This window comes from Perca fluviatilis, chromosome 1, assembly GCF_010015445.1.
Source record: "Perca fluviatilis chromosome 1, GENO_Pfluv_1.0, whole genome shotgun sequence".
NCBI classification, from domain to species: domain Eukaryota; kingdom Metazoa; phylum Chordata; class Actinopteri; order Perciformes; family Percidae; genus Perca; species Perca fluviatilis.
The window spans coordinates 43,453,815-43,742,172 of NC_053112.1; the positions used below are offsets into that span (position 1 = coordinate 43,453,815).

At 40.9% G+C, this 288,358-nt stretch overlaps 10 protein-coding genes across 18 annotated transcripts; 2 read left to right on the forward strand and 8 right to left on the reverse strand.

Annotated features, from left to right (window-relative positions):
• Nucleotides 1–6,925: 6,925 nt before the first annotated feature.
• Nucleotides 6,926–15,828, reverse strand: ndufs8a (NADH:ubiquinone oxidoreductase core subunit S8a). The gene is made up of 8 exons (XM_039797641.1): nucleotides 15,678–15,828; nucleotides 14,171–14,226; nucleotides 12,847–12,912; nucleotides 12,452–12,541; nucleotides 12,220–12,328; nucleotides 10,510–10,573; nucleotides 10,108–10,236; nucleotides 6,926–7,623 (listed from the first exon to the last, which is right to left on the reverse strand). Exons 2-8 carry the CDS (start codon nucleotides 14,211–14,213, stop codon nucleotides 7,492–7,494), a joined length of 633 nt encoding a protein of 210 aa, XP_039653575.1. The 5' UTR covers nucleotides 14,214–14,226; nucleotides 15,678–15,828; the 3' UTR covers nucleotides 6,926–7,491.
• Nucleotides 15,829–17,132: 1,304 nt separating this feature from the next.
• si:dkey-9i23.8 (parapinopsin) lies at nucleotides 17,133–34,887 on the forward strand. The gene is made up of 8 exons (XM_039797614.1): nucleotides 17,133–17,192; nucleotides 19,916–20,055; nucleotides 20,213–20,276; nucleotides 20,483–20,608; nucleotides 30,629–30,767; nucleotides 30,848–31,012; nucleotides 33,227–33,311; nucleotides 34,148–34,887. Coding segments are annotated over exons 1-8 (930 nt in total). The 5' UTR covers nucleotides 17,133–17,191; the 3' UTR covers nucleotides 34,358–34,887.
• tmem187 (transmembrane protein 187) lies at nucleotides 34,172–37,819 on the reverse strand. Of its 2 annotated transcripts, XR_005638961.1 has the most exons (2): nucleotides 36,823–37,819; nucleotides 34,172–34,291 (listed from the first exon to the last, which is right to left on the reverse strand). XR_005638961.1 is itself a non-coding variant. In XM_039797625.1 (1 exon), exon 1 carries the CDS (start codon nucleotides 37,699–37,701, stop codon nucleotides 36,925–36,927), a length of 777 nt encoding a protein of 258 aa, XP_039653559.1. In that variant the 5' UTR covers nucleotides 37,702–37,819; the 3' UTR covers nucleotides 36,397–36,924. The 2 variants fall into 2 exon arrangements, 1 of the variants encoding a protein (XP_039653559.1); XM_039797625.1 differs by lacking the exon at nucleotides 34,172–34,291 and having other exon boundaries at nucleotides 36,397–37,819.
• A 578-nt stretch (nucleotides 37,820–38,397) lies between these two features.
• On the reverse strand, nucleotides 38,398–47,483 carry saraf (store-operated calcium entry-associated regulatory factor). The gene is made up of 7 exons (XM_039814057.1): nucleotides 47,253–47,483; nucleotides 45,612–45,790; nucleotides 42,931–43,129; nucleotides 42,542–42,835; nucleotides 42,186–42,339; nucleotides 41,986–42,083; nucleotides 38,398–39,190 (listed from the first exon to the last, which is right to left on the reverse strand). The coding sequence occupies exons 1-7, from the start codon at nucleotides 47,317–47,319 to the stop codon at nucleotides 39,165–39,167; spliced, it is 1,017 nt and encodes a 338-aa protein (XP_039669991.1). The 5' UTR covers nucleotides 47,320–47,483; the 3' UTR covers nucleotides 38,398–39,164.
• Nucleotides 47,484–79,898: 32,415 nt separating this feature from the next.
• On the reverse strand, nucleotides 79,899–112,388 carry galnt7 (UDP-N-acetyl-alpha-D-galactosamine: polypeptide N-acetylgalactosaminyltransferase 7). 3 transcript variants are annotated; one of them, XM_039788782.1, is made up of 15 exons: nucleotides 111,744–112,388; nucleotides 107,554–107,665; nucleotides 99,577–99,895; nucleotides 94,059–94,225; nucleotides 93,719–93,849; nucleotides 93,442–93,521; nucleotides 91,059–91,682; nucleotides 89,144–89,261; nucleotides 88,899–89,021; nucleotides 86,800–86,915; nucleotides 84,704–84,806; nucleotides 84,502–84,600; nucleotides 82,611–82,739; nucleotides 82,477–82,507; nucleotides 79,899–81,948 (listed from the first exon to the last, which is right to left on the reverse strand). In XM_039788782.1, exons 1-15 carry the CDS (start codon nucleotides 111,864–111,866, stop codon nucleotides 81,842–81,844), a joined length of 2,382 nt encoding a protein of 793 aa, XP_039644716.1. In that variant the 5' UTR covers nucleotides 111,867–112,388; the 3' UTR covers nucleotides 79,899–81,841. The 3 variants fall into 3 exon arrangements, with proteins under 3 accessions (XP_039644716.1, XP_039644794.1, XP_039644870.1); XM_039788860.1 differs by having other exon boundaries at nucleotides 91,059–91,241; nucleotides 111,744–112,386; XM_039788936.1 differs by having other exon boundaries at nucleotides 91,500–91,682; nucleotides 111,744–112,386.
• Nucleotides 112,389–112,855: 467 nt separating this feature from the next.
• On the reverse strand, nucleotides 112,856–134,719 carry asb5b (ankyrin repeat and SOCS box containing 5b). 2 transcript variants are annotated; one of them, XM_039789046.1, is made up of 7 exons: nucleotides 134,507–134,719; nucleotides 127,511–127,590; nucleotides 124,444–124,551; nucleotides 124,109–124,262; nucleotides 115,295–115,429; nucleotides 113,504–113,695; nucleotides 112,856–113,380 (listed from the first exon to the last, which is right to left on the reverse strand). In XM_039789046.1, exons 1-7 carry the CDS (start codon nucleotides 134,625–134,627, stop codon nucleotides 113,250–113,252), a joined length of 921 nt encoding a protein of 306 aa, XP_039644980.1. In that variant the 5' UTR covers nucleotides 134,628–134,719; the 3' UTR covers nucleotides 112,856–113,249. The 2 variants fall into 2 exon arrangements, with proteins under 2 accessions (XP_039644980.1, XP_039645041.1); XM_039789107.1 differs by lacking the exon at nucleotides 134,507–134,719 and adding an exon at nucleotides 130,710–130,828.
• A 4,164-nt stretch (nucleotides 134,720–138,883) lies between these two features.
• Nucleotides 138,884–145,725, forward strand: spcs3 (signal peptidase complex subunit 3). Its single transcript, XM_039797068.1, has 5 exons — nucleotides 138,884–139,136; nucleotides 140,892–140,965; nucleotides 142,563–142,639; nucleotides 142,999–143,114; nucleotides 145,313–145,725. Exons 1-5 carry the CDS (start codon nucleotides 138,994–138,996, stop codon nucleotides 145,443–145,445), a joined length of 543 nt encoding a protein of 180 aa, XP_039653002.1. The 5' UTR covers nucleotides 138,884–138,993; the 3' UTR covers nucleotides 145,446–145,725.
• A 1,158-nt stretch (nucleotides 145,726–146,883) lies between these two features.
• Nucleotides 146,884–197,053, reverse strand: kdm2aa (lysine (K)-specific demethylase 2Aa). Of its 5 annotated transcripts, none has more exons than XM_039797094.1 (26): nucleotides 196,907–197,053; nucleotides 180,406–180,544; nucleotides 179,540–179,618; nucleotides 179,302–179,348; nucleotides 173,213–173,391; nucleotides 170,576–170,682; nucleotides 170,301–170,394; nucleotides 169,856–170,009; nucleotides 169,632–169,747; nucleotides 169,417–169,543; nucleotides 169,058–169,305; nucleotides 168,893–168,970; nucleotides 166,236–166,363; nucleotides 161,807–161,930; nucleotides 161,567–161,695; nucleotides 160,944–161,027; nucleotides 160,332–160,583; nucleotides 156,715–156,750; nucleotides 156,415–156,523; nucleotides 155,594–156,202; nucleotides 155,298–155,463; nucleotides 154,003–154,245; nucleotides 153,707–153,870; nucleotides 152,355–152,501; nucleotides 148,913–149,131; nucleotides 146,884–147,789 (listed from the first exon to the last, which is right to left on the reverse strand). In XM_039797094.1, the coding sequence occupies exons 1-26, from the start codon at nucleotides 196,910–196,912 to the stop codon at nucleotides 147,608–147,610; spliced, it is 3,966 nt and encodes a 1,321-aa protein (XP_039653028.1). In that variant the 5' UTR covers nucleotides 196,913–197,053; the 3' UTR covers nucleotides 146,884–147,607. The 5 variants fall into 5 exon arrangements, with proteins under 5 accessions (XP_039653028.1, XP_039653020.1, XP_039653011.1 ...); XM_039797086.1 differs by lacking the exon at nucleotides 196,907–197,053 and adding an exon at nucleotides 196,305–196,528; XM_039797077.1 differs by lacking the exon at nucleotides 196,907–197,053 and adding an exon at nucleotides 195,793–196,293.
• Nucleotides 197,054–197,238: 185 nt separating this feature from the next.
• Nucleotides 197,239–210,195, reverse strand: zgc:165520 (uncharacterized protein LOC571872 homolog). Its single transcript, XM_039814659.1, has 10 exons — nucleotides 209,801–210,195; nucleotides 208,998–209,072; nucleotides 208,739–208,838; nucleotides 208,529–208,603; nucleotides 206,819–206,889; nucleotides 206,090–206,198; nucleotides 204,819–204,892; nucleotides 203,862–203,996; nucleotides 201,888–201,998; nucleotides 197,239–200,753 (listed from the first exon to the last, which is right to left on the reverse strand). The coding sequence occupies exons 1-10, from the start codon at nucleotides 209,828–209,830 to the stop codon at nucleotides 200,676–200,678; spliced, it is 858 nt and encodes a 285-aa protein (XP_039670593.1). The 5' UTR covers nucleotides 209,831–210,195; the 3' UTR covers nucleotides 197,239–200,675.
• Nucleotides 210,196–278,533: 68,338 nt separating this feature from the next.
• On the reverse strand, nucleotides 278,534–288,187 carry hand2 (heart and neural crest derivatives expressed 2). The gene is made up of 2 exons (XM_039810373.1): nucleotides 286,909–288,187; nucleotides 278,534–280,252 (listed from the first exon to the last, which is right to left on the reverse strand). Exons 1-2 carry the CDS (start codon nucleotides 287,530–287,532, stop codon nucleotides 280,127–280,129), a joined length of 750 nt encoding a protein of 249 aa, XP_039666307.1. The 5' UTR covers nucleotides 287,533–288,187; the 3' UTR covers nucleotides 278,534–280,126.
• Between the last annotated feature and the right edge of the window lie 171 nt (nucleotides 288,188–288,358).

Here is a 288,358-nt window from a genome sequence, read left to right on the forward strand (position 1 = left end):
GGAGTCGCTCCGTTGAGAAGTAATTATTGCCCGAACAGGATCTGTTCGGACCAATCAGATTGTCGGACAGATGATCAACAGTAACAGAATCAACCACGTCACCAAAGAACGCTTGGGTTGGATTTGTTGAGATGTGTAGATTCCACCATCGCGTCTGTTACAGAAGATATCGACAGCGCATTCATTTTAAAATCCTCAGCAGAGGAGCCTCAACAACTGCCTGAAAGCAAGAAAGAGACTGAAGAGAGAGAGCGTTATATGGTGGAGAGAGATAGAGAGAGACTGAAGAGAGAGAGCGTTATATGGTGGAGAGAGATACAGAAAGACTGAAGAGAGAGAGCGTTATATGGTGGAGAGAGATAGAGAGAGACTGAAGAGAGAGAGCGTTATGGTGGAGAGACCTAGAGAGTGAGTGAAGAGAGGGACCGCCGGCGCTAGAACAAAGCCGTGAATCAGAGAAATAAAACGTGTTTTCGCCGATCCATCTCTAGAAATGCGACTGTAGCGAGCATGTCACTATCATTAACGTTATCTACATTTGTATTTACAAGAAACAAATGATATATCCAGCTTCAAAAAAGTCTAAAAGTCGGAAGTTAGAACGAATGCACGCGAATGCATTGTGCAAAGAGTGGTTGCTATGGAGACGATACACAGTGTTGAGTTCCGTTGCTGTGATTGGTTGGATGTCTATCCAATGAATGCAGAGGCATTTTTTTTCCTGGTTCGGTTGGAACACGCCCCATAATCACAGCCCAATGGAGCGGTTTCAGACTCACATTCTGACTAGAATCTGAGTATGACCACGTCAGGCTAATAAAATGTAATAAAACACCCAAATTCAATGAAAGTGTGAGCTACTTTAGCGATGTTTAAAGTTAGCTACATAACGTTAGAGGTTGAGGGGTGTGGCGATGACATCATCGATACGCACATATGCGGCTTCACCGTCCAAACGAAGCCAAAAGGGAGCCGTTTTTGAATTTTTTCACCCTGGGACCAGGTGCGTTTTCAGGCAGTGCGTTTACAGGATTCGTTTGGAAGATCGGCCCAAACGATGCAAAACACGTGCGTTTGCATCAAAAAGCGCCTCCGTGTGGATGGCCCCTAAAACTCTTCTCACATTGGTCACACTGGTATGGACCAGTGTGGTCAAGTAGGTGTTTTCTGCTTCTGCTCTAAAAGTATCTGGAACTCAGAAACTGCAACACCTACAGACAACAGACTTGACTGACACTTCAGGTGTCTCACTCAAAAAAAAACAGATGACTGAATTTCTAAATATGTTAATGTATCATATGCCTTTGTACATCTTGTAACCAAATGTAAAGATTTATGTATGTTTATGTATGTGTAAGTAAATAAAAACTTCAATGACAAAAGACAAATGACTGACCACATAGTTGTGCAACATGAGGCAATTTTACATTTTGGTCATTAACTTGTGAACTGTACGAAAGCCTGCATGCAATAGAAACAAACCTGAGAGATCTGAGAAAAGGTCAACCATAGTCCCCATAAATCGACCAGAGTTTAAAATGCTAACACAAAGGAAGCCCATGGCAACGGATATCCGGCCTAAATGAGTGAAATCCGGGGGACTGGAAGTAGAATGTCAAGGATATAGACTACTGTATAACTGACTCAAAGTTATTTTATAGAATTTACTGGATACGAGCTAGGATCATTTCATTCACCACCTGTAAAAAAATAATATGTATATATATATATTTTTTTTTCTTTACAGGTTTTACAATATACAATACAATATATTGAATGAAAGTCTGAATATATTGAATAAAGTCTGAATATACTGAATGAACCTTGAATATATTAAATGAAAGTCTGAATATATTGAATAAAAGTATTTTTTTTTATCTGAAAACAACACAGAATGCCTAAATGTTGAACTTAAAACTACCCACACTCCTGTTTGTTGTTGTTTTTTGCCACATATTTGTTTACATTTTGTCATATCTGCACAATGGAAAGTCATGCTCAACCATGGATGTACAGACAATAATTGATCTCTATAACTGGATTACTTGGATGCAGCAGAAAAGTCTAAATCTGATAGTTATGAGTCAATAGATACTGATATCACTGTATGTCACACACACACGCACACACACACACACACACACACACACACACACAAACAGCATTGTGAATGTCAGTGGTGGCCTAAAGGTTAGAGAAACGAGCTTGTGACCGGGAGATCGTCGGTTCAATCCCCAGACCAACAGGATAAAAATCTGGGTGGGGAAAGTGAAAGAACAGCGCTTTGTCCCTCCCTCATTACCACCACTGAAGTGCCCTTGAGCAAGGACCTTAACCCCAACTGCTCCAGTGGAGCTGCTCAGTGGCCAGCACACCAGACTGTGGTTGTACTGGGCAGCTTCCAGGTGTGAATGTGACAGGTTGTCATTGCAAATGAGAAGTTGTTCTCAATTGACTTACCTGGATAAATAAAGGTGGAAAAAAAAGTGTGTTTCCATTTGACCACTAAAGCTTGTATTATGGTTCTATGGAGGCTCCACGCAGAGCTTTTACCATAGCCTGTGTGGCCGGATGTTTATAATTGTGCGCTGGTGTGTGCCGTGCGTTGAGCCGGCATGTGTGTGTGGGGAGTGTGTGGTAGAGCGAGGAAGAAGTGAGAGAGTGACAGCGATTCACTTCGGTGCGAGTACCGACTCTAGAGTCATAGTGAGAGAAACAAAGTGTCCCCCTGTGCTTTCTGTCCACGGTGGGAAATCTTTAGCAGTGTTGAGTTATGTTACACTATTGTTGCAGCTAATGTTGCATTTGGAGGAAAAGAGACAATAGAGATGAATCATCTTTAGCCGTTCTTGGCATATTTATTTTTGAGCTGCAGACACATCAGTCCCACGGTCAGACAGCTTCCGATTTAACTACGGTAAATCAACTGGAACAAACATAATGATGCAGACGCGTCCTCTATAGCCTGCACCTTAGCGCTTCCCTGTAGCATAAACATATACACTATACAGAACAGTACAACATTACATTACAATACAACTGAGGACATAATGAACATATTTTAACAGGCAGGAAAAGTTAACCCTCTCCTTGATTTCATGTTGTTTATGGAGAAGGAGAACCAGGAAATGAGTCGGGGGAAATGCATAGACAGTATATAAGAATGGACCAACAGATCCCGTTGCTCTGGACGGAGACCAGTGAAGGATATTAGAAGCACTTTTCCGGTGAGCGCTGAGCGCAAGACAAGAAGGAGCCATCACTGCAGCAGCGTTAGCACGTAGGCTACTTCCACAATGCATATTCATGACTCAACCAACTCCTTCTTGTCGGTTATTGGCTGGAACACTGTTTATTATGGTTCGTGGGGCAGGTTGGCGCAGTTTGTTTTTGTTGGCGTTTGTGGAGCCTGGGCTGTCTACAGAGACCGTGATTTTTCAAAGTGTGTTCAGGGGACAGGCAGCTAGCGGATAGTGAGGAGATGTTTGCTGTATGTGACAAAAAATGTTGTAGCCTAAAAAACACGTCACATCACTTAGAGCACCTTTAACTACTATTAGTACTAAGTACTAAGTATTATCATATATATTATGGTTTTTGGCTTTTTCCCTTTCCTTTATTGTGTTATATCTTTTTTGTGCATGTTATAGGTTTACAAAGTGAAAAAGCCCAAAGTCCACCCAAAAGGGACTTACCATCTCCAACAGAAAACACTGTTCACAAACTGCTCCAAACAGCTCTATTGTAGTCCAGCCTTTACTTCTTTGTAACACGTTATAATGCTCGCCTAGCTGCTAGCATGGCACGCCCTCATACTCTGCTTCTGACTGGCTAGTAGTCCTTACCTAGGTACTGCTCATGTGCGACTCCCAACAAGATGGAACAGAAGTGAGATGCCTCACTCTGTAGCTAAAACAGAGAGCTCAACACACAGGGTGAAAAGAGGAGCTGCAGCAATGTGCAGTACAACAAAAATATGGTGTTTTCTGAAAATTAAACCATGTAAACCTAATATGGTACAACCTCTAAATACAATTATGAACCTGAAAATTAGCATAATATATAGTCTTTAATTTAACCAACCTACTAAATGAACGGTTACCTAATAAATGTGCATTATAAACCCTGTAGGCCAAAAATGGTTTGTAACAGAGAGAAAACCTCAGCACTGTTTTTTTTTATAAAGTTATTGAGCCCATAAGTATGTGAGAATAAAAATGCAAATTGAATTATTGTCTTTTCATTTTTACTTTTAAAAACACATACATGTGGAAAATCATAACGCTAATGTGAATAACATTTTTAAGTGTACATAATCATTTTAATTAAGTCCCCTCTTTGCTTCCATATTATAGACATTGACTATCCCTGAAATAATTTAGCCACTACTTCTAAAAGTACTACTAAATAATTTAACCACTACTTCTGTATGGCTGGACCATACATGGTTCAGCCATACAGGTTCCAACCTAGATACAGATGATTTGTCACGTTGTTTTGACGTTAAGGCATATTGACGGATAAAAGAATGGGGTTAGAGAGAAGCAGCGTGGAATCCCTAGTCCGCAGCCAAGCAATTACCAGCTTTAATTCATTTATCGAAACAAACGTTAATTTTCTTATTTATAAACAAATTATTTATTGCCATGAATATAATGTGCACCCATGCGTTATTAATTATTGATATTACTGCTGCTGTTATAGAAACAGAACTGATGAGTATCAATACAGAACTGCAGCAACAAGTGGCATAAAATCCATGAACTTCATTCCCAAAACCCAATGACTTTATTTATGCACACTAACAACGTTCAGCTACATAATGATTGGCATAGGACAAAAAAGCAGGAAAATATATGGCGCCAACCAACAGTGTAATATTTCAATATGCACTCATTAAAGTTAATTTGACTGGCAAAACAGTTAAAGTCCTTCTCACATTACACAATGATAAAAGTCATAATTTTTAAAAACTAAAACGTTTTGAATACATTTTTACTTCTTCCAACCATATGTTAAATTAAGAGTCAATGTGGATTTACATATTGCAATAATATCATAATCCTACAATAAATCATTGTGAAAACTAAACTTTACTACTTTGGCCAGGTCATCATCAAAAAAGCGAATTAGCACATTCATGATTTTGTCCATGTTGATATTAGCTTCTTTATTTACATTTATTAAAACGTGGCATTGTTTAGCTTTTCATATAGCTAGACGTCTAAACTCTGGGACAAGGCCGTTATGTTTAAATAACTGCCATGCTGATTCCAAACAGACAGCTTTATCAAGGCAGTTTGGGCTTCAGATAGCTTTTATACAGTTAATGACAAATCATCACAACAGCACCGCACTCTCACATTTCGGCAAAGACCCGCCCTACTTTGCATCTAATTGGCTAGACCTCGTTTCATTGGTAGGTAGAAGTTCAATGATTGGTTAAATCCAGTGCATCAAAACAAATCCCATGTGGACTACATGATTCACCTATTTTGGTTTCAAAGCGTCAAATTTTGCCGAAAGGTGGGTGAGTTTCATGTCTGACTGTTGATGGGTGATTTAGCAAATACAGGCACTTTAGGTTGTAGGTTTTTAGGCAAAATGAAAACTTTTTAAACTGATTTGATCTGAATATCTTCTTCACACTGTCTGGAAACAACTAATAGTGGCTAAGACCATACTATTTGAGAATATACAGATTTTTGTTGGTTTCTCCAAATACCTGAGGAAAAATGTCATTAGCACCACATAATAAAATTAACTGTTTTAGTTGAAAAGGAAGCTACAGAAATTGTGGCCAAGGTATTGTATATATACAATTTGTGTATAAAATGATGTTTTTATGAAATCATGTTTTACTGTAGTTTTTTTTTTAACTATTTGTTTTAGTCATTGTCCCTTTAATACCAGCAGAGTAATTTCAATAAGGCTTGGTAAACAGCTGCATGAGTTTCTGACTAAAGTGCTCATGTTATGCTCATTTTCAGGTTCATAATTGTATTTAGAGGTTATATCAGAATAGGTTTACATGGTTTAATAAAAAAAACCACTATATTTTTGTACTGCACATTGCTGCAGCTCCTCTTTTCACCCTGTGTGTTGAGCTCTCTATTTTAGCTACCGAGTGAGGCATCTCACTTTTGTTCCATCTTTGTTGTGAGTCGCACATGTGCAGTACCTAGGTAAGGACTGCTAGCCAGTCAGAAGCAGACTATGAGGACGTGCCGCACTAGCAGCTAGACAAGCATTATAATGTGTGTTACAAAGTGACGAGTGTTTGTCACAGAAGTATAGGCTGGACTACAATAGAGCTGTTTGGAGCAGTCTGTGAATAGTGTTTTCTGTGGGAGATGGTAAGTCCCTTTGGGGTAGACTTTGGGCTTTTTCACTTTGTAAACCTATAATATGCACAAAAAAAGATACATAACACAGTTAAGGAAAGGGAAAAAGCCAAAAAGCATAATATGAGCACTTTAAGAAAGTTTGATCGTATCATGATTGATCCTATGTATTACTGCTACGGGTTTATCGGTTTTAAATTGGTAACATTAGACCAAGTGACCTTAAAATCTGTTTTGCAAAATACAAGCAAGAAAAAAGTACATTTAGCCAATGAATGTAGGCAACGCACACACTAACTTTAGTGACATTTAATGCACACTGCTGAATTACATGTGGGTGGACATCTTACCTTTTTTACTTATACTTGATTCAATCTTTGACTCGATTGTACACAAGACAAAACATCCCTCTTAACTCGAGGTCCAACTGCTAGCTTTTTCAAGAGCTTTCAACCACATCTCAAAGGGGGTCACAGTCTTCATTAACAGATGGAGTCTGTCCAATTTGGTGACCTGGAGATGATGTTCACTGTTTCAAATTCTTCATCTAAAGTAAAGATGGAACCTTCACATTCAACGCATTTAGTCTTTATCCCAGAATTTTATTTCTTGAGTCAGGGTGGAAACAGCACAAAGACCATCATACTCTGCACTATCATCCAATATAACAACAATAATCTATGTATACTTGTGTAGGACATCAGAAGTCTGCAATATGCCATCAGTGTACAGCACTGATACTGCCACAACATGACTCAGTCTCCATGCTTTAGTCCAGTGGGACTGTGCAAACAACCACATGGATGACTGGATGATCACTGACTGGGCCATGCTGAGGCAGCTGGTGTACACTCATCACAGAATGCCAGTGTAGTAATTATTCTACAATAAATATGATATCCAAACAATGACATGGTAAAAATTAAACATATCAAAGTAATATTCAGTATATCAGAAGGGGATGACACTGACACCAGAGGAAATGTGTTTGGTTTGAAATAAAAGCTGCATCAGCAAACCCAAATCCAACCCTGAAGCACATCCACAGCTGACTGTCTTCTTACAGTATGTACAGTATGGACGTATGTGTGTGTCAGAGGTTATTCTGGTATGTGCTAACTGTACACTGTGTGTGTGTGTGTGTTGTCTATCGGTAGAGGTAATCAGCTTGTATGTTGGCAGCTATCTCTGCCTCCCACTTGTCACCATTGTTGAGAAGCTTCTCCTTGTTGTAGAGCAGTTCTTCATGGGTTTCAGTGGAAAACTCAAAGTTAGGACCCTGAATAAAGAAGGAAAGACAGAGGATGGAGAGGGGAATGTAAAAGAGAAAGAAGGGGTCAGAGTAAGCAAATGGCTTTTTCTATGAAATGAACTTTAAAAGCTGTAACTTAACACGCAGCTATTATCATGGGGGCCCAAAACAGAATTTGGTTTGGACTTACTTTACATGGCACTAAACCAACTTGTGTATTGTAAATATTTAGTTTAGCCATTTCCTCCAATATTTGGGTTGCCTGGTCTCCTTGTGTCATAATGCTTGTATAACCTCAACCCTGTTATGCATAATCAGGTTAAAGACATTTAATTTGTTTCACGACAAACTGGGCTTTCAGGATATGTATGCTGCAGGGATGTCACATGAATGTATAAATTGTGATAGGACTATAAAGAAAAAACTACTAAACGGAAATTGAATCTCACAGAGATGTATTGAAATCACACAGAACAATAATGAACACGACTTTAGTTCTTTTGAAAATTGTTCTTTCAAGTCTCAGGGGAAACAAAAATAAACACTGTAACTAAACACAAATACAAAACTGTTAAGATTAAGATTTTTTCCTAGAAAAGTCCACAAGGTTTCATGCAAAGAGTTAGTTGTGCCATCTCCAATGAATTTCCTGTCTGCTGTGAGACCGAGAGCCACAGCCACATTTCTTTACACTGCCAGGGCAGCCTCTGACCCCCTGACCTGTCAGTCAGCATTTAAGGCCCTCCTGCTTGTATCAGGTTAGGGCTATCTATTGGCTGAGCCGGCTGCCTTTCTCCTGACATGACTCCCTTGTCAATAAGCCAAATAAAATATGTAAAAACTACGGCTGCAAGATATTTAACTATATAAAAAGAAAAAGAAATCTCCTCCGTCTGTCCGACCCACATGTGCAAAACAACAATAACCAAGACGTCACACACAGCATAAGCAGTCATAAAGGAAGTAAACATAGGGGCCACTGAAGTCAGCCGCTGCGTCCAAAATGCACTACATACTCATTATGTGTACTATCATTCAACATTTGTGTGAATAAACAGCAGCTCACTTTTTGTAGCTGGATGCTGGATACACTTTGTGGAACCGAAATGTTCTTCTCTTCCCTGAATGACCACGAGTGAATAGAATACAGGAACAGCGCTACTAATCCATTGCAACTCAAATGGTGTAATTTTGCCAACTAACTTATAACACTAATAACATTACTGGTGCCAAAATATTGTTTCACATCTTTAAATACCTTTATAATGGCAGTGGTTATGTCAAAGCAAGCGACTTTACGCCTTTTTAGCATTAAATACCTCAGCTAAGTGTATTCATCGGTCTTTCTGACTGAGTAGGCACGACTTGGATTGTTTTTTTTATGTGTTTTTCAGGGGCAGATTTAGTGAATTCAGGGCCCCAGGCAAACAGCGTCTTCTTTTTACTTTTCACCCTTCCTCTAACTGGGAATGTTGGTATTGGCAGTTGTAGAAGTAGGCATTGTAAAAAAACTTTTTTTCTGATTTAAAACTTTTAACTATTAGTAAAACTATTAATACAGCACAGTACAAGTGCTGCATTCAAATGTGAACTTAAAGTGAGGAATGAAAGAGATGCATTATCAGCAAAATGTACTTACATTTACTTAACGTCTGGTCAAGGTGGAGCTTTCAACTCTAATATAATGCTGGATAGTTTAATGAATAATAATGCATCATATTTTAATTGTTGTATTTTGTGAGTGTCAGCAATATACAATTGAGAAGCATATTTGAAGTGCTTTGGGAGGCCTCTGTAAGTTATTTCAATCAGTTAGAATAGCAATATATTTAAAAAAGAAATCATATCTAAACATCATAATAAATGTTTAGCTGTTTGGGGCCCTTTTAGTTGGGGGTAAAGTCTGTCTTGGTGTTTTTTCCAGTGAACCAGAGTATTTCACTGGTGTTCCGACTGTGAGTAGCTGCGACTTGGGTGTGTCAAGCAATCGGCCCGTTCCCAACAGGCATGTTTTAAACAAGCACTGCATTAGTTGAAAAAAAAACTGACATTGCAATAATTCCTTTCCTGCAATATATATTGCGATATAAAAAAAAGCCTACAGGAAGTTTCCCCCTCTAGGGCATGGGCATGCTCTCCTGAAGAAAATGTGTAACTTTTTATTGTGCACCCCCGGTAGCTCTTGTGTCACACTGAGTGCCATTTGTACCTTTTTTGTCTTGTTTTGCATCAAACTGCAGTTAGTGATGGGGGAACTAAACTTTCTGAAGCACTGAACCAGCAGTTGTGCAGTGTTTGATAAGACAAAATGGTGACATCTGGATATTGGTGGACAAATGTTAGACCATGTTGAAACAAAAAGTGAAAGCCGGTTGGAAAATAATGGGACCATTTAAAGAACTTACTGACAATAATGTGATATGGCATCAAAAACTGAATTTACTGTACATCTACATGTTAAGGACCTGCAGGCACCCTGTATGTCAGACATCATCAGGATCATGCACGCACCTCTACAATGGCGTCCACAGGACAAGCCTCCTGACAAAAGCCGCAGTAGATGCATTTGGTCATGTCAATGTCGTAGCGAGTCGTCCTCCTGCTGCCGTCAGCACGGGTCTCTGCTTCGATGGTGATGGCCTGGACACACATTGTTGGAGATGAAGAGACACACTGACATAGTCCTCTGATCTGCTATCTGGCATTGAGATTGAATATAAATGCCTATCTGTATTCACAACTGACAAATTTATATATAATCATACATGTCATGCTTTATGCACAGTAAAGACAGTTACTTACGGTTGAAACATACATACAGCCAAAGTGGTTTTGTCTTGTTCATATTAAAAAAGGCAGACATGATGCAATCAAGCCGTGCACACGCATGTGTGTGTATGTGTGTGTGTGTACCTGCGCAGGGCAGATAGCTTCACACAGCTTGCAGGCGATGCAGCGCTCCTCTCCTGAAGGATACCTGGTATACATAATTACAAAGACTTCAGTCACCTTTAACCGATATATTAATGGCGTTTTTCCATTACATGGTACCTGCTCGACTCGCCTCGACTCTACTCGCCTTCTAAGGTTTTCCATTATGAAAAAAAGTCCCTGGTACCTGCCAACAGCTACTTTTTTTTAGTATCGTCTCCGTCGAGGTTCGAAGCGAGCTGAGGCGATACGAAAAGGTGACGTGAAAACCTGCAGACTACTGATTGGTTGGAGAGAATCGTCACTAATCACTGAGTCATCATTGCTAGCGACAGACGGGGGTGTCCTGAACAAACCCACCATTTTTAAATAGTTTAGCCAGCTGTGTTTTTGTGGCTGCCTCCAGCTTATTTTTGAAAATTCTAATCGTCTCCTGTCAGAATGACCAGTGGAAATAATTCCCTCTGCACAATTTGAAGTGTTAAAAGATGTTACAGTAATTTCCATATATTTTGTTCCATAAACAACTGTAATGATGTCAAAAACAATGATCAATCATATTTTTTCATTTAGAAATGACTGTAGACTGTAGCATATGCGATAAAGGAAAAATGTTATGTCGCATTCTCGCTCTGATTGAATCCAGAAGACTACCGTAGATTTACAACAAACGGCGACAAGCAAGCGGGAAGTCAAAGCCCAAGCCCCGGCGAAACAGGGAAATATTGTTAATTACTTTATAAAATCAAGCAGCGGCCGGGCTAATGTAAATGAAGCCAAGAAATTGTCAGTGAGGACGAGTCAGCACCAGCTACAGCCCGTCTCATTAACATTAACAACACAGACGCACAATGATATACCATATATGAATACAGCCGTCCGCGGTTAAGAAGGCTTGACTTCGTCAACAGCTGTTCTTATTGGGATTACAGTGAAATCTATCCGGAGTGGGTCAAACTGGCCAAAGTATGCCAGCAGAGAGAAGCTTCTCCCTGCAGAACTGCATCAAAACAACGCAGCGGCGTCAGGCAGAGGCTTATGCGCATCGCGAGTTGCAGAGACACTTGTTTACAATTATTTTGATTCTAGTCTGGATGTGATAATTTTATGAGCCAGTCTGTTTGTACTGTAGTTTGTATTGTTTTATTTCCTCAGCCTAGCGAATGGAAAATAGCCCTATTTTAATTCAGATCGGCACAATTATGTGCATTGATTTAATTCTTTTGAACTCTCTACCTGTAGCAAGAAGCCTACATTTCAAAATTGTATAAATCTACATCCCTTGATGATCAAATGTTTTTAAGAGCAATAAACACCAGAAAATATTTGACCAGAACTTTTTCCATTTGACCGGTAAAATTAAATCTTACAGGTCACATGACCAGCACCAATTTGGTGTTAATTACTGTGATTTGTAGTAAAAAGTAAAAAAAGTATGTGGAAAAATTAAATTAAAAGATTTAAAATAAAATAGAGAGCATTGTTTCGTATTGCAAAACAGAATATAATGAATTTCACTTTTTCTAAAATCATACTGTTGTGAAATGCTGTGAATATTTACTTACATTCTAACTTCTGAGTACCGGTAGTTTTTAATCAATGTGACTAACATTACAATGCATGTTATTTATTTATAAACTCCTGTGACCCAAAATCCACTAAGTGGTTGATACAGTAAGTGGTTCTCCTCACCTGCGGAGTGCGTGTTCTCCTCTGAAGCGAGGCGACAGCGGCCCCTTCTCAAATGGGTAGTTGATGGTGGCGGGCTCTCTGAACAGGTAGCTCATTGTCATGCCCAGACCTGACATCACAACACAATCATTCATGTTTAAGTATTTCTTAGACATCGTACAGATCACATGGAAAAAGAGTAGCCAGACCACCTCCAGTGTTTTTTTTTTAATATGAGTAATGTTCAGCTGACCTCTGAAGAGCTCTGTCCAGAGCAGCGTCTGAGCAGCTCGGTCTGTGATGGACTTCATATCTGTGGGGATCTCTTGGGCATTCACATACTCTGTACACAAAAACACAAGGCGAAGAGGCCTGTTGAACTTTTATTGCACTTGAGACTATATGCTCTGCAAGCCACCAACATCACTGCGTTTGCTGCGTTTGGAGCCCCAAAGCTTCTAATCTTTTTTGGCACAAATGGAAAGAAAGCCCCAAGTTTCATAATGCTTGATTCTCCCATCACTACCATAGTAGCTAGCTAACCCAGTAATCTCACTTTCTGGTACAGGCCCCTGAAAGCCCTTCAAGGAGACACACAACAACAATACAACAAAATGAGTGTTGTTTATGTGTTGTAGTGGTACTTACTGAATCCTTCCCTTTGTGCGGACACACTGAAGGACCTCACTAGATTCTGGCTGGCCACAATAGTGCCTGAAAGGAAAGATAAATGAATAAGTGCATTGTCATTAAGATACTACATCCCAATAACTGTACAACTGAATAATACTACACAGGTATCGGATATGGGCTTAAAGGGTAACTACCGTTTTTTCAACCTGGACTCCATTTCCCCATGCATTTTTGTCCAATAGACTGATGTGACCAAAAATCTCTGAATTTGGTCCAGTATTGAGCGAGATCGCAATGACGGGCCGGCGCGAACCGAGCTACAATGTAACCTAATGAGGCAATTGTGGAGCCTCGCTTTTTGTCCAATAAAAGTGATTTTTTTTGTCACTAAAAGTGTCTGACAACATTATTGATCTCAGGATGTGACTTTTTGTCCAAAGACAGCGGTGTGGAGAGTGAAACACGAGACGATAGAAAGGCGTTCAGGTAGTCTGTTGTTACGGAGTAGGCTACATAAATGATAGGCTCCTGTTATCTAAAATATTTTCAATGTAATGGCTCAATATTTAAAAGGACAATTTCGAACCTAGGGGTTAATAGCAGATGTGTACCCACTGTCGTTCTCTGGGACATGTTTTCATGCTAATCGAATGTGTTCGTAGCTTGAAACAAACTAGCACGGACCGCTGATTAGCTTACAACGCTAGTATTTGGGACACAGGGAAAGTAAAAACAAATCGCTATTTTATACCACTAAAAAGGCTCAAAATATAACCACACTTCAACGGTAGCATAATGACGGTCCCTAAATAGTGACTGAAGCATTGAGAACTTTGTAAGCGTACAGACAGTTTATTAAAAAGATAGATTATAAAGACAGTAGCGTTCACGTACACAGGCGGCCACCGTCTTGGAAGCTACTGTCTTTCTAAACTATCTTTTTAATAAACTGTCTGCACACTTACAATGTTCTCAATGCTTCGGTTAACACTTAGGGATCCTCATTATGCTACCATTGAAGTGTGGTGATATTTTGAGCCTTTTTAGTGGTATAAAATAGCGATCTGTTTTTACTTTCCCTGTGCCCCGAATACTAGCATTGTAAGCTAATCAGCGGTCCGCGCTAGCTTGTTTGAAGCTACAAACACATGCGATTAGCATGAAAACATGTCCCAGAGAACGATCGAGTGGGTACACATCTGTTATTAACCCCTAGGTTTGTTTTGCACCGGAATTGTCCTTTAAATGATTTCGACAATGGGTCAGTTGCACTAAAATGACTAGTATTTTGTAAGAGGAACTGGATATGTTTCTGTTCCTTTGGGTGATTTAATCTTACCTGGCCTTGACACGGAGTACAGTAAACGCAATGTTGCAGCCATCACGTCTTAGAAGCTGAAACCAGACAGGATAGAACTTTGAGAAATAGTTCAAAAACAGCGACAGCATCAAAACATCATAGTATATTTATTATTTGACGCAAAAATCGGTCTCTATTGGTAAACAGTACATGGTTGTAAATAAACTGTCCCTATCTAGTACCATAATCTAAATAGTGTAAGGTTGATTCTGATGAATACTAATCGGTCACATTGTGACTTTTTAGATATTAACCCTATTGCGAATTCTTAACGTTACTGTAATGTTAAATTCTGAGGTTAAACCAGGCGTCGTCCCCAAAAGTGATCGTCTGCCAAAAGGTGCCATCTGTGGGAGAGCCCTGTGCCCTAGATCGGGGGTCTTCACTGTCTTTGAGGCCAGGGACGCCTTACCTGAAAGAGAGACCGAGTAGGGACCCCCTACCACATATATTGTATACAATTGAGTTGCATATTAAACTGGGCAGAATGGATGAAAACAAATGGATATTATTTATGCATCATGTTTTAATGTCCTTAAGCTTAACTGTATGGCTACCATAGTTACCTATAGTAAGCTTATCTTCAATGTGTAAATATTTTTTTCCACAAATCTTTGCTATTAAAATATTGCATTCATATTAAATGTATATTTCCAGACTTATTTATTTAATTTAAGAAACTCCCTTTTATGTATTGTTTTTTAACATAATTTGGCGCCCCCCTGCACTAACTCTGAGGACAACCTAGGGGTCCCGGACCCCCTGTTGAAGCTCTAGATTATAACCATTCCGTTCTTTTTTCCACTTCCCAAAAAGTGATTGTTGTTGATGTTGTCGGACATATTTAAACTGGACGATACAGCTTATCAGGCTGCGCACCTTCCCACGGACAGCAATAACTTTTTGGCGAATGGTCACTATTTGGCACGAATGTCAGCACTGCAAAAACAACAATCACCATGAATACTGATAAACATTGCTTGTTCTGCACGATGATGTAACGTTACAGTTTCTCAGCTGCTGATGCCAGCCTTATCTGACTTTATAATACAAAGTCATACAACGTCAAGCACATCAAACTAACTTAACTTTGATCTGAACTCTTTAACCGTGAGTTCCTGACCTAAGCGAATATGACGCTAGCACTTAACGTCACTCACTTAGGTAGCGCAAAATACCCTCGCGACCACTTGACTTCGCAGCACATCACTACTGTTCTGTAATCTGTACACAATAAATGGTAGATGAATTTGCCTTTAATTTGTGAAAAGTAAAGGAAGGTCGCTAAGTTAAGCTAGCGTTAGCATTGATTAGTAGCCAGGTTAGAGCACATACTGTCAAGGACTTTCGCACTGAGGTCGCTTAAGGTGAATTAAGGGTGATTCAAATTCTTTAAAGGTCAGGTATAAATAATAATAAAGTAACTATTTGATGTGACGTAACGAAGCTGTGTAATATGTTATGAATGAAATGGTTTTAAACTCACCGAAACGTCGCTATTTGGCCTTCTGAACCAGAACAGCGGACGGTTTTGCGGAACGGACAGTGCGTGTGAAAGGAAGTTAACCAACGTGATAGCGTCATTCTTCTTTTTGCTGCTTGCATCCGCTTGCGTCCTTTTGCATTACTGCCATCTTATGGATTAAGCTAAGTCATACAGTGTCCAGTACATAGATACGTATGGTCCAGTAGTCACAGTTTCGGTTTTCCTCATCAGTCTTGTGGCACTTTCCGAACAGGCCAAAAATAAAGAGTTGCCTGTTTCTATGAAGCAAGGCTTAACATCTCTTATTCTTAAACCAAACAGAGATCTTATACATCTTGATTCACTTGATTCGGACTACAAATTACTTGCTGCACTGTATGATAAAAGATAAAAATTTTGTTTAGGAGAAATTATTTCTGCAACACAGTCAGGGTTTATGAAAGGTCTGCATATTTCTAATAATATCCGACTTGCTGACATTTTAGATTCCCCAAAATTATTTTGTGACACTTGATGTAATGTTTGGACTTTTACAAAGCTTTCGCCGTAATTTGTTTATTGTCAATTGCAAAGGTGTAGGTATTAAAATTAAAATTAAAACTTAAATAGTATTAGCAGAGGTTTAGCAGAGGTGAAAGAAGTGACTGGAGAGGTACACACCTTCTATGTCTGTAAAGGGTGGGTACCCATAGAACCAATTTTCATTCAGATATGAGGTGAGAGGTCAAGGGATCCCTGTCAAAATGGCCAATCTTGCAATTTGCTCTTGTCATATAATAACTTGTTCCTTCACCCTTATCTGTTGCACCACACCTCTCAATTCATTTCAACATGTACTTTGCCTTCTCCATCTGCACTTCAGTATTACATGTGTACAAGTTTCAATATCCCAAAACTTGCACACATTTTACTTCTCCAACTTGCTCTCTAATAATTTTTGTTATCTTAAACAGATCCACTTTATTTACTCCCCTCTCCCTCAAATTTTACACTATATAAAGCAACCTTGCCTTTGGGTACTTCTCTGGCCTCACCATCTCTTCCCTCATTCTCTGTTCCACCTGTGCTGGCTGGTCCTTTTTCTTTGTTGAAGGAACATGGAACCCCATATAAAAATATAAGACCCAATGTCCCCCATAATACCCAATCCAATAGGTCTCTGCAAATCCAAAGTCAATGTTGTTTAATTTTGTTTAGTCTATCTATCTATCTATCTATCTATCTATCTATCTATCTATCTATCTATCTATCTATCTATCTATCTATCTATCTATCTATCTACAGTAGCTTATTTTCCTTACTATTGTTGTTATCATCACCTACAGGATAATGATAGTAGTAGTTGCAGAAACTGAATTACAGGCACACCGTGCGTCAGAGCCATTCTAGTTGAGTTAAATGGAGCATGTGCATTTTAATTGAAAATGCTTTTGATGACACAACCAATCTGAGCTCTCCGTTACAAACATCTAGAAACCACTGTTAAAGGCTGTGGACTGACGGCTCACCGCAAAAGTAAGTGTAGCTTTTTCTTTATTAAATAGCCTAGATGATGATAGATTATGTCAGAATGAGGTTTAATACTGTGTCTGTCATTATACATGACTAAACTTTCTTAGACCGTAGAAAAACATCATGGGGCCTCATTTATAAAACTGTGCGTAGATTCTATTCCGAAAGATTTCGTGCGCAAAAAAGTCAGAATTTTCGTACGCAAAAACAATATTCTGATTTATAACACCTTGCGGCGCACACCGGTACGCACTCTTCTCGTTATAAATATGGACGTGCGTTACCTTATGCGGTCGTGCACGAGCCTCACGCTCCTCCCAAGGTCGTCCCATATTTGTCCTAATAAGGTCCATGTTAATCAATCAATGAATATTCCAGCCCTGAAAGGAGCCCTTGATGACCAATCACGAAACGGAAAAATGGGGCAAAAACACGATTCAGTGATTGTGAGATGGATGTGCTCCTAACAGAGGTAGAACATCGAAACACAATCCTGTTTGGAAGCCGTAAACCTTGTGTAGTGTTCATATTGTTGTTACACAGCACATACTTAACAGATTTAGCTCAATTATCAATGATATACATAATTTATTGTTCATATTTGCCATTTACCCCTGAGATCACATTTATGATCATATGATCATTTTCATTTTTTGTGAGAAAGGAAATTCAATTATTAAAAAGGTAAAAAATAGAAACAAGATTTTGGATCATTATTGGTGCGAAACAGGTGAAAGTGCTTGAAATGTGACAATTTGGTAGCTTGTATGGTAACTGTGTGGGAATAGCAGGTGCAGAAAGACAACATTCCCACACAGATACATACAATCAGACACGACCACATAAAGACGCACAGACACAGACACAGACAGACAGACAGACAGCACACCACACACACACACACACACACACACACACACACACACACACACACACACACACACACACACACACACACACACACACACACACACACACACACACACACAGATACACATCAAACAAACAACGCATTTCCCGGGGAGAGGCAGGGGAGAGCAGCGGAGGAAAAGTGCATTCCCTCCGCTGCACGGTGTCGGAGGAGCCCCTGCCTCTCCCCGTTGCTGGCAGCCCCTCGTCGGGCGCCGCGACCGGCTCTGGGTCGGTTTAGCAAGAACGGGATTGTTGGGTTCAGGAAAACAAAAACTGGGTTAGGTTCGGAAAACGGGCATACCATCGGAGTTCACTAAAACGCAGTCTATAAAACCTTGGGAGCATTACGCACGATCACACGTGTGGTCAAAAGTTTGCGGAAAACTGGGAACATTTTTATGCATGGAAATTCTTTATAAATCCAGACTATTGCGAGGAATGTTGCGACGACAAATTTCACCCTGCTTCACGCAACTTTTTCTTGCGTAACAGGTTTTATAAATGAGGCCCCAGGGGACAATCCGTCGTAATGTCTCTGAGTTTTTGTCACAGACTATACGATTTTACTACCAAGACTTAAAACTTACGATAATATTAAACACGTTTGATTTTAAGACAACTCGGACTGAGTTTTATGACTACCTTACACCAAACGATTGAGACCACGGGAGTGCGCCCCAACTCTTGCAAGACTCTCATGATTTCAATTTCATTCTGATATTGGAAATTTGTCTGCGACAATGGAATTGATAGAAAAGTTGTTTGGTGGGCTATTTGTACAATCATGAAAGAAAATAAAATGATTAAAAGCAATGCATATTTCAATATTCACACGTCCTGTACATAAGCTGTACATTTAGACACTTTTCTTTCTTTGTCTTTGTTCATGTATTATGTTCAGTATTTTACTGTAACATATTATATTTTTCCAAAGACTTCACTGTTTAACAAACAGTATTTTACCTTATTTCCTGCTTTGCTCCAATCATCATACAGCAGCTATAGGCCTACTGTCTAACAATAAACGTAAATATGGATGTAAATAAATTGCTTGTACAAACGAGCTATGGGTATCGTTTTTCAGGGGAAGGACAGTCTTTTCCATTTATATATTTGCATTGTCAGGTGTAATGAGTCTAATACCCAGTTCCTGTAATTTTCATTGCGGTATCCTGTAACTCAGTTTATGCAATCTTACTGTTCTTGTAGCATGAATTAAGGTATTCTTGTCAGTTTAGCTTTTTGTTTTTTAAATGTATTAGTTTTAGTGTATTTGACATTATGACAATAAAAGATAAATCACCCAAAACCACCAAATAAGTCCAGGTGAAATCATATACCTAAATTGAGAGAGAGAGAGAGCGAGAGAGAGAGAGAGAGAGAGAGAGAGAGAGAGAGAGAGAGAACATCTGGAATGATGAGAGAAAGAGAGGCACACAGCTATGCTTGTGGGACACAAACAAATAGAGGGTTCACTTTCCATTCGTCACAGTTTGACCTTCAGTTAAAAAATGTAATGGCTACTTATTTTTTTGATGTGCAAAAGGTAAGTAATTACAATAAGAACACCTATCCAAGTTGGTATTAATCCTCGACCAGTTATAGTAACAGTATAGATAATAGAACTATGACTAATAATAATCGTAGAAGGAGTGCAGGGCATAGCAGGGCGTTGAGCAGGAGTACGGCAGCAGCTGCAGGTGCCGCCACCATCCAAGACCCAGTCAGCTGTACCAGCTCTGAGTTCCCCTAGCTCCATGCAGGTGGTTACTTTATGATAAACTCTGCTGTCCTCTGTTTTCTTTAAATTTCAGTGAGTGAGTATTTTAATGGGACTGTGTTCATGGAACGTCCGTGGTCAGAGGCAGAGAGGTGGCTGCTGGTGGCTGTGTTGGGACTAGAGATGGTCATGGGAGTTGTGGGAAACTGTCTTGTTCTGCTGGTCAAAGTCATGGTAAGGTGTTAAGGTTGTTCCTTATATTGGTGTGAAATATTATTCGTGTTCTTTGTGTCTGTAAGTACAGAAGACCATAATGGACCATAGTTGAAATGAATTGTATGTTTTGGATCTCACCAAATATTTATTTCCTTTTTCTGTTTTTCATTTTCAGTGCAGGGGTCAGTTCAGCTGTCGTTATTGGCTTCCTTTCATCAGTCTCACCTTGTCAGATTTAGGTACAATTCACACTGACACTAATGCTAGTGCATTTCATGATTATATGTTACACAATATTTACTTTTTTTGGTCTATCCCATTATCTCTGAACCCACCCTTAAATTCCATTTGATTCTAGTAATGCAACACATCCGTCACAGTGTTTGAGATGTAATGTCAGTGCAGGAAATCATCATTTCTAATAATGAACCATTGTGCTGTGAAGGCTGCTCCTTCCTCATCATCTCCAGCTCCCTGTTTGCCATGCTGACAAGAGGTCAGAGGTCACCGTGGTGTGAGGTCGTCAGCCTGCTTAAGTTTTCCTTCATCACCTCCTCCATAGGGAGCAAAGGTACAGCTCAGCTCCAAACATACTGATAGAGACCATGGCATCATGAATATGATTCTCCATAGAAAAGTCACAGTAACATCAAGGCTTTATTCATGAAGGCTTCACATTCATACTGATTGATCCATGTTTATGTTTAATTATTTGTTTCATGACTTATCTGTAGTTGACAAATCTAGGATCATTAGTCACCATATTGACTCTCATCGCTGTCGGGTGAACACAATAGCCCTTTCCCAATTCCCAGTTTGTGCATCCCAGGTTCCTCTCCTCGATTCCTCTCCTCGCGTCTTAGTCCCGCCCACAGGAGATCCGAGCCGAGGAGTCGAGGAAGAGCCTCGAGGAGAGAAGAGTCGAGGTAACAGGCATTTAACATCCTTGGCATTGTTGCTTCAGGGCTGCTGCGAAGGCACGCTGCATCAACTGTTCATTGTTTTGTCATAGCTGTATTTTATGATCTCTGTCAAATAAGAATGTACGGGTGTTGTACATCATATTCATATATTTATATATCCACAGCAAATAGGCTATACATAGGCTATAGGCTATTATACATATATTATGTATAGTTTGTTTAGTGTAAAACATTACAAGTGTTTGTATGAAAAGAACTATATAAATATATAAGTATGTACACACAAACTACACTGCAGGCTCATATGACTGTTCCCCTCAATTCCTGTAGCTGTAATAATGGCTATATGGCTGTTATTCATCATGTGTATTATCTTACATCTGAGGGTTGTATGCTGTAAAGCCTGCAATGTGGATGTGACGTAATTAATGTCTCTGTTCACAAACTCCCGGGGCTAGCTAACGTTATTTAGTAGCACAACATAATAATAATATATAATATATATAATTAATACATCCATTGTTCATTTTGATAGAAGCATTAAACAATGAAAACAATGAAAACACGTTTAACGTCAGTGAATATTTTAGACTATGAACGACGAGTTCTTTTCCACGTATACTTGGACACGCTGCGTTGCTATGACAACTCAAACAAACTGTCGCTAGTCATAGATATATATATAATTTCTCTACTGTGCGACTTACTGTCGCACAGTAGAGAAATTACCGCATAGTACAGGAGAAGCTCGCAGGTAGTTTTGACTTACATTAGCTGTTTAAGTTTAATTACTAATGTTAACTAGCATTTTAGTTAGCAATAATTAGCCTGTGCCCATGTTATCTCCTTACATATACCTACGCTCTCCATCTCTGCAAGATTCGGAATGATTGAGATTTTTCTTGGCACAGCTACCAGAAGACTTACAACTTTCAGACAGGTTGCTCACGTCACATACTGTATACGTCTTCAAGCTCAGTTGGAGGCTGCGCAGTAACGCTCAGCCATCACTGGAAAAATGCTTCTAATACTGTCAGTACCCGATCCGTTCCACCGGCACGATCCGTTCTGCGCATGTGCAAGATGATACGTATGCCATGACGTATGCGCAGATGATAATACCGTTTTACGACCTGCCCAATCTGTTCCACGCTAGCCTCCACCGGGATAGCTAACAGCTAATTCGGCTAACCGCTAGCCGACAGCCTTCAGTCTAAAATAACGCATGCGCAGGACGGATCATGCAGGCAGAACGGACAGCTAGATTCAGTCTAAAATAATGTTAAGTCAAACATGATGGGAAAAGCAGGCTACAGTTAAATTAAGACTTTACAGTAATAACAATAAAGACAAGTATTGAGTGATTGTATTTTAAATGAGCACAAGTAGAACTGACGTAACAGCTGTTATATATGTTAACGTTTATTTTCAAGTTTTATTTTGAGGGTCTTTTAAAGTTTACATGCTGTCTCAGCTAGCGGTTAGCCGAATTAACTGTTAGCTAAACTAACGTTAGCTTAACTGTGGAGGCTAACGGCAGACCGCTACAATCAGCTAGCGGTTAGCAAAATTAACCGTTAGCTAAACTAACGTTAGCTTCCCGGTGGAGGCTAACGGCAGACCGCTATAATCACCTAGCGGTCCGCCGAATTAGCTATTAGCTAAACTAACGTTAGCTAAACTAACGTTAGCTAGCGTGGGAACAGATTGGGTAGTGTCGTAAATCCTCGTACCGCAGCGCATGCGTGAACATCTTGCGCGTGCGCAGAACGGATTGTGCCGGTGGAACGGATCGGGTACTAACAAATACCCTTCACTGGTCTCCGTCATAGGTCTCCGTCCAGAGCAACGGGATCTGTTGGTCTATTTATTTAACTGTCTATGGTATTTTTGACATTTTTTTTTTTGACAATGACAGCTTTATGCGCTTTTGAGCAATAGTCATTGGAATGGACGGGGCTTTGTGCCGAACACTGTATCCAGTTCTCTTAATACATCCATGAAATAATTTTTTTCTTTTCTTTCAAAAAACGTTATTATTCAAGTAAAGATAACACACTGAATACAGTAAATGCATACAGACAGACATGAACGAAAAGGGGTGTATGAAATTGAAATTAAAGAGGTTGTAAGGCATTGTAGATGTTTAGAGTCCGGAAGGCTTTCTTATTTGTCAGTCCTTTAAAATTTTACAATATAATTTTATGTCATTTTTTAATTGGTAAACATTCTGCTTTTTTTCAGACCATTTACAATTATGGATAAAAAAAAATTTCAAATGAAATTAAAAGATTCAAAATCAAAACAAAACAAATAATTTCCTTCATAGTAAAAAATATTTCTACTTATTAATTTTATCTTGTAATGTTTTATCTAATGTAATGTAATGTTATCTTAGAGCCACACAATACATGAAATACATTTTCAACATCAATCCAAAACAATCTGACATACAGTAAATACATTCACAAAACAAATGTGCAATTGTCCCTGTGAAAACACCTCAAAATAAGCAGGATTCAGAAAGATCAGATTTATATTTCTTTAAAATTTGGTTTGTTGGGTAGATATAATGGACAATTTTAAAATACACTTAATTTACGCAACTGTGGGCCAAAAGTCTAAATTATCTATTATTGGACTTTGCATTTTTAGGCCTTTATTTGACAGGAAAGCTGAAGACATGAAAGGGGAGAGAGAGGGGGAATGACATGCAGCAAAGGGCTGCAGGTCAGAGTCAAACCCGGGCCCGCTGCGTCAAGGAGTAAACCTCTATATAGGGGCACCCGCTCTACCAACTGAGCTATCCGGGCGCCCCTATTATTGCACTTTTTATCCTTTATATCAAAGCCATTTCATAAAACTTCTGTTCTAAATGTTGACTGGTCATTAGACACATTACTACCCTGCAATAGTCTTACAAAACATGTAGGTACAGCATCAAATCTATGCTATATTCTCATGCAATTATTGGAATATTAAACTTTAAGAATTCTGAATATAAGTGACCGTTGTCATTAATCAATTGTGAAATCATTGTTTTGGACCCATTTGGGATAACATATTGACTTTTTTTATACTTTACATTGTTATTATTCCATATCAAATGTTTATAGGATGAAACATTGTGTTCATAAATAAGAAGCCATTATGAAAGAATATGCCTATGAAAGTTAGATTGCTAAAGAGGGAGCTTATCAACATTAAAATTACACTTAAGTAAGTAACCACCAACTTAAAAAAAAAAAATACTACAGTTTATCTTTATTTTTTGTATAATGTTTAATCCAGTTCACCTTGAAATTTATTAGATATATGGAAATCAAGAACATTCAAACCTCCTTGATTGTATGGATTGCATAAAGTATTTTTATTTAAATAGTGAGGCCAATTTTTCCATATGAAATTGAATAATGTAGAACCTATTTTGTTGATAAAAATGAGAGGTTGAAAATTTGATTTCATCCTTTCTGTCTGATTTTTACAAAAGTTAATTTCTAAGTATGTTATTCTTACTCTTTAACATGAATATCCTCAATTCTGTTGCATGTATATTCATTTCTTTGACTGGAAAAAGGGTAATGTTTTATTTATTTAGAGCTAATCCTGAAATTTTAGAGAACACATTAAGACTTTAAAAACTTTAACTTGAAATTCATCTTTTAAGAAAATGGCTGTGTCACCAGCTAGCTGGCAACATTTTATTTATTTCACTACAAAGTTAATGCCTTGAAAGTTATCATTATTAATATGTAGGGCCATTTGCATTACTAAAATAAACAAGAATGGGGCTGCAGGATCTCCTTGATTTATACCACAGGATACGTTGAATCTATGAATTGTTCCTCACCAAAGTTTAACTGAACTATTGTAGTCACTATGCAAAGTTTGTATTGCTCTTTTGAAGTATTGACCAGAACCAAAAAAATCTAATACATCAAATAAAAGAATATGCTTTACAGTATCAAAGACTTTATATATGTCTATGAATAAAGTGTAACTGTTGTATGTTATGTAATCCTTATAGTCTAGACATGCCTTGAGTCTTCGTACAAAAGATGTGACAGAATCCTTTTGTATCATTATTAATTAGGGTTAGGGGTCTCCAATTATCAAGCATAAGTCTATCTTTATTAGGTTTAGGGATCAAGGTAATTACACCCTGGCACATAGTTTGTGTAAATTTACCAACTTCTATAGCCTCTCTGAAAACAGATATATGATCTTGAAATACCTTGTAAAATTCACCGGTGTGCCCATCATTACCCGAGGCTTTATTATCTTTCAGTTTACTTATATTCTTTTTTCATTAATAAAATGACAATGCTTGATCACATATGTCTTTTTGAGTTTGGTCAATACTATGTGCCTGATTTATTATATAGGAGAAAATTCAGTTGTGTTATTTTACTCAGAATATATTTTTTTTATAAAATTCTTCCACAAAATTAGAAATTTCAGGGGGGGATCTTTAGATATCTGCTCTTCAATCTTAAGTTCATGTACAATATAATATAACACTGGCTTTTGTTTTTTTCTAAATTGAAAATATTTTGTGTTGCTTTCACCATGTTCCATCAATCTCTGTCTAGACCTGATAAAAGCACCTTGTACTAAATATTGATGTACATCTTCCAGCTCAGATTGTAATTCAGTTAACTTATTGGCATCTGTTTGAGACAGATTGTCTTTTTCATAAATAGAAAACTATATTCTTAAGTATTCTATCTTGTTCAATCTTTTCTCTTTTGCTAATTCTTTAGCCCTTTTAATTGCCATATTCCAAATCTGAAATTTTTAATATTCCTAGATAAAATATATATATTTTTGTTCTTGAGCTTTCCTCCAATTTTCATTAATTATTTCCTCCGCTTTTTCTTTAAAGAGTTTATAATTCAAAAGTGTATTGTTCAATTTCCAGAAATTTGGATTACATCTAATTAACTGGTTCCTTGAATGCAATGTTAAAGAGATAATTTTGTGATCAGTGAAGATTGTAGGTTATATTTTGACTTCTTTTCCTTTATCTATTAATTCATTTGATATAAGCCAAAAGTCAATCCTGGATCTTTTTGATAAATCTTTGTTGTTTCAAGTGAACTGGATTTGATCTGGATTATTTAATCTTCAATTTAGATGCAAGCATAAATTATTAAATTCTCCAAGGTCTTTGAGGGTGGCACTGGCAATCTTCTGTGGGATTCTTTTTTGATGGTCATCGCTGACCGTTGTAATCTCTTCTTTCGTGTCTACTTTTTGGAAAAGTAACTCAGATGTTTTCTTCAGATCCTCAATGGTATCAGTATCTTGTTTATCAGTATTGCAGGTGTACATGACGCTAAGTCATGGAGTGGAGTAACTTCTGAGTTAGCGTTAGTATATGAGTACCTTGGTCTCTTGTTCTTTTATTCAACAGGTAAAACTAAATGAACTGTACAATAGACATGTACTGAAAAAGGCGGAATCCATCATGTCTTGTAGTTCTCACCCCCTGCATGTAGAATTTAAGATGTTGCCTTCTGGTTCCTGTCTTAGTCAGCCATACGCCAAAACAAATAGATATAAATTCTCCTTTGTACCTTCTGCTATCTCTTTGATAAATTCTCAAAAAGAGAGGTAACATCTGCACTGAACTGAAATTTCCATTTAAATGTTAGTGGTATTAATATATCAATTTGTCGTATGTGTATTGTAAATTTTAATGATGTTGAATATTTTTGTTGTCATGTATTGTTGGGTACTACTTTGCTACTGCAGCAAAACTAATTGCCCCTCGGGGACAAATAAAGGTCTTGAACTTGAACTTGTTCTTTTATCCGACATCGTTGAGGGAGATGGCTAATCATCCGTTCTCTTGGCAAATAATTTTCCCTACAGTGGGAGTGGAGCAGAGGCACCAAACCCGAACAGCCTGCTGTGGGCTAGTTAGCTAACGTTAGCTTGCTAATTCCACCAAACCAACATGCCTTCATCATGCACTGGTTACTGAAAATTAGCCGAACAAAATTGTCACTCATCTGGCGATAACAATGTGCTTTCCTACGATTTGAAAAGAGTGCGTGAATAAAACATGAAGTTGTTACATTTTACTTATTTAGAGGTTGGACAGCTGGCTAGTAAGCTAGCTTGCTTGCTAGGAGGCTAATTGTTTAGCGGTGCTGAGAGAGCAGAGAGGATAGTCTTTTACGGTCTTTATATTAAATTAATAATCGGTGTAGGATATTAGTTTATTAACATTAGTTTATTTTTTAATGTGTAAGTATTTAGATATAAGACATTGTTGAAATAAATATACTTACACAAGTAGTTCTATCTCGTTTTTCATTTACGTATGTACATAACGTGCAAAAATAGTTATTTATTCCAATCATTTGAACCTATGTGTTTTTAGAAGGAACATTCCAACATAATTTTTGGCCAGTTTTGACAGCTCTTATGTGTATTGGATTGATCAGATGAGATAAAAAATGAGAAGAGCCTTCTGTGTGCGCTCTCACAGTCGTTTGTTTGTTTTCCTCACTACCGTTTTCAAGCTAAACAGCTGACGCCGAAAGGCAGATGCGTGGCGACGGTGTGGGACACACCGCACAAACTAGGGCGACAGTCGCTCACTGGTGTCTCCTTGTTGTGTCAGGGCCTTTAAAATCATCCACCCACCTGAATGAAATATTTTCTCAGATTTAGAGACCCGCATGGACATTTCCCTGCCCTCTACAGTGGTAGATGCTAGATCAGATCCACTAGACGTGTCACAGCACCCCTTATTCTCCCTTATTCTCCCTCTGATTGGCCCACCCTGGTATTCTTACCTTACCCACTCCCCATGCCTAAACCTAACTATGTCGACCATTCTAGCAGATCCAATTAAGGATCTACCCGCCACAGTCCCTGCTGTATATACGTCTGTTGTATTAATGTATGAGTGTTTTCTACGTCTCTCTCTCTCTCTCTCTCTCTCTCTCTCTCTCTCTCTCTCTCTCAAAGACTTTAGCAGAGGATATATCAGTGTATCCTTGATTATAACTCCTCCAGGGAGCCTCCTTGATCCTCAACGTGCATTTTAGGAAATTGGATGTCCTTCAACATGGCGCACTAAGAATGATTTGTGGGTCGAAGCCGGAGGATTGAGGAGACGAGGAGGCGAGGAGGTACAAATTTGGGAATTTGGAAAGGCTAAAACAGCTCATTTGAAAACATTTTATTGAGCTATTTACCTGAGATGAAATCAGACAAAATCGCCTCGTCACTGTATAAGTAAGGTTAATGCCCGACGAGGTGTCCATTGTCAGGTATTAATGGACGACGGCGAGGCGTGAACCGTCCGACGCGCAGCCGCAGTCCATTAATACCTGACAATGGACACCTCGAAGGGCATTAACCCGCTTATACCATGGTCACTTGCCAAATAACATATTTTTAAAACATTAGTTCATATTTTAATTAGTTGTACAATCGAAATCTAAAGTTTATCCAAACAATAACTCTGTTTCCCTGGTTACGCCTGACAGTTTGACTAATACCTGGAACAATCATTCCCATCCATCAGGTTCTTATGCAATGCAAACGTTGTTCTGTCCACCAGGAATTAGGAAGAACCTTAGATACGACTTGCCTCCCTTAGCAACCGGAGATATTTATATAGTCCGCTCAGCTGATAGAACCCTTCAGTTTAGCTACGAGCCAGAAAGCTAACGCTATGCTAGCGCATTCATATAGAACAGTAAACAGTCAGTTTCACCGAACTCCTTTAGTAGGTGTCAAACCGTCAGGCGTAACCAGGGAAACGGAGTTATTGTTTGGATAAACTTTAGATTTCGATTGTAAAACTAATTAAATATGAACTAATGTTTTAAAAATATGTTATTTGGCAAGTGACCATGGTATAAGCGGGTTAATGCCCTTCGAGGCAACCGCTTTTCTGCGCGTCGGACGGTTCACGCCTTGCCGTCATTAATACCTGACAATGGACACTTGTAACCGGGTTAAAGTGATGGTTCGAGTAATTCATGAACCATGACCTCGAGCCAACACACTTTTTCACCTGGGTCTACAATTGCGCAGTTAGCGAGGGCGTTAGCCGCTGAATATGGCTTGCGGGGCAATCGACCCGTTTGTATCTCTAAGCCACTAATAATCGCCGAATTGATACCAAAGGTTTACACTAGCATATGTAGGTATGCACTCATAAACGATGGATTGGAAAGTTTGTAAGTACACCATAAGTTTATGTATAAATAACACTTGCCTGCTGGCTTCTGCTCTCTGCTGTTGTTGTTGCTGCTGTGAAACGAGTGCTTAGGACATCTACATAAATAACAACAAAAGAGATGCAACAAAAATATTTTTTAATTTAACTTATTTTTTAAAGTAAGTGCTGTAATATAACTAGCAGGAGACAAGTAATAATTGAGGTAAGTTTGGAGACATTACCTTATTTAATCATTAAATTAATACATATTTTTGTTGTATCTCTTTTTGGTGTAATTTATAGACGGCCGTAAGCACTCATCTAACTGCAGGTAGCAACAGCAACAGAGAGCAGAAGAGAGCAGGCAAGTGTTCATAAACTTCTGGTGTACTTACAAACTTTCCAATCCATCGTTTTATGAGAGCATAACCTATATATACTAGTGTAGACCTTTGGTATCATTTCGGGCATTATTAGTGGGGTCATTTAAAAGATACAAACATGGGTCCATTAGCCCCGCGCTAAGCTACTCAGCGGCTAATGCTACTCTACGCTAACTCGCCCAGTGTTAGACCCAGGTGAAAAAAGCTTCTGGGGGGGTGTTTGGCTCGAGGTCATGGTGCAAAGGACCCTAGGGTAAATTACTCTGAACCATCACTTTAACCCTTACTTAATGGACACCCTGCAGCCAATCAGAATCGAGTATTCACCCAGACCATGGTATAAATATTTGTAAATCCCACAGACAAAGGGTGACTAATAGCATTGATTTATAATTTTTTTTAAAAAGATGAAACTACAGTTAGTGAAAATTGTAACTTGTGTTATTGTGTTAATAACTTAGAATCCACAATATGTTGCATGCATCTTTACATCAGAATGTCACAGTGTCAGGAGTTGCAGGTCAGGACCCAAACGCAAAAGAAGAGAGGAGGAGGTAGCAGGGAGAGTTTCAATGATTTAATGACGGAAAACAAAACGTATAGTCCTAGTAAGCAGGCAGAAAATCCAATAAACAGGAAATACCAGCTTGCTCACCTCTCCATTCATCCAGGCTTCCTTGTTGGGGAATGCTTATCTTTTCTAAGTGATCACCACATCATCACATTTGCTGATGTACAGTACGATGTCACTGTTGATGTAGATTTATGTGGTTCTCCTGGGCGGCGGCATCTCTAAATGTGCCAGTATGTGCACTTCAAACAGTCCTGTAGAACTGCTGTAGCTTCATCTGTCCACACTTGAACTGTTTTCTGATGTTTTGACCATTTTAATATCTGTTTTAAGACTAAATCCTTATGGTGCAACCCATCTTAAGTATACTGAACATACAGAGAGTGTACATACATACATACAATGTGAGCTGATGCCACCAGTTCACTTTGCACCCAGAAGATTTGAAGGGAACAATACAGTAGTAGGCATAGTCCCATGATTCCTTTGATGCTGTCAGTGTCAATGTTTCTTTTTTCCTTTCCAGCTATCCTCTGTGTGCAACGACTGATCGGCAAGGCCTCCACAGAAAGTGCTCTCTTTGTTGTCATAGTGACAGCCTGCTTGGCTTCTTGGGTGACAGGAATGGTGTTTGGGAGCATCCCTGTTGTCTACGCCTGGATCAGGTATGTAGTTAACATAATGCTTGCAGTCAGAGGAAGTTGTTTCTACTCTGTTCATCTCCTTCATGTTGTCTTTACTCCAGGTATGACCCTGCAGAGATGCTGTGTGCTGTCTTCTGGGAGAACAGCTACTCAGACATGTTGGTCTACATTCTCTGTGCTTTCTCAATCTGTTTCTTCCTCCCCTTCCTCCTAATCTTCTTCTGCTCTTTACTAAGTGCCACCAGCTGCTGCTTGAGGTGCAACAGGTAAACTACCTGAGAAATGATCATTTCCAATGACACCACACAAGCTGGACACTGGTCAGATGATGTTTAGCCATATATACTGTAAATACAGTACAGTACATACTGATGTTGTTTATGGCAGGTACAATTAAATTGTACACTTGGATGTAAACTACAGCAATGACTCCAATAGTCAGAAGTAACCGTTTCAGTCACACTGGTTCTATCTTTTCTTAATTGTGAGGATTTTATGCTTTTTTATTGCTTGTGATATATGATAATAAATTGAATATATTTGGGGTTTTAACAGTTGGTCGGATAAAACCATCTGTTATAGACAAAGCTATTGATTGAGTAATCAGGAAGATAACCATCAGATTAGTTGATAATGAAAATGATTTGCAACTGAAGACCTAATACCTGTGATGAGCATGAAAGCTCAGATTGCTTCAAAAACAGACTTAAAGAAAAGAACATAAACGTAAAAGTGAAGTGCAATCTACGGCTACGGAAACCAAGGGAACTCTCTTCAGCCAAGTAACCTGAAGAAACACCAGGAGAGGGTTCAACATGGATGTATTATAAGAACTAGATACAGCGTTCAAGGCGGTGCCCCGTTCAAAGTCGCTAAGTGGCGCATGAAGCCAAAACAGATGATTGGCGCATGCTTCCACATTGTGTTGTTTCACAGAGCAGGTGCACATGAGACCTCTGCCGGCCGGGCCAGCTACTTGCCGTTTAGCGCTTCGCTAACTTGAATGGGATGGAAGTTTCTTTGAAAATTATTTATCAGTTCCTTTTCGAAATCCACTCATGTACCACTCTTCACATCAGCATGAAATTGGATCCACTGCACAGCCCATATTTAAAAAGAAAATATGTCACTTTAAAGATGGTTCACCTGTTACTCCCATTGTTTTCTTACAAGTAATCTAGCGTTAAAAAGGGTACATGCTACATTGCATGACTTCCAGCAAACTTCATAGAGAACAACAAGGGCAAAACAGCATCACCGATCTGTTTAACCAAATATTACTTGGTCCACTTCAGCTAAAAACAATATCAAATCTGTCAGCATGTTAGTGTGTTGTTCACCACCGCGCTTGTCAAATCACAATATTGTTCCTGTAGTCTCAAGGCAAACAGGAAAGACAACACTTTAGCATTTACCAATATATATATATATATATGTATTGGTGAAATGAAATCACATCCACTTTACAAATAACCATTAAAGTAACACAACATCTGAAGAAAGCAGTAAACTCCCTTTTTATTTAACAGGTCGAATAAGTCAAATAGAAATAAAAACCCTTACTAACTTGTTCAAGAGCATTGACATCCGTATCTGACCTCAGTCCTTTTTCTTTTTTCAGCACTCTCCAACTAGTAAAAGCCACACCGATAGTTATCCACATTAGTCTTCACTGTCGTTCACCTTCTTTTTGGGCTTTTATTCCTTCTGCAGAACCTGTAGGTATTTTCTTAGCAGTACATTCACTGACTGAAACATTTCGTGGAGGCTTCTTCGTGTTTTCAGCCATGCCTTCACCTGTTGTTGCAGCAGTCTTCTTCGTTCCAAAGGTGAACGCTGCCGTTTCCTTTCTCATCGACCGGTGGGTGATGTAAAACGCATCACTAGAGCTGCCGCGCGCGAAAGTCACCGGACGGCACCATATTGTAAACATATACTGAGAAATACAGAGAGAGCTGTGTGGCGCTGATAGGCTGAATTAGCTTTGGATCAACTCATTTGGCAATGGCTTGAATGTAACAGAGGTTCATTTATATCAAAAAGTTACGCACTAAAGCTTTAACATTCTAACACTGGGTTTTTACAAGAAGTTTAGCCTGGAAAACTCCAACCGCTCTGCAAAAGTTGACTTGTCAACCTTGGAGACCGGCAGACATCCAGACTCCCTGTCAGCCGACTGTTCTTTAAGGGAATGAAATGAACCGCTGTGCTGTTGTTGAAGCTGCCTGTGAAAACCCAGCGTAAAGTGTAGTGAGACAAAACCAGTGTTGTTGTTTCTTCAAGGCAGACGACTGCCCCACTGTCATTTCCAACCAATCACATAATTTGTCCCGCCCCAGGTGTAGTGACCCTGGTTGTGTGCAATTCACATGGAAATCGACCCTAGTCCTACCCTGATCCAAGTCACCTAGCAACCTGCATCGTGAAGCCGATTTGATTGACGATTTATACTTGCTCTTCTCTCCATCTTGTTTCATCAGTGATGATGTAGCAGATCTGTCTGCAGTCACTCCTCTGCTGGTGGCCTCCTACATGCTCTGCTACACTCCCTTTGTTCTGTCTGAGGTGACACATGCACTCACTCGCTAGAAGGGTTTGAGTTATAATCTGAGCGCACCTTGTGGCTTGGTAGTGAAGTGAAATGAGAATATGGTGTCTAATTCTTTTGGAAAAACATGACATAGACATAAAATTAGTGGATGTAGCATCGTGATGTCACCCATTGGTTTGTGGACTGGTTTGGTTTGATTGGTTTGAAGCCTCAAGTTAGGTGATACGGCTGTTGCCATCTTGGTTTTTTGCAACTGGGTGTGACGATTTTTTAATTGAGGTGGCCAAGCCAGTGCTGTTTCTGTTTAAAATGGCGCTGCACTAAACTAAAAACTAAAGAAGGAAAGTTGCAGATTTTCAACCCTTTGAATGCCGACTTTCAAGTACTGGCGCAGTTCATCTGCATGTACTGCAGAACAGAAAATCAACAAGCATTCCCTTAACGCTAGCAATAGCTAGCTAGCTTGATTAAGCCTCTGTGATTGACAGGTCGGCTTGTAGCCACACCCTAAAGCATCCCCTGCTTTTTCGTCAGTTTGGGATTTATAAAATTAACATCATGCTGTATTAAAGAAGACTTGAAACTAGCGATTGAGGCCAGGACTAGAGAAAATGTTTACTAAGGTAATAAATCAAGTAAAAAGTAGGGTAATTTTCTCAATGACATGTATAGAAACTGACTTATTTTTGTAACCAGTGGCTCCCAATGTAACTCAAACCCTGCTCACATGGAAACAACACATGATATATTGTATCTGCATGCATACAGATGTAAAAGCCACAGATTGAACACATATTTGTCCACTCATAGACTGTCTTTGTTTCTTTCTTTCGATTGACCTCTCCATCAGCTGATCCTGCTGGGCAGGATGGACCTGTCACCGGCACCTGATTGGTTAAGGACGCTGTCATCAGTAATGTCATACATGGACTGTAGTCTAAACCCTCTTATTTACTGCTCCCATCAAGACTTCAGAGAGGCGGGCCTGGCCCTGCTGTGGACCAATAGGAAACCACAATCAAAGCCTGTCCTCACTTCTATCACTAAACATGACGTGTGAACATATTCCCCAGAAATTTCAAGAACCCAACAATGACACATCTTATAAACAGCTGCATTTATCTGAGGTCACTATGTAATTACTGGCATGTTTTTTGGATTTCAGGGGAATTAAAAGGCCCCTTCTTTGTTTCCTTATAATAAACAGCATAATATCTACTCATTTATTTTTTCTCTTTTCTCTTTAACATGCTGAAAGTAGAGTTTTTGAAATAAGGATGTCTACAATATATTCTTAATATGGATTGTATTAAGAGCATAATGCCATTTATGTAAGGCAATTACTTACTTAATACTTAATTACTTTGTAGTAGGTAATAATAATCACACACTTTAACTGTTTTTTTTCACCAAATTTTAGTGAAACATTGAAACCCAAAATTGATGTACCAGTTAGAAAGCAAAATGGTGACAATACTCTTTGCCTGCGACTTATGATGGTCATCCCTCTGGAACACCCTCCCTGCAGATATCCGAAATGCTACATCCCTGGACATTTTCTTAAAAACTCCTGAAACACCACCTGTTTACCACAGCCTACAGCCTCCTTTAGCTTAGCCACAGTAATTCTGTATAGTGTCCTTGGGTTTCTGGAAAGACACTATATAAAAGTTATTATTATTATTATTATTATTATTATTATCATCAACTCAGTTAAATTACATATTGCAGTCAACCCAGGAGCAATTCAGTTAAGTTGGCCACATATAGTCAATAGTATTAATAGGTGTTATTTTACTCTCTGCTGTTCATGCCAAATATGTTACTATTTGTCTGAATGTCTGAGAGAAGACTGACAAAGTGTTATGTGGTTAACAGCAATTCATCAGGGAACTGATAGGATGATCCATGTGGTAAACCAGAAAGGATGTAAGATTTACAGGATCCTATATGGAAGTAAATCTGTTTTATCGGATTTTTCAATTAAAAAGCCATTGAATATCTAGCACTGAATATTTATGCATTGAAATTATGTACCTGAATATTTTGCCTCAGAATTTTACGCTTTAAATTTTCAACAACTAATTTTCACCTTTATTTTTTAAGTTCATAAATTCAGAATCAGAAATTCAACATAAAAAAATGCAATATACCAAATTCAGATGTAAAGTACAATGTATAAAATCCAACTAATATATTTTGAACTTGTTCAAATTCAACAGGCCAAATTCAGCTGCAAAATGTAATGTGTAAAATTCAGTGTTAACATCCGGGAACACAAGGAAAAGCTATTGATTCTAGAATCTAGATCGGTAGTTTGCCATTGTAGCTGCAGCCAACAACTGGAAGCTTTTCACAATTTCCGTCTGCTATTTCACCACTAAATTCACTTTTGAGACATTTTTATGCAAGAAATCAACTGTGTAGAGATCGAATATGAAAGTGCAAGTCAAATGCATGCACCGCAATGGAGTCAATAAGTTTTTCTGGCCAAGCCCCAGAGATAATGTTAACTGGCACGGTGATGACCAGATCATATGCCTGATTCCAGAGCCCATGGCACTAAATAAGCGATCAGTTCAGATTGATCAGCGGTTCTGGGAGTACATAATGGGGCAGTTGGGCAAGTAAAAAAAAGAAGAAGCAAAAAAGCACCATGATGTGTGTGTGTGTGAATGAGAGAGAGTGAGTGAGTGAGTGAGTGAGTGAGTGAGAGTGTATACTATGTGAGAGTACTATGTGGAGGCACTGTATGCTATGCACTTTTATAACAGTGCATATATATGTATTTGTAACAGTTCAGTTACCTTGAAATGCTGGGTGATCTATCTGGTGATGATGGGGGGACAGTTCAAAGTTTTCCCTAATGTACTTTGTTGTACATTGTAGTTGTTTTCTAATGAATTTAAAATGTTAATTTAAAATGTTGTCTATGATATTTTACTAACTGATTTCAGTTCTTGTGAAATTAGGCATTTGCATATGTTCTGTATGTCACTGGTGATTTGTTGTGTCACTGGTGTTACTGTTTTTTTCTTTCACATTAAATAAAATCTGTCACATAATTGTAAAGTCATTGAATTCTGCTACACGTAAGAGTTAAGCTTTAAAGGATTGTATCATCGCTTGTTTATAACTGTTTTTCAAATATTTTCATTGTTAAAGCAAATACATGGTTGCGCAAACGAACTAACATCATTCAGTCACACTTTAAACAAACCTGATTAAAATAAATAAAACATAATCTCCTTACTAGTTAGATTATAATACATTTTCTGTACCTCTGACTGCATGTACTGAAAAAAATTTGAAATAATATTTCATGAACACCTTTAATATTGCTAAAGAAGTAAGGTAACACCAGTGACAAAAAAATGGTGTATGCAGTCTTTAAATACATGCACAAAAAAAAATAAAAAATCATTAAGCTGTCATTTATGTCTACTCATAAAGTCAAAGGGTAATCTAATAATGTGGTCTAAGTTTAAATGTTAGAAAAAGAAAAGAAAAAAAATCTTGCCATACCAAAAGTGGACGTTTCTGTAGAATGACCCATCTGAGATTAAAGTAAAATGTCTCTCGACTTTTCTTCTTCTCCAACACCATCAGGGCCCCTCTCGTTGTTTCTCACTCCTGCTGTGCTGCAATCTTTCCCTGTGCCCTCTGTGTCAGTGTGGTCAGGAAACAGAAGCTGAAGTGGAACTGCAGCACGTCGCACACTTTGGACCAGAAGTGTCCGGTGAGCCGCTGAAAGAGCCGGTACCGAGCGAGCCAGTGATCCAGCAGCTTCAGCACCACGAACCCCGCACATGACAGCACCGCCAACAGCAGATAGCCCCGCGTGCGACCGTCCCCGTGCGCCAACTGCACGCGAACTCCCTTGTAAACCGCGATTACGACGTGACAGCCCAGCGCCAAATCGAAACCCCGCTCGTGCGCCAGCGCCAGGCCGTAGCTGAGAATGGACAACAGTTCATGCGCTGCCGCGTGCCGCTTCTCTGGCCCGCGTTCTATGAAGCTGATCCACACAGGAACCCACGCAAAAATCGGTAGGGTGAACCACTGGTCGAGAACAGCGGGAGCGCGCCGTAGCAGCGCCAGGCGTGTCCACTGCACAGGTCCGTACAACACAGCCATGAAGGCGAATACCTCTCTCATGTACCGGCTCTGGTACGTTTCTTGGACGCCTCTGTGCCACAAAAGCCAGTACAGTCCCATGTAGATATAAGCCAGGTTAACCAGACAGTTACAGGGCATCGCCACGAAACCGGGCAGAGAATCAACCATTTTCTCTGCATAATGGTCAGAAGACAAGTCCACATCAACTTCGTCGAACAGGCTGGTGTTCGCCAAGGCGACACAGACCACAAAAGGCACCGATACGTGAAGCAGAGACGACTTCATTACATATTATTATTGAACATATTCTAAAGTAAAGCTATTGTGCAATGACCTGCAAACGCAGGGACAGTTTATACAGAGACCGGGATCAAAAGTCCGAACTGCTGTTGTTTTTCCGGGTTTTAACATCACATGATTTACAATGGAGAGTTTGGATTGGCCGGTCGACACACACACACACACACACACACACACACACACACACACACACACACACACACACACACACACACACACACACACACACACACACACACACACACACACACACACACACACACACACACACACACACACACACACACACACACACACACACACACAAAAGAAGGAAGGATTGAAACAAAAAAGGCGTTGTAAAACACGAAGCAGGATAAAATTAAAGATGAGGCAAACAGGTGGCAGAGGGACGAAGAGGGTGTGATCAAGGAACATTCACAAAGAAGGAAACTTGCAGAGTTAAGAGAGAAAAATGGTAAAAGACTGCACCTGTGTTATGAAGATTTAGCCTTCAGACAACAGGAACAACCAGCTTTGGTCACAAAGACTGTAGTTTTTATGCTTTAGTTTGTGGACAGCAAAGGGTGGCAGACAGAGCTGCACTTTACTCTGCTCTTACTGATATATATTGAAATCCAACAAACTGTCAAATACAATATGTGTTTTTACTTTTGGGGATTAGAGAAAAAAAAGACACTCTTTTTGGTTTCTCTTTTTATTAGCTAGTTACCAAAATATCACCCACCATGTGCTCAAAATATGCCCTATTCATAAAAGACTTCAAAGCTTTAAACACATTTTAAACTTAATTAAATGATAAGGGAAGCAAAGGTATGAGGGCTAGCATGTAATAGCAAATTTAGATAATAAAGAATGATGAATGTACACATTTTTTTCCCCTATAAGCCTTTACTGATTTAGCACTTCTAATTATTTTTTTGTCATGATTCTTGCCTCCATTGTGTGCATATTTTCTCCATATCTGCCTTTTGCTTTATGTGAATGCAAAGGTGCTACAGTTTCCATTGATATCTCAATGTATCTGTAAACCCTAGATCGCTATTTCCTCAACAAGACCACATGAATAAAATTTATAAATTAAAAAGTGGATTCCTATTGAAATATTCCATCTTGCCTACATAATACTGATCAAATCAGTGAACTGCAAGATCATCTTCTAAAACCACATACAAGTAATGCCATGCTCTTTTAAAGAACGCTGAAGCTCAAACCAGGCATTCATAGAAAAATACAGTGCTTCCTGTCAGTAGCTGACATTATAGTGACCTCTCCAGAGGAAGATAGAACTAAGTAAAATGTTACTATGTTGTTGGACAAGTTCATATCTGCATGAAGAGAGTGTCTTCTCATGGTGCTTTCATCATGTTTGACCTTCCCCCAGCCAACACTGAGCTTGTCTTTTATTCTTCTCAGTGCCATCCATCATCTGTCCACCTCCACAGCTTCTATCTTCTCTTGGTTCCTCCAAAACCTGACAAACAAAGATGGTAGTCAGCTGTACCTAGAGCATGTCTTTGGATGCTGGTGAACTGTTCAGACAATAATTGTGAACACATTGCATTCACCAAAGAACCAAATTGAAGGCATTACCGTGTAATTATAAACTATTAGATATGGATCTAATTTGCTTTTATTTCCTCCTTGGTTTGAAACACTTCGAAATATAAATGTCACTGAGTAATGTGGGTGGTATTCTTATCAGTGAGGTAGTCTTTTCTTTAAGTAACCAATTAAATGTCCTGATGACATAATGCTGTCATGTACGTACGGGTGGTTGATATGTTGAGAGATGTTAAAGGGGTGATAGAATGCAAACCGATTTTACCCTGTCATAGTTGAATAACGACAGTTCAGTGGGTAAATAGGACATACATATAAGCTCAAAATCGCATTGACACCCCTTTACTATGAAAATCTCATATTTTGAAACTGCCGCTGAAAACGGGCGAATCTCAACAAAGCTAGTTGCTTGCGTAAGCATCTCAAAATCCGGAACCTTTATCACAGCCGTGGGTGTATTAAGAGAACGGTCACGCCCCAACATTTACATAGGCTACACAACTGACCTGAGATCAGTTAGTCTTCTGAATCTAGGTCGTGCAGATCTCAGAAAATGTATACATTGTTCATATGCTATTTTACCATTAAATTCACTTCTGAGACTTTTTTATGCGAGAAATCAACTATGTAGAGGTCAAATATGGGCCGTTTTACGAAAATTGATGTCTAATTGCAAGTTTTGTCCGACTGTGTGTCGGACTTCAGAGGCCGGTGCTGCCTGTGTTGCTGCCTCGCCGCCCGGCCTGCCTTCCTTCACAGACCCCGGCCTGCTGTGAGCTCGATTGAGCTCCGTCACGACTGGCAGCCCACGGCACTTCATACCCGTGCAAAGTCCCCGTTTTGGGCTAATGAACTACGAAACGCCGCTGCTCTGACAGAGCTCCAGGGCCTGCAACTCCCCTCTTCCTGCTAGCTAAATGCACGGTGTATGTGAGTGAAAGCGCGGTCAGCGAGCTTGTTACGCCAGCATTCTCTTACCACAGGTTCCAGTTACTCTTTTAATGTGTGTAATTATAATGTGTTGAGTTATTTAAACAAACGATTGGGGAAATAAACGCTGCTTGTCCGTGAGTCTCATTGATAGAGCCTGCGGCTGGATGGAGCTCTATCAAGGAGAGCTAGCTAGCTAGCCTCCTCTTAGAATTCCTCTGGAATTCACAAAAATTCATTAACTTGAAATCGGACACCGTTGTTAGCTTTATAAAACATTTAGTTAGATGTTGTATAAGTGGCGTGACGAAATTCAAACTGTAAATATACTCGAATTACGACCAAAAATGAAGCTAACTAGCCGCAATCTGTACACATAGGATTGAAGGGACAGTCGCAGCTAACGAAACCCTTACAGCTCACAAATATTCATTAACTTGAAATCGGACACCGTTGTTAGCTTTATAAGACATTTAGGTATATATTGTATAAGTGGCGTGACATGTGTGTAACGTGGTAAGAGATTGCTGGTGTAACAAGCTCGCTGACCGCGCTCTCACACACGGGCCATTTAGCTAGCAGGAAGAGAGGAGATGCAGGCCCTGGAGCTCTGTCGAAGCGTTTAGTAGCGTAGTCCACCAGCCCAAACGGTGACTTTGCGCGGGTATGAGGTGCTGTGGGCTGCAGCAGCCGTGTCGGAGCTCAATCGAGCTCACAGCAAGCCGGGGTCTGTGGAGGAAGGCAGGCCGGGCTGCGAGGCAGCAACACAGGCAGCTGAACTCCGCCACACAGTTTTACCAAATTTGCAATTAGCCATCCATTTTCGTAAAACGGCCCATATTTGAGCTTTATATAGTTGATTTCTCGCATAAAAAAGTCTCAGAAGTGAATTTGGTAAGGAAACGTTGCAGTGTCTGGAATATGAGATTCTGTCGCGTTTCTAATGTGTGTGTATTGGGGATTCGCTCAACCAATCAGCACGCGACCTCTAATGCGTGTGTATGGCGAGTCGCTCAACCAATCAGCGCACGCGTCTACGTGTGTTATGCGGGGCTAAGGCTCAACCAAGCGCCAGCTCATCTAAATATTCATGACCATACCATATTTGGAAGAAAAGCTCTTGTTACAAATAGGGCCAAAACACAGGGATGCATAAGGGCCAATAAAATATCAACCAGGCCATTTTCAGCCCAACTAATGTTACATACCCCATTAGGAGACCATAAGGAACAGTGTGAAATACCCTATATAATCATTCTATCACCCCTTTAAATAAAAAGCGTGAATGCTAATGAAATAATGAAAGCAGTATTCTCTACGCATTGTTGCCGGAGATTTTATGCGCTTGATGCAAAAGCCCTATTCTCATGGAATAAAGCCCTATTTGCACGAAATTCGCATGGAATAGTGAAAATACGATGAGCAGAACAATTACTATGTCAGGTGTTCAGGCAAAAGTCGGTACAGGAGCAGCTAAACCAGTACGGCATTGGACTAGTTAAAAAGAAAATTGCGCTCAGCAATGTGCATTGAACAAAAAAATAGAATGAGTTAGCCTACTACAACGATCACAGTTCTTTGCAATGGCATTGGTACACATAAAAATGTCCGCGGCTTTGACCATCCTGCTATATTGATTTGAATGAGAATGTCTACTCTACTCTCATTCTATTTCTATGGCATTTTTCATCAACATCTTTATATCAGAGGTGGTAAAAGGTTGATGATAGGTGCAAACTGCATGTGGCTCTGTTAGCTAACATGCAGTCCTTCTACCTGAAGCAGTGCGTGTCCCAGAGGAAGAGGTGGAGTCTCCAGCAGGAGGACGTCTGCTGTCAGTGTAAGCCGATTGGTTATAGTTGTAGGGCTGGCTTCTGCAAGGCAAACATACAGCACAAATATCCACAATGGTATTGGAAGAATTTCGGCTTCTACAATATAAGGCATATAGTCTCTATTTTTATCTCTTTACTGACCTCTGACGGCCAAAGAGATATCCCAGCACCCCTCCTGTTCCCATGCCGGTCCAGAAGCCTCCGCCTGTGCCAGGAGGAACTTGGCCTCGTGGGTACTGTTGTCCGTGAGTGTAGTCACTGTGGAAACCGTAGCCTGGGTTTGCACCAAAATTGCCTTAACACAAAACAAGAACAGATTTAAGATTTCAGCAAGGTAGTTTTAATCTTATTTCATACTACAGTGCTTATTTTGCAATCGGGCACATCCTTAATAACAAAAGGTGATGTAGATGACGTGTTTTTCAGGGAGAATCTGCAGTCCAAACCAGACAGTCTATTGTTACTCTATCCATGCTTAATCATTCTGCATCAGCTACCTGTGAAGTCAGGTTTAAATCCCGGGGGTGGTGGTCCTGCGGTCGAGCCATAGTGATTATCTCTGGGGTAACCAGCCTGTCCGCTGTCCTGCCCCGACTGGGCTGTGTTCCCGCTGAGGAACAGCTTGTAGACGCCGTAGGCTAAGACCAGAAGCACAGCGACCACCAGCAGGCCTCCTGAGTCCTCGCTGCCTGAGGGGTACGAGCTCTGGTGGCTATGCTGGCTGTGCTGGTGACGTTGATGCTTGTTTCCAGAGAAACCGCTGAAGAAACTGGAGGCAAAGCCCCCGAGATCTGAGACAAAGAAACAGAAAAATAATCTCTCTTAATATCTACGTAGTCCTTTTGTGAAATGAAGCCTCATACATTTTACAACTCTATCCTCCTACCTCCAAATCCTTTGAATCCACTGTCGGAACCCCTGCTGCCCTGTTTCGTCCTCTGGCCCTCTGCGGTCAGTTCCATTGTGTACTCCAGCCCACAGGAGCCCTTTAGTACGTAGGCATCAGCAGGGTGACTGTAGCCCTCACAGCTCACCTCAATGCGACCAAATCGGTAGGCATTGTCCATATCAGTCTTACACTCCCACTGAGAAGAGGTGACCACATCATTCAAAACCTTACTCTCATATTCAAACACACCAAGGATAAGGGTTCTTCACACAATTACACAAACACACTTTTTTTCTGTGGTATATAGAGATGCACCGATTACAATTTTCTTCTGATTTTTCATTGAGTTTGACCTGAGCCGATTCCGATTTCATTTTTTTCTAACCACTTTACAGCACACACAAATATTTATTTTCTATCTTTTCTTTAATATAGCATTTTACATTTTTTGAACAGATAATCAATCACTATAACATAAAAATATATAAATTAATCCTGGTGTGGGAAATTCACACACCTCTAAAGTGCAATGTTATGGAGGAACCATTTCCTTCTTTTCACATTCCAATATCCAACAAAATAAATTTGATATATTTAAACTAAACTTCTGTATGAAAACAGGGAAAACATTGACAATACAATAATATATAAATAACAAATAAAAATAAAATAAATATAGCTTTGCAGTATAAAGATATTTCTCAAAATGCCGTCTATAAGCAGTGATTGTTAGAGTGCATGTCGGAGAATAGCGCAGACACGCGCTTCACACCGCGAGCAGGAACGCGTGTCAACCGGCAGAAAAGGGAAAGAAAGGAAAAAGAGACTGCCGCTGTGTGGAGGATAACTAGCCAGTGGAGATCTCGCGTCTGTGTGCGTCCTTGAGAACTGTAAGTCGTATATCTTATGTTGTCAGTTCATTGTTAGCTGGTGATTTTGTGGTTTGTGTTCTTCACCTGCTAGCTAGGTTGCACGTGGCTGTTGATTCGATATAATGGCGATTGCTGAACGCCTTTGCTCACGTTTGTATTTTATGTGCATTATTTACATGCTACAGTAGTTACACTGCATTAAAGGTCCCATGACATGGTGCTCTTTGGATGCTTTTATATAGGCCGTAGTGGTCCTCTAATACTGTATCTTAAGTCTCTTTCCTGAAATTCAGCCTTAGTGCAGAATTACAGCCACTAGAGCCAGAGCTTTCCTTAGGATGTGCCATTTCTGTGTCTGTAGCTATTGAGGAGGAGAGAGGGGGTGGAGAGTGGGGGTGTGGCCTTGACCAACTGCCACTTTGCTTGTTTGAAAGCCATGATGTCTCTCTCTCATGGGTGGGCCAAATTCTCTGGGCGGGCAAAGCAGAGAAAGGGGAGGTAACCTTGCTCCTTATGACCTCATAAGGAGAAGATTCCAGATCGGCCCATCTGAGCTTTCATTTTCTCAAAGGCAGAGCAGGATACCCAGGGCTCGGTTTACACCTATCTCCATTTCAAGCCACTGGGGGACCATAGGCAGGCTGGGGGAATGCATATTAATGTTAAAAAACCTCATAAAGCGACATTTTCATGCCATGGGACCTTTAAGATAATGTAATTAAAAGTGGGTTTATTTTTATTATTTGCTAGCCTATATGTAATTCCTATGCATTGTGTATGGTAGCCTTTACAATGTTATTTATTTACGTACAGCATTTGACCGGCATAAAATCGGCATATGTCAGCCTGACCGGCTGGTTGTCGGTCATGACCGATCATGTGAAAATCTGCAAATTCCGGTCACCAGCCGGTCAATTGGTGCATCTCTAGTGGTATACAACTCTTTGTTTCCAAAATCAAGGAATTTATTATCATATATGAGTTATATTAAAAGTATACCTCATTTTACAGTCAGTCACACCTCCTGGCACTGGGGAAAATAAAAGAGTCTGCCATGATTGATGTAATGTAACTCGCTTTGCAGGTGTCCTGACCAATAGAAATGACTTGTATGGCAACAAGGACAAGATCATTCCAATCAGCAAATACAGCCTATTGTGTTTGTTGGAGTTATAGCCTAATGAATACTAAATGTTTAAGGCTGATGCCAATATAAATTTTTGGGAGTTTAGAAAGTCAGATACCCATCGTGTGAATGTAAGCATCTTGGCACGCTGAACTGCTAACTCTGTCAAATAAACCGCGCTCGACTTAACCACACCACAGACTGGAAACTGCTGCTGCGGTAGTGGGCCAATCACACATTGCATTAAACCAAAGAATGCTTGTGGTGAATTGGCTGCGAGCAAGTCTGTCTAGAGAATTTTTGATACTACTTAGTACTGGGTTATTTCAGTACCAATACCCAGCCCTATGTACCACATGAACTCTATCCACTTAGTGTGTAAAGCAAAAAGTCACCAAAGTTTGAATATCAGGAAAATGTTTTTGACCAATCCAGGGATACTCAATGGTTCATTTTTTTTGTCAGTCAGCTAAAGTAGCTATTTCTTTGAATACATCAACTTGGACTTTGGGAATTATGATGGTCATGTTTCGCTATTTTGTTACATTTTAAACCAAATGATTAGTCGAGAAAACAATTTTCAGATTAATCAATTGTTTCAGCCCTACTTCTGAGCAAATGTCATATTCCATACACTTCATCTCTCTGTCCTAGCTGCCTACCAGAGCCTCCCTCCTCACCTGTACATCCACTCCATCCCAGCCTTTGTTCTGACACTGGATCACCTCTGGGACGAAGGCCTGGCATCCCGCAGAGCCTCCAACACATTGGAGCTGAGGCACTGGGCTGGAGCGCCTCGCTGTGGTATAGCGACCCCTGTACAGAGTCAACACCTGGACGTCCCGCAGCAGCACGCTGCCTGCAGTGGGGAGAGGAGAAAAGTCCCTTCACAAACATGCTCCATGCTAAAAAAGGCAATTACTCTGGAAGCAACAGGTTTTCCAGAGAATGGAGTTTTTTGTATTTTTTAAGTAATTGTTAGTAATGTTTTTTGAAGGCTGTACTGGTGCTAAATAGCATAACAACAGAACATTGCTGCATCTTTTTTAACATACCTTTCCCAGTAGGAGACAATAAATTATAGAATTTTTGTTTTGTTTTCATCCTGCGAGTTTCGTGCAGCTTTTCAGGTAAAGAATGAAAAATATTGTACATAATCACGCGTCATACGCATAAGTAAGCGTCCTGTCCATAACGTACAGTGTTGTGAATAAGAATTTCCCCTTGGGGACCATAAACAACAACAACATAACCAGAAGGAAAAGAAGGACGCGAATATATCGATATTATATCAATATCGTGATATGAGACTAGATATCGTCTTAGATTTTGGATATCGTAAAACCGTAATATATTAAGTGTGGTCTTTTCTTGGTTTTGAAGGCTGCATTAGAGTAAAGTAATTTTCTCTACTCAACAGACTGTTCTAGCTGTTCTATTATTTGCCTTTACACACTTTGTCATTAAATCGACATTTCTGATGATTGTATTTATGAAAAATCTCATTGTGTAAATAATATTTTGTTAAAGCACCAATTGTCAATCCTACAATATCGACATCAAGGTATTTGGTCAAGAATATCGTGATATTTGATTTTCTCCATATCGCCCAGCCCTCTTTACAGTGTTCAACTCACAGCTGCATGAAGTCATCCACAAAATACAGAATCATTGCAGTGAACGGCCAGATGAATTTGCTAAGCTATTGAAGAGATACAATTAAACGAATAAGTACCATCATTATTATTAGAAGTAGTAATTATGCTATTTACCTGTGACGCACTTAGCAAAATGTAACTTCCTCGATGTGAAATATTGACACTGGTGACGTTAGATAAAACTGTGAGTTTAACTAGCAAGAAATAACAGTAATGAGCATGAGTGTCACTGATACGGCAATTTTCTACAACACTAGCTAACGTTACATGCCTTCCAATTGTGACTACCGTTCATATTAGTCTAGCAGAGCAACTTGTGTCGTGGAGTTTCTTTGCAGGTTCGATACCTTTACGCCTAACGTTAGCCTGTTGTTACCATGTTCCGTTAAAACGAATGTTAGAATTGAACATAATGTACCGGTATGTATTTCCGACCGTGTATAAACTCTTTAATTGACATAGTTTGATTTTACTTTCTTTTAAATGTAGCTAGTAAGTTGGAAAGCTGTCGGAAGTCGTGGTGTTTTGTCTGTTTGGTTTCCGCTACATGGTTACTGATTGTCTGTTGTTGTTAACGTTACTTTGCTACTGAAACATAGATATACTGACTGTCAGTATAGCTATGGCTACTGAAACAGGTCGAAGGAAGGAAGCAATATTTACCATCATCCCAACTATTGATGTGCCCCGCCAAGAAAAACTGCAACACAACTGTAATATACCGTTTCATTTCCTTGCTGTGTAATGTTCCTCTCCACAACTAATTCAAGTTATTATTCAAATGGTCACTCTGAATTACTGACACCAAAGCCGGTCTACGGATATATTAGAAGTTCTTTGCTGAAACCCTCCCTCCATAAGAAACAGTAACTTCCGTGTTACGTCAACTGTTTTTACTGTCGCAACCAATGGGGGACGAGCACGACTGCTACATGGCTCTAAATTTATCTCTCTAATAAAGCGGGACTGTGTGTGTGTGAGTGTGTGTGTCTTTGAAATATCTCATGAACCGTTTATTTAATCTATTTACACTTAGTTTCCTGGGGTATGGAAGTGCTCAGAGCATTTCGCTAAGAGGAAACTTTTGCCCCCTCACCCCCATCTTTCTCTTTCTCTCTCTCTCTCGCTCTCTCCAGCAACACACACTCACATTTCGGTGACTGTCTCTGTTGTGCCGAAAACAAACAGCCTGCTGAAATACGATTGCACGCCGCTAGAGGGCAATGTTGGTCAGCCTAAGTAGCGCCTTTATATAAATCTATATAAAGGGCGCTAAGCCTAAATAGTTATGTGCACCAATATTAACCAGGTCATTTTTGCAGAGCTTTTATTGTAGCCCCGATATCATTAGCCTAGTTGTTGTAGGCAACACAAAGTTTAAGTTCCCGTGTTCCCGTGACGTTAACAGTCGATATGGTGTTGGCTCAAACACTCGGAGATCTGGAGCAGACCCATGCGTCGCTTTGTGTCAGGGCTGGACTGGCCATCGAGCATACCGGGCATTTTCCCGGTGGGCCGACCGACGCACTTTTGGGCCGAATCGCCGATATAAATAGACCTTTTTTTTGCCGGGCGGGGCCGGCCCATAAAGAACTCACAGCGGCCCATTGGTTAATTTTCTTTATTGGCACTGTCCTGACCCAATCAAATCCAGGAACCCCTCCGCCTCCCGACACTGAGACATAAAGCTGTAATAGTTATGCTGGAAGTTTAGCATTCTCGTTAAAATGGACAAACGACCACCAAAGCGCAAGGGAAGTGCAGAGAAATTACAGGAGAAAAAGATTAAGAATCTACAGGCGGATTCCTCAAAATGTGCCAAAATGTTTGGGGCTGTAGTAGCTGCTTCAACATCAGCATTACCTGAAGCCGAGGAGGAGGAGAGGTGGCTGGCTATACAGAGAAGCAGAAACAGCATCATGACAGGGACGAAGCCGAGTGACCATGACAGGGCCATGGGAGCGTGTGAGGAAAAGATGGAAGAGAGAGTAGTTGACGATGTGGTAAGGAGTAGGCAAATTAACAGGGACTCTCAGGAAGGGAGGGAGGCTGTGTGTGTGTGTGTGTGTGTGTGTGTGTGTGTGTGTGTGTGTGTGTGTGTGTGTGTGTCATGTCATAACGATAACAAGCAGTTTGGCTGTAACATTAAAGTTAGTAGTTGTCAAGTAACCTAACTGCTTAAGCTTACATTGAAAATGCTAGTGGTTAGCCTGTTGGGTAGCTGAAGAGTCTGTGTGATCTATAAAATCAGTGTTGATAAAAGCATCAGTGTTCCTTGAATGGCTTAATTAGCTTCTCTTGTATTGGTGCTCTTTTCCAGGGCATATACTACTCTCAGCTTTATTGTAGCTTTTGGGAAGGGTTATAGTTCTGGTTATAGTATTTAGCAGACACTTGTGTCCAAAGCGACAAAATATGAATCTTACAATAGTTAAAATTAACAGTAAACTGTTTTTAAAGTTGCTAAGCCAATATTAAGCATACTAGTAATAATAACAATAATAGCAATACAATATGAAATATCAATAATAAAAAATAATAAATAAACCATAAATATACAAATCATAACTCTAAGAATGAATGAATTATTTAAGTGTAAGAGCAACAGATAAGTCTTGAGAACCCTCTTAAAGGATCCAAAACGATCACATGAACGCTGAACACTAGGCAACTCATATCATAGAATGCACGCATATTTTAAGAGGACTGTCTGCAGGGAATGTGTCTGACCAATCACGGTGGGTGTGGGCTCTGTAAAAATAAAGATGCTGGTCAGTATAGCAGCGTCAGTTCATTTGTCTCATTCAGAGACCAGAGACCCAAATGGGGATGTCTGTGTCTGTCAGACTCAGATACTACCATATCAGAAGAGCAATAACGTGAGGCACAGCATACTGCTGTATATGGCAGGTGTTTTTTTTTCTTGAAGTATTGTGGTTTTATTCTTGTATTATTATTTGGCTATAACTTTCTTTTTCTCAAAATATTACAATATTACAAGAACACTATTAAAATGCTTGCAGATCAGCAATATTCAGATATTTGACAATATTTTTGTAATATTAGGCTATAACTTTCTTAAAAAAACGACTGCGCCCCACTAACTCGGGATTGCAAAGGCTGACAAAGACAAACTTTTCAGGACTTTTAGTAGGTCATACCATGCAAGTATAGAAAATTGGGTAATTGTCAGACTGCTGTCCTGAGTTAGGGGGGTGCAGTCACATTTTGGCAGGCTCACATGAACCCATGCCAAAAAGATGAAATAATGTCTGCAATGCGTGGAAAATAGCACTCACAATAATATATGTAGTACCAACACATTATTTATTGTTTATTTACAAAAAATGTCAAAAACAAGTGAAACAATGAGAAATTAAAGCTGCAAGCGATGAACAGGCCCTCACATTCCGCACACATCGGAGTTGCCGACAGCTCTCAGTTGACACGGCCGTGTATTATTCCCATCCTGGACATTACGCCGGTATTAATGTCCAACAATACAATGCGGTAGTAAACGTTCATAACAGGCAAATGGACAGAAACCAATAAACTGTAACGTCACCAACGCTCTAATTTACATGTCTACATATTTAAACGACTGTTGGTCTAGTTATTTACTTCTTAGTACTAAATCAGAGGTCGGTAGGGCCACCATGGTTACGCATCTTCAACGGCAAGGAGGCTCACAGGAAGTGATGTTGAAAATTACAGCTTAGTGCGTATGAAAAGATACACACTACTGTGTATTTACACAAAAGTACGTTGTATGTTGAACGATAGTAAACATACTGAGTATGTAGTGCAGAGTATGCAACCCAAGTTCCTAAAGATGGGAACAATGGGCCTCATTCACCAATATCTTCCTAAGTTTTCTCTTAAATATGTTCTTAAAGGGGTGGTAGAATGATTATATAGGGTATTTCACACTGTTCCTTATGGTCTCCTAATGGGGTATGTAACATTAGTTGGGCTGAAAATGGCCTGGTTGATATTTTATTGGCCCTTATGCATCCCTGTGTTTTGGCCCTATTTGTAACAAGAGCTTTTATTCCAAATATGGTATGGTCATGAATATTTAGATGAGCTGCGCGCTGCTTGGTTGAGCCTTAGCCCCGTACACACACATACAGACGCGCGCTGATTGGTTGAGCGACTCGCTATACACACGCATTAGAGGTCGTGTGCTGATTGGTTGAGCGAATCCCCAATACACAGACATTAGAAACGCGACAGAATCTCATATTCCAGACACTGCAATGTTTCCTTACCAAATTCACTTCTGAGACTTTTTTATGCGAGAAATAAACTATATAAAGCTCAAATATGGGCCGTTTTACGAAAATGGATGGCTAATTGCAAATTTGGTAAAACTGTGTGTCGGAGTTCAGCTGCCTGTGTTGCTGGCTCGCCGCCTGGCCTGCCTTCCTCCACAGACCCCGGCTTGCTGTGAGCTCGATTGAGCTCCGGCACGGCTGCTGCAGCCCACAGCACCTCATACCCGCGCAAAGTCACCGTTTGGGCTGGTGGACTACTACCAAACGCCGCTGCCCTGACAGAGCTCCAGGGCCTGCATCTCCTCTCTTCGTAAGGGTTTCGTTAGCTGCGACTGTCCCTTCAATCCTATGTGTACAGATTGCGGCTAGTTAGCTTCATTTTTGGTCGTAATTCGAGTATATTTACAGTTTGAATTTCGTCACGCCACTTATACAACATCTAACTATATGTTTTATAAAGCTAACAACGGTGTCCGATTTCAAGTTAATGAATATTTGTGAATTCCAGAGGAATTCTAAGAGGAGGCTAGCTAGCTAGCTCTCATTGATAGAGCTCCATCCAGCCGCAGGCTCTATCAATGAGACTCATGGACAAGCGGCGTTTATTTTCCCAATCGTTTGTTTAAATAACTCAACACATTATAATTACACACATTATAAGATTAACTAGAATCTGTGGTAAGAGAATGCTGGCGTAACAAGCTCGCTGACCGCGCTTTCACTCACATACACCGGGCATTTAGCTAGCTAGCAGGAAGAGGGGAGTTGCAGGCCCTGGAGCTCTGTCAGAGCAGCGGCGTTTGGTAGTAGTCCACCAGCCCAAACGGTGACTTTGCGCGGGTATGAGGTGCTGTGGGCTGCAGCAGCCGTGCCGGAGCTCAATCGGGCTCACAGCAAGCCGGGGTCTGTGGAGGAAGGCAGGCCAGGCGGCGAGGCAGCAACACAGGCAGCACCAGCCTCTGAAGTCCGACACACAGTCGGACAAAATTTGCAATTAGACATCAATTTTCATAAAACAGCCCATATTTGACCTCTAAGTAGTTGATTTCTCGCATAAAAAATTCTCAGAAGTGAATTTAATGGTAACATAGCATATGAACAATGTATACATTTTCTGAGATCTGCACGACCTAGATTCAGAAGACTAACTGATCTCAGGTCAGTTGTGTAGCCTATGTAAATGTTGGGGCGTGACCGTTCTCTTAATACACCCATGGGCTGACAAAGGTTCCGGTTTTTGGGAGGTTGACGTCAACTTCCAGCTTTGTTGGGATTCGCCCGTTTTCAGCGGCAGTTTCAAAATATGAAATTTTCATAGTAAAGGGGTGTCAATGGGATTTTGAGCTTATATGTATGTCCTATTTACCCACTGAACTGTCGTTATTCAACTATGACAGGGTAAAATCGGTTTTGCATTCTATCACCCCTTTAAGAAAGTCCCTAAAGCTGCTTACACATATAGCCGACGGCCGACCGTTGACAGAAAAGCCAGTCGAAATGATCAGTCTCCCCCCTTGTTGGTCCAAAAAGTGCATCACAGAACACACCAAAAAGACGAGACGTGACGAGACAGCAGGCGGCACTAATCTGTATTGTTGCCCAGGAAATGAAAACCGGCAGCTGATTGGACGAACGCGTCACATGGGTTTGTTTTCTCTGGAAATTCAAAGCCAGACTGTCATGGCGGCCGTTCAGAATACGATCTCATATTGTACTAAAATAGTTCACTGAAACATGTTTCTGAGAACATTTTAAGCGAGAAATAGGCCATGCAGTTGCTGAATCTGTCTTCATTTCAGCTCAACAAAGGTCAGTTTAAAAGATTTTCGTCAGATTTTGAGAGACTCTAGTCACCCATTCCGCTCCCCATTTACGGGTGAGTCCCGACTGCCCCAAGACTGTATGGCTGCAGCCTGGAGCGTCCCATGCATGGATGTATTAAGAGAACCCTGTCATGCCGTCCCATCTCATGCCGTCCCACCTGGTTCCGTCCCCGAGCTTCTACTTTTCAAAATAAAAGCTGGCGTCTGGAATAAAAAACTTTAAAATACTTTAAAATACTTACTACTTTAATACTTTATTTTTTTTAAGACACTGATGTGTACCTTAAAGAAATTCACAGAAAGAAACCATCAGAGTCTGCAACCATAAATTGCTCTAGGTAACGTTATAATATTCGCTAACAAACCAACGCTGATGCAGGTTTCATCAAATGTACGTTAACATCAGGGACACAACAATAACATCCAGAAATCAGCAAACTATATGTATGGCTAAAATTGTTACTTTAACAGTTTAAACGTTTTTCAATTGATTGCAACAAACGTGGTCACAAACTTACCCATAGGCTCAATTTACGGTGGGGACGGTGGGTACGCGTACCTACCAGATTTCGTCATGAATCATTTTGTACCCACTACTTTTTTTTTAAAACCTCAAGCTCAATTTAGTTAAAAAAAAATAAAGTCCATAACACATATAATTCTTGAGCGACAGATGCCAAAAAATCCACAACAATCATCCCCACGTACAGGGCAGGCACAGGCATAGCCACTCTGCTGCTGCGCAGGCTGCACGCATCTCTGTTCACAATTGCCTGTCGGGATATTCTGCTTAACGTGAAAAAGCTTAACGTGGTTTAATGTACCTAAACAACGATCAATGATCACCAAATTTATCATGGCCATATCTCATAATGAACACTTAAGCCTGTCAAAAGAACTAAACCGAAATCCGACGATAAGTTATCTCACATTAACATTTTCTTCTTCATTGGCGCCTATGGCGAGGAAAAAGCTTGTAGGCTACCTAAACAATGATCAATGATTACCAAATTTCTCTCTCATATTGCTCCTCATAACCACTGAAACTGTCAAAAAATCTAGTGGTGATGATTGATCGTTGAGTACGTTAAACCGCATTAAAGCTTTTTCACATTATGACTTATAAAGCCTATGAGAATCGTTGGGAGTGAACCCACAGCCGCTCCACTGCACTGCTGAAAATGTGAAGCAGAAACGTGTCAGATAACGTCCATAATAATTGGACTTTGGGTTCGATTTTTTGACAGTTTTCAGTGGTTATGAGGAGCAATATGACAGAGAAATTTGGTAATCATTGATCATTGTTTACCTACATTAAACCACGTTTTTATTCATTAGTAAGCTACAGGATAATGTCTTTCAAACATGACCTGTGCGAAAGAGAAAAAAAAAATTAATGCGTCATTGTACACAGCACTTCTGGAAATGTACTTCCAAATTTGCGTCTCTGTCCCCAGCACATTTCAAACCAAACTGACGCACATGAACTTACCCGTATCTCCATCTGGAAAATAATTCGATTTCGTATTTTTGACCCTCTGAACTTACCGTTGGACACGCCTCGACATGAGACGGGACGGCATGAGACAGGACGGCTTGACATGGGATGCTCCAGGCTGCAGCCATACCCGCCTCGACTGCCCTGCCGGCGACTGAACATGTCAGGTCGGCCAAAATGAACGCCGACAGCCCCCCAGACTGACGACGGCACGGGACACACCGAACAGATCCGCGTCACTGACCTCGCCAGACTGTCTAACGGCTGATAGTCGGCTAATGCCTGGCTCACACTACAGGAGTTTTAGGGCGATTTATGCCCGATTTACCCCTCCCGAGAATCTGAGAAAAAATCTTGTCGAGGACCTTGATCGGTTCCGATGTTCGGCGCAGATTATCTGGTAATGTGAGGCGTTCACAGATTGAATTTTGCACCTCCCGATCTGCTCGCAGACACATCAGGGCCGCCCCGATAATATCAAACATGTTTGATATCTAGGATTATAATCGGGCATGAAACGACTATGATTACGTCAGTACTTCCACAATAGCCAATGAGAGACAGGTCTGCAAGGAGACGGAAGTGACGGAAACCTTTGAAAATGTCCGCGAAAGCAGCTGTAGTACGGGTCCGGTGGACAACTGAGTTGGAAGAAAGGATGGTGGAGATGTGGCAACAGCACGAGTGCCTGTTTAATGTATCATAATCGGAATGATAAAGAGAAGAGCTGGGGAGAGATCCCTTCAGATTTGGACCTACCGGGTGAGTGTACAAAGTTGCTAGCGCACTAGCTAGCAAATGTAAACATTAGATCTAGGTCAATGATCATCTGCTACATTCAGGTCTAACAAAAGATGCCGTGACACAGTATCCATTTTGTTTACATGCACTTCCCCGTGAGATCGCATCACGTGAGGTGCTAAATCTGGCAAGATAATCTTAAGAATATATTGTAGTGTGTGATGCCCCACTATTTTCAAATCTTGTAGTGTGAGCATGTTTAAGATTTGAGGGAAGAAAATCTGCAAAGATTCTCCTCAAGTGTGTGCTGCAACCAAATTTCAAAATCGGTTAGGATTTTAAAACTCCTGTAGTGTGAGCCAGGCTTAAGTGTGTCCCGGCTATAAGAAAAGTCTACGTCGGATTCATGACGTGTTCGTATGGCGCGTTCATGCCACCTCGGAATAACAGGGACCGCCCCCGTGGTTACGTTAGGCTCGTTCGAGATGAATTGCGCCTCGCCTGTAAAGTGGACGAGAGCAGGCAGCAGCAGCAGGGGGCGGTGACAAAAATCCGCTCTCAAGTCAAACAGTTTTCCAGCCGTTTCCAGCAGCCTTCAGGTTGAACTGGAAGTGACAGAAACACTATCGTCCGATTCCGATTTAATAAAATGTTATCAGACCCATACATCTGCTTGTACACAGTCTCCAGTTGTTTTTATTATGACAGAGTAGCTGTCAAAATGCTTTACATGCAATCTGTTGCTGATTTTATTTAACAACACACTAGATGATCCATAATCTGAACAGATTTAGTCTCTCTGACTTGTAAACGTAACTATCAGTCACACAACATGTGTTCTGTACAGAATAAGATTTTAAATCAGACAAATTGTAGTTAAAATCCCTCCAATTCAAAATCAATAAAAAGTTTATATAAAACGTCATCATGTTGAGTCGATTCTGAACCAATCAGCTGTTAGATCAACTGAGAGGCCTGCGTTTCCCAGCATGCCCTGGGTCCGCCTGGGTCTTGCAGTCGGTGGAGAGCAACTGCGGCGCCTGGCTCTAAAAACTGAGGCCGTCTTGATCTTGTGAGATTATCGTTGCCCACGTGTGCATGACGTCAGAGCAATTCGGGATCAAGTCGGACACAAATCTAACCAGCATGCATTGGGCGCCGATCGCCGGTGATCGATTCTGCCCAGACCTGGCTCATCTCGAATGGGCCTACTGTTTTTCCAACTGGCAGCGTTCACATGTTCTTCTTCTTCTGTTATATTGGCGTTTGGCATAACAACTTTTTGCGTGACTGCCACCAACGGTTGGCCGTAGCCTAGAGCATCAGGTGTGTGAAAACATGGAGGCCACAATAACAAAAGATTTTCTGCTGTTTTCTTATGCGAGCATACAAACAGCACATCTACAGGTGTTTGTTTGTGTTGTATTGTGCAAGACAACCATACATTTTTATACATGGGCCTATTCATGAATAATTTGAAACATGTTATGTCTGTGTATGTTTCTTGGCAGAGGCGTTTGTCCACAATAAACAGTTTACTGTCATTGAAATATGTTCAGTGAACCAAAGTCGCGTCACCAACTGGGAAACTCGGTTAGCAAAATTCAGCCCGAGTTTCCCACCTCTGATTCCCAGAGGAAGTGTCGTGAATGGTGACGTTTTCACTTGGAAAAATGTTTTTCCGATGTCCATGAAAGCAAAGAGAAACAACAGAATTGTTCGCACCTGTGTTCTTAGGATTGATGAATCCCACGTCTTCGTAATTGAAAGCACGCGCCAGTTGTTCCTAATTAGCATAAGAAAACGCCCAGCAAATTCCCATATAAGGACATGACACTTCCTGTGCACCTCCTGGGAAGCGGGAGACTGCGTTCAAGAGATGGATGTAGGAGTTGCAGATGACTTGTACAGTGGTGGAGGAAGTACTGAATCTCAGTACTTAAGTAAAAGTACAAATAACCACAGAGACATAGTTACTTTAGTAAAAGTAGAAGATGTCCACTACCACAAACAAGGCCTGGCTTTTAAAAGAAGTTCCTATCCTAACCAGCATAAAATGGAAATATGTTGGAATCGGAATGCGGTTGGTTTTATTCATGGATGTATTTTAAGACGGTTTTATTTTCTTTAACCATGCAAGTAAGCAAAGAAAGTGTGTGAAGCAGCGAAAATGGGGAGGAGATGTGAAGAGGTCCAGCCAAATAAATAAGATATGAATGCGTCTTACGCTGCCTGGCGGAGGAGTAAACGACACTGTGGAGAGGCAACTATGATTTAAAAACGGGAATAATAAAAAACAAACATTTTCATTTTCACTTTTATCGGAGGTTGTATTACCGAGGGTCAGCGGCGCTGCGCCTGGGCTCTGGAGCACCGGAGCCGGCTTGGAAGCCGATGAAGGATCGGCGGTGCCCTATATATTTATGGCAACCAAACTTCACTGGTCAGACAAACGGTCAGATGATGTTTTGGCAGGGGGAAAAACTGATCAGAAAATGTAACGGAACGTTGTAGAAATGTAGTGGAGTAGAAAGTATAGATAATTGCTGCAAAATGTAACGAAGTAAAAGTCAAAAGTAGGCACTATTGATTCTACTTAAGTAAAGTACAGATACGTGAAAAATGTAGCCTACTTAAGTACAGTAACCTAACAAAGAATTTGTACTTTGTTACAATCACCACTGCATTTTGGCCCTATAAATAGCGTGATCAATCTATCAAATAACGCAGGTATTGCTGATGTAAATTGCAGTGTTAGTGTTTCTTTGCATACTCTGATTTTTTTTTTCAACAAATGATCAGAAATACATTACAGTACAATACTATCATTGTAAACTACTGTAGAATCAAATAAATTGCGGTAACCGATTATTTGGAGCAAATTGTGATCACTCAAATGTGCGTAAGAGTGCTCTTGAGTGTTCGTAGATTTTGTTCTTAGCTTAACATTAGTGAATGTCAGAATCTTCGTAAAAAGTGCATAAGTGGGGTTTAAAAACACATTTCTTCGTAAGAACGGTTGGTGAATGAGGCCCAATGTTCCCACCACAATTCATGAACATCACTGGAACTTTATTCAAACCATGGCTTGTGTTTGTGGGCGCTATGGAGCACACTGGCCACGCTTGAGCCAAATCACTACTTGCAAGCCTCACACCTCACTGTCAGTAGTGATACATTTTGCACATCGCTGGTGGTACCACTGATGACATGAGTCACAGGAAATCTGAAAATTTTACAAAAGAGAATTAGACATAAATCAACCATTGGTGGCAGTGTCCATAGGCTTTCTCTTCTGAAATCTTTTGAAATCCTATACTGACAACAAAAAAGTTGGGCTACCCAGGAAACTCATCCTGGCCATCCTCCACGTTACCACAGATGCGGCAGAGTTCACTGAGGTCATCTGACAAAAGGCAAGGTGTGATTTCTGTTTGTTTTGTTTTCCTCGAGACCGCAGAAGGTGGGGGGTGGGAGAGGGTTTTTGTTCTTGTTCAATTTGTGTTTCTCTGTTCTGTGCACCGTACGATATTACCTGGCACATATTGTGGAATTTGTTCTGTATGTCTGAATGATAAATGGTGCTAATAAAAAATGTATCTAAAAAAACATTAACCAACCCTGTTTTTTTATTCATGCAGATAACAAACTGTGCTAAAATGCACCTGCTACAGACTGAATGAATGAATGAGGAAATGAAAGAGCGCTGTGTCAGAGGAAGGAGACTGAGAGAAACTCGAGGTTTATTGAAGAAAACCTGCTCCCGACCAGATTAGGTTCACAGACTCAGTTACCATAGTAACTGACTCTGAAGTTAAGTACCCTCTCTTTCTGAAACGGGCTGGAGTTACCCCTCTCTCTCAGGTTTGATTAATCTCCCTTTCTGAAACAGAAAACCCAGAGTTTCCCTCATTTCAGGGTTAACAAACTCAGAGTTTTCACTAAACTTTTATTTTTTGCTGCTTTTAATGTCTTTTGTATCCTTGTACGGTGTCCTTGAGTGCCGAGAAAGGCGCCTTTAAATAAAATGTATTATTATTATTATTAAACCTGCTTTCTAAAATGAGGACCCTTCCTGTAAACCTGACAGCACTCCTCTCTCAGTTAAAATAAATTAAGTACGAGGGTGCAAAGGTGCATTTCACACTGGTAGAATCCTGATTCCACAAACCTTGTGTGTCTCACTACCGGCTACTCACAAGTGGTCTAGAGCCTTGGGAGCAGGTTGCCTGGGTCAGCAATGTACACAGCTCTCCCTCCTCTCTTTCTCCCTCAGCTTAGTGAGACCTGTTGTGAAAAGGGGGTGAGCAGGGTCCTGAAGAGGCATGCACGGGCATGCCTCTTAAGAGGGCGCAGGTGACTGCTGCTGTCCACAGGAGATTTTTTGGAAAAAAAGAAGCTTTCCAGGCGTACCAGAGGCTGTTAAAGGATGTGGATCTCTGAACCTCGGCCAACACTCAAGGTTGTGGCATGAGGCCTCAGGCCCTGACTTAAAGCTGTGCGAGGGCGCAATAAGACATGCTGTAAGCTGCGTAGTGACCCGCACATTAGGCGCGTAGTAAGCCGCATAATATCTGCACATTAAACTGCAACAATAACTCTGCGCAATAAGCTGCATGATGCCTAGTATTATGCTGCGCAAGGAGGCACATAATAAGCTGTGTAATGAATGATCTCCTCTGACGAGGTCTCCCACCTTTTCATAAAGCTGGTGACGGCCCTCATCCTGTAGACGTTCTGCAGACAGGGAAGTCCACGTCCTTGGCTAAGAGCAGCCATACAGGGGGTGGAGTCTGGGGATCTGCAGGCTGGGCTATTTCTGTGTTTGGTGTACCGCCATCTACCTAAGGAACCCGCACTCCCAGATACCTCTCTGGCAGGGTCTCTGGTTTCCTGAGGTTTTACTTCAAGGGACGGATGCTGAGTCTTAGGTCTACCTTTGGCATTTCGCTGGCTCCCCGGTCCTCACCGCTGTATGGAGGCAGTTATTGCACTCACAGGCAGCGAGGGCTCAGGATCCTTGGTCATCTCAATGGTTGGCTGATTGAGGGCCTCGAAGGGATGATGCCGCTTTGCCAGTTCCAGCCGCATTCTCAGGTTGACTGGTGGCTCTGCCTTTACCTCATGGGATTAAGGACGTCCAGATAGTTCCCCTCACCCTCCTCTACTTGAGACCTGTGCACCGGACTATGGTTGGTCTCATCAGGGGCGGATTGGCCATCGGGAAAACCGGGAACAATCCCGAACGGCCGGTCCATTTCAGGCCGAACCAGCCCGTGGTCAATACGTTTTTTATTTTTTTTTCTGTCATACGCGACCGGCCTGGCCGGCCGTTCAGCTGCAGCGGAGCGCTGTGTCTGTGTGTGTGTGTTTCAGACCGGGCCAAACCAATACTTTCAGTCTTGAGGGGGATACGAGCGGCCCCTCCTAACTTGGACTGATCCTCGTTTTTCCTGACATCCGATTGGCTCAAACTTAAGGCGCCGAAAAAAGAGTTTACTTTCAGTCAGGTTTGGATTTGGTGATGTGAGGTACGTAGCAGGAGAGAGGAGGAGGAGGAGCAGAAAAAGGAAACAGACAGGTAGAGGGGCAGTGTGCAGGGCCGGGTAGGCAATCATATTAGGCATATCAATCAATCAGATATTTACATATAGGATAAAATGCCAATAGTTCCACATACTAGATAATAACTTGACTGAAGCACAGATTGAACTAAAAAATGTTTTATTCTTAGTCATATTTATAACCGATGTTCTTCTCATGCATATGTAGCTGCACAATCAGTAAGCAGAGGCAGGGTCCATCACAGGGGAAGCTGAGCCAGGGAGCCAAGCTGAGAAAGTAAGGACAAACACACACACACACACACACACACACACAAACACACACACACACACACACAAATCTCTATTTTATGGGACTGCATTGTAGTTTTTGAGTATATGAGTGTGAGTATTTGTAATTATTTTATCACTCCAACAGACTGTGCACATGACATGCTGGTAGTTAGCAGTATACTGTGACTTATGTGTTCGAGATTAGGTTTTGCTGACCTGGTTGTGTTCAGTGCAGTGGTGACTTGCTTATACAACCTGAGGAGGCAGGTGTCATCCTAAAGTTTCTTGAAGGTCTTCAGCGTAATCTGATTCTCTTTATAGCCTACCATAAAAACACTATTAGAATCAAAATAACTGCAAAAAATCCTTCTGCTCGTGCACCAAGGGCACTCGCGTAAAAGGCCTCTCCATCTTAAAGTCCCGGGCTGAATTTCAGTCCCAGTATGGCCCTGGGTCTCATAGAGGCATGGAGCCTTCTGCTGGTGGCTGACTTTGAAGCATAGCAAAGAAGTGCACTGCGACCAGTGGTTTACTACCTGCTGATCTCCACAGATGTGCCTCAGGCAGGTTGGGGTGCTGTCCTCACAGGCAGCGGGGTCAGCGGCCGTTGGTACAGCCTCTAGGTGACTCAGCATATCTCTGCCCTGGAGCTAGATCTGTTCACCTAGCACTCTGCCAGATCTTTCAAGCCTGAACGGAGAGGACATCGTCTTTGTCAGGATCAGGGGCATATCCCCTCTTCTGCTTGCTCATAGCGGTGCATATGCCGGGCTGCTAACTAGAAGCAGCAGCAGACATTGTGCTGAGGGAGTGGATGCTCCACCCTTAGGTGTCGCTTCAGCTAGCGACAAGAGGACAGACGGTGTCTACTCTTCTTCTGCCTAGGAATGTCAGTCCGCCCCTGGGTTGGGATGCTCTGGCAGGAAAGTAAAGGAAGGTGCCCTTGTGGCTCACCTGGTGCACCCTGTGTACTAAGGCTCAGTCCCTGCCACAGCAGCCCAGGTTCGATTCTTGCGGCCCCATGCTGCCTTCTATGGCGTTCTTTACGCCTCTCCTCTTCCGCTCTCCTCCAGCCTCTTAGAATTCAGGCTGATGGAGTGTGACTACATCTGGCGGCTCCTCTTTGGCCCCTCATAATGTGGTTTTAGGCTATACCTCCCATCTTGCACAGAGCACCTTGGGGCCCCCGCCCCAGAGGGTCTTGCTGTGTGGGAACAGGTTCCGCCCCTTCCTGGCAGGGCGCAGACTGGTGCCTGGCCCCTGAGTGTGGTTCTGGGCTTGCAGTTGGGAGTGTGCTTGCCACTTGTGTAAGTTCAACAGGTGGTTCCTTACTCTGCGACAGCATAGTCATAATTTCTGCTGACCCAGCTGGAGGCGGGTAAATCAGTTCCAACCCTGCAAGGAATTTTGGCAATGGTCTAGGCAGTGTGTGCTTCCACACTGCATGAGTATGACTGCTCCCTGATTTCCTGATTTCTCAGAGGCTTCCTAAGGCTGGCGGTCATAAGTCCAGTCCTTTAGTCTCTCTTTGGGTTTGACCATGGTCCTTGGAGCACTTCTGCATCCTTCCTGATGTGAAGTGGCTCTCCCTGGGTTACTCTGGCATACCTTTGCCTGAAGAGTAGGCAAGCTCCATGACCTGCCTGTTCAAAAATAGCAGTTAAGGCTGCAGGTTCTTTCAGGATAGGGCCGGTTTATCCTTTACCCCGATCCAGCATTCCTGAAAGAGGTTCCATCTTGGTTCCACTCACTCTCCTCTCCTGAAAAAGCTTGGATGGTAGAGTGGCCCTAGGCCCTGGCGGAATACATGAAGCGCACATGGGCCCTCAGGAAGACTGTCCAGCGGTCATTCTGCTTCCGGTCGTCTGGGCGTACCTTTGTCAAAGCCATGGCTGTCCCACTGGGCTGTGGACGCTATTGAACGGGCGTATACATTTCCGGGTGTGCCTGTCCCATCCTGGGTACTGGGGCACTCAACCCTTGGTGTTGTTACCTCGTGGGCTTATGGTGGCAAATCTGCCATGCTGCTATATGTACAGCAGCCATGTGGTCTCTGTCCACCTTCATTTGCTGAATGTGGCAGCCAGCCCCTCCTTTGTGAGTGTGTGCTGGGGGTGTCACATTGATGGATTACTAAGCCTTGGTGGCTATGTGTTCATCTCACCAGTCTGTTGTCTCCCTGGTCAGCTGAGCGCTTTGCAGGCTGACCGGAGTGGCCTTTTTGTTTAGGTGTCGGCCTTGAACAAAGAAAAGGTGCGGGCCTCTATGTGTTCCTTGGGTCGGTCTTTCATCTTGCAACCTACTCCCAGCAGCCCCTTTGCCTCTCAGGCTTGGCCTTTGCGAATTACAGGGCCTTGGTCTGGTTGATGGTTCATAGTGTTCTTTTAGAACAGTTCATTATAACTTGTTTTTACACTATCAGGGCTTGGGCAGCACTGTCTCCTCATGGGGTGTCTTAAAGAGTTTCCCGTACATATGGAATTTGTAACGGTGGAGGGATAGTCTCGATATGATAGAGAACGCTTGTTTACGTTGTAACCTTGGTTCTCTGAGTGAAGAGACTATCTCTCCAGCTGTAGGCCGCTCTGAGACGGTTCCGATCAAACTATCAGTGATTCCACGCCAGCACAGGTGCTTTATAGGAAATAGCATAGAGCATGGCCGGGCAAGCCGGTGTGTATCCACGTACCTGACCTCAGGGGATCATCCCCGTACATTTGGAATATTTAACGGTGGAGAGATAGTCTCTTCACTCAGAGAACCAAGGTTACAACGTCGCTTTTTGCTCACTGGTTTCTCTATAGAGCTCCACCTACAGCTTCAGAATAGATATTTGGCAACACTCGTAAAAACACGTTCTTCTTGCTTTGATGTCTGTTTAGAGAGACAGCAGACTTTTTATTTATTCCTTTTCTTCATTCTGTCTGGTTGGTGCGTTCGTGAGAAAAATGTGAGTATAGTACCTGTGGAGTTTATTGTGTGACACCATGCAGAACAAATATATGTGTTAGTTTAACTGTATAGTTTAACTATTTAGATCGAAGTTATTGCAGGAGTTATCATGAAAGCCTTTTCCTTTCTCCACGGCACGCTCGTTAAGAGTCTACTTAGCTAATCATCGCCGTTAATATGTTATAACGCCAGTTTATATCACATTCTATGTGTGCTCTGAGTGTTTATGTTTAAGTTCACTTTTATAATATAATATAGGAGGTTAATGTGAAGTGAATCTCAGTTCCTGTGCTCTGTAGGCTATGTGCATTTAATCACCTTGTGATTTATTCAACGCTCCATGTCTATAGCCTACTTGTAACCATAGACAGTAAATGCAATGGACCAACAGATCCCGTTGCTCTGGACAGAGACCAGTGAAGGCTATTAGAAGCACTTTTCCGGTGATGGCTGAGTGTAATCCTGATTAAAATGGCTCAGATTAATGTCAGTTTGAATAATAACCGTGAAATATGTGCAAAATAATTTTGTAATGTTAGGTATAAAGTTCATGATTTAACCAGGTTAAATAAGATTAAAATGAATATCCAAGTTTTAGTAGTAATGCATTCCATTAGTTTGTCATGTTAAAAAAAAGTGTTCCGGTACTTTAAGATTCTGCCGTTGAATCAGCCAATCATAATGGCTGTAGCTCTTCCTGTTGCAGGAAGAAAGCAGTGCATGAAAAAAACGCTAGGAGAAAGACGTTACTGAGCCAGTGAGCGAAACAAGAGTAAAGAAGTAAAAGTAAAACGTTGCTTTAAGTTCTCATATTTTATTTTCTGAAGTGTTTTACGTTACATTATGTCCACACAGGTAGACTGTGGTTTATTTCGCTGTTATTTAGCAAGTTAAGCGAAAGTAAAAAGTGACTGTTCGAATGCTTGAAGCCACGTTATACGCTGCAAGCAGATGGTAAAGATGGCGAGCCTCCCGTGAGAAGATCCTCGACTGACGATCACATTGCATCCGTGTGGTTCACCTGCATGCTGTACAAGGACACCAACTCATTCATCCCGGTTGCGGTAGGACTGTGTGGAGTTTGATGGACTTGGGATCTCGGTAAGAGCGGACTCACTGTAAACTGACAACGCTTTTTCTTCTGCGTCACACCACGCGGGATTGGTATGGACTGCACAACGTGGTCGCTAGCAAGATTTTTGCACTCGTTGAAAAGAGACTGATTAAGATTTAACTGTGTGTTGAATATAATTCACCGCTTTTCGTTTTGTTTAAATGTGAATGTTATATTTGATTTTTCATTAATTGTGTTATTTTCCATGTAGCTACTGGCCAAACTGGTAAATGGGTTTTGCTATTACAGAAGCTTAGTTCAGTAGCTCACTGGTGTAGCAGGTTAATAGGGAAATAACATAGATTCTAAATTAGCCCTATCCAAGTTGAAATAAGAACTTACTACTAAGATTAGATTTTAAAGAGTTAACTCAAGATAATAGAAACTAAATAGCAAATTAAAGGGGCAACTTTAATTTAGCTTAAGTTGAAAGTCATTCTTGAAACCAAATGAATCTTGAATCAAACTGAAGATAAGAAATATAGTATTTTCTTTTCTAAACAAGAAAGGTTCAAACTTGAATAGATTGCATTTAAGTGCAATTATTGTGTCCATGTTATGTGAATGTGTGTATGTAAACTGTGTTATTTGGTACCATTTACTATTTCAATCTGTTTCTAAATCCCTCCTATTCTTTTATATAAACAAGCTGGCATTTAAACTTACTTTCCTGTCTGGGGTATTATTATTTAGTTACAAACTGCTCCTCCGAACCTAGAGCCTGGTCCTAACTCATCTACTACTCGTAGTAAGTGCTACATAAACTGGCGAGCGCCAAGGCCAAGAAGAGTTATGTACTAAAAATAAAAAAAAAAGCCCACCCAGATGTAAAATAGAGTAAAGTCCGGCCAAAATATGGAAGTTGTAGCTAAAGAAAATGTAAAAGTGCCTAACTCAGTCATTGTTAGTGGACTTACTGACACAGAATCAGATCAGGATGTCACTGATTTCTTGAACCGGTATGGGCCTATTGGGAGAGCAATTAGAGTAGATGACCCTGAATCCCCATACCACAGGCATGTTATTGTGGAGTATGAGAGTGGAGCTGCAGTGAAAGCCCTTGAACCTTTGCTCCCACATTGCTATGAGAGTCCTAGTGAAGTGACATACCAGATAAAAGCTTTGTCAGCTGAATATGTTCCCAGTGCGACTGGTAGCGCTGTCCAGAGCTTCCTAACCGAACTGCAAAACATCGCTAAACTGAGTGGCAGATCCTTTGAAGAGATCCTGCAAGAGCAACTATCTGAATGCAGTAAATCAGCTAGTGCAGAACCCATTAATGAGCTTGAGATTGAATCTTTCAACACAGAAATTCAGAAAGAACAAGCTCAAACACCAGTGACGCAGCCACAAGTAGCCTCTCCTGTAAAGACAAGGGAGCATGGTGAAACTTCCCAACGTGCCACTCAGGCCAGAGCATTCAGCCAGAGTAAAGTGAATGAAGCTCCTATGACTGCTGTGAGCTATGCTAACTCTCCAGAAGTGCAGCGAATGATCATAGAACACGTAGTGAGAAGTGAAGCCCAAGTGTCACCGATTAATGCGTCATTCAGACTTAAAGCCTTTTCTGGCAGAATCCCTTGCCCCAGTCATGAAGTAGACTTTGATACATGGCGAACTAGTGTTGAGCTCATCCTCAAAGACCCAGCTCTCTCTGACCTTCAGCGCTCAAGAAAGATTCTTGACAGCTTAGTGTCCCCAGCGCCAATGTTGTCAAGCCCTTAGGCCCACAAGCGTTGCCTACAGCTTACCTTGAACTATTGGACTCAGCATTCGGAATCGTAGAAGATGGAGATGAACTCTTCGCTGTCTTCCTCAACACATTCCAAAACTTTGAAGAGAAAGCCTCCCAGTACTTACACAGGCTACAGACAGTTCTCACTAAAGCACTAAGAAGAGGTGGCGTATCTGCTAATGAAGCTGACAAGCATCTCCTGCGGCAGTTTTGTCGGGGGTGCTGGGATAATATGCTGATAGCTGACCTTCAGCTTGAACGTAAAAGAGACAGCCCACCTCCATTCCCTGAGTTGCTGCTGCAGCTTCGTGTAGTGGAAGACAAACAGAGTGCCAAAGAAAACCGAATGAAAAAGCACCTTGGTGCATCAAAGCAAAAGGCCAATGCACATCTTTTGGCAGCAAGTGCTCTTGAAACTGACCTATCAATGAGGAATGATATCACTGAGTTGAGGAAGCAAATCACTCAGCTGGAGAGTCAACTGACTCAATTAAAGACACAGAAAGCAGAGCCCCATGCATCTTCGGCAGATGCTGTTGTCGCTGACTTAAAGAAACAGGTTACTGAGCTTCAAAGCCAGCTCACAAGTAGAAAAACACAGAAACCACGAAAGACCAATGTGACAAAATTCAGTGCAAAGCATGCATCAAACAGCAAAGCATCTGAACGACCTAGTAACAGACCAAAGCCTTGGTACTGTTTTCAATGCGGAGAGGATGGCCATATTGCATCTGTATGTCCCAATGAGCCAAATCCATCACTGGTAGCTGCAAAGAAGACGCAATTGAAAGAGAAACAGTCTATGTGGGACAGTCAAGATGACCCAGCCTCTTCCCAACCTTTAAACTGAACTCAGCCCTCATTGTGGGACAAATGAGAGCTAAACACATTGACAACAGTCCCAACTCTGCTACTGAATGCAATAGAAAAAGGTTTTCACGCACAAGATCCAATGATGTGGGACTACCAAAGGGTTTGATTGGAGCTAAATACACTGCTTGTGTACTCATTGATGGGCAAACTTGTAACTGCCTTCTTGACTCAGGATCTCAAGTGACCACAGTGTCACAATCATTCTATGAGAACAACCTGTCCAATTTGAAGATTCACCCCTTGGAAGAGCTGTTGGAAGTGGAGGCTGCAAACGGTCAAAATGTACCATATTCAGGCTTCATAGAAGTGGATATCACCTTTCCCAAGAACTGTTTTGGTTCTGAGATTACTGTACCCACTCTTGCATTAGTTGTCCCAGATACACTGTCTAATGCACAGCCCACACTCTTGATTGGCACTAACACCTTAGACTTAGTGTATGAGGATTACTCTGGTACAAGCACAGATTTTCAAGCACTCCCATATGGTTGTAGAGTTGTTCTGAAAATAATGCAGCAAAGAAACAAACACAAAGAAAACAGTAGCTTAGGACTAGTGAGGCTATCAGGGAAAGACCCTACAGTTGTCCCAGCTGGTCAAAGCCGCGTAATAGAGGGTTTAGCTCATGTTAACAGCCAAACTGCAGATCGGTGGGTTGTAATTGACTCTCCTTCATTGTCTTCCTTACCTGGAGGCATGTTAGTTACAAGCTGTTTACTTAGTCTACCTGACAACCCATCTAAGAAACTACCAGTAGTGTTGCGAAATGAAAGCAAGCATGACATAATCATCCCAGCAAAGAGTGTCATAGCTGAAATACATGCCTTGCAGGAAGTTATTCAGGATAAGCGAAGCCCAACAGATGCAGCACACCAGAGTAGTTCCCCAAAGTCTTCTGAAAGTGTAAAACTGAACTTAAACTTTGATGGCTCCCCAATTCCAGCTGAATGGAGAGAGAGAATAGAGAATAAACTATGCACTATGCCAGAAATATTTGCTCTACATGACACAGACTTTGGTCGAACAGACAAAGTTAAGCACCAAATCAAGTTGAGTGACGAGACCCCCTTTAAGCATAGACCTCGACCCATACGTCCCCAAGATCTTGATGCAGTGCGGAGACACCTACAGGAGCTGAGTGAGGCAGGGATAATCCGGGAGTCAGAGTCGCCGTTCTCTTCACCTATAGTGGTGGTTAGGAAGAAAAATGGAGACGTAAGACTCTGTATCGACTACAGGAAGTTAAACCTGCAGACTATCAAGGATGCCTATGCACTGCCTAACCTGGAGGAGACTTTCTCTGCACTCACAGGCTCGAAGTGGTTCTCTGTTCTAGACCTTAAGTCAGGCTACTATCAGATCGAAGTAGAGGAAGCTGACAAACCCAAAACAGCCTTTGTGTGTCCATTGGGGTTCTGGGAGTTCAACAGGATGCCCCAGGGCATAACTAATGCCCCCAGCACATTTCAAAGGCTGATGGAGAAGTGCATGGGGGATATCAACCTAAAAGAAGTTCTGGTCTTCTTAGACGATCTCATAGTCTTCTCAGAAACTCTTGAAGAACACGAAACCCGTCTTCTCCACGTCCTTAATCGTCTGAAGGAGTACGGTTTAAAACTGTCTTTGGAGAAATGCAAGTTTTTCCAGACGTCTGTGAGGTACTTAGGACACATTGTTTCGCAGCATGGTGTTGAAACCGACCCAGAGAAGATTGAGGCCCTAAAGACCTGGCCTAGTCCAAGAAATCTTAAAGAACTACGCTCATTCTTAGGGTTTGCTGGGTATTACCGGCGATTTATCCAGAACTATTCTAAGATCGTCAAGCCATTAAATGATCTTACTGCTGGGTACCCGCCACCTAGAAAGAGTGAAGGATCAAAAGAGGATCTTGCCCAATACTTCGAGCCAAAAGAGCCTTTTGGAAGGCGGTGGACAGACAACTGTCAACAAGCTTTTGAGGCCATCATTGACAAGCTCACCACTGCTCCAGTGTTAGGATTTGCCAACCCAAAGCTGCCGTATGTATTACACACGGATGCAAGCACAACTGGATTAGGAGCAGCACTATATCAGGAGCAGGAGGGAGCGATGCGTGTTATAGCTTATGCCAGCCGTGGACTGTCAAAGAGTGAAGCTCGTTATCCAGCTCACAAACTCGAATTTCTGGCACTCAAATGGGCTGTAACAGAAAAGCTTGCTGATTACCTATACGGAGTCCCTTTTACAGTGGTCACGGACAGCAACCCCTTAACTTACCTGCTTACCACAGCAAAGTTGGATGCAGCAAGCTATCGCTGGTTGTCTGCCCTCTCCACCTTCAGTTTCCAGCTTCAGTACCGAGCAGGGAAATGCAATCTCGACGCAGATGGCCTCTCGCGACGTCCACATGCTGAACCTGTAAATGACTTAATCTCTCAGAAAGAGGAGGAGCGAATCCGTCAATTCATACATCACCACCTACCTGAGTCTGACGAAGTCACACGAATCTCCTGCAGAACTGTTAGTGCAGTCTGTGAGAAACATTTAGTCTGCCCTCCTGTAGACACAAATGAAAATGGCCCCATCAGTCCTCTGGTTGCATCTCTTGCCATGTCGGCTAACGCTATTCCAGACAGCTTTGAGCACTGTGATGGTTTTCCTGTCATATCCAGTATCTCAGAGGAAGATTTGAAACAACAACAAAGAGCTGATCCTGCTATCTATGAAATCATCCGTCTAATGGAAACTGGGGAAACCCCTCCTCCGGCTGTTAGGAAAGAACTGCCAGACCTTCCCATCTTTCTGCGAGAGATGAGCAAGCTAGAGAAGAAGGATGATATTCTCTACAGGAAAAGGCAGGTCGGTGAAGAAACCCAATACCAGATCGTCTTACCAGTGAAGTTCAGAGATATGGTAATGAGAAGCCTTCACGATGACATGGGTCATTTCGGTTTCGATCGTACCCTTGACCTTACACGATCCAGATTCTTTTGGCCAAGAATGGCTACTGATGTTGAGAGGAAGATAAATCAATGCTGTTTTCGTGTCTGTCGACACCACCTGAGAAGGCTGCGCCTCTGGTTAACATTCAAGTTACAAGACCGCTTGAGTTAGTCTGTATGGACTTCTTGTCAATAGAACCAGACCGAAGCAATACTAAAGATGTTCTTGTGATCACTGATTTCTATACAAAATATGCATTGGCAATTCCAACTCCTAATCAGAAGGCTCGGACCGTAGCCAAATGCTTGTGGGAAAACTTCATAACTCATTATGGTTTCCCTGAAAAACTGCACAGCGATCAAGGACCAGACTTCGAGTCTAAGACTATCAAAGAACTCTGTGATCTTGCAGGCATTACAAAAATCAGGACAACTCCGTATCATCCAAGGGGAAACCCTGTGGAAAGATTTAACAGGACACTTCTAAGTATGCTAGGTACACTCAAAGCTAAAGACAAAACCCACTGGCGAGATTTTGTGAAGCCATTAGTGCACGCGTATAATTGCACTAAACATGAGACAACCGGGTTCACGCCGTATGAACTAATGTTTGGGCGGCAGCCCCGGTTGCCTATTGATCTTGCCTTCAATGTGCCATTGAACAATGGCAGTCAGAAGTCTCATTCCCAGTATGTACGAGCTCTCAAAACCCATCTTCAAGAGAGTTACCAACTTGCCAGTAAGAATGCTGCTAAGACGGCGGAAAGGAACAAAGTCATATTTGACAGACGTGTCACAGAATCTACCTTAAGTGCAGGTGATCGTGTATTGGTCAGAAATGTACGCCTAAGGGGAAAACACAAGCTGGCTGACAAGTGGGAAGGAACTGTGCATGTCGTGGTTAACCGCAAAGGAGACCTTCCAGTTTATACCGTCAAGCCAGAGAACAAAGATAGTCCCCTCAGGACATTGCACAGAGACCTCCTGCTACCATGTGGGTTCTTACCAGCTCCTGAAGAAGAACCTGTAGCTGTTTCAAGCAAACCTCAAAGGCCAAGTACACGTCAACACCCACAACCTGATCCTGACGAGCAAGAACCAGAATCTGACGAAGAAACAGACTTTATGTCATATTCCTTTTATGACCTAGTCTCGAGATCCACAAGTTCCACTCAGGAATATAACAGAGAGCAGTCCAGTTCATCGATTGAGCCTACCTGTGTGGATACTGCAGCAGTTTCCCACAGTGTTCCGGAGGAATCTGGCGAAGTCTCATCTGGAAGTTCATCTTTACAAGAGGAAGAACACTTACCTGAAGAGGAACCCATAACCATAAGTGACCTGCCTGAAAAGGGGAGTTTATCTGAACAAATAGCAGACGGACCTGTGAAAGGAATGGAACCTGAAACACTAACAACTGAAACTGAACATGAATCTGGAGTTCCCAATGGAGACAGTGCAGAAAGAGAAACAGAGATCAGTGAGGAGAGCATTGATAGAGATGAAAGTATGGATACATTGAGAAGATCTTCAAGACAAAGAGAACCGACAAGAAAACTGACATATCCTGAGTTAGGGAACCCCTTAGTGACTGTTGTCCAAGCTTTATTTCAAAGTTTAAGTACAGCTATCACAAAATCTTTTGTAGAGCCTAGTTTCACACCTCTACCTGAACCTGAAATAGTCTGACCCATTACCATATGCAAAGGGACTTGCATAGATTTAAGAGGGGAGGGTGTAATCCTGATTAAAATGGCTCAGATTAATGTCAGTTTGAATAATAACCGTGAAATATGTGCAAAATAATTTTGTAATGTTAGGTATAAAGTTCATGATTTAACCAGGTTAAATAAGATTAAAATGAATATCCAAGTTTTAGTAGTAATGCATTCCATTAGTTTGTCATGTTAAAAAAAGTGTTCCGGTACTTTAAGATTCTGCCGTTGAATCAGCCAATCATAATGGCTGTAGCTCTTCCTGTTGCAGGAAGAAAGCAGTGCATGAAAAAAACGCTAGGAGAAAGACGTTACTGAGCCAGTGAGCGAAACAAGAGTAAAGAAGTAAAAGTAAAACGTTGCTTTAAGTTCTCATATTTTATTTTCTGAAGTGTTTTACGTTACATTATGTCCACACAGGTAGACTGTGGTTTATTTCGCTGTTATTTAGCAAGTTAAGCGAAAGTAAAAAGTGACTGTTCGAATGCTTGAAGCCACGTTATACGCTGCAAGCAGATGGTAAAGATGGCGAGCCTCCCGTGAGAAGATCCTCGACTGACAATCACATTGCATCCGTGTGGTTCACCTGCATGCTGTACAAGGACACCAACTCATTCATCCCGGTTGCGGTAGGACTGGTCTGCAACATTTCTTTGATACGAGTGGAGTTTGATGGACTTGGGATCTCGGTAAGAGCGGACTCACTGTAAACTGACAACGCTTTTTCTTCTGCGTCACACCACGCGGGATTGGTATGGACTGCACAACGTGGTCGCTAGCAAGATTTTTGCACTCGTTGAAAAGAGACTGATTAAGATTTAACTGTGTGTTGAATATAATTCACCGCTTTTCGTTTTGTTTAAATGTGAATGTTATATTTGATTTTTCATTAATTGTGTTATTTTCCATGTAGCTACTGGCCAAACTGGTAAATGGGTTTTGCTATTACAGAAGCTTAGTTCAGTAGCTCACTGGTGTAGCAGGTTAATAGGGAAATAACATAGATTCTAAATTAGCCCTATCCAAGTTGAAATAAGAACTTACTACTAAGATTAGAACTTAAAGAGTTAACTCAAGATAATAGAAACTAAATAGCAAATTAAAGGGGCAACTTTAATTTAGCTTAAGTTGAAAGTCATTCTTGAAACCAAATGAATCTTGAATCAAACTGAAGATAAGAAATATAGTATTTCTTTTCCATTCAAAAGAAAGGTTCAAACTTGAATAGATTGCATTTAAGTGCAATTATTGTGTCCATGTTATGTGAATGTGTGTATGTAAACTGTGTTATTTGGTACCATTTACTATTTCAATCTGTTTCTAAATCCCTCCTATTCTTTTATATAAACAAGCTGGCATTTAAACTTACTTTCCTGTCTGGGGTATTATTATTTAGTTACAAACTGCTCCTCCGAACCTAGAGCCTGGTCCTAACTCATCTACTACTCGTAGTAAGTGCTACATGAGCATTACTGCCCAGCCTCCAACTGAGCTTGAAGATGTATATGTGACGTGAGCAACCTGTCTGAAAGTTGGAAGTCTTCTGGTAGCTGTGCCAAGAGAAATCTCAATCATTCTCAATCTTGCAGAGACACAGAGCGTAGGTATATGTAAGGAGATAACATAGGCACAGGCTAATTATTGCTAACTAAAATGCTAGTTAACATTAGTAATTTAACTTAAACAGCTAATGTAAGTCGAAACTGCCTGCGAGCTTCTTCTGTACTATACGGTAATTCCTCTACTATGCGACAGTAAATAGTGTGGTTATGACACAATCATTAGCCTATTTTTACAAAAACGTCTGCTACGGAGCCATAATGTGAGATACAAGGTAAGGGAGCCTTTTATACATGTTGTGTTTTTAGAAATAAACAATGGACAAATAAAGTCTTCAGATGTAGTTATTCGCTGTTAAAGTGACGTCAAAATGAATGGCAATCAATGGAATGCTAACGGCGGGTGATGGCTTGTTAGCATCAAAATGGCACCATAGGAGGTACGCGTTGTGGAGAGATGCTTACCTCCTTGCTTGTAACCAGTGGTGGAGGAAGAGCTGAATCTCAGTACTTAAGTAAAAGTACAAATAACCAGAGACATATTTACTTTAGTAAAAGTAGAAGTACCACAATGACAACCCTACTTGAGTTAAAGTAAAAAGTACCTGATTTTAAGAAGAAAAGGAAACATGGAGGACCACACATATTCAAAATCCAAATTTCAGGAACAGGAGTCTTCTTCTTCACCCAGAAGAAGAAAAAGGATATTGAAAGCGTGTTTTTGAAGCATGAAGGCTACCGTAGCTGTAATATGTACTTTGAACTACCTGCGTGGTGCGAGAGAGTTGATTGCGATATATGATCTCAACGCTAGATGGGAGAAATTCCTACACATTGGACCTTTAAATGTACTTTAAGTATTAAAAGTAAAAGTGCTTGCATAAAGATTTATTCTCTTGATCTTATTTGTAATAATATGCAAATAAGAAAGAAAAAAAACACACACACACTCGCTCCATAATATAACTTGCAAAAATACAATGATTTCATGCATCGGCCTACAAGGGCAAAATGGTTGAATCTAAAAATGTCAAATATGACCAAAATGAAATGCTGATATTACAGAATGCATGGGTTTATACTGTAAAGGCAGTGAGATAAAAACATGTGGTTATAATGGAAGTCAATGGGGCATTTTTGCCTCAAAGGTGTCCAAAGGGAGTATCTGGAACTACATAAAAAATACTAATGCAATCAAATAATTTTGTTGCTTATCTTTGACATATCCAATCCTCTAATCACCACCAAAGCCCCATCTACATATTATTCATTATATGGAAAAAATTAAAAATAAAATCATTTTTTGTGTTTTTTTGTAATAAATAATGCAATACTTCAAATAAATAAACTGGCATTTAAAGGGTTAAAATCCTGAAAATTATTGAATGTTTGGTAGTTTTGAACAAGTTAGAAGTTGTTTAAGTGATTTATGAAAAAAAAAAGCAGAAAAAAATATTGATATATGATGATTTAATAACAGTTTTTTGGACATGGACATTTTTGCCTCGAAGGTGTCCAAAGGGAGTATCTGGCACTATGTAAAAAATACTAATGCAATCAAATTAGTTTTGTTGTTTATTTTTGACATATCCAAGCCTCTAATCCCCACCAAAGCCCCATCTACACATTATTCATTATATGGAGAAAAAAAATCATTTTTTGTGTTTTTTTTTATAAATAATGACATACTTCAAATAAATAAACTGGCATTTAAAGGGTTAAAATCCTGAAAATGATTGAATGTTTTGTAGTTTTGATTAAATTAGAAGTTGTTTAAGTGATTTATGAAAAAAAAGCAGAAAAAAATATTGATATATGATGATTTAATAACGTAACATATGTGTGCGTGGCCATTTTTGCCTCGAAGGTGTCCAGAGGGTACAAAATTAATAATTTAAGTATAAAAAACATGTAAGAGTAAAACACACTGGATTTAAAAAATTTGACTAAAAAGAAAGGTTCCTACAAAATGTCATGCCATAAGCAGTAACACAGCAAAAATGATCACAAAATGAAAAAAAAAAAAACTTGAGAAAAATGTACAAAAATGGCCGAGGAGGGCATGAGGGTTAAGATGGTTTTATTTCCTTTAACCATGGGAGCGTAAGTGTGTGAAGCAGCGTAAATGGGGAGGCTGAAGAGGTCCAGCCAAATAAATAAGATATGAATGCGTCTTACGCAGCCATGGTGGAGAAGTAAACAACGCTGTGGAGAGAAATAGATGGCAACTATGATTTAAAAAAGGGAATAATAAGAAAACAAACATTTTCATTTTCACTTTTACCGGAGGCTGTATTACCGAGGGACAGCGGCGCTGCACCCAGGATCTGGAGCACCGGAGGCGGCTTGGAAGCTGATGAAGAATCGGCGGTTCCCCATGTATATCTATGGCAACCAAACTTCACTGGTGAGACAAACGGGGAAAAACTGATCAGAAAATGTAACGGAACGTTGTAGAAATGTAGTGGAGTAGAAAGTATATATAATTGCTGCAAAATGTAACAAAGTAAAAGTCAAAAGTATGCACTATTGATTCTACTTTACAGATACGTGAAAAATTTACTTAAGTACAGCAACAAAGTATTTGTACTTTGTTACATTCCACCACTGCTTGTAACATTGGTAACAGCTACAGCTAATATTATTGTCCACTGTAAGTTTATAGCTGCTGCTTAGTTAATTTAGTAATTATATTAGCCACTGTTGATTCCTACAACATTCATAATTATTAGTATAGCTCCTTTATCATTGGCATCATTATACTGCAGCTTAAATTGATATTCTTATTGTATTTATCTTTGTTTCTTGTAGACCACAAACACCAACACAAACAACAACAGCAACTCAAAATAAAGCTCTGTTAACTATATACTCTCCTCTGGAGCCTGATTCTTTGACAGGAGTCAAGTCCATATCTGCCGCCTCAACCAGTTTAATTGTGGGAGGTCAGACCCTCCGTTTCAGCGACCAATGACCACTTAAAGATGCCGTAGCTAGGATTGCGAAGATCCAAAATGAAAATCGACAACTTCTTGCCTTAAAAAATGCTTTATAGGGGGAATTCCCCCCAAATTGGAAAGAGACAATAATTTCGGTTATTCATAAGGAGGGAAAGGACCCTAAAGTGTGCAGTACATATAGACCCATAGCACTTCAAAATTCTGACTGTAAAATATTGACCTCCATACTGACAAAGAGACTTAAATCAGTTATTACGACTCTAGTGCACCCAGACCAGACAGGTTTTATTGCTGGTCGCCAGCTGTCTGATAATATACGTCGGTTACTGAATGTTATGTCTTATGCTAAATCGAAACCGGTGCCATGTATGGCACTGGCTCTGGACGCCGAAAAGGCATTCAACCGGGTCTCCTGGCCTTTCCTTTTTAGAGTTTTGAGGAAATTCGGTCTGGGTCCTGGCTTTGTTAAATGGATCCAACTACTATGCTCATCTCCAAATGCATCAGTAAGGGTAAACGGGTGCTTCTCACAAAATTTCAGTTGGGGAGGGGTTGCAGGCCGGGGGACCCTCTTTCGCCTCTCCTTTTTGCCCTCAGTATAGAACCCCTTGCACAGTTAATACGAGATAGCACAGATATTAGTGGTATTGAGGTGAGCGGAGAGGAACACAGGTTGTCGCTATATGCAGACGATGTAATTGTGTATATCTCAGACCCTACAAAGTCTGTCCCAAATTTAATGAAATGTACTGAGACCTTTGGATATGTGGCTAAGACAGAAGCACTCCCCATGAACAATTTAGTTTCCCCACAGTTGAAATCTGCTTTCTTATTTAGGTGGCCCAGGGAAGGAATTAGATATTTGGGAATAAATATACCCCCTGACCTTAGTTTATATCAAAGTAACTATATTAAATTAATAGATACAATTAAGCAAGATTTGAACCGCTGGACTGACCTTCCTCTTACTTTAATAGGCAGGGTGGAAGCTGTTAGAATGAATGTTCTCCCAAGGCTCCTCTTTCTTTTTCAAACTCTACCAATTTCTCCACCTAAATCTACTTTTAGTCATATAGATCGTCTCATCTCAAGATTTATATGGCAGGGTAGGAGACCCAGAGTCAGGTATAAAGTCTTACAACTAGCAAAAACTAAAGGGGGTTTAGGCCTACCCAACTTCAAGCATTACTGGTTAGCGTCACAACTACGTGCAATGATAGTGTGGTTATCAGATGACACAAGTACAAGATGGCTCAGGATGGAAAAAAGTTACAGTCCTGATATGCTTTTGGTGGTGATCCCCTTTAATAGGATTAAATCCACCAGAGATTTTGGGAGAATGGTCGAACACAACATGTGTAGGTTGGAAGGAAATACAACAAATGTTTAAGCTGACAGGCGATCTCTCCGTTTTGAGCTCAATTACTTACATTGGAGATTTCTAGTGATGCACCGAAATGAAAAAAACGAAAACCGAAAAAAGAGGAAACCAAGACCGAAAACCGAAACCGAAACACCGAAAGAAACTAAGCCAATTATTAGTACCATTGCATTTATGGCTATGACTGTGTACTAACTTTACTAAAATCAAGGCATTGCAATTGTATAAATTAATATTAAAGTTTAATAAAAAAAATATCAAGCAGAAATATGGCTACAATCTGATAGTCACATACAGTATATAGTAGCCTAAGAACAGAATAGCTTACCTATTGTTATCCGTCTCCGTCTCCACGCGGGTTCTCCGCATCCATCGCGGCCTGGATCATTTCTCGTGCGCCCTGCTTTATTTCCGCATCCAAGTAATGGTCTTTATAACGCGGATCAAGTACAGTCGCGATGAAGTGCAGAGGATCCGAATAGATCTCACTGAAACGTGTGCTGATAGACTCTAAGAGCGTACTTTTCATTGTTTTCACTCCGTGGTCCGTCTCAACCTCTTTGCTTAGGAGACGCTTTGCAGGTGGATCGGGTACTGACACACGTGCAGGTCGCGGTTTCTGTTTGCGTCATCACAACATTTTCGGCCGTATTGTTTCGGTGATAAAATTTTCGGTGGCCGAATATTCGGTGCATCCCTAGAGATTTCCTTCCCCTGAGACTAGATACAGGATTCAAAAATTGGAAACTTTTGAACCTTTGAACCAATTATTTAGTAATAACAACTTCAAATCATTCGAACAACTGAGAACAGATTTTAATTTGCCAAAAACAGATTTTTTTGAGGTATCTCCAGTTAAGGAGCTTCATACTCAAACAGCCAAACTGGAACAGGTTAATAGAGCCCTCCCTTTTTTTAACAGTATCTATTAAAAATCCAAGGTGGAGAACGTATGAGGAAACCAATAACCAATGTTTACAAAATCATTGCCTCAATGACAAAAGATAATTAAGTTTATGTGAAAGACAAGTGGATTAGGGAGTTGCGGCTTGAAATAAGTGTGGAAGTTTGGTTGGGGATATGTACTCAGGCCCACAAAGTTACAAACGCCAATTTGTGGAAGGAATTTCAATGGAAGATAAATAACAGATTTTTCAGAACACCACAAGTTGTGGCTAAAATGAATCTGAATCAATCAGGTCAATGCTGGAGGGGGTGTGGAGAGACAATGGCTACTCACTCGCATATTTTTTGGCAATGCCCACTTTTAGATGACTTTTGGAAATCCATTTTTACATTTATTAATAAAGTACTGAATGTTGATCTGCTAAGAGACCCTCTGATAGCAATTCTAGGGATGACACCAGGTGTGGTACACAGTAGGAAGAAGATGTATTTATTGCAGATATTACTCGTAGCAGCAAAGAAAACGATTACAATAAAATGGCTTAAAAAGGAGCCGCCAAACCAAGCTGAATGGCTAACAATTTTAAGAAATATCTACACTATGGAAAAAATTACATATTCTTGAGACTACAGAGGGAACTTTTCATTGAAAGATGGGCACCATTAATGACGTGATGGAGGACTGTTAGAACTAAAACTCTGATTATATCTGCCAGGTGAACCTGTATACAACCCATGTTTTGTTTTAAGTTGATGTTCTGTTTACATTGCTTATTTTCAATGTTGCTTATGTTTAAATATTTTTTTATTTCTTCTCTTCCTTTGGACATGTTCTCCTGTGGACTTGACCATGTATGTAAGAGCGTATGAATGTTATGACCCCTTGTAAAGGATATTACTTCCGAGTGATAGTAACTGCTGTAAAAGGAGATCTGAAGAATATTCAAAATAAAAAATAAGTAAAAAAAAAAAAAAGCTTTATAATGAAATCACAATATCAAAGAGAAAACACAGTGATGGTAGTAAAAATCAGGTCTTTTATTCACTCAATCACCCACAGTTCAGCCCATATTATTAAATTTCTGCTATAAGTTAGATATTTACATCATTCAAGGCCCTTCACAAAATACATCATGATCATCTTAACAAAGAAATCTATTTACATTGTACAAAACATTGCATCCATGATCACCTTTACACCAAACCCTCTTCCCCTTGCAAAAACAAACCAAAAAAACCCACATTTTCTTCATTTGTTGTTTTCCCCACCATTAGCTGTGTATTTCTCACTGGTATCAATCCCCACCCAAACAACCCAGTGTCATATTTTTATTTTCAGACAGGCAGTAGCTATATCACAGATAACTGGTCAGCTACTGAATTACTGATCAAGACTGTCAGTAAGGCAGTTCATAAGTCCTTTATCAGTCAGATCACTGTTCTTAAAAATGTGCTCTCCTTAACATGTTTAAGTAACTCTAAAGCATCTCTGTGTTTGTAGAAGTTGATGAAAAGGAATTCAAACCAATAGAAATGAATTGAAGTAAATGGCAACTAATCAAATTGAACAAAAGAAAGACAAGTTACTTTTATTCATGCTATTGTGCATTTGAAAGCTTTCTCTAGGTGGGATGGTTTCAGGCATGGCATCGCGGGAATGGACTTGAGATGAATGAAGCTTTATGTAGGACATAAGCATTGCGTGTAGGGCTGGGTATCGTTTAAAAAAGGACGATACCAGTAGCCTTAAAGTGATACCAATACCAATAGAGTACTTCATTTGAAATAATCCTTCTGCATTTTACGCCATAGTCATACTTTCGAAAGTTTGGTGGCATTTTTAATTGGGGATGTTAAGAATGCCTTTCACAAACTCTGGAGTGCAAATGTGAAGAAAAAACAAATACAATTCAATATTAGAATATGTCAGTGTCCAGCCTGTTTACTATGTGCCTATTGGAGCTTTACTTACATCTCATTGGCATCTGAGGATGGCCTCTCCCTGGCCGCAGAATAAGGTTTGTATGTATTTTGGCTGACATTGCAAAATTGGCCTATTGGCGAAGCAGATGACTGAACAGGACCGTGCAGAGAAATAATCTTTACATGTTGATTGTTCCATACATGCCAGGATGATTGCTCTATAAACAGATTTGGCTCATCTGAATCTTTCTTTAATATATCAAATAAATGCTTAGTTTTTGACATCCTATTTTAACTAACTATTTCAGCCTGGGAGCCATTTTATGCCCCCAGCGTATGTATAGACTTGGTTAAAACACCTAGTAAAACACACTGATGTTTCATACACTCCTCCACCACTAAAAAGGACTCCTTGGTTGATTGAAAAGGTCTAATAAGAGCGTGACTGTTCAATAGTCAGAGTTGATGTGATTAATTTCATTAATCAATTTAGTGGTTTAAATAAAGACCAAAAGAACAAAAAAGAAAGACAGTGTAAACACAACCACTATGAAGGACAGCAACAGACAGAAACAGAAGGACAGAGACGGAGTCCCCTATGTCTTAGTTCAGTGTTTATCCAACAGGTCAATCGGAGGACCAGCAGCTTCAGCCTCCAACCAACCAGTTCTTCTGTCACCTGGAGTGTCTATGTGTCTGTAGAATGCATGACTGTATGGACCAACAGTACCAACCAACTTTTGGGTTGAAACTGTTAATAGTTGATACTCTGTGTTTTTCAATTGGGACATTTTAACTCCCTCATGTTGGAGGTACACTGATATTGACTGGCTCATATAAAAAACTTTTTTTTTTCTTTAAAGGACAGTATCAGCTTGATATATCTGTAAACTTGTAGTATAAATGTATTTATTGGTGTGTGTGTGTGTGTGTGTGTGTGTGTGTGTGTCTGTGTCTGTGTGTGTGTCTCTCTTCAAACAGCCACCATGTTTCTCTCCAAGCTTCCAGTGGTTTTCTTTGTGCGAGTTGTTCAGTCTTCAGACAGCCACTATGTTGTTCATCTCCCATTTCTGGGTGGTTTTACTGTTGTCACAGTCTGATATGAAGACTTTGTGGAGCAGGTCGGAGCGGTCCAGACATTTCCCTGTTAGGAGAACACAGATGAACATTACTATTAGCAGTTGTTACAGGGATTCAGAATCCCCGCCTCCCATATGGATCCCTGGAAGTGGAGTTTTTCCAAAGGGGTTTGTGTTTAGAGGTACTCAACTTGAGACTTGAACTTACTGTACTGCAAGTTCTCGTTACTAATCTGCTAATACTGATATATCTGTGTTAACTAAAGTTTAACTACACACAGGCTCTATGTGCCTAGTGGTTGCTTCATGCTCTGTCTGATCAGGTGGCAGTGTTTTCTCCTCTAACTATACCAGAAGGACTACAAAAAGGGGTTCCCACACATTTTCATGGACAAAATCTCAAAACTTTTCCATGACTTTATCAGGTTTTCCACCACCGTGGAAACCCTTTACAGACCATACTAGCAGTAGTATGACACCATTAAAGACTGACAGTTTTATTGAAATTAAGGCTTCCTAATTTTCCTTCCACTGGTGACATGATGATTGTCAGTGACACTGATGAAAATGAATAAAAATAGTGCAGATTTTACCTGTTGGTACATGAGTGAATCGATGGAGATCCTGAATAAGCAGAGGGAAAGAGAGAGAGAGAGAGTGGGTGAATTTTTCTCTATCCCAATACTTTCTACTTTCTGTCTAGTGTGAATGTGTGTGTGTGTCTCACCTTAAAGTACTTCCACTCAGTGTTCTGGTTCTGATCACAGTGTGTGATGATGACCGCTGAATTATCACTTCCTCTAGTCAGGCACTGGTCATACTGCATCAACTGGTTGGCTTCATTAATACGGAACAACTACACCCACACACAGCACACACACAAGACACACACCACTAATTAACACATCACAGAGTCCAGTGTAAAGTACTAGCTGCCCTGAGGCCATTCAAATCTTTATCTGGCAAAACTAGCAGGGGTTTGTTCCAGAAAGCGGGTGTACTGACAACTCAAAGGCCCTGACACACCATGCAGATGGCCAAGAACTAGTGGAGGCAAAGGTCGACTGTGGCGTTGAGTTTGTTAAACCTGCTTTCTAGGACAGACCCTTAGGGGTGGAACGGTACACCGAAGTCACGGTTCGGTTCATACCTTGGTTCAGACATCACGGTTCGGTACGAGTTCGGTACAATGGAGGGAAAAGCAAAACAAAAATGCAGAAGGAATTTTTTTTTTTTTGATTGTGCATGTCTCAGGCTGTACCACCTAGTGTCATACAGTCTCTCCCCTGAGCTAGCTGCAACAGCCTGAACTGTGTAAAGTAAGATGTAAACAGTAAACAATAAGTACCCCACATCATCTCCAGACTCCATCAGGAACTTGTAAACAAAATAAGACAATCAGCTATTAAACTGAAAATACAGCATCTCTTATTTATGAAAGTGCAAATTACATAGAATAATAACAAACAAAAAATAAATAAATCTACTTAGGCGAGACCTTCCCCCACAACAGATAAAAGAAAGTATTCTTGCTGTTAAGTGCGACAGGCATACCATTGCCACATCCTTCATTTACCAGACCGGAGAAGCACGAGCGGCGCCGTGAAGTCTTCACACATTAACCGGAGAGGATAACACACAGCACTTACATTCACCGTAAGTCATTAGCACGCATTTTAAATGCTTGTTTTAGTCTAATTTTGTGTCCGCGTGGAGGTGAAGCACGTCCGCTCCGCACGGCGGCAGCTGGGCTCGGTTTCCGGGTTTACAATCTTTGTGTACACGGCACCAGTCTGGTGCAGAGCGCATAAATCCAACTTGTGACTGTTTACCTCCCTGCAGTGTTTGTCTGTTTCAGATTAGACACGCGGGGCTACAGATTAGATGTCCCTAAAAATAAAAACATGTATCTAACAGTAGTTCTGCATTACATTAATTAATTTTCACGCAAGTTTTTTTTATACTGTGTATTCTCAGTGTAAATTCATGCACCGAACCGTGACGCCCGTACGGTTTTGGTTCAATACGAATACATGTCCTGTTCCACCCCTTGTGGTTTTGTAAAAACTTAACTAAACAATATTGTTGTGGTGTTGTTGTTGCTGAATAGTTTGGTTGACAGCATCTCCCTTTAAAAGCTCCTCATGTGTAGGATAAGATGAGAAAGAACTGAGACTCTAATGATGACTGGTAATATAATAATAATAAAAAAAAAAAAAAGACTGGTAGACAGCAATGCACACCAATACTTTGGCATCTGAAGAAAATAACCTGTCTGACAAAAACAACTAATACTCCTATACAAGAAGTAGTTTTCTAGTGTAAACATTAAGGATTTCTGATGGAGCTTGGCAACTTGAGACATGGACAGAATAAGAAAAAGCACTTCTTTACTAAGGGACATGGAGTTCAATTGTCTTGTTCTTCAACAACCAAACCTAACTATATCAATACCATCTCCATCTGGACTGAACAGAGCTACAGGAGACAAAGCAACACACCACATGAGACACTGTGTGTGTGTGTGTGTGTGTGTGTGTGTGTGTGTGTGTGTGTGTGTGTGTGTGTGTGTGTGTGTGTGTGTGTGTGTGTGTGTGTGTGTGTGTGTGTTTCATTACCTGGTTACCCCCCATCCTGTGGCATGGTCCAATTTCCACATTGCCTCCATTGGTGTGTCCCATACTGTCAATACAGTAACTTGTCTCAAAGCCTCGAATCTACAAACACATGGACAGGATACACACACAAAGCCTTATAGCACAGGATATTACAAAAAACAGTACTGTAGTGCTGTGTGTGAGTGTGTGTCTGTGTGCCTACCTCTCCCCATTCTACATTTTTTGGAGGCAGAGGGTAGTACAGTGGAATGTCATACGCTATTTCCTCCATGAACCACTTGAAGCTCTTGCATCGATGTTCCTCCCTGACAAAAAGTCCAGCCAACAAACAGCAAACCATTATTCACAACCAGTGAACTTAGTTTGACTGTAAGCTAATTATGTCTTCATTTCTAACCAATTTTAAAAAAATAGAGAAAGGAATTGCATGGATCTTCATCTTATTTGAAAAGAAAAAGAAGAGAATAAAGAATATTCAGTGTGTCTAAAGTAGTATACAAGGCTTAAGACATATTTTTAAATGCATACATAAATGGACAGCATGAGTACATACTGTGACCAATTTCAAAACTGACACGAACATGAAAACAAAAACTATTAATGCCTGTATGTCTGTAAATGTATCTTCTGATTTGAGATTATTTAATGTCAAGTGAACAGACTTCTCTTTCTTTACAGTGATACTTTACTTAAAACATTATTTAAAACATTTTCTAGCAATACACTAGCTCACCAGTATATTCTGTGTCATTTCATGCAATACTCTGATCGTGAGCCACAGCAGCAGTCACAGTGTGATAATTAGGTTGTAACTTCTGACACTGTCAGAATTTGGAAGCAGACTGTTTTTATTTGGTCACCAAAGCCTCTTAGGGAAAAGGTGGGTACTGGATCACACTGAGTTATTTGCAACATTGTGCAAACAGACATTTCAACACCACTGTGTCTTCATCAGAGTCAAAATCAACAAAGGCAAACCCATACAGTATATAGTGTGCAATTCTCATTGGATAATTGGTTGAACAGTATTTCAAATTCTATTGGATACTGGACACTAAGGGTGGGAGTTGCCATAGTCAATGTCTTAGTGCCACACCCCACTAAGCCACACCGCACTAAGTCACATCAAGAACAAACCTGCAGGCTTTGCACAATGTTCTAACTCAGTGTTTCCCAAAGGGAAGTGGTTGAGGGGATTCCAGGGGGTACAGAGTAAAAGGGGAATCACCTTCTCCCTAAAATTTTCATCATAATTCCATCCATAAGTGAAATACCCTTTTGATCATGGGTTTATTAAACTTTCTGTAATAAAACATCTGGTGGCAAAAATTCAAAGATGGGCAATCTTGGGATGAAATCTAATTCAATTGGGATCTGTGATGTAATTTGTGTCCGTTTAGGAGTCTTTCATGTGACAAGGTTTGGGTACCACTGTTCTAAATTTTCAGACAACAAATGGTATGTACTGGTATAAAAAATACTCCATACAATATTTCATAAACCGCAGCAGATATGATAAAGTACTGCATTCATCACGTGTAATTAGAGTAAATGTGACAAATTCAGTTGTTCCTTTAGGCCAAAGGGCTCAACTGTGTTACGAATATGACCCAATATGCCTCTCTGCAGAGCGGATATCTGACATCTTTTCTATTCCCCAGAACTTTAATGACGCTGCAGAGCTACAGTTAGCTTGTGCATAATATCGAGCAATAGCATAATCCATGTTTTCTGTGTGTGTTGCTTGTTTTAATCTTTAAAGCTATTTTATTTGTTTGTCCAACATAAGCCAGAATTTCATGTGTTCTTTTGTTCCTGATGGGACTGTAGTGCATGGGTTGTGGCACTTGGACATTGACTATGGCAATTCCCACCCTTGGATTAATTTATACAATATATTTGAAATCCTGTTCAACCAATTATCAAATGAGACTTATACACCTGTTCTAGGTTAACTATTTATGCATTTGCCTTTGTCCATTTTGACTCTGATGAAGACAAAGTGGTGTTAAGATTGGTTTGCACAATTAAAGGCTGCAAATCATTCAGTGTGCTCCAGTCCCCTTTTTTCCCCTTGGAAGTGTACTCAGTGGACTTTTTTTACAGTATGATCTCTCAATTGTCAACTTTAGTCAGGGACAGCCTAAAAATCAGACAGTGTACAGGGTAAGGTGTGTAACAAGCAAATATATGAGAAATTCAGAGATGTGGAAAAGTGTGATCAAATAAGACAAAAGAATAAGTCTTTACATTTATCAGAAATAAATACAAAGTATGCATGTTATATGTTTGTTATACCTGAAGCGTTTAAGCTCGATGATGTCTCCATAGGCTAGAGTGAGAGTTTCAGGACGACTGGCGTAGAAGTAGTCCTTATATTCATCCCACCATACCTCTACCACACGGACATAGTTCTACACACACACACACACACACACACACACACACACACACACACACACACACACACACACACACACACACACACACACACACACACACACACACACACACAATTTCCCACAAAAAAATGTGATTTATAAAGGACAAATGTGATGTGAGAATGTGGGCACCTCACGCAGACTTAAGAACAGGCGCAACATTTTTTTTCTACTAGAGCAATCAGGGGGTGATATAATAAAGTGCAGACTAAAAGAAAGGTGAGAGATGGAATGTAATAATAAAATTTGTTTATTTGGGTTGATAACCATTTTTCATTGATTGTGTGATTTTTTTGCAGTGTACACAAAGATCTGTAAAATTGCCAATCAAAATCACATTTATATACTTAAAGTTGATTAGTTACTTTTGTGATCAATTTTACATTGTAGGCATCATTTAATTTTTTCCATTAAAGGAATACGCCACCGTTTGTTGAAAAAGGGTGATTCACCGTCTCCTCTATATTTATATAGGTGGGCAAATGCATTTTTGTATCAGTACATTCATTGTCTTAGTCCAGCGGCGGCGCCACTAGCTTAGCTTAGCGTAATGAATGGAATCCTTTGTTGCCGTTTAGCAGGTCATGAGTAAAAGTGACCCAACAACAACAAAAACAAAACCTAATTACTTCTTGTGGTCTGTGTATTGTATTCACAACGAGTAAAAACAGCAATACAGATTAAGACTAGATGATTTCCTAGGCAGATATTGACTTGGGACTATATTGGGTGGAAGTAGGCTACAGCCAAAGCACTGCTACTGGGGCACAGAGATATCGGCAGCCCGCGGGGCTCCACGGGCTTTCGACATACATTGCGTATATTTACACTTTGAATTTCGTCATCGCATTTAAATAACACATACTCTATGGTCTTACAAAGCTAACGTTTTTGACCGATTTCAATTTAATCCATTGTTGTGAATTGGAGAGGTCTCATTAGGAGGAAGCTAGCTATAGCTCTGTTTGCCATTCATTCCAATGGGGAAACATCGCGGCTAGACTTTCAACATACATTGCGTATATTTACACTTTGAATATCGTCATGGCATTTATATAACACATACTCTATGGTCTTACAACGCATTAGCAATCAGTCAAAAACATTAGTTTTTGACTGATTTCAATTTCATAAATTTTTGTGAATTGGAGAAGTCTTGTCAGGGCAGCGGCATTTCGGTAAAACAGTAACCTTGTGCCGGCCGCAGGGCCCCGCGGGCTGCAGATATCTCTGTGCCCCAGTAGCAGTGCTTTGGCTGTAGCCTACTTCCACCCAATATAGTCCCAATATAATAATAATATAATAAATAATATAATAATAGTCAATATCTGCCTAGGAAATCATTAGTCTTAATCTGTATTGCTGTTTTTACTCGTGAATACGCAGGCCACAAGAAGTAATTAGGTTTTGTTTTTGTTGTTGTTGGGTCACTTTTACTCATGACATGCTAAACGGCAACAAAGGATTCCATTCATTACGCTAAGCTAAGCTAGCGGCGGCAGCGCCGGACTAAGACAATGCATGCACCGATACAAAAATGCATTTCCCACCTATATAAATATAGAGGAGACGGTGAATAACCCTTTTCAACCAACGGTGGCGTATTCCTTTAATGATCTTTACAATTTATCCTGTATTTTCAATGTCTGAAAAGTCTGTTTTGACATGAGCATGTAAACTGAATCACAGATTACCTTTTGGACATTTGGAGCCGGTACAGGTGTATGCAATATGCAAACAGGTAATTAAGGACATGTCTGCATCCATTTTAGGGCCAACTGCGTTAGTGGAAATGAGGCTTGTGGATGTGTGCCCATTTTCACATTGAACAAGATTGAAATAATAGAACCATGCTTAAACAGAGATTTAACATTCTGATAAAAAGAATACATGTGCATATTTCTGTCTTTGTGTGTACAAAGTCTACATAGAGTTCCACACCATGAGCCACTCTACCTTCAGAGTGGGCGACGATCCAACATGTGCAGGTGGAGGGTTGCCTTGCCATCCCTGAAGTCTGTAGATATGTCCGACACGAGAACAGGGTACAAAGAGCAGCTGCCCACCACATTGCCAGATCTACATAAAAACACAGAAATAAAACATAATGGAAAGGTAAATATTGCTATAAACTCTTTTTAAATAATTGGTTTGTGGCCATTTAGACTCAATGTGTATAAACTGGTTCATTCCATGTCTACCTTGTATGATATTTCAAAATTCTCTCCTCCCCATATCTGTAGTCCGGGGTCATACAAACCCAGCTCAAAGAAGAAGTCTCTCTCTATTGCAAAGAGACCACCTGCCATGGCTGGAGACCTACAGGTATAAAGACAGACACACACATCCACATCCAGAAACAGACATATAGACACATACTCAAACAGGTGCATCACTGTCACAGTCATCACATCATCTTTTCTTTTGAGGTTGGTCTGAATCCCACATTAAAAAGTTAATTTCTGTCTAAACATTGGCATCTACATTGCCTTTACTTAAAGGTGACCTATTATTCTTTTCCGTAATCCCGTCATAACTTAAATGTTACAATGTCAGGTTGTGAATGTATTTCAGAAAAATCCCCATGAGCAAAAACCTCAGATTTCCCAATGTTCAGAACGCTCGGGTTTCAAAGTTTTTTCTACTTTTGGCTCCGTGTCACATCACACAGAGCTGGGTTATCTGCTCCAGGCAGGCTACTGAAGCGTTTATTTTAGGTTAACGCCAGAGAAAGCTGTAATCTTGGCTGCAGATATTGTTCATTTCTCACCAATTTCGGGTCACATTACTGCTGGAACATGTCTGGTTGGGTAGTATGTGGTTTAAAAGCCTTTATCTGTAATTTTTGATGGTAGAAAGTGCTGCTCTTATTCCATTACAATCCACTGATAACTACAAGTAGCTGCATGCTAACGCCAGAGAAAGTTGTAATCTTAGCTGCCTTCGTTCTAGTTTAGAAGAATTTATTGGTGATTTTTCACAATACAAAGTCCTGCTTTATACTCCGTTGCAGTCAGTCTCCAGCCACAACGTAGCAGCGGAGATTTCAGGAGACTCTGAGATGCAGAAACGCTGACCAATCAGCGCAGACTAGGCTTTTTTGGGAGGGGGGCTTAAAGAGACAGGCGCTCAGACAGAGGGTGAATACAGGTGTAGCAGCCATGGGCAGTATGGGTGTTTTTTTGAATATTAAAGCATGTAAATATGTTCTAGTAGAATCACAAAATATAAGAATGAATCTGAAACTGTATAATAGGTCACCTTTAAAGCACAGTCAGTCAGTTACAGTATTAATGACAACACAGAGAGCATCAGACTGACAGAGAAACAGAGTCCAAGCACAATAACAAATTAGTGGAAGCAAAGTGGAGAAAAAAAGACATGAATGAAAAAGTGATTGGGGGAAGGTGGGGGTGATGGTGCCCCAGTCCGAACCCGATTCACACCAGAAGCTCCCCTGTAGACCCAACAAAATGTCCCAACACAAACTCCACTTCCTCTCCTTTTAGGATCAGGCCCAATCATTTCTCACAGAATGCAATGCCGTTATGTTAGCATAGCCCTTTAGTCCCTGCAGTTCAAGATGGCTAAAAAGAAAAGGTAGATTTCAGAGTACCATAAAACAGGAAAGGATTTGCTAAATTGGCCCAAATAACCTTAGTTTCAGCAAAAACATCAGAAAGTCAGTCTAAGAGTAGATAACGAATGGGAGTAAATCCCACTAAATTAAATAAACAAGCACATAACACAGTTTGGTGAAACCAACACCAATTAACCCCAGTAGTAGAAACATTGAAGCACAGAGGCAGTCAGTGGACAGGACAGGAGTGAGCTACTCCCCATCAGAGGAGTGAGATAGTTTTGGTTTAGTTGGTTAGTTGTGATATGCAGTAAGGTCTGACTCTATTATTTATTTTTTATATTTAAAGTTGGTATTACTGTGCATTTTTGTTTTGTTTTTTAGGTTCTACTGAGATTAGTTGTTTTTCTTCATTTTCACCTCTCTGGTTTAAGATTAGCATTTCTTAACAGGTTAGTTAGGGTAGTGATAGTCTTAATGTCAGACATATCATTAGCATTTGTCCAAATTAGTCAGGAGGCATTGATTTTCTGTACCTATATGGCTCAGTCTGAGTTTTTCTGAGTTTTTTTTCTCGGTCTCCCAGAGGTACTCTCTTCCAGAGCATGCTCCAGTCCCAGGCTCCTCTAGCGAAGCCATCCTCGTCTCCTCCACCCTGGGGCTCGATGGTGAACTTCTGGCCGTGGATGGAGTCGATCAGAGGCACCGTACACACCGTTCTGACAGAGTGGGGATGGGGCCAAGCATACAAGATACATGGGGGGAAAGAGGTGTAGGGGTGGTGTACATGAAGGAAATAAAAACAGGCAAATACGGACAGCAGTGCCAGTCGAAACACAAAGACATCGGGTGGGGTGTCAGAGACCAAGACAGAGCAAGACACAGTGGAGGATAGGACAGGTGGGATGAAGGAATGGGAGATGGAGACACAAACAGAACAGGGATGAGTGTTAGCATGCTGGCTGTGGTGTGTGTACCGGTACGGCTGGGTGGTATGTTTTCTCTTGGCCTTCTCTCTCTGGCTAAGCGGTACTCTCTTCCAGAGTAGGCTCCAATCCCATGCTCCTCTAGCCAGGCCGTCCTCATCTCCACCCTGCTGGGGCTCCATAGTGTACTCATTACCATCTATATAGTCTATCAGTGGTACTGTACATGCTGTCCTACACACACACAAAGACATACACACACAAGCCTTTGTCTGTATTGGGCTGGGATGATTAGTCGAACAATACTCACTAGTGAATTCCTTCCAATGCTCTGTTCAAAATTTTGCAGAGGAGAGTTTTACAGCTGAGATATGGAGCTAAGACATGTGTCTTGAAAGCACAGTGTTCAGGCTAAACAGTTCTGTGGCTCATACATTGAGAAATCTATCGTAAAAGCTATCCAGGAGAAAATGCCTGGAAAATTAAGGTGCACTTCATATCACAGAATTATTCCTGGAATGAGCAAGGGTCTTATACAGTACATACAGCCTGCAGAATTGGGATCAGCAAATACAGTCCTCAGTGCTGTAGTAATGGTAGATATTAAAAAGCGGAACCATCTGTAGTTTGCATCTGGCATGGTACAGAATCCTGCAACAACAGTGTTTTAGTACACTGTGGCAGCTGAGAGCAGAAGCAGATTAGATACAGTGACCAAAATGGACACAACCTCAGACAAATCTGTAAAATACAAGCAACCCAGGAATCTCTATCACTGGATCAGGACAGAAAAGAAATGCTAAATTGTGATATTTATGTCTTCGAATAGGCTACACAGTGACCCTTTAGTTTAGAATAAAGGTAAGCACAGATCTGGATATTCCAGTAAAGATATCAAAATACAACAGGACACTAACACTGATTATTATCAGTTCATCAGATTATTATTACTGATTATTATTATTACTGATAAACAGTGTTGGTCATCTTACTTTAAAAAAGTAATTAGTTACAGTTACAAATTACTTCTCCCAAAAAGTAGTTGAGTTAGTAACTCAGTTACCACATTGTAAAAGTAATTAGTTACTCAGCAAAGTAACTGTGACGTTATTTTTTATGTTCTATAACTCTATTACCTTCTATAACATCTTGAACGTCAAAGATGTTTATATTAACTGACTGAAGAATAAAAACACTATATACAGTATTTTAGAACATTTGGTATTTATTTGAACTAAATAGATTGCAGCCTGCCATATATATCATATGAAATAAAAAGATATAAAAAATAAGTACTGAAAATAAAATTCAAGTGCAAAATTTCCTGGGGCATAGCGTGCATGTTACATAAACATTCTTGCCTTTAATTTCAATGAGCGAGAAGTAGTGCCGGTACTTTCAGTTTGAGAACGCTACCTTTGAATTTCCCTGGCTCGTCGCCATTGTTGCCGTCTTGTGTTTAGTGGTAGTCAGAGCGTGCAGTGAGACAGCGTGAGCAGGGCTCCGCCCACCCAGCCAATCATCATCGCATTTGCAACGGTGTCATCATCCCCACCCTTGCTCTCTCCAGGCAGCTAATGTGTAGCCAAAGCCTGACACCTCGCGCTTCATTCAACTAAATTGTAGTAACGCGCCACTTTACATTCTCAGTAACGATAACGGTGTTGCAACGATGGGAAAAGTAATTAATTAGATTACTCAGTTACTGAAAAAATAACGCCGTTAGTAACGCCGTTATACTTAAACGCCATTACTCCCAACACTGCTGATAAACTGTAAAAAGAAAAGGTAGCATAAAATGATTAATCTACTACTAAATAACATTTCCCGTTTGAACCATACTATACTGTCTAATACAAAAAGTACCAAATGTATAAAAATAAGAAAGCTGTGCTGAAAAGAAAAGTTATGATTATGATCTGTTGGATGACAGCCAGCCTTTATAAAGTTGTGTGTGCGTGTGTGTGTGTGTGTGTGTGTGTGTGTGTGTTACCTGTCTTTTGAAATAGGAGCAACTAGTGGAGCATACCAGTTGATTCCAACCTCACAATGAGCATCCAGGTAGATTAGCACCTACAAAACAAACACACAAACACTTGGATGTCTTTGTTCTGTACTGTTTAACGAGAAGGCCATGGTGTCAGTCTGATCGATGCAACCGTTGATCACCTAGTATAAGTTGAGGGCACACATTTTGAAGGTAAAGCCACTGACAGTACTACTAATACAGTAATTGTGGTAGGAGCAGTAGCAGTAAGATAATATGATACCTGTCCTTTAGTGGCCTTATGGGCTCCTATACTCCTGGCCTGGATCAGTCCTTCTCTCTTCTCATTTCTGAAGAGTTTTACAAGACCGTTCCATTGCTTGATGTAGTCCTCCAAACGCTCCTTGAGATGGGCTACACACACACACACACACACACACACACACACACACACACACACACACACACACACACACACACACACACACACACACACAGACACTTCTCTTGAATCAGATCTACGTATTTGTATGCGTTGATGGTGAATTGTTCAAGAGATGACAAGGTAACCAAGTTTACAACCCCCCCAACCCCTATACTGTATGTAAGGAAAGCAAACTCACCTTTGTTGCTGAAGTCATCTATCATGACAATCTCAGCCAGGTATTTCCTGGGAGTCCTCTTGATGACACTGTGGATGGTTCTCATCAGTGTAGACCAGCCTTCATTATGGAAGACTATCACCACACTAGAGGTCATCAGTCTGTCATCATATTGCCAGTACTTACACCTGGAGAGGTGGGACAGAGTCAGTTACATTCATGTAACAAGTTGCTGCTATCTCTCTAATGCAACTTCTTGTCATTGGATGTGTAGGCGAGTCCAAAATGAGTGAAAACAATCAATTTGACAACATTGTAGTAAATATTTTCGGTTCACCAAAAAGCTTGCTCGTTAAGATACCAGTAGAGAAGCTAATACAGGACCAATTAGTGCTTAAAGTCACCAAAATGAAGTATTTGAAGATAATTAATAATACAATATTAAAATGAATAATTAAATACAAAATGAAGTGGGCAGTAAGACTGAAGTGTCTTATGAGAGAATGTTTTATATGAGGTGGAGTGGATTCAAATAATTGCACAGCCCTACTTTCAATGTTAATTCAATAATTGCAACGTCTTTCTAAAAGCCAATGAGTTATCGAGTAAAATAATCGTGATTTTACTATTGACCAAAAATAATAACAATTATGATTTTTTTCCATAATTGAGCAGCCCACTGGATGCTTTTATATAGACCTTAGTGGTCCCCTAATACTGTATCTGAAGTCTCTTTCCCGAATTTCAGCCTTGGTGCATAATTACATCACTTTACGGGTGTGGCCTTGACCAACTGCCACTTTGCTCGTTTGAAAGCCATGATGTCTCTCTCTCATGGGTGGGCCAAATTCTCTGGGCGGGCAAAGCAGAGAAAGGGGAGGTAACCTTGCTCCTTATGACCTCATAAAAGGTACGGCCGTCATTGACCTACATTACGTGTGAATTTTCACAGTAGCGAGTAGTATGAAAGGACATAAGTCCGCGGAGGTTGGTTGGGGTGGTGGATGGGTAAAACACACGACTTTCACTCAGGAGATTCGGGATCGCGTCCTGCGTGTTTGTTTTTTTAAGCCTTCCCGAATGTTTCTTTCCTAAACCCAACCGTTGGTCACCGTCATGTTTTAGTTGTGTTACTAAAGCCTTTCCCAATTATTATTATTTTTTTTTTTTTTACACAGGCGTGACGCTGTTCTTGGAATAGTACGGCACGTTCTCGCGATAACGTCGCCACGTATGTTTACATACACAAAAAAAACCTATCCAGATAAATCGCGCCACCTGGATAGAGTGAATTTGATTGTGGTTGGATGAGAAGTATAAACATATACCATTCCGACACCCTATTGGTTTGTACGCGATCCATCGCACCTGCACAGACCCGGTGCTAATACGGCACCGGTGCCTTAACGACCGTCATCTACCGGACCGAATAGCAAAGTGGATTTCTGTGCCTTATTTAGGCGCCACTTATTATGCCTGCGCTTCTCTATGATGCTCCAAAAACGTACGTTTGAGGGAACTGAAACATCGCCGCACGGGACGCTAGTTAACACTATACTCGACAGCAGGCTACGTTAGCCTACTGCTAGCTAGCAGCTGAAGTAAACATAGTTAAAATGCTGACAGCTAAACGGTGTAACAGTGTGTCTGTATTTCACTGTAGAGGATTTTAACACCAGACTGTAGTTGCTGTTGTCTGAAAAACACAGACTCAGCCTGAACTAATTATTGTTATAAGTTATTGTTATTACATTTTTTATAAATCATTTAATTTTGACCCTGTGGCCTTAGCAATACACAAGCGTTCTTTAATGTAGCATTGTGCTCCTTTTTTTGTAAAATTTAGATAAAACTTTAAATCGTTTTATATTTTTGAACATACAGAACAGACAAATACAACTGAACAAGGTGCTCCTTAGGGCTCTCTATTTTTATATATATATAAATATATATAAAATAGAGAGCCCTTTTGAGTTTTCAGGTATGATTTTAATATAACATTATAGTCATTATTGCCTTTGGAAAAAAATTTTTGGAGGTGTGGTAGTGCAATATAGGTCCCTGTGGGGCAGGCTAAGCTTTTGTCCTTAATAGCATTTTTTTCCCCTTACATTACTTTTATACTTTAAGTAGTTTTGAAACCAGTACTTTTACACTTTTACTTGAGTAAAAAGCTTGAGTTGATACTTCAACTTCTACAGAAGTCGTTTTAAACCCTAGTATCTATACTTCTACTTGAGTAATGAATGTGAATACTTTTGACACCTCTGATAAAGACACAGGGGGTTCCGTTAAAAGATTATTGTAAAAGTTAACAATAAGTGGTGCTGCGACAGAGGAAGAGTGACCTTTCCCCACTAACTGACACACTGTAGATTCAGTGTCTGCCCGAATAAAACTCAGCTGTCAGTACACTCACTTTTACACACGTTCACGATAAGATAACTCATAACACTGCAATAAAACTCACACAGAATTGTGTAAGGTGCCACACATATGTACCCACCCTTAAGAAGACATACCCTCCTCTACGATGACAATGAATGGGTATCTGACTATTTGTCCTACAGTTTCTTGTTTTAACTTCTTGGCATTTTATTTTCTAAAATACAACATGTACACTGCGGTTTGTCTGTAGAGGGTGTAGAGTATTTTGATCTATGAATTTAAAGTAAAAACAATCCAATGAAAGACATTGTTTGAGCAAACCACATACACATACATTGGAGACGAGACAATGCAATGTTATAGAGAGCCGAAGTCACGCCCCTTCCGGTGGACCACATGGGACCTTAACTTGGAAAAAATATGAACGGTAGTGAACGGCAAATTATTTTTTGATCCTGTTCGAATTGAGCCATGGATTACAAGTATGATTTTCGTCAATTTAAAAGATAATTTTTCAACCGAAGAAAGTCTCAGTTAGCCGTAGGTTTGTCATATGACCACTTAGTTTTGTGTGAAACCGCTTTGTGAACTACATCTCCCGTCTCACACAATCTACCTCACCTAGCTTGATGCTTGGCTTGCTCGCTAGCTAGCTAGCTTAGCTCTGTTCCACAACACATGTAACGTTATCTTAACTGCTGTGTTTTATCCAGTGAAGTGTTTTCAGCAGATAAGCAAAAGAACAAGCGAGATCCTCTGCTCATTTGAGTAATGTTACATCCCCGGTACGATACACACAGACATCGTAGCTTCAGCGAGACGTCATCCATGCAGCGTGTAGTCTAATTACGTATTTTCACAGTCTTCTACTTCAACAGTTTAACAACAAACTGAGACTTTCTTCGGTTGAAAAATTATGTTTTAAATTGACGAACATCATATTTGTAATCTATGGTTCAATTCAAAAGGGATAAAAAATAATTATTATCTCTCCATTGACTCTGTACTCGTTCATATTTTTAACAAATTAAGGGCCCATGGACCGGAAGTAGAAGGGTGGGACTTCGGCTCTCATATACATTGTTTGTCTGCTATTTCGTTATTAAATTCACTTCTGAGACTTTTTTTATGCGAGAAATCAACTATATAAAGCTCAAATATGGGCCGTTTTACGAATATTTATGGCTAATTGCAAATTTGGTAAGATGTCTCGGACTTCAGGAGCTCCACACAGTCTGACGAGAAAAAGGCTGGGCTCCATACCCAGGGCAAAGTCACCGTTTCTGGGTTACTGGACTACTGGGGCTCGGGGATCCGCGGAGCTGGCCGGCTGCCGGCCTAACTAGAGTATATTTACAGTTTGAATTTCGTCACGTCACTTATATTACAGCTACCCCAAGGTCTTACAAAGCCGATTTCAATCTAATGCATTTTTGTGAAATAAATAAAAAATTTGATCATTTCAATTTAATGCATTTTTGTGAATTTCAGAGGTCTAGGAGGAGGCTAGCTAGCTAGCTCTCATTGATAGAACTCCATTCAGCCGCAGGCTCTATCAATGAGACTCGCGGACAAGAGGCGTTTATTTCCCCGATTGTTTGTTTAAATAACTCAACACACATATCCATTATAAAATTAACTGGAACCTGTGGTAAGAGATTGCGGGTGTAACAAGCTCGCTGACTGCGCTCTCACTCACACACACCGGCCATTAAGCAGGAAGAGGGGAGGGAGAACAGCGAGCTGCAGGCCCTGGAGCTCTGTCAGGGCAGCGGCGTTTGGTAGTCGGCCGTGACGGAGCTCCATCTAGCTCACAGGGGTCTGTGAAGGAGGACAGGCCCGGTGGTGAGGCAGCAACCCAAGCAGCACCGGCTGCTGAACTCCGACACACAGTCGCACAAAATTTGCAATTAGCAATAAATTTTAGTAAAACGGCCCATATTTGACCTCTACATAGTTGATTTTTTGCATAAAAAAGTCTCAGAAGTGAATTTAGTGATGAAATAGCAGACGAACAATGTATACAATTTCTGAGATCTGCGCGACCTATTCAGAACACTACCTGTTCTCAGATCAGTGGTGTAGCCTATGTAAATGTTGGGACGTGACAAAGGTAGAGACTAGAGACAAATAAGGAAGAGCCACAGAGTTGACGTCAACTTGGTGGTTCGTTGAGATTTGCCCGTTTTCAGAGGCAGTTTCAAATTGTGAGATTTGCAGGAAAGAGGTGTCAATGGGATTTTGAGTTCTATGTATGTCCTATTTACCCTGCAAACTGTCGTTATTCAACTATGACAGGGTAAAATCGGTTTTGCATTCTATCACCACTTTAATGTTTTTTCTCTGTTTTTTGCTGGAGGTTACCTTAAAAGGCAATAGTAAAATATATTGCTGAAGGCAACCTGTCAGCTTATATGAGAGCTTCAGCAAACACTGGGTGGGACTCAGAAATGAAAGGACACCAAACATGGTCCATCCGTGATGTGGCAATGTAAGGGACTGACTCATGTGTAGTCTTCAAATGTCAGACCACTTTACTGGTCTGAACAGCTTGTTCAGTGGGGTGTGTAGCAGTCACACCTAACCGCCTTTGTGTGTGTGTGTGTGTGTGTGTGTGTGTGTGTGTGTGTATCAGGTGTCTGGTGCTAGATATATAAGGCAAAGAAAAATTCAGGCGGGTGTGTCCGTGCGTAGTGGAAACAAGCCGTTTTGTGAACATGTGTGCCAATGTCAACAACCCCTAATCCTGCTTTTCTTCTTTGAATTTATCGCTGGAAATCAGCCACCAACAACTTGAAGCGCTTGGTATTACATCATGTCTCGTGTCACTTCTTGCATCTGTTTTTGTGACAAAATGCTTTGAGGCCAGATGCAGGGATTCCTTCTGGTGAAAGATCTACTAGTGTGCGACCCGCTGTCGCCGGTCAGGCAGGTAGTGTTAACAAGACAGAAAGTTGTGTAGTGTGAACAGTACAGGGATGTGCTGATTTTAAAAGTCGTGTAGTGGGAACTTAACTTAATACAGACATGCCATATTAGTATTAAGTTGCAAATGTGAATAGGTGCTGTAATAGTAATTTAGGGCTGAGTACAGTTAAACAAAGTAAGTAAAGAAGGTGGCAGACATGTCAGTATGAACAGCAGTACTCACTCTTCATGGCGTATATCACTAATGGTTCTGTCCAGTGAGATCATGTCACTAGCTACCATGTTAAAGCCAAACTCTTTGATGGAAGACTGGATTGCGTCTTTGTACTCTGGACCCAGGACAAAGGGCTTGGCTCCCTCTCCAGGACCGCCGGGGACCCCTTGAGGCTCAGGTTCCTTGGGCTCAAAGTTTCCCAGGATACCTTTCTTCAGGACGGGGCTGGTGTAGGCTTGTGTGTGGGGTTTGAATGTCACATATTGCTGCTGGATCACCTGCTTTTGGTTGGGCTGCTGGTCAGGTTTCTGGGGATGGTTGGCCCCTCCTGGAGACGACAACCAGAAACCAAAAGATGACACAATATCACAACATAAAAGTGCTAAAGAAACTGTACCTTACCTGTACCGTATGTACCTTTTGCTAGGGGTGGGAATCACCAGAGGCCTTACGATACGATATCATCATGATACTTTGGTCACGATACGATATTATTGCGATTTCAAACATATTGCAATATTCTGCGATATACTGCAATTCATTACCTTTTTTCCAACTTCAAATTTTTCCCAATTTAAAATGATGTCCCCAAAAGGAAACTTTGTCAACATCGGTTTTATCTAAAAAGATACATTTCTCTGTTTGTTCATCTCACTTCAATTGTATTGCTGCAAAATCAGAATGTCAAGCAGACAAACTGTCCAACACATATATCATAAAAGATCGATACTTGGCGTCTGTGTATCGATACAATATTGCCACAGAAAATATTGCGATACTATGCTGTATTGATTTTTTCCCCCACCCCTACCTTTTGCCCTCATCCTAAGAGGGAAATATTATAAAACAAATACTGTTTTATTAAAAATATTGGGCCTCACTGATCGAAATCCCTGTTTATGTACTTGGTTTGCATTATTAACAGCTACTAGGGATTTTAAGACATACATGTTTTAATTGTTTTATTGGTTTAAAACAGTGGTTCTCAACCTTTTTTGTGCCAGCGCCCCCCTATCCATTATCCAGGTCCCTAACGCCCCCCATCAAATATTATGTAGGCTAAATGCCCCGAATATTAATGATTACGCCCTAATATAGGCCTATTATTGTTGTTACTATTGTTATCAAAAATAATAAAAAAATCAAATCATTGAATGACAATCAACACATGAATAGAAATTATATATATTTACAGGTTTTTTTAAATGTCAAATGCAACCATTTGACATTCAAATTAAATAACAGCAGCCAATCAGAACGACTAGATATGTAACATTCAAACTATAAATAGGTATTATCAAAAGACCTGCTGCATGGTGTGAACCTCAGCACCTTTAGAAGAGGACTATAATTTGAAGTGACCTTGGGTGTCATGAAATTAGCTTTAAATAAAATGTATTATACTTATTATTATTATTGTTATTATTATTACAAATACTAACAGTAGCCAATCAGAAACAGCTAGCAATTTAACAATCAAATCTATTTTTCATTCAAATCTAAAATCGAATTGTGCCAACGGAAAACAAGCTGGCACTTATCAAGGGGTAAAAGCAGAAGGAACGCGCGCGCGCACACACACACACACACACACACACACACACACACACACACACGTATTTTGGTGATGACAAACGACTTGAAGAACGACACCTACTGCCGAATGGACATAAGTTTACAACCTTTGAAAGTTAGTGAGAGGCGTTTTTAATGCTTAGAAGAGTCTAGCTATGTTTGCTATCGCCTGTCTTGGGAGTAAATAGCAGAAAAAAACGTTTGGAGAAAACGCACCCCCACATCGCGCTGTGTTTTGTGGAGGTGTGAGAGTCCCGTACAGTAAACAGTGACATCACTTCCTCTATCGCTTCCATAAAAAAGTTTTAAAACACAAAATATAAGCCCTGAACTGCCCGCGAGTTTATGGAACAGCTGACTGTTTGCCAAACAACAAAGCACAGTCGATATCTCTCGCACGTCTCTTTTCTTTCTCTCTTTCTCCGTGAAATGAAGCTGCATTCAGGTACAGTAGGAAACGTTGTGTAAACCATCTGACGAAAAACTGTTACTGTGGTGTGCTACATTGGGGGGGGGGTTAAAGAATACAACAGGACGTCGCAGCGATTGCTTTTTTTTCTTTATCTGAACGCAGCTTCACGTAGTAGCTACAGAGCTCATTTAAGACGATACTCTGACGGCCCGTTTCCATGAAGGCAGCACGGAGCTGCACCAAACAAAGCTGACAGAAGCACAGAGAAGATACCCGTCTGGTCCAGTCGCAGTGCTGTAAACTGGCAGCTTTTAATGTTGCAGACTACTTATTCTTTAGTAGTTTTTAAGTGTAAACATGTATTGTTATTGTGAATCTTTGGTTTAAACTAGCTTTCAAACAAACGCCCCCCAACGGCACCTCAACGCCCCCCTTTCCAAAATATTGCTTCCAACGCCCCCCATCATCTTCTGAACGCCCCCTGGGGGGCGGTACCGCCCCCGTTGAGAAACACTGGTTTAAAAGGTCCCATGGCATGAACATTTCACTTCATGAGGTTTTTTAACATTAATATGTGTTCCCCTAGCCTGCCTATGGTCCCCCAGTGGCTAGAAATGGTAATAGGTGTAAACCAAGCCCTGGGTATCCTGCTCTGCCTTTGAGAAAATGAAAGCTCAGACAGGCAGATCTGGAATCTCCTCCTTATGAAGTCATAAGGAGCAAGGTTACCTCCCCTTTCTCTGCTTTGCCCGCCCAGAGAATTTGACCCACCCACGAGAGAGAGACATCATGGCTTTTCAAACGAGCAAAGTGGCAGTTGGTCAAGGCTACACCTCCACCCTCCAGATTTAACATTTAAATGTAACTACAACATTGCATTACAGTACTTTGAAATTTTCCATTAGGTTGCCTTTAAAGCTATAGTGCACAACTATTTTATATTAATAAATGGCCGTTTATTAATATGAGTTGATACAAATATAATTAAGCCTATCAGCTCCACAAAACTCTCACTGTATTTCTCAGTATGGCTATGTTTACAAAATAGTGTTGTCTAGCGACATTTGCACGCAGAAGCTTGTGTGATGCGTTTTATGTCACCGCTGAGAATGGACAACAGCAGCATTCAGCATTGGAAACGAAGAGTACACAAAAATTACGAGATAATTACCTCTTCTGAAGTCCTTTTTTTATCCTCTGTGTCCTCCTTGATTTGATGGGACTAGCAACTACGTAGAGGAGGGGTGGGGGTGGCATGATCACTGAAGGCTTACGTCTGTGCAGGGCTCTACCTTGACTTTTTTCACCATCCTCCCAGAACCGTCCCGAAATACAATCTAGGCGGTCCCAAAATAATCGTGGACCTTCCAGAATCTAAAATCCTTGTTTTTCTACATTATCATTAGTTAGAATAATTCAAAGTGACCTTTAACATAAATATAACATCATAAAAATGATTATATGATTAATCATCAACCTTTTGGGAGAGTTGGCAACAACAGGACCGTTCTTTCTTAAGAAGAAGTTGGCCCTTTTGGGGGCCTATGCAAAAGCAAAAACAAGTTTTACACAGGGCCTCCAAAAAGCTAGGAACGGCCCTACTAGCTGGTGTTTCTAAAAGTTGGAGGAGCTGCTGGACACTCTGCATCATCACCCCTGTCTTGTGGTGTTCCACAGGTTTCAGTGTTGGGCCCAATATTATTCATTTTATATAGGTTGCCTCTAGGTCAGATTATTCGCAATTTTAACATTTGTCATTTTTATGCAGATGACATACAGCTCCATTTTACTTTCAGGCAAAATGAGACATTCAAACTTACTAAGCTCCTAGACTGCATAGACGCCATAAACAACTGGATGGCTGAAAGCTTTTTAAGACTGAGGTTTTAATCATAGCGCCAGACAGCGCTATTCCTCTGATCAAGCAGAACATTGGGCCTTTGTCATCTGCGGTCCAGCCCAGTCTAAAAAACCTTGGGGTGACATTTGACAAATCCCTATCTTTTGAAACTCACATCAAATCATTGACCAAATCCTGTTTTTTTCACTTAAATAAATATTTAAGTAAATTAATATTAGTAAATTAAGGGCTCTGGTCTCTCAGGGTGTTTTCACACATGACAGTCCGACCCAAGGTCCGGACCAAGGTTCATGTTTTTGTTACATTTTATACATTTGATCCAGTAAGTTTTGGTTTCACACTGCAGTTATGCAAGCGCACTAAAGATCTATACGTGACAAAACTACGTCCTGCCGTCATCACATATGTGAGCTGCGTCTCCAGATACTTATAATTGATTGGTTTGTTGACGGGCTTCCCCGTCCTCTCGCATCCTCTCTCCGTGTCGGAGTTTTTTCAACTGACTGCTGCTCTACCCTACTGCCGTGGCTCTTTTTGTTTTGTTGTGATGTTGAGAAGCAAGACACGGGAACTTTCTTTCTGGAGCATTTATTCAGAGACAAACTGAAACCTACACTGTACATTTACTACCACTTAACAAATAAACAGCTGATGTATTCTCTGCTATGATAGCAGACAGCTGTCAGCTGTGTTGTTCCGAAGTTTTTTGTTTAAAAAAAATAAATAATTTAGCCACTGTTGTTGCCCGTCGCTCTAACGTTACCGTAACGTTACTTGGCCGTGCTAACGTTACTGTGCTAACGTTAAAGACATGTCACTTCAAGCATGCAGCGGAGCAACGTTATGAACGCAATCCACCTCCGGTCCTGCTACAGACCGTTGAGAAAGACGGGTTCAGAGCAATGATTAAAACACTGGATTTAAGATGTCTTGCCTCGCTGAAATACGTCCGCCAACCTACTGACATTCAAACAGCGAAGGAGGCTGACAGCGGAGCTACGTTCAGTTGCCCACTACAACAACCTAACTTACCTGTGGCCAAAGTAGTGTTTATACAACTAGCTAGTTTACAACTATTTTGTTTTGAAAGGGAAACAATGTTAAAGTTGTTTGTATGTGTAGGCTATTCTTCGATTTTAGTTTATTTTACTACTTTGCACAATAAAAATATTTTAGCTTCTGTAACTGTTTCATGGATTCTCCTTCATATAAAGTTATTGTATAATGTGGAGCCAAACCCTTTAGTAATCAAAGCTTTTAGTAAACATGATGACTAACATGTTTTTGTGATACTCTATAGGCCCATTATTGTTATTTATTTTAAGAAGTTTGATTACATTATATTTTCAATTTGAATGCACAGTTGTTTTTTAAATAACAAATAAATAAGAATTCAATACATTACATCTATGTGATTTTGTCTTAGTTAGGAAAGTAATGCTTAATTAGGAAGGTCTGGTGCCTTTAGTCTCTTCCACATGGTGGAAGGAAGGTATAAGGTGGAAGGTATACAGTTTATTATTAATTTAGCAACGGTATCGGATCGGTATCAGGTATCGACAGATATACAAAGCCCTGGCATTGGTATCGGGACTGAAAAAATCGGATCGGTGCATCCCTAATTCTTAGTATAACCTATAGGGCTCTACATGGTCAGGCCCCTGATTATCTTGCCAACATAATTCACTTACACACCCCCTTCCGGTCTCTCAGGTCTGTCAATCAAAATTTGCTATCCACGCCACGCACATGCTGAAGACGTGGGGATAGAGCCTTTGAGGCTATGGCACCCAGACTCTGGAATGCTCTACTAACCAGCATTAGGTTTGCTGAGAATGTGGACTGTTTTAAGGGACAAGTGAAGACTCACTTGTTCAGGCTAGCTTTTGGGTAGCTTATGTCTTTTATTTATTGATCTGAATTGTATCCGTTTTTGTATTTTATTCTATTGACTATTTTTACCATGTTTTTATTGTCTATGCATATTGTAAAGCACTTTGTGACCTTGTCTGTGAAAAGCGCTGTATAAATAAAATGTACTTACTTACTTACTTACAAGATACACCTGTCATGGGGAGATGCGTAGAGTGTTGCCAACGATTAAATGCGATGGAGAGATTTATTTGCAGCCTTCTATCCCATTGAGGATGAAGATGAGTAAGTAACATATAGGGCCCTATTTTAACCATCTGAAACGCAAGTATGAAACGCAAAACGCAAGTAGCTTTGTGGGCGGATCTCGGGCGCTGTTGCTATTATACCGGCGGGATAAATGACTCTTGCGCCCGACGCAAATCTAAAATGGGTTGGTCTGAAGTATCTAGGTGTGGTTTGGGTGCAAACGTGCAATAAACCAATCAGAGCGTCATCTCACATTCCCTTTAAGAGCAGGGCTTTGTTCCATGGCGGATTGCTATTATGACGGGCGGATTTGCCTGGCGACTCCAGCGGGAGCTGCCGGCGCGAGATGCGGCAAAGTAATAAATGCCCGCTTCTTGTGCGGGTGGCGATGTTGCTGCGCTACTGGGCGCATCTCCTCAAGTCTGGAGAGGATTGCTGCAGCCATGGAGCGTGGGCCTCCAAACGCACCACCTGCACCTGTTGTGCCCCTTCCTCTTCCGTCCACTCCATCTCCGTCCACCCGCTCCATCAGGAGCGCATCGCGCATTACTCCCGGACCAGATTCCGCCGGAGTGTCCAATCCCACCGTAGTTCAACATCACGTCTCCTTAAGTCTTCTAATATTTCCTCATTTATGTCATCAACACATCCATGATTCATGGAAATGTGTAAAACACAACAAGCCACAAAGAATGCTGCGACTTTTTGAGGACTGTAAGTGCCTCCTGATCTATCCAAACACATGAAGCGCATTTTCAGTAATATTTTCCTTTGTAATTATGTATGGTTTTCAAAAATGGGAACTGCTGTAGATGAGAAGTGTATGCGGGCGTTGGTCGACGCGCTACATTATGGCCAAGCATGCGCCCCTAAAATAGCATCTGAATAACGCGCTACTGACTTTAGACTAGTGCCACTGACTTTAGACCAGGTTTTTCCTGGTCAGTGGCGGAATTGTTTTCTGAAACTGCAGAATAGCACAAAGTAACGTTTGCGCCGGAACACGCCTCCTATTTTCGCTGAACCGCCCCCGGGAGCGCAAATACATTCCCTAATTTACCAACGTGCGTCTGTGGAGGGAAAAGTCCGCTGTGCGTCGGGTGCAAAATAGGAATGATACATGCGTCGGTGTACAAAGGCAATTGCGCTGAGTGCAAGATAGGGCCCATAGGCTACGTTCAGACTGCAGGCAAAAGTGGCCCAAAACTTTTTGGGGGTCAAGTGACCAGGTCAGACTTCTTCAGAAGTAGTGTGAACACTCAAATCTTGCCCAGATCTGATTTTTTCAAATTAGATTTAGACCACTTCCATATGTGGTCCTGAGTCATTTTTTTCAATGCAGCCGCAGTGTGAACAACCAAGGCGGATTTGATGCGACTTTTACCTCAAAAACCCTTACTTCCTCCATAACCTCCCTAACTTTTCAGTTAGACAGTCAATACTCGCGGTGACCTTGTCGTTCATCGTAACATTTGCAGTTTTTCTTTTTCTTTCAACTACTCTCCATTCTTTCAACCTCCCAAATTCGTCCCAAAATGTATTATCATCGTCCCAGACCCTTTTTTTTATTGGCCCCGGGACGAGGGCAAGTCCTTAAGATCGAGCCCTGGTCATGTGGATGCGCCGATAGTGTTGTTGTCATTACTCATGGGAGCGACAGAAAATACGCACTATAGTTTTAAACATGGTAAAATATCTTAACTGTAACATGTATTAAATAATTAGAGTTGTAGAGATCTTAAACATCTGTTAGACTATGAGTGTATTATTGTTAAGAAAACAAAGCCATTGTGATCGGTTTAGTAAATTCAACAGTTTCCAAACGTCTGGGTTCGGTGTTCACTAGCCTTCATTAACTCTCTAATAAATGTTTTTTGATAAAGTGTGCCACAGTGTTAGTACCTTGCAAACACTCCTTGCAGGTACATGTCATAGAAATACAAGTTGTGCATATCAGCACCTGTAAAATGGCAGGTTTCCTTTACACCTGCACCTGCTTCAAAAAAGATTGACTCACCATGTTTGAGTCTGATGGAGTTGAGGTCGACCTCCACCCCTTCCACATGAGGCCAGGGCACCACAGGCTTAAACTGATCTGCTAGGTCTCCTTTAGGCAGCACACGGTCATCCTTTACAGAGGGATACAACAGAGGGTATTATACAGCACATTAAACAGATGCACATTATTAACACAACATCAGAGAATAATACTGTGGTGAACACAAGGTTTCTTCCTGAGAGGGAGTTTTTCCTTGACACTGTCGCACTGAATGCTTGCTCTTGAATTACTGGAATTGTTGGGTCTTTGTAAATTATAGCGTGTGGTCTAGACCTACTCTATCTTTAAAGTGTCTTGAGATAACTCTTGTTATGAATTCATACTATAAATACAATTGAATTGAACATGCTGGGACAAATAAATTATTGAAAATAATAAAACAGTATCACTAAATATGGCTATGGACCAACTATAGGTCTAGTGACAGTGAGCAGGATAAAACACATATGGTTCAGCACAAAATGGCTAAGTGTATCATTTGGAAGAATTAATTAGAGCTAATAGGGCCTGTCACAGGTAATCGCTGACATAGGGGGATGAATGCAGGCTACCTATTTGTCTGTGGGTTTGCCATTATGAGCTTTTTTTGCTCATTTAAAGCTCATTTTGGTCATTATTTGGTTTTAAAGAATGCACATTTACTGTATGGTTGAGTCTTACTCAATTAGCCATTTAGGGAACCATAGTCTCACAATGCCACACTCATCTCCACAGCGCTGTGTCAGCGTTGGCGTATGGTCTGGCTACACCTTATATCTATTCTGCAGGGGTTGTGCAGCGGTGGTAGTGTCACTTAAATGGCCCATTTTGTGAAGTTCTGTTTTGTCCTTAAACACCCAAAAGGTAGCACAAGTAGACTTGATATTTCACAATTATTGTTTGTATGATCTTGACATTTCCGAAATTACTTGAAGGCAGCTTCATTTCATGGAGAAAGAGAGAAAAAGAAGAGCATTTTGCTGGAGCTTGTTGCAGAAAACAGTTAGATTAGATTAAATTAGACTTTTTTATTAGTTAGCTGTTACCCAAACTCCTGGGCAGTTGTTAGGGCGGCAACTAACGAATATTTTCATTGTCGATTAATCTGTTGATTATTTTCTTGATTAATCATTAAGTTGTTTGGTCTATAATTTCACAAAATGGTGAAAAATATCGATCAGCGTTTTCCAATGTCCAAGATGACATCCTCAAATGTTCTGTACGTCCACAATTCAAAGATATTCAGTTTACTGACATAATGGTGTGAAGAAACTAGAACATATTCACAAATAAGAAGCTGAAATCAGAGAATTTTTTTTTTATTTCATAAAATTAATTTAATAGTCAACAAGTTATCAATTAATTGGTTAAGCATTGCAGCTCTAGTGGTTATCCCAGTTGTTTTTTTTAAACTTTCTTGTGGCAGCGATTGGCCACTGCACCGTGGGGTTGCATTTCTCCAAACATTGAATCCGTCTCAACTTTTCGCCACAGGGCACTGTATTTTTTTTCCGGCTCCCCACCTCCACAGCCTTAACCCACTACCCTGATTCAACATGTATGGAAAGCCTTGCGTTTTTCACCGAACCGTCTGAGGAGCGCCCGAGGACCACTGCCGACTGAGAACCGCCTGAGGATAGCCTGAGTGTGTAAACCTAGCCTAAGGGAACCTTAAACATCCCACTAGTAGCACTGTGGGAGTAATATGAGTTAGTTCCTATTTTGTTTGTTCTCATCGACGCACACAAGGATACACATGTGCCGCCAATGGTTTTACACTATTCCACTGATCTACACTTGTGTTTTTACAGGTAACTGTGTCATTTTTGACCTCTTGATTACAATGTGACAGAAACATAAAAAATTACCTATTCATTGAATTGTGTTTCAAAAAGTTTCAAAAACATTGTATCTGTACATTACTCACAAAGTTGTGTTCAAGTCACATTTAGAGGGATTCATATTATTTAGGGGGACTTTAAAAGCAGGGCTGCCAACTCTCACGCATTGGCCGTGAGACACACGCATTTGATTGGTTTCACACGCTCACACGCCACACCCCCGATTTCTCACGCTGAAGTGTCAACCCGGGCAGTCAAATACCTGAAAGATGAGTTTATCTTGATCTACCTGTTGAGCCACTCGTGATCGACTAGTTATGCCTTCAGAGACGGTTCAGGAGCGCTCCCTGTGTGTGGAATTTGCGAAATGTTGCAAATGTGAGAACATTTCTTCACGAGCCATCCCAGGCGCATTTCCCCGGCTTCAGGTATGCTTTGAGTATTAGGCTACAGACCCGTCCGTCACTTTGTGTCCACTCTCTCTGTAAAAATAGGTGAGCAGCGCGGCTGGTAAGTGTAGCAACTTCAGTTAATTTTAATGGACTCGGTCTGCTGTGGGCAGTGACGCGTTGCATCTGTGCTCTACCTCTGATGAAGAGCAGCGTAGATGGGAGGAGTTATATTTTGAATGTGCACAAAGTTGTTAACATGAGCAGAAATCTGATGAAACACATCTGAGCTACTGAAGTCTAGGGGTTTATAAATGAATTAAAATGATGTATGATTCACATGAATAAGTGTCACATGCACATTCCAGATGTTTGTGCCAGCTCACCAGGGGGGGGGTTTGAGAAAAGTTTGAGAAAGGCTGTGATATGACACATGCACAAAATGAGCCATGCTGTGTCTTTTGTCTTGCTTTTGGTATTTTTCAGTCTATTTTCTGCTGCACCTTGTGGTGGGGAAAGGCCTTGATTGAAGAATGAATTTCCCTCACTGCCTAATCAAATGAGGTTTGGTCTTTGGCCACCAGTCCCTCTGGTGTCCAAAAAAATGGTTATTTCTATTTATTTAGTTTTAAAGGATTAGAATGTATGTAAATCAGTGGTTCTCATTCTTTAGAAATCTAGTGGTCCTAGTAGATCCCTTTGGCAGACCAATGTTAATTTAACTTTGGGTCCCTGGTCCCTACACTGAGAACCACTGGTGTGTGTGTGTGTGTGTGTGTGTGTGTGTGTGTGTGTGTGTGTGTGTGTGTGTGTGTGTGTGTAGTAGTTGTAGTAAAGAGAGAGAATGGGAGAATGAAGTTTGTGTGAGGTGGACCTGGACCACAGACCCAAATCTTCTCAGCTGTTGCTACTGTCATATGCTGCACTGTCTCTTCATGTGGCACATTATGTTTGGCACATTGTATGGGTCACTTCTTATATCATAACAAGGTAATACAATGTGTAATCAAGTGATGACTGATTAACAGTAATGTAAAAGCTAAATGCCCTAATACCTGTTGATACTACAACAATGCAAAGTTTGCAGTTTTGCACATATCATGTAAGACTCGATTTTTCTATTTCTTTGCACAAAACTCTCCAGGAAGTGCCATTTAATGGTTTATTTTTCAAAATAAAAATCATTCATCATCAATTTGTACGCAGCAAAATTTTGGTTCGCCCCATCAAATCTCACTCCAAGGTTTTGGGAAAAGTTGGCAGCTCTGAAAACATTAACCAACCATTGTTAACTACGCTCATGTTTATTTAATAGTTATCATTGGGATACTGGATAATTCTGGGTATATGAATAAAAAATTATTTTCTTTTTTGTAAAATGTATTTAGGACAGTTTCTGGTCCAAATAACGTTAGCCGGACTTTTGGTAAAACTGTTAACGTTAACTTTCAAGACAGTTCCGCCTTAACGACGCATTACAACAGCATGGTGACATATGCGGATATGTGTCCTGGAATGAACGTGTGTGATTTAGGAATGTAACGTTAATGTAAACAGTAACATGTGAATAGAGGTAACGTTACTAGTATTTAACGAGAAAGGATGCAACTGTAACATCCAAATGAGAAAGCTCACGTCCGTAGCTAACATTAGCTAGGAACAAATCTCCATGACAACCAATGTAAGTTAGTAACGTTAGCCAGCTAGCTAGCTAGAGCTGAAGTGTGTTCTGATGTCGCTGTGTTAGGAGTGATGTTTTATACACAATCCACTACAATTCATCTTTATCATTCATCATCCATAGACATTTTGTATAGCTACGTGTATTATACACTTTGAAGTGTTGGGTTGTAGTTATGCTAGCACTGATACGTGTAGTTCCCTCTTGGACACTTTGCTAAATTAAGGTAACGTTACCGGATTGCTGTTTTCAACTTACCCGTTTTCCAAATGGGTTTTCATCGTTGGGTTTCGGCGACAGAGAAGACCAGAGCACCACCAAACCAAGAAAAGTCCCAATGACAAGCAAACTTCGTAGAATGAATCCCACTTTTAGCCTCATCTTGGAAGCTCTTCCCGACGCTGCCAACAGCTAAACTAGATTAGCTAGCCGCTACTGCTCCTAGCAAGGGCTAGCCGGCTGGCACGATAGGCAAGCAGCTAACAACTAGTTCGCTGCTGATGTTGCAAGTTTGAACAACAAGGCTGGTACTAACGTTACCTCGACGACAGGCAGTGGTGCGACCGTGACCTTCCTCTAAAATTATATTTTGTATTGACCAGGCTGAATGAAACTGCTCCTTTCCGGGTTCTTCTCCCCGTCTCCTTCTTGACACGGTCCCTCTGACCTGCTAACGTTACTGCTGACAGACACGGCTCAGCGTTGCGGGTAAATAAGTTCTGCCCAGCTGAGAGGCAAACGTCTGTAAATGGCTCACCTCACACATTCAAGAATGTTGCCTGATAGTTATCATCCTATTAATAATTCTGTAATTGTTTTCAGTATATTTCTTAACATCCACATTTCAAATATAAAAATTGTGTCCCTCGGTTTCTGACATGGCAGGACTCGCTGGTGGACTCACGGATATCAAACCAGGTTTACTGGTTGTGGGAAGTCAAAACAAGAAAGGTCTGTTTGGTTTTTCAAACTATTGCTAAGCAGAGATAATAACTCAGTGATTACCATGGAAGGAATGAAAGAGCAAGCAGGTTGACAATTGGATATACAGTGCTGCTCATGAGTATAGGAACCCATGCTAAAGTTGACTAAAAAGAGGAATAAAAAAATCATCTTTTGGAAATTGATCTTCCATCAATTAAAGTCATACCATCCAATCTAATCTAATCTAATCCAATCCAATCCAACTTTATTTTTAAGGCACATTTAAAACAACCAGGTTGACCAAAGTGCTGGACATTGACATGATTTAGGACAGATTATAAACACACGTTAAACAAAACGAACATTTAAAACAAGTAACAAACTGGAAAATGAAAATGCAGAATACACCTCTCAAGCAGGTTTAAAGTCCAATGAATAAAAGTGAGTTTTAAGTCGTGATTTAAAAATGTGAAGGCTGGGGGATCATTTATTGACACCTGAAGGCAAGCACTTGCCAATGGAAAGTCCAATATTTACAAAATGACATATTGTGCATAAGTCATATTGAATAAACATTTTAAATAAACACAGATTGTGCCAATTATGGCAACACAAAGGCATTGTACTATGTACCAGAGTACAGCGTGCAGTAGAGTAAATGCAGTGTATTTGTTGATGTAATGCCATTGTAGTAGCCAAACTCAACCATACAGTGTAAAACATTGTGAAGTGTAAACATCACATGTGGTTAATAAGGGGCTTGGCACATCTAATTTAAAATGTTAACAGAATTGCAGTTGCTTTTCCCTGTCATGCTGCATATGTACGTATGTGTGCCCATCATCCTATGTGCTCCAGATAGTGAGTGAGCAGTGAAGGGAGAGGAAGGAGGGGGAGCAGTTTCAGTCTGGATTGACCAATCAGGTTCCTGATCTGGAGACGACACAACTGGCAGAGATTCCTCGGAGAAACTAGAGAGACACAGAATGATATCCTCTTACTGTTGGGATGCTGCTCAGCTTGAATTTCGAGTGGTTACTTTCTTGCGTCAGTATTGAGAATCACTGCAGTAAAAGATATAGCAGTAGGCCTACCTTCAAATGTCAGTAGCAGCTGTTGTGTTTTTCCACCAACAGGCGCTAGCTCCACAGGCCGTTGATCATTACTGTCTCTGATGTTGACATCAGCTCCATAATCCAGTAACAGTGACACCTGATCGGCACTGTCCTGTCTGACAGAGGCGTGCAGAGGACTGTCACCTCCTCTGCCTACATTAACATTGGCTCCTAGAGAAGACATAGACAATAGAAGAGGAGAGAAGAAAATATATTAAATACTAAATGTAGTCATAGTGTAGATAGAAAAGAAGAAGAAGAATTTCACCTGTATGCAGTGAAACAAAGTACTGTAGAATTAGACCCTTTATTAGAGTTCATCACAGAGGAACAGCCTAGAATAGTAGATCCCAACCTGGGGGTCAGGTCCCAAGATAATCCTGTGGGCTCAGAGGTTAATTACAGGTATGAGAAAGAAAAAATAAATGTTTCTGTCCTTTTTGCATTGTTCTTGTTCAACACTGCATACTTTCATCTCTTCAGGCCTGTGACAAGTGGTCACAAAGAAAATTGCTTAATTTCTATGGGGTCACAATCCAAAAAAGTTCAAAACCACAGGCTGAGAGCATTGCATCTATGCAGCTAATGTGGAATAACAAAAGAAAGAGAAGAATCCTAAAAGGATGTTTGGTGGTCAGAAAAACTTCCAGATTATTACTAGTCTGCCAGAAAATATAAGTGAAGTAATTTTTTCAGTCCCTCCAGAAAATTCGATATGCGATTATGCGATCGCATAATTCAATGCATAATCAGCCAAAGTCCGCATATTCATGCAGGGGCTGCATTTTTTCAAATATGGCATAAATGGCCGATTTCCGCGCAAAATATGCAGTGTTTGCATGATTTCATAATCCCTGCATTTTCGTTGCAAAAAAGTCACATATATCTTAGCAGAAAGTTGAAAAAATGTTGCGTTTACTTCACACAAGAGCAGCCATTTTCCCCTGTTGCCATGGGAACGTTATGAAGTGACGTAATTACGCGACGTGAACATCATCGAAAAGCAGGTGTTGGAGGTTGAATTTGACATGTACTTTGAGTCTCTTAAGTTGGTATCCAATAAGAAACCTATCTTAATATCTGATGTCTACTCAAATTTCTTTGTTTAAGTGCTCCTGCTGTCTATATTATATATATATATATTATATTGAAAGTCTGTCTCTTTTGTATCTTTTATTTCCCTCAGTTTAGACTATTACTTTTATTTTTACTTTAATATTATATTATTTGTATATATTTTTGTATCTTATTTGTTTACTTATTGCAATGACTGAATATCTGTAAACTATTTTTGGAAATTAAGTTTAAAAAGCATTTTTTGCAAGTTCCCGCAATTTCATCGCATAAAATTGCATAAATATCCCACATATTCCATCGCATTTTTTAAGAAAACGTGCTGCATAATCAAGGATTTTTGCCTGCAACAAAAAACTCTTTCTGGAAGGACTGTTTTTTTGACCAAACATTTTGACCAAAGTTGCATTAAGCAATACTTATATATATTTATTAAATTTATTATATATTTTACCACTAAACCAAAACATTCTCTTTAATGTGATAGGGTTGCTAGTACTGCAGATTGAGAATCACCGCACACATTGCAGCATTAACTTGGCAAAGCTTTAAGCACATTGGCTAAAGCTGCTTATTTTATGTACCAACAAGACCAAAACAATCATAGAAAACTGTGGGCACCTGCTCCCAGTACAGGAGGTCACACAGGTGTGCTACAAGTTGAAATGGAAGAAAGTTGCCATACATAAGACACACCTCTGTGAAGCAGAATCTTTGAGCAGGCTGTGTGTCGGTGTAGACAGCTCATGTAGAGAGGAGAACCCAAGTGGGACACTTCATAGTCTGGATCTGCCCCATGAGACAGCAGGGACTCTACACACTGGCTGTTACCTGCACACACACACACACACACACACACAAACACACACACACACACACACACACACACAAGATGAAGAACCCACAAACGTTGAATTCAATAATGAAGTAATATGTTTGAATTGAAGTGTAAACGTAAACAGCTTTTGGTGCTTTTAATATATTGAGCAGTATCGTTTTGCTCTCTGTAGCAGGTTTTCTCCAGGATGTGACCTTTCTACTGTAGTTAAACATTACAATCTGACTGTAGGAGCCACATTGGCTGTTGTTTATGGTCTCATTCATCTTGTTTGTTGATTATTTGTGTTGTGCTCTGATGTTGTGGGTGGTGGGCGTTTTCATTGCGGTTTGAGCGGAAGTGATAGTCTATTTGTTTGCTTCACCTGTGCACCTGGGTTTTGGGCATTGACAGAGAGGAGGTGAGCCTGGGAGCGAACATTTTTTGTTGACTGCATCACGCTGCATTAACGCAATTATTCTACTCACCAGGTAACAATTACATTTGGTAGCTGCAGTGGTAAGTGTATTTTACGTGTGGAAGAAGAAGAATAAAAAAATCATTGCAATACAATCTCGAGCGCGTCACAGTGTGTATCTCTCAGTGTTAAGCCCCTCGCGGCAGCACTTTTTTGGACTGCTTACAGCCGCAACACTGACTATACATGTTGTAGCTGCCTTTAGCTGATCTTAGAGCTGTAAAGATTAATCCATTAGTTGTCAACTATTAAATTAATTGCCAACTTTTGATAAACGACTAATCGGTTTAAGAATTAGCTGATTTCAGCCTCTTAAATGTGAATATTTTCTAGTTTCTTCACTCCTCTGTGACAGTAAATGGAATATCTTTGCGTTGTAAACAAAACAAGACATTTGAAGACGTCATCTTGGGCTTTAAAAAAAACGACCGTAATGGGGGCTCTTACTGGTTATGAAAATTAGTCACCGATATGTGGTGTCTAGTCAGGACATGGAAGGCAGGGATATTCTTTGAAGGTTTAATATATACTTTGAAATACAGATGCACAGGCACTATTTCTTATACACTTTACAGTAGGTGTGGTTTTGTGGTCACTGACGCACACGAACACCACCTGAAACTTAACTTATAAACTGAAACTGAACTGACAGCCGTTCTCTGCAAGCCAGGGCATGGCATGTCGCAACATGTTGGAAAAAGGGGGCGTGGTCTGAGCGAACACTCGTACATGCTCTGTCCATGCTCACATCACTTGAGCCTTTTGCACAGCCACCCCATAATTCACGGTTTGAATTATCTCCTGGAAAGGCTCAACTATCCACAGGAGCTGTCGTCGAGGAATTCTCTGGGATGGCCGGCAACTCAATGAGCTTGGCCACTGGTCTGGTGTAGGTCCTCTCGTCCACCTGCACCTCAGCAGTCCTTACTTTACCATCGACACTCCTAATGGTCTTCGTGACTCGTCCCACGGGCCAAAGTGCACAAGGTAACCTTTGGTCAATTACCATCAGCACCATACCAACAGTGAGGTTCTCTGTGTCCTTCATCCATTTCTGCCTTGACTGCAAGAAAGGTAAGTAGTTCCGTATGAAATGGCTCCAGAACTGGTCAGCTAACACCTGACTGTGCCGCCATCTTCTCCGACTGAGAATCTCAGACTCAGGGTACACCACTTGAGGAAGCGAAGAGTATGGCCGCCCCATGAGGTGGTATTTGGGGGTTACGGAATCCACATCGGCTGTCCAGATCTGTCGACACATAGCCCAGTGGATTGGAGTTGAGGATTCCCTCTACCTCAATCAGAACTGTCTGCAAGACTTCTTCGGTCACTGTCTGTGCTCCCAGAGTAACGTAGAGTGCCTTAATGGATCTGACCTCCCACTCCCAGGCTCCACCAAAGTGAGGTGCATTTGGTGGGGTGAACTGGAAACGGATCTGGTGCTTAGCCATCTTGGTCTGCAGCTCTTCGCACATGGCCTCAAAACTTGCTTTGAGCTCGTGCTCCCCTCCGCGGAAGTTGGTCCCACAGTCAGAGAGAAGCTTGAAGGGAGTTCCCCGTCTAGGCACCAACCTTCTGAGTGACATAAGGAACGAGTCGGTATCCATGTTGGGCAGCACATCTAGGTGGATGCACCTGGTGGTCATACACTTAAAAACTATTCCATATCTCTTTTCCGTACCCCGACCTCGCTTGACCTGCAACGGGCCAAAGCAATATACTCCTGTTGAATAAAATGGAAGCTTCAGGAGGCGGAGACGACAAGGGGGCCAATCTGCCATCTTAGGAATAGCAGGCTGTGCTCTCCATTTCTGCCCCCCCCGGGCAGGATCTCTGATGGCGACGCACAGTTTTGTGGCGCTGGAGGATCCAAAACTTGCATCAGAGCTCTGCAAAGACCCTTTCCGATCCAGAATGGAGTAACTTGTTTTCATACTGTGGTATGATACGTTTGGTAATATGGTGCTTAGGTTCTAGCACAATTGGGTGCACGACATCTTCTTCCAGACAAGTCGAACGGCGCAACCTACCACCTACTCGGATGAGGCCCCGAGAGACGTCGTACTCTGGGGCAAGTGACAAAAGCCGACTGCTGGATGGAAGTGCTTTCCCTGTTTGTAGGCACTTGACTTTGTCTGGAAAGCTTTCATATTGCGCTCTCTGAAGGATTCAGAGTTCTGCCTCCGCATAGTCATCTGCACTGAGGGCGCTTGACTGGGAGGCCGCCCCATGCAGTGACCTACTTGTTGTCTCAAGGTGATCCTCGAAGATAGAGTGGTCTTCAGCAGCTGGGATCTCTGGAGCAATAATGGCTGACATAATGCCACAGAATACAGACCTCTTCATCTCTGTCTCATCTGGGACCTCCACGAAAGAAGTTGTGGCTGGCCAACTCTCACGTGGTTTTCAAAGTTGGAAACTTTCCATGGGAATTAACGGGAATAAATTTGAATAAACTGAATATTTTTAATATTGCTTGTTATAATACTGTTAGTCTATAACAGGGAACTTAAATGTAGTTAAAAAAAATCTTGCAGCATAATCTTGGTTAAAACAACCTGATTTACTGCAACTTCAGTTGAATGTCCTCTCTATATTCGTCAATGACAGTAATCAGCATAGTTTATTTTTATTTATTTAAAAACGCATATAACCATAACCATAGTAAATCTAAGGCAGCATGCTAGCTACCTTCATATGTTAAGCTAAAGGTCAATGGTTTGGGCTACTACTTAGCCTACTGCAGGGCTATTGAGACCACATCCACTGCACAGATCATTTCTAGAATCCAACATTCTACAGCAGATTGAAGCTGATTGAAGACAGTACTGCATTTGAGCCCAAGGACTACATCCCATCCAAATTCCCATAATTTCCATTTACTTCCATGAAAGTTTCCAAATTGGAATGTTTCCAAAATTCCCGAGCTAAACCTTCCATGGAAAGCAATATTAAAAATATCCAGTTTATTCCCGCTAATTCCCATTTATTCCTGTTAATTCCCATGAAAGTTTCCAAATTGGAATGTTTCCAAAATTCCCCAGCTAAACTTTACCAGAAAATTTCCGCCCCTTTGCAACCCTAATCAGACCACAACACTGTGTTCCTCAACTGAAGGGTGAGCTCTCTCTGGATCATCTGGGCAAGCTGAGCATGCCTTGGCTCAGAGCTCAAGGCATGGCATTGACTGTTGTTTCTTTGGTGCCACTCTTGAGTGTGCCAGCACGAAGGCTACATGGACTTGGCCATGAGGATACTCACCACGTAGGTAAGCAACTGACCCATAGGCGGACGTGAAGCTCAAGGGTGATGGCACTTACATCAACGTCCGGTGGGAAGTAGCTCCGGGAGAGACTGACTGTTGGGAGCTGAGGGAGCTCTTCTTCCCATGTAGTCCAGGCTTGCAGGAGGTCAACTTTGTAAGTTTGGGTCGTCCAAGTCGCGGTCTTTGGCCCACAGTCTTTGGACCAGAACTTTGGCCCTTGTGGTGAAGGGCAGGATATGACCTAGGGGATCATATTGGCTTGCTAGTATCTTATAGATATTTTGCATGGTCGTCTGGCTCGGGGCAACCAGGCGATGCCTGTAATGGAGTGTCTCCTACATGAAGTGCCAACTGAGGCCTAGCGTCATCTCTTGAGCTTCACCATGCGTCTGAGAAACCCATCTTTCACTGCTGTCAGACTTGGCCTCTTTAGGCAGGTTGCTAATAACCTCTGGCTGGTTACTGGCCCACTGGCGGATATCGAAGCCACCTGCAGCTAGAAGGGTTCTAAGCTTCGTCACAAGGTTACTGGCTTCTACTTCAGTGGGTAGACTCTGCAGGCAGTTTTCGACATAGAAACACTGTTCTACACTGTGGCGGACATTTTCACCTGGTTCACTTGACTCATTGACGTGTTTCTGGAGAGCAAAGATCGCGCAGCAGGATCTCCCACTGGTACACTGATGGTTGTTCGTCCGTCTTTAGGTTCGTTGGGTGGGATTGCCAGACCTAGTAGATGCCGATATATTGTCTGCACAGGAAACTTCCACTACAGAACCTCTTACTGTTTGACCTGTAGCCCCAAACACACACACCCACACACACACACACACACACACACACACACACCCGAAACAATGGTAAAGATTGTTTCCAACGATTTTTCAAGTGCTAGTGGACGAACCTCTGACAATGGAAGAACAGGGAAGACGCTATTTGAAAAAAAATATATATGTAATCATTAAAGTAATTTGTGTATTGTGATTAGGTTGTAATCAAAAGGGTGGAATGTAATGGGAAAATTACATTTAAGCATAATTCCTTATATTTTTGTGTTTTATTTGTACTTTAATTCTCTCACAAATGCTGAAAGAGTTTATCTCATTTCCCACATGCAGATTTTGATTCTAACTTTGTGAGACATCCAGTCTGGAACATAATGTGAGCACTGTTAGCCTGAACCGATAAAGGTACAAGGTCACCCTAAAACTATCTCTATCTCTCTCCGTGCCAGTTAAGATGTAACTGGGGGGGTAAAAGTCATAGAGGGAGGAGGAGGTGAGATGACTCCAAGATGTCTCTTGTATTTCTCTGATTGTCTTCATGTGTATCAGATTGCCTGTCAAAATTGTAGCGTCATAATAATCCAAGTGAGAGTTGAAATGTGCCTCCATACGCTCCCGGTAGCGGTGTTTTGCATCTCTCACCATCCGCCTCAGGTCATACACAGCTGCCTTGTATGCGTTCATGTCCCCCAAGATGAGCCCTTTGTTGTATGCAGTGGTGCGTTCATTGACGGCCCTCCGGATCGTGTTGTCCACCCAAGGTTTCTGGTTTGAAAAAGTTTTAACCGTAACCGTAGGTACTATTTCATCCACCAGTGTTCCTAGGAAGCTTATCACAACATTCGTAAACATGTTATCTGTGCCAGTCCTGAATACATCCCAGTCTACGTCATCCAGCGCACTTTGAAGCGTGGCCTCCGATTGGTCTGTCCAGCGTTTCACTTCCCTACTGACCAGTGGCACACGCAAGAACTTTTGTTTATATTCTGGTATTAAAAGGATGGAATTGTGATCGGATCTGCCAAACGCTGGTTTTGAAACAGCTACAACAGCGGTCTAAGATATTTCCCCCCCGGGTACAACAAGTGACATTCGGCAGTGTTTTCCGGAGATTTACCTTATTAAAATCTCCTGCCACAATGAGTGCTGCATCTGGGTGACTGAGTTGGACTGTGCTAAGCACCCCATGTAGCTCAGACAAAGCCAAACTTATATCCACGTCGGGTGGGATATAGACCGCTGTAAAGATGATTGATGAAAACTGTCTGGGAACGTAGAACAGTCGGCACTTGATGGCGAGATACAGCCGTGAGAGAGAGTAGAGACGCCACTAGCCTCGCACCATTTGCGGTTGACCATAAGGCAGACGCCTCCACCTTTTGACTTGTTGGATGCTTCATTCCTATCCATGCAGAATAAGAGAAAGGAGTCTGACGGAGTCAATGCCTGGTCCGGCACCATGGGGGATAGCCATGTCTCCGTAAAGCAGAGGATGTTGCAGTCCCTTACGTCACGTTGCAAGGTGACCCTTGCTCTGAGGTCATCCAGCTTGTTCTCCAGTGATTGCACATTGGACAGCAGGATACTGGGCAGTGGAGGGTGGTGGGCTTGTGTCCGAAGTCTGTTCCGTATGCCTCCCTTCTTTCCTCTGTGTTTCTCACTGCCTTCCCATATGTAGCAAAGTGGCCCTATCATAGATTATCAATGCACTTGTCCTATGTACTAACCACGATGAAAAGAACAAACAAAAACCTATATAAACGCACAGTCTATATGGAGTGATCAGTTGGGGGAGACTAGGCTGAACCACGACATGGAAAAGCCCATACCTTAGCACTTAGACTGAGAAATGGCCTGATTTGTTTGAAATTCTGTAGATTGAATTTAACCTTGTTTGCCAACCTTTTTACATGACTATTGAAGGTTAAGTTAGAGTCCAATGCTACCCCCAGATATTTAAATTCCTTTAACATTTTTAGCTCCTCTCCTCTAAGGAACACATTAGACTAGTCACCTTTGTGTTTTGTTGTCTTGCTGGTTTTCAGATGGAGACAAGACATAGTAAGCCAGTCATCAACGTGGACCATTGCAGATGTAATAGTACATGATACCTCATGATAAATTTTTCCATGTGTGTAAATTACAGCATCATCTGCATACATCTGGATGTTAACATTTTGACATACATCAGGTAAGTCATTAATGTAGGGTGAGAATAGAATTGGACCAAGTATGGAGCCTTGGGGGACCCCTACTGGACAGTCAAGAAGGGGGGATTTGGTGTTACTAACACAGACACATTGCTTTCTACTGGACAAGTATAAATTCATCCAGCGGAAAGCTTGTTCAGAAAAATGTTAATAAGTTAGTTTTAATAAAAGAACATGATGGTTTACAGTGTCAAAGGCCCTCTTCAGGTCCAAGAACACAGCTTTTATCCAGGGAACATTTGATTTTCTCTAAAAAAAAAAGGCAATTTGCCGTTTCTGTGGAGTGATGGGCTCGAAACCCAAATTGCATGGTGTGTAATGGATTACTGCCTATATTTAGATGTTTAATCATTAGCTTAGCAACCCATTTTTCTGCTACCTTAGATACAACAGGTAGGAGGCTGATTGGTGGCCGGTAATTGGCCATTTCTGATCTTTCCCCTGATTTAAAAATGGGACTGACCATGGCCACCTTCCAAGCTGACGGCATAATTGAATGTCTATGTCACCTGTAGAGAGGACTTTATCCCATTCCACCTCTCCTAAAGCTATCCCAAGGTTCTGCTGTTGACCAATAGGGACTGCTTCATAATTACATGTGGGTTTCGCTGAAGGATGAAAGCGTTGTTTTGCTAACTTTCTGGTAAATAAGATTATATTGTGATCTGTCAAGCCACAATATTGTGTGGTTTTGTGACTGTTTCAGTTCTGTTTGTAAACAATAAGTCTATTCTGGTTTCTGATCGACGAGTTATTCTAGTGGGTTGTTCAATTAACTGTGTGAGATTACAGTAGTCTGTAATGTTCTTGAGGTTTCTTCTTCCACTCTTATCATTCCAGTTGATGTTAAAATCACCCATTATGATAACCTCTTTGTTGAAGTCACAGTTATTGAGGAGAGCTTTTAGCTTTGCTGAGGGTTTTCTATACATACAAATAAGGGTCAATGACATTTCAGCAGACAGTGAAATCTTAACACCAACACATTCAATATCAGTTCCCCTGGGCCATTTAATTAGTTTGCATTTAATAGTGCTTTTCACATATAATAAAACTCCCCCTCCCCTCCCTTTTTCTCTGTCTTTCCTAAAAGTATCGTATCCTGGCATGGTAATTAAAGCCTCAGGAGAGGAACTAGTTATCCAAGTCTCAGTCAGACCAAGGAAATCAATATTGGAATTTCCGAGTAAATGTTCCAGTTGTTCGCGTTTGGACGTCATACTCCGGATGTTTAAGTGTCAACCAAACAGCCCTTTAGCTTTACATCCAGGGTGCCATACAGTTTGATAGAGCGTTTGAAATAACTTTGTAGCTCTGTGTTTTTTCATTACGGGATTTCTAAGTCTGTTGGATATAGTGAATAGTGACAAACTGATGGGAATTTTAGAGACTCACCACCGCTAGGGATTTTGACCGTGTTAGCCTCCTTGGTTGCCATATCGTTAATCCGACTCAAAGGACCATAAATTGTAATTGGGGCTCTTACTGGTTATGAAAGTCACCAATATGGGGTGTCTAGTCAGGACACGGAAGGCAGGGATATTCTTTGAAGGTTTAATATATACTTTGAAATACAGATGCACAGGTATTATTTCTTATACACTTTACAGTGTAGGTGTGGTTTTGTGGTCACTGACGCACACGAACACCACCTGAAACTTAACTTATGAACTGAAACTCAACTGACAGCCGTTCTCTGCAAGCCAGGGCATGTTGGAAAAGGGGGGCATGGAAAATAATTGTTAGTTGCAGCCTTAGCTGATCTATTTCATTTTGAAAATGCTACCATGTACAAGTGAGACCAAAATCTGGTCATGGGGTGTTCGAGATATTGTTCATGATATATGGATGCCTTGACACCCAGCAGAATAATCCAACTATATCCACACATTACCTCTGGATACTGAGCTGTTGAATCATAAACTGCACACAAAGTTCATGTTTTTCATATTTACCTCTCTTGCAGGCTTCGTGGAGAGCCGAGGGGAAGTGTGTGTGTGGTGTGTGGGTGTGTGCTCCATTCTGCAGCAGCAGTTCCATACAACCGACACTCCCAGAAGCACAACAGTTGTACAGAGGAGTGACACCATCGATGGTAGCAGCATTCACCTAGACACACACATACTGTAGATCAGAGCAATTCAAAACAGTCACAATATCTTCTAACACACACACACACACACACACACACACACACACACACACACACACACACACACACACACACACACACACACACATATAATTGGATAATTGGAAGTCAGCAGCTGATAAGATGAAGAATACTTACATTAGCTCCAGCATGTATTAATGCTCTGACACAGGCTACATGTCCTGACAGGCAGGCTTCATGGAGAGGGGTTACATGATCGATGGTGATAATGTTGGCGTGATATCCCTTAAGAATCAAAGCACACAGCATTATGACTTTAGATGTTTAGGAAATGTTTGATTGTTTGAATCAGTCTTTTTATTTGACTTGTGTGAGCCAGTTTTTCTATTTGATTTAATCCTGAGGAAATTATAGTTAATGGAGTATTGGCACATTGCCCAGATTTCCAGACTTCTGTCTTTAGGTCATGTTTTTTTCTGCAAACAAATACTGGTTCTTATGGTGCGTTCTTTTTGTCTTGTAATCGCGACTAGTAGCTCGAGCGTGACGTCACATCCGTGTCGAAAAACAAATAACCGCGGGTTGTTGCATTCTTTTTGTCACCCAATACTACGAGTCGGAGAAAAGATGGATTTTTGTAACATTTTTAGTAACATTTAGGATTCTATTCACCCAGTTATTGACATATTACACACATATATTTTCACACTTTGATACATGAAAATTAGGTTTTGATTAACGTTAACGTTAGGCTACTGCTCTGCTTTCTGCTCAAGACTCGGCTTAAAGCCATTGTTGTCATATAGCAACCGAGCGTCTCTAGCCAATTTCAGCTGCACAAGCTACAAAATAACTAATTAGGCGGTATTTAACTCCTAATAAGACTGTAGCGACATGCCTATAGGTAGCAGTATACAGCGCTATGTGTACGACTTCTTCATTTGGTTACAACAAAGACAAAAGTGCTTAAAATTGTAGAAAACCACAATGTTTACTACGTGTGATGCACGACGTAGCCATCTTTGAAAGTGAGCTCGGGGTCCTCTGAGTTCAGACAACTTGACGAGTCGTAAATACGACCTCGGTGGCGTTCTTTTTGCAACTTCCGGGTCGTAACTCCGGAAAACAACTCGTAAAACGACTTCGGTGGACAAAAAGAACGCACCATTAATGTACACCATTGACAGCAAGCAAACTCATTGCAACATGTTTCTACATTGATTATTTAGATACTCAGTTTTATAAAACACTATTTTGGATCATATGAACACATTTTCCAGAACAGTACTACAAATTGGTAGTTGCTAACTAACTGTATATTACACAGCAGTGACACAAACACACCAGTTGTACTTTTTTATCATTAGTGTATCAGTACCGATTTGAAAAAAGCTGTTCTTTTACTCACAAAGGTCACACAACCAAGAATAGCATCTTAGATATAGTTTGTACAATGTACTCTCTAACATTGGAGAAGAATAACCTGTAAAGAGACTAATTAATGCACCAAAAATAAACAGCTTTGTGTATCACATTTTGTGGTTTAGTTGTCAATTCAAGTTGGCAAGGTAATTTGATGCATTCAGTACACCTTCTAGTAATTGCTGGCAAAGCAGAATCACAAAAAAGGAATTATTGCTAAGTAAGTAACACTTACAAGGAATTTGCCTTGGTAGGTGGTACATACATAACATATTAAAAGGTAACAGACAATAAATACAAACACAAATATGTGCAATATAATGATTTAACAATAAGAGAAGGCTGTATGGTTTAGTGCAGGATGTGCAAAAATGTTGAGGGATTTGCAAACGATCAGTATGTGCAATGGACAGGTATATAGTCCAGAATGTACAATAACGTAAAGTGTAGTGACTGAGGGTGGGGTGGGGGTTAAGAGTCTGTGTCAGTGGGGGTCTCGGGCCTTGTTAATGAGGCCAACTGCAGATGGGAAGAAACTGTGTTTGTGATGTCCTGATGGACTGCAACCTTCTGCAAGAGGGGAGGGGTTCAAAACGTTTCGTTTGTTTTGGGGAGGGGGGGATCAGCCACAATCTTTCAGGCCCGCTTCAGGGTCCTGAAGATGTACAGGTCCTGGATTTTAGCCAATCACCTTCTCAGCAGAGAGGATGTTAGGCTGCAGTCTGCCCTCCAGCATCAAATAAAGGCCATAAAAGCCCCCCAAAAATCTCTAAAATAAAATTAAAAAATCACAATTTTAGGCCTGAAAAAGTCTTAAATTCATTGACGTATTGTGTTCTAGGTCTTAAATCATTTTAAACAGGTCTTAATTTCTTAATGTCCACGTAACGCTACCTCTAATGCTCACGTTATTGGTGCGAGTCTCTTTCGGATTGTACCACAGACATAACACTGATTTTATTCTTCAGCTATGGGGAAGTGCAAGTTTAGCAATACTTGGCTTGAAAATACTGGATTTAGGGCTTGGTTAAAGCCAGTTGCTAACAACGTATTTGACGCCTACTGCTTCTTATGTAAGAAAGCAATTAAACTGGGAATGTTGGGTGTATGTACAGTATTTGTGTATTTTGTTTGTGTGTGTATTTTGATTTCCAAAAAAGAGGACACTCAGCCCGGCCTTGAGACAAATCCAGACAGGCTTCTCAGAGGTTAATGAACATGCTTTATTATGCCTCAATGGTGCAAAAATAACTTCTGTAATAAAATAAAATAAAATCTGTAACAACCTGTAACAAAATAATAGCTCTGTTTTAAAATAAATAAATAATATGAAATAATGTTCTAAATATGACCTCTTCTGTGTTAAAAAATCCAGCGTCAACAAAATATCTCTTAATACCTTTTCAATTTAATAAGATAAATAATAAAGACACTGAAACATATGTGCCAGCTTTGCACACAGTGCACTCCGCCTCCCACTTGTCCAGTCCCGAGTGGGACAGTACGTGGGACATTTTTTTTGCTGTTCAACTGTGAGGCTGCACTACCTGCACTAGTCTTGTTTTATGGTTATACACCATACACGTAATCTTGTTGATATCTGTGTTAATGTAGCATTAAGTTAGCTACCTAGCTAATGTTAATGTCCTTATAGAAACAAAACCTAAATGCAGCCAGCGCTTTTTAATGAAGCGCTGGGATGAAGTGCTCCCAACTGCCAGCCAGCGCTTTTCTGCCACAAAAAAACGCTATATGGACTAAGGCCCTAATTCAGTTTCCAAGTGTGTGTGTGTGTGTGTGTGTGTGTGTGTAAGGACATTGCCTGGGCCAGCAGAGTGCGCAGGGCAAGCAGTCGACCCTGAGAAGCTGCTTCATGGAGAGGGGAGCGATCTGCCCAGGACCCTGGACACACACAAACAAGGAAACAGACAAACAGTTTTATTGTGTAGCAAAATATACCACGTAACTGACACACTCAGTTAGCTATATTAAATACTCGTTCTCCATTGTCCATGTCGCATTATGCCACTGAACTTCAGTTGTATTATATTCTTTTTTATAGCACTATGTGTAAGATTTGAAAAATGATTTGGTGACTCCCGTTAATAGTATCTAAAATGACATTGTGATAGACAGCAAAGTATGCAAGGGATACTACTTTCCCTACAAAATTACCTTTTCCAGCTATTGCTGAGGCTTTAAATAGCAGTTATGGATTGTCAGAAGGATACTAGTCTCGCTATGTCAGTGTTGGAGCATGGTCTGGCTATACCGCTTAAACATTCTGGGATAGGGAAAAAAAAATCTCTGGCTTGTTTGGATTTCTTCAGACCAATCACAATTGTCTTGGGTGGTGAAATATGTTCATCTTTGCGGGGCTAAGTTTGTTAAAATCTAAGATAGACAGGCACAGTAATGTTAATGTAATTAACAGTGAACACTTGTAAAGAGAAGCTACACATATATAGTTGAAAATTCCCAGTGATGTTATACTCTATATTAGCACTCATGGAATGCCTCTTACCCAATCAAATTACTTGCTCAGAGCTAAGAGCTGTATAAAGGAAAATATCAGCTCAAAACAGAATCTGTAGCACTTCAGCATGCCTTTAGCATAGCTCCCTGTGGTTATATATAGTGCTAGTGAGCTTTCTTTCAACAGCTGTGGCATCAATAACTGCACCTCAGTATACACCACATAAACACACACATTCTTATCTACAGCATACCCATATCTCCGTCTCCCCATGGCACATCCAGCCACTGGTAGATATAAGACATTTTGAGAATGAAATTGAAAGCACCTCCACACCGTCAGCTTGTCCTTGTGTAGGGTCTGTCAGACTGGAAGATCACCCTACCGGCCACACTGACAACACACTGCAAATACTAATAATAACTACTAGCTAGCTTACTAGCGAACTTAGTAAGTAGCTGGATAACTGACTGGCTGCAGACGGAGCCATCTTGTGTGAATCTGCTATTAGCCTAATAGGTACCAAGAAAAACACGTTTTAAAGCCTTGCTATTAGCTTCTAATCTGCTGAGAATAGACCGTTAAAGCGGCTATTTAGATGGTCTTGAGGTGATTTCTGTCCCTGACCTCTGTACATGCCAGCTGCCATTTTGGAAAGATCATGAGAAAATGAACACATGATGAGATGAGCTCCCTCTTTACCTGACATATAAACTACTGTCTGAATGCCATCCTCTCTGTCACTGCAACACTGTCCATCATTTGTCCATCATTTCCCCTTCATACCTTTGTCTCCTTTCATGTTCCTCAATTTTCTTTGTTTTTACGTCACAAACCCAGACATCTCATTAGCTTAGATTTTATGAGTCAAGTCTGGAACAGATTAATTTGCCGGGATGATATATCAGCCAATATTAGGTAACTGCAGATATATGTTGATATTGGCATATATGTTGGGATAGGGTTTTTGTTTATGTATAAACAAATTATATTGGCCTGATATGTATGTACTGCACCAATCAAAGTTATGGGGACTGTTTAGATGATGACATTACTGACTACCTATCAAAACCAACATTTCCTCCCAACTGGCTGTCTATTTAATTTTTATTTAATGCAAACTTTATTCCAGACTCACAAGAGGGTCCATAGCAAAAAGAAGATAAGACATATAAGTAAGGCTGTGCAATTAATCACATTTTTATGGCGATTTTGGGTCCTAACGATCACCAAAACAGTATAATTGAGAAAAACAATTATTTTGTCTTGTGTTCTAAATGACACACACACACTTTCGTATTATTTTTTAAAGGGGAATTCCAAAAGTTCAACGGTAAAGGTATTTAGGGAAACTTTACAGTTCATGTGTTTTCATTGTTGATTTGTTTAATTAATTCACTGTTTTTAAGTTCGTAAATGCAACATCTTTCCAAAAGTCAATGAGTAATCACATTAAATAATTGTGCTTTCAATATTGACCAAAATAATTGCAGCCCTACATACAAGGTAAAAAACTCAACAGATCATGTCACTAGTGTTTTCAGAGCCTTGATGAGTAGCTGTTCAGAGAGCAAACATTTTACATTGACAAAACACATACTCTACTTGCAAAGCAATATGTTGGCCTGTGCATATAGTTTACACCACTGTTCTTCATTCTAACTTGCCACCTTTGACTTCACATAATATGTTGTCCTACAGTAGCTCTTGAGCCAAGTTATACATGAATATAATATACATATGTAATGATTGTGCCAGAGGACCATCAACAACTACCTCAAGTTCACCTACAGCGACACCAGGAGAGACCAACCACTGGGTCCATGTATTGCTGAGAGAACACGGTGAGATCTAGCTCAGCACCAGGCCCTACATGGTCTATAAGAACACCCCAAAGCTACTCCATTGGCTTTGGAGGGCCCTGAAGGTGATCTGAAAGAGAGGTAAGATCGCCCAGTAATGGAGATACACTGGGAGAACACTGACATTTTGGATCATCTCTTTGCTCAGCATGGAGAGCAGGATCTTCTCTAGCGTTGTGTCCAAGAGAGTTCCAATTTCCTGCTGAGCAACAACTACATCGACACATCGGACAGATGAGAGGCATACTGGGCGTCCCTGGGTGCTTTGAACACACTTGTGTAGTGAACCAGCTCATCAGGGAGGCAAGAGGGGGCTGGGGACCTGGCTGTACTGTGGCTAGATCTTACCAATGCCTATGGCTCAATATCCAACAAACTGCACTGGAGAGACACCACATGATACCCCAGGAGGTGAAAGACCTCATTCTGGACTATTGCAGCAAGTTAGGCTAGATTGTCTCCTCTGGCCTGCTAAATGACTGGTGACCCTCTTCGCGCTGCCAATGAATATGCTGTTTAAGTCATCATGCCGGGTCCCCCTCAGTAAGTCTGGAGTCTGGACCACCTACAGTATCCGAGCCTTAATGGACGATTCACTCTGACAACAACAACAGTGCCAGGAGCCAAGTGGATCCTGGAGGGTTTAAAGAAGCTCATGTTGTGGGTGTGCATGAGTTCCAAACCTGCAAAGTCACAGTCCTTGATTCTGTAGAGAGGGAGGGTCACTGACAAGTTCCACTTTGGACAAGACCAGATTCCGTCCATCACGGAAAAACCAGTGAAGAGTCCTGTGAACGTCTTCAACTGCAGCCTGAAGAACACAGACTAGAGGCTAGAGTATGGAGATATGACCAGGTCATCACTTCCATTGCTGAGGCAATCAGCAAGTGGATCAGCAACAGCAGATATGCCCATGCTACAGCCAAGACGATTGTGTTTGTCAAGGACAGAGAGCAGCCTTAGAAACCAGTACCAGAAGGAGGAGGACCAGGTGCATGCCAGTGGAGGACACACAAAGCAGACGGCCAAGAACTAGTGGCGACGCAGGTCGACTGTGGGGTCACCTCACATTACCGCACTTGAATGCACTTGAACACAGCCAAGACTACAGCTGACAGCCAAGTAACACGTATGTTCTAAACCTGCGTGAGAGGAAATAACTCTCCATGCTAGCAGGTAGCGGTATTCTATCTGTCATTCAAAAAGGGAAACCGGATACAAACGTTGCTATGATACCCACAACTAAACAGCGTTTGCCCCAGCAGCGGCAGCACATCCCACGCCCCTGCATCCCCATCAGCCTACGATTTTTGACAGCTGCCGCTGTTGCCACCGACCTGCCACTGCTTCCATGGCACCTGCCGCTCGTTCCACTGCACCTGCCTGTTCCACGGCATCTGCCGTATACCATATCCCACTAAGGCTGGCTTCACAATGGCTGCGTGACGTTTCTGTTGCGTGTCAGTTGCGTGGCGGCTGCATGGCGGCTGCGTTTTCTGTCTTTGCACACCAGAAACGTGTCTGACGCGGCGCTGCTGCTGCTAGCCTTGTCTGTACACATGTATGTTTCCCATTGATTTACTGTACTCAAGCAGTAGTATACTTCATGTTAAACATAAATATATATACTGATTTGATTACATCAAAGACAACGTCAGCACTATTGACGGCAAAATAGGCTACAGAATATTTCATTCTGTATTGACAGGTGCAATATTTGAAAATCGATAATTATGTATTATTATTTTTTTAAATTACATTTATATCTGCATTTATGTCAAAACCTAGAGACTTTCAAACATCAAAATGTCATTTATTAATATGTATTTGTGTCAACATTACATATAAACATCTTTCCGTACTCTATTTCGCCTGGAAACGCTTCCAACATGCTTGCGTGTCACGTGAAAAATAGGCGTCGGTCCTATTTCTAGCATGCGCGCGTTTTCGGCGTGGCTCGAGCAGCGCCTGAGACATGCGTGTCACGCAGGCAGTGCCAAAGCTCTAACCTGTTAACATGGGAGCCGAAATAAAAACGGACACGCCACGCAGCTGACACGCTCACGCCACGCAGCCAGTGTGAAAGAGCCCTAATTGACCGTTCGCAAAAGCCACGCCCCCTAGTTATTGTTACTACGCCCGTCAAACAATTGAGAACCAAACACATAGCCATGGCGGACCAAGTGATGCCTGTTTCTTGTAGAGTAACTAGCGTTGCAGAAGGCTGTAGTCTTGCGCTTAAGTCCCGTGGGAATTCAGTTGTAGCAGGAAAAGGTAAACAGCAGTGTGCAGATCGGAGCTTAATGTGTGAAAAGTGAAGAGCGGAGGTGTTCACAAGGGAAGAAGCCTTGGAGTAACTATGGAGCTAGAGCTAGCCTTCAGTGGCGCTGTTACTGTACGGGAAACAGGCATGATTTGGCCCGTTTCCATGTAGTTACATAGTCACTGATATGATCATAACCACTACAGTGCTCAAATACCTATTTTTAAGGAGGGAATAAACTTCAAAATTCTCGAAGCGCGCATGAACTGTCCTCTGGAGGACATCGCCACGAAACATGAACTGTCCTCTGGAGGACATCCACCAGACCAGCGGCCGCCGTGGATTGTTGTCGCACACGCAGGCGCGGGAAGGAAGTAGAAGGATGCCCCGGACGGGGCTGCTAGCCTGGCTAAGGAAACTACCACACAATTCGCCACTGCAGAGAATATATATATATATATATATATATATATATATATATATATATATATATATATATATATATATATATATATATATATATATATATATTATATGCTACAAATACACATGGAACTGCTGCGTGATGATTATTACGAGCCTGGCTGAACACACTCACTCATCCCAGACGGCAGCTAGCAGCTAAGAGGTATAGGTGAATTTAAACAATGGCTAAGTTGCTAAACGCATCTTGTTGTCATGTAAGGGCCCTGTTCATGTTGCACATTTTAATTGCATTTTGTGTCTGTTAAGAGGCACAAAGGCACTCTTTATCTTATGCCCCCAAAACTGCCGTTTTAGCTGAGTGGGAGCTTAGCTTTAGCAGCTCCGTGTTGCTAGCACCTATTCGGCTCGTCTTTTTTGCTATCGACAGTACTCCTATACATATAGCGGTCAAGATTAACGTAAAAATTGCCCGGAGTTCTCGTTTAATCAGTGTTCAAAAAGGACAACGTTGAGGTTGTTTGGGGTACGTTTGTACCATAGGCGCATCGTTTCACGATCTTGCTGAAATCGCAATGTTTGACGGGGGTCCTTCTCCTTAGTTACAGTTGCTGAGCTAGGATTGGACGAGGACCGTTCGAGGGCGGGGTTTTGCGAACGGTCAATTAACTATGAAATTGGTTTGACATTGCCCAAAAGTCATATGATATGATGGATGTGAAGCTACCTACTGAATTGATCCCATTTTGATTTTAATCAAATTCAAACTCTGCATGTTGTTATATTAATATATTATCATAACTGTATTAGTAATAGTATTAAGCCAAAATAGACCTTTTATTTCAATGTTGTGGCAGGAAGCATTCAATCACAATAAGGAGTAATATCATTTTGCTCTCTTTTACTCTCTCACTCTGTCCCTGGCTTGCACACAAATCTTGAAATGCCAAAATTTTGATTTAGTTTAGTTTATTACCAAGTATGTTTTCACATACAAGGAATTCGCCTTAGTGTTGCATGCAATAAACATATTAAGAGAAAATAAAAAATAAAGCCAAGTATGTTTTCACATACAAGGAATCTGCTTTAGTGTTGCATGCAATAAACATATTAAGGGAAAATAAAAAATAAAGCCAATTACTACAACAAAAACAACAAACAACAAAAACATAAATAAAAGAATAGAAAAATTACCAAAGTATATTAAAAATATTTAATATTAAAATACTACAACAAGTACTTTAACCAGATATGTAAAATATAACTATTTGTAATTAGAAACCTGTACAATTTTGTGCAAGATGTGCAAAAATATATTAACAGGGCATGTGCAAAAGTTCCCAGTATAGATAATAATCCAAAAGTTGCTTTCAACCTACATTTACATTGTCTGGTGTTTTTTGGCAGATCATATTTCCTTCTTTCCTTTAAAATTTCAACAACAAAAATACAAACAAGCACTGTATATGCTGTTATACAGTGACAGACAGGATATAGTATACGTGGTTTATAAATGCTTTTTTGGTATGTAAACCTGAAAGCCAAAAATGAAATCAGGCTGCCAAGAGTTGTAAATATGGGGGGCAAAATGAGTGTGAGGCCCCAGTATCAAATGTCATACACATTCAGCTACTTGTATAAGATGTTACATTATTTATGCCATTACTTTTATTCCTCAATGATTTTACACGACTGTATATTTCCAAAATTTGACCACCCTCTGGTAGCAAATCTCTACATTTGCCCAGCGGCAAACAACGTGTGCTTTTAACCACAGAACAGCAGTGTACCGACCTTGACTAGTCAGAATGCCCCAGCAGGCCTTTTTCCTCTCCAGGACGTGCTCGGGTAGCGGTCCAGGCTCAGCGCCTCTTTTCCGGGACATCTCTGGAGCTCCGGACGGAACCTCTGGCATCTTCCCAAGGTTGGACCTCACGCGCTTACCCCTCAAAACACAGACTGCAGCAGCGGAGCGCGAGCCTGGCTGAACAGACGAGTGGGGAAAGGCAGGGCTGGGAATCTAGTGGAGAAATCTGATTGGCTGAATGGCTTTGTTGTTGTTGTGTTCAACGCACATGACCATCTCACATGCGCGCCCACGTGTGGACGAGAGAAACTATTTTTGTCCTTAAAGTGGACACTGACAGCCGTGTGGTGTGTGTGTGTGTGTGTGTGTGTGTGTGTGTGTGTGTGTGTGTGTGTGTGTGTGTGTGTGAGAGAGAGGTTACAGAGTGCTTACCAACACCAGGATTTTATGGAATGCAATTTTATTCAATATGAAATAAATACATAATACACAAATAAATAAATATGCCTATGAAATACATCCTTGAAATGAATAAATGAGGCATTAAATATATAACTGAGTCAATACAGTTTAAAGGACAATTCCAGCGCAAAACGAACCTAGGGGTTAACAGATGGGTACCCACTCTGTCGTTCTCTGGGACATGTTATCATGCTAATTGAATGTGTTTGTAGCTTGGAACATGCTAGCGCGGACCGCTGATTAGCTTACAACGCTAGTATATGGGGCACAGGGACACTCTATTTTAGAATTAAATCACTATTTAATACCAGTAAAAAGGCTCAAAATATCACCACACCTTAACGTTAGCATAATGAGGGTCCCTAAATGTGAACCGAAGCATTGAGAATGTTGTACAGATAGTTTATTGAAAAGATAGATTATAAAGACAGTCGCGTTCATGTTTACATGCGGACGCACAGACACTCCTGTTCACTGGCCATAGCTTCACATGTCTGCAGGTACACCACCAGTTTCCCGAAGTACGAGGCTGTGTTGCTGCATTGACTACCGGTAGCGCTCTCTCTCTCATAGCCCTTTCACGGAGCTCCCGTAGCTCTTCGTCAGTATATTTCGGCTCGAAAAGATAAGGACATCCATCAAACTGAAAGGGTTCGTTGTCGATGTTTTGAAATTCGGTTGAATAATCCGCCATCTCTTTAGTGTATATCCTGTGGAAGCATTAGCTAGTCTGTTGTTGCGTTGAGTGCTTCTCTTATGCGCTCAGTGCTTTCTTCCGGCAACATCGGACCATGGGAGATTCCAGCTGAGAACTCTCAGCTGGAGTGAGACGTGTGTTCCCGGCGCCCCGTCACTGCCACTGCCACTGACTTCTGTTTGCAAGTCAGCTCAGAGGTGGATTGGAGCAGGTGGGTGCTGCCCGCAGGGCATTATGGCCGTGTCCTTGATGTTTGGCGGGGGGTACTGCAGTGGGGGAAGAGGGCGGTACAGGAGCTGGGGAGACAAAGCCGGGAGTTGTGACCTGGGAGTTGTGACCTGTGCAGCTCTGAAATGTGCAGCCAGATATCGACAAAGGCTTAGCGGTCATGGTGGAGACAGCAGAGCGATGTTGTTCTCCGCTGCGGTCACCTAGGCGGCACACAGGTGTGCGCGGTCACTGAAGCGAGCATGGACCTGGTCCCGGGGAGATGGCGGTGTGGGCTTCTGTCGGCCGAAAAAAGTGGCCTTCGGAAGCAAGATGGAGGCAAGGCTTTGCCGCAGTGGCAGGATCGCTGGAACCTCCATTTCCGTGTCGCCTTGGACCCTGGTGAACGGTGCATAGCGAGACATTGGTGCCGTCCGTCTCCCGGGTTTGGAGAATACTTACTCAGCATTCACACAGGTCAAGAACAAAAACCTCAGCGGTGGGCAGGGAGCCCGCCTGATGCGGAGGAGAAAGCCGCTGATGCGGTGCTCCCCTTCTGGGACGGAGACAGCTGCAGTAGTGGGGCTCCGTAATCTTCTTCTGTTTCGAGCTCCAGTTCTCCCAATGGGGAGGAGGGAGAGCCGGCTAGAGAACCATCTCTGGGGGGATCCAAGACAGCGGACTCTTGCCCGCCAAAGAGATCCCCTTCTGGGATGTCTGGGTGTCGCCGCTGGTGGTACCCTTACTTTACCTGTCCGCCTGGCTGCCATCGCCTGCCGCTTCAGTTCCTCCGTCGGTAAGCGGGCGCAGAACTGCTGGCGGCCGGCGGGTTGCCAGCCCGGCGAATGGGACCGAGGCACGCCTCGCAGCTCGGGTGGAGATCTGGGGGCAGAATGTAGCCGGTCCGTCAATTGGTACACAGGCGGACACCGCTGTTCAGATCTCTGGTCTCGCAGCTGTAATATACAGTAACTGCAGACGTAAGAGAGGCCCGTGCAGGGCACAAGGGCACGAAAGAAATCTTCACGACTATGCATGCGCCTAAACCCAATAGCAACAGCTCTTAGAGGGCGATGCCTATACGAAATAGAACGAAGCGATCTCCTCTGTGTTTACAAACATGGCCACTGATAGTAAGCATGACCCAGCATTTTCGCCAGACAGTCATATTGCAACTACAGACAGGAATGTCGTTCGCTTGCCACAGCTGTGCCACTGTTATAGCACCTACAACTTTCATACAATATGGCTATTATTTAACTTTTAAAGATATATTAATTAAAACAATTATCACTTTTCCACATTTATTACAATTTCACCTTCTTCTTACACATTTTAACCAGCAATCCAGTTTAGCTTTAGCATTAGCTTTTCAAAAAAAAACTTTAATTATTCCACATCTTTTTTACATTAGTGGTGTTATTCAACTTGTCAATGAAATTCATACCAATTAAAACAATTCCCACGTTTCCAACTATTCTCACTACTTCAACTTCTTACAGATTTAAGCTATTAATCCAGTTTAGCTTTAGCAATTTAGCTATTCAGCATTCACACTAATTTTCAGCAGGAAATGCATTTTCTAGTTATATATGATGCTCTTTCAAAACAATGTTGATGACATTGATTAATGTTGTTTTGTTTTGTAATGTTTAGATGGATTTCTTTTACACATTTACTGTAATGAGTTGATTGCCTATGTTTTGAAATATTTTTGATGATGACCACGTTGATGAACAGACACCATTTCAAAAAAAGCCAAGAAATTGGTTGACGATGGTGAATTGATAGATGAATTTATGTACTGTTGGATGAACTGATGTAGGCTATTGATGAAAAGATGATTCAACTCTACAAAATTATATTTTGAATTAAATATTTTGAAAACATGTTTGATTATTTGATTACTAACACGTTAATTAATATCCTAGCGGCTAGGGTTAACATATAGGTTCTAAACCTAAAAAATCTGTTGACATAATAATCCATTAATAATAATTGAACACATTAATTATAAATTATTGTTAGACACACTTTAAAAACATTTTTAAATTTACCGCAGCAAGAAAAATGATATTGCCTTATACATGTCATAATAGCAATGGGAAAATCTCAAATAATATACATGTAATCAAATTATTTTATCTATGCTAGATTACATTTACTATGCATCTCATATTTCTTACATGTTTACTATACCATGTATTTTGTATTCAGTAGCCTATGTCTTATTGTAAATAAAAGTCTAGCCTTACCTTTGCCCTTCGTCAGTTTTTATTTTGTGACTGCATACATAACTGTACGTTAGAATTGTGCTGAGTGTGTATAAAGAGAAAATACATGTACATACAGTACACACCACATAACCGATATTGTTCTTGAATTTGTTATGAATAAAGTTATTGGGAAAAAAAGAATGTAGCCTGCTGTTTCCGAGGTTTCTTCCGCTTACTCATCGCTCGCATTTAAATTTATTTTCTGTTACGTCAAGTTTGCTGTTGCGTCATATAACACAAAATCGGAAGTATGCCGAAGAGTAAAACAACCTTTAAGGACAACACTTACACTAATGAGTTTAATATACATTTTCCATTACAGCAGACTCTTTCGATCTGCTTGTCTAAAATTGGTGTTTGAGAAATCTCTCGGATGAGAGACGAAACGTTTTCGGAGCACCTATAAACCAAGTCCAGTTGCCCTTTAAACCCTTTTATATATGTCAATGTTTAAACCCTTAGACGTAGCAACAACAAGACCACAACTATGACCTGGATGACTGAGAACCTTAACAGACTGAGAATTGCGTTATATATTTTTTATCAGCCTGTTACAAACGTTAGTTAAGGAGCGATTCTTTCTTGGACTGTGTGAATGTACACAACTAAAATCTAGTTTTCAAAAGAGTGTATCTTCATACAAAATCATTCCTTGTATCTTGCATTGCTTTAAAAACGTTTTATTCTGAAACGCATGAACGGGAAGTACGTATTAATTCTGAGAAACTTGACGTTTCCTTTCTGTACACAGTAGCTAGCAACCGCGCACATCTTGTGCTATACGTCTCTTGTTGAAATACTGTAATTGTCATTATTCTCGTGCTATTTAAAGATGAATACGGTTCTGTCGAGAGCTAACTCTTTGTTCGCCTTCTCCCTGAGCGTCATGGCGGCCTTAACTTTTGGCTGTTTCGTCACGACAGCGTTCAAAGACAGAAGAGTTCCTGCTGACATCCACGTCTCTAAAGTCATGCTGTAAGATTATTTGTCGATCATCATGTGTAACAGCTGTTAGCATTAACTTAACGTGCTAGACTGTATTGTAGTAACATGTAATGCGCTCTTAACGTTTTAATGCACAAGAACAAGCAGCAGTTCAAAGACTAACGTTACTGGTGCTAGGTGCGTTTAGGTGCTACTGGTGTATAAAGAGGAAGAGCTTGCAGGAGGGGGGCCTTCTGCTGGTCAATCTTCCCAGTTTGAAATCTACTGTGCTTAAACTCTCTGGTTGTGGGACTTTGAATTGTATACCTGACTACAGTTTTAGCAGTCTGTATCGTTTTAAAACTGCTAATATAGAAAAGTCTTATACGCCAGACGTGTTTGTAGTAATCAAGCAGTTATGTGAACTGCTTTCAGATCCGCTAATGGATTCATCACATATATACTGTATGTGCAGATACATCATTCCAGCAAATTGTCAAGTACTGAGAGTTGTCACTAAATTCTTAAGCTTTTTTTATCCCGAGGGAAAGTGCTGTGCAGCAAAACAAAGTTGGAAAAGTGCAAATAGATAACAAAAAAGTAGGTTAAAAAAAACTAGATAACAGTAAGGTGCAGACAATATATCATGCCATAACAGGTAACTAGTATGGATGATACACGTATATGTTTATACAGTAATACTGTATATTCTAATGCTTGATCCTGAATTAGATCACTGAATTGTCCATTTTACACAATATTGCATTTAGGCAAACTTGTATGCCAGTTTGTGTGAAGACATTACATCTGGATGCATGTAAAAAGTAAAAGAAAAAACAACAATTTAAAATCAAAAGCTTATTTGGTAAAATGAATTCATTCATATATATAGGTACTAAATGTGAGGTATCCTGTTGACACCTGTATCAGACATTTTCCACTCAGCCGTACAAAACTATTAAACTAAATTAACAATTTGTTTTGTGATCAGAAAATCTGCAATCAGAAAAGTTTCCTTTTTTTTTTTCCAGAATGGAAGCAGATCAGGTCAGTCATTGTAAAACGGACAACAGTACAATAATCTTAATCTAAAATGGCTTGTGACTAATAAAAAACATTAACCAAAAGGTAACTCAGAACTGCAACTACCGATTATTTTCATTGTTGATTATTCTGTCGATTAATCAGTTAGTTTTTTGGTCTATAAATGTCTCAAATGTCTTGTGTTGTCCACAACTCAAAGATATTAAGTTTACTTTCATAGTAGTGAAGAACTATAAAATATTCACATTTAAGAAGCTGGAATCAGAGTATTTCTTTTCCGTTAAAAAAATTACTCAAGCCAATTAATCGATTATCAAAAATAATTGGCGTTAATTCAATAGGGGACAACTAATTGATTCATCTTTGCAGCTCTAATCAGTACTCTAAGGATGTAGCTGTTAAAATAAACAAAACTGCAATTCATGGTAACAGATGAACTGCATGTGTACATATAAGGATGTTGAAACTAATTCAAGCTAAACGACTAAGTAACTAAATTACAAAGTGCATATAACAAGTGTAGACGTGACACAAGTTACAACTAATGTCATCAGTTTCTTTCATTTTAGCATCTCCCAAATCACTCACCCTCAGTTACATTCTATTCTAAATGTATTCACCAACAGTTGCATTCCGTCATTCTTCTTGTAGTTTTAACTTACACTTGAGGTTGGAGGCATGTTTTCCCTCAGATCTCTCACTCTTCCTGGTTTCTCCATCACTTCACTTCCTTCATCTCTCTTCTCTCTCTCTGTTTGACAGGAAGAATGTTGATGACTTCACAGGACCAAGAGAGCGCAGTGATCTGGGTTTCATCACCTTTGACCTCTCAGCTGATATCCTTTAGAATACTGTTACTCAAAATGACATTTACCGTAGTGAACAGTACATGTAAGAGCAAGAAATAAATCTTATTTTAGTTACAGCCAGCAGCAGCAGCCAGTGTCGGCCACTCTGTGGGGCAGTTTAGCGCTTGTTTTTTGTGTCTAAGTGACTGATGGGAACAACAATCTTTGAAATTGGTCCTGTATTAAACAAGAACGCTTTAGTCGGCAGCGGCGAAACAAGCTAAAATGTAAGTTTATAGGGCAATTGTCCAGCTTGTATTTACGTTCATAAAAGTGCTCGTTTGGCCACTGACAGACTCAGATTAATATTCTAAGTGTCTGACAACAGTATGGAAAGGATTTCTAAGGAGATGGACCTTTCTGTTAAAGAGTAAGATCCTTTTTACAATGTGAAACAGTATTATGATATGATCTGCCTGCGCACTTTAACTTCACGCACGAGCAGATCAGTTTCTTCTCTCCTCCCTGCTCAGCAAATCCTCCATCATAATAGCAATGTGCCAAGGTCCAAACGCGCCTGGCTTTTAAAGGGAATGGGAGATGACACACTGATTGTTTTTTTTGCATGATACGCCCAAAACACACCTATGATTAATTAAGACACTAAGTACAACCCTTTTTAACCATGCGCCCGGCGCACGGTTCCTTTTTTCCACCGTTTAGCTAGCAAAAGTGGATTTGGACTCACCGTGCGCTTAAATCGTTAAAATGGGCCCCATGACTTACACAGGTTGCAAAAGCTTTCAGGTATTAAAAGTTTCAGGTTACAGTTTTGTATTTGACAAGGGCCAGTTTTTTTCACCTATTTGGAACAGAAAATCTTAAATAAATGCATGTGAAAGAATGTCCTGAAGTAAAAGGTATTCTTTAAATCTTCCCTGGGTTGAGATAGTCCTTTTTAATAGGAGCACTGTCTATTTCAACAAATGTGTACATTCATGTTCACTGCAGACAGGAGCTGCTGACTCACCATTCAGCATTTAACATGATATATAAATAGATATAGGCTAAACACATCAGGGCTCAAGTTGTAGCCTACAGCGTAACCCACTGAATCCATGGCAGCAGTGAACTGTTTACATCACCCAAAGCATGATGGGAACTGTAGTTCCAAAACTAAAGCATAAAAGAACATAACTTTCTATTGAAGTAACACAAAGAATGATGAGGAGTAATGAGCTATTTTCATGGTGCACTATCCATTTATTTTTTGATATTACGAAGACTCAAAATGTTATAATAAACTTATTATATTCACCTTGATATTCCTGGATCACTGACACACTGCCCTGTTTGTTCATACTGTATACAGATATTTACTGTGTGTTGAAAATCTGTGGACATGGAGACAAAAAACTCAAACAATTTAAAGCAGTTTATCTGAGAGATTTCTGCCACCACTCCAATAAAGTGGAGATTTCATTTTTGCTGATCCAAGCATTAAAATGCCCTCAAACTCAACTGCAACCTGTCTAAATCAGTGCACCTGTTAATCCACCACTTTAATCCTATTGTTAATATGATCCCTGTGGTCCATATTAACATAAATAAATATCTGTTCTCTTGTTCCTTAATGTTTTCTTACATTTGCAGCCAGTTTTTGACTGGAACGTTAAACAGCTGTTTCTCTATCTGTCTGCTGAGTACAGCACAAAGAGCAATGTAAGTTGTAGTGAACACACACACACACACACAAGGACGAATATTATATAAATCTTTAATATTATTCCACAATATCCAGTGTAAAATTGTACTGTAGGTAAAAGTGCCAACATTCCCAAAATGTACAATCTTTATTAGGTACACCTATACAATATAAAGCAATCCAGAATAGCTCTGCCACATATTCTATCTTTTTGAAAGTCCTAACGTCCATGTTTTTGTTCGTGTGTGTGTGTGTGTGTGTGTGTGTGTGTGTGTGTGTGTGTGTGTGTGTGTGTGTGTGTGTGTGTGTGTGTGTGTGTGTGTGTGTGTGTGTGTGTGTGTGTGTGTGTGTGTGTGTGTGTGTGTGTGTGTGTCAGTCTCTGAACCAGGTGGTGCTGTGGGATAAGATTGTCCTACGAGGTGAAAACACCAAACTGAACCTCAGAGACATGAAGTCCAAATACTTCTTCTTTGATGACGGGAATGGACTCAGGTGAGACACACACACACACAACAGTGGTGCTAGATGAAATGTTATGGTTAAGGGCTAATCAAAGGGTTAGGGTAATCAGAAATCATGTTGGTTTAATCGCAAGACGTTTTGACAGTGTGCCGACTACTTGGAGCACATCCCAGTGCTATTATTACCAGTACTAAGTAAGCTGTATCATTGAGGTTCATAGGCCACCTGATGGTCTAATGGTTGAGCAAAGGCCATCGTCAACACAGGTATATAGTTAATATCATTAGTAACACCTGTGCTGAGCTACCTTAAATCCACTGAGGAGGTAGGGGTAGACAGTATCTTAGACAGGTCAAACATGTTCAATTAATGATTATTATACCTCTCAAGTATTATGTATTATCACCAGAGAAAACCAAACGCATTGATGTGTTTTTTTTATGTTTGTGGTGTCAAATATATACAACACCGAGCAGGTTATAAAAAGGCATTCGGCACGTTTTGATGTGTTATTTTGCGCATGTGTTGGTAACGCTCGAGACTAGTAGCGGGACAAAAAAATTAGCAGAAGATGGAGAATAAGAAATATTAAGTGTGAAGAATAATAGTCATTGTTCTGATGCACGCTGCCATAGCGGCACATTAGCACACTGAATTATAAATTAGCATCAACTCGACCAGCTACAACATGAAAATACTATAATGTCAAGTAATCACCTGAACCAGGTGATTACTGAAAATCTGTTGAACTCCTTTTGAAATTGTATTTCAATTGGAGTCTGATAAAACAATAACATGGACTTTATTATCTCAGGAAAGGGAATTGAAATAAAAATATATATCGAAATATGTGCAAAGAAATGTACAAACACAAAAATATTGACAAAATAAAGTTGAAGAACGCTATTATTTAATTTTATCAATGGGCAGCAGCAGCGCCGCGTCAGACACGTTTCTGGTGTGCAAAAACATCGAAAAATCCAGGTAGCCGACACGCAACTGACACGCAACAGAAACGCCACGCTCACGCCACGCAGGCAGTGTGCAGGAGCCCTAAGGTCGTCACCTGGCCTGCTGCAGTTCTAGTCAACAACATGCCACGTTGCCTTAATATTGTCCTATGTAGTTGTAGAGTTGACAGCCATTTAGAGAAAACCACTAGGTGTTTTCATTTCTAATGGCCGGCAGCAAGTCCTCGGCATTGATCATGTAGGATGTCAGGAAACCGAAAAGCTTTGAGAGCTTGCAGCTGTTCTCCGACTGTGTTTTTGAATATCCAAAGTGTCTGTGCAAAACGCAACATTCTGGTATTTTTCAAAGCAGTCAACATGAGACAACACTTCCAGTAGTTTACCTCCAGGACCACATGCCTTGGTATCAGAGCAGAGTTCAACTGTCTGGTGATCGTCTAGATGCTGCTTCAGAGGCTTTTCTTTTTCTTTTTTAAAGATCTTACAACTTTCCCTTTACTTTTTCTCAATCTTCAGGACACAAATGCTAAGAAGTGTAATTAAACTTATCCGGAAAGCCTTCTGTTAATCACACTTTCAAATTTACATGACGATGTGCCCTGATGGTTAATAAAAATAATATTTTAACTGCTTGGATTGACAGACAAATTGCCGTTCAATGTTGCCCCAGGATGATGTATCCTTACCAGACTTGACAGTCTTCAGAAATCTGACAATACATCCATGAGGCTATTCAATTCTAACAAACATCATACTGTAGATCATTTGGAGATTTGGTCAGTCATTGTATAAACATAAAAACTGCCAGATTAAATACAGACTAATACAGCAATTTAGTGTTCCATCAAATTGTGGCACTGAGAAGAGACTAAATCAAAAAAGAATGGACGTAATCTAAGCTGCAGAGGCTGACATGTCTTTACTTTTTGTAAATACTGGATCCTACATTTCCTATAATGCAACTCAATGGTATCTTTCAGTAGAGCCTCCCTGTTTGACAAATGTCCACATATTTCACCCCACACCTTCAATTTGTCACACAGACTTGTTGCCCAAGCTGGGGCAACCCTGATGACATAACCTTTGGACATCATCGGAGATATTATCTCATACACAGCTCCTCCAGAGACACAGAACACATTATAGCAGTTTACACATACTCATTAAAGCTTGTGAATACCATTTCAAAATCTGAGGTTTATGTTTGTATATGTTTGTACATTGGCTAACTCAATGTCATGTCTGTCTTGTCTCCAGGGCCAATAAGAACATCACGCTAACTTTGTCATGGAACGTTGTTCCTAACGCTGGAATCCTGCCTCTGGTTGCTGGAAGTGGACAAGTCAGCCTCCCTTTCCCAGATGCATATGAGACCACCAAGAGCTATTAGACAGACAGAAACACACACCCAGCCAGTTTTAACACACACACACACACACACACACACACACACACACACACACACACACACACACACACACACACACACACACACACACACACACACACACACACACACACACACACACACACACACACACTTCTTCATAGCCCTAACCCTAAATTAATTTTTGGTTTGTAATAAAAGTTGAGATTGGAACATCTGTCTTTGTAAGAATTTTTAAAAACGAGTAAACTGTTGATAAAGGATCAATTCTTCCAATCACAAACATGTTGTCACTGTTCTTACATGCAGACATTATGGGTGTGATTTCAGCCATGACAGAACATGTGCCCAAAAAGTGTTTAAAAGTGCAGTGCTAACAACCGCTCCTCTATACTGTACCCTCATGTGAAAATGAAACAAATTCAATCCCACTGTGAACAAGACCAAGAAGCTTTTATCCAGTCAGCCAGAAAAACTTGTATATCCAAAATGTGTTGACATACTGTTTGTGTTTGAGAGGTTAACATTCATACAGGTTTAATAGTGATGTTGAGTGTTGACTTTGAAATGACCAGTCTAGTTCAAGACTGGGTCTTTTTAATGGCGCTGGGGTCTGTACTGTCTGTTAACACCATCCCAGTGAATGGATTCAGGGTGTATATGAGAAATGTTTTTGATTGATTTGAAATAAGTCTTGTATGTTCCTTAAACTGGTTTTGGTAGAGACATCTTGTGCAGAAGAATCTGTTGAGTGTGACAATGCTCTGGATAAGTGAGGTCTGTCAGATGTTTGCTGAAGCAGCGCCCTCTGCTGTCCACAAACTAAAGTGAAACAGCGTACAGCACTGGCCAGGTCCAGCTCGGCTTAGTTTCCAAGATCAGACGTGTTCACACTCTGATTTTGAGAGAAAGTAAAATTACGGCTAAATAACGATTACCACAGCAGTCCAAATAATTATTTCTTATGGGGGAAACGTATCATTTTAGCTCGTGAACAAATGCTACGACTAGAAAGTTTAACCATTCATATTTTGTTTTCACATGGTTAGAAAAAAATTTACAAAGGCAATTGTTCTTAACATGGATGAAACAAAATAAACATATACACATGGAATTCACTTTACACACAGAATACCACTCCATAATACATTGTATTTGTTCAGGCTTAGGGAACATTCATTTTTTTAAACTCCCAATAACAAGAGATCTCTTTCAAGCAGTGCTCCATCCTGCATCAGTCTATACACACTAAGATGGTTTCATATTTAACCAGACTTCTGGTTAAGTTAAAGTGCTCATATTATGCTTTTTGGCCTTTTCCCTTTCCTTTGCGTTACATATCTTTTTTGTGCATGTTATAGGTTTACAAAGTGAAAAAGCCCAAAGGGACTTACCATCTCCAACAGAAAACACTGTTCACAAACTGCTCCAAACAGCTCTATTGTAGTCCAGAGACAAATATGCGTCACTTTGTAACACGTTATAATGCTCGCCTAGCTGCTAGTGTAGCACGCCCTCATACTCTGCTTCTGACTGGCTAGTAGTCCTTAGGTCCTAGACCCTAGACCTAGATACTGCACATGTGCGAGTCCCAACAAGATGGAACAGAAGTGAGATGCCTCACTCTGTAGCTAAAACAGAGAGCTCAACACACAGGGTGAAAAGAGGAGCTGCAGCAATCTGCAGTACATCAAAAATATGGCATTTTCTGAAAATTAAACCATCTAAACCCATTCTGGTACAACCTCTAAATACTATTATGAACCTGAAAATAAGCATAATATGAGCACTTTAAATGTGAATCTTTGGAGTCAATTCAGTCAGTGATTCGAGAAATCTGACATTTTGAAAAAAATGCTTCTTTGTAGTCTTACCAAATGCGAACATTGATATCAATTTCAAGTTTGAGTATTTAGCCTAGGTTAGCACAAAAGACTAGAGGCAAGGAGAAATGGCTCGCTTAGTTTCATCTACTGTTAAAAAAGAAAAAAAAAAAGAATTTTTAGGAGCTATGGAGCCACAGCTGCCAGTTTGTTCAAGTTTAATGTTTCTGATGGCCAACTCCAGGTTTGGTGCGCTTCATGTTTTGAAGAACCTACACAAAAGGTGTTTTATTCTCTTACAGCTGGCCATGTAACTGTGTGTGCTGTAACAGAGTGTTCATGTTAATCCAGGCGCTGGATGAGCTTCTCCTCCATCATACAGTAGAGGGCAACATGGGACAGGTCAGAGATGAAGGCGTCACAGGCACGTCTGCTGATGCCCTTACAGCCTCTGAGGTCCAGCAGAGTCAGAGAGGAAAGTCGCTTCAGGTAGGACAGACAGCCGTCTGTCAGCTCACTACAACCTGGACACACAGACACAGACATCAGGACCTGCTCTCATCCAAAACAAAACTTTGGTTAAAGTGCTCTCTGCAGCTGGTGTCTGTACTCTGCTGATGAGGCAGAAGAACTAGAGCTGAAGATCTTTGCCCGAACCAGGTTCAGTCTTAAATTCTATCATTTTACACGGGCTCAGGCTTGCACGGTAAATAAGCGGTAAGGCGATGCGTTTCAATTAGCACGAAAATGGATGCTGAGGAGGTGAAACGGAGGCTGGCCTCTGGAGGACTTAAGAGTATTTTATTTCTTTGTTCCAACTTCCAAGTGGCCTATAGCCTACGTTAGTCATGAATACATTATGTTAAAAATGTATAAATGACTCATTCATGACAAAAGGCAAAAGAGCTGTGTGCGTGCGCACATTTGAATAATGTCGGGCTGTAAACAGGTTCGGGCTTTTAAAAAGCTGTCAATCAAAATGAACTTGTCGGGCTCGGGCCTTGTCAGGCCGAACTTTTAAGTCCCGATTACAGCTCTAAAAAGAACCATCACTGTACAACATCGCTTTACAACCGCAAGTGGAGCGTGTGATTTGGTAGTTTCAACAAATCCAACAGAGTCATTTCTCTCAAGCGGATTGCAATTTCAGGAGTTTTCAGTAGTTGTCCTCTCCCAGTTAAAGCTATAGTGCGTAGTTTCTGTCGCCCCAGTGAGGAATTCTAAGTAATGACAACAAAGCTGTCGGCGCATCCACTCCTGAAAGTAGGCAGGTCTCTGCTCTGAGAAGCTGGGGGTGTGTCTGCTGAAGGGGCTGAAGAATGAGCAGCAGATATAAATGACTCTGATTGAGATAAGGGCCAGAAAAACTTGATCGGCACATCCTTATTCATATCATAAACTTAATATTTCAGACAGTTCAGCAGACTGAATAAGCTGTGTAAATACATCACATTTAGAACATAAAATTGATAAAAAGAATCATCAAGCACTTGATACTGATAGTATGAACTTGTAAGTCATAGTCCTTTATAAGGACTTTTAAACCTAAGGAGTGGTGAGCTAGGCATCATAAAAGAAGAATGATAATACGTTTTAACTCCTGTCAAAGAACCTGCTAGATGAAAGGCCCCGTGCTCAAATACCCACCGGCCAGTGTGAGTTCGGTGAGACTGTTGCGGCTGTGAGTCCCGGCTGCTGCCAGCAGGGCGATACACGAGTCGGTTATGTCTTTGCAGTGAGCCAGGTCCAGTCTTTCCAGCTGGGGCATATGGCGCTGAAGCAGCCTCAGAGTGGACTCACTGACGTCCAGACCAGACAGACGCAGTGTCACCATGTTCCTCAGTCTGCTGCGGGACGACTCTGAACCTACAGGAACAGACAGAGGTGATTGAAATGGTCAAAATATGGAGATTGCATCCCAGAGGCATGGTGCAGATTCTCATGCCAACTACGCACTTTTGGAAATTTGGGGGCTGTGCTTGACTGGTGCACTTTAAAACGTGTGGAGATCAGAAAGAATACATTATATTCTGCATGGTAGAGGCTGTCCAACATGTCCAGCATTCACTACTTTCATCCCCTTCAACCACAAGGCCCTCCCCGCCATGACGCAGTCCTGTGGAGAGTTTTTTCTCAGAGGAAGCTTACTGTTTGGAATTTCACAGCTCAGACACAGGTATACTGCCAAGAGCAGATGGTGTCTCTTCACCAAGTTGCAATTACTTTCTGGAAATGTTGAAGATCCTACGGTCTTCATGTTTTCTGTGTGTAATGTGCACAATTGTATTTGTCATCACAATGATCCATTCAATAACTATCTGTAAATCTTCTTTAAAGTGATGGTTCGGAGTAATTCACCCTAGGGTCCTTTGCACCATGACCTCGAGCCAAACACTCACCCAGAAGCTTTTTTCATCTGGGTCGAACATTGGACGAGTTAGCGTAGAGTAGCGTTAGCCGCTGAATAGCTTAGCGCAGGGGCTAATGGATCCGAAGTGTCTCTTAACATTACCCCACTAATAATGCCCGAAATGATACCAAACGTCTACAAGTAGTACAAATAGGTTATGCACTCATAAAACGATGGATTGGAAAGTTTGTAAGTACACCAGAAGGTTATGTAAATAACACTTGCCTGCTGGCTTCTGCTCTCTGCTGTTGTTGCTGCTGTAAGACGAGTGCTTAGGGACATCTACAAATTACATCACCGAAAAGAGATGCAACAAAAATATTTATTAATTTAACTTATTTTTTAAAGTAAGTGCTGTAGTATAACTAGCAGGAGACAAGTTATAATTGAGGTAAGTTTGGAGACATTACCTTATTTAATCATTAAATTAATAAATATTTTTTCGGTGTTGTAATTTGTAGACGGCCCTAAGCACTCTTACTGCCCGGTAGTAACAGCAGCAGCAGCAGAGAGCAGAAGCCAGCAGGCAAGTGTTCATAAACTGGTGTAGGCCTACTTACAAACTTTCCAATCCATCGTTTTATGAGTACATAACCTATTTGTACTACTGTAGACGTTTGGTATAATTTCGGGCATTATTAGTGGGGTAATGTTAAGAGACACTTCGGATCCATTAGCCCCTGCGCTAAGCTATTCAGCTGATAACGCTACGCTAACTCGTCCAATGTTCGACCCAGGTGAAAAAAGCTTCTGGGGGGGTGTTTGGCTCGAGGTCATGGTGCAAAGGACCCTAGGGTGAAATTACTCCGAACCATCACTTTAAATTGTATCTTTAAATACCACCACAGTGCCATAAATGAAATGAAAGGGCGGCCTCTTTTACACATGCTGTATTTCTATTATCTCTGAAATATTTTTATTTATGTTTAATTCAGTCAGATTTGACTGTCTTACATGCAATACATGCATTCCCAGATTAACAACAATCTGGGAATTAAATGAACTAAAAAGAAGGGTAACACTTTACTTGAAGGTATCTATCTACATTGGAGTGACATGACACTGTCATGACACATGAACCCTAAGCCTAACTTGTCATGACAAAAACTGAATGAGACTTAATAAAAGAAGTGTTATGTCCTAAACGTTTATGACTTGTTTATAATGTTTATGACACGTTCATGACAGTGTCATGTCACTCTTATGTAGATACCTTCAAGTAAAGTGTAACCAAAAGAAGTTCAAGCATGCAGCTGTTGCCCTGGTTACCCAGTGGTTTGGATGGAGACACCGGGGTGGGACTGGCAGGATCAGATAGTTCTGAGGGAGTTATTATCAGAGAGAAGTTTTGATTGATCTAAGCTTTATCAGGGAACTGTGTGAGCCAGTCTCTAACACACCTGTTGATTTACAGTAGAAACTGTCGAATCACTTCGTATTGTAAGTACGCATCACTTTCAGCTGTTAAGTCTGCCCTACGAGGACCAGTCACTCTCAGTATTCACAGCGGATGTGAAGAAAAATCCTGTTTAGAATGAATACGAGTAAAGCTGCTGGGCCTGATAACATCCCTGGTCGTGTACTGAAAACATGTGCCAACTAGCTTGTTGAGGTCATTGACATATCACAGTAGTCGATAAACTTCGCGTTCCACTTGCTCCGGTGCAATCCACATGTTTACATAGTAGTATTTAGATTATTATTTACTGTAATAAACCTAAGTGTGGTAAAGCCTCTTCCCCCAGCGTTTAGTTTGTTGCTAAACTGTGTGTAAAATGAGTGGTGACGTTTATGTTTTCAGGTAACATTACTGTTGACGTTCAAACAGACCTGCGTGTGTATGCGTTTTGAGAAATATCTTTATACTGCAAGGCTATGTTGGATATTGGATGTGAAAAGAAGGAAATGGTTCTAACATTGTACTTTAGATGTGTGTGAATTTCCCACACCACGAGTAATTTCTATAGTTCTATTTTATAGCGATCGATTATCTATTCAAAAAATGTTCTATGTAAAATGTTCTATTAAAGAAAATATAGAAAAATAAATATTTGTGTGTGCTGTAAAGTGGTTAGAAAAAATGAAATTGGAATCGGCTAAAATCGGTATCGGCTGGCCTAACTCAAAGAAAATCGGAATCGGCCTAGAAAGTTGTAATCGGTGCATCTCTACTACTGTGACTGAAGTAGTTCAATAAAAGAGGTCATTCATATAAATCCATGCATCACCTAATTTCATCATCACATACATGCCTGGCCTCCAGGAAAGAACAGTTTGTTTAATTTATCTAATATTGTGTTGTTCATACTATACAATTATGTATTGCTTGTCTTTCTTGAATAATACAGAAGACAAATAATTGCATATTAAATTGCAATATCCGTGAAAAACAAACAAAAACAAATCGCAATAAATTTTTTCCGATTATTTTCCAAAATCGTTCGCACCATTACAGAACGTTACTGGACTGGCTTCCCCACACCTTCAACCACGTCTCCCCTCCCACAGGGGCGCACAGCCAGGCACCAAGACACCAAACCGATACAGGCGAGGAAATAACCTCTGTGCACTCCAGGAAAATACCAGTTCGCAAGTGAGGAGCTGCATTCCACGCAACACCAAAAGCCCCAAGTGTACAGTCACTGAGCTTTGAGGCTGCTCATTTCTGCTGCTACTGACCAGGCGGGGTGATGGTCTCTTTAATCTGGGCATCTTTTATGCCTTCACACCAGCGCAGGTCCAGCAGCCGCAGGTAGGGCAGAGTGGGAGAGACCATCGCTGACAGACAGGACCAGGACAGACCAGTCACCCTCAACTCCCTCAGACCTGAAGATGCAAAGACAGAGAGAGGGGGTGTAATGAGTAGATGTGTGACGAGATCTAAAACATGACGATATTTCGCGTTAAGGTTGTCTTGTGATATCAGTTCACAAGTGCAGACCAGCAGCTACCATGACAGTCTGGCTTTTACCTCGAAATTAGCGGATTAGCGAATGCCCACTTACACGCTGAAAAATTTAAATAGCTCACGTTACTGTATTGTGTAAACAGTTAACTTCATTTAATATTGTACGTGGAGATTTATTAAGCGGGGTGCAAATGTTCGACCAAAAGTTCTAAGTAAAAGTTCCTTCCTGAAACTAAGTTACAGATCCCCCTTTTTTGCGACCGGAGCTTAGACGATTGTGATTGATTTAAAGCAAACAACCCCTGACCATTTCTCCTATAAAAGGAGTGTATGTGTGGAGGGGGCCAGACCTTCCTTATTACCATCATTGTAGTAAGTGCAGGTTAAGTTCATTTATACAACACACACAATATATTTGTCAACAATAACTGATATGGGACAAAGCACAGAATATATACATGACAACAGATTAAAAAAAATGAATGGGCCAAAAAAGGAGAGTGAATAAAACCGTGTCTTTAGTCCTGCTTTACTACCGTTATTAACAAGCTAACGCTAGCTTGTCATGCTAGTCAGCTGGATAACGAGTAAACACCACACCAGCACCAGAAGAGCTACTGGAGGGACGTTACATTCCTCACTTCAACCATGCCGTGTCGCTTTTGCTTATCTTGCAATTAACACGTTTTTGATTTATTTAGTGTGAAATGCTCCCACACCTTGGATGACTTAGGTCGTACTGATTTCTCTGCCTCCGCCGTGTGTTTCAGAACAACGTTACGGGTCTCTCCGGTCTCTCTCCGCATTTCCTCTACCCCCGCTCTGCTCTTTTTTCTTTTCTTACGCTCCGCGCTCAACTAAATTTTTGAGTTATCTCCGCGACTGAGTGGCGTAATAGTTGCGCGACACAACGAATCGATAATGAAATTGGTTGCCAACTTTTTTAATAATCAAATTTTATCGATTCGTTGTTGCAGCCCTACTATGGAAATAAGTCTGTCAAATCTCTGACAGGAAGACTATGGTGAACCCAATATCGTGTCTCATCTTGTCACACCCCTAGTAATGACACATGTAGGGACAGGGGATCTGTGTGTGTGTGAGTGTTAGTGTGGGTTTGTACCTGGGAGCCTGGTGAGCAGACAGTTGAGCTGTCTCTTGGCCAGGGGGGTCCAGGACAGGTCCAGAGAGGTGGGCTGGCGTTTAATGATGCCTGCCAGGGCCTGGTTACTGAGCGGGCTGCACCGGCTCACATCCACGTGGCTCCACAGACGCTTGTCACAGCTCCTGCACAGGACAGTGAGACAGGATTGGTTTTATTCACAAGCTGTGTCAGAGCTCTGCTTCTTGTTCACCAGCTAAGGACAATACTGTATGTTGATGAGTGTTCTCTTTGTAAAATAAAAGAGTGTGACGTACCACTTGTACCAGGCCTTACAGACGATCATGCAGGCCAGCAGCTCAGCTCTGTTCAAGTACCTGAACACAGACACCCACACCTCCTTCTCCCCTCCTCTCTCGTTGCCCACGTCCTTAAAAGACGGCAGAGACAGCAGGGACGGAGGAGACAGGGAGGAGGGTGCAGGAGGAGCAGCAATTTCATCTTCCTCTGAAGAAGTCGCTGAGTGACCTCTAGCGCCATGGTTACCCCGCAGACGTGGCCTATAAGTTAAAAAACATCAAATGGCGTTTGGGTTAATGATGTCAGCGGTTGTCCGTCTAAATCATTCTACTTACATTGGTATGTTGAACAAAGTCACAGTTTGGGAGTATTAATTTCCCAAGAAATAAAAGGATATGGCAGTAGACTGTGTGCCAACATTGTTACATGCAAGTTGGGAATGTTAATGTCTGAGGAAAGCAACATTATATATGCCCATCACCAAAAGCATCACACAATATCCTCATGGTCACAGGTTGTTTGTCAAGGTTCTCAGTTTACAGTGAATGTATTTTTGGAAATGTTGGGTAAATAGCCATTAAAAGTAAAGTCAGAGTGCTTTAGTTAGTGGGGAAAGCTTAGAAAGCAGTTGCAGCTCTAACCAGTCACAGGTTTAGACTACAGCGGAGGTAACCGTCCTCCGCGTATATTGTAGACGTCAAATATTCCGCTTTTAATGCTAAAGCGTGATTTATGCTTCTGCGTTAAATCCACGCCGTGGCTACGTACGTAGGTACGTGGAGGAATGGAGGCATGCATCACACGCTGGACCCTATGCAACTACAAGTCGTGGGGATGCACGTCGCTCGGCCGTGGCATGGTAGGGTTGAATTTCCTGGTTCTCCTTCTCCATAAACAACATGAAATCAAGGAGAGGGTTAACTTTTCCTGCCACAGATTTCCCACCTTGGTCAGAAAGAACAGGGAAGACACTTTGTTTTTCTCACTATGACTCTAGATTCACTACTCTGTCCGAAGCTAATTGCAGTCACCCGCTCTACCACGTGCACACACAGGCCGGCCCTGCTATTTTCTTAGAGCGATCAACGCACACACCAACGCACAAGTATAAACTTCTGGCCACTTACATAGACTACGGCGAAAGCTCTGCGTGGAGCCTCCACAGAACCATAAATCACGCTTTAGTTAGTAGTTTCTTACTTTATATGCGTTTGCTAATGTTGCTGATTGCTGGTTTTATTATATGTACAGCCCTAAGGAATGCTTGGTGATATGGGTCTATGATAAACTTTGACAATGTGTTGAGCTGTACCTGCCAGGCCCTCTTGGGGTAACGCCGTCAGCTGTGGTGTCCGCGCTCTTGAGTCGTGAAGGTTTGGACAGAGCGGTCTTTCTCTGGATGAAGCCCTGCTGACCACCAGCACCCCCAGTAGCTGTCCTCAGACCCATGGCTGCTTCTAGCTTTGGAACAATTGAGCCTGAGCAGCGACAACATGTCATTGTTGGGAGTTTTAACTTATTCATTTTTACTTTACAGTTCAGTTATGGAAAGTGAACACACACTAATCTAAACCGATTATACTGTAGCTGTAGAATTTGAAGTCTTACCAGAGTGTCTCTTGGCCTTGTGGGGGCGCTGCAGAGTGACAGTGAGATAGGAGCCACTCAGCAGGTCATCATTCAGATCAGACACCAGGAGGACTGGGGGTTCTGGATCTGAATCCCAGCGCCCCTCCTCCTCTACCTCCTCCTCTTCCTCCTCCTCTTCATCTTCCAGCGTGTCCATCTCATCCTCTTCAGGGTCAAAGTCCTGCCCATCACTGTCCTCATCTTCATCCTCATCATCATCCGTCCTGCGCCTCCTCCTACATCGACGATGCGCTCGTTCTTTGTCTCCGTCTTCACTGTCCTCGTCGTCGTCGTCTTCTTCGTCATCGTCGTCGTCGTCATCGTCTGACTCCTCGGAGTCGTCCCCTCTTCGCTGCATCCTGGAGCCTCCCCTCAGCCTCACCCCTCGTCCCCTCCGTCCTCCCTCCCTCATGCCCATCCCTCGCTTTAGCTTGAGGGCAGAGGAAGAGCCGGGAGTCATGAGCCCTCCTCTGCTTCCTCTGTGGGCCGAGCCTCCTCTCAGCAGGCCTCTCCTGTTGGCACCAAACCCCCTCCTGGAAGAGTGGCCCCCCCCTCGGGCATGGAGTGCCCCCTTTCTTCTCTGACAGGCTGCAGAGATGGATGTATGGATGGGACAGGCATTCAGGTCAGAACAAGGTGATCACATCACAACAAAAGATATCTGGACGATGAAATTCAAGTACTTTGTTTTCAGATTTCAAATAAATTTTGTTGGTGAATACCAGTCAAAACAATTAACTGGTGGGTGGGCAGTAGGCAGCGGAAATGTGCTTCAGGTTAATCTTTTAACACAGACAAACCTTCATCATCATCCTCATCACTGGCAGAGTCGTCTCCATCGCGGCTGTGTCTCTGTCGTCGATAAATCTTAGCCATACGAGCATCCAACAGGGAGGAAGATTTCCGCTTCTGGATATGCAGGGAAAAAAAGGAAAAGGTGGTAAGAATTGAATGTAGAAAGAATAACAAAAACATAAAAGGAAGGAGACACATAATGACAAAGAAACTGAGGACAGTATGAAATATAGTGAAAAACAAACCATTTTAAAAACAGAAATTGTTAGACCTTGAATTAAGAGATTATTTAAAAATAAACCCACCACTGGAAGGCCTTCACCTTTGTCTCCTTTAGACTGCTAGAGAAAAAAGGAAAAAATGTCAATATCAGAAGTGACTTAAAACGGACAAATAATCTCCATTAGCTCACAGTAGGCTTCTTTCAGATTTAGTTGGCAGTGTTGTGCTTTACATTAATGGCAATTTGGACAGAAGCTGCCATTATGTTGTTCAATAACCAAGATTGTGCAAACTATCTGTAATCTGAAGGGGTAAAAACATGTTTTGCCAATATGTTCATTGCTGGCAAGGAAGAAAAAAAGCCTCTGAAGGCTTATCAGGAAAGACTTTAAAGCCATGGCAAAATACGTTTTGTTGTTAATCAAAAAAGGACGAAGAAATAACGAGTTTACCCAGAACTGATACTCCTATCATCTACTCACACTCAGTCAAAGTATAGTTACATAAACATTAAATATAGTTGAGGAATAGAACATCACGAAACAAGCTGAAGAGAAAGAACATGAAGTAATGTAGTGCTTCTTTTGCTGCCACTAGTGTTTTTTAAAAAAAAATATCAGACCACCTTAGAGTACAGGATCATGCTTAGACAATGTACCAAACCAACCCCCAAAAAACAAAAACTGATAATCTTGTACAGAGTATCTTCGGTGTTAACTATTCGTAACCATTCACCACTAAATTAATATATGGCATTAGTAGAGGTACTATGGTTAAGGTAAAAGTCTATAAATCTTACACTGTTTGATCTCATTTCAATGTGAAACCTCTCCAATACTAATTACAAGTTATGAATTCAAAAAGCGCAACAAATGATTAGACTATTCAAGTGTTCTGAATTGTACTGTAATTTCAAAAGTCCAATATTTCTATGCATAACATCCAAATTTGACAGTCATCATTTCAACTTTTGACACATTCAAGTACTTTTTACCAAGAAATAACATAGACCCTCAAACAAAATCTTTTTAGTGAACGGTTTAGACATGTTGTACAGCTTGAACATACGTATAACAGAGCTACAATGGCACAATAAAGAGAATATTCCTATCATTTCTGTTATTGATATTTAAACATGTTGATTGTGTGTGTGTGGCACCAGACTGACACATGCCTTCAACATCTGAAACACCATTAACATCTGAAACAAGAATTTGTTACAACATTGATGAGGTCAGTATGAGATTGTTTTAGACTTTCTGCTGAGGAACATGGCTGTAGTCAGAGAAAAGCTGCTTTTATCTATATTTTGATATTTGAGAAGAAAGACAATCACCAACTCAAACAACTCAATCAACAACTATTTCTCAACACCCTTTCCCCGTTACCAATTGACAGAAAGTCATTCAAGACCGTCAGTTACTGCAGTGAAGAAGAAAAAAAACAAAAAAAAACAAAAACTTAAACATCAATCTTAACGGAAAATTCACAGATTTTCAACCTTATGTCTATATGTGGGTAAGGGATATGGTTTGAAAAAAGCCTGCAGTTCTTTTCAGCGTTCTGTCTCAGCTGGCTTCAAAATGTGCTCAAGTGACGTCACGGTCACTGGTGTACAGAAGAACTACAGAGGGCCCTATTTTAACGATCTGAAACGCAACTATCAAACGCGAAACGCAAGTAGTTTTGTGGGCGGATCTCGGACGCTGTTGCCATTATACCGGCGGGATAAATAAGTTGTGCGCCCAATGCAAATCTAAAATGGGTTGGTCTGAAGTAGCTAGGTGTGGTTTGGGCGTAACGTGCAATAAACCAGAGTGTCATCTCACATTCCCTTTAAGAGCAGGCGTGCTTGTTCCATTGCAGATTGCTATTATAACGGCGGATTTGCCTGGCGTACGCCAGCGGGCGCTGTCCGGGATGTGACGAAGTAATAAATGCCAGTCTTGACCGGGTGGCGATGTTGCTGCGGCCTCTCGTACCCCATCTCCTTAAGTCTGGAAAGGATTGCTGCAGCCATGGTGCGCAGGCCTCCAAATGCACCACCTGCTCCTGTTGTGCCCCTTCCTCCTCCCTCCACTCCAGCTCGGTCCACCTGCTCCACCATGAGCGCATCTCGTATTGCCACTCCCGGACCCTCAAGTGTCCAATCCCGCCGTAGTTCAACATCACGTCTCCTTAAGTCCTCTAATATTTCCTCATTTATGTCATCAACACATCCATGATTCATGGAAATGTTGTGTATAACAACCAGCCGCAAAGAATGCTGCGAATTTTTGAGGACTGTACTGTAAAGTGCCTCCTGACCTATCCAAACACATGAAGCACATTCTCAGTAATATTTTTCCTTGTAATTATGTATGGTTTGCAAAAATGGGAACTGCTGCGTCCGTGTAGATGAGAGAAGCAAAGTGTATGCACGTTGTGCACATGCTACATTATGGCCAAGCATGCGCCCCTAAAATAGCATCTGAATAACGCGCCACTGATTTTAGACCAGGTTTTTCCTGGGCTGTGGCAGAATTGTTTTCTGAAACTGCAAAATAGCACCAGGGAACATTTGCGCCTGAACACGCCTCCTCTTTTTGCTGAACCGCCCCCGGGAGCGCAAGTTTATTCCCTAATTTACCAACGTGCATCTGTGGAGGGAAAAGTCCGCTGTGTGTCGGATGCAAAATAGGAACGATACATGCGTCGGTGTACAAAGGCAATTGCACTGGGTGCAAGATAGGGCCCATTGTGTTACTTCAGGTTTGCTAGCTGGGGGGCGCTATGTTGTTCACAAACTTCCTTGTTCTTTTTCTCTTGTATTGCAAACTAGCTACGTTTCCATCTGCAAAATGACCAGTTGGGATAGCAGAGAGAGACTGTGGGGGAAATGCATACATTACTAATCTGGTCATAGTTTGGTGAAAAGGACAAACTTGAAATTAGAAGGTGTGTGGTTGTATTTTTCTGGTAAGGTGTAAGAATATTTAATTTCTTGACATTTTGTGAGTTAACTGTGTTTACTACAAAGCTAAGAGAGCTTCGCAAACTCACCGCTTGCACGCAATGCTTCCGGGTACATGTAGGCACGGCTGCCACGCAGGACAACTTGCTTTCTTAGTCAATATAGCACGCACTGAGGAATGCATTTCTTCCAATAGACTACATAAACCACCAGTACTGATTGGACACAAATTTTCCCTTTAGGAGCAAACATAATACATTTATAAAAAGGTACTGGAAACCACTTATTTAAAGTGAATAAATTGACTGTAAAAATGTGCACGAAGCCTATTAGTACATATGCAGTGTCAGTCAGAAAATTACCCAAACCTGGAGAAAAGGGTGGTTTTGACAAATCAAAGAACTTATTCTCTTTATTTAAAACCAGGCTTCACTTTGTCTACTATGATGAGCCATGAGAAAAATAATTTATAAAGTATGAGAAGGGAAAACAGCATAAAAACCATTTCAGCTAAAGGCAGCTCCAAAACAAAAACAGCCTGAGGGAAGAGGCACTACTCTTGTATAAACTATGAAATCAGAAATCTTAAACAGGAAATCACTCTCTGTCAGTAACAATATCATGAATAGTAAAATTTATATCAAGAGTTGTGTCTGTTCTTTTGAAAGGGTGGAATGGAAAGAAGGGGCGGGGTGCACTTGACAGACGGGTGAATGTATAGAGTAGGAAGTAGGCGGCACCTCTCACCAGTCTCGAGCTGATTGGCTGAGAAGGCAGAGGAGCCGCCACCAATAGAAGTGACGCTGAGGAGGAGGAAGAGCAGGAAGGAAGAGAAGGAGGAGGGAAGAAACCACAGCGGACCACCTCCCCATCCTGCTGGGTGCCCACAGGACCCCCTATGGTAGCAGAGGGCCCGGGGCCCAGTCTAAGGACCAGGGGGCCATGGGGACGGATGTGCTGCTGGTGGCCGGCAGCCAACGGTTCATCGCTGCCTGATGACTGACGGAGTTAAATTAATTTAAAAGAAAACATAAAATAAAGCAACCAAAAAAAACAAAAACAATTATGAAACACAAAGACAGGAAACACACAATACCCATTAGCTTTGACACACGTCTGCAACCAAGTGTGTTGTTTGTGTAAACGGCAGGTTAATAGACTGAGTGCAAGATTTTGAGAGAGACCCAAGTCTTTGAAAAGAGACTCAAGTCTGTGTGCAGCAGTGTACTCAATATATGTACATACAGGAAGTAGGAAACCCTGAGACTGTGTGTGTGTGTGTGTGTGTGTGTGTGTGTGTGTGTGTGTGTGTGTGTGTGTGTGTGTGTGTGTGTGTGTGTGTGTTAAGACATTGTGTACCTCTGGGTCAGTGATCCCTTGGACACACTTTGGACACTCCCAGCAACTGGGCAGGTCTTTATTCATCACTCCTTCACCCTGAACCTGCAGAGGCAGATGCAGACATATTATAAGTAAAATGATGGATAAAATAGAGGAAGATGAAAAGAAATAAATGAAAATGGGAAGAACGCAAACAACTAAAACTCCAGCCTGGGAACAAAATGTGGTTCACTCCATAATGTTTAGATAGGATAATGTTAAGGACAGAATGTAATAACAGCAGGACAGTAGAGTGTCTGTGGTTAGTTCACATGTGTGTAATAACAGCGGGTCAGTTGAGTGTCTGTGGTTAGTTAACGTATAACAACAGCAGGACAGTAGAGTGTCTATGGTTAGTTCACATGTGTGTATAAGAGGCTGATATAATAATGATAGTTTGGAGCAGAAAAAAAAAGCTGATAGAAAATTAATAAGCGGATATCACTGCCCTGTCAGCAGAAAGAAGTGTACGTCCCATGGACACTTTTAAGGGTAATGTATGGAGCATAAATGTTACACTCAGAATTCAGAAACTCAAATAAAATGGCAGACAGTAAATAGGGACACATTTTGCAGCCCAACTGTGTGTGTGCGCATCGTACCGTGAGGCAGGCCGGATGGACTATCTGCGCACAGTTGGAACATTCCATCAAAGTGAGGGAGGGGTCTCCAGTTTCCTCCTGATTGGGCTCCTTGCAGATCTCACATACCGCAGACAGAGGAAGGCCCGGCTGGAAGGGACAGAGTTGAAGTTATATAACAAAATAAATAAATAAAAAATTAAAAAAAATAACACATATCCACTATGTTTAAATTAATTTAAAAAAAAAGAAGTTACTTACAGAGAGACACTGTCGAAGCACACAGGTCTGCTTCAGTTTCCCTGGTCCTCCAAACTTCTTCATGTCTCTGCAGAAGTTACAGTCTCCACATTCTGGTCTCATACAGGCTTCACAGCGCTTACACCTGCAGGGAAGGAAATCATAACCGCAAATGTAAAACTGAAGACCGCTAAATGATACACTTGTACAATTACATTTAAGTATAAAGTGAGGAATCTCTGAGTGAGTGTGTCTGCCATTCGAATATCAAGAACGGTTCATCTGATCTACTTCACACTTGGCGGGTGTATTGCTGGGGACCCAATGACGTGTGTTGAATTTGGTGCAGTTTGGAAACGTAACCCGTTCAAAAATGTCACAAACAGTAAATGGAAGTAAATTAAAAAAATAGCTAACAAAATTCAGAGAGCAAACATTTGGACTAAAAGTAAACTAAAGTGTAATGACTTTTCATTGACTAAAACAGTTTGAGAGTTCATCAACTAAAACTGAAGGATAAAATTACTTAAGATGCCTAAAACTAATAAGCATTTTTGTCTAAGGACTAAGACTAAATCTTAAAAACTGCCAAAATTAACACTTCGCCGTGTGCATTTCATAGTGTTTCTGACCACATAGCTGCAACGTGGGGTGTTTTTCAGGGGTGGATTTAGTGATTTTGGGGCCCAGGCAAACAGGGTCTTGCTTTACTTTACACCATTTCTCTAATTGGGAATGTTGGTATTGGCAGTGGTAGAAGAAGAAGTACTCAAATAGAATTTTTATTTTTTAAAGTTTTTTTATTTTTAAATAAAACTATGAATACAGGCACATTTTGAATGGGCACTGCACTAGTTAATTATAAAAGACTTAAAATGGTAATAACAACCAGTAATTGCTGGGCTAAATTGAGACAAGCCTAATTTAATTTAAATATTTTTTTAACTTATACTTTTCATTGTACTTTGGTCCATACGGGAACTTGAACCAGCAACCCTCCGGTTTCTACCTAACTCTCTACGGACTTGACCTACTGCCACCCCAAAAGCACTTTTATTAAAACAGATTGTGATCAAAATAAAAAGCAGAGACAGGGTTTCCTTTCCAGTACAAAAATACAGCTGCCACACATGTAAATAATAATTATCGAAAATAAATAAATAGGCCTCTCCATGAAAGCTCCTTAACTTGTTTGTAACAACAATAACAGATTGATTAAAATAAAAAAAAAAGAAAGGAGGACATTACACTTTACATACTGCCACCAGGACATCGAAACAGAATTACATTTCTTATGTACATGTCCCAAATATGAAGACTTAAGAACCAAATAGGATCATTTAAAAGGCAACCGCAACTAAATTTTTTGTACAGCCCTATTCCTGATACCGTGGTGGCAGAAATTTTGCCATGGTGGGCTGCCACTACAAAAAACAATATATTTTTGTTCATTTTATGGATTAAACATTGCATTTTTGTTAGTACATTACCACGTCAATACGGTCAAATATATTTGACTTAATAAACTCTACATCTGGCTCTTGATGGAATTCTCATTTTCCCGTGTGGCCCTCACTGAAGTTCAGTTTGACAGCCCTGGTCTAAAGGGTAAAAACGCAAAGGTCTGAAGACAGCGGTGTGGAGAGAGACAAGAAAAAGACATCCAGGTAGTCTGTTGTTACAGAGTAGGCTACAGAAATTATAGGCTCCTGTTATCTAAAAGATTTTCAATATAATGGCTCTCTGCAATATTTAAATGATTTCGACAATGTAGATTGTTATAGTTCGATGACCATGTGTAGGCTATTCATTCGTGCCAGAGTAGGCTACAACGTTGTGGATGAAGAGAAAGAGAGCGCGAGTGGCAGCGGCCAGCAGGCAGAGGAGGGTCTGCTTCAGCCTCCTCTGCCCGCTGCCTCTCGCTCTCAAGCAGTGGCTGAAGGGCTGCGAGGCGCAGGATACTGGTAGTGCTCCCGTGGGTGCTGTACTGTGGCTTATCACGGTCGACTGTGCCGGTCATAATCAGACAAACATGTAGGGCTGAAATGATTCCTCGAATAATTTGATTACAAAAAATCCTCGATGCAAAATGACTTGCCTCGAAGCTTCGTTAAATCAGTGTTACCAACGTTGTATCACTGACGGACGGTGTTTCCGCACGGAGCATTATTACTGTCGCACAGACGCTGCTCAGTCTGCTGCTGGCGACACATGCCAGAGCGTAAATAGTGAGGGGCTAATGAGAGACAGGCTGGAGAAAACGACAGAAAGTGTCCAAAGTTTGGAATCAGTTCAAACATAATTAAAACTAAAACTCTGTACAGTGTGTCTACTGCAAATCACAGTCGTATGGACTAGGGCTTTGACTTTTGCCCAAAAATCATATTCGAAGTTCGTTTGTATATTAATATTAATATTTGAATATATTTGAATATTTATTAATAATATTTGGACCATTAAATGCCTTCAGTTTAAAAAAATAAATAATTAAAAGTCAGACCCTGGATTAAACACAAACGGTGTGCTTTCGACAGGAAGTCCGGAGCTTTCACCGTAGCCTACGTAAGTGGTCTGATGTTTATACTCGTGTGCTGGTGTGTGCGTCGAGCCAGTGTGTGTGGACGGGTGGGCGGTGTTGCCAACTTAGTGACTTTTTTTTTTCTCTTTTTTTTCACAAAAGCGACTAGCGACAAATCTGGCGACTTTCTGTAGAAAAGACAGTGACTTTCTGTAAAATAAAAAAAAGAGCCGCCAGTATTGTCCAGCGGTACCTTATTTTTTTCTTCTGTAGGGCGTGACGACAAAAGCGATCTCCTTTCTCCCTCCCCTAGCCGCCGAAACATCCACCTTTCTCTTCCCTCCCTCTGTCACCTTTCTCTTCCCTCCCTTCTCTTCTCTCTCTTTCTTTTTTTTTTCCCCACCAGCAGCACTGAGCAGGCGGGAAGGGGGGGAAAAGGGACAGGTGCAGGGGCGTAGTGTGGTAGGAGACAACGGTGGACGGGAGAAAGACGCCCGCTGAGCTGGCCCTTGGGCCAGCCTGCTTCTTCGAGAATTAGGGGGAATGCACGATTCCCGGCCGAGACGGGAACGTCCCCGCGCGATGTAGTTTCATTTTGAAATGCATGAAAAACGCTCGGATCTGAACTCAAAACAACATTTACAAAAAGCGACGATTTACAAAAATAATGCGCCTATAACAGGGTTTGAATATTGGGGCTAAGGGCTTTTAATATTAGTTCGAATTAGATAATGAAGTTGGTCAAAGGCTAGTATGGGACGATCTCTACAGCTGATCCAGCAATCTAAGTAAGGGTAACAGAGCTGTGGTGACATTATAATCAAATATATAAATGAAAATAGGTTGAGGTATAACTAATATTTACATATAGGCCTGCTGTATACAGATCAGTCTCAGGTTGAAACTTGTAGTTTCTAAAAGTTGCTGCAACTTTAATGTAATGTTTGTAGGTTTAATGTATGCCTTAGTTTGAGGTTGATATCATTTGAAAAAAAAAATGTGGCACTTAAATGCACTTAATAGGTTTAGTTTTTTGAGAGATACTGTAAGCAATGTAGGCAAAACAAATGTTGCTTTTTTCCCTAGTTGTGGTTGTTTAAAAACACACACAAAAAAATTATCCGATTAATCGATCGATAAAGTGCTAGATTAATCGATTACAAAAAGAATTGATAGCTGCAGCCCTAAACATGCAACTCCATCTCCTCGTCTTTCCAAGCTTTTGTTGTTCGCTTCAACATGTTTTGGTTCCGCAATACTAAGGAGAGAAGTAAAAGCAAGGTTTTACGTAGGCGGACTTGGTGGTGTTGTGTGGCAGTGCCACCTAGCCTGGCTGCATCAATTTCACACTTTTATGCTTTCACCATATGCACGCAGATTTCCCCCCCAAAACTCTTGTCTAAACGTGGAATAAAAAGTGAGAACGCAACACCACTTTTGTGTTTTCTCTTCAGATCATTTCCGTCTAAACATAGCCTGAAAGGAGAAATCCAAACACAGGCATGGCTTTACAGAAGTAATATGTCATGTAATGCAACTAGGGCTGTCCCTAACAATTATTTTTGTCATTGATTAATCTAACAATTATTTTTTGGATTAGTCAATTAATCTAACGATTAATTTGCATATTATTCTAGAGATTTTTTAACTGAACTTTGGAGAATCAGCATTTTTACTTAAGTACTTGAAATACAAATTAAAATGGCTATGACATTTCTTTCATCACTGGAGAAATATGCAGTTAAGATAACCACTAGCAAAATGCATTGCATCAGTGTTGTAACGAATCGATAAAATTGCTCAGCCTTAATCGATATAGGATAAAATATTGATATTTCACCCAGCCCTACTGAAAACCAGTTAAAGGGAATCAAACATTCAAGTCAATCTTTATTTGCAATGACAAAATGTGTTTCACACACGCTTTGTTACCTGACCCTGCGCCGTCTCAGCACAGACATGGAGGAGGCTGGTTTCTGTGGTCGTGGGATGATGGGAATGGTGGCCAATTTAGGACGAGGAGGAGGTGGTGGAGGAGGTGGCGGCTGGTACCATGAGGGCTGGTGGAGAGGAGCAGAAATGTAAAGAGGGAACAATGGCAAAATAGAAAAAAAAAAACACACATACAACTAGGGATGCAACGAATATTCGGCCACCGAAAATCTTTGGAAATAGTTCTATCACCGAAACAATATGGCCAAAAATGTTTTGATTACGCAAACCGAAACCGCGACCTGCACGTGTGTCAGTACCCGATCCACCTGCAAAGCGTCTCCTAAGCAAAGAGGTTGAGACGGACCACGGAGTGAAAACAATGAAAAGTACGCTCTTAGAGTCTATCAGCACACGTTTCAGTGAGATCTATTCGGATCCTCTGCACTTCATCGTGACTGTACTTGATCCGCGTTATAAAGACCATTACTTGGATGCGGAAATAAAGCCGGGCGCACGAGAAATGATCCAGGCCGCGATGGATGCGGAGAACCTGCGTGGAGACGGAGCGCGCACGGAGCAGCGCCCAGTGCAGGAGGAGATCAGAGCTCAGAAAAAAAGACTTGTCTCTCTGCACCAGATGAGGGGCATGCACCCTCGCTGTCTGATATGTTCAGTGAAATCCTGCAAGAAAATGCCTCAAATAATAATAATAATAATAATAACAACAACAACTAGTAAGCTATTCTGTTCTTCGGCTACTGTATACTGTATGTATTGTAGCCATATCTCTGCTAGATATTTTTTTTAATTAAACTTTAATATTAATTTATACAATTGCAATGCCTTGATTTTAGTAAAGTTAGTACACAGTCATAGCCATAAATGCAATGGTACTAATAATTGGCTTAATTTCTTTCGGTGTTTCGGTTTTCGGTCTTGGTTTCATCTTTTTTCGGTTTTCAGTTTCGGCCAAGAATTTTCATTTCGGTGCATCACTACATACAACAATCAGCATTTGTTACAAACACTGTATTCAAATATGTAGCATATTTCATAAATGATTATGCAGGCAGAAAAGGGCATTTTTACACCAATGTTGGTCATGACATTTTTTTTTCATATGCATTTGCTGATAATACATGTATCTTGTATAAACTGTAGGGATTGGAGTGAGTAATCCTTTCCTTCATTTCTCATTTTAAGGGAAGTCGAGGGATTTATGAGGAAACTCATTCTTCACTCGTTGCAGAGTGAGAGCAGGCGGCAGCTCAGCTCAGCGCAGCTTGTTCTTCAGAGGCAGGTCCAGTGTTTCCTCTATGTTGATTTTGTAGTGGCGGCCCACCATGGCAAAATTTCTGCCACCACGATATCAGAAATAGGGCTGCACAAAAAAATGTAGTCGCGGTTGCCATTTACAATGATCCTGCCGACATAATGCACCCCCCGTTGGCTGCCGCTAACATTGCAATTTAACAACAAGTAGAACTATTCAGAGGTTATTGGGCCTGTCCAGTTTAACTCCACATACTGTTGCCTTGATGTGGTTTATTGTCAAAACTGTCGCTTTCTTCCGAGTCGACTATTAAACAAACAGCTCCACCAAAAACGGTGGGTCCGTTCTTAGTGTAGACCTGTTGTAGATGTGCCCTATAGTTCCTCAAAAACTACAGTTCAATCACAACTGAAAATATGCCTCATTGTGTGGCGGGTTGTTGTTCGGACAGACCTGCCCCCACTGCTATAAAAAAAAAAAAAAAAAATCCTAAAAGGAAACATTGAGGTAATTTAATTTATTAGCATTAACAAACAAACAGTTTTTTTACCTTAGCCAACAGGGTTCTGAAATCCTCCCTCTAGCCCCCTCCTCAAATACTACTAACATGCATTACCCAATTGTCTGCTGTTGTCCATTTATGCATTTGTGCTGCAGAGAATGATATAATGTACCGAAAACGAAATCCACCAGCCTTGGTTGTGTGGCTAATAAACAAACAATCCATCTATTCAAACGTTGATTCAGAATTTGAACGTCAATGCTTGAATGAAGCTTCAAACTTTTCGATACAGCCCAAACAGTTGTCTACAAAACATTCTGGGATGGGAGAAAAACGTGCTGTGATTTATTGGCATTTTCTTCATTTCACAATCGTCTTGGGCAGTCAGACACAATGACGGTGCCTTAACAAAATAGCCTTGGGAAGGAACTTATTTTGGTGGAACATGTGTACTTTAAAAAGTTGTTCTAGTGCAACTGAAAACTCAGATTCGACAAATAGTCTAGATTATGGTTTTATTACACTGACTTGCATAGTGGTCTTCAACTTCACTTTACTGCAGCCCATCTAATCTGCTGTCGGCTGAATTCCTCTGTGTTGGTGTGTGTGTGGAGGAGCTTAGCCCGACCCAGAGCAGGAGAGAGGCTTCAGCGGGATGATAAATACTACAGTTTTAGCCCTGGGACCCATTTAATACTGGTTTTCGGAACCCTCCCTAAATAAAAGGATTTTACGTATTCGTTGCGGTTTGGGCAGTGTTTTGCCATGTGTTTATCGCGGATGTTCATATTGCGAGAATGAAAATATATGATTAATAGGTCAGCACTAATTAGAATCATTACTAATGTGGTGCGTGTCTAAAAAGTTAAGGATGCTTACTCGCTTTGGCCACTTGACGATGGGTTTTCCTGTGTAGGACAGTTTGGGATTGTCACTGGCATGTTCCTTCAATAGAGCCTGCAGGACAGTAGAGAAAAGAGTGGTGGGATAGAAAGCAAGCACAGACGCACACACATGCACGCACGCACACACACGCACACACACCTTGATATGTGTAATGAGTGCCGGGGCATTGTGTATGCCCGCTGGGACACACTTTTTGTTGGAGGGCAGAGCCTCCAGTTTACCGAGGAGATTCCACATTCCCTCCAGTTCAAGGGCAGTCAAATGAATTTTAACTGCAGGCTTGTCAGATTGCTGCTCTGAAGAGTCTTCATCACTGCCCCCAGTATCATCCTCCTCCTCCTTCACCTGTTCACTGGCTGGATCTGGGCCTGCCGGCTTCTTCAGACCTGACAGAAGAAATAAGTTACATCTTCTATTTACAACCAAATTACACAAAAAAACCATCATGAAAAAGTACTCTACATACATATACCCCGAATGTTTGCCCGTGTTCATACCAATGCCCAGCGTGTGTTTCTGAAACTCTGGTGTGAGGTAGGAGGTCTTTGTCAGGCTGAAGACGTAGCGCTCCAACACGTACCAGCACATCTCGTAGAAGAAGGGGTAACGAAACTTCAATGGAACCTAGAGTGGTGGTAAAACAGGCACTTTACCGTTTCACAATCCATCACTTCCTGTCATTAACACCTTATGGACGAGTTTTTTCTCCTACCCGCGTTCTGTCTTCTATATTACAGATGTTAAGTTGCATAGGGATGTTGAAGCTGTGCAGAAAGTTTCCTCCAAACACCATAGAGTCCACAGGGGTGTAGACGGCATGAATCCAACCTGAGTAGAACACACAGACACACACAGACACACAAAATAGTGTTCCATTTCTCTCACATCATTGGAATGCTTTAACATATAGTGTGCGTAAGTGAGTTAATAGTATACCAGAGGGTATGATGAAGGTGCAGCCCTGCTTCAGTTCAATCCTCTGGCATTCAGATGCTCGGTCTCCGAGGAAAATGTCTCCCTGTTTTCCCGACAGCACCCAGTTCTCATATAGCTCCAGGTTCTGAGGGGTGGGAGGGATCAGCCAGAACACCTGAAAACACACACAACTGCAATTCAAACCACAGGCCGCTCACTGCACCAGTTAACAGCACGTGGTCACTTTCAAGTTGTTCACTGAGTAAAACAGAAATAATTTAAAACATCCCCTCAAAGTCTGGACTGTACATTTTTAAATAACTGGTTCTACAACACATAAGAACAGCATTCTTGTTTTCAGTTAAACATCCACCCCTTTAAAAAAGGAGTCTGAATCAGAAACTATGAGGCTGTAACAGAGGAGATGGTGCTTTCCAAACATTGGCTGAACACCCTCTGGCCCCACCTTGCTTCCTCTGAGTATGTGGTACCACACTGAGGTCCCGCCAAAGTCAATGTGAAAGTCTGTGTAGCAGCCCTCGACACTCATCAGACAGTATCTGCAGAGACACACAAAAATCAGCAATGTTTATGTTCAAATATCAATTCATTATTTTACATTATTTTATAACAAAGTTCATCTCCAAATTTAGAAATTCAATTCATTCATCCAGATTGGTTCAATTCAAAAAGTAATTAGTAAGATTTGACTCCAGATAAAAGTGAACATTGGAGACTTACTTCTGTACTTTGGGGTATTGCATGTCATTGATAGAGTTGGTTGAGTCTCTCTGTCTCTCTTTCAGGTGACGAGGCCACATGTTGTCCACCCAGTCTATTAGGTCAACCTACACACGCACACGCACACGCACACGCACACGACAAAACAAGACCGACATCAGCTACAACATACTACTGTTTTAAGAGCACAGAGGCCGAATCACTGTAGTTGCTATTGCAGTTAGGCATGATCCTTGGTACATGGGGCACAGGCTCAACCAGGTGAGCTACACAATTTTTCAAAAATGTTTCAAAAATTGTTTGGCATCAGAGATTCTACAAATTGTGAACATCTCTTCTATCAGGTGTTTTCCCAGAGCCGTTTTTCAACCACTTAACAACTTCTTGTCACTAAACAACTTCTTTGATGTCTTCCAGTCAGTTTTTTTTTTAAACCCAACCACAGAACTGAGACCGCTCTAGTTAAGGTCTTCAATGAAATCCACTTAAATACAGAGTGGAAACGTTTCAGTCAAAGTATTGCTTGATCTCAGTTTTGCATTTGACACAGTTGACCATAACACATTACTAGACCGATTGTGAAATTAAGTTGGACTTTCTGGCACATTACAAAACTGGTTTAAATCGTACTTAAAGAACAGGGACTACTTTGTGTCTATAGGCAATTCATATATCGGTAATGTATCTGAGTGGCCAAATATGACACACTCCATTCTGGGGCCTCTTCTGTTTAACATCTACATGCCTCCATTGGCTCAAACTTTGGAAAACAACTAAATAAGTTACCAGAATTATGCAGACGACACACAAATTTAAATAACCATATCACCAGGGGACTATGGTCTAAAACAAGGGCAGGAAGTGCACTGAACAAATTAACGATTAGATGTGCCAGAACTTTCTTCAATTAAACAAAACCATGGTAGTTGTTTTTAGAGCCAAACAGGAACAATTAGGAGTCAGTGCTTAACTTCAATTAGCAATGTTAATACAACAGACAAACCAGAAATCTTGTTGTAGTCATGGACTCAGACCAGAATTTCAACAGCCACATTAAGAAAATTAAAAAGTCAGCTTACTATCACTTTAACAATATGTCGAGGTTTGGGACACCATGGTAGCTCACGTGGTTAAGCGCACAGCTCATGTACGCAGCGGCCAGGGCCCAAGTCCGACCCGCAGCCCTTTGCTGCATGTCATTCCCCCTCTCTCACCCCTTTCCTGTCTTCAGCTGTCCTATTGAATTAAAGTACTCATATTATGCTTTTTCCCCCCTTTCCTTTATTGTGTTATCTCTTTGTGCATGTTCTAGGTTTACAAAGTGAAAAAGCCCAAAGTCCACTCCAAAGGTACTTACCATCTCCCACAGAAAACACTGTTCACAAACTGCTCCAAACAGCTCTATTGTAGTCCAGCCTTTACTTCAGAGACAAACACTCGTCACTTTGTAACACACGTTATAATGCTCGCCTAGCTGCTAGTGTAGCACGCCCTCATACTCTGCTTCTGACTGGCTAGTAGTCCTTAGGTCCTAGACCCTAGACCTAGATACTGCACATGTGCGAGTCCCAACAAGATGGAACAGAAGGGAGATGCCTCACTCTGTAGCTAAAACAGAGAGTTCAACACACAGGGTGAAAAGAGGAACTGCAGTACAACAAAAATATGGTGTTTTCTGAAAATTAAACCATGTAAACCTATTCTGATATAACTTATAAATACAATTATGAACCAATGAGCATAATATGGGCACTTTAAGACCAAAAATGCCCCAAAATCTAAATTCACAAATAATAGAATATATCAAGGGTTGAAGAATTCAGGTCTCAGCAGGATTTTGGTTATCCATGCATTTCTTTAGTAGACTTGACTACTGTAAAGGGGTCTCTTTAAAAAAAAACAAAAAAAAAACACAAACAAACAGCTGAAGCTAATTCAGAAAGCTGCTGCTCGTGTCCTCACTAATGGCGCTTTTCCATTACATGGTACCTGCTCGACTCGCCTCGACTCTACTCTACTCTTTTTTGGTTTTCCATTACAAGAGTCGAGTAGGTACCATGTAATGGAAAAACGCCATATGAAAAAAGAAATTGGATCACCTCACTCTGGTTCTGAGGTCTGTACTGACTTCCTGTCTCTCAGTAAATTGATTTCAAAATACTACAGTTTGTTTATAAAGCACTGAATGGTTTATTTCTGACCTGCTGCTACATTATGAACCACCCAGACCTCTCAGGTGTTCTGGGTTAGTTCTGCTTTCTGTCCCCCGAGTCAGAACTAAACATGGAGTAGCAGCATTCAGTTTTTATGCACCGCATGTCTGTATCAAACTCCCAGAAGACTGCAGGTCAGCTTCATCTCAGTTTTTTAAATCAAGGTGGAAGACATTTTGCCGCTGCCTTCTATTAAATCAAGTAATTTTAAATGTATTACATTGCACTAACTTTTACTCTTGTATTTCGTAGGTCTTATTCTATTTGAGCATGTTTTTATGGTCTACTTTTTTGACTGTTATTTAATTTCCTTTTAATGTTTTATGTAAAGCGCTTTGAATTGCCTTGCTAAAATGTTCTATATAAAAAATAAAATAAAATAAAAAAACAATTGCCTTGACTTTCATAAAGTGTGTGTACGTACAGTGGTAGGTCTCCTGACCAGGTTCTCCAGCTTGGTGTGGCTGAACTCCAGGCTGATGACATTATAGAGCTTCTCTCTCTGAGATGGAGGGGTCTCGTAGTAACGCGTCCACTGGGCCATGGACATCTCTGTTCCCTTCTGAGTGCTCACGTCCATCACATCTATCATACGTCTGCTACCTGAGTGGTTTTTTGTTGTCAATCGTTAGTCACAGCAAGCCAAAATAATCTGGTCAAAACAGCAGCAGACATCAGATTACTGGTCAGACATTTTATGAACTCTCTCACAGGCCCTCAATTACACTATTGTCCCTAATTCCTTGAGTGTCATGTTTGGCCTTTCCCCAATCACATGTATACCAGCTACAGTGCACTGCGTCATTGCCTTGACTACTTTGCTGGCCAGGCGTGCCATCCTCCTTAAATGGAAGCATGCTTCTCCTCCATCACATGACGATTGGATAAGAGAGGTAATGCAATGCATCCACCTTGAAAAAAATTAGACACTCTTAAAGGTTCGCTGAGATCATTTCATAAAACTTGGAGCCCTATACTGACTACTATTGAAGGCCTTATCGTGAGGTCAAGACCTCCTGATTAGACTTCTGTGGGGAGGGGGGTGACTTTTCTTCTTCTGTTTACCGTTTTATTATTATGATTATTATAATTTATTTTTTTTACTTGTGAGTGCTACAGGTGGCCTTGGGGGGGGTGATGGGTGTGGGTCTATATTGCTGTGTGGAACTGTTCTAATGATTTTTCTTTTCTTTCAGACAACTTGTTGCATCTTACATCTGTTATAACACCCTTTATATGTCTGCAGAAAACTTAAAGGGATACTTCACCGATTTAGCATTCAGCTTTGTATCAGTAGAAACCCGATAGTATTTCTGAATGACCGTGCCTCCCTCCCTCATGTCCCCCTGAGACGAGAGATTTCTGCATTTGGGGCCTGGAAAAAATCTTCCGATGACGTAAAATGACGATTTTTGCGTCATTGGAAGATTTTTGGGCCAGAGGCAAAGACTACAGCCAGTAGTAGGATCTACTTCCGTATGTTTTCAACACGCCCACAGGGGGTTGGACTGCCGAGTCTGGCCGAGGTATTCCGAATGAAAACGACTGTCAGCCATCTTGAATCTTCGCTAAACAGGCTTTCGGTTTTCAGAAGAAAACATTTACAACAATTATCTGCATTCAAACTACCGGACGTGTGTACCACCGGGATACATCGGTACAGATCGGAGAATATGGAGGAAACGTTATTACAGACGCAATACTCGGCACACTACGTGAGCTTCGCCTGCACGGAGACCAGCGGTGTCGCTCAATGCCGCTAGCCGGCTAGGGGACATCCTCATCGGCTAGGTGGAAAGCTAACGCTAGCTGTCAACCTGTCCCAGCCATCCTGCTTGCAAGGGTCTGCTCATTAAACAACAAGCTGGACTACATCCTCCTTCAACGAAACTCCTGCTGTGTTTATGTTGTTGTGGAAACATGCCTGAACAACAGTGTACCGGAACCGGGACTATCCAGCTACCAGGATGCTCTCGCCGGCCCGTGGAGGTGGACTGGTGTAGAAATAAAATCCAACTAGCTACTGCTAACTGCTGGTGGAGCTTGTGACTGTAAATGCCGACCATTCGACATTCCACGCTAATTCACGCCTGTGTTTATACTCCGTGTTTAGCTACACCAATGCTAGTATGCGTTAGCTGAACTTTACGGATCCTGCTTGCAAGTGTCTGCTCATTTAGACCACAAACTGGACTACATCCAACTTCAACGACACTCCCAACGTGAGTTCAGAGACTGTTGTGTTTTTGTTGTGGAAACATGCCTGAATAGTGTACCGGACTGTCCAGCTACCAGGCCTGCTAGCCCTCCGAGCTAGAGATGCTCTGTCGCCAGGTAAAAGAGGTGGGCTGTGTTAACACCGAGTGGTGCAGAAATGTGGTGATTTGTATCCATTTAACTGCTAACTGCTGGTGGAGTTTGTGACTGTTAAATGCCGACCATTCTACATTACACACTAATTCACGGCTGTGTTTATGCTCTGTGTTTACAGCCCACCAAGCGCTAATGCTAGTATGCGTTAGCTGAACTTTACGGAGCCTATAAAGTGTGTGTACTAAATGTAGCCTGTTTCGTATGTTGTTTTTATATAATGTCGTTTTTATATATGTTAAATGTGTAACACCACTTGAGTCACGATGAAACGTTTCGTGTATATGGTTGAAATGACAATAAAACACGCTTGAGTTGAGTTGAATGCCTCTGTCGGTCTGTCAAGCGGTAGGCGTGGCTTGGGAGTGGACTCAAAGCAACGAAGCAGGTGCATTCTGGGATTTGGTGTTTTTCATCCATATAAGACCAAAACACATTTTCTGGCTTTTCTCGGCCTAGAAGGCACCAATTTCAATTTTTTTTTCACATTTCTACTACATAAGTGACCCAATTTAAAGATATATTCAGCTTTCCAGCGGTGAAATATTCCTTTAATAAAAATAAATATATAAAAAAAAGCAGCAGACAGGATACAGTTGAGGTTATTGTTTAATATATAAATTTACCAATTTAATACCTAATATACCTAATCTTTTCTGTAATATACAATTTAAGTGCTTTGTTGACCGACAGAAAATTGATCAAAGACAATTTTGATGATCAATGTAAATTTAGGACTTTATCAAGCAAAAAATAGGTTTATCAGTTAAGTATGTACTACACTGCAGCCAGGAGTCTCTGAACGGGTCCAACAGAGGTTGAATGCTCATCTGCAGGTCCACGTTATAAACGTCTAGTGTATGAAATGTCTGTATCCTTACTGGCTGCATTTTTATTAACTAGGATAGTTGCAGGGTTACATCTCTCGCAAACATACTGGCACCATTTCATTCCCTATAACTCTCCCTGCTGCTTGCTTACTCACTGAACTAAACATTTGGCTTTGGATGTTACGAAAATGCAGGGATTATGAAATCATGCAAGCAACGCATATTTTGCGCGAAAATCGTCAATTTATGCGGCGAAAGTGCGGCATATTTGAAAAAAATGCGGCCCCCGCAATTAATATGCGGACTTTGGCTGATTATGCATTGAATTATGCGATCGCATAATCGCATTTTTCTGGAGGGACTGACTAACATTACATTATCACACCAAGTACTCTCAGTCACTTAGCCTGCGAATTCTTAGCTAGAAGTTACTAGCGTAAACAAATAGGCGCTGACTTGGCTTACTTGAAACTTACTTCATGTGACTCAAGAGCGCAGACTCGCCCATTGTGAAAAGCTGCACGTCTTTTTTGCAGACTTTACAAGAGGCAACTCGTACGGTTTGTCCCCGTTTAATCCATAATTTGTATTTTTCATCTTCCAGGCAACGTTCATTGAAACGACGATATTACGAATCCCACTATGGCCACGCCAAGACCCGATGCAACTTTCTACATAATACTTTGAGGATTTTCAGTCAGGATTTAGAATGCATCATAGCACAGAGACGGCACTAGTGAAAATTACAAATTACATTTTAACGGTTTCAGGCAAAAAACGTGTCTCAGTACTTGTCTTATTAGATCTTAGGGCTGCATTCGTCACTATTGACCATGGCCTCCTGTTACAGAGACTGGAACATTTAATTAGCACTAAAAAGGAACTGCACTAAGCTTGTTTGAGTCCTATTTATCAAACCAATGTTGGGGACCAAGAAGCTGGTTAAACAGTGATTTGGCTCAGATTGAGTTGACTGCACAGACAAAGGATCTTGGCCTACATGTGAACCCCAAAGCCAGTTTCACTAAATTCCTACAGGCTGCTATTTGGAAGCAGAGTCCCTAAGATGGAGATTCTACATTCAAACACGTGGAGGGCACGGCAGACTGGTGGTGAGAAAAAGAACTGCTTCACACCTGTGAGAAGGTTGCGCTTTCCCATTGGCTGTCGGGTCTTTGAATGCACCACCCCGCCACTAGGAGGCGGAGGTAGGATAAAAGCTGTCGGCACTGTGTGTTTCTTCGCTTTTTCCACGGTGACCCAGTTCACTACAGGAAGCACTCTAGTCCGGACTAGCTAGCTAGCCAGCATCACCTCGCTGGTCGAGTTGAGCTGGGACAATTTTATATCGGTCTGATATACAAAGGGGATCCGAGGAAATACCGGCCGGGTATTCCCTCTATCTGCAGCGGGTTTAATCAGCCTGGATTCAAGAAAAGGACAGCGTTCTGTTTCTTGCTTGTCAACACGGATCACGTCTCGTCCACTGCTCTGGAACGAAACGGATCGTTAAACTCTGGCGAGATTTAACTGACAAACAACGCACAGTAAGGCTTTACACAGTTCTGGGCAGATGTTAGAACTAGGGCGTTTTGGTTTGTTATTAATGAGAAAAGGGTTCGCTACCGCTTTGCCATTAATGTGATCTGATTGTAATCATGTATTGGCCATATCTGGTTACTAATCTGTTGCTGTGAATTGTATAACAGATCATTATACCGTTTGATTCTGTTGTGTTAAGTAGCTGGGTTAAAACCGTAAACGCTACCTGCTAAACTGCTCCTTTCACGGAGTTAGTTACTGTCCGCGAGATAATCGCGGTGAATCAGCTGTTAGCTACTAGAGTGGTTATAGTGGCCGTTTCCCTCGGTAAATCAAAAGTCTCAGTCTGTCCTAACTACACGTGGGGTCCAGACCTGGGTGGCTGAGGGAGCTGGCCATTATCGTTAACTAAGATCAGAGTGTTTCTTTTCCTTTCCTCCTTTATTCTGTTCCTTTTTACTAACCCACACACGGACATATAAGCTAACCACGTAGCTCCCGAGCTAACACTGCTAATTTAACCACGTGGGTTTTGAATAGAGCTTATAGGTGATTTAGCATATGGTATAAAGGTGCGCGTTGCCTAGCAAACCCCACCTTGGCTTCTTCCTCTCCGTGCACTCAGCACCACTACTGCCCTCTTGAGGCTAAATGGTTTTGTGCAGCTCACAGGAGTAGCTATTTTTGGAGTTGTTTTTGTACTAGAACTACATTTTGACACCGCCCCTCCCTTTTTACACACACACACACACACACACACACACACACACACACACACACACACACACACACACACACACACACACACACACACACACACACACACACACACACACACACACACACACACACACACACACACACACACACACACACACACACACACACGTCTACAAGACATGCTGCTTTTGTTTTTGCTTTGTTTGGTTGTGATATTGTAAAATGTATATACGTTTTATTATTGAAGGATTATTGATTGGCTATTGATAATTGTGACGTTAATAAATTCGATTATACTTAATTAGCATTTGCTGGTGATTATTTGTGTATTTGTTGTGATAACTGCTGGTCGAACGGGTCGCGCTCGAAATCACCTCTTCCTTTAATTCCTTTTAAAGGATTTTTACAGAAATGAGACTGTTCCACAGTTTGATTATTGGTCCCTGACAAGCAGGGTGGTGCCCAGTTTTGATTGTTTGTCGATTTGATAAAGTTATTAATAACCATATTCATAACTTTATTAATATAGATAAAACATCTTTTGATAATTTGCCAATGATCAAATCTGTACCCTACGAGAATCCTACACCAATCGCAGTTTGTCAATATTAACGATGAATCTTCCAGGCACGCTAAAGTTAGTCATGGTGTTCCACAAGGTTCAGTGCTTGGACCAATTATATTCACCAGAGTGGTTGCTATGGAGACGATACACGGTGTTGAGTTCTGTTGACAATTGAGTTCTGTTGCTCTGATTGGTTGTAAGTCTATCCAATGAATGCAGAGGCATTTTCTTTCCTGGTTCGGTTGGAACACGCCCCGTAATCACCGCCCAGTGTAGCGGTTTCAGACTTTCACATTCTGACTAGACTACATTATTCATCAGTAAATTATTTTATACATTAATTAAATATGTAATAATCATTAGTTTGTCTTTATTCAATGACATTTTGACAGTACTAAACCTGAGACTCATAGCAAGCATCTAATTCATTAATAAAAAAAATAATAATAAATTAATTAATTAATTAAAACAATTTCTGATTCTTACCAACAAACATCTTGACATCATTGACACTGAAGTCAGGATCGGGCATCCTACAGAACAAAAAGTGGTTACTCAACATATGGGAAGTCTCATTTGTTAGGTTACAAATCATGACAATGTTTAACCAATAAAGAAGAATGAACAAGCAAGTTATCAAAATACTTGATAAAAACAATGCGGTAGTAAGATGAGGAGAATAAAGGAGTAAGAAAAAGAAAAAGAAAAAAAAAAGGATGCCTACTTGAGTCCCAGTCCATCAGGCTTCTCAAAGACGATTGGGTCCCTCAGGCCGCCTCTCTGGATGAACTCAAATGTCAAGTCTAAGAAATACAAAAAACATAAACAACAAAATGTGACAGAGACCTCTTTTCATCCATTTTATTATTTTAATACTAAAAGTGGAAAGAATGAGCTGAAAAAATGATATAACAGTATAAATATAATCAATAGTAGATTCTCATTTATAGTATAATATTGTAAGAGGTGTATTGGAAGTGGCACATCACTTTTTGGATAAAAGGGTATGACTTTTAAGTTTTGTTTTTTGTCTTTATAGTCATATAAAAATGTATGCATTCATGTGATATCCCTGCAGCATACATATCCTGAAAGCCAAGTTGTCCTGGAAAAAATTATGTCCATTACTTAATTATAGAGTGTGGTCTAGACCTACTCTATCTGTAAAGTGTCTCGAGATAACTTATGTTATGATTTGATACTATAAATAAAATTGAATTGAAAATTGAATTGAATTGAATTAATTGTACATAACAGGGATGAGGTTATACAAGTAGGGCTGGGCAATATATCGATATTATAAATCGACGATATATGAGACTAGATATTTTAAATATCGTAATATTGATAAGACGCATTGTCTTTTCCCTGGTTTTAATGGCTGCATTACATGTAAATGGACTGTATGTATAGTGCTTTTCTAGTCTTTAGGAAATCACTACATTTTTGTTGCGCTTTAATATAGTACAGGAACCATTCACCATTTACTCACACATTCATACACTGTGGCCGAGGTTGCCATACAAGGTGCCACCTGCTTATCAGATAAACATTCAAAAAATGTGGACCTCACTGACTGTGTCCACCTACCTTTTCCTTCCATGCGCAAGACCCGGTTAGAGCTGAACCTCTGACTGTGGACTTTCTCCTCCAGATCAAACATCCTCCTTCCATCAATTTCCTCATCTGAGATGCCGTCGTCATGGTAACGTCGTCGGGTACCAGCCCGCTAGGAAGATGGAGGGAAGGGCAGATGGGTGAAAATATAATATGAGGCATAGGTGACAGAGAAAAGGACAAACGGTTGAAGGAGGAGACAATCAAATGAGGACCGGAACTGAATCTTAAAGAAACCGGTGCAAAAACAGAGCGTTACAGACACATTACTCAACATTTGTTCAAGTTGCAATAATTTATCGTTGCTTTTGTAACATAGATGATAGACTTACTATCCCAGGTTTGTTTGTTTTAGCATTATGTTATAGTTTACATCAAAGCACACGAGTAAATAAAAGCAAGCACATAGCCGTGAGGTGGTTTCAGCCCACCTTGCAGGACTACTGCAAGAGGTTATAACAATAAGACGTGACACTTCGGACTGATTGCTGCCCTGATTAAAATTGAAGTAGCGTTTAAAGCATTTTTTATTAACGAAAAGATGAAATTGAGGATAGGATGAACACTCAACGCGTGCGTTTTTCAGTCGGGGAGTAAAAAAAATTACACAACATATTTGTGTATTTATTTATAATACGTTTATTTGATTCACAGCTGCTACATGTAGTGTTTTGATCTCGACAACCCAACTGCATTTTACCACAAACTTGCGACTAGTTAACTTTCTGAAGCAGGCACAATCGCTTCTTTGCTATGGGTCGGGTAGGTGTTTGTGATTGTGTAAAGGTGTTCACTAGGGGTGGTATGGTTCACAAAACTCACGGTTCGGTTCGTATCAAGGTTTTCGGTACTGTACGGATCTTGTCATTTTTTCTTTTAATCTTTTACTGTACATACACACCGCCGCCGACTTGAGCTGCAAAGAAGCTCTGGCCGCCCTGTCAAGGATGCTTGTCAAAAAGTACGGAGAAGCTGTTTGACGCTTTGGCCGCTCTCATGTAGCAGCATTCTTCGATCATGTTCAACACACGATTGAAGACAAAGCACAAGCAGCCACTGCATGGCCAATACACTGACACTAGAAACCTTTTATAAATTACATATATAAGGACAGAATTTGTATTGTTTGTTGGTCGCAGCGGTGTCTGTTAGTAGTTAGCTTGCTCGTTAGCCGCTGAACCGCAGCAGAATGCAGGCAGAGCAAGCAGCCGGCAGCTGTTGATCCGTGCAGGACTTCACCGTGACCGGACTGTTTAGAGACCATGTGACGGCAGGTAACGTTTACTGGTCCCTATACGCAAAAAACGTCATATCATAAATGATAGGGGAACCCAGCAACGGCGATTATGAGCTTTTCCTCCATTTTCACGGAACTAATGTTTTGGTAGGAACAAAAGTTTACATCGTATGTTTCTCTGGGATCAGCCAGCGCGAAGGACGTCTATATTCCGATTGGTTGCTGGCGTTTGCCGCTGAACCGCGTCATAGCTCATTACCATAAAGTTGACCAAAGTTCAACTTTCTGATTGACGCTCAAAACGCGACTCCAACAGATTTGACATTGAAAATGAATGACTTCCGGTATCTTTAGAAGCTCAAGTCAGCGGCGGTGTATACGTACAGTAACACTCCAGAAATATACTTCAACATATGATATATAGCTTAATTATCCACAATGTAGGATACAGTATTAAATAATTATATTGTTCTATCATGTAATCATGCACAAACTGAATTTGACTTGACTTTAAGCACATTATTGGGACCATCTCTGAGGAAAGCTAGGTGAGATTTTGATACAGCAAGAGGGAAGACACTGATGATTTCAACATGATTTACATTTATTTGGCAAAAAAGAAGACTGTGTATTGCCATCTACAGGAACTTATGTGCCTTTTTAGCACATGAAGATTGAAATAATACAGAATATCAATTGAAATAACTTGCATTTATCAAACTGCCAACTTCAGTGTAGCTCTTAGAAAAATGTATCCTTTAAAAGAAAAAGAGGAACTCTTAAAGCTCCATCTTTTGAATAAGTCAGAATAAGTTAAACATAAAAGGTTTACATTGTTAGTTAATTTCCTATCCTGGCCTCGGCTGGGACACACAGTCATACGGTTTGATAAAGTACTTATTGGACCTATCACTGCAGTTACAATAACGAGCATAGCTGTCAGGTCCTCCTGTATACGTCTCATCTCCGTTTTTTCCTGCATCCACCGTGTGTTTGTGTGTGTGCACGCGCGTCAGTCGCAGGGAGAACTGAGCAGCCCTGTCCGCTGCAGAGACCCGACAGGATCTAAACTTCAGCCGCTTTACCGAGAGTGAAAAAATGTTACAGCGTACATTGATGTTAAAACGAATACAGGTTGGCAGGACGGCCTGAAATTGCACGGTCTTTCGCTGTACGTTTTGTTGGCAACTTGTCCACACCTCTTCTTTTGCGCAAAAGGAAAACACAGCTGTCTGAGGTCACATATGGGCACCTGACAGGCACGAGGCTACATTGCGCATGCGTCGAACCGTGCGGCACGCGCACGCTCCAAACCGAGACAAGTGGACCGAGCGGTTCGGATGTTTTTTCATGAACCATACCACCCCTAGTGTTCACGAGATAGATGCCAAACTTTCATGAACTTGTGAATTTCGCCAGCCGTCTTCTCTCCTTGGAGAGTTGGGAGACAGACGCTGTGTGCACAGTGGGATCGATTGTGTTTTAAGCCTCCAACGTCGCCTTACAGGCAGCTCACCGTAACCTTAAAGGGGTGATAGAATGATTATATAGGGTAGTTTACACTGTTCCTTAAGGTCTCCTAATGGGGTATGTAACATTGGTTGGGACTGAAAATTGCCCGAATGCTATTTTATTAGGCCCTTAACTACCCTGTGAATATGGCTCCATTTGGAACAAGAGCTTTTCTTCCAAATATGGTATGCTCATGAATATTCAGAATGAGCTGCGCGCTGATTGGTTTGAGCAAACTACATAGAAACACATGGGAGACTCGACAGCAGGTCTCATATTTCAGACACTGCAAAGTTATACATTGTTTGTCGGGCTATTTCGTTATTAAATTCTCTTCTGAGACATTTTTAAGCGAGAAATCAACTATATAAAGCTCAAATATGGGCCGTTTTACGAAAATTGATGGCTAATTGCAAATTTGGTAAGACTGTGTGTCGGAGTTCAGCGGCCAGTGCTGCCTGTGTTGCTGCCTCGCCGCCCGGCCGGCCTGCCTTCCTTCACAGACCCCGGCCTGCTATGAGGTACTTGGAGCTCCGTCACGGCTGGCAGCCCACAGCACTCCATACTAGTGATGCACCGAAATGAAAATTCTTGGCCGAAACCGAAAACCGAAAAAAGAGGAAACCAAGACCGAAAACCGAAACCGAAACACCGAAAGAAATTAAGCCAATTATTAGTACCATTGCATTTATGGCTATGACTGTGTACTAACTTTACTAAAATCAAGGCATTGCAATTGTATAAATTAATATTAAAGTTTAATTAAAAAAATATCTAGCAGAAATATGGCTACAATCTGATAGTCACATACAGTATACAGTAGCCTAAGAACAGAATAGCTTACCTATTGTTATTATTATTATTATTATTATTATTAATTGAGGCACTTTCTTGCAGGATTTCACTGAACATATCAGACAACGAGGGTGCATGCCCCTCATCTGGTGCAGCGAGACAAGTCTTTTTTCGCGCGCTCTGATCTCCTGCGCTTGGGCGCCCTTCGCTCCCGTCTCCACGCGGGTTCTCCGCATCCATCGCGGCCTGGATCATTTCTCGTCGCCCTGCTTTATTTCCGCATCCAAGTAATGGTCTTTATAACGCGGATCAAGTATAGTCGCGATGAAGTGCAGAGGATCCGAACAGATCTCACTGAAACGTGTGCTGACAGACTCTAAGAGCGTACTTTTCATTGTTTTCACTCCGTGGTCCGTCTCAACCTCTTTGCTTAGGAGACGCTTTGCAGGTGGAACGGATCGGGTACTGACACACGTGCAGGTCGCGTTTTCGGTTTGCGTCATCACAACATTTTCGGCCGTATTGTTTCGGTGGCCGAATATTCGGTGCATCCCTACTCCATACCCGCGCGAAGTCAGCGTTTTTTTGGGCTAATGGCCTACCAAACGCCACTGCCCTGACAGAGCTCCAGGGCCTGCACCTCCCCTCTTCCAGCTAGCTAGCTAAATGACCCGTGTGTGAGAGTGAGAGCGCGGTCAGCGAGCTTGTTACATCAGCAATCTCTTACCACATGTTACACACATGTCTCGCCACTTATACAAGATCTACCTAAAAGGTCTTATAAAGCTAACAACTGTGTCCGATTTCAAGTTAATGAATATTTGTGAAGATTAGGGTTTTCGTTAGCTGCGCCTGTCCCTTCAATCCTAGCTATGTGTAGCTACAAGTCACGGATAGTTAGCTTCATTTTTGGTCGTAATTCGAGTAGATTTACAGTTTTAAATTTCGTCATGCCACTTATACAACATCTACCTAAATGTTTTGTAAAGCTAACAACAATTTCAAGTTAATGAATATTTGTGAATTTCAGAGGAATTCTAAGAGGAGGCTAGCTAGCTCTCATTGATAGAGCTACATCCAGCCACAGGCTCTATCAATGAGACTCGCGGACAAGCAGCGTTTATTTCCCCAATCGTTCGTTTAAATAACTCAACACATTATAATTACACACATTAAAAGATTAACTGGAACCTGTGGTAAGAGATTGCTGGCGTACAAAGCAATCAAAAAACAAACCGGGCATTTAGCTAGCAGGAAGAGGGGAGTTGCAGGCCCTGGAGCTCTGTCAGAGCAGCGGCGTTTGGTAGTCTATTAGCCCAAAAAAGGGTGACTTTGCGCAGGTATGGAGTGCTGTGGGCTGCAAGCCCAACGGAGCTCAATCGAGCTCACAGCAGGCTGGGGTCTGTGAAGGAAGGCAGGCCAGGCAACAACACAGGCAGCACCTGCCGCTGAACTCCGACACACAGTCGGACAAAATTTGCAATTAGCCATCCATTTTCGTAAAGCGGCCCATATTTGAGCTTTACATAGTTGATTTCTCGCATAAAAAAAAGTTTCAGAAGTGAATTTTGTAATGGAATAGCAGAGATCTGCGCGACCTAGATTCAGAAGACTACCTGATCTCAGGTCAGTTGTGTAGCCTATGTAAATGTTGGGGCGTGACTGTTCTCTTAATACACCCATGGGCGTGACAAAGGTACAGGTCCTGAGATGCTTACGCAAGCAACTAGCTTTGTTGAGATTCGCCCGTTTTCAGCGGCAGTTTCAAAATGAGATTTTCATAGTAAAGGGGTGTCAATTGGATTTTGAGCTTTATACATGTCCCATTTACCCACTGAACTGTTGTTATTCAACTATGAAAGTGTAAAATCGTTTTTTCATTTTATCACCCCTTAAAACATAACCATTGCCGCGCTGCGACATTGAAGGCTTAAAAAAGTAAAATAAAAAAAATACACTGCATGGTGGGAGGAGCTGCGCGTGTGTGTATGTGTGAGCAAGACACAAGTGACAGAGAGACGGAGGAGAGCAGGGTAAGGAAATGCAGAACGTATTTTAACTAGCATTTAAAAAAAAAATTAAATTAATAACGAAACGCAAATGTGCGGCGGCCGGTGTTGATAGTGAGGCGCACCGCCACACAATATTCTATGTGTGGGAAACACTGGAATCAAATCCAACTTCATAGTTAACTTCATGTTCGACTTGTAAATAAATCTTCCTGGATCTCAAAGTCAGACATCTCTGGTTCAAGTTCTTACTAGGGATGTACCGATCCGACTTTTTCAGTCCCGATACCGATGCCAGGGCTTTGCGTATCGGTCGATACCATTGTTGAATTAATAATACACTGTATACCTTCCACCTTATACCTTCCTTCCACCATGTGGGAGAGACTAAAGGCACCAGACTTTCCTAACTAAACATTACTTTCCTAACTAAGACAAAATAACATAGATGGAATGTATTGAATTCTTATTTATTTGTACACGCAACTCTTCCAGCATGCGACACACGCGCAACAGAGGGAAAAAAAAACTAACAAAACTGGATCGCCCCGTGGATCTGTACATTTTTCCGATCCAGCTATTTTGTCAATATCGGGACCGATAGCCGATCTTAATATTGGATCGGTGCATCCCTAGTTCTTACCGGAGACCCTACAGCGGGCCAGTGTTTCAGTAGCCAGTTTTCAAAAGTTTTTACAAGCCTATTGCCTATATTTTTGTAATATAATAAACACTGTTCCACTTTTTTAAACCATTTCAGCTTGTGTAGGCCTATCAGTGCATCAATTTCTAGTAGAAACCCAAGATACAAGTATGGACCTGAAAATGAGCATACGTCTCCTTTAAAAAAGGTCCCATGGCATGACAATTTCACTTTGAGGTTTTTTAACATTAATATGCGTTCCCCCAGCCTGCCCATGGTCGCCCAGTGGCTAGAAATGGCGATAGGTGTGAACCGAGCCCTGGGTATCCTGCTCTGCCTTTGCGAAAATGAAAGCTAGAAAAGGCCGATCTGGAATCTCCTCCTTATGAAGTCATAAGGAGCAAGGTTACCTCCCTTTCTCTGCTTTGCACGCCCAGAGAATTTGGCCCACCCATGAGAAAGAGAGAGATGTCATGGCTTGCAAACAAGCAAAGTGGTAGTTGATAAAGGCCACACCCCCACCTTCCACCTTGCCCCCCCACTCTCTCCTCCTCAATAGCATTTAAAGCTACAGACATAGAAATGGCACATACTAACGGTAGGTTTCCACACAGCGAAATTTCGCTTTGATCTCATTGAGGTTGAATGGAGACGAAATTCGCCCTGATTGAGCGAGATGAGAGCGAATCGCCGAGGGGAGCGAAATAAAGTTGACGAAAGTTTAACTTTATTCAAATGAGGACCACTCGAGAACCAATCAGGTCCGTGTGTTTGTGTTTGGAGGCGGGAGTTACAAAAAAAGTCTGACAAACATGGCGGAGGTTATCAGCGCCGTATCATGAACATTTTTATGTGATTAAAAGGTTTCTACACGAACATTGGTACTTCTATCAACACAAATTGTGTTTTATATGACGCACAAACTTAGTTAGGGCACATACACCACTAAATAGATCACTGTATATGTTAGTTTAAACACTCAAACTTTTCAGCTAGCCGACCGCTAGCATGTTCGGACATTGGATTTCATTGTAGCCTAGCCAGGCAGCTAGCTAGCTAGGCTACTTGTGCATTTGCTTGATTACATGTTTTGTTGGCGAACATTGACACTTGTAGCAACACGGATTGTTGTTTATATGTCACACAAACTTAAACAGGGCAAACACACCACCAAATAGACCACTGTAGATAGTTTAAACACTCAAAATGATTCAGCTAGCCGACAGGTCAACCGCTTGCATGTTCGGACATTGCATTTCATTGTAAGCATAGCAAGGCAGCTAGGCTATATAGCCAGGTTACAAGAGCATTTATGAGCCAACATTTTACCGACGGTTTGCTGCTGTGCATTTTTACCACCATGTCTTCTGACAGCCCGGGACATTTAAAAAGATGTTGCGGACTTGCTTGTCGTTTTCGCAACCACGCCGAGGCAAACTTTCGTTGGCCGAAATTCGCGAGGTGTTTCGTTGTGTGGAACTCTACCGTAAGGAAAGCTCATTGTGGGACTGGCTCTAGTGGCTGTAATTCTGCACCAAGGCAGAATTTTGGGAAAGAGACACACAGTATTAGGGGACCACTAAGGTCTATATAAAAGCATCCAAAAAGCAGCAGGTCATAGGACCTTTAAATAGCAACATGAGGGGAAATGGAAAAAGGCCCACAAGCACTAAATGCATGAAAATAACCCCAGGACACAAAGATGAATGGAAAACACATCAGGTACTTATGTGAAATAAGTACCTGATGTGTTTTCCATCCACACAAACAAAATATCATAACACTGCCTCTAATTGTTGGAGACAATACTGCTGTAGGGTTGTCATGACAGCTGATCCAGGGATAATCCCAGGATCAGCCTCCCAACCCCCCTGTGCTCTATAATCTCTCCCACCTCAACCACGCAATAATCTCAGGTTAATAGTGTTTTCTACTGTCCCCATGTGTACTTCAGTGCAAGCTTGCCAGTTTGAATTCAGTAAGATATCAGGTCTTCTTACCAATACAAAATTCAAATTTAATTTACATTATGGAGACTGGAGAAATCGGCAACTCAGATGGTGGGGTGGTGAATTGAAGCCAGATCATCAATTATCTACGTATAACCGTGTTTCCCACACAGACTAATGTGTGGAGTTTTTTTAAACACTATTTAAAACACGTTCCGCTGCATTTCCTTTCCCTGCTCTCCTCAGTCACTTGTCACACACACACACACACACACACACACACACACACACACACACACACACACACACACACACACACACACACACACACACACACACACACACACACACACACACACACACACACACACACACACACACACACACACACACACACACACACACACACACACACACACACACACACACACACACACACACACACACACACACACACACACACACACGATGCTGCATCGATTATCGGCAGGCTCATAATCGATTATTTCGGTTTACAATTTAATGTAGGCCTAACAACATTTCTGTTTACATATTTTGTTAAGGTTTGCACATTCAGGGAGTGCCATGTGCTCAGTGCTGTAGTTTTATGTATCCAATTTATTTAGTATTTGAGCACTGCAAAATGTTTTGTTTTTGAAGCTTGAAAAGCTATGAATTAAATATCTTACATGGCTTTAATAGAAAAAGTTATTTGAGTGATGATATCTCGTGATCGAATTGAAGACATGATAATCTTAATCAAATCGGGAGATCAGTAAAGATACACACTCCTCCTCCTCCAGTGTTTTTAGCCCCCAATGTTGCCTTCCAGGCAGCGCGGCAATGGTTATAGTTAGGGTTAAGGTGAGGGTTAGCTGCCTGGAAGGAGACGTTGGAGGCTTAAAACACCATCGAGCCCACTGTGCACACAGCATTTGTCTCCATCAAGGAGAGAAGACGGCTGGCGAAATTCACGAAAGGTTGGTATCTATCTCGCGAACACCTTTACACAATCACAATCACTGACCCGACTCTTAGCAAACAAGCGATTACGCCTGCTTTAGAAAGCAAGTTTGCGGTAAAATGCAGTTGGGTTGTCGAGGTCAAAACACTACATGTAGCAGCTGTGAATCAAATAAAGTTATTATAAATAACGTTATGTAATTTTTTTACTCTTACGCTAAATGTTTGCTGCTTCAATCCAGATGAGTATTGAAAAGTATTTTCCGCGACTGAAAAAAGGCACGTGTTGAGGAGAAGGACCAGCCTGAACCGGAGGTATCAGTCTGAAACAGAGCTGAACAGTCTAACCAGTGTAATTAGTTAGGTTATTAAGTTGTTTATAATATTATCAGGCTTCAACCAGTGCTGCTCAAGCAGAAAGACAGGGTTACCACGGTGTGTATTAATGTACTTTCCCCTTAATAAACATACTACAGCGTGTGTAGTCATGAGAGTCCGCCCGGTCCAGTCTGTAGCATGGAAGCAACATGGAGGAGAAATCAAACACTGAGTCAACTGAGCAACAGGAGGAGCTTGTGCCAAAGAAAAACAGCGTTTATCGTTTGGACACATTTTGGCTTCACTAAAGACTACACCGAAGTAGTAAGTTTAGCCGATGAAAAGTGACTGTTAGGCAGTTACTGATCACTGTGAGGTGGCGGTCGTGACAGCGGCCGTTGCAGTTAAGTGTACATGAAAAGACTGTCATGCAGCTTTGACGGTTAATTTGAGACACCAAAACGACTAGTTAAGAGGAGAAAAAAAAAAAAAAAAAAAAAGATTATGGTTTGGGTTAAAAACACTGGTCCCTTTAAGTAGTACTCCCGGGACACAAACACACATTTTATGGGTCAAAGTCTTGTTTGTTTGCAAGATATGCTGGTTGTTATCTACTTGGATGTCAATACAATACAGTGCACAAAACTGTAAACTCTGCTGTACATTCACTCTATATTTTTACTACTAAAATTCATAGATATAAACTTAAAAACTCTACTCCCCTCAGTCAGCTTGCTCTAGTGGTGCATTCCATTTGTACTGGGAAGACGGAATTTCCGAGTTCCGAAAACCTTCAGCGACAGACTCCTACACCCACGATTCACCACACAGCGCCTAGGAGGTCGTTCCTGCCTGTGGCCATCTAACTATATAAGAGTTTTACACGCTTAAAGTGTCAAAACTTGACTCACAACACGTATTTCCACATCACATCTCAAAATATTCTTGGACAATTATATACAATAATTACCCTAACAATAATTTATCAGTTACATGGGCAATCTCTTATTTATTCACTGCAGCTACTTATATTCATACTGTACCTTATTTAGGTACAATCCATTGTTTTAGCAACAACCTTTTCAACCTAATCCTACTTTATAACCTAACCAGGGTTTGTCCTGCATAGAGAAAGTTGTGGCGCCCCTCAAAGAGGTTTTAGCCAGCACCAAAGAATATCTGAGCGCCAAAACATCCGGTTTTCAGCAGCCAGCCTCCCTCTCATCCACAGCTGATATTTTACACATGCCGCTGGCGCCGATAAGCCAGCTAAGCTGCATTGTTTTGACTGCACCTGAACACCCCGCTGTGAAGCTAGTGCCAATGGGATCTCCGTTTGCAGAGTCAGGCTGTCGTCCTGCGCCGTCTTTCTGCTGTGCCCCATTCACGTAGTGTCACATTTTACACTATGAAGGTTAACTCTGAAATAAATTGCGGTTGCGACTGTGGTGGTCCGTTACCCTCATATATTCATCATTACCGATCATTTATTGATCAATAGAATGCATTTCAAAGTAGAAATATTACCCTCATAACAATTGAATTATTGTTCAAATTAGCTACAACAGTAATAGCAGTTACCCAATGTAAGTTAGGGCTTTGAATTTTGTCCAAAAATCATATTCGAAGTTCGTTTGTATATTAATATTCGAATATTTATTAATAATATTTTGACCATTAAATGCCTTCATTTAATAAAAAAAAAAAAAATTAAATTAAAAGTCAGACCCTGGATTAAACACAAACAGTATGCTTTCGACAGGAAGTTCGGAGCTTTCACCATAGCCGTCAGAAAGCCGTTACGAGAGTTAAACCGGCGCGCGCGCACGTATACGTGTGTGTGTCTGTGTGCGCGTGTCTCTCCAAAAGTGCTCAAAATCTGCAGTTCATGATATGTGCGGCTACCAATATACGTGCGTCTGTGTGTGTGAGGTACGTATATGTATGTAAAAATATTGAATCAACATGAACATGCTGCAATTTCATCGTCAAACACAGGACTACTGAATCACATTTTTCATTATGTATCAACGCGTGTGTGTGTGTGTGGTGTGTGTGTGTGTGTGTGTGTGTGTGTGTGTGTGTGTGTGTGTGTGTGTGTGTGTGTGTGTGTGTGGTCTATGCTGTGTGCCCTCCTCAAGAGGCGAGAGAGAGACCCAAATGTATCTATACATTTTTAAAACCTGCTAAACCATGTTTAAGCGACCTTTTATCAATGTATTGGTCAGTGCTACCCAATCGTAGCATACTGTACTGGCAGGGAAACACGCCAGGATCTGATAAAAAGAAGTCAGCCAACCAGCTGCTCCTTGACAAGAGCCACTCTCCGGGAGGGTCTGGCTCTGCCGACCGAACAGAGCACTCTGCTACCCCCTGTTGCGTGGGCGGTGTATTACATTTCACACATCGCCCATGACGCTTGGGTCTACTTGCGTCCGCTGTTTAGACTATGAAAGGAGCGCGTCGCTCGCGTTGCTTGTTCGCGTTGCTTGTTCGCGTTGCTTGTTCGCGTTGCTTGTTCGCGTTGACTCTGTAACGGCCCTAAGTGGTCTGATGTTTATACTCGTGTGCTGGTGTGTGAGTCGAGCCAGTGTGTGTGGGTGGGCGGTGTTGCCAACTTAGCGACTTTTTTTTTTTCAGCGACAAATCTGGCGACTTTCTGTAGAAAAGACAGCGACTTTCTGTAAAATAAAAAAAGAGATGCCAGTATTGTCCAGCGAGCACGCAATGCATTTCTCTCCTGTGGCCGCCGAAACAGTCACTCTCTCTTCTGTTGTGTGACTGAGGAGCAGCCCCGCCCCCCCCTCTGTGCTCTCTCCTCATGTGCAGCAGCACTGGCAGGTAGGAAGGGGAGAAGGGACAGGGTGCGGGGCCGGTGTAGGTAGGAGAGACAGCGGAACGCGACGGGAGAAAGACGCCGCTGAGCTGGCCTGGCCCTGGGCCAGCCTGCTTTCTTTGAGAATTAGGGGGGAATGCACCGCTACCGAGCCACGGCCGAGAGACGGGCGTCGCCGCAACGTGTAGTTACATTTTGAAATGCGTGAAAAAGCCTCGGAATCTGAACTGAAAACAACGTTTACAAGCAAACGCATTTACAAAAAATAATGCCCATAACAGGTTCGAATATTAAGGGCTGGCTAATATTCGTTCGAATATCTTTTTTTTAAATATTCGAACGATATTCAAATAACGAAGTTCTCAGTCAAAGCCCTAATGTAAGTCACTCCTAAATTTTTCAACTTAGGACCAAAACGTGCTCCTTGGGAAAAAGTTACCTCAAGCCCTGTTAATATTAAACAAAATGGACTGGGATTGGAAATGTAGTCAGATATGGGATGTGGGCCCAGGTCGCGGATTGCCGGATGTGAAAGCCCCCTTCCCTAACTGCATTATATTCCATTAGATTATATAATATAATTGTTACCTGACGTTTTAACCATAAATTGGGGTCTAAAAATATATCAGAATACAAGAAATTAAGTCTTTGACGCTTAAAATTTCTTAAAAACGCTGCTTACTCTCACTTTACTTCTACTTAACATTTCTATTTCTTGCACTGTAGCTGTGTTACTTTATACACTTATTGACTCGCCATTTTCTTACTCTTACCTTAATTTGACAGTAAGCAAATGCAACTGAACAATTTTCCTGAGGGGATCAATAAAGTATTCCGATTCTGATACGGTTTCTGACATGCATCATAGCATTTTGCCGGAAAAGGGACAAAAATAAGCATGTCCACAGTAGATGATTCTTCTAGTGACTTCCATTTAACTCGGAACTCGGAGCTGGGAATTATGTCACACCCGAGTTGAATGTGTTCCATTTAAAATATACAGTCATACATTTTTGGTCATATCGCCCAGCACTAGCTGCGTCTAATATGTACAGCGCTGCACTGTTTACCAGTTATTGTTACAAAACGCGTCGCGAATGTGGATTCAGCACACAAAATGGGATTACAACTAAACTAACTGAGTAATACAAACCTCACCAATGTAATTTTCTTTTCAGAGCTTGTTCTCCGCAAGAGGAGTTTGGATGTTTAACAAAGTTGTTTTTAAGTGGAACGAGATTAAACGTACAATATGTAACTTTCTTCAGCTAGGGGCCTCTCAACCAAAACAATGGACGGTAAAACTGGACTTTTGATGACGTTGGGAAGTTGCGTGGAATTATGGGAGTTTTTAGTGTTAAACACCTTCGCTGCTGGTTAGAATCTATGTCAATGGTTAGAATGCATCAGGTCACGGACGAGTTTACCCATACAAGTTTATTCACGTTACGTTTATTCATGTTATTCTAATAAAATAGCTGCAGTTTCCCAAACATAATTACGTTTTTCTTGATTAGATTTGCATTTGTAGCTGACCAGTTAGCTAGTGAGCCAGCAAGCTAACCGTAGCCAGCAGCTAAAACACAAAATATTTCACATATCAATGTCACCTTTTGGATGGTGTCAACACCGGGTTGGACGGGGTTTGTTGTAACGCTAGCTAGCTACTAAACGAGGCTGAGAGACGGGTGTGGGTGGGGATTGTCGGGGAAATCTCCGAGACAGCGAGGATGTTCGATGCCTGTTTTGCAGCAGCAGAACATCTCCCAGCTGCCCAGAATTACCTCCCCTTCACTTTTCAGTAATCTTAACTTTTCGTTTTGGTGCTTAACCCACCTTTTGTCGGGTTAATTTAGCTAACCGTAAAGACAGCTGAACGCAACGGGGGGAAAAATTCGGCAGTGAGGAGATTTTCGGCACATACACCGGTAGCGCTACGGAGATGTAGCTAGCTAACGTTATGGATGCCCGCTGTTGCGACTCAGAGCTGGGTCTGATATGGTCGGTTTCCCGACGTTTAATTAAACTGCCGTTAGCGTTGTAAGCACCAGGCACTGGGGATAAGTTCTGGCCGGGGGGTTGCTGTAATGAAAGTAGCTGGCTGACAGCTGACTGGGGGCTAATGGTAACTAGCTAGCTATATGTCCCGGGGCTGTTGTCAGCTGTCATCCCAACTGAGTCTCTCTGCGCCGGGGGAGTGAGGCAGACAGACCAGGGTGTGCTAGCTAGCTGACTAAATTAGCATTAGATTAATCGTCTTATCTATACAGCTAGCGTTAACGTTACTAGTGAAGTTATTTGTGGGTTAGCCCAGTCCTGTTAACTGTGGTCGAAACAGTCATACTAAAAGTAACTTTATTAGCGTGTTGAACAATGTTGTAACCTCAAAATGTTACCCACAAAGCATTAGCATCAATGTTAGCTACTTGTCAACTAGCACATTGTAGTAACGTTAAGCTGGTATCGATATTGAGCTTTCAAAATAAATAAGGTCCCTGTTGAATTACTGGGATATAAAGTGGGATGTTATTAATCACAAAATGATGCTGTATGGCAAAAAAATGCAAGTATTTTTTTCTGTGACATTGTATGATTTACAATTACTCCTGAACGTATCATCTTCTGACGGAAGTTAGAGTAACTACACATGTAACTACACAGTGAAAGGTTATATGACGCGAAATTTAGGTAAGCAACTAAAAAGGAAATAAGGTCGTTTTTTGACATTTAAAATCAGAATTCTGGTGTTACATATTGTACCTTTAAGCAGAGGAGACAGAGAGGACAGGGAAAGAACAGAGCCATTAAAACGAAAGACGCACTCATGCACTCGGACGGAAGGGAACGATAACACTCGAAGAAGGAAACAGGGCGGACAGTACCGTATTTCGATAATAGTGATCGACATAATGCAAAAGGATAAAAGAGGGCAACGAAATGCAATCTGAGTTAAGAAACGGACACTCACTGGTAGTTTTCCGCGACCCTGTAATCACATACACACAGCACATTTCTTGTATTTGGTTGTTGAATTAACATATGAAAGCACTGTTGATAAAAGAAAAAAGGCAACGTGACCAAATTCACTTTAAACTTACCAGCCTTTTGCTGTACCTTGGCTTGGAATCATCCATTATAACTGGAAACCGAGCTCTGTCCAATAATGCATGTAGCTATTTAACGCCGCTGAGTATTAAGGTTAACGTTTTAGACCCATCAGAAAACCACCAACTGTGACGTTACTGCAGCGCCCCTTGGCTCCATTGGAAAGTAAACAAGAACTTGGAAGGCGCGTGTTTTCAACGGTAACTTTACTTAAACTAACCGATTTTAAGTTCAAACAACAACAAATGAAATGGTTAATTTGAGTCTCCGGACTAGCTAATTGAGATCGCAATACGATAGCTATGTTATCTTTGGATAGCTAGATTAACGTTACACTCACTGACTTTACACAGGTTTGGTGAAACGACGTCGGCTAAAAGCTTAATGTAGAGCCCTACTCATTTAAAAAGGCCAATTATAGTACTACACTAAATGAAAATGGAAAAGTACATACAATTATCATTAGCGTAAAATCAAGACTGTATGAATACTCTTTGTTCCTTGCCTTCACCATTCCAAGTCGTGTCCAGCTAATGTTGGCCTTTTGGAAGGAGTCCTGCTTATATAGATATAAAACTCAACATGACCTTAAGTCATATTGAAAGAGCAACATTCAGATATTTCTAAATGCAATGCAAGAAAAAGGCGTACATGGTTGCTGCCACTGGTTATTACTAGTAACCTATGGTATAAAGTTAATGCGGTTTCCGAACAGCCGCCATTTTCCATCCCATCACAAAACATCACTATATCCCGCCCACAAACGTACATTAGACCAATCACAGATATTCCGGCAAGTCATTCATTGGACTACAGCAGTGTCATTCACAAGAACTATTTGCAAATTGTGATTGGACAGGTATAACCAATAGACATGAGAAGGAGCTGGCAAGCTACCAATAACAGCACAATTTGAAAACGACCTCATACTTCATTGGTTAATATTTCCCAATAATGTTAATTATTGGACAAAGACACAATCAGTCAAAAGAAAAAGCCAATCACGCGATGATACAACGCACTGACCACCGCCCCATTACCCAACATAACTAGTCATCACTCCCTAACCCCAATTCACCTAAAAAATAACGTATTTATAATGCTTACCCCCATATTTACACAGGTCCGTCCACTAGCATACACCTTCAGTAATCCGAGATGTGTGACGTCTTCTGTGTCCAGCGTTTTAACTCCCAAAGGCTCGCATCGGCGGGACACGTTTTGTAGCCTTCACCTCAACGAGGAAGTGCTTGTCGGTCCATAAATGGAAGACGAGCTTTAGGCGATTGGCTGGGAAATGTTGCATAGCTCTTGTGATTGGTGGCAGTGACTTGTCTTTCAAACACGTACAGCTTGAATACGGCGAGCGAGAGGAACATGCTAAACTGTGATGCGCAGTACGAATTAATCAAAACGTAAATAATCACTTATAAGCAAAATAAATAACAGTTTCAATTTATTATCGTCAACAGTGGGCAAAACTACAAAAGACAATACAACAATAGAATACATTGTAATACATTGCTACAGAGACAAGGCTTAAATAATGTACGCAGGAAAAGGAAAGACACAAAATCACACTACAGGTTGTCACCCAAGCTAATAATAATAGTGAATAGAATGGCCAATGTGCGTACTGAAACATGGTTAACTATTACTCTTGTCTAATTTCCTATTGCCCCCTCGAATCATCCTTTTGACAAATAGGAATGTTATTTTTTAATTATTATAAGTTCTAACTATCAAGGTAATTATGTTACGGTATTTTTGTAAGGTTTACATCTAGCCTTCTGGAAATCTGGCAAAGAAATTGGCGTCCTCCCACTGTCAGGTGGACACCCACAACTGGAGACTCTGCATTCAAGTCCAAAAACACATTTACAGGTGCAATGAACAACCCAGGTTATAATTGGTTACCCATATGTTATGTTATCTTATTCTTGGGAAATACATTTCATCCATTTTATTTTGACAGCACAAAGTAGAATTTTTCTGTTCAATTCCCAAAGAAAAGAATCTAACATCAGTTTGTTAAAATTTTAAGTCTTGTTAAATCTTTGGATATCAGAGGGATCTTTCAAGGTGAACTTGATGGCAGCATGAGACAGTAAACAAAGTGGTACATAAAGTATGACATCCACAGAGTATTTCTGGCAGGTACTGCAGTTGTAGCTTGCCACCTAAGATGAGTACGAAAAAACACCACTGCTTGTATTGCTCACAAAAATAATTCTACACAATATTTCAATAACCAACATTAAAATGTGACACTTTCTGTTGCTGATCTACGCATGAGCCAGTGATCAAATCTAGTCTCAAATTGCAAAAGAGCCAAATATGGTTTAAGAGTAGGCTGACATTACAAGAGTAGGCTGCAGTGCAGTGTCAATGTCAGCCCATACCTGCAGTGTAGCCAACTGCATTTGTGGATCTAGAGCAAAAAGGAAGAATGCAAATGTCAAAGACCAACCAGAGTCAAACCATGGCATGAAACAAGAACAAGCTCTTTGGAAATACAGTCATAGTCCTTTAAAAAAGAAGGGGCAAAACAGACATACATATATTAAAAATTAAAGCAATGTTTGTAGTAAATACACAAACAACAAAGACCTGTAGCAGAACACCCCCCCCAAGGCAGTGTCAGGTAATAAAATAAAGCAGGGCTGTGTTTATTTCCATTTCTAATCTAACACCTTTAGCGGTTACTCCTATTTTTAGATCAGACAGCATCTAATTTCAATAATATTTTAATCAGTTCAACATCAAAACTTCAATATGTAAATTATTTATGGAAAGTGACTTTCCTCCATTAAATTGAAAAATGATTTGAATAAAGGCCCACTATGGTGTCACAGCAGGTATCATTAAATGCAGTCGATAGCATAAGTATTGACACAGTAGTATAGATTCCACATCAAAACACAAGTAACAGAGAAATGTACAAAAGAATAACAACAATGCTGCCTCAATACTTAGGATACTGACTTCAAAGATATGCACCGTGATAATGGGCAGTGTGGTAATCATGCAGTCATGCTATAGGGATATCTGTCTGAGGTTGGTTCACTTTCACTTTATGTTATTCATTCCTTGCTCATTAATAAATCATTTTCAGTTGTTTCTTGGATATGACAACAGTCTCAATGTATTTGTGAAGGCAGATCCTACTATTCAGTACATTTTAAAGGGTAATTTCGTTTTTTATTTTATTTTACAACCTGGACCCTATTTTCTAACTGATAACTAATGTGAACAGAAATCTTTGGAATTGGTCCAGTATTCAGCAGGAAAGCTGTAACCAGCAGCCGCGAACCAGGCTGCAATGTAATCATTTTGGGCAATGCCCATCGTCAATTTCCAACCAGGAAAAGGGCTGTTTTTGCCACTGACAGGCGCAGGTTGTTATTATAGGTGTCTGACAAGATTATGGAAAGGATCCCTACAGAGATAAAAACATTTTTAAAGAGTAAAATCCTTTTTCAAATCGCCAACTCAACTCACCAGACCCCAATTACAATAAACAGTACTTTTAGTGTGTATAGACCCAGAGTATTTTCACATGTAAATGGGTGAATTAAGGGTTTATTTATTTTTCTTTAGAATATTTTTGGGGCTGCTCTACCAACTGAGCTAACCCAGCCACATTAAGCGTTTATTTCAACATTATCAGTGGTAATTGAAAACACACACTTTTTGTGGATGTAAATTAAAGGTGCACAATTGCCTAATAACATAACATTGTAGCTTGTCTCTCTTGGTTAATATTGGACTAATTTGACTAACATCAGTCACTTAGACACAAAAACAGAAAAATGGGGCCCAGGTTAAAAAAAAACGAAGTTACCTTTCAAATATTTGGATCATCTGAGATAATAGCCCATGGGGCAATAAAACTCTCTTGAAGCTCACTCAAGAAATTCTTTCAGGTTTGATAGCTTTTTAAGGAATCCATCCATTTCAGTATAAGGGAGACTGAGATATTCAGGGTATATGAATGTAGATATCTACTCTTTCTAGTAATTTTTCTACTTTGCCACTCACTAGCTAATCTAAACTCAATACTCCTGAAAAGTCCTACATATACACCAGCATTTACTGAAAATTCCTGCACTTAATACCATACAAATTCATATAACTACTGCAACAGTATTTTTTCTGAGGTCAGAGTCAAAGAAGGAAGACATATTTCCCAAAATTGGGCTAAGAGGGCAATTCATACAAGTGACTGCTTATTGTAAATGGGACATTTTGTTTCTACATTTTGTAAGGTATTCTGATTTCAGCTGCATTAGTTACAGCTCAACAATACATCTTATATTTATCAACACAATGATGTTCAGGTTTTTGTTGGGACTATTGGTCTGTTGGTTTAACTATGGTGTTTCTGAGGTTATTTTGTGGTGGTCGGGGCATTGGATGCAATGCAATGTAGGCATTGAAAGGTGTATCTAATATATTATTTAAGTAATGCTTTGTTTAACCCAAACATCATATGGCTCTCAGTAAGTTCTGCAGCTGACCATGAATGCTGATCTTAATCTGTATGAAGCAGATACATTAAATAAACTAAATGCCTTGGAGTAATATTAAGTAATCTTCTTAGACCAGATCGTCCATGCCTATAACTTGAAATATCCTGACACTGCATTGAAACTGAATTTAAATGTGGGGCACCCAGAGAAGGTTAAAATAACTGAGTTATCAGAAATAACTGAGAACAAATGAAAATATTTGCAGCTTTGATGTTTATCTTGAATTAGTTGAAATGACAGTAAACAGAGCCCAGGCTCTATTTTGTGACCGTCGGCGAGTAGCTCTGCTCTGCCTCATCCTGTACTGTGTGGACCTAGCTGCAGGGTGGCCTCATTCTGGTTTTCTATTTGAAGAAGCTGTAGACAAATGAACCGAGTACCAAGGCCAAAATCACACAGCAGCAGAAGATCATCATTTGTTTCTGGAGAACAGGAGGGAAAAGGATACAGAGATAGAAAGGAAGATGATGTTACATTACATTCCCCAATGCTGGAGTTAGCTGAGCAACTGAACACAAATCAAATTTATCAAAATGGAGGGGGTCAAGACCTAATCCAGAGGGTTCTAGGCCAGGTCGCACCAGAGCCTGATAAATATTCTGTATTCTGTTGATTGGGTCATCTATTTTTTGTCACAAGACATTCCACTGGATTGAAAAAAGATGTGGTGTGTTCTGAAGTAGAAGGCAGACTTTAAATTGAAATGTCATAAGTAATATGCCTCTACAATTCAGATGATCTTCCTCCCGCTTTTTTCGTTTATACAACAAACTTAGTTGTTTCATTTCCTTTTGAGAATTTGTCATTTAGCTAAAATTAGAATCATAAATACAATAGAACATTTCTTGTTTAGAGTCATATAATATCAAATATAACATTTATTCTATAATGTATTAGCTATTTGGGAAGTTTCATTCCACACTTGCTTGGATATCTACAATTATACAATATGTACAGTCTACAAAAAACAACAATATGAACACTTTCAAAGTGGCCTCCTTCACAGAAGTAATTCTCTAGTCTCAACTACTAACCTATCATAGGTGAATGCAACTCCTGGCTTGATCATGGGTTTATGGTTGTCATTGTTATGTTTATGTTATGTGCATCACTCAGTAAATTAGGGCTGTCCCCCTCTTAGTCGATTAGTCGACTAATCGGTTGTTTTGGTCTAAGTCAACTAAGATCTCTTTAGTTGATTAGTCATTTTGTAATGCTGAATGACTTATTTCCGAGATGAGCACATCTCTGGTAAACAAAAAATATAAAGTGGTGCTTTTAGCACGATTCTCTGTGGAGAAACAGTTTTACAGGTCTGTCGATTAAATCTACTAATTGATTAGTCGACAAAATCATATGCGTGTTAGTCATCTAATAATTTTGTCAAGGACAGCCCTGCCTGACAGCCAGTCAATGCATTTATGTTATGTATGAAAAAACAATCAGAGGAAACAAATGTCTACAGTAAAATCTATCACTTGTGCGATTGTTACAACTTTTTAAATGTTTCATTAGGTTATTACATTCATGTTACTGCTGAATCAGTCTCAACTTACCCTGCGCGCCTCCTGCTGGTATTTGGCTGCCTTTTTGGTGTCGGCCACTGCCCTCTCTACAAAGCCCACTGACTGATCCATGTTGCTCTCAATTCTGTCAATCATGCCACCCTGGGGAGGGCAGGACAAGACAGCATAATGCGAGAGGAGAGAACAAAGAAAGACAGACAAATAAGAAGTGTTTGTTATATTGACTGTATATACATTTCAGCAGCAAAAAAGTGCTCCAACTCCTGTATTTTGTCTTTCAATTTATGTGGACATGTGTCATGTTGTGTAGGTGGACATCTGCTTGTGTCTACCTTTATCTGCATTTTATCAAATAAGTGTGCAGTTTAATAATCTAACGTACAGCGTGAAGGACTGACTGAGCTGGAAGAACATGAGACTTGTCTTGTCTGAGACATGTCTTTCTTGTACAGCAGTGACACACTCTCTGGGATCAGCTGCTCATCTTACTGTTATGAGTCATGGTGACTTTTCTGTGTTAATAATAATAATACATTTTATTTAAAGGCGCCTTTCTCGGCACTCAAGGACACCGTACAGGGATAAAAAAGACATTAAAAGCAGCAAAAAATAAAGAATACAACAGCAATAATACAACAGAAAGAGGCAGAGCAATTGACATCAAGTGGAATAGGCAGTTTTAAACGGATGTGTTTTGAGTTGCAATTTGAAATGGGGGAATTAATCAATGTTTCTGAGTTGCGGTGGTGATGAATTCCAGAGACGGGGAGCAGAGCGGCTGAATGCTCTGCTCCCCGTGGTTGTTAATAACAATATGATATTATAGAAGACGTCTGAGGTTTAAAATCTGTGTTAATACAATCTTTCTACATCTAAAACACAGACTCATCTAGTTAGTTACACTGGAACCCTACACAGTTATGGGATAATTATTATTATTGTTGTTGTGTATTCAAGGTGGTTACTCCAATTTATATTATCAATAAACAATATACAGTATATTACATAGTTGGGTGAAGTTATGTGTTTTGGTTCTGCTTCTTAACAGAGCAAATACAGACTTTTGCAGATCAGCTGTATATATATATATAGGGGCCTCTGAAACGCCAGAGTAGTGTGGACACCAGGCATAAATGTAGCAAAAGATTAGAGAAGAAATTGCTGCTATATTCTATTAGAGTCCACTGCTAACTATAGTAGCTACATGCTAACGACAGTAAAAGATGTCATCTTGGCTGCCAATTTGTTAAATTCTCTCCAATGTTGGGTTGCGTTGCGGCTGAAACATATCTGATTGGGTAGTGTTTGTTTCAGAAGCCTTTATTTGCCATTTGTGACGGTAGAAAGTGCTGCTTCGTTCCATTTAAAGGCACCGATACCGTGGATACCGCGGAAAATACTGAGCACCCACATGTGCCAGACTGCCAGTAGGTTACATTCATTTAAAATAAAAAATTGCAGCGTCTGTCATAATGTGATTGGTTATGTCGCTGTCAGTCCCCTGCTCCATATCCTATCCACCAATCACAGCGTCTCTCGGATGAAAACGCCTCTTTAGTTAAGTTTCCATGTCAGTTAAACTTTTCATCTCCAATCCTATCTGTATTTGTGAGAAGTGGCGATGTCCTGAGTTGAAAGATAGCCTATTTTACGGCTTTATTATTGAGTCAATAGGCGTGTGTGTTCGTGTCGGCTGTTCCATTACAATCTAAGATGGACAAAACATACACACACCAGGACTGATAAACCGTGCAATAAAAAATGTGACTTAAGCTGAGCTGAGCTCAAGCTAGCAAGACCAAATATGTAAGTAAGTAAAAGATGTGCTACTCTATGTAACTTTATTTGTTACATAGAGAGTATTTGTATTACAGCGAGAGACTTGTCTTGAAATCTTAGTTCAAATGACATTTTTCAGACTTTTGAAGTTTCAAAACCATATATTAATCTCCATCATTAGTCGTTGTTGTGCGTGTGTGTGTGTGTGTGCGTGTGTGTGTGTACCTGATTCTCAACCAGCATGGCGATATCAACAAACATGTCATGGAGCTCTTTGATGCTGCTTTCCAGCCTCATAATGTCTTTGTGACGAGCCTCGATCTCATTCAGGGCCTGCTGGTTGATCTTAGAGTCCATGATCTGGGGAGGGAGGGGGTGTGTGGGGAAACAAAGACAGACAAAATGACATCTGCGCAAGAATGAGAATACATCAAAGGATGAAAAAAAGGTCAGATAATTAGAGAACAAGTTACTATTTAATTGTGGCAATGAGGCAAAAACGTGCATACTCAAACATCTAATGAAATATCAATTTCAACAAGGGGTTGAATCAATAAAAACAATACTTGCACAGTCTTATGAATACAAAAAGTTGATAAGCTTTTCATCCATTTTTGTTGAGACTGTGTTAGAGAGCTGCTGATTCAACCACATATTAAAGTTTTTGAGATATTCTCATTTTTATGAGCAGATTGTAAAGGGGTTTTGATAGTTTCATCTGCAATAGAATAATGTCTTTGTGGCTTTGCACCGGCCGTCCTTAACATGATAGCATCATCGCGAACGTAGAACGTAATGACACGAAAGACAAACACCTTAGCTTTCTACTGCAAAATAATTAATGCCAAATGAATTATTTGAAATTGTTTCATACAGGATCATGTAAACAACGACCTCCAGCGGCCATAACGGTCACCACCGCTAGTTATCAGCCCGTTTTGGACCGGATGTCATGTGACGTGATGATGTCATCACAAGTGTCAACATAATGATTTTAAAAGACAGAAGCCCTAAGCTTTTTGCTGCAACATAAAAAATAAAAGAATGACTGCCCTAGCTGTTATGGAATTTTTATTGTTGATCAATTTAAATAGGATAATGTAAACAACGTTCTCCCGCGGCGAGAGTGTTCACCCTTTAGTGCATGTATTTACATACAGATCCACACACTGTCAGTCTTACCCCGGCAGTAAAGACAGCTGAGTTGCCTCCCTCCAGCATCTCGTCCAGTTCCTCGTCAGTCGTTGCTTTCCCCGCTGTGATGAACAGAAAGGACAGTTATACAACATTACATTGTTACATAAATACCTGTTAACAGCTGACAGGCCTGGTTAATTACAGAAGGTAAAGACAGACTGACAGAGGAAAAATGGCATATTAAAGCAACTGCCAGCCAGTGCCCTGAGACATGCCTGTGTAAAATCAAATGAATCACTGATAACAGCTTGTTTAAAGTGGATTCAACCTGACTGAAGTTACTAAAAAACTCCACAGGGTCTGTAAAATGTGTAACAGCCATATCATCTCTACCCTACTTATATTACTGATGTGAAAAGTGATCAGTAGACCTATATTGCTGCCAGTACCACGTTAAGTGGCCCTCATGAGGTTTGTTATAATATACATATCTCAGTGTAAGTGGTATTACAAAACTTCAGCCTCACTTGAGTCTCGATGATTCATCAATTACAAAAGTCATATTCAAACCTGACTGTAACAGGTCAGAAATGGCTTTATCATATCTGGCATCTACATCCTATACGTGTTTAATGCTCTTGTTCCAAACTATGACCTGTAGAAAATGGTGAGTGGCTGTCATCATCATGTTAAAAGCAGACATAAAACCTTTATGTCTGACAACAACAAGCTGCAATAGAGATTATAAGCATACGGTAATAGACATAAGACGCCATGTTACAAGTTTACATAATGCAATTATGCTTGACACAAAAATTAAATGTGCTTTATAGGAAAGTAATCAGAAGACCAAGTCATGTTTAATGGAGTCATAACACTATATGTTACATTGTGTGACTGTGACAGGTGGAGTAGATCTAAAATGTGTTAATGTAATGTAAATAGTTATTGACAAAGCCATTACGCCATGTCCAAAATTATTAAATTTCTGCTCAACTCAACACCAAAATTTTTTTGTTTACTTTACAGTAAGTAAGCTAAGCTATCATCCGTTTGTCTGATTGTAGCATGTTATAATCAGGGCCACACAAAATCTGCAGACACAGAATTCCACAGATTTCAAACAAATTAAAAAAAACTTAAAATAAAACTCTGAATGTTAACACATCTCCACCCCTAGCTGAAAAACTGTCTGATAAATTCCGCAGAATTTCGTTCTGCATCACTGCTGAAAACTGTAAAAAAAAAAAAAAAAAAAGAAGAAAACACAATCTGCAGATTGTGTTTGGGTCTAGTAATGATCAATTATGACATACTGATTTCCAGCTGTCGGGCGATTCGTCCTTTGCTCTTATCTCTGAAGTCCACTTGAGCCTCGTTGTATTTTGTCATCACCTCTACAAACTTCTTGGCCAGGATAGCATGCTGGTATAATGAGAATGCCTTGTTAATTAACTTAAAAGGTGAGGAAATGTGTAATGACAGTCACATAACACATATCATAATGTGCACTGGAGTTTCCCCTGAATGCCATTAATAAGAAAACAATTTTAACCAGATACATGTTTTTGGTTTAAGGAGGTTGAGAGATAAAATTGTGTTCTGGCTTTTTAAAGCACTGTAAAGGTATTGAGCGCTCCCTCCAAATTCTTGGACAACAACATTCAAGCAATCATGGGACATTAAAAAACTCTCCACTGAAACAATCATAATCCAAAAACAATTTGTACTTGTTTAGGTCATTCTTAACGTGTCCTAAACTCTTTTTTAGTTTGTTAAATGTTTACACACAAACACAGATAGCAAGCACTCAAAAAATCGACTTGTATTCACAAAGAGAAAAGAAACAGAAATAAAGCAGTTTTCAGGTCTTGCTGCAGGTGCTTCTCAGCCTTCTACAAAGGGAGAAGGGCTGAGAACTGCCACCTGCTCAAGAAATGTGCAAACTCAAACCCCTTTTAACTTTGGGCCCCAGTTCTATATACTGTAGAAGGTTGGTCGGTCAAGTAAACGTAATTTAATGTTGTTATCTAATATTGTCTGACCTGTGATTTGCGTATCCTGAGGTCGGCTGAGGTCCTCTCATCTGTGTTGGACTCAAGCTGGCGCTCAATACCTATGCACACACAGACAAAAGTGAAAGAGATTGTCCACAGATATTGAAGATATGGCTTCAAAAGTAACACAAGATGAGACACAACAGAAATATTTATGGACTATACTAGTATCAGTAAACTATTATCTACTCAGGCATGAAATTGAAAATTGAAAATGAATTACTTCTCCAGGGAGCAGAAGTAGACATTTACACTCACAATGCAGTATCAAAATGCTACTTATATAATACATGTTAAGCATTCACCTAAAACAAAAACATATTTTTGCAAAGGTTTTCAGATATCTGTCTCTAATCATATCTGTCTTCTAGTCATAGTTCTAATATCTTTATAGTTACTATAATTTAGGGCTGCATGATATGAGGAAAATATCTAATTGTAATTATTTTTTACTGATATTGCGATTGCAATATGATTCACGATATTGGATAATGATAATTTTTGTACCATTATTCTTATTTTTATTAAAAAATATTAAAATTAAAAAAATTGTTGCGAGGATCTGTACCAAAAAAAGATTTTTTCTTTAGTCTGTAGGATAGGATTTGTAGGCTGGGACGTCTCTGCAGCATCACAATACTTCATTCAGAATGGTTTGACACATATATGTCTCTAACAAATATTGCGCCCCCCACCTCCCCTGCGATTTGGATATTGCACTAGTCCATATTGCTATTTCGATAAATTGTGCAGCCCTAATATAACTGCCACTGCGCATCATGCTATCTGCTATAATTATTCTGAAATCATACATGTGTATCAGTGTCTCTGTGTCCCAACCGGCAGCGGCAGACCACCGAGAGTCAGGGTGGGAGTCAGGTTTCTGCCTGTTTAAAGGAAGTTTTATCTCGCTACTGTCGCACCAACATTTTTGCTCTTGGGGGGAATTGTAAATTACAGTGTGTTCTAGACCTACTCTGTCTGTAAAGTGTCCTAAACAACCTGTTCTCACTCCAAACTTGTAAAATACAGACGCTTGGGCAGTGGCTGTCAGCGTCGGATACGACGCAAAAAGCACCCCTCAGCGTGTGTGTACAACGCACCGGCGAGAGCACGGCGCTTGAAGATGACGTAGCATTAAGAGCGACAACGGTAGAGAGTTGTATGAAAGCCCGAAAATCTGCATAGGGAGGTTGGTTGGGGTGGTGGATGGGTTAAACAACACAGGACTTTCACCCAGGAGACTGGGGTTCATGTCCCACGTGTCATGTTTCTTAAACCCAACTGTCCGGTTTTCTTTTCCTGAACCCAACTGTCCCTAACTGTGTCAAAAGTGACGCCAATAGTCCCAACCCAGCCCATTTAAATAAAGCACGTTTAGATCAATAACAACGCCAAAGGCACCTGACCAAGCATCCATATTTTACGCGATGGGATAACTTCTGTTATGATTTGACACTATTAATACAATTTAATTGAATTGAATTAAAAACCTCTGCTGCCACCACCACAATATGATGGAATTGAGTGACATTTCCTGGACTTTTCACAGCCTTTAAAAACACTTTTCCATTCATCTATTGTTTATAAAAATGTTATGCTGTTTTCAATGGGAACGACTTTCTGTCAAAGATAAAACTAACTAACCAACAAACAAAAAGTGTGCCGGAAAAGAAAGTAAAAAGAACAAATACTGACTCTTAAGTTTGTTTCTTGCGTTATTGGCTGATTTCTTGATCTCATTGGTGAGTGCTTCAACATCATCTTGTGTTTCTGAAAGAGAGAGAGAGAGAGAGAGAGAGATAGAGAGACACAGAGAGAGAGAAAGAAAGCAGAGGGAAATTACAAACAGAAAGAAGTAATGGAAAGTAACAGACCTGAAGAAGAATATGTGTGTGTGTTTGTTACTCTGGTCAGATGTGGGGGCCGACAAGATGGTGGAGTAGAGTTTTTTGATTTCTGTTACGCTCTCGTCTATCTTGTCAATGCTGATACGGATATCTTCAATCTGAAAGACACACAAACACACTCACACACACACACACACACACACACACACACACACACACACACACACACACACACACACACACACCAGTAAGTAAGAAATACATTATACATTCCATTTTACAAATGTGAGGAATAGACAGACAGACTGACCAAATACCTGAGTAAAGAAATCATCCATAAAACCCTCATTTTCCACAGGAACCTCAATGTCATCGCTTCCACCATCACTCTTCTGTAAAAACACACGCGCGCGTACACACACACACACACACACACACGCAAATAATAGGCGGCGTCAATACTGAACTTGAGGATGAAATACACAGCCCAGAGTAACTACAGCATATTTACTACAGGTATTTCCACTATCTTTCAAATATATAAAAGCTGATTGAGCAGTAAAACAATTCAAGAAAGCAATAAGCAGTTCATCTGCAGCCAGTGCATGAGTGCCACTGTGACGTGAGGCCAACTGCAGGTTAACGTTAAATGAATGCTTACCTCACACGCGCTATACTGCCTTTCTCACACCTGAAACTAAACAGTGTATTTTACCTACTTAGCCTAATAGACAAAACTTTTACCGAATATTATAGGAGACATGCGCTTTATGACTACAAGCCTATCTACTTTAAAATAGTAGCCTATATTTAGGCTATTAATAGGCTATTTATATTCATAAGATAAAATTAGTAAAAATTAAATTAAAATTAGTTTGTGTAAAATATGCAATTGTTTGGTGATTTAAGCTACATTGAATAAATGTGGAATGGTAGCAAGCTGATCTTTAACTGTCACTGGAAACATTGGACTTTTCCAGACTAGCGACAGTGCTTCCACACATTTTAATGTTACATTAATATCATGGGGGCTATAGGCCATAGGGTCTGTGCTAGCAACAGGTGCTCCACAGGGTAAATATGACAAATAACTAAACAAAATAATTCTGCCTAATGTTACCTCCTTCAGCTGCGCCAGTCGGTCCTTCATCTTGAGGAGTCTGCAGGTTCAAATAAAAAATTAACAAACAAATAAATAAATAAATAGAAAAAAAAGGCAACCTCACAGGTCTCGCACAACAATGCGTTGTCTAGCCTAAGCCTATAACAGCTATTAAAATGGCCTCCAAATTAGCCCAGTGGAAATGATTAGCTCCTTCAATTAATCCTGGAGATTTGACCGGAAGAGAGTGGTCAGTGCCAGAGAAGGAGCCGCAGACATGAAGGTGCGTTAGAATAAGGAAGGAATCAAAACTGTTCATGAATAGAAGCTCTTGGTTGTTTGGAGGATTCTCTCTGAGGCAATACTAGTGGCCAACCTAACCTGAGGTCCCTCTAAGCCTCTATCCTCTAAGAACGGATTAGGACAGCAGTGTTCAGGACGATAAACCTGTCTCCCCCCTCACCCCTCCCACGTCCAGCGTAAAACACTGTATGTTGCCTTTAGTTTTTACTATTAGTCTATAATTTGCAAATAGCAATAAGGGACCGAAAAATATAATTTTATGGCTTATTATTTAACTACAGTATAGTTGAATAAAGCTATTTAAATGGGGATGCTATTGTGAAAATACCAATCGTGTTATTTACAACAGTATTTTCAGCATGCTAGTAAATTCAAAGCATTTAGTACACAAATTTCAAGTTAAAAGGCAGAACAATCAAAAAAGCATATCTGAATTTATTCCAGGCATTTGCAATTCAACAGTGAGTGACTGTAAGTCAGAATTAACTGGAATTATTGAACAAAGCAACAGTGGCTGGCTTTAAACTAGCAGATGGATTGTTTGAATTTGCAGACACTCATTAATCATCACATACTGAATGGTACTATGACAAAGCCACCATCTCTGCCTTCATGTGGTTGCCTTGGGAGCGCAGTTGCAAAGTTGAGAGGTGTGTCTGGTCCAGATCTTCCTCCAGTCTCAATCAGTCTAAGGCTGTGTCAGGGAAAGCTTGTAGAGCTAGGACAGTGGAGTTCAGAGATTCAGAAGTTATTGACTAGGGCTGCAACTAAAGATTTTTTCAATGTTGATTCATCTGTTTATTTTCCCAATTAATTTATAAGTAATTTGGTCTATAAAATGTCAGAAAATAATGAAAAATGTCAATCTATGTTTGACAAAGCCCAAGATGAGGTCCTCAGATCTCTTGTTTTTTTGGAAACTCATAGATATTTAGTTTACTGTCACAGAGGAGCGAATACACTAGAAAATATTCACATGAAGGAGCTGGAATTTAACTTTTCTTTCTTAAAATGTACTCAAACTCAAACCGATTAATTGATTATCAAAATAGTTGGTGATCAATGTAATAGTTGACAACTAATTGATTAATTGATTAATCTTTGCACAACATTTAGCCCCCAGGTCCCTCCTAAAGGACCAGAGGGGCAAATCCAAGATGATCGCTGGGGCCATGTTGAAAAATTTACTTTTGATCCAGAGCACCTAGAATCATGTATAAAGACATTTTTAGCTTTAGTGCATAACTTTCTGATATTAATGAACATCCGTTACGTTCAAGCCATTGCCAAATGAGTTGCTACAAAGCTAAATAAGATCAGCTCCACACTCCACTATGGCTATGTTCAGAAGATTGTGTCGTCGAGCGACTTTCGGGCGCAGAAACTCGAGTGAAGATAATGACCTCTTCTGAAGAGTCCATCATGTTATTTTAATCCTCTGTGTCCTCCTTGGCTACTAGTAACTGTATGGAGGAGGGGGGGGAGGCTGTGCACGATCACAGAAGGCTTGTATCATGTGAACTTGCCAACATTTTTGTTGTCATTACTTAGAATTCCTCATGGGGGCGACAGAAGCTACACATTATAGCTTTAAAGTATAGAGGATTGGCCACCATCCAGTAGAGTGAAATGGAGCCTACCTTTTGAATGGGAAGGCAAGTAAGGAAAATAACAATGGTAAACTTTAGCTATTATAATTTCATTTAATTTCATTTCATAATTATGGTCAATGAAAAGATGGTAATATCAAAACCTATTTTACCAGTGTTGTGCCTGAACACGTTCATTGAACGATAGTTCATGAACTCGTTCATATTTTGGGCGAAAGTGAACTGAACGTACTGTATTACTGCCTGATGAATGTTACTGTGAACTCGTTCATTCTGGTGTCTGTGAACGGCACGCTCTCTCAGTTTAACTTCGTTCAACAGGGTGCCAGATTTCTATAGAGCCTTCCAGGCCAAAACCCGGCTAAAACACACTGTAAACAGGCCTTAATATGTAGCGGAAAAAACACCCAATCTGACTCACAAGCCCCCGGCTGAGCACCGCTACGTTGGAGTTTACCCCGGTGGACGAGAGGGTCGGCCTCCCTACGCCTACGGGTTGTGGGGGGGAAAACTCTGACTGTTTGTACATATGCACCAAACATGCCGTCGCCATCTTGTTTTTTTGGTGTGACAATTTTTAATGAGAGGGTGGAGCTGGGAAGGATAAATCAGCCAAGCCAGTGTTGTTTATGGTTGCACTGGCACTAAGCTAAATGCTGAAGGCAGGGTTGATTGATAGATTATCAACCCATCTAAAATGAGTCTTCTAGTGGAGATTTAACACAGACCTCTCTGTACTGCTGCCATTCATTTGCATGTAAGACAGTACAGAAAATCATCCTTAAATTACCAGCTAACGCTGGCGGTAACTAGCTAGCTTGGTTGGCATAACACTGAACATGACATTTTTAGGCGACCAAATGATCCTACAACTTTGATTAAGTGAAAACACACAGTGAGAGGGTATATTTTAATGTACACAGTGCCATGGATATGTAACCCACCCCAGATTTGGGCAATTATATTTAAACTCAGTAGCAGGGATGAGGTGATTTTGAGATTAATATTTGTCATCACAATAGGACATTTATTATACCCATCCAAGTTAACTTGAACTAAGGTTTCAAGTGTTACATAAGCAGGACAACATAAAGAATGAGTTTCCTATTTCATTTATAATTAGACACAAATAGCCCAGGTTAAGCCCCTTAGTTTAATTGAGGTATTTCTTTTCAACATTAAACAACATCAAATACAGTTTCAGAGCAAATAATTCAATTTCATAATAAAACCAGAGCAAGTGTGTTCCTGTGGAAGCCTGACCGGAACCGGTGCTGGTGGCCAGTGGCGTTGTTCGTGGCAGTTTAAATCGTCATCCTTATTTCATTAGTTGGTTTAATAAATCCTTTAAGTTAACTTTATTATTAAATTGTTTGCGTCCTACACACCCCTGGACACATATTTCTACATGTGGAAATGAGATAAACTCCCTTTCAGCATTTGTGAGAGAATTAAAGTAGAAATAAAACATAAAAATATAAGGAATTGTGCTTAAATGTAATTTTCCCATTACAACAATAATACATTCAGGTTAAAGTTTATTTTAATCGGGTGGTGATGGTGCCGATTTAACATTTATTGCACCTTCATGTGACAGTTTTGGCTTGGAGTATTTGGCTTTCTTGGAGACCTTGAATGGAATCCTGCATGGGCTCCAGTGGGGGACTCCATAGTTTTGCTGGGAGACTTCAATGTACGTAGGCAATGTAGGAGACACATGGAGGCGGATGAAGATGGATAGATGGATGGATGGATGGATGGATGGAACTTTAGTTAAAATGATCTGGGGTCTCATTTATAAAACTGTGCGTGGGATCCTTACTAAAAGTATACGTACGCCCAAAAGCCAAAAATGGCATACGGCAAAAAAAAATCAGATTTATAAAACCGTGCGTACGCACATATGTAAGCAATGTTCCCTTTTTAAATCACAGATTACCAATAAGTCAGTTTGTTTATGACCCTGGCAGTTGTTCTTTAGGCTGAATCATGACGACTGGTGGGGAAAAAGCAAAAAACTTCTCAGACTCTCGGGAATTACTGCAAATTGAATTATAATTTTGGCCTGTTCTCACACAGTGTAGATAAACCTGATCTATAGACTACCTATATTAATAATACCGTCCAAAACGGCAGGCATTACGGCACTCGGGGACAGCTTTGATATAGGGTGAGGCTATTTGCACCCCTGGTACAATTAGCAGTATGCTATTTGTACCCTGGTGCAATTAGAAGTGTATGCTATTTGCACCCCTGGTACAATTAGAAGTGTATGCTATTTGCACCCCTGGTACAATTATGGGTTAAAAAAGCCAAAAGGCTACTTTTTTAACCTCCAAAATCACATTTATATTGATTTTATATCTTATTTATACTTATTATAGTTTGTTTGACAGATATTGTTGTATTAAATCGGAGTCTTTTGCGATTTGATAAGGGAAAGCCATATCATGGTTTCGATTTTAGTTTGTTTGACAGATACTTTGCCAAAGCAATGGCGCAAAACAACATTAGAGACCTTTTATGTGAAAATGAGAAATTTTGAAAATGTTTTCGCTTCATTATTATTATTATTAGACTATGATGGTTGTCTTGTTGTGTAGACTCATTTTTGATGAATGAGAGCGGTCAGCGCTAATCTCCTGTGACCACTTCATAATAAAAGTCAACTTGTGTTTCGCCACAAGTCCCTGCTGAGCACACCACCTCCGCACACTCATCTCAGAAAACCCCCGTATCGTTCCAAACTGTGAACCCAACGCAGCTGCTATATCCCCACAAGACATCCCATTCTTTCGGTTTTCTAATATAAAACTAGCATATTCGTTTAAAACATTTTTACGTCCGTATCATTCTAACTGTCCATGGTCTCATTTATATATCTATGGGTCTCACTGATGTCCAAATGATTTACGGGTATGCAGCTGCTTACTACTTACGATCGCTTCCGGGTCACGAAAAAAATGAATGAGAAATAAGATTTATACACACATTTTAATTTCCGAGTTCCATCTACAAACACATCAAAGACAATCGGATAACGAGATAGTTTTTCGTTTTCCGTTTTTTAATATCAAAACAAAAAACGAATAATGGGTTGTTTTCCGTTTTTTGTTTTCCTATTTACTAATGGTAATTGGGAAACTGGCCGTTTTTCGTTTTTGTTTTTTCCTTTCAAAACGAAAATCCGTTGGCCGCCAAGTACACGGACCCTCAACACACAACGTAGCAAAAAACAAGACACAACACAAAAGCAGAAGGATGTACAACAAAGCAAAACAACAGGGTATAAAGTAAAAAAATATATATATATATATATATATATATATATAATATAATATATATATATATACATATATATATATATATACACACATACATACATATACACATACACATACATACATACACATATACATACACATACACATAAATTAGAACAGACATAACCATTAAGATCATTAAAAAGAGTATTAAACTAGGAAGAAACAAAATTTTCATGTATGTTGACTCAAACTAACATAATAATAAGTATCATAAATAGTGTTAGTGCTGACATGTATATGTATTGACCATCCAGTGTTTTAGCTGCCCAGCAAAAGACGTATATGTGTTTAACTGTCTGATGTGGTTTGGGATTGAGTTCCACTCTCTTGACCCTCTGATGGACCAGGCTGACTGACTAAAAGAACTTTTCCGCATCAGAATAACACAGTCTCCTCTTAAGGATCCTCTTGTGACTCGAACAGTATCTGATCTTCTGTTGATATAGGCAACAAGTGGCGGTGCAGCTAGGTTATGAATGACTTTATATACCAAACATACGTTACATATTTTATTAGGTCTTCCCAGCTTAAAAGCTGGTACTTCTTCAAAATTAAGCAGTGATGGAAAAGCTTTGTGTTTTTGTCTAAAGTTTTTATGGCTTGTTTGTATAGTGATTCAAGTGGTTTCAGTGCACCATTGTTGGCCTGGGACCAGCTTGTCAAACAATAATTCAGATGGGTGAAAATCATAGAATGTAAAAACATTTTGGCAGCCTCTGTAGACATGTGATTTCTGATGGAACAAAAATTAGCAACATTTAACTTGATTGTTTTACTGATTTTTGTGACTTAAGGAGAGGTTCGAGTCAATTAGCACCCCAAGATACTTAAATTCCTTCACAACCTGTAATTTTGCACCCTCAACCATTATTTGATGATCACTTGTCGATCTATTGGTTTTAGAAAAGAACATGCTAACTGTTTTAGAGACATTTAGTTGCAGGCAGCACTCTTGTAACCATGTTGTAACATTAGCCATGGATCTTGTGAGCGTATCTGCAACATCTGCTTTGGATCTGCCATGTACAAATAAAACAGTATCATCTGCGTACATTATGGTTTCAACCTCAGGACAAACAGATGAAATTAATATATAGTCGTTAATATATATGCTGAACAAGAGCGGACCAAGAATGAATCCTTGCGGGACACCAGTAGGTAAATGCATCAATGTTGATCTATGATTATCAATGGAAACAGACTGAGACCTGTTTGTTAAATAAAATTCTACCCATGTCATTGCGCCATCACAAAAATTTAATGTGGATAACTTGGCAAGCAGAACTTTATGATTAACAGTATCAAAAGCTTTCCTAAGATCCAAAAATACTGCACCTACCACACCACCCATATCCAGAGATGATTTTATTTTCTCTAAAAAAGGCAATTAGCCATGTCTGTTGAGTGTTTGGCTCTAAAACCAAACTGCATTGGGTGGAGAGGGGTGGAACTGTTTTCTAGATGGACAACAATCTGCTCAGCTACCCATTTCTCCGCAATTTTGGATGCTGTCGGGAGAATACTGATCGGCCTATAATTACTTAAGGAAGTTGAATCACCCGATTTAAGAATTGGAGTGACAATTGCTGATTTCCAGACATTTGGAAACTGTCCAGTTGATATTGAGAGGTTAATAATCGATATAATAGGATAATAGGACTAGAACTGAACCAAGGTCTTTGAGCATAGTCGTATCAATCCCAAACACATCTTTTGCCTTAGATGGTTTGAGTGACCTAATGATTCTCATAATTCCTGACTCTGTAATACTTTTTATGGTAAAAGCAGGTTCTACTGTAATTACTGGATACACTCTGTCCTGATCTACTAAAAAACTATGTGATATTTCAGCTACAGCTAATTTCCTTCACTACCTTGTTTCTTAACATGATGTAATGGAACTTGTCGTGATGGAATTTTGTTTTAATTACTTTTTTTAGAGCAAGATCACGCTCTTTCGTCAGTTTAAAAATGTTTAACCAAGGGAGACTATTATTTTTGGCCCTATGTTTAATCTTACGTGTACATTTTAAGATAATGTCCTGTATTTTATTTGAAAATGTTAGACAATCTTATTCCAGATTATTCCCTATATCAGCTCATTCCAATTTACCTGTTGGATTGAGGTTTGGAAATTATTTTGCTCATTCCTTGGAATTCTATAAGATTCTGTTGCAACCAAGGGTTTAAATCATTGTTATTTAGCTTCCTTGATACTATAATCAAGTTATGATCAGACATATGCATGTCAGCATATTGAACGATTTTCTCAGGTCTATTGCTAAAAACTAAATCAATCTGTGTACTGGTGGAATTGGTTATTCTTGTGGGCCCTTGGATTAGCTGTGTGAAATCCATCCCATCCATAACCTTTTTCAGATTTTTCCTATTTTGTTTATCCTCCCAGTTTATATTTAGGTCACCCATGACAATTACCTCTTTCTTAAAATTACATTCTTTCAATACATCATCAATTTTTGATGAAGGGGGTCTATAAGTAGCTACAAGCACAAATTACATTTGTGGCGACAAAGTTACATTTAAACCAAGAAATTCCAGTCCATTTTCATTTGCTACATGGATTTCATGACAATTAAAAATATTTTTGGCATAGATCATAACCCCCCCTCCCTTTGAGCCCAATCTGTCCCTTCTATAGATATTATAACCTGGTACTGATAGAACTGCTGAGGGTTAATATTCATGTAGCCAGGTTTCAGACAGACAAAGAAAATCAAGATTAGATTCAATAAGAAGATGTTGGACTTGGTCACTTTTTGACTTGATGCTGCGTATGTTTAAATTTTTGTTTTAATTTTTTGGCTTTGCTTTAGGGTCCCAAATTAATCTAGAGTTGTTAACTGTCTGAAACACTTTTCTTTTCCGTTTTTTTGTGATTGCTGGATTTATCAATTTCCTGTAGTGTCTGTTGACAGTCATATCAAGTTCATTAGTTTCTATGTTGATCAAACAGTCATTTACGGCGTGGGTCTCATCATTTTGTGGCATTGTTATAAAAAGGCATAATTTCGTTACTTTCTGTGGTCGGAACGTGACCGTAGTTTGTTGTCATCGCCGCTGCTCCATTCACTGGCAGCTCTGGAAACATGCTGGCTTCCAGCCACCGTGCTGGCGCAGCGCCGCTCCACACAGCCACCTTCGGTCGCCCCCTGAGTTCACATGCCGACATTCCAGATTCCCGACCCGCTAACAAACCCCACACTGGGCTCCCACAGCACCGGAACAGCAGTGACTACCAGCCAGGTTAGTTTGCTCGTTATCCGATATTGACACGCTGTTGAAGGAGCGTGCCAAGGGGAGTGTGGGTTTGCACATGGCTGTAACTCCACAGATAGAAGTTCCTTATTCTATCATTTCCGTGGAATAACAGCAGTTGTAGCCATTTGTATGAACTGGGCCGGGGCATTGATGAATGTCTCCAGATAATAAAAGACAGATCACGCTGAGCAGCGCATCTTTTCGCTGGAGTTTTACGGCTGGGGGTTTAAAATGTTTGTTAGATCGGCCAGCATGAATGAAGTCTTTAAGGATATATCTCCCACCAGACTATTTGGCATCAGTTTGCTGGTAAAGGATCAGGATCCACTTTAACACTTGAAAAATGTGTCAAACACTGGCCATCTGGTTTTAAAATAATTGCCAGAAATACATATACCTGGAGAGCCACAAGCACACCTCTACCACCTGCAGCCATCTTGGCCTGTCTTGAACTTGCTGTCTGGCATTTCCCTCAGGAAACAGCCGGTGGCCCCCAGAGTGGTGAGGACCTGTATTTGGATGGCACGGTTCCGGCGTGTTACCCTCTCTACTGGACCCAATTCAGTACATAGATCCAAGAGCTGAGCTTTAGGGAATTTAAATTAGCATATTAGCATCGTCATCGAAGTCTCTTTCTCTCCTGATTCTTCCACTGGCGTAGTCCTCCTGCAGTGCCAGCGGGATAATACATGGCCATGCGGTCACTATCATGTCTGGGCATATTTTGTGATATTGTTAGTTATCCCGCTTATGCAAATTGTACTGTATAGATATTTCTTAGGAAATGGCTAAGTGCAGCAGGGCAAAGAGAGATGCAGACCCTGAGAGGAGAGCAAAATATCTGCAGAAAGACAGAGAGAAATGACAGAGAGACAGGAAAAAAGAAAAGAATATAAGACCTCTCTGAGCGTAGAAAGCGTGCTCAAAGAAAGCAATGGAGAGAAAATAAAAGACATGTGAAAGCCAGAGAAAAGGCCAGGACAGCTATACCCAGGGCCGTACTGGGACTGAAATTCAGCCCGGGACTTTAAGATGGAGAGGCCTTTTATGCGAGTGAAGGATTTTTTGCAGTTATTTTAATTCTAATAGTGTTTTTATGGTATAAAGAGAATCAGATTACGCTGAAGACCTTCAAGAAACTTTAGGATGACACCTGCCTCCTCAGGTTGTATAAGCAAGTCACCACTGCACTGAACACAACCAGGTCAGCAAAACCTAATCTCCAACACATAAGTCACAATATACTGCTAACTACCAGCATGTCATGTGCACAGTCTGTTGGAGTGATCAAATAGTTACAAATACTCACACTCATATACTCAAAAACTACAATGCAGTCCCATAAAATAGAGATTTGTGTGTGTGTGTGTGTGTGTGTGTGTGTGTGTGTGTGTGTGTGTGTGTGTGTGTGTGTGTGTGTGTGTGTGTGTGTGTGTGTGTGTTTGTCCTTACTTTCTCAGCTTGGCTCCCTGGCTCAGCTTCCCCTGTGATGGACCCTGCCTCTGCTTACTGATTGTGCAGCTACATATGTATGAGAAGAACATCAGTTATAAATATGACTAAGAATAAAACATTTTCTAGTTCAATCTGTGCTTCAGTCAAGTTATTATCTAGTATGTGGAACTATTGGCATTTTATCATATATGTAAATATCTGATTGATTGATATGCCTAATATGATTGCCTACCCAGCCCTGCACACTGCCCCTCTACCTGTCTGTTTCCTGCTCTTCCTCTCTCCTCCTCTCTCCTGCTGCTCCTCCTCCTCTCTCCTGCTACGTACCTCACATCACCAAATCCAAACCTGACTGAAAGTAAACTCTTTTTTCGGCGCCTTAAGTTTGAGCCAATCGGATGTCAGGAAAAACGAGGATCAGTCCAAGTTAGGAGGGGCCGCTCGTATCCCCCTCAAGACTGAAAGTATTGGTTTGGCCCGGTCTGAAACACACACACACACACACAGACACAGACACAGCGCTCCGCTGCAGCTGAACGGCCGGCCAGGCCGGTCGCGTATGACAGAAAAAAAAATAAAAAACGTATTGACCACGGGCCGGTTCGGCCTGAAATGGACCGGCCGTTCGGGATTGTTCCCGGTTTTCCCGATGGCCAATCCGCCCCTGGCTATACCCTCTCCCCCTGCAACCCCAACCTAATCCCCTGAACCAGAACCAGTGGCAGGGTCTTCAAGGTTAGGCCTTCAAGTGTATAGTGGTACGGAGTTATGTGGTTCCATGCAAAATATCATATTAATTACCTATTAACTGTGTTCTGTTATTGTGTTTACTGTGTTTTTTGCAGAGACAAAAAGGTCAACGCCAGAAAAAAAGTAATAAGAGAAGGCTCTACAGAGAAATTGAAAAGCTCAAAGCGCCCTTGGCTAAATAACAAAAAAGCGAGGAAAAAAACAGAAAGAGGTGGCTATGAAGTCAGAGAAATGGAGAAAGCCAATTGCCTTGTGCACAACTTGCCAAAATGTTGAAGCAACCTGTCCATCCTAGCACACACAAGAAACTGCTGTTATATTCCTGTATAGTTGAACAACAAAAAAAAGAATAAGTACACAAGAAGGGGGAGAAAAAGAAACAGACAGGTTGCTCACGTCAGATTTACGTTGTCTCTCTCAGTTGGAGGCTGCGCAGTAACGCTCAGCGCTCACCGGAAAAGTTCTTCTAATATCCTTCACTGGTCTCCGTCCAGAGCAACGGGGTCTGTTGGTCCATGATATACTGTCTATGATTCAACCTGACGTTCCCTCTCCAAAACATATCAGCCCTATACACAAATCCCCTTTAAAGGTTCCTACCCATATAACATGCATTAATACCACATCTACCCTTCCTAGAGAACAAAGGGTAGACTGCCTTTGTCTCGCCAGACCTCAGAGGATTATTCTGCCTCTGCTTTGAAAGGTCTGTCCATGTCTGCATCTTTCAGGGTCAAACAGTGCAAACTGACACCAGAGTAATTTCTACAACAAATATTATGAACTTCTGAATCACTCTGTAGTAGGTGTTCAAAACTGAACCTCAGAAACAAGAACATAAGTCAACTCTTTTGTTTTCCACTCTTTGTTTTGATTCATAGTTCACAGCTTGAGTTGTCCAAGTGGAACTATGGCTCTACCCGATCTAGTCCTGAGCGTGGGAGTTCCTGCAGGTGAAAGTTGAGGTGTCACAGCAGTTGTCAAGGGGACCTGCCCAGGATTTGGCTCTGACACTTACGTTGGAGAACCTCTGTCACGTGTAGGTGTGTGTAAGGGTATCAGGTGATGGCGGTTGCGTCTCACCACTCCCTGAGGTAGATCCACTAAGTAGGACTTGGATTTGAGTGTTTCTGAAGCACAGTTCCTGGTGTCTTTGTGTCAGTTACCCATACTCGTTCTCCAGGTGACTGGGCACTGAGAGCTTTGCCACGATGATGCCTGTTGTAATTTTCAGTTTCTGACCTCCTCTTCTCTCTGTCACCCGACGAGCAAGCGAAAGCATTTCCGTCAGGCAGCACAGGGTCCAGCTGAGAGGGAAGGGTAATAATAACATCCGTGGACTTGGTGTGAGATAACTGTGCGATCTCAATGTACCTGGAAAAATAATCGACGACAAGCAGGTATGTTTTGCTCTCCAGGAAAAACAGGTCCGCCCCCACCCTTTGCCATGGTCTTTCTGGGCACACTGATGGCATGAGAGGCTCTCTGTGATTTCTCCGCTCTTGTATGCATGCTCTGCAGTTGAGCACCATTTCATTCACTTGCTGACTGAGTCCAGGCAACCACTCCACTCCCTGGTGTCCTTCATGCAGTTTTGCTAGCACGTCGTTCTGCATTGCAGCAGGTATAACGAGCCGTGTGTCTTTCAGCAGTAAGCCGTCTTTCACCGTAAATGTAGCTCGCTCTGGGCAGTAGCTTTTTAGCACAGGTTCCTGTTTCGCATGCGCCGGCCATCCTTCCGTGCACAGGGTCATGACACGCGAGCAGACACTGTCGGCCTTTAGGTGCTCCTTAAGATTATCCATGTAAGTGAGACTTACAGGTAGACTTTCTATGACATAGCCTATATAGATGTTGGTGTTTTCCATTAGATTATGCTCTTCTGTAGACATGTGCGATGTCACAGGTGAGCGTGACAATGTGTCTGCCGTCCAAAGTGACTTTCCAGGCACATGTACCATGGAGTTACAGTAACGCATCAACCTCATCCTGAAGCGCTGGATTCTCAGCAGCAGCAGATCCAGTGCTTGGGCTCCAAGTAGGCTGAGAAGGGGCCTGTGATCGGTTTCAAGGCAAAACTGTTTCCTTATGTGGAAATCCCTGAACCGTTCACAGGCCCACGTGAAGCCCAGGGCCTCCTTTTCCAGTTGTGCGTATCTTTGCTCAGTTGGAGTAAGCGACCGTGATGCATAGGCCACAGGCTTCCATTCTCCCTCCCACTCCTGGAGAAGAACACTGCCCAGCCTATGCAACGATGCATCGGCTGACACCTTAGTGTCTCTGTTCGGGTCATACATAGCGAGGACAGAAGGAGAAGACAGGGCCCTCTTCAGTGAGCTGAACGCTGTTGCTTGATCCACACCCCAGACCCAACAGTTTTTTTTAGAGAGGAGGTCATGGAGTGGTTTGTCTTTTTCTGCCAGTTGGGGAATGAACTTTCCCAGCTGATTGACCATGCCGAGAAAACTCCTCAAATCGCCAACGTTTCCGGGCTCCCTCATCTTCATGATGGCCTCAGTCTTCCTTGGGTCAGGGCGAATGCCCTCAGACGTGATGATGTGACCCAAGAAGACCACCTCACTCGTGGAGAGTACACATTTGTCCACATTCAGGGTGATGCCTGCTTTCTCCAGCCTCCGTAGCACAGCATGGAGTCGAGCATCATGCTCTTCCTGGTCCTTCCCCCACACCAGTATGTCATCGATGTGGCAGACCACTCCTTCCAGCCCCTCAGTAACCTCAGCCATCATGCATTGGAAGTGTTCAGGCACTGAGGCGATACCAAAAGGAAGACGATTAAAATTAAACCTTCCATATGGGTGTAATGAATCTGGCTGATTCTTCCGTGAGCGGGATCTGCCAGAACCCCATGTTGGCATCCAGTTTGCTGAACCTTTTCGCTCCGGCAAGCATTCCAAGGCTCTGTTCTACCGACGGCAGAATGTACTTTTCACGGCCCACGTAGACATTCAAGCCAGTCAGGTCCACACACAAGCGTACAGACTCCCTGTTCTTCTTGGGCACGACCACCATGCCGGCACACCAATCTGTTGGCTCCTCGACACGGCTAATAACGCCCAGTCTTTCCATACGCTGGAGCTCTTCTTTAACTTTCCCTACCAATGGTAGACGAATCCTCCTAGGGGTTTTCACAGAATATGGCACCGCCCCTGGTTTAAGCTTTATGGCATACGGTTGTTGTATCACACCCAGACCACTGTAAAGTTTAGGGTAGCATGCCTTTATGGTCTCCATCTCTATGTTGTCCACACGGATGAGTAAACCAAGGGCTACAATGGCTGGCTTCCCGAGCAAGGTGTGCTCAGATTTTTGACCACATAGACTTTCTCCATAGTCTGCTTGGCTCCTCTCCTTAGCTGCAGTTTGGTGAACCCTGCCACGTCCAGTGGATTCCTTCCATACAGAGGTTTCTCTGCTTTCTGGAGAACAGGCTGTTGTGCGTCATAAAAAAGTCATTAAAATCAGTCTGTAAAAATCAGTGATATCTGCACTGGAGTCAAGTTTGAATGTGATAATCTTGTTCATTATGCCTATATCAACCGTCCATGGATCATTATCAGATGACACGGAACGAGAACCGAGAAAGAAGCCTTCACTCTCTTCTTCCTTTTCAATACTATGCACAGCTTTACCTGCAAGGCGCTGGTAGTGACCCATTTTCCCACAAGAACGGCACTTAGCATTGTTAGCAGGACACTCCTGCTTGGGGTGAGCAGTGCCTCCACATTTGTAGCACTGAGAGCGTTTTGGGGTTTTGCTCTGACCGTTGTGTGGCATTGCTCCACAGCTTTTAGATTTGAATTTAGCCTTTTCCTTGTGCTGTCTGCCTTTAAACACTCTGTCCACAGAGCTGGCATCCGCCTGCTTTACACCACTGACTTCGCTCCTCAGTGTGTTTTGCTGCTTTTTGATCTCCTCGGATTGTCTTGCCATGTTAATGGCTTTTTCCAGTTCCAGGTCTTTTTCCATCTGCATACGTTCAGAGAGCCGTGTATCTGCCAGCCCGACCAATATCCTGTCTCTAATTAGCTCATCATGCAGCGTCCCATAATTGCAGTGCTCTGCTAAGGCATACAGGGCAGTAACGAATGCATCTAAGGTCTCATTTGCTTCTTGCTTGCGCATGTTAAATCGTGCACATTCATAAACAACTTTCTTTTTCACTACGAAGAACGACTGAAAGCCATCCCGCACTTTGGAGTACAAGCGCAGATCTGCATCGCTTAGTTTCAAGCCTCTCAACACATCGTCAGCTTCGTTTCCCATACAGTATATCAAAGTGTTCACCTGATTATCTTCTGAGCTTGCTGCTAAATTGCTTGCTTGGCGGAATCTCTCAAATCTGCGTATCCACTTTGTCCACTCGTGTTGTTTGGAAAAATCAAAGGGCTCCGGTGGCTGGATGCTAAACGAAGCACCGGGTGTGTTAGCCATTGTGCTAGCTCCGTTCCCACTTTCCTTGTCTTCACTTTCACTCATTGAACTTGCTCACCGATCTCTCCTTTTCCTCTTTCTTTCCCAGAGACAGTTATCTCCGTTTTCAGCTCAGAATAACCGCACTTCTGACACCATGTCGTGTTATTGATAAATAACGAGCGTGATTCACTGTTATCTGGCGTAACCGCTTTATTGAGTAGCCACATTCAACCTGATGTTCCCTCTCCAAAACATGTCCCCCCTATACACAAATCCCCTTAAAAGGTTCCTACCCATATAACATGCATTAATACCACAGATTGCGGCAAACTTTCCTTTATACAAGTCGACTCAAGATGGCGACATGAGTAGTCATAATTTTAGGGGTTAGCTACAAGTGTGGGAATTACTGCACAAACTATTAATGTAGCTACATTTTGTTGCCAAAAGAAGTTATTACATGTTTTTGGAGAAGCAAATGGACAGTTCCCGTGAATATATACTGCTGCATCTGAGACTACGAGAGGTGGAGCTATCGGTTTCTAGCTGTAAGCTAAGCTAACGTTACCACATGCCAACGATGGACAACTTGGGTGAAGATGAACTCCCGCGGCTGGAAGATCCGATTCAGATTCACTTTATTAGCCATTTGCAGTGTAACCCACATTGGAAAAAATGTGCAAGTAGCTCAAAGTGCAAGGTCAACACATAAGAGAACACAACATTAAAACAGACAAACAACGCCACATAAAACCTCAATAAAAAGTCATACATTAATTTAAATTGCCTAGTTTAAGGTGCTTTTTTTAAAAGTAATCACAGCTTGTGGAAAGAAACTGTTTAAATGGCGATCAGTAGAACATTTGACAGAACGATACCTTCTCCCTGAAGGAAGCAACTCAAAGAAAGCCCCTGCTGTGTGAGATTACCAAACCACACAGTAATACAACTGGTTAGGACACTCTCAATTACACAATAGTAAAAGTTCAATAGAATCTTAGTATTTTGAGTAAACTCTCAAAGCCTACGTAAAAAGAAAAGGCGCTGTCTCGCTTTCTTAGCAATGTTAGTCGTATTAGAGCTCCAATTCAAATCATGAGAAAGAGTCACACACAAAAATTTACATTTCTCAATAATCTGCACATCAGAATCATGGATAGTAATAGGCAACGGATTGCTATTATGACAAAAATCAATAACAAGTTCACACATTTTTGAAGTGTTCAAAAGCAAGTTCTTTTCTTTACTCCATTGAACAACATTCTCCACCTCCTCGCGATAATGAGATTCATCGTTTGAACTGATCAGCCCAATGATAGTTGTATCATCGGCATATTTGATTATCACATTATTATCATGAGATGCTGCGAGGTCATGAGTATACAATGAAAACAGCAGGGGGCTCAGAATACACCCCTGCGGTGAACCAGCGCTAACATACAGCTCATCTGAGATACAACCATTGATTTTGACCCTTTGTGGTCGACAAGTCAAAAAATAAAAAACCCATTTACAAATGGCATCATCAAGTCCAAGACATTTCAGTTTATGAATGAGCTTTGTTGGGACCATTGAGTTAAAAGCTGAACTATAGTCTATGAATAGCATTCTAGCATATGATTTATGTACATCTAGATGCTTATAGACAGAGTTTAAAGCAAAGGAAATGGCGTCCTCAACACTTCTGTTTTTCCTGTATGCAAATTGTAGTGGGTCCACAGACACAGGGATTTGATCTCTGATAAACTCCAACACCAACTCAGGACAGATGTGAGGGCCACTGGCCGATAGTCATTTCGACACGTCACAGGTGTCTTCTTGGTCACTGGAATTATAATTGATCTTTTAAAGCTAGCTGGAACAGTGCACTTCTCAAGTGACATGTTGAAAAGATCTGTCAGAACAGGAGCAAGTTGCTCGGAGCACAGTTTAAGGACACGGGGAGGAATACAATCCGGTCCAGGTGCCTTCCTAACCTTCGTCCTGGCCAAAACCCTCTGGACATCCTCTTGAATGATGGTAAAACTCTGCTCATTACAAGCAGGAAAAACAACAGGTTCAACATTTCCGATTTCAAAACGACAATAAAACTAATTTAGTTCGTTTGGCAAGGATGGATCAACATTAATGATAGATCCTCCTTTAGGTTTCCAAGCGGTGATAGAATTTAACCCTTGCCACATATGTCGTGGGTCCCCCACCATAAAATGACCCTCTATCTTAGCTCCATAGGCTCGTTTAGCAGCTTTTATGGACCACTCCAAAGAATATCTGGACAGCTTATAAGCAGCGGCATTACCAGATTTAAAAGCCACGGCCCGCTGTTGCATTTTCCTATTCACATCCGCATTGTACCACGGGTTCTGACTAGCATGCCGTTTTATTACCTTGTGATATGGAGGTTGCCATTATTAAAGAAAAAGAAATAAAAATTTTTAAATTAAAAAAAAAAAAAAAAAACGTTTTTTTAAGCCAAAAGGTAATGCTGCTCAAAAAGAGAAAACACATCCCAGCCAAACCGGCAGTGAACCGTCACTCTCTGAGCTACAGAACACAATCATCACAGCTGTCATTGAGAAGATAAATCAAAGAGCAGACCAAAACGATAAGGCTGTCCACTACAACACAGTTCAAATTGACGGTCTTAAAAAATCTCTGCCATAAAGAAGTTATGGACTTGAAAAGACAGAACGTGGCTCTTAAAGAAACCTGTAAGCAGCTTCAGAAAAAAGTTACCAAAATGGAATGAAAGTCAACGAGGTCGACCGCTACAGCCGACGCCATAACCTCCGTCCCCACAGCGTTCCTGAAAAAGTGGATGACATTCAAACACGAGTATGGGATATCTGCCGGGCAGTGCTACCTGTCACTGAGGCCGAGACGGTTGTTTCTGCAATAGATGTCCACAAAATCGGCAGACCCAAAGACGGAGGATCCAATCAACCAGTACCACCAATAATTATCAGGTTCATGTCCAGAACAGCCAGGGATATGTTATGGAAAAGATCCAAGAGGAACGACTACCTGAAGAACAACCGGCTCCACTTCAAAGAGGATCTGACCACAGCTGACAGAGATACCCGCAGTCGTCTATGGCCTGCCGTGGTGGCGGCGAGGAAGAGAGGAGAGAAGGCCTACTTTGTGGGAAATAAGGCGTTTGTTAACGGGAAAGAGATTAAAATGGACTGACAAAGAATTTAAATAAGCAAACGGAGGTATGTGATAATAATATACTCCTAGGTAAACTTGAATATTCTGGGTAAGATTCAGTCATAATGGTGTAGCCTATATTGTTCTGTTAAGGCAACCAATATACAACACTTGTGCAGTGATTCCTGCAATTAACCAAAAAAGCTTAAAAGTCTAGAGAGAGTAGTTATTCTTTATCTGTTCGTGTTCTGAAATGTCTATTTCTGTTTTATCTGTCAATGCCAGGGGTATTAGAAACCAGTTGAAGAGAAAATGTTTATTCTTATATTGCACCTATTTATATTCTATATTATATTGTACCTAGGACGCTAGGTACACTGTTGAGCCCTCTGGAGACGTTGTGGGCTTCAATCAATGAAACGACCCCAATGACATACCTCACCCTCCTTTTCACCACTACACACCGACGGCTAGTGTCAAGAGTTTCCTACTAAAGGGATTGAAACATCTAGTTCTATTAGCTTTACTGATCTTCTGGAAGAAAAGCCAGTGACTGTTGTGAAAGTGCAGCTGACGACAAGGGAAAGACCGTGTGACAGCATGGAGATAACAGGAGGAAATAAACCCCCACTGGGGCTGTTATGGGCTAGCTACCCATAGCAGCAGGCTCCGTTACCCTATTAGGGCAAAAGAGCCACCTTATCTTGCTACAAAAAGTTCAAAAAGAAGAATACCCCTGGAGTCTGCGAGAGCAGGGGCGCAAGAAGACTCACAGACTGACCTCCTGGTAATGAACCTTGGAATGGACATGACAACGAATGAAGGAAGTAGTAAGACTCTTGAGAAACCAGCAGCTGGACATGTTCTTCAGACTTGCGTGTGTGGATGGGCGAAAGTAACATCAACCCATGGTCTTAAGGTACATCAGGGACGGAAGAAATGCCTGAAAACCACCAACCCAGGGCCCCGCATTGACCGGATTCTGTCAAGAAGAAGGTTGAATCAGTTGAATGAAACTCAGCGGCAGGAAGAAACCCAAAGTCCACAGAGAATCAGCACCCCAGGGAACGAGGAGAAAGCTTCAGGCAGAACCATCAGTCCAAGACAACAACCAGCCCACCGCAAAAAAGAAAACATGCAAGGATGTAAGCCGTGAAATGGCCAAAGTCTAACAGCAAGGAGTGGGAAATCATTAACACAGATTTAAGCCTTATCCTAAGTAACATCAAAGGATCAGCCGAGAAGAAGCTGGAGAAGATGGGCGACCTCATCTACAGCTATGGAGAGGAGAAATGTGGAGTGAAGGAGCAAGTCAGAAAGAAAGACATGCTTCGCGGCTGTAGCTAAGTGGTAGAGAGGTTGCCTGCCAATTGGAAGGTTCCATGCCGAAGTGTCCTTGGGCAAGACACTGAACCCTGAGATGCCCCCGATGCTGCGCCATCGGAGTGTAAATGTGTGTGAGTGTTTATCTGATGAGCAGGTGGCACCTTGTACGGCAGCCTCGGCCACAGTGTATGAATCTGTGTGAATGGTGAATGGTTCCTGTACTATGTTAAAGTGCTCTGAGTAGTCGTTAAGACTAGAAAAGCGCTATATAAAAACAGTCCATTTACATTTACATTCCCGCTCCCAAGTCCCGTCGGCTGCAAGAAATCCAACAACTTGTGAAAGAGAGGCGACGGCTAAGAAAGTTGTGGAGAAAGGAGGGTATGGCATAGAGGGGGGTGTACCTAGGACGCTAGGTACACTGTTGAGCCCTTTGGAGACGTTGTGGGCTTCAATCAACGAAACGTCGATGAAGCAGGGTGCCCACCTGATGACCCCAATGACATACCTCACCCTCCTTTTCACCACTCCACACCGACGGCTAGTGTCAAGAGTTTCCTACTAAAGGGATTGAAACATCTAGGTCTATTAGCTTTACTGTCAGAGTAAATGTGCCGATTTTTATTTTATCCAAGAAAGTCATGCTTCCGAAACAGATGTGTCAGGATGTGTTTGGAGGAGTCAATGGGGAAGAAATGTGTGGTTTTCATTTGGTAGTAACAGGTCAGCAGGTGTCGCTATATTGCAGGGAAAGTTTAAGGGTCATGTCATCAAGCACCTAATAGATACAGATGGTAGATGGATAATTCTTCTTGTAGACATTGACCAATCTCAGTTTGTTTTGGTTAATATCTATGCATCCAATAATAGACCAAACAATACAGTCATTTTTTCAACAGTAGAATGTAAAATTAATCACCTCTTAATGGTAATTCCTTCAGCTAAAGTTTTATGGGGTGGAGATTTTAATACAGTAATGGATGAAAGTATGGATAGATGGCCTCCCAAAGGCAGACAATTCAAATATAGGAAATATATGTAATAGATTGGACTTTGACATCTGACATCTGGAGACATAAACACCCAAACCAAAACATATGTACTTGGAATAATAAGGATAGATCTCAACAATCCGCATAGATTTCTGGCTGGTCTCATCAGACTTGCGAAAGTATTCGGCCCCCTTGAACTTTTCGACCTTTTGCCACATTTCAGGCCTCAAACATAAAGATATAAAACTGTAATTTTTTGTGAAGAATCAACAACAAGTGGGACACAATCATGAAGTGGAACGAAATTTATTGGATATTTCAAACCTTTTAAACAAATAAAAAACTGAAATATTAGGCGTGCAAAATTATTCAGCCCCCTTAAGTTAATACTTTGTAGCCACCTTTTTGCTGCGATTACAGCTGTAAGTTCGCTTGGGGTATGTCTCTATCAGTTTTGCACATCGAGACTGACATTTTTGCCCATTCCTCCTTGCAAAACAGCTCGAGCTCAGTGAGGTTGGATGGAGAGCGTTTGTGAACAGCAGTTTTCAGTTCTTTCCACAGATTCTCGATTGGATTCAGGTCTGGACTTTGACTTGGCCATTCTAACACCTGGATATGTTTATTTGTAAACCATTCCATTGTAGATTTTGCTTTATGTTTTGGATCATTGTCTTGTTGGAAGACAAATCTCCGTCCCAGTCTCAGGTCTTTTGCAGACTCCATCAGGTTTTCTTCCAGAATGGTCCTGTATTTGGCTCCATCCATCTTCCCATCAATTTTAACCATCTTCCCCGTCCCTGCTGAAGAAAAGCAGGCCCAAACCATGATGCTGCCACCACCATGTTTGACAGTGGGGATGGTGTGTTCAGGGTGATGAGCTGTGTTGCTTTTACGCCAAACATAACGTTTTGCATTGTTGCCAAAAAGTTCGGTTTTGGTTTCATCTGACCACAGCACCTTCTTCCACATGTTTGGTGTGTCTCCCAGGTGGCTTTTGGCAAACTTTAAACAACACTTTTATGGATATCTTTAAGAAATGGCTTTCTTCTTGCCACTCTTCCATAAAGGCCAGATTTGTGCAGTATACGACTGATTGTTGTCCTATGGACAGAGTCTCCCACCTCAGCTGTAGATCTCTGCAGTTCATCCAGAGTCATCATGGGCCTCTTGGCTGCATCTCTGATCAGTCTTCTCATTGTATGAGCTGAAAGTTTAGAGGGCCGGGTCGTAGAATTTGTAGTGGTCTGATACTCCTTCCATTTCAATATTATCGCTTGCACAGTGCTCCTTGGGATGTTTAAAGCTTGGGAAATCTTTTGTATCAAATCCGGCTTTAAACTTCTCCACAACAGTATCTCGGACCTGCCTGGTGTGTTCCTTGTTCTTCATGATGCTCTCTGCGCTTTAACGGACCTCTGAGACTATCACAGAGCAGGTGCATTTATACGGAGACTTGATTACACACAGCTGGATTCTATTTATCATCATTAGTCATTTAGGTCAACATTGGATCATTCAGAGATCCTCACTGAACTTCTGAGAGAGTTTGCTGCACTGAAAGTAAAGGGGCTGAATAATTTTGCACGCCCACTTTTTCAGTTTTTTATTTGTTAAAAAAGTTTGAAATAGCCAATGAATTTCGTTCCACTTCATAATTGGGACCCACTTGTTGTTGATTCTTCACAAAAAATTACAGTTTTATATCTTTATGTTTGAGGCCTGAAATGTGGCAAAAGGTCGAAACGTTCAAGGGGGCCGAATACTTTCGCAAGGCACTGTAGAAAATAAGGTTGACTCAGTGATGATAGAACCCGCAATTTTTATAGAGACAGCCTTAACAAAGATTACTGGAAATTAAATAAATTACTTTTACAAAATAAAGAATTTAAAAAAGAAACCCAAACAATAATTGACAGATACTGGAGTCAAGCAAACTTACTCAATAATTTTGGAAACTGTTGGGAATTAATGAAATATGAAATTAGGAATTTGGCCTTATCTTTTGGGAAACGGATTGCTAAAGCAAAGAAAGAAAGATAGTCCCAAATAATTTAAAAAGCAATAACATTATCTGAGAAAATAAGATTATCCGAAGAAGAAATTATTGAGCTATCATCTCTACAAAATATACGAGGAGAAGGCCAGGGGTGCCTTTATCAGATCTAGGAGGAAGTGGCTTGAACAAGGTGAAAAATGCACTAAATACTTTTTCAATTTGGAAAAGAGAAACTTTGAGTTGTCTTCCCTGTGTAAACTTAAAATTAATAATCTAATATGCGAAGATGTAAAAGGTATTTCACAGTACGTAGCGGATTTCTATCAAAAGTTATATGCTGCTGACTGTGAAAATGAAAGAGATAGGGATATGTTTCTGGAAGATATGGAAAGGAACATTAAATGTGTTCATGAAAGTTTTAAATCAGTTTGCGATCAGAAGATTAGTTTAACAGAAGTACAAAAATGCATTGACTGTCTAAAGAAAATAAATCTCCTGGGAATGATGGGTTGATAAGTGAATTTTATAAAGTATTTAATGAGTCATTAGCACCTTTTTTAGCGGCTATGTTTGTAGAAGCCATAGGAAAAGGTTGAATTACCTCCAACTCTTCGACAAGGTCTTATTAAATTGATTCCTAAATCAAAAAAAGATAATTGAAAATTTTTTAATGAAAATTGGAGACCAGTTAGTCTGCTAAATAATGATACTAAGATATTCACCTTTGTCTTTGCTAAAAGGTTGAAATCAGGATTGGATGATATTATTGATGAAGAGCAATCAGGATTCATGCCAGGAAGAAACATTTGTAATAACATACGATTAGTATTGGATATGATTGACCATGATGAATATATATTGGACAATAGCTTTATTTTATTTGTGGATTTTTATAAGGCATTTGATACCATAAGTCACCGATTTATGTTTAAAGTTATTAAGTGTCTTGGATTTGGGAACCAATTTTTGAAAACTGTCGAAACGCTATCTAAGGATTGCAACAGTTTAATTAAGTTAGCTCTCGGTACGACTCCTAGATTTGATATTGGTCGTGGCATAAGACAAGGGTGTCCACTTAGCCCCTTCTTATTCCTCCTTGTTACACAAATTATGACTATACATACCAAAAAAGGTAATTTCCAAGGTATAGTTGCCTTAGGCAGAGAATTTAAATTATCCCAACTAGCAGATATTTTTCTAGCCAATAGGCATGAAGTGATAAAAGCAATTAGCTGTATTAAGGAATTCTCTGATTTGTCAGGTTTAAGAATGAATTTGAGTAAGTCTGTTTTACTACCACTTAAGGAGTGTGAACTAACCGAAGTAGAGGGAATTCCTGTGAAGAATACAATTACATACCTGGGTGTTATCATTGATAAGAATGAAACACGTCGCAGTAACCTAAATTTCAGTCCTATAATTGAACAAATTAAGAAAAACTTCAATATGTGGTTGATGAGAGATCTTTCATTGAATGGTAGAGTGTTATCTAAAGTTGAAGGAATATCAAGGTCTGTCTATGTATCATTATCATTGAACATCCCTTCTGAAATATCCAAAAACTTGGATAAAATCTTATTCAACTTTATTTGGAGGAACAGATGCCATTACTTAAGAAAAGACATCCTGTGCAACATTAGAAGAAATGATGGTCTAGAGGTATTAAGTTTTGAAACACTAAATAATACTTTCAAAGTAAAATGGTTAACTAATTTGATTGAAGAAAAGGAATGTATTTGGAATACTTTCTCTAAATATGTATTTGGATTAGTTGGTGGAGTTAAATTGCTGTTAACATGTGATTACAAAATTGATAGATTACCTGTAAAGTTATCAAATTTTCATAAACAAGCTCTGCTGGCCTGGAAATTAATTTACAAGCATAATTGTACGCCAACCAATTACTACATTTGGAATAACAAGGATATTCAATATAAAAAAAAATCTCTGTATTATGGAAATTGGGTTGCTAATGGTATTGTATTGGTAAAACAACTCCTTAATGCTGACGGGCAGTTACTAAAGTATAATGAATTCCTCTCCAAATTCCAGTTTGCAGTCACTCCAAGAGAATATGCAATAGTTGTTGATGCTGTGCCGAGGAGTGTGCTGCAACTTCTTAGAGGTTCAGTATTGTCAGTGATCAATCCGCTTAATAGTGGTATATTCCTTGGGGGGATTGACATTACCAAGAATAAATGTTCTAATAAACACATCAGGAATTGTATACAAGAGGTAACTCTGCCCTCAGGAAGATTCTTTTGGGCTTCAATCTTTGGAGAAAAATCTGGTTAATTGGTGACAAATTCTGTCTTAATAACAAAGTAAAAGAGGATTCTTTTAAAATCTTACATAAAATATATCCAGTAAAAAGGACATTAAGGAGATTTAAACTTGATATTGAATATTCTTGTACTTTATGTGAACTAGAAGAAGAAACAATCTGTCATTTTGTTCTATAAGAGGGAACACTGGGCAATCAATTCAATTTAAAGATAAAGATATTTGTATTTGTTTTGAAGGCAATGAGTTGGACAATGATGTTGTTTATTTTGTTCAATTAATCTTGTTATTGGTGAAATTCCACATTCACAAGAAGAAATGTGCGGACTCCAAACCAAGCTTTGAACACTTCTTTCAAGAACTGCACCAATACGGCAACACTATAAGAGACATTAAAATTAAGAAGGCAATTAAGACTGGAAGTGTGTTTGAAAATATTCTCATGTACTGGTACATTTGACTTAATATGTACTGCACTTCTCTACTTTTTTATTTCTTTTCTACATATATTTTTCTTTGTATATGCACCTCTGGTATTGACTATTTGTATATGTAGGCCTACATACTGGCAATGTACCTATGTTCTTTACTAAATAAAAAAAAAAAAAAAAAAAAAGTCCTTTATACAACAAAGAGCAGACGCCGGTAAGACACCAAGATTATATGTTACCCTCAGTTACCTTTTAAACTCAATAAACACAAGACGTATGCGGTGCGTGGTTATTATAACCAGTCATGTTTGTGAAGTAAATGGTATGGTTTTAAACAATAAGAGAATGATATATTGATGGTTGTAGCATATAACTCACCACAGTATTAGATGTTAAATATGTGCACAAGTAAGCTACAGTATTACTGTGGGGGATTTGATGAATGGCTAAGTTAACAGATGATTTGAAAACAGTGTGATAATTATGACACGCTAGACAAACATACTGTATAGAGGCAACCTTTGCACTCAGTCTTTGTGAAATGAAATAGGTAGTCACAGTTTATAGCTAAAAAACCAAGCAGTGTGCAAAATAATCCAAGTACTCGGCAAGGATCACTGACCGAAATGTTTGAAAGTGTTACGCCATATGAACACACTTCAAAACGGCACGCTGAAATCACCCAAGCAGTAGCCCAATGCATCGCGAAAGACATGATGCCCATCAATACAGTGACCAAGCCTGGTTTCAATAATTTGGTAACTACACTGGATAAGAGGTACAGCATGCCCTCCCGCACATATTTTAGCCAGATCGCTATACCGGAGCTACACAGACAATGTAGGCAGAGAGTAGCAGCGGAGCTGAAAACTATTACGTTTTTCGCGGCTACAACAGACATGTTGTCAAGCCGTACAGCGGAGCCTTATCAAAGTCTTACGGTCTATTATATTAAGACCTCCACCTCAAAGCTTGCAGCCTTCAAACAACCTACTTCCCAGAGAACCACACAGGGGAAAACATTGCTGCTGGCCTGAGAGAGGGGCTTGCATGCCGGGATCTCAATGAAGACAACCTTGTCTGCATAACGACAGACAACGCGTCAAATATGGTGAAGGCAGCACAGCTGAACGAGTGGACCAGGCTCCAGTGTTTCGGACACAGATTGCATCTTTTATTAGTTATTGCCATGTGTGTGAGAGTGAGTGAGTGAGTGAGAGAGAGAGAGAGAGAGAGAGAGACTGTGTTTGTGAGAGTGAGTGTAATGGTGAAACATTGTATCACACAACTGCAATTGTATGAGTTACACTATTTTTATTTCATTTTCCTCCAGAAAATGCAATCAAAGATGGTAGAGTATCAAAAGCGATTGGACTGTGCAAGAAGTTGGTGGGACACTTCTCCCACAGTTGGAGGAAAAAGGCAGCGCTCACTGAGGCACAGAAGGAGCTTAAACTTCCTGAGCACTCCCTCATTATTGAGTGCCCAACAAGATGGGGGTCCAAAGAGAAAATGATTGCCAGAGTGCTGGAACAGGCAAACGCCATATTGCAGGTATTGTCAGGTGAACGACATGCATGCTACCTCATCCCAACCTGGCAGGATACTGAGGTGTTGGAGTCAATTCATAAGGTACTGCATCCTCTCTCCGAATTTACAGATGCTCTTTCTGGAGAGCAGTATGTGAGCATCTCCTACCTCAACGACAAGTATAGTGACCTCAAGTCAACACCCAGGAGCTTTTGGATGTTGTGTCGTTCATGGACCCTAGGTTCAAAACGCAACATCAGCGCAGACAACCTTCCTGCCATTAAGGCCCGACTGAAGACAGAAATGCTGGAATCAGCAAGACGTACACATAACCAGGTTAACAATCCTTATACTTCCACAAAATTATACTTCCACAAACACATAATATTTACATATAAGCTAACTGCAAAACTAATGTCTCTTTTCCCATCTGGCAGGAAAAGAGGTCTCGCACTGAAACTGTTCAAAATCCTCCAAGTGAACAGCCCTCTGGGGGAAAGGCAAATAAGTCTCTTTGTAGCCTTTTTAAAACCAGTGTGGCCTCTTCAACTTTGCCTCTGCCACTTGAAGATGTCGTGGCGGCAGAGTTGAATAGTTACCTATTGACCTCTGTCATTGCCGGAGAGGATGATCCCTTGGCCTGGTAGAAGGTGCACAACATTCACTTTCCATGAATGTGCAAGATAGCCCTGCAAATATCTTTGTGTACCGGCCACAAGTGCCCCCTCAGAGCATCTGTTCAGCACTGGAGGGAATATAGTGACTTGTACTCGCTCATCCTTAAAGCCAACAAAAGTAGATATGCTGGTCTTCCTAGCAAAAAACCTTTGAGCTAGGATCATTATGTGGTGTGTTGCTGTTGCTGACTACAGATAATCAAGATGTTCAGCCAGTTTTAATTTAAAAGTATATATATAATTTTACAATTGTTATATTATGTTTAACTTTGATTTACCAAAATATTTTCAAAGAGGTAACGGCAGATATTTGCTCTCCTTTATTTTTCTGCACTTTGTGTTTATTGTTACTGACTGGAGAGATCAGTAAGATGTGTGTATACAGTACAGGTCAAAAGTTTGGACACACCTTCTCATTCAATGTGTTTTCTTTATTTTCATGACTATTTACATTGTAGATTCTCACTGAAGGTATCAAAACTATGAATGAACACATATGGAATTATGTACTTAACAAAAAAGTGTGAAATAACTGAAAACATGTCTTATATTTTAGATTCCTCAAAGTAGCCACCCTTTGCTTTTTTGATAGCGCTGCAAACCCTTGGTGTTCTCTCAATGAGCTTCATGAGGTAGTCACCTGAAATGGTTTTCACTTCACAGGTGTGCCTTGTCAGGGTTAATTAGTGGATTTTTTCCCTTATTAATGGGGTTGGGACCATCAGTTGTGTTGTCCAGAACTCAGGTTGATACACAGCCGACAGCCCTACTGGACAACTGTTAGAATTCATATTATGGCAAGAACCAATCAGCTAAATAAAGAGAAACGAGTGGCCATCATTACTTTAACAAATGAAGGTCAGTCAGTCCGGAAAATTGCGAAAAATTTGAATGTGTCCCCAAGCGCAGTCGCAAAAACCATCAAGCGCTACATGAAACTGGCTCACATGAGGACCACCCCAGGAAAGGAAGACCAAGAGTCACCTCTGCTGCTGAGGATAAGTTCATCCGAGTCACCGGCCTCAGAAATCGCAAGTTAACAGCAGCTCAGATTAGAGACCAGATGAATGCCACACAGAGTTCTAGCAGCAGACACATCTCTAGAACAACTGTTAAGAGGAGACTGCGCGAATCAGGCCTTCGTGGTCAAGTAGCTGCTAGGAAACCACTGCTAAGGAGAGGCAACAAGCAGAAGAGATTTGTTTGGGCCAAGAAACACAAGGAATGGACATTGGCCCAGTGGAAATCTGTGCTTTGGTCTGATGAGTCCAAATTTGAGATCTTTGGTTCCAACCGCCGTGTCTTTGTGCGACGCAGAAAAGGTGAACTGGTTCCCATGGTTCCCACGTGAAGCATGGGGGAGGAGGTGTGATGGTGTGGGGGTGCTTTGCTGGTGATACTGTTGGGGATGTATTCAAAATTGAAGGCATACTGAACCAGCATGGCTACCACAACATCCTGCAGCGACATGCCATCCCATCCGGTTTGCGTTTAGTTGGACCATCATTTATTTTTCAACACGACAATGACCCCAAACACACCTCCAGGCTGTGTAAGGGCTATTTGACCAAGAAGGAGAGTGATGGAGTGCTGCGCCAGATGACCTGGCCTCCACAGTCACCGGACCTGAACCCAATCGAGATGTTTTGGGGTGAGCTGGACCGCAGAGTGAAGGCAAAAGGGCCAACAAGTGCTAAGCATCTCTGGGTACTCCTTCAAGACTGTTGGAAAACCATTTCAGGTGACTACCTCTTGAAGCTCATCAAGAGAATGCCAAAGAGTGTGGAAAGCAGTAATCAGAGCAAAGGGTGGCTACTTTAAAGAAACTAGAATATAAGACATGTTTTCAGTTATTTCACACTTTTTGTTAAGTACATAATTCCACGTGTTCATTCATAGTTTTGATGCCTTCAGTGAGAATCTACAATATAAATAGTCATGAAAATAAAGGAAACGCATTGAATGAGAAGGTGTGTCCAAACTTTTGGCCTGAACTGTATATTTTATTTATTATTATTTATTTAAAGACTTTCTAGCAGTTCACAGATGGCGTTTAAAAAGTGCAATCCACATAACCAAATATCACGTTTCTTAAAGTGAATTATCTGAAAAACTGATATTAATAATATAACTGATATTTCTGCAATCTGCACTATTTGTGTGATTTGTTACTGACTTTCATTTTAATGTTTACACCAGGATTAACTTTATGTTCTGACGTTTACAAGGTTGGAAGTTCAAATATACTATTGTGATTGAAGTAGTTAAATAAAAATGTCATTCATCAATTCATGCATCACCTCATGTCATCATAACAGAGGTCTGGCATCCAGGAAAAAACAGTTTATGTTTAATTATAATATAGTGTTGGTCATACTATATAATGATTTATTGCTTGTCTTTGTTGAATAATACAGAAGACAAAGAGCTTAAAAAATAATCGCATATTAAATCGCAATCACAATATTGGTGAAAAAAATCGCAATTAGATTATTTTCCAAAATCGTTCAGCCCTACCAACAATGTAATTTTACCCAATGCCCCACAAAGACTTCCAGATCCAATGAGGATGAAAATAACTCCATAATCACAGTCAAAAAAACATTGACTAAGACTAAGGATGAAGTTGTCGACCAGTTCCAAGATACAATGGTCAAATTCAAGCAACACCTGTTCAACATCCATTGGCAGTATAGGGCCTACAGGCAACTAAGGGAACATCTGTAGGGCCATGAATGCTTAATCCATTTGGACTTAAGTGAACTCACCAGAGAAAACTGATTCTGCACCTGATTTGAAACTTTCTTGGATGTGTGTATATACTTCTTACTACTCTCACCTAAGAAAATATAATGAAAAGTATTCCATAATGATAGTATACACATTTTTGAGAGTGTGTTGAGACTTGTCTTCATGGACAGCCCGCACAAATGGTAGCCCAGAACTTTTGTCTATTTGTCATTTGTCTATTCTGTAGGTGCCCCCTTTGATTGCTGTCAATGAAGATCCATCAAGTGATGAGTACATTGTCAGGGGAAATCAAATACAGAGACATAACCTGTCTCTTCCAAAGAGAGCAGGGAATCATGGACTGCCCTAGCTTCAGTCTGAAGGAAGCAACCCTTCAAGCTGTTGTGGGTTCAAAAGTAACTGCAAAAGTTCCCACATCTGAAACCCAGTGACCAGAAGTCATTACCATCGATCATGTTGGCAGGTGGTGTGTGGTGGTATATGTTGAACCCCGCTACCCAGGCATTATCTTGAATGTGGAGGATGACAATATACAAGTCAGTTGCATGCATCGCAATGGTGTAAATACATTTTTCTGGCCAGGTCCATGAAAGGACATCACCTGGCATACTGACAATCATGTACTGTGCCTGATTGAAGAGCCTTAGGCACTCAATAAAAGATCTGTGCAACTGCACCTTTCATTGTGGAGATACAGTGAAGAACAGATCTGATCACGTGAAACTGAAAAAATGTTAAATGTTTTCCATGTTTTTGTGTTTCTTTGAAGAGATGGAGAGGATTAACTGCACACATATGGTTTTCTGCTCAAAGTATTTACCGTTTTGGCGAGAAAATATATTAAAAAAAGTGGCAGTTTTAAATAAAAAAGACACATTCTACTCATCAATTGTTTTTTAATTAAATTTTTTAGAATAAACTTGATATCTAAGAAAATTTTAATATTGTTTAACATTTACATTATTAACATTCTGTGATAATTATGCATATGTCCCTAACAGGGTGGAATATCTTCAATAATTAATATTTTATTAGTGCCTGAGCTTGACCAACAAACTTTTCCTGACTGTTAAACAAGCCACTATTCTGATATAATGTTATGAGGCCACAATGTTACCGCATAACAGGAATGACCTGTTTCATGTCTGGCAACCCGGGTGTCAAAATGGGCAGTTGATGACAACACACAGGCCAAAACAAAAACAGACATTTTGTCATAGAATCAAAATTTCAAAGGAGAAAAAATGGCTTTAGCATTGTTGTCAGAGAAGATAGTATTTCAACTTAGCATGTTTCCTGACATATTGTGGTAATTCTTTGATTAAATACAGTAAATATTACATATTGGACCTTTAATGACCACAGAGGATATCCATGCAATTTAAGGTTACATTTCTTTGTCTCTGACCTATCATTGACAAAGGCATGACATGTAAGAGGGATAGAAAAAAGGGGTCCTATTTTCATAGAACTTTTAAACCTTTTGGATGGGTCCATCATGGAAATATGCCCGTATGGAAGCAGTCTCCAGCTGCCAGAAAACACTCACTTTTAGAAAAGCATTCTACCACCATCTACTGGTCATAGTGTTTTTGTGTAATGCCCTCATGCCTTTTTCTTTTTTCACCACTAAACTAAAGAAATCAGTTCTAGGGTTAGACCCTATAGACTGTATACGACTACCGGACTCTTTCAAGTACACATACTCCCTGTCTCCGCTGATACTTAGTAGCTTTGAGACACCCGTCGGCTATTTGCTTACGCTGGCTAGCTGTTTTGTTAGCTTCCAACGACTAATGGCTTGCTGAGCACATTTGTTCCCTGTTGAGCTGTCTTAGCCCTGTTCCCGGCTCAAGCAATTAATTGATGATCCCCAGTGGGGAAATTACAATTTACACTCTGATAGAACACACTACACACAGGCCTGAAATACACACATGCTCAGGTCCTATTCATGCACAAATGGAGATCAGAATGGGCTTTATTGCCAAGTACGTTTTTTTACACATACAAGGAATTTGTCTTGGTGTTGTTGGTGCATGTCACATTCTCTAGATGTAAGAAGGATAAGAAGAATATAAACAATATTAATATACATATATACACAGTATGTATTAATAAAGATAGAAAATAAAATGTAAAATAAATAAAATAAGTAAAAGGGAACTGTACAGCAGAGTAGGTACAGTGGCATCAGCAGCCAGAGGTGGAGTGTAGGGAAAGCCAGGGTGGATTCTGGGCCTTGTTGATAAGGCTAGTGGCAGAGGGGAAAAAACTGTTCATGTGGCAGCCTCCTTCCAGAGGGGAGTGACTCAAAGAGTTTGTGTCTGGGGTAGGAGGGTCAGCCACAATCTTTCCAGCATGCTTCAGAGTCCTTGTGGTGTATAGGTCCTGGAGTGGCAGCAGATTGCAGCCAATCACCTTCTCTGCAGACCGAATGACACGCTGCTGTCTGCCCTTGTCCTTGGCAGTGGCAGCAGCGTACCAGATGGTGATGGAAGATGTGAGGATGGACTCAATCATGGCTGTGTAGAAGTGCACCATCATTGTCTTTGGCAGGTTGAATTTCTTCAGCTGCCGCAGGAAGTACATCCTCTGTGCTTTCTTGATGAGGGAGCTGATGTTCAGGGAGAAGAGCAGAGCGGAAAGAACACAGTACATCCGGTACTGATGGTCTGTGAGTCGGAGACGTGTTCCCCCAGCTTCACATGCTGCTTCCTGTCAAACAGGAAGTCAGTGATCCACCTACAGGTGGAGTCAGGCACACCAAGCTGAGAGAGCTTCTCCTGAAGCAGAGCCGGGATGATGGTATTGAAGGCAGAGCTGAAGTCAACAAACAGGATCCTGGCGTAGATGTCAGAGTAAGTGGGCTGCGAGTTCTAGACAGGCGCCCTGAGCGGTTAGGGGGGGGGGTATGGTGCCTTGCTCAAGAGCACCTTGGCAGTGCCCAGGAGGTGAACTGGCATCTCTCCAGCTACCAGTCCACATGCCGTATTTTGGTCCGTACTGCAATATTGAACCAGCCACACTCTGGTTCCCAACCCAACTCCCTACACACTGAGCTACTGCCAACCCCTATAATTAGCGCTTACAGCTAACGTTAGTGTTGGCCACTGCCTCTCTGCACTGCTGAAAACGGTGCTTCTTAAATATTCCTCACTGCAACTTCTCAACCTCATCTGCTACGTCGCTCCAGCTTGCATTGCCGAAATAAAATCCTTTGGACTCCTGCATTGTCCTCGTTATGTGCACAAGGCTTAGAAATGCAAATTTGTTTACTCCGATCATGCCATCCCTACCATACTGTTCGACCGACGCTCCGATCCCACAGCGTCGTCGTCATCACAACATCGCAACCTAAGACCTTTAGTATCTGTTGACAGTGTCATTCCTCCCACCCCCTCTTGCTCAGCATCCACAAACAATACTGCTTAATTTATCATAGGCGGCGCTAGGCTATTTTTACCCCTAAAAATCATCTAAGCACCCCTGAAAAATAAAGTCCTTATCATTGTGATTTTGTGAAATCGTTTAGTGCTCAAACCTTATTACTTTTGCAAACCTAGGATAAATGACGACTCAGCTCAAGGTATGGTTAATGGAGTGAAAATTAAATCTAATCGAATGAACACGTTAAGTAGGCTACAGGTGTAGTATTTGTGGAACCAATCTGTGATTCCCTGATCACAATGATGGCAATTATATCTGAATTAGCCTAGCTTATTCACCACGGAGTCTAATTTTGTTGTGCAACGTTAGACAAAATTGCTAAATGTAGGCAAATGTAGCTTAGGAGTAGCTAGCCTACAACAAGTTTTTAAAGTGTGCTATTAATAGCCTGCCATAACGGCTTGAGCACCGCTAAAAATAGCATATAGCGCCGCCACTGCAGTTACTCCTACCAGACACTTTCTTATTTTTAACTGTCAATGCCAATGAAAAATAAATAATTCGACCTGACGGATCATCAGAGTCATTCATATCAGAACTGAAACACTGGAACAACAAACCCTGACCCACAGTCTGTTTCCCCATAGATGGATATACGTTTCTTTTTTTAAAGGGATACGCCACCGTTTGTTGAAATAGGGCTTATCACGGACACCCCTAGCTGTAGATAGGTGGGCCAACGCATTTTTTGTGCATGCATTGTTTTAGTCCGTGGCAACACTGGCAGCGCCGCCGCTAGTTAGCTTAGCGTAGTGAATGGAATCCTATGTTGCCAACAAAAGACAAAAAAACAACCTAATTACTTGCACTGAGACAAAAAATGTGTTGGCCCACCTATCTACAGCCAGGGTAGACCGTGATAAGCCATATTTCAACAAACGGTGGTGTATTCCTTTAAAGAAAACAGCCAGATTCAGGTGAGAAAGTTTAAGATAAGCCTTGAACATTATCCCACTGCACTGAACAGCAACCCATTATTCACATATGTTATAAATAGATGAATTTATAACCTTTGGTAGCCTACACAATAGATTCTCTGTTGATTAGTCGATTACATTTGCCTTCTGGTTGACAGCACAAAGGAGTGAGGAGAATAGAGAGGGAGAAGGGCAGAGAGAGCACGATGAACAAGGTGAGAAAATGGCTAGGTAGCCTATAAGACATATATATATATATATATATAGTAGGACTACTGTGTTTAGTTTTCTCTTTTATTTAAAGATTATTTTCTAGTTGATTACAAAATGTTTTGTATGTTATTGTCAGTGATATGACGGAGGGAGATAGAGGGAGAGGGGAGGATGGAGAGAGAGAGAGAGAAGGATGGAGAGAGAGTGGAAAAAGAGAGGGACCTGGAAGAACCAGGTGAGAAAGTGGACATATATTATACGGGCAAAAACACTTAAAATATTCCATTCACATTATTAAGACATATGCATTTCATGGAGGACTAGGCTCTTAAGAAAAAGAGATGTTGGATGTTCCCCATCTGGTTCAGAGGCATTATTAGATTAGATTATTCATCATTTAGCTGTATAACCATATAAGTTTCTATCAATGATGTAAATGAAAAAGTTAAAAATGAACAGCAGAAAAAAACATGAATAATCCTGCCTAAAAATATGTTACGGCTTATTTTACCAGTTCAAGGTATGTGCAGGGTGCGAACTACGGGGGAGCTAGGGGGAGCTCAGCTCCCCTTAATAAGACATGGGCTCCCCTGAAAACGTGATTTGTGAAATTTTGGGGGGTCTCTAAAAATATTGACAATGTGTCATTTTGACGTGCAATTTCAGTTTTGTGTAATGTGATCATCGTGGATTATTATGTGTAAAATTGCAAAAATATCATTCATTCCTGCATGACGGCGATTTAAACCTAATTCACTTTAATAAAGATAACAATGCTATTCTTGTTATGAGCATCAAGGTGTGGCAGTGCTGTGGTGCAAATTCAACTCATGTTTAGTAGCCTACATGTTAACATTCGCAGAAAAAATATAAACATTGGAGGCCATTAATCGGCGCGCAAAGTCCTTGAAATCCATTCTGCAGTAAGCATCATATAGCCATGGCAAAAAGAAAACAAGGCAGTTTCATTAATTTTGGTTTTACTAAGAAATTGTGTAGCGATGACGTTAATAGCATGACCGATTCACCTGCTGCAAGCCCTGTTAGCACACCTCCCACCGGGGTGACAACGGAAGAAATAATGTCCTCTCTGGCTGAAGATGGTGGTGATAACAGCTCGTCAGAGGCCGGTCCATCCTAACCCTTCTTGCTCCTCTCTCTCCCGTTAAATTGGAACAGCCAGCAGTGGAGAGACTGGTTTGTTAAGGATGGAAGCTTGGGTGCGTCGCTAAGGTCTAATTGAATGGAGGAATTATGGTATTCTTCGGTAGCCTGAGTAACTTTAACCGTTGTTCATGTGAAATCTCAAAGACACTGTTCAAGACACAATCTTGCATACACTTGTAGCTGTTATGTATCTTTGTAAGTCATTGTAAGTAGCAAGCGCACAACCCCCCCACCCCCCCCCCAAAAAAAAAAAAAAAAAAAATTTTATTTTATTTTTTTTTTTTTTTTTTTTTTTTTTTTTTTTTTTTTTTTTTTTTTTTTTTTTTTTTTTTTTTTTTTTTTTTTTTTTTTTTTTTTTTTTTTTTTTTTTTTTTTTTTTTTTTTTTTTTTTTTTTTTTTTCCCTCTTTTTTTCTTTTTTTTTTTTTTTTTTTTTTTTTTTTTTTTTTTTTTTTTTTTTTTTTTTTTTTTTTTTTTTTTTTTTTTTTTTTTTTTCACAGCAGATGCCTTGAATCTGTTGATAGTTTTCATAATTGCATGTCTCAATCTGTCTATTTCTTTCCACAAAACTCACCAGAAGTCATGATTTAAGAGTTTAAAAAAAAAATCTTACGGGGCATGCCCTGGACCCCCCTAGTTTAACTGCTATCAACTTTTCATTAGGGGCAGAGCCCCCCCAAAGGTCAGATCCTAGAATCGCCCCTGTCATTTATGCTGCAAAATTCCCGCTCCATTAAAAACAAAGCACTTCCTATCCATGACATCATTACAGAAAAGAAAATAGTCTCTTTACTTAATCGAAACCTGGCATAATCAAGGGGATTACAGCCACCCCACCCCACCCGGCTATGTGTAAATCCAGAAGCCCCGCTCCAAGGGCTGTGGTGGTGGGCTGGCTGTGATACACCGAAAGTCAGTACCCAATGTCACCTCTCTGGATTGCCTTCTGTTAAGTCTAACTGGGTTGGCTCCACTTCAGATTGTCCTCCACCACCTTCATGTCTGAGCTACTCATGGGCGTAAATCTCATCTAACAGTTGGCGGGGGGACAATAAACATTACCTTTCTGAAGAGCAATTTTTTAAGGGGACACAAATAATACAGCCACAATTATACTTGTAGAGGATATGTGTACACAGAGGAAAGCCTTAATACTATCATTAGTGTAGCATGGAGACTGTACCATTATCCTTCTTTTCAGTGTTTCTCTTGATTCAATGAAAAAGCTGACTAAATTGATCAAAATATTCTTCTTTAAAACAATTTATTTATTTTTAAGTTTACAATCAAGCCACAAAAATACCTTAAAGCATAATGACTTATTTTGAAAAAGTGTCCCCATATAAAAGAAATACAATGCTTTTGTACACTTGTTAAATTAGCTGATCATAATGTAAATTAGTGAGCCACTGGTGAAGCTCATCTGCTAACCCTGACAGCCACACACCTCCAAACATATTAACTAAGCTCAACACACTTACCTGAGACTCTCCACCTGACTGTCCGTGGTCTCCCTGTTCCTCAGTTCTTTCTGTCTCCTTTGCCTGTGACATAGTGATGTTAGTATTTCCATAAGCACCCATTCTTATAAAGATGTTACCAAATTGTCTTGATATGAGGACTTATTGAACTTACTTGGCGTTTTGTTGTACTGAAAAAGGATCGTATGTCTGTTTTTCTTTTCTCTGTCATTTTCTCTGGGCAACAACAACACAAATCTTTAACGTCAGATGTCTAAATATGAGTTAGGTTCATCACATGGTCATATAATTATAAAATTATCTTGCGTCCTCCACATAAATATTAGGTTCCGTCTGGGACAGAGGATATATATTTAACTGCAGTACACCCACTGATCAACCACTTATATTGAGGAAAACACAACTGTAGATCGTCAATATTAACCCTAATATCAGTTCATACACATAACGTTAGGCTTATCGCCGTGTTAACGTTAGTTGTATTGGGTGCATTTCCATCCAACAAGCTATTAAACAAGCTAGGTGTTATGTTCCAGGAAATTAGAGGACCCAAATGCAGAAAGCAAAACGCAGAGAGAAAAATGCAGAGAGCAGGCAAGGGTATAATGAACTTGAGGATTTATTTAAACAAAAGAGCTTATACCACTGAGTCCAAAATGCAGCAGGGAAAAAAACAACAAAGGGAGTCTTGAGAGCAGCAGGCAAAAACTGGGTCCAGAATAAATAACAAACACAAGAACAGGCTATCAAAAAACGTGAGTAAACCAGAAACGGAAACTAGTGATGGGACGTTTGACACCGAGGCACCGAAACTTGTATCACTCCCGCAAAGCACACTAGCTTGTATCGAATTTAAATAAGCATGTGACTGATGACGTCCGAAGCTTCGAACGTCACTGAAACTCCGGAAGGGTTTGCTGGATTCATGTCGCTGTGTGCTTACCAATGGCCCGTTAGAATTCACTGGAACATGGGTTTATGAGTGTGGCTTGCAATTTATTTGATTGGCCTATTAATGGAAATTAGCCTACTTACATACACCTGTACGTAATTCTACGTAGCGGTAGAAGGTGGCATTGTTGCTGCAGTTTATTAAATCCCTATTTAGCCTAATTAAACATACTTACATTCAAATCCTGATCACAGTAGTTTATATTATTATATTATGTTATATTCAAACATTCAAACATAGGCTTTATATTTTTAATTCCGTCATGTCATGTTCATGTCATTTAATTCAAGTTCAGTCATGTCATGCCATATGCATGTGTCCATTCTGTCTCTCCTATGTTCATATTGTACGCTTTGTTTGGCTGTGTCGAGTTCATAGCCACTGTCATTTCTGCTGACTGACCACCAGATGTCACTGTGTTGTCTTCGATGCTTTGATGCTTCGGATCATTTTGCGGTACAATCAGGAAAAAGCTTCAGAGGCTTCACAAGGCTTCTTTCGCCCATCACTTACAGAAACTACTGACCAAAAAACTTCACGGACAGGTAGACAGGACTGAACATGGTTGGGAACTGACACGCTGACACAGTACAGAAACAAACCCACACTCAAACAAACACAAAATGATCTTACACAAGACAAAGGGAACACATAGGCTAAATACAAGAGGTAATGAGCAAAAACTGCCTCACTCACTCCGGATACATCAGCATACTCATTCTCAACCTCTCTGCAGCCTTGACACAATCTCCCATACCATTCTCCTTAACTGCCTATGCCATCACCTTAGTATCACTGACACAGCTCTCTCCTGGTTTTGGTCTTACCTCTCACACAGGAAGCAATTTGTCACCATTGGCAACTCCCGCTCCGACCCTGCTCCAGTCAACCAAGGCGTGCCTCAAGGCTCTGTGATTGGACCCATCCTCTACACCAGGGGTCACCAACCTTTTTGAAACTGAAGGCTACTTCATTGGTATTGAGTCATACGAAGGGCTACCAGTTTGATTCTTATGGAATAACAAATTTGCTCAGTTTGCCTTTAGTTATATATGGTTATTAATGATAAATGATACTCATCTATGTGAAGACACTGATCATGTTAATGATTTCTCACAATAATTATCAAAAATGTCTTACCAAGGTGGGAAACAGAAAATATCAATATTCAATTTTCATTTTTAGAACAGGCCTGAGGGCTACTCATGTGGTCCTTGGGGGCTACCTGGTGCCCGCGTGCACCGTGTTGGTGACCCCTGCTCCACACCATCTACATGCTCCCCTTTAGTCAGATTATCCGGCAACATGGTCTCAGTTTCCCCTCCTACGCTGATAATACACAGCTCTAGATCAGCACCAAACCATCGGCTCAGCTTCCCCCCCTCTCCCTGTTCAACTGTCTGCAGGACATCAAAGCCTGGATGTCAACCAACCTACTCAAACTGAACAGCAATAAAACAGAGCTCTTGTTTTTGGCGATCTTATCCTGGATGTTGACAGGTGCACTCTGCCCATCCTCTGAGGTCCACAATCTTCATGTAATCCTGGACTCCAGACTCTGGCCATCACTCTCTGACTCCATGGCAGAAACCCTTATTCATGCTTTCAATGTTTCTCCTACCATTGTTTTGTGGTCCTTAGACGCTGGCCTGCTCTCCATTCCCCAAACCAAATTCTGTACCTTCGGAGATGGAGCCTTTATATTTACAGCCATCCCTCTGGAACACCCTCCCTGCAGATATCCGCAGTGCTACATCCCTGGACATATTTTTAAAAAACTCCTCAAACACCACCTGTTCACCACAGCCTATAACCTCCCTTAGCTTAGCATAGCCCCAGTAATTCTGTGAAGTGTTGCTTGGGTTTCATGAAAGGCGTTATATAAATAAAAGGTATTATTATTATGTGAAATTATATAATATGCTCGTGAGCATGTTTTATGGCGCTCGGGAGATAAACATGACACCATACAGGGACTGTAGTAGTCCATGCAGGGACTGAAAGAGGGACGGATGATTCCAGAAGCTAGTGCTGAGTCTATGTACTCCTTCATGGCCTGTGTGTGGAAACTCAGTCTCTTTGAAGGATTGTTGTTATGTAAGTTATGGCTACCAGGGTGGTGTGGTAAGTTAAGGAGCTTGGTATGATCAGTGGTCTCTAGAGGTTCAGGTAGGGGGATAATACAACATCACTACCTGTGTGATTGGCAGAGGGTGAGAGGGACATTTTGATACATACTGTGATTTGGCTCACCAGGACCCTCTCCTTCACTGGTGAGCCTGGCCTTTTACTGGACATTGTACGATGTTGAAGTGGTAAAGCTAAGAGCAGTTGATGCATTCTCAACTCTCAAATCCTCGGAGACAGCCAAGCGCTGCCAAGCTGCATCAGCTCCTCTGAGACGCACACAGGGAAACATACAGAAATACACATGAAACAAAACATAACCATTAGAGCGGGAGCTAGACATGACATCCACCTTTCATGTAAATAATATATTTTAAATTGTTAAACACATAATTTAAACATGTAAATATCTTTCAAATATACACTGCATACTGACCCTGATTCTGATAACACTTTCATGACAAAACACAATTTACAGTTTTTTCTCGGTGGGGGAGGGTGTATAGCTAAAGACACGGCACCCCTTCTCTTCTCTGCTTTTCTTCATAGTCGTCAGATTCATCTAACCTTTATGGAGCTGTCTCATGTTTGCCATGGACCAGCTCTTAGTTATGCTGTTATAAGTCTAGACTGCCGGGGGACTTCCTTTGACACACTGAGCTTCTCAGCTGCTCTCTTACGTTGTGAACTACTACAACTACTATTTCTAGTCATAGTTGCATTATCTTTATTGTTACTATAATTGCCACTGTTCATCATACCCCCAACCGGCACCGGCAGACAACCGCCCACCAAGAGCCTGGGTCTGTCCAAGGTTTCTGCCTAAAAGGAAGTTTTTCCCCACCACAACAGGTTTCTGCCTGAAAGGAAGTTTTTCCTTGCCACTGTTGCACTCAATGCTTACTCTTGTAGAAATTATTGGAATTGTTGGGTCTTTGTAAATTATAGTGTGGTCTGGACCTACTCTATCTGTAACAAGATGGCTCTTGTTATGATTTTATACTATAAATTAAACTGAATTAAAATATAATTGAAAGATACCATCACACTATCATTTAACTCCAGCTGGTTTTGTGACTCTTATGACTTTATAGCACCAAAGATAAATTATATTAAAAACACATCTTTGAACCTGAAACAAATATTCAGCTATTTAATTCAAAAATAAGAAAGCTTTGCAAGAAATCCTAATCCAAACACTGGTCTCAGCACCGGTCTCTTTCTATTTCTCTCTCTCATGGTACATGTCCACAGGGTGTTATTGAACAGGAGGGATCACCCACTTCCCAGCATTGAACACTTGATGGGCTTGCCACTAGCAGTTATCAATTTCTCCTCAATGACCACTGACAAGCAAAGAAAACATATTAGTGAACAATCAGTTATGACAATCAAATTTAACCTCACTGCAGACATGTTTAGAATTTACCAATGTGTAATAATATTTTTTTAAATTGTTTAGATACAGGTGAAAGAAACAGAAAGCTTGTTTTTCTAATCACAAACAAAGAAACTTACTGCCCAGAAGTAGGCTTATTACCAAAATGGTGCCTGAGATTATTTTAAAGACACTTTAATCCCAATTTCTCATTATTGCACCACAGCAATGACCGTTTCAGTAGCAACTTCAATACAAATATATCTTAACATTGGCCTGCAGCCTGTACCAGCTGAACTCTAATTAGCCCTGGACATGTTTCTGGTGTCCTGCATGCAAATTCACATCCACACACTCACTCCCCTACTGTGTGTGCCTATATCAGTCAGCCCATTAGTCACACACAGCCCTAATGGTGTTTGACACACACACACACACACACACACACACACACACACACACACACACACACACACACACACACACACACACACACACACACACACACACACACACACACATGCACTCACATCCAGACACAACTATAAAAACTTAAAACCCAGGGCTCCATTATTGTCCATGTGTGTGCCTGTGTGTAGCTGTGTGTGTGACAGTGTTATTGCTATGCATATGTGTGTGTGTCCACCTTTTACCAGGTTTTATGTGTGTTCCCAGACCTACTGATCAAAAACATGCAGCACTGGACTGGTCGGCCTGGTGGTCTGCCCAGACCCGGGTGGTCTCAGGATTTATAGCAAGCTGTGTGTGTGTGTGTGTGTGTGTGTGTGTGTTCTGGTGGGTGATGTTAGTTACCAGTGTTGGATAATTTGTATCTCTTCACAACGGTCTCATTTGAGTCGAGTGTGCTGGATGCGTGTCACAGACCCACAGGTGTTGAAGAAGGATAACGTCTCTTTCCACTTCAAGTGAAAGCATGACGTGAATCACCAGGAGCAGTGTTGTTTGCACCTAGTGAGATTAGGTCCAACACTGTTTGCCTCTAGCAGGTAGATCAGTGCTACACAGGGTTATACCTGGCTTTATTCCATCTGCCTGATATCCGCAGACAGGAACCCTCTGCTGTTCTCAAATCCAGGATAAAGACTTAAGGTGACTGAAGTTTTTTCCCTTAGGCTCTGGAAACAGTCAGTAGTCTCCCGTTTTTCTACTGCCTCATCTGTATTTTTCATTATGTTTTTCATTATCTGCTTTATTCATATTCATTGACCTCAGTTGTCTGCTGTTATTCCTGCAGTGGATTTTTGGATAAAAATTTGTTTGAGCATTTCTATATCAAAATTCTATATTTGAGTTGATAGAAAAACATGTGTCATGTGAGTCACTCAGAGCAGGTCAGGATTTACAATATGTTTAACACCAGTAAGACTTTTCACTTGTAAAAATGTTCATTTCAACAACCAGAAACATGTTTGTATTATTTCAATACTATCTGTTATATAATTTTTATTTTTTTTGTTATTTGATTTTTATGCAACAAAGATGGCCTCTTGAGATTAAAATTGAATTAAGGAAGAGGCTAAAACATTAAAACAAAGCATTGGAAACAATTTCCTGAAATACATGTATATTAAAAACAATTAGATCGACACTTACAATTACAACAGTGTTAGTCCTTGACCAAGACCTCTGTTTAAAATCATGTAAAGTGTGTCCATACATTTACAGTACTGTTGTAAAGAATGCTTGTACGCTGGCTCGGTACAGAAAGAAGCAGCAAGTTCTGGGAATGCACGTTGTAATTCTACATAAAGAAAGACATAGAAATCCCCTTATAAGGACAGGGTACTGTATGTTTTAAATATTCATATATTGTATGTATTCATCATTAATCAGTGCCTCCAGGACTTTGCCTACTTTTTTTGAGATCGTTGCGGCCCAAAATGCCTGATTATGCGGCAGCTTTTGTAAAGAAATTGTGATTAAAGTTACAATGTCTTCTGTATTTTTCGTGCAATGAAATTGCGGGAGACAGTGAAATTTTTTTTTAAGCATACTTATTTAAAGTAAAAGGAAACAGGTTTCAGGGAGAATAAATCTACTCTGGTTGAGAGCTCTAGGTACAGGCAAAAACACTCCACGACGCATTGAGAACACATTGAGATCGGATCACAAAAAACACATTCAGGGGTGGTTTGAGCCACATATGTCCACATTCTAATAGCAGTAAGAATGGGAATGTGTCCTGGGCCACATTAAGGACCTACTCAACAGTGAGTGGAACTACACAATCGTTCAGTTTATTCAAGTATTTCTTATGTCACAGAAAACCACCGAAAGTAAACTGTATGTTTTGGACGTTATTATCATATACTGTTAGTGATGTGTCAGTGTTTTTGGTACTGTGCAGCCTGCTCTCGAGCTCTCTGCAGTTGATTGGAAAAGGCAGCCGCCAGTATACAGTAATGTTATTTTTAGTAAAACGTCCCCAAATTCATCAATATGAAGGATTACTACAGATATTCCTGCTCTTACGTCGTCTCCTTTTGTTAATTATTAGTCTAGCATTGCCAGAGCTACACAGCGCTAGCCTATAAATCTGGCTTGTGAGGTATAGGCCGTTAATTTATATTTAAACAGCCTAACATTGCAAGTGCAAACATCTAATTCCGGTAATGTAGTATTTATTTTGCCGATCCTGTCCACACTATAGGCTACGCAACGTGCATTCTATTAGTAACAGATGTCTTATTCAGCCTGTTTGTCAAAATACAATAAACTCTGTGCATCAACATTGTCAGAAAAATCTCACGCTTTTCTTGTTGATAACGTGTATTTTCTTCAAACAATTAGCCTCTTATTTTATGAGCTCCAACTTTTTGTTTAAGATATTTATCATGTAAAAACTATATACTGTTGTGTTCTATTACAGTAGATGGTCCAACTCCTATATAGTTAGGCTATATATTTATACTTTGAGCTTTGCTTGTGATTTTTAGTTTCTATATATTTAACCACTATATATTTGAGCCTTCATTGGTGAGGTTCAATAAAATGAAAACAAATAAAAACCAGTAACTTAGGTCTGTCTTCCTCATGTTGTAATCAAAGTAAATATACATGTCTCATAAAAAAAGGGAAATATAAGTCCCTTATTTAGGATATAAAACACAGTAAAGCATATTACTGTACAACACAATATCACAGTCTGGCAGTATATTTAATAAAAAACATATGTAGGCCTATTATTAATATTTGACACAAATTTACAGTAACATTAACACTTCAACTTGAAGACCAACAGCTAACTTAAACTAAAAACTGTAAACATCAGCGTGAACACAAAACACAGCGGGAGAGGAGTGAAAAAAAGGAGAGAGAAGGAGAGCGAGCAGGCTGTGGTCTAGAAGTCACTTCAGTCAGTTGTTGTCTTCTTGGCCTTCGCAGTAGGTCCGTGTCTCTTAGCTGCAATTTCAGAAACTTTCACATTCACACTTTAAGCAGAAGACGCTATGCTGCCTTCATGTGCTATTCGAAGGATCCTACTTCCCACTTGTGTAGTTGGAATTACGAGTATGTTATGTTGAAGTGCCTTGTTGTCGGAGCAAAAAAAAAGAGAAAAAAAGGCAGACCCAAGGTTTATTCTGACCTGCTTCTTGGGGCTTCACTAGTCTCCGAATTTCAGGCTCAAGATTATGAGTTGAGGGGGTGTTTAAGTGCAACTTTCAAGTCGGAAACTTGTATTTACCATAATTCTGATAGCAACTGAAGGCAGCATGAAATGCAACTTCAGAAACTAGCCGCTAACGGCAATAGCACATTTAACACAAAGACGCAGCCCATCTGTGTAACATTCAGGGATTTGCGTTAATTATATTTATAATTTGATAGCGGAAGCAATTTTAACAACGAACAAATGCAAGAATCATGCAGTTAAACATTTTGGAATAAAGCAAATCTGTCACCCACTTTTGCAAACAGGCATCAGGTTGCACTCGTTGTGCTGCAAGTTAACATTACGTTATTTCCTGTGCTGACCCGCTCGACAGTGAAGGTGTTCTGACAGTGGAGCCTGAAGCGACTTCACAGTGCAGGTCTGCAGCCAGACCCCTCTGGTTTATTTGTATATAGAGCGGGGAAGTGAGATCCGATCATAAGTGATCACTCAGGACGCATTTGGAGACACATTCTACAGACAGGTGAAAACACCTGTACCTAGAGCTTTCCACTTGTGATCGGATTACTTAGGACAAATGTTGATGCAAGGTTGAAAACATCCTCACAGTGTGTGTGTTTGAGTTGCAGAGACAACTGAGCAGCAGCCCCACCCGCTGCAGAGAGCAGACAGGGTTGAAATAGTCTTGCATTGCCAGACCATCCTCCACAGCGCTGCGGGGGAGGGTCTGGCTAGTCCACACAGCATGGGATAGGAGAAAAACGTGCTCTGGTTTATTAGCATTTCTTTAAACCAATCACAATTGTCTTGAGCAGCGCTAAGCCCCAGAATTTACCCTGCAGAGATCTGAGGAGCACTTAACCATATTCCATAGTCCTCATACTGAAAAGAAAGCAGAAGATGAGAGACATCTGACCAAAATGAGGGACATCCGGCATAATTTTCATTGAGACCTGAACAATCCCGGAAGTGAACCGCAGCAGCAGCTTTTAGCGACGTTAGACTGACAAATTGTCACAGCCTACATTTATGTTAAAATGTGTACAGGTTGGCAGGACGATCTGAATTGTCCTTCGCTGTATGTTTTGTTGTTAAATGTGAGGTGTTTGAGTCACACACTTCACATCTTCAAACCAGAAACAAGGTAATAAATTTGGCAACGCACTTAAAGTCCTAGATTGGATAGTTCTTTGGGAGGCCTCTTGTGTTTTTGTGCAGTCTCACAGAAAATAATGCCCCTACTTTGCTTTTTAGTTGGTTACATAGAATATGATACTCTACATGTAATGTTGACAGTGCTCTGTTTTAGCAATTAGTAGAACTAGTGCAGTGCCCGTTGAAAATGTGCCTGTTTTGAACAGGCCGATTGCTTGGCCTGTGGTGCTGCTTGTAGAATTCATCAAAACCAAATTGTACCCCAAAAATACTTACAGAAGGACCCCAAACCACTTCATATGCAGCTCCCCTGTATACCCCACTACTGACTTACTGATTTACCTGACAGAGAACGTTGCAGATTCAGAATGTAATCACAAAATATCACAATGACAATGTGGAGTAATCAGACATTAGCCTCACTCAGGGCACAGTGTGCTACTCACCTGGCCCGTTATGAGAGCTAATCAGCACATATCTGCGTTAATCAACCACCAGAACTGGACTGTTTGTGTATGTGTGTGTGTGTGCGTAGAGAGAGAGAGAGAGAGAGAGAGAGAGAGAGGGTGTTGTCTCGTGTCGTATGATCGTTAACGAATTTAACACTTCAGCAGAGGTGTTAATTTCCATACAGGTTTAGTGGCTTGACAGTTAACAGCGAAGTAGGGGATTTTTGGTGATGGTAATGTTATTAGTTAGCAGTATACTTAATTAACCTGTGTGAGTCTGATGAAAAGTGCTGTGTCTGCCCGGTTCAGCTCTGAGATTTTTTCGCATTGCACAGCGCTGTGAAGGAATTATCTCTGACATTACTTTATATTCTGCCTCTGGTTAGAAGGGGTGAATGTAGGCTACAGCTCACAGCAACTTAATACTATATAGTGTCTGGCTTTTGTTTGATATTTAGTGTTGGCAAATGGCTTTTTGTTGAGTTTCCTCTTATTCCACACAACAGTGGCTATGTTCCTTTCAGCTATCCACTCGTGCTCCAGGAAAGTGAAGAAAAGTAAGTTTGGTAGTAGTGCTACTTTGCACATTTTTGTGGGTCTGAGGTGCCGTGTTGTGCAGTGTGAGAAGGGGAGTGGCCAGCAGTTAATGATGCAAAAGCCAATGTATGCTTCTTTTACCAATATATATTTAACGATATATTTTGCATTTCTAATCCAAACAATGACAAACTTGGCACAGCATTTACTCGTGCCCATAGCAAGACACCTCTCAAGTTTGAAATCCATCTGCCTAAAGGTTCTAGAAATATGCGCATAACACACACACACACACACACACACACACACACACACACACACACACACACACACACACACACACACACACACACACACACACAAGACGTTCCTGCAATTTATAGATAGATACAAGAAATCAATGTATTGCATTTATTCATTGCATTTTGTGACAGCAGGGTAAATCAACAGTGAAGAGAGCTATGTTTGTCTGCACACTAGCAACTCTGACACAAGTGCCAATGAGATTGAAATGTTTTATTTTTAAAGATGATATTTTGGGCTTTTCTGCCTTTAATCAAAAGGACAGCTAAGTGAGAAAGACACGCAGGAAATCGTCACAGGTCAGATTCAAACCCTGGACCTCTGCGTCAAGGCATAAACCTCTCAGTATATGTGTGCCTGCTCTACCCACTGAGCCAACCTGGCCACAGAGCTTTTATTTCTTAAAAAAAAAAAAGTCTGAAAATTTTAAATAGAGCAGCTAAGATTGGTTTACCCTCAGACAAACTCCCGAGTTTGACTTTAAAGGAGGCAGAGGTAGGAAGAGGGCCACCCAGGATTAGGAGGTGTGAGACCTGCCAACATTGCAACTAATGACCAATAAATTACCAGCGCGACTGACCTGCTCACACCGCAGTAAATCAAGGAGAGTAAACGAGAGACAGAGGAGGAGAAAAGAGTGGGTGTAAAGTGATAATAAATTCATGTCATGGCTTTTTTCAAAGATAATTTATATATGATAAGAGATACATCTTTACAGAATCTCATTTGGCAAATTTTGTCAAATTGTGACAAAATTGCTGCACCCTCTGTCTGCTCTGTTGGAGCGTTGTCTCTTTAAGTCCCCCTCCCGACAAAGCCCAGTCTGCTCTGATTGGTCAGCTTTTCTCGATCTCTATCTCACCAGTAAAGTCTGCTAAACCAAATAAGACATAACCGGACGTGTTCCAGCAGGAATGGGATCTGAAATTGGGGAGAAATGAACAACATCTGTAACCAAGATAACAGGTTTCAAGATTACAGGTGCTTCACTTCATCTTTTGAATCTTTGAAACTAAATTATAATTAGAAAATACAAATAAATAATTATGGATGATATTTTACAACAGAAAGAGGCAGCCTATGTGTGAATTTAACACTGTAGTGGTCCGTTACTTTCCACTGACTGCTGGCCTCCTTTGGAATTACCAACAGCAACGACACATGAATGCAATTTGGCTAGCTGACCTGAAGTCTGGGATATCAGACATTCCTATTAGCACATAAACACACAATCAGTCAGTCAACACATCTCTGCTGAACCTCATCATCTCTCCATGGCCTCAATAATAACAAATTCATTTGTTTCACACTTTTCACAAAGAAAGACCAAACCAACCAAAACTCAAGAAATTAAAACAATTCCATTGAATTAAATAAGACAACAAAGCAAGAATAATAGAAGAATAGTTTCATATAAATACTAATAAAAAACTAACTTTGAAAGCAAATGGAAAACACAGTAAAGTAAATAAGTACAGTACAGGCCAAAAGTTTGGACACACCTTCTCATTCAATGCGTTTCCTTTTTTATTTTATGTACTATTTCCATTGTAGATTCTCACTGAAGGCATCAAAACTATGAATGAACACATATGGAATTATGTACTTAACAAAAAAGTGTGAAATAACTGAAAAGTAGCCACCCTTTTGCTTTTTTATTAATAAGGGAAAATATTCCACTAATTAACCCTGACAAAGCACACTTGTGAAGGTAAAACCATTTCAGGTGACTACCTCATGAAGCTCATTGAGAGAACACCAAGGGTTTGCAGCGCTATTAAAAAAAGCAAAGGGTGGCTACTTTGAGGAATCTAAAATATAAGACATGTTTTCAGTTATTTCACACTTTTTTGTTAAGTACATAATTCCATATGTGTTCATTCATAGTTTTGATGCCTTCAGTGAGAATCTACAATGTAAATAGTCATGAAAATAAAGAAACACATTGAATGAGAAGGTGTGTCCAAACTTTTGGCCTGTACTGTAACTAAAACATTTTAATAGGACTTCTCAAAATCAGGGTAAAAATTTACAAGAGACAAATAAAAATTCACTGGATAAAAGAAAAGAAATTATATTTCAATGAATACAATCATACAAGCATGAGCATCAATAAAATGCTGTGGGTCTTCAGATGAAATTTGGAACATTCAGTTTACTGACCTGACCCCCAGGGGGAGACTGTTCCTGTGAGTCTGTGTTCTAAACTATGAAGAACACCAAGAGACCTTGTTCTGAAGCACTTAGGGGCCTAGCAGACCTGAATGGGAATGGCTGATTCACTGATACATGGTGTAGCCATGTTGTGGAATGACTTACAAGTGATAAGAAGCACTTATTTTTTTAACCCTCGTATTGTCTTCCCGTCGACCATGCAACTTGTTGTCCTCCCGAGTGAAAATCAACCCTTTTTTAGAAGCTTTTTTTGAGGTTTTTTACACTTTATTCGTTGAGGTTTTGTCTCTTCTCTCTGCACTTTTTCTTTCACTACCACCGGATTCACCACTAACATCAACTTATTAGTTGATACTTTTCTTTGGAATGTATGGTCAATAAAACTAATTTATATGAAATTATACCTACATTTTCAGTAAAAAAAAAAAAGCTGAAATTAAGAATTATTTCGACAATTACGATTAAGTGGATCACACTGTGAAAGTTTAGTTCGGATCTTGTTTCATTGTTTTTTCAAATGCTATACAATTTTATAAAACGCCCAAAATTCAATCAAAGTAGTGATCTGATCCTTCACTTTACTTGCGAAGAGAGTTGTATGGAACAATCCATTTTATTGTTGGGCAGTTTTTTTGAAAGAAACCCAAATTTCTGAGAAACTTTGAAAACGGGTCAAATTTGACCCAAGTACAACAGCAGGGTTAAAGATATATATTTTTTTGGCATTTTAGGCCTTTATTTGACAGGACAGTTTAGACATGAAGGGGGAGAGAGATGAGAAATTACATGTAGCAAAGGGCCGCAAGTCAGATTCGAACACACGGTTGCTGTGGTAAGGACTGAGCCTCTGGCTATGGGGCGCACGCTCCACCAGGCGAGCCACCCAGGCGCCTCGCAGTTGTTTTGAAGTTGATATTCATGACATGCTTGGACAGCAAGTTACAAAACTGCAGGATTTTGGATTAAAATCCCAGTCGCTCAAGTAGGTGACGCGCTACAATATTTAAAAGTTGTATGAAGAGCTAGTGGACTATATGCCAGATGATCTCAGGCTGCACTGTGATTCAGAAGGTAAGTATCATGTTGGAGGATCTCCAGATTAAGTAAGGTAAAAACTCAAAGGAAGCCAGTGAAGAGAGAATTTAACAATTATAGGCTGCAGATGTTTTAAGAGTAAAGCCAGAGGAAAGGTGAATCAAGCCAGAATGAAATTAAAGCAACCTTTACATTTACAAAATCAACAAAAGAGAGGGGAACTCTCTGTCAAGTTTTTCCTCATCTTCTGAGAGAGCTTGGCTGGGTCAGGGACATTGTGTGTGATACTGGGCAATACAAACATAGTTTTTGTATTGACTTGAATTAATAGGAAATCTTTGATTTTTGCAATTTTACTCAGCTGAATTAAAAGTGTGTGCCCCATTTTCAAATGAAAAGAGGAGAGGAAAGGTGAGAATCAAAAATTCTAAATAAATTCTAAATAAAAGCTAAAATATAGACAAGTTGTTAATCAGTGCTACAAAGGCTTAAATGAACGTTACTTAGTTTTTGATACATTTTTTACGTTATGTTCATGTTTTTTTTTTTAAAGTATGTACAGAACCACGTAAGAAATGTGCCAAAATTTTGCCTAAATCATTACAAACCTGCGAAATGTGTGACAATTTTCAACTTTAAATATCATTATCTTTGAATGTCTGATGTGCAAAAGTCATAGGTAGTAATATGAAAATCAAACAAAACATGTACAAATCAAAACTATGACTTTCCATTTAGGAATGGATGTTGCCTGAACTCTGCATGGTTGCCTTTACAGCTTTTAAAAAAATAAAACAGGTTTTATTGTAAATACTCTCAGATTGTATTCATCTGATTTTAACTGAACATTATTTCCTGTCATAACTGTAAAATCACCTGCTTATTACAAATTGGTTGGGCAGATCTATAGCCTACCACTAAAGCATTGAAGTGCTCTGTTCCAATCCACACCCCAAAATGACTGAATGGATTTCTCCCCAGTGGAAGCCAGGCTCATTAACACATGCAAGTACACATGCCGAATGTCAGGCTTTGCCCCTTACCTTCCGCTTTCTGTGTGTTGCCGTTCTCAAAATCCCTTCGCTACAGGAAACAACAAACTTCGAGCTAGCATGCTACATGCTGAAAATGGCAATTTAATAGGCCTGCTTGGTTCTTTCAGGGAATGATTGTAAAGATTTACAAAGAATATGTTTATATTGGAGATGTATTTGAAAGATGGAGACAGCTTAGAGCCCAAAAGGACGCAGAGTTGGCTAATTTCCTCCTGAACAGGTAAGCATTAGCTTCAGGCTAATTTGTCACGGCTACAAGAGACGGGCATTTTATGTCATTTCAACATTTGTGTACTCACATTGAATTATATAGCTAGAGTACCCAAGTTGGTTACTCACAAAAACAATTGAGACACAGCCAGTAAAATGATCCCGACTGGTCCTGGCTAATGCCGCCATGCTAACCCTGCTAAATGCTAATGTTAACGGAGGACCAGGCGAGCAGGCCACCGCTGTTTACATGTAGCCTGTTCAGTGGTTCAACGGTTATTTAAAGTCAAGAGAGGGGGGCTGTATATCGGGAAGAAAGGACCGTGATTTTGCAGTGTGTTTAGCGATTGTTGCCGTAATTCTAAGCAAATAAAATGTGTTCAGTCAGGTGGAGAGGACGGCAAGGTAGTGGTATTTTTAGCGGTTCCTATCGTAATTCTAAGCTGAAAAAGTTGGGTACAGAGCGCCACGTGAGCACGGGAAATGTCCGTAAACTTTGAGTCTGGGGAGGAGGGGGTAGGGGAGATGACTCTCTTCAGTATATTGAATTTGTACTGCAGTAACTATTTTAAACACTAGCTGTCAGTATTACATATTGCACCTTTAACAACGATTTTATTTATCGTCAACGAGTTGGGTGATGTCACTTCTTGTTGACGTTCGAAGTATTGTTAAACAAAACGGAGGCTAGCTCGCCCCTTCCTCCTCCTCATCCCGTCCCCTCCCCCTCCCTTCCGCGCACTAACCTCCCAACCCCCACCACTAAATCCTTCTTGTCGGTTATAGAGCTCAACAGCAGGTTACGGAAGTAAAAATACAATGCAATTTCTCCATTGACAATTGGAGTATAAGCCATAAAATCGTAACCGTCGATGGTAGACTTAAAACCAGCTATGACATGACTAAGCGATTGTATAGGCTCATATAGATGCCAAAAGTTCATGGGGCACCAACCTTGTTTTGAGATAAATGTCTTTTATTCGCGATGTCTTGGAAAAGTACTCCATTACCCACAATCCTGAACAATCCCACAATCCCACAGTGATGCCTCTGATTGGTGGAACTCATGCTGGTGAGCAGGGGGAGCTGCCAGGAGCTGCCTGCATAGGGTGACCAGATGTCCCGAAAAATTCGGGACAGTCCCAAAATCCAAGCAGTTGTCCCGAATCCTGGCCTAATTGTTTCGAAAATTAGAGCAAAGTCTCAAGAGCAGAGTCTTGAGTATAGTTATAGTCCGATTGAACATTAAAAACTGTCCATGGTGGTTTTTAATTGAGTCATCCTGCAGCTGCAGCTCCCGTCACCACTTGAGTTCATGATTTTAATGAATTTTTATTTGTATTTTCGGGTTTACAAGACAAGACAGTTGAGTTTCTGAGTAAAAATAATAAATAATTTTGGTGCGGCGTTTTGAAATTCATGTTAAGTGCAGGCAGTCACGAGAAGGAGTGATTGGATTGGATGTTGCTGATGTTAAAGAGCAGACATGACAGTCAGTTGAATTCCTGAATAAAAATAATTAATTATTCCAATCCCGGTCTCGTCCCGAATTTGACCCATTCTCATCTGGTCACCCTATGCCTGCACGATCCGTGAACATGCCCAAGATATAATATTTTACGAGGATTTACGACACTGCACGAATCACGATCTGTTCCACGCTTCTGCCGTTAGCCTCCACTGGGAAGCTAAAGTTAGTTTAGCTTACAGCTAATTTGGCTAACTGCTAGCTGACAGCTTGATTCAGTCTAAAATAACGTTAACTCAAACTAAACACTGGGTAAAGCAGGCTACAGCTGACGTAACAGCTGTTATATATTTTAATGGTTATTACATGCTGTCTCAGCTAGCTTTTAGCCAAATTAGCTGTTAGCTAAAATAACGTAGCTTCCTTTATTCAGTGGTGCGCTCTGGTTTATGGGATGAGTAGTTTCTTCACTCGATAATGAAAATATGTACACACACTTTTTTTTGATTTTCTGTTAGTTTTTTTCACTCGAAATGATATGCTTATGCAGGGCCGGTTCTAGCCCTTTGGTTGCCCTAGGTGAGATTGAGTTTTGTGCCCCCCCCAGTCTCACATTGCCAGATCTCCACAGTGCTGTGTCAGCGATAGAGTAGCAATGTATGTTCATTTCAGTTTCTAGCTTCCATGTAAGTTAGATGGCACCAACATTTGGTCTAATCATAACAAAGGACCGTGTTTTGTTTCCAGGATTGTGTGCATGGTGACTTATGATGGGGGGCTGGGGGTCCACCCCCTGAAATTTTTGAGCATTAAATACTTAATTTCCTGCATTCTGGTGAATTTTTATGCACTTTTTTTTTTTTTTTTTTACCTTTTTCTGAATCAATTTATGCTGGAAATATCTTTATCTAAAGGGAAACAGAGATTACAATCCAAATATAAAAACATAATGGAATATTTTGCAGTAAGACTCTCAGGCATTCTGTATTGCTTTCATCTATTTATTCTCCTTTGGATCGATGTTTCTAATTATATCTGAGTCAGCACACATGTAACTTAGGCATCATTTACTCTTCCCACTTTTGCTTTTTTGTTGAGGAAGTAACCACCTTAAATGTGCATATTAAAATGATTCACCTGAATGATACATTAATTAATTTTAATGAATTAATAAACCCCTCGACTGTAATATTTCAGATGTGTTTGAACAAGATTTCTGCTCATGTTCAAAAATTTGTGCACATTCAAAATACGGTATATCTCATCTGTGTTCTCTGAGGTTTGGAGGAGTTGTGATATTGTGAGAAAAATAAAGTGATAATACAATAGACTATTACAAGAATAAAGTCACTATATTTCAGAAAATAATCCACCTGCACCATAGTCTGCTGTGCATTACGTGATTGCTCTGCTGATACGGTAGATGTCAGACCTCCTGACAGACACAGAGCCCCGTTTGAGATGCTGGTCTCTGAATGAGACAGTTTAGGGAAGTGGCTGTACGCTGCTCTACATCGGAGGTGGAAACACAATCCATCCATCCATTCATCTTCGTCCGCTTATCCGGTGTCGGGGTCGCGGGGGGAGCAGCTCCAGCTCCAGCTCCAGCAGGGGACCCCAAACTCCCCTTTCCCGAGCCACATTAACCAGCTCCGACTGAGGGATCCAGAGGCGTTCCCAGGCCAGATTGGAGATATAATCCCTCCACCTAGTCCTGGGTCTTCCCCCAGGCCTCCTCCCAGCTGGACGTGCCTGGAACACCTCCCTAGAGAGGCGCCCAGGGGGCATCCTTACCAGATGCCCAAACCACCTCAACTGGCTCCTTTCGACGCGAAGGAGCAGCGGCTCTACTCCGAGTCCCTCACGGATGACTGAGCTTCTCACCCTATCTCTAAGGGAGACGCCAGCCACCCTCCTGAGGAAACCCATTTCGGCCGCTTGTACCCTGGATCTTGTTCTTTCGGTCATGACCCAGCCTTCATGACCATAGGTGAGGGTAGGAACGAAAACTGACTGTAGATCGAGAGCTTTGCCTTCCGACTCAGCTCTCTTTTCATCACAACGGTGCGATAAATTGTATGTAATACCGCACCCGCTGAGCCGATTCTCCGACCAATCTCCCGCTCCACTGTCCCCTCACTCGCAAACAAAACCCCAAGGTACTTGAACTCCTTCACTTGGGGTAAGGACTCATTCCCTTCCTGGAGTAGGCACACCATCGGTTTCCTGCTGAGAACCATGGCCTCAGATTTAGAGGTGCTGATCCTCATCACAGCCGCTTCATACTCGGCTTCGAACCGATCCAGTGAGTGCTGAAGGTCACAGGCCAATGACGCCATCATAACCACATCATCTGCAAAGAGCAGCGATGAGATCCCCAGCCCACCGAACTGCAACCCTTCCCCACCCTGGCTACGCCTTGATATCCTGTCCATAAATATTACAAACAGGATTGGTGATAAAGCGCAGCCCTGGCGGAGGCCAACCCTCACCTGAAACGAGTCCGACTTACTGCCGAGAATCCGGACACAGCTCTCACTTTGGTCGTACAGAGATTGGATGGCCCTGAGAAGAGACCCCCTCACCCCATACTCCCGCAGCACCTCCCACAGTATCTCCCGGGGAACCCGGTCATACGCCTTCTCCAAATCCACGAAACACATGTAGACCGGATGGGCATACTCCCAGGCTCCCTCCAGGATCCTTGCGAGAGTGAAGATCTGGTCCATTGTTCCATGACCAGGACAGCATCCACATTGTTCCTCTTCAAGAGGGAGGCTGAGAAGTGTGATGCCCCTGTAATTGGCACACACCCTCTGGTCCCCCTTTTTAAAAAGGGGAACCACCACCCCAGTCTGCCACTCCTTTGGCACTGTCCCAGACTTTCACGCAATGTTGAAGAGGCACGTCAACCAGGACAGCCCCTCCACACCCAGAGCCTTGAGCATTTCTGGACGGATCTCATCAATCCCAGGGGCTTTGCCACTGTGGAGTTGTTACATCACTACATCAGTGACTTCCGCCTGGGAAATTGACAACGATCCCCCATCATCCTCCAGCTCTGCCTCTAACATAGACATAGTCGGATTCAGGAGTTCCTCAAAGTGCTCCTTCCACCGCCCTATTACCTCCTCAGTTGAGGTCAACAGTGTCCCATCCTTACTGTACACAGCTTGGATGGTTCCCCGCTTCCCCCTCCTGAGGTGGTGAACAGTTTTCCAGAAGCACCTTGGTGCCGACCGAAAGTCCTTCTCCATGTCTTCTCCAAACTTCTCCCACACCCGCTGCTTTGCCTCTTTCACGGCAGAGGCTGCAACTGCCTCCGGAGTCCTCTGGGATAACATATCCCGGAAAGACTCTTTCTTCAGTCGGACGGCTTCCCTGACCACCGGTGTCCACCACGGTGTTCGTGGGATACCGCCCCTTGAGGCACCTAATACCCTAAGACCACAGCTCCTTGCCGCAGCTTCAGCAATGGAAACTTTGAACATTGTCCACTCGGGTTCAATGCCCCCAGCCTCCACAGGGATGCACGAAAAGCTCCACCGGAGGTGTGAGTTGAAAGTCTGTCGGACAGGGGCCTCCTCCAGACGTTCCCAATTTACCCGCACTACCCGTTTGGGCTTTCCAGGTCTGTCCAGAGTCTTCCCCCACCCCCTGACCCAACTCACCACCAGATGGTGATCGGGTGGCAGCTCTGCCCCTCTCTTCACCCGAGTGTCCAAAACATACGGCCTCAGATCAGATGAAACGATTATAAAAACACAATACTACGCAGAAATAGGGACACATCTGCCACAGCATGCCCACAGCAGAGCTGTATAAACCTGAAGCTGCACAGACCACAGAAGGTGCGCTTGCAGCAGCTCCGTGTCTGTACCGCTGCTCGTCTCTATTTTTACAGTGAGAGTGGACACTAAGCGACGCACAGGTCTGCTTCAGAGGTCCGTGTGTTTGAGTTTGACCCATAGACTGGAAAAGTCGCTTAATGAAAGGTTGACAAGTAAACGTGTGGCTGAGGGGGCGCCCTAGGATGATCATGTTTAATGGGAAGTAGACCTAAGGGCGACATGGCGCCCCCAACACTTTTGACGCCCTAGGCAATCGCCGGCCCTGTGCTTATGAGTCACGTCATAGCTGGTTAACCTAAGGCATGGTCTAAATTTATGTTTTCCAGACATCAATGGGAGAAATGAATGGGAAATTTACTTCCGGAACCCAAGGTCTCTTGGTGAGCTCTATTGGCTGGAACACTGTTTACGTTTCGTGGTGCATGTTGGCACGGTTTTTTTTTGTTGCCGTTTGTGGAGCCTGGGCTGTCTACAGAGACCGTGTTTTTTTAAAGTGTGTTCAGGGGACAGGCAGCTAGCGGATAGTGAGGAGATGTTTGCTGTATGTGACAAAAAATCTTGTAGCCTAAAAAATGTGTGACATCGCTTAGAGCACCTTTAACAATGGTCCGCCTCAGTCTATGATCAGAAATAGCATACAGTACCTTTTGTTAGTCTGGAGAATATTCTACACAGTATTTGTCATTGTAAATAATAAACATTTGCATAAAGCAAGCATATAGGGAGGCAAAGTCCCTCCTCTTCCGGTGGACCCCATGGGACCTTATTTCGGGAAAAAATATGTATGGAAGTGAACGGTAAGAGATTTTTTTATCCTGTTTGAATTGAGCCATAAATGACACATATGATGTTCGTCAAGTTAAAAGATAATTTTGCAAGTAAAGAAAGTCTTAGTTTGTTGTAGGTTTGTTGTAGTATCACTTCCGCTCAGTAAACAACATATTTCTCTCTCATGTCCACAATGTCCCCACAATTTACGTCACCTTGCTTAATGCTCGGCTTGCTCGCTAGCTCGCTAGCTCGCTAGCTTACCTCTGTTCCACAACACGTGTAACGTTATCTTGATGTGTTTTATCCAGCATCTTTTTGTCAGCCGAGAAGCGAAAGAACAAGCAAGATCCATTGCTTGTGGAAGTAACATTGCATCCCGTAGGAAACATACACCGTAGCTACAGTCACCCATGTGACTTTGGATTTGTAGTCTTTCTAATTACGTATTTTCACAGTTTTATACTAAAACAGTTTTACGACAAACTGAGTCTTATATTTTAAATTGACGAACATCATATGTGTAATTCATGGCTCAATTCAAACGGGATTAAAAAGGAATTGGTCTCTCCCCATTCACTAGAGTACTTTTTTTTCTCGCGAAATAAGGTCCCATGGTGGTCTACCAGAAAGGCAGGGACTTTGCCTCTCTATTTGTTTGCTCCTATGTTAATAAGAGCATTAATAACAGCATTAATGACTTGAAAAATAACCCTATCATTTGGAACAGATCATGCGATTAATTGAACCGATTTGAATCGTTTGACAGCCCTAGTATTTACATATATGTAGATGTTGGAGTTTATTCTTTATGATGGACAGCTAGTGCTTCCAGTGTCTCATTGCTGACACCACCATTGCCCCTTCAATGACTGCAAATTAAAATCTGGATAGGTAACGCATTCTCAATTGAGAACATAATATAAGAGTAAAAACAAATGAGAAACAAAGAAACAAGAGTAAAAGGACAACATTTCTTTGTGTTTATTGTGTTGGCATTGAGTTGGAAAAAGCAGCGTGACCCATGTTGTGTCCCAAGCCATAGACAGAAGACATGCTGTGCTGTTGATTGCTCTCCACAGGCCTAATTGAAAGAAGGCTTCATATGGTAAGAAGCTATAAGTTCTCCAGATTAAGTTTTTTCTCTATTTCCTGGTTCTTTCTTTTTTTCTCTTTTCTGTTTTTTTTCCATCTATAAAGGGGAACAATGGGCTGGCTGTCTTTGGTTTGGCTGCTAATGAATCCAATACTTCCCCCTTATGGCAGGGGCTGATTAGAAGAAGAAAAAAACTACATTTTGTCATAGTCTCTTTTGATGGAAAGCCCTATCTATCCATATGTGGTGTGAGTACATGCCTGTGTGTGTGTGTGTGTGTGTGTGTGTGTGTGTGTGCGTGTGTGTGCATGTGTTAAGTGTTGCGTCATAGCAGTTATGGGGTGAATAGAGTGACCTTGGGGTTTGTTTCATAGGCTGCCAAGGGCCCACCCTCTTCTCTGTTTTCCTCTTCTCTCCACATCTCTTTTCTTCTCCTCCCCTGCTTCTTCATCTTTTTCAATTTTACCCTCAACATCCTGCTTTTTCACATTGAAAACACCATCCACTTTTCTAGTTACTGTAAGTGATCCCTCTTCACTAAAATAGCTACTAAATCGCCATCTACGTTCACTGTTGTGGCCAATAATGTACTATGTAGCCACATAACAATCTGGCTTCTTAAGTGTCAGAAGAAGCTTGCAAAGCATTGTCTATGGTCACCAATGTAGTCAGTGACGCATCATCTGTAGCCACAATTACACTTTATGTTGCCACTGATGCACTAATGCACAGCAAATCGTCTTTATTTAGGGGTCAGTAGCTGCTTAAACAATCCTTATCTTTCATTTTCAGGGACAAAGCTGACCTTCAAAGAAAAAAAAAACATCCAGGTCCCTTGGTAGAAATAGGGCCCCCTGGTGGAGGGGAAACACAACAGCACAAAAATGGTGGGTAGGTGGGAAAGGAAGAAAGAGGAAGAGGGGTGAGGGAGAAAGGGAGAAAGGGAGGGGTCTGCATGAAGTAATGGCTGCCAGATGTTTTGGTATTATCGCAGGGAAAAATTCTATTCCAGCCGTAGTCATCTATCATGTTCGCCAGTCGACTGCACTTAGAGGCCGGCAGATAGACAGACAGGAGACATGAAGAGAGATAAGTGTGTGTGTGTGTGTGTGTGTGTGTGGTGATGGTGTTGTCGGTGGAGGTATGTAATTATAAACCTAGATATTGGTATGTGCTGTTGAGCATAATATTTTGAAAGCATAAACTGAGAGTTTTTGGAAATGCATTGTTACATAGCATTACATAGTGCAACATGGAGTCTTATTAAACTTTTGAAATGTTTGTGAAACCTTATGATGTGCTTTTTTCTTTTAACTTACAATCAGAATTAGAAATACAGGAAGAAATACAGGAAGAACTACAGGCAGCACTGCTCCCCTGACAGAGACATGAGCTCCTCAGAAAGCCTTATTTGCGTAGTTTTTGTTTTTGGGGAGGTCTAAAGTATTGGAATTTTTTGTGGCACTTGTCGACATACATGTTTATTTGCGCATAACAATTTCCAATCATTTGTGTCTAATAAACACAATGCTGTCTATTCCTGCTGTTGTCATCCATGTGTGGGGGCGCACTCGATGCATGTTATGCATCATACGTTGTCAACATTTGAGGCTGTGGGCATTTTCATTATTGTCATGGGATGCAGCCTTGGTCTGGTCTGTTTAACAAAGTAACTAAAACTGTTGCCTGTCCACTGTGCGTTGGCATTTTTATTGTTTCTGTGGTTAGTGGTGAGTGATTACAAAAAACGTACAGATGAGTAATAATTTATTTTCATTTAATTTCCAAAAATAGATTCCAATTGGAGAATGGTAAGGAATGAACAATGTAATCGCCACCATTATCTGTCTAAAGTGTGTGTGTGGAAGCTATATGCAGTCTTGATCAACAACCACTTCATATTTCTCCAGAGGAAGGAGACTGGGATTTTTGAAAGACTTCAAAGACATAGCCTTGATGTTCAAGCACTAAGGAAAGATTTACCCTGGAAGATGACTTAAGGTAAGGTGAGGTAGTCTTTATTATCCCAGAGGGGCAATTTGTGATACAGCCAGCAACCAACACATACAATCATTACAAAAGACAACCACAAAAAAAAGGATTAACCATTAAGTGCACATATGAGTTTTAAAATGTTAGTCCTGTGTCTACGAAGGCTGTACCTATGGCCAGACGGGAGCAAGGCATTTCCTGTGCCAGAGGGGGGTTGTGGTGTGCTAAAAATGACTCCACCTTCTTAAAAACTCTTGCTCTAAATAAATTGGAGAGATCGGTCTACAATTTTCCCACACACTTTTACTATCCCCGGAAGTCGTTTTTTTGTCTTTTTGGTTCAATAAACTGTACCAACTTACGAAGGTATAAGTATGCAGCAATTCAATGAAACAACAATAAAACGTCTCATCAAAATCACATCAATGTTAAAATTTTGAAGCTTATGAAAGAAATACAAGCGCTGGTTGGCTTTCTTACACACTGTCAACATGATACACAAAGGTCAGTTTTGGTCTAAGATGGTCCGTGGAGTGTGTGTAGTCGTATAAATACACACACACTAAGGCAGGCTGCACACAGGCTGTAAAGAAACAGCCTCAGCTAGGTTGCCTGGGCAAAAGTGTTTGATATTGAAATACCCAACACACCCTGATGACCTCAGGTTACATCATTGATAGCCTATATCCTTGACATTCCACTTCCGGGATTGCTCCAGTGCCGCAGGAAATTCCGCCGGATGCATGTATTGGAATTTTAAATTCGGTGGATTTATGAGGACTATGATTAACTGCTCCGCAGATCTCTGCAGGGTAAATCCAGACAACTAGCTAGACTATCTGTCCAACCTGAGGTTTCTCTCGCACGACTAATATCTGTGCAGAGTTTAGCACCGCCCATGACGATTGTGATTGGTTTAAAGAAATGCCATTAAACCAGAGCACGTTTTCCTCCTCATCCCCGAATGCTATGTGGAGTAGCCAGACCCTCCTTCAGCGCACTTTGGAGGATGGTCTGGCAAAGCGAGACTACATCATTGATGGTTTGCCCAGGGAGCACATCAACAGTTTCAGGCAAAAGTGAGTGCAAGGCTGGCACTACTGGGTCACAAGTGTAGCACAGTAAAATACTTATCAATGGAGTGAAACTCTTTTAACCCTCACATTTAATGGAAGTGGCAGATGCACAACAAAAATACTGTTTAAAGGTGCTCTAAGTGATGTGACGCATTTTTTATGCTACATTTTTCGTCACATACAGCCTCTCCTCACTATCCGCTAGCTGCCTGTCCCCTGAACACACTGTAAAAAATCACGGTCTCTGTAGACAGCCCAGGCTCCACAAACGGCAACAAAAACAAACTGCGCCAACCTGCCCCACGAACCATAACAAACAGTGTTCCAGCTAATAACCGACAAGAAGGAGCTGGTTGAGCCATCACTACAGCAGCGTTAGGCTACTTCCACAATGCGTATTCATGACTCAACCAGCTCCTTCTTGTCGGTTATTGGCTGGAACACTGTTTATTATGGTTCGTGGGGCAGGTTGGCACAGTTTGTTTTTGCTGGCGTTTGTGGAGCCTGAGCTGTCTACAGAGACCGCGTCTTTTTACAGTGTGTTCAGGGGACAGGCAACTAGCGGATAGTGAGGAGATGTTTGCTGTATGTGACAAAAAATGTTGTAGCCTAAAAAACGCGCCACATCACTTAGAGCACCTTTAAAGGACATCAACTGGTAAAAAAAAAAAAGAACAATTTGGATTACGGGTTAAGAAAAAAAAGAGCTGAAGTCTGATTGTTATAATGATAATAGCCTTTTTTCCATTCCAGTTTCACACCAAAGTATGTTCAGTCAGTATGTGATTTGTTTTACAACATTCCTTGGTCATTAGATGTTAAGCCCAGTTGGCCATACAGTAATAGTTAATTCTATGTGCAGTGTGTTTTTAGTTCAATGTATTTGTTTGTGAATGCTTGTAAAAGAAATTGTGAGCATGACAGAGAATCTGTTATACTTCATTTTTAAGGTACAGCTTTGGCTGATAGTGCTGAGATTTAGTGTCTAATAGTAATATTAGAGGTAGTATTTTCCTTGGTTTAAGGGAACATATTCATTGTGTTTTTTTATTTTATTTGTAGGCCTTAGTTTGTAGTAGAAAATGATAACCATTAATATACTATGAATCATAGTCACTAGCTCCATTGCTCTCTATAGCTGACTCAGAGATATAAAGTGTCTTTATGTTGGAGTGTGTGTGTATTTAGATGTGTGTGTGCATGTATTTATGTCCCGGTCATTGTGGGGTCAACTCTGTCTGACGCCAGCTCTCTAACTAATTATGTGCTCTCTGTCTTCACCTGAGGCCAGACTCAGGCCATTACATCTCACGTTAGTCCTTGTCAGGACGAGAGAAAAAATCCTCTCGAGCTCTTTTTTCCCCGTCTCCCACCAACAACATACCGACTGGGATGCCAGATAAGGCCTTATCAATAATTGAGTGACAGCTCCATCAGATACCGTGGCAATGTAAAGTCCGGGAAGCATGTCCATAACTGTTCTACGGGGTGGGTTAATTGTGTGTTAGTGTTTCAGCTGTCAACATGACAAAACAGTTGGGGACCTTAATTGTTAATGTTAATGTTAAGCCTGTAAGTTTGGGATTACTTATTGGCCACAAACTTAAAAAGAATTCAAACTATTCAGATCACAGAATTTTTATTCAGTCAGGGTGAAGAAACATTTGAAATTATTAAACCATAGGACTCTAACACTCATATTCAAATCATAAATCATGCCTAAATACACAGCTTCTGTTTGTCACTAGGGCAGTTAGCTGTTTATGTCAAGCAACTATGCTCAAAATTGATCTCATGAAATATAAAGTGAATAATTGTTACCAGCACCAGAACAATGTAGCAGAAAAACAAAAAGAAGCTCAGGTAAACCAATCATGACTCTTCACTGGACATTTAACATTTTTGAGGAGGTGCACATCAGCCAAATAGTGTATGCTACAGCAAAAGCACTACAAGCGTTTGCCACAGGAAGATGATTAGGCCTTTGCAGGGAAGAATGTTGCAGGATTAGCTTGCAGGAATCTCCGCCTATTGTCTGTAAAAGCAGGTGCAGCCGCAAACATCACCGTCAAAGAAGTTTAGCTAGGCTTTATTGTCAACAGATAGAAACTGAGCAAAGTGATATAGGATGGGTGAACCCATGCATGGTGTGACTTATTTCAGATATTTGGACAGAAGCTAATAGACTTAAATCACTTTTCCATTGGATTACCACCCACCTACTTTAAAGTTTTAGTGCATAACTTTTTGATATTAATGAACATCTTTAACATTCCAGCCATTGCTAAATGAGTTGCTACAAAGCTAATTAAGAATATCAGCTCCACACAACTCTCTGTGGATTTCTCAGTATGACTATGTTCAGAAGATTGGGTTGTCCGGTCCTTTCCCGCGCAGAAGCTCGAGTGAAAATAATTGCCTCTTCTGAAGAGATCATAATGTTTTTTTAATCCTCCGTGTCCTCCTTGGCTACTAGCTACTGTGTGGAGGAGGAGAACGTGGGGGCAGTGTGCGATCACGGAAGGCTTGTATGGACGCACCGACAGTGTTGTTGTCATTACTTAGAATTCCTCATGGGGGCAAACAGAAACTACGCACTATAGCTTTAAAGACCCTTTCACGTCAGCTTCCTGGTGATTATTCAAGTGGGATGTGAGAATGTTGGGCTCCAACTTGTTGGTGTCACAAATCACATAAGTGTGTCACTGTGGGCAGCAAACAGCAACAAATCTACCCGCTGTCCAAAGTACTATGTGAGGTTCACACACTGCCTACAAAACAAGAGCAATAGCTGCTGAATGTCATTCACTGTTGAATTTATGATAAACCATCTTGGATCTGTGTTTTGCAAATAGTTAAATAGGCCTAGATCAACTCTCCCAAGGTGTAGCAACAAGATGTCATCCTGTCCTCCTTCCTGATGTGAAGAGAAACAGAGACCTCACAAAGACTTACAGTATACAGATACAGAAATGTATCTGTTTGCAGCTATATGTAGCTAAAAACTGATGGCACTTTGGCATGAATGCTACAGGGGATTGCCCCCTTCGGAAATTTGGTTTCGGCCCCTAAAGTTCCCTTTTTTGCTTCAGAGATCTACATTAGCTGTATTTTGAAAGGTACGCAAACTTCAATATATTTTGTGTATCCATAGACTATGTTATTACAATATTATATTGACGGACATTCTGGCTTCCCAATGCTCTATGAAATTAAGCCAAAAGGGCTAAAATTGGAGAAGAGTGTGACCCTTAGGCATAGGGGGTTGGGCGGACTTGTCCTCCCCAATAACTAACATTGTTGTCTGGCACCTTCATTTTTGGTTTGCCTTTTTGATGACAATTCCGCCCCAAGTTGATTGCTGTTAGGCAGGTTTTGTGGGTTTTTACCTGCAAAAAGTCACCAGAATTCAGGAAATAAAGTGTCAATGAATTCAATGCATTCTCATCAACGGGTTTGTATAATATCATGCGAAAACAACAATTTGTATGATATCTTACGTACATTAGGTATGAGGATGCCAACATGTCCTTATACCTAAACAACATATTATGTCGATTATCAAGACCCCCAAAATGACGTATGACCGTAATGCAAGCAGCTCACAATGACCGACAATTACGCTTCTTGTTAGGCAGCGACCTCTCGTGGCTGTAGTAATTATGGTTTTTAACATGTGACCATAACACGTGACTGCGGTGGAAATTTTAATCATGTTCTATTCGATGTAAAAGGCACAGTTTTAAACATGTATTTAACATTGTGAAACGGAAATAGTTACGTTTAGAAAACAAAAATACTTAGTTAGGGTTAGTAAAACATCAGGGAATGGCTTAAAATGAGTCACGTTAAACTACTAAAATGAGCATGTAACATGACTGTGCCACGGACAATTTGACTTTTGGTTTCACATGGGACACAAACCATGTTTGACCCATCCACTACACTAACATGCCTCCTCACACGGAATTTGGTGGTCTTATAATTTCTCACCTCGCTTCCTCGATTGCTGTTGCGATTGTTACTTCTGCCACAAGAGGTCGCTGCCGAACATGAAACATAATTGTGGGGCGTGATGAGCTGCTCTCGCAATCAATCTATACTATCTGGGTGATGACGGTCTGGACAGGTACCAAAATGTGACTGTTGAATGGGTAAAGGTCACAGTGACGGTTGTGACAGTTAAGTTTGGGTACCAAAATGACTGATTTTCACTACAAAAAAAGTTTGTGGTTCCTGCAAAACACTGCTCCCTTTACTTACTGAACACAAAAATCCATTCCCCTGTTGAAAGTCCTATGTTTTCCCCTTAAATACTTCCGGGACATAAACACTACTCCCCGGGTGAAATTCCTGTATTCCTGCTGCGGCCATTATTACTACGGACAGCAGAGGGTGCTGCCTTATACAGCAAGCATCATGTGGGGCTTACAGTAAATAAATGTGTGGAATTCATACAAATAAAAGTACAGTTCATGAGGACAGCCTGATGAATTACTCACATTTTCCTGGTTGTGGATCCCCTGACCCCCAGCTTAATACTGGGGTCTGCTGTGTAAAGTATGGCTCCTTTGTGGCACTTGATTTAGAAAAATTCTAGGTCTGCCCCTGCTTGGCAAATAAATAAGCATATTATTTGTATTCATATTTTTTAGCCGTTTTTCTATGAATAAAATTGGAATGATTTTTTCTAACCTAAACTCTTTTGTTCTTTTTCCATCATTCCTTATGATGACACTATGCTCACACCATGACATCGACATTTACAATCGAGTCCAATGGGACAAGCAACACAAGCGACCAGAGATTCAAACAGGTTTCTTAAATCCCCAGTTCAACCCATCTAACTTCAATGGGCAAACAAATGAAATGCTGTTGTAATCAATAAAACTGCATGCATAAAACATGAACCAGGAAATGTCTGCAAGACCCGATGCAAGCTTAAAATAAACAGTTTGGGTTGGGTTATAATTGTAATTTTTGACCTTTTATTTTTCTGATGTTAAAGTGTCTTCGCACTTGTGGCTACCTCATGCACTCCATATAAAGCTGTGTCTAGCAGGGCCAAAAAACCCTAAGACATTTCAAAAAATCCTTTAAATGCCATTTCATGTTTGTATCTTCCCCTGCTTATAAAGACATGAACCTGACAACTTTTTTAAACTGTGACACACTCCGTTGCACACCTGGAGTCAGAAATAAAGACACAGCCTGTTAAAGACCTAATCTATAATTTAAATTTAAACATGGCACATGAATGGGACCTGCTCTTGACATCACTCTTAAATGAATTGGCAGGGCTCAGATAACAAATGAAGAGTTATTCATGTTGCTGTTAAAGGTTTGTGTAGTCTATTAATAGTTGTAAACACAGAAGTAAAACCCTAATTTTTAGGCTTGTCAGTTGAGAAAAACAATTATATTATACAGTAAACATAATTATGTCAATAAAGCAAGCTCTTAAATTCTATTTGTAAATATATCTCAAATTTAAATAATCCAAAAAGTGGCCTTTAAAAAAATGTAAATACAGAAATCATGAGGAGGTAAAGAAAAAAAATTGTAAAATGAATTATATTCCACCACAACATAAATTATGTCTGTTGTATGACTTAAATGTGTATTTGTATATGTGACACTGATGCAGACAATCAATTATTTTGCGTCTCCCCAAAAGTCCTATACTATATCCAGGCTCAGTTTTGGTCATGACATGAAAGTGACAATTGAAAATGATTTTTAGGTTATGTTTGGTTATTAGGCTACTTTCCCCCTTTGAAATAGGGAGCCCTACTCACACGCTGAACACAGGACTTTAAGGAAGATGTGTTTTTCCCATATGTACAAATGTTCATCGAAGCTACAGTGGATAGCATAGCCTACTTCATTCTCAAACCTTAATAAATTAGCGAGGAGAATGCTGTTTGACCGACTGAAAGTATGAAATGAGCGCAGTTTGCGTCAGTTACCATGTAACCAGCTGGTGGTTTATTAAATTCATGACACTGTTTACAACCAACATAAAACATTATTTAGACTCCCAACACATTTTCACACTACAACATGGACACTTCGTCATCGTTGTGACGTCATTACATTTACAACCAAAAATTGTGAGAGAAAAGCGAGAGAGAGAGAGAGATTAAGAGAGAGTAAGAGAGAGAGAGAGAGAGAGAGAGAGAGAGAGAGAGAGAGAGAGAGAGAGAGAGAGAGAGTGAGAGAGAGAGAGCTTCACATACAGTTTGTCGTCAGATGAAAGGTAGCCTACTCAGTAAATGTCCGAAATCAGTCAGCGGAATGGCTGTTTGGGTCCTTCTAACGGCCGCATTGCACATAAATATGTTCCGTTAAATAAAGCAGAGAACACGGTGTGTGTGTGTGTGTGTGTGTGTGTGTGTGTGGGGGGGGGGGTGGTGGCGGCGTGGGGGTGTTTCGAAGAGAGAGAGAGAGAGAGAGAGAGAGAGAGAGAGAGAGAGAGAGAGAGAGAGAGAAATGGTTCCGCCTATCCCCAACCCTTTTTCTCGACAGGAAGAGAGACTCCGCCGCACTCCGTTCACAATCTAGCAGTGGTGTAAAGCTAGCCTACTTTGCTCAGTGGAAACGTAGGCTACACATCTGGTAGAACACAACCTAGAGCTTTAGATCACTTTTTAATTCAGCACAGACTAGGCCTACATCCCATCCACCAAACAGCACCTATCCCATTAGAGTGGGTTCAAGAGAACCGGTGAGTTATAACTCAGTAGCCTATGGTTAAATTGGACGGTGACGAACAGTGCATCTATTGATTCACAGGCTCAAATGTTATAGAATGGATGATGTAGGCTATTATTTGAACCGATTCATCCCCCTCCAACCCTACGCAGCTGCCCTAACGCACATATGTCGTCCAAGCTCATACACTTTTGCTGTATTTTAAATAGGCCTACTCCAAAGTTCCACTCACATCTATAGGCTATGTTATATTAAGGAAATAATGATTGACTAAACATCTAGAATAAGCCTAGACTATTTCCATTTGGGGAATCCGTAAATGCATCCATGTTTTTGGTTTGAATGTTTTTTTTTTTCCAATTCAAATCCTCACTTAAACGTTTAAGAAGACCATTGAATTTGTGATATTTTCATGAGTTTTTTTTTTCTTTTTCTCGAGGTACAATTTAAGGAGGACATTCGGGGTCGGGGTGTCAAACCCTGACACAGAACAAAACCTCAGAAAGCGCCTTCGCTGATGAAAGGTGGGAGTGTTATAAATCTGAAGTTATGTTCTATGAGGAACTCCAACTATAATAACTTTCTTCGTGTCTCACCACAGTAAGGTGAACGGAGCTACAAGCAATACAGAGTCCGCCGTTCTGTGGGAAGGTAATAGCCTCGAGGTCCAGAGAGATGATGATGATGATGATGATGACTGCCATTCCAGTTCATCAGAGCGCGTCATTAATGTCCCATCATCACTCTCGTCGAGGGCAGAGCTGGAGGAGGGAAAGGGTGCTATCAGCTCGCAGGATGGAGAGAAGGAGGGAGGGAGGGAGAGAGGGAGGGAGGGAGGGAGGCGCTACTGTTTGAGTTCCAGAGCCCAGACATGTTGAGGCCATCCTGTCCGTCCTTTACTCTTCTTATCGCCCGCTGACGAGGAGGATGACGATGAGGATGACGATGATGTTGCCTTAGGGATCTCCACCTGGAGACACGTGACATTTATTGTTATTTATGTTATGCATATTGATCTATGTTTTAATACAATCAGCCCTGCGCCCAGTAGACCACATGGACAACACACTCACACCAGGACTGATAAACCCTGCAATAAAAAATGGGACTGTGCGATACTGTAAATACATATGACTATTTATTCTCTTTACTTATATTTATTTATTGTTTGTTTATCTGTGTCTTGTACTTCTCCTCCTACCCCTTGCTGCTGCAACATTGTGAATGTATCCATTGTGGGATTGATAAAGGATTTTGAATCTTGAATTATCTTTATATGGGCTATGGTATGGAAAAAATATAGGCCTATAGACAGGCGATTGACAGCAGCCTTTGTCACCATGGAAACGGTTTTACATTTCTGTCATTGTAACTGTTCTCAAATATACAGCGTGATAATAATTTTTTTTCTTCTTCATAATAACAGCTTACTGGCTATTAGACGTTGACCTTTGCTGAATGTTTATGAGAGTTGGTTTCCATAATGTTTTTATATCTGTTAATTTGGTTAATGCTCCAGAACACTGACTATAGGCCTACAGTTTACAGTGATTTTTTTTAGATAGCCATTAGACTTATTAACATTACGATACTAAAGTTAATAGAAGAATAACCTGTTAGTGTTTACATGCTCCACACTTTCAAATGTATGCCATACTCGGGTGTTCGGGTATAACAGCATAATTAAAACCTTTTTAATGAATGAATGTCTAGCCTACAGATTTGTAATAGTTTTATGAAATGTTCAAATCTGCTTGTGTGTGTATGTGTGTACATGTGGACGCTTATATCAACAACTTATTTCCTGTAAACCGTCTAAAATAAACGGAAGGATTTAATGTCGTAAAGAGCAGGACCAACTAGATTTCAAAGTTAAATAAATTATCAAATATTGTTCTTATTTTCCGAGCCCTCTCGTTAAGACCATCTGCCAACAGCTGAAGTTGTTTAGCCTAATCAAAAATAGATTAATATACATGTGGTAGAAAAGCATTATAGTAGTAATACAAGTTGTTATGCCGTATTTCCTTTTCCACAAATAGGCTACAAACGTACGCAAAAGGAGAATAAAATTACAACAAAATTGTTTTGTCAATAATAATAATAATAATAATAATAATAATAATCGGACTTCCTGATTAAAGTGCATTTGATGTGTGGACTGAGCAACAAAACAAAGCAATGAGACAATACCCATGCTATAAAGTAGCTTCAGTAGTTGGAAATGAGCAAATAGTTCCTTTATAAATATTTAAAAATGGATTTATGGTGCGGTGAGTTATTATCTTGACATTGTGCCACTAGAGAAGCATCCGGTGAAAATCATGAATGGACTCTGTGCCGTCACTGAGTGTTGTGTTTGATGACACAGTGACACTGACCGGCTACAGGCTAACAATGTTGAATGTAGTCATCCTTATTCAGTCGGTTTATTCTCTCTGAAAGAGAGCATCTCCAGGATTTGCACCAGCCCCGACTCATCATGTTTCTCTTACTTCAAACTTCATAAAAATGTGACAGCATAATGTCGCCTTGCTTTTAGCAAATACAGCCCACACGAAGCGGTAAACCACTGTTCAGTTCGGTAAACACACTTTACTCCATCAGCCATCCATCCAATCCAGCACTGGAGGCGGAAAGCAACACAGTAGCCTACACTCTAACTTGGTGCGACTTTGAAGTATAGTGGCATTTGAGTATAGGCTTCTTTCTTTTTGCAAAGTGAGGAATAAAATATCAAACACATGATAATCTCATAAAACATAAGCATTGCTCAAACAGAACTCCTGCAGTATAGGCTAGCGCCTACATGTAAACGCATTAATAATTCAACCCTCTGCACTATGCGTTTACTTTTATTATTGACACATTTAAATGCTTTAATTGTCACGTTTTTAAAATGTAGGATTGTCTTGCTATTACTTAAAGTAGGCTAACGGATTTTAACATTTTGTCACCACTGAGGAATATTTATTTGTCAATATGCTGCAATTTCTAAGTGTGCCTGTACTGGACTAGACTAATTCAAGAAAAACAAAGACAGAAAAAGATACGAGTGAAATAAAAGAGTGCTCAGCGGTGTCCTTCCAGAAATGTGCTTATAGGCTTTAATACACGATGAGAAACGGCCAGACTTGTGTTTTCAGGGTAACTCTATATGTGTGTGGGGGGGAAAAAACAGCAAGAAATGGGACGTATCGGGCCTAACCTAAATCGACCTTATTCGCAAACATATTTCGGTCCAGGTGCGTTAATAAAGCCATAAGGTCCAATAAAATGCCAGCAGAACGTGTCAGTTATTACTGCAAACAGGAGGAGGCTGTGCACAATGATATAGGCCTACACAACTCTACACCCAACAAGTTCATCCCCCGTTGTGTTTATTGTGTAGTGTTCTAGTCTCGTGGCCGCAAGTAAAAAACTTCATAAAATATCAAATTATACAATAGTAACACGAAAAGCGACGATAATAATTACAATAATAATAATAATAATAATAATAATAATAATAATAATAATAATAATAAATTGATGTGGATAAAAAACTTAGGCCTATTTGAATAAGGAGTTATGGTTTTACACACACTGACTTTATCTTGGTTATTATTCTGGACATGTCCCTGTTATGAATAGCAAATCACAGGCTAATGTCATTATAAGAACATATCATTTTTTCTTGTCATTTAATCATTTGGTAAACATTTAAAATGGTCATCTAATATAATGTCATAACTAGGCCTATTTCTAACTAACATTTTACAGCCTGTACTATAACTTTCTGTGTTATAAAAAAAAAAATGAACACATATAGCCTAATGTACTCAAAATGTGCTTTTGATCTTTTATGCAATGTCTATATTAACCCAATAGGAGTTTTGTTAGTGTATTGTTACACTTAACTGAAGGATTTCTGAAGGGGTTCTTGCAAGTTTCCAGTCCCATGTGCTCTTAGTTCAGGCTCTATTAGTCTGCAGGCTACATATCACTCAAAGTGATACATATCACTGTGTTCACAGTCAGGCTGCTGAAAGCAGCACTAGCACCATTTAAAATTACAGCTCTCTATGTCTTGCACATATACTTGATATCACTGACTGTACCAAAATGCCACCAAGCATGACAGATAGCAATAAAAACAGTTTGTTTCTCTAAAAAAAGTAGCACTGCAACTAAATAAAAAGATGTGCCGTAATTCAGTCAGTACCAATGCAGGTCTGTCACCAAAGGTGAATGGTTTTTGTATCATGCTGCAAGTTGAAATATTTAAGATAATGATCTAAATCTACATTTGCCATCTGTTTGCCACTGCACTGTGATAACATAATTCAGGTAAAGATTAAACATGCACATATTTTGTAATTTAAATAATGGATTCAAAGTGTAGCCTAAAATAAGTCAAACTGATTTGTCTGGTTAAAATGCAACAGCAACCTCTCCCTCCCTCTATGAAGTAAATTTCGCACAAACTGGATCTTTGGATTATTCCAGTGCAGTACAACAACATCATCATCCACATTGGGCCACCCTGAGGTAGGCCATAGATGTAATCAGTGACATACAACAAAACAGTGTGGATGAAGAAAAAAAAACTGATTTTAACTTAAATATCTGGCCTATCTTAATTCTCTCTTGCAGTGTAATATAAACTCAGAGTTCCTGAAATGACTGGGTTTATTACCTCAACTCCCCCCCTTATTTGCAAGCTTAGAGGTCATCCTCTAAATACACTTTAAATTCACTTATGGGTTAACCACTTCATCATTAATGTAAGAGCAGACTGAGGAGCATAAGCAACATTAAGTGCTTACTTTAGCTGCACTGAGGATCAAACTCTCTTAGTTACTCCTCTCATACATGTTTCATTTTAAATAAATGGTGAAGGAATTTTTAAACAAATTAAAGAATTCTGTTCACACACACACACACACACACACACACACACACACACACACACACACACACACACACACACACACACACACACACACACACACACACACACATATATATATATATATAGCCTATCTTGATTCAACTGTAGTGTCTCAGTTGTAGCAGGGGGAGTGTGTATTTGAATCCAGGACTGGAGTTTCATGACAGAGTTGACATGAGTTATTAACAGGACTACATCCTTCTATTAGTGATTGCAGTTTGAAACGTGAGGAAAATTTGCTTTCTGGCTTCAATTATGCACCACACTTCCTATAGGCAGCACGTTAGGCAACAGACAGGAAATAATTATTCTGATCGATTTTCTTCTGGTCTATTCTGTATGATCATGTATTGTTTATTTCTACGCTTAATTTCCCTTCCTGGACTGAAGCTCGATGTTATCTCTGGATAAGATGAGATGTGATGATGTGTCAAAACAACAAAGTAGAATCATTTATGCTTAGTTCTGTTTGTGTAGTAGTAAATTAAAATACCCTAAATTATTAGCTTTAGCCAGTGATCATACAGAGGATATGTAAATAAAATATAAATAAAATAGCAATTTGGTACTAGCTACTGTGTTCAAACATGCACAGTTGAAACTTGTTTCAATGTCTCGAATGTGCCAAAACAATGAATCCTTAGGGTGCTTGTAAAGCTGTAGTCATAGGATATGGACAGCATATGCAGAGCTGGGACCTGATGTGGATAATAAAGTGGACTGTAAGGATGAAAGCATCAAAGTGTTGATAGGAATATTAGTGCTGGGTCTACACGGCTGAACCTGGCCCCTCCTGGCTCCACGTTGTCTGAGGATGGCAACCAATTTTCTGGCTCCACAGTTATATGGACTTGGTCATTTGGACCATACCATTATTGTGGAAAAATCTTTTTGTTTATATGGTTCAACTGTACACGTTTTTTTGTATGTATTCAGTAATCAATGGTTAAGGAGTCAAGTGTTAATTATAAAAATGGGTAAACACACTTACATGTTACTGTTTACTCTCTCTTCAGCAGTCCCCCCAGATGCTTCACTGGCTTTTTTAAATTCCTCCCCCAAATAAATAGGGCTATGAGATTTCGTCCATGTGTGTATGTGTGTGTAATTCATGCACAGGAAAAGCCTGTGCTGCTGTTTACTTTTTTCTCTCTCATGTGTAGCCTGGATTTTTTAGCTGGGTTTGTGCTAGCTCTCTGGCCTGCTGACTCAGTTAAAGATGACAAAACATTGTCTGTGTCATATGGTTTTGGAGGTCTAAATGGTATTATGACGGTCTACATTGGTAGCATGTAACGCTAGAGTCTCCGTAGATGACAGATTCAGCCTATACTTGCATAGGCCCATTTATGATTATATAAAAATAAATATTACAGAATAACGGTTTCCTACTTTACATTTCCCTGTTGTTTGTATTATTATCCTCATCTTCTTGCTTTGTATAATAGCCCACTGAGAGCTGACTATTCATAGACTTCCGTCTTCATTTCTAATCAATAAATGAGATTAGTCTAGACAATCAGCAAAAATATTCCTGGCTTGTTAGTGAATGTCAGTCAAATTGCCGCTGAGCTCTTGCTTAAACTTTATTTAGCCTGTTGCGCCATTATTGTAATGATGCAGAAATATTTATGGGTCGCAGATCATAAAAAAAACATTGAAGCGGAGTTAAATCAGTCATACACTTTCAACTTTATCTTGCAACGGTCAACATAACGTTATTCTCTAAAAAAATAACCTCGTTTGCAGATCGCAAATGTAAAGGCCTGATGGCCAGTGACCCACGACCTTTAAAACATAGCCGCGCAGGATCCTACATTCATTCAGTTGACACAAAGCAGCCTTATATTTTAATAGGCTTGTAATTTCTTTTTTGAACAATTTGTTCACGCCTTTCTTTCTTATATGCACAAAAGGCAACAGTAGATTTTGAATTTGAACAAATAGGCTGCATTTCCGAATGGATTATAGCCATGTAATCAAATGTTTTAAAAAAGCTGAGTTGGCCCATTTTTTTTTTTATAAATTATCTAATGTTTTACCAATACGCATGATGATTTTACTCACATTGTCTTACTTTTCATTATTTGTTATGGTCGTTTTTTTCCCCACCCCTAACGTGAATAGCAATGAACAAAATGAATGTGGTTTCTACAACGTTTTCATATTAGCCCACTGTATTTCCCGTCAGAGTTGCCTTTTTGACTCAGTAGCTAGAACTAATGAAGAGAAGGTATTTACAGGATGGTCAACTGTGACCTTCAGGCGTTAATCTTCGTGCAATAATTCAATTTAAGAATAGCAACAATTAATCATCTCCCCCCTTACAAAGAGTATGAATTCAAGTCATGACTCATGTCAGTTAAATGTTTTTATGATTATTATTATTCATTTTTCAAAAAGACAACTGCAATTGACAAAATCAGGAGTAAGTTTAGACAAGTTTACAATCCACTATAGGCTATAATTAAGCTATCGACTAGTTTATCTCTGTTTACCGCAGTGTTCCTTTATCGTAGGGTTTAGACTCAACCAGAAAATAATGTGGTTTAAGTCAGCTTCAGCAATAATAGGTAGGCTTATAGCTGAGTTATTTAGCCTACTCTTCTGTTATTAAAAAAAGACGTTCAGTAGGCTACAAATAGTGGCCTCATTTAGGTTAATATGTAGCTAGACCTATGTCATGCTCTTACCGCCTCTCTCTTCCTCCGCTCCTCCCGGGCCTCCGTTTTTTTCAGCTCGGCCTTAAAAGCCTGCGTGTCTCCGTGCTGTCCGTCCTTGTCCAGGATGTCCATCAGGTAGGAGATGTAGCTAGTGGCCAACCGCAGTGTCTTGATCTTGGACAGCTTAGTGTCGGCCGGGACGTTGGGGATACACTCCCTTAGCTCCGCAAAGGCCGAGTTGATGCTCTGGGTCCGCCGCCTCTCCTTACGGTTGGCCGTCGGTCTCCGCTTCACGGGCCGAGGATGTGTGTGGTGGGGGTGCATACCGACCGCGGCTCCGTTCACCGAGATGGCGCCGGCCCCCGGAACTAAGCTGCCGGGTCCGTAGTGGTGGTGATGGTGATGGTGGGGGTCCAGGCCGCCCGTTGCCCCGCCGCCGCTGTTGCCATGGTACTCTGGGCTGTAGCCGGGCGCGAGGCTATACTCTGTGGGAGACATATCCGCGTGGCTTATCAGCCAGCTCGTAAAGTACGGAGGAGCCCCGGTATCCTCGTGACACCGACCGGCCGCCGCCGCCGCCGCATGCAAGGAATAGTGGTGGCTGTCGTGGTGGTGCATGACCGGGTGGTGAGGGAAGCCCGAGACAAGACTCATAGTGACACACACACACACACACACACACACACACACACACACACACACACACACACACACACACACACACACACACACACACACACACACACACACACACAGGTCCTTCTCGGATGCTGCAGCAGTGAACTCGCCTTCGCTGTTCAACGGTTGTCCAGGGCAGATGTTTGCATCTTGTATAATCTAGGCTACCCAGCGGATTCCGACAGAAATAGCCCGCCTGGTCCGATCGTGGCGGTCGGTAGCCTAGGCTATAGCCTATTCCGTACAACAGTAGGCTACACCCGGGCTAGTCCTGTCTATAGTGGCCCTCTAGGCCGCTCAGTTCTGTTCAAACAACTCCTCCTCCTCTAAGACATTGTTTCTCTCTCTCTCTCTCTCTCTCTCTCTCTCTCTCTCTCTCTCTCTCTCTCTCTCTCTCCCTCTAGTTATAAAGTCACAGCAGCGTTTATCTCTCCTTTTCTTCTCTCTTCTTCTTTTTAGAAACTCACTCACAGTGTGTAGCCTATTCCTCCTTTTTCCTGTGCTTCATCTCATCCTCTGTGAGTCAGTTAGCTGTCAGCCTCAGAGCCGTTTGGCAAGGCAGGACCAGTCTGTGCAGGCACTGGGTCACTACTGGCTAGTTGATACTGAGCTATGGTAAAGCCAGCTTGTCTGTATGAGAGAGAGAGAGAGAGAGAGAGAGAGAGAGAGAGAGAGAGTCTGATTTACTACGTAGTCTTTACTACCGGGGAGGAGAAACTGACTTCAGAGCATCTGTCAACCAATGGCGAACCCCCGCCCCCTCATCTGGCCCCGTCTGCAGGCTCTGTTTACTTCTCTTTAA

What these genes read in the sequence shown, in the direction of transcription:
- ndufs8a (XM_039797641.1), bottom strand. Translation starts at nt 14,213, where the DNA reads ATGGCTGCAACATTGCGTTTACTGTACTCCGTGTCAAGGCCAG. An exon ending in CTGGACAGAGCTCTTCAGAG is followed by an intron (nt 12,329 to 12,451) that starts GTCAGCTGAACA and finishes TTGTGATGTCAG; the next exon opens with GTCTGGGCATGACAATGAGC. An exon ending in CTGTGGACGCCATTGTAGAG is followed by an intron (nt 7,624 to 10,107) that starts GTGCGTGCATGA and finishes TTCTTTATTCAG; the next exon opens with GGTCCTAACTTTGAGTTTTC.
- si:dkey-9i23.8 (XM_039797614.1), top strand. An exon ending in TCTCACCTTGTCAGATTTAG is followed by an intron (nt 20,277 to 20,482) that starts GTACAATTCACA and finishes TGTGCTGTGAAG; the next exon opens with GCTGCTCCTTCCTCATCATC. An exon ending in CTCCTCCATAGGGAGCAAAG is followed by an intron (nt 20,609 to 30,628) that starts GTACAGCTCAGC and finishes TTTCCTTTCCAG; the next exon opens with CTATCCTCTGTGTGCAACGA.
- tmem187 (XM_039797625.1), bottom strand. Translation starts at nt 37,701, where the DNA reads ATGAAGTCGTCTCTGCTTCACGTATCGGTGCCTTTTGTGGTCTGTGTC.
- saraf (XM_039814057.1), bottom strand. Translation starts at nt 47,319, where the DNA reads ATGAAACGGTATATTACAGTTGTGTTGCAGTTTTTCTTGGCGGGGCAC. An exon ending in GGGATGGAGTGGATGTACAG is followed by an intron (nt 43,130 to 45,611) that starts GTGAGGAGGGAG and finishes ACCTCTTCTCAG; the next exon opens with TGGGAGTGTAAGACTGATAT. An exon ending in TGGATTCAAAGGATTTGGAG is followed by an intron (nt 42,836 to 42,930) that starts GTAGGAGGATAG and finishes TCTTTGTCTCAG; the next exon opens with ATCTCGGGGGCTTTGCCTCC.
- galnt7 (XM_039788782.1), bottom strand. Translation starts at nt 111,866, where the DNA reads ATGAGGCTAAAAGTGGGATTCATTCTACGAAGTTTGCTTGTCATTGGG. An exon ending in ACTCAGACTGAGCCATATAG is followed by an intron (nt 89,262 to 91,058) that starts GTACAGAAAATC and finishes TTATACCTGTAG; the next exon opens with GTCTCCAGCCATGGCAGGTG. An exon ending in CTGAGTGGAAGTACTTTAAG is followed by an intron (nt 82,508 to 82,610) that starts GTGAGACACACA and finishes CTGCTTATTCAG; the next exon opens with GATCTCCATCGATTCACTCA.
- asb5b (XM_039789046.1), bottom strand. Translation starts at nt 134,627, where the DNA reads ATGCCAGAGGTTCCGTCCGGAGCTCCAGAGATGTCCCGGAAAAGAGGC. An exon ending in TGCGCACTCTGCTGGCCCAG is followed by an intron (nt 124,552 to 127,510) that starts GCAATGTCCTTA and finishes TTGATTCTTAAG; the next exon opens with GGATATCACGCCAACATTAT. An exon ending in GCTGCTACTGACATTTGAAG is followed by an intron (nt 113,381 to 113,503) that starts GTAGGCCTACTG and finishes GTGTCTCTCTAG; the next exon opens with TTTCTCCGAGGAATCTCTGC.
- spcs3 (XM_039797068.1), top strand. Translation starts at nt 138,994, where the DNA reads ATGAATACGGTTCTGTCGAGAGCTAACTCTTTGTTCGCCTTCTCCCTG. An exon ending in CACGTCTCTAAAGTCATGCT is followed by an intron (nt 139,137 to 140,891) that starts GTAAGATTATTT and finishes TCTGTTTGACAG; the next exon opens with GAAGAATGTTGATGACTTCA. An exon ending in AGTACAGCACAAAGAGCAAT is followed by an intron (nt 142,640 to 142,998) that starts GTAAGTTGTAGT and finishes TGTGTGTGTCAG; the next exon opens with TCTCTGAACCAGGTGGTGCT.
- kdm2aa (XM_039797077.1), bottom strand. Translation starts at nt 195,828, where the DNA reads ATGGATGATTCCAAGCCAAGGTACAGCAAAAGGCTG. An exon ending in GAAACACACGCTGGGCATTG is followed by an intron (nt 169,306 to 169,416) that starts GTATGAACACGG and finishes TTCTTCTGTCAG; the next exon opens with GTCTGAAGAAGCCGGCAGGC. An exon ending in ACCCCAAGAGGGCCTGGCAG is followed by an intron (nt 154,246 to 155,297) that starts GTACAGCTCAAC and finishes TTTAACTTATAG; the next exon opens with GCCACGTCTGCGGGGTAACC.
- zgc:165520 (XM_039814659.1), bottom strand. Translation starts at nt 209,830, where the DNA reads ATGAAGGACCGACTGGCGCAGCTGAAGGAG. An exon ending in CAGCTGTCTTTACTGCCGGG is followed by an intron (nt 203,997 to 204,818) that starts GTAAGACTGACA and finishes CTCCCTCCCCAG; the next exon opens with ATCATGGACTCTAAGATCAA. An exon ending in ACCAGCAGGAGGCGCGCAGG is followed by an intron (nt 200,754 to 201,887) that starts GTAAGTTGAGAC and finishes CCTGTTCTCCAG; the next exon opens with AAACAAATGATGATCTTCTG.
- hand2 (XM_039810373.1), bottom strand. Translation starts at nt 287,532, where the DNA reads ATGAGTCTTGTCTCGGGCTTCCCTCACCACCCGGTCATGCACCACCAC. An exon ending in AGCGGAGGAAGAGAGAGGCG is followed by an intron (nt 280,253 to 286,908) that starts GTAAGAGCATGA and finishes ACGTGTCTCCAG; the next exon opens with GTGGAGATCCCTAAGGCAAC.